At 44.2% G+C, this 288,358-nt stretch overlaps 5 protein-coding genes across 13 annotated transcripts; 3 read left to right on the top strand and 2 right to left on the bottom strand.

Annotated features, from left to right (window-relative positions):
• Nucleotides 1-10,184: 10,184 nt before the first annotated feature.
• Nucleotides 10,185-81,639, bottom strand: CUNH1orf232 (chromosome unknown C1orf232 homolog). 4 transcript variants are annotated; one of them, XM_088442090.1, is made up of 6 exons: nucleotides 80,224-80,271; nucleotides 73,678-73,721; nucleotides 45,152-45,344; nucleotides 42,374-42,454; nucleotides 15,385-15,491; nucleotides 10,185-15,303 (listed from the first exon to the last, which is right to left on the bottom strand). In XM_088442090.1, the coding sequence occupies exons 3-6, from the start codon at nucleotides 45,233-45,235 to the stop codon at nucleotides 15,066-15,068; spliced, it is 510 nt and encodes a 169-aa protein (XP_088298216.1). In that variant the 5' UTR covers nucleotides 45,236-45,344; nucleotides 73,678-73,721; nucleotides 80,224-80,271; the 3' UTR covers nucleotides 10,185-15,065. The 4 variants fall into 4 exon arrangements, with proteins under 4 accessions (XP_088298216.1, XP_088298218.1, XP_088298217.1 ...); XM_088442092.1 differs by lacking the exons at nucleotides 73,678-73,721; nucleotides 80,224-80,271 and adding an exon at nucleotides 81,620-81,639; XM_088442091.1 differs by lacking the exon at nucleotides 73,678-73,721 and having other exon boundaries at nucleotides 80,224-80,262.
• Nucleotides 11,436-14,082, top strand: FAM110D (family with sequence similarity 110 member D). Its single transcript, XM_088442088.1, has 2 exons — nucleotides 11,436-11,950; nucleotides 12,705-14,082. The coding sequence occupies exon 2, from the start codon at nucleotides 12,775-12,777 to the stop codon at nucleotides 13,903-13,905; it is 1,131 nt and encodes a 376-aa protein (XP_088298214.1). The 5' UTR covers nucleotides 11,436-11,950; nucleotides 12,705-12,774; the 3' UTR covers nucleotides 13,906-14,082.
• ZNF593 (zinc finger protein 593) lies at nucleotides 80,287-99,482 on the top strand. Of its 2 annotated transcripts, none has more exons than XM_088442094.1 (4): nucleotides 80,287-80,482; nucleotides 82,793-83,017; nucleotides 98,476-98,538; nucleotides 98,716-99,482. In XM_088442094.1, the coding sequence occupies exons 2-4, from the start codon at nucleotides 82,818-82,820 to the stop codon at nucleotides 98,834-98,836; spliced, it is 384 nt and encodes a 127-aa protein (XP_088298220.1). In that variant the 5' UTR covers nucleotides 80,287-80,482; nucleotides 82,793-82,817; the 3' UTR covers nucleotides 98,837-99,482. The 2 variants fall into 2 exon arrangements, with proteins under 2 accessions (XP_088298220.1, XP_088298219.1); XM_088442093.1 differs by having other exon boundaries at nucleotides 80,288-80,482; nucleotides 82,811-83,017.
• Nucleotides 99,483-99,626: 144 nt separating this feature from the next.
• Nucleotides 99,627-107,750, bottom strand: ZNF593OS (ZNF593 opposite strand). 3 transcript variants are annotated; one of them, XM_088442097.1, is made up of 3 exons: nucleotides 107,588-107,750; nucleotides 100,723-100,839; nucleotides 99,627-100,416 (listed from the first exon to the last, which is right to left on the bottom strand). In XM_088442097.1, the coding sequence occupies exons 2-3, from the start codon at nucleotides 100,771-100,773 to the stop codon at nucleotides 100,270-100,272; spliced, it is 198 nt and encodes a 65-aa protein (XP_088298223.1). In that variant the 5' UTR covers nucleotides 100,774-100,839; nucleotides 107,588-107,750; the 3' UTR covers nucleotides 99,627-100,269. The 3 variants fall into 3 exon arrangements, with proteins under 3 accessions (XP_088298223.1, XP_088298222.1, XP_088298221.1); XM_088442096.1 differs by lacking the exon at nucleotides 107,588-107,750 and adding an exon at nucleotides 100,997-101,474; XM_088442095.1 differs by lacking the exon at nucleotides 107,588-107,750 and having other exon boundaries at nucleotides 100,723-100,989.
• Nucleotides 107,751-147,935: 40,185 nt separating this feature from the next.
• Nucleotides 147,936-252,113, top strand: CNKSR1 (connector enhancer of kinase suppressor of Ras 1). 3 transcript variants are annotated; one of them, XM_088442086.1, is made up of 21 exons: nucleotides 147,936-148,100; nucleotides 148,419-148,576; nucleotides 153,971-154,173; nucleotides 154,422-154,506; nucleotides 171,349-171,390; nucleotides 171,857-171,973; nucleotides 179,297-179,356; nucleotides 179,783-179,851; nucleotides 186,521-187,147; nucleotides 200,590-200,642; nucleotides 201,302-201,420; nucleotides 207,195-207,274; nucleotides 207,501-207,531; nucleotides 222,978-223,147; nucleotides 223,781-223,860; nucleotides 223,943-224,014; nucleotides 225,843-225,916; nucleotides 232,399-232,454; nucleotides 232,598-232,718; nucleotides 250,646-250,815; nucleotides 251,484-252,110. In XM_088442086.1, exons 1-21 carry the CDS (start codon nucleotides 147,986-147,988, stop codon nucleotides 251,703-251,705), a joined length of 2,724 nt encoding a protein of 907 aa, XP_088298212.1. In that variant the 5' UTR covers nucleotides 147,936-147,985; the 3' UTR covers nucleotides 251,706-252,110. The 3 variants fall into 3 exon arrangements, with proteins under 3 accessions (XP_088298212.1, XP_088298211.1, XP_088298213.1); XM_088442085.1 differs by having other exon boundaries at nucleotides 250,643-250,815; XM_088442087.1 differs by lacking the exon at nucleotides 171,349-171,390 and having other exon boundaries at nucleotides 250,643-250,815; nucleotides 251,484-252,113.
• The last annotated feature ends 36,245 nt before the right edge of the window (nucleotides 252,114-288,358 follow it).

Raw genomic sequence — 288,358 nt, 5'->3', positions numbered from 1 at the left:
CGGTTAGTCACAGCCGGGGCATTCCATGCCAAATCATCACAAAAAAAGTAACTTTTCAACCCGACCATCTCAGATTTTTGTGAAATTTGGTAGGATGGTAGATGGCATAAAGTAACCTTCATATGTAACATTTTAGCCCTCAGTGATACACGGTGTTCATGCTACAGGGTTGCAAACATGACAAAAAAATTTAAAACTTATACTTGCAAGGTCAACTAAAACAAATCATAACTTTGCTTCTAATTGCGGTAGAATTTTCATGTTGGCCTTGTGTTGAAGCTAAGGGACCATAGGTTTCATAAAAATGTTTTATATTTAAATATTGACTTTTACATTCCAAGGTCACATGATGCGACCTTTGACCTTGAATAACTAAAAAAGTTGTTTAAATTTTTTGTACATATAGTATGTCATACACTTATATACAATCTCTCTTTGGTGAATATATCCTTTTTATAACTTTTTAAAGCTTTCTTTTTGCAAGTTTTCTTCTTTCATTCTTTTCCTCTTTATAGGTGATGCTCCAACATTGCTTAAACTTTAATTTAATGACTGGAAAGCTGATTCAGTCCTGCATGTTGCCACTTCCGTGTCACTTTCCTTATCAATTGATGTGATTGGTCCTTCCTCAGCAGTTACAGAATCCCTTTTAATTTGTTTCCTACAGTTATCACAAATCATTCGATCACTTTGACACGTGGCTGTAAAGTGATCGCAAATACGCGCTATAGCGTGTATTTTACCCGGTATTGAGGACCGGGGACTCACTTTTTCAAAATGGGTGGGTCCCTGGAGACGCGCTTTGCTGCAGCCAATCCCTGGCTCTCTGATGATCTAGAAAAAGCGGGGGTGGGGTCAGGGCAGACTTATTTAGCGCCTTTACTGGACCATGTAGCGGCGCTGCAGTGACATGCGGCTTCGTGACACTGCCCCTGCTCCTGGATTGAATACTGCCTCCAGTAAGTATGAATGGGTAGCGGGTGGGGGTTTGGTGGTGAGCAGGGTGACTGGTGCTCAGGGCTGGCTTGGGGCATGTCCCAGCTGAGCTGCAAGGGTGCCACTATGTAATGTGTGCTGTGTAGTTGCTGCCAGGACGCGCTCCCAGGGCCCGGAGTACACATGTAACGGGCCCGGAGAGTTGGGAGGCCCGCTATTGACTGTATCGGCTAGGGGGAGTTGCCCCGACAGCTATGTATACTTGCCGGCCCGGCAGCATAGAGTGGGGTGTGACAGGCAGCCTTACAGAGAATCAAATTGACTACCTGTCATTCAGTGTAGCGGCCATGCAGAGCTCAGTGTGGTGAGCAGGTAAGGTCCCGAGACTGCTCACGACATCGATGTACAAAGTACTAAAGAGCCAACAGAGCTCCCTGCAGCCAGCACACTGTAATGACAGGCAGGAAATCTGATGACACTGCTGCTGGGCACGTCAGTGTATGTAGAGCTGTCCCACACACCACCCCCCTAATTTCCCGCTGCTTGTGTATTAAAAAAAAATCATCTGCAGTTCTCTGACACCCCCCCCCATCTCCACCACCAGATACAGTATTTCTGTCAATGGCTAATGTGTATATATATATATATATATATATATATAGGTGTGCATCTGCCCTAACCCCCATGTGTCTCCACCTGCCCCCATGTGTGCCTTTGCCTTACATCATGTGTGCCAATACCCATCCTTTATGTGTTCCTCTGCCCACCCAGCCATTATGAGCATCTGTGTGGGGGGGAGCACTCATCATCAGGGGGATTGGGGAGCACTATTAGTTTAATTTATTCTGGGCCTCACAAATTCTAATGCAACCCTGCCTGCACCCACCATGCTGCATCCTTGTAGGCTGCCAGCACTGGACTTTTCCAGAAGGCTCAGTCGCAGCCCGATCCTGGCATGACCCAGAGACAGAGATGCATTGACATGATATCACGGAGCTGCATGCCGCCTCCCGCTACAGTTATGCAGAGTTTGGGAATCTCTAAGATATACTATCTTAGTCCCTTGTATCATACATACCTACTCTCCTGAAATGGCTGGAAGCCTCATGAAAATTGGATGGTGCTCCCGGACCCCGGTAAAGCAGGCAAGTCTCCCGGCCGGCTGCCTACCGATAACCCCCCCCCCTGTGAACCCCCTTACAGCTCCCACACAAACCCCTGCACACTGAATTGCATCATCATGGCCCCTCCCTCTGCTTCACAATGTCGGTAATCCCAGCATTGTGTAGCAGTGGCAGGGACAAAATGACGTGATCGCATGGTCACACCCGCTGCTCCGCTTCTAATGCCGGGTAATATCCCTAGCCACACCCCCTATGCTGAGATGGCTGCCCCCTCCCGGAGGCAAGTACAGTCTGTCTTGTATCACTAGTTCTCAGTGCAGAAGCTGCAGCCAGATTGAGTGGTGCAGACTAATGGCCATCCCGAGAACAAAGAGAGACACTACATGCAGGGCCGGTTCTAGACATTGTGTAGCTCAGGGCGAAAGTTCCCAGTTGCCCCCCCCCCCAAAAAAAAAAAAGTGAAAGAACTTTTTTTAGATGGCGTTCCTCTGCGAGTGCAAAAAGCGCAAGCACTTCCAGAAAGGGGGCCTGTCCTTTGTCACTGCAGTGTAAATGTGATACTGTCCTTTAGAAGGTAGGTAGGTAAATACTTACTTTTTATATTCTTAATACAGTTTTTTTTTATAGTACACACTAGGGTCCATTTTAGTCAGCAGCCAATTAACATACAAGTATTTTTTGGATTGTGGGAGGATGTACACTATTCGGATATTTATACAGCTGAGCGAATATCGGCAATCTGTGCATGCATCAAGGTATATTACAGTAGTTGCTCACAGTGCCTATTTACTCCAGTGTGATTGACAGTAAGGGTGCGCTTGGTGAAGGTAACGGGAAGCAGTGGCAAAGAACGCTGACATGTTGCAACAGTTTTCGGAGTGTGTCACAGCCGCTGGCAAGGGTGCAAGGATGTGGGAGCAGCAGGATTGCTACTCCGAAGGCGCCTGTTTCCAGCTTATGGGGTGCCCGGAGAGGTATCCTCGCTACATAGCCAAGCTTAGAGCATGTCCTTAGGATGTGCCCATATTCTTGCTTTTCCTGCTTGTTCTGTGACGTCATGATGTAAGGTACAGAGTAATAGCCCAGGGTGCCTCTGCACCTTGGTACAGCTCTGGTACTGATTATAGATTAGTAATGAGTGTTATTATTGGTATTATAGAGCAGTGCGGAGTATGACTTTTACACATATATAGGGGAATTCAATATAGGTGCGAAAACTCAGTTTTTGCGTTAATATCGCACCTATGACATCATTATCACAGGTTTTAGTTTTACACCGTATTCAATTTCAAAGACTTTTCGCAGGCTCGAAAAGTCTTTGATAAAAAACAGGGATAACTTTTCACCATTGAATAGGTGTCGAAAAAAAGTGCAGAATTGGGGTTTAGGGGTGCAGGCTTAAAAAAAAACAGCCTGCACCCCTGGGAATGACATTTAAAAAATAACTGTGTCAAAAAAAGTAAAAAAAAAAAATAGGGACACCCCAAAAAATTAATTAAAAAATTGGGGTGAAAAAAAAAAATGGGAAAAAAAGTTTAAAACTAGGGAAATAGGTTCAGGGTTATTCTGTAAGTATGCGGCAGGTGTTTTCTAGAATAGGTGCACAAATGCAGAACTTTTAAAAACTTACTTTAGGGACATCAAAATATGCTAGTACCCATTTTCATGTACCCCAAATTTGATGGGACCACTTAAAAAAACAAAAAAAATAACCCAAGTGCTCTTCTGCATCACTTCTTCAATGTCGGGGAAAAAGCACCTGCTGCAGCTGTTTAAATCCCCGACTTTCATTTGCAGGCTAAAACGGGGTGACCCATAGTGATCCCCCATGTTTTTACAACTTTAGGGGGGTCCTACAATTTTTTCCAAGAAAATTTTGTTTTGTAACGCAAATCCCTCTTCGCCAGGTCCCGTTTTCGGAGGATTTATATTGAATACGGGGATAAAGCGGGCGTGTGCCCGATACTCTATCCCTGAAAATTCTCCGATGTGGAGCGAAAAGTCCAGCACGGACTTTTCGCTCCCATATTAAATACCCCTCATAGAGGAGCACTGATTGTGTCTGTTACTATTATAGAGGAGTACTGAATGTGTCTCTCATTATTATAGAGAATTACTGTGTGCCAGGGCCGGATTATAGGTGGGACGGACATGGCGGTCGCCCAGGGGCATGCCACTGATAGGGGGCATGCCGACACTGACACAACTGCTATAGTCTGCTCCCGGCAGTTGCTTGATGACTTTGCAATGCTGCAGCTGCCTGTCAGAAGAGAGAGGAGAGCCACCGAGGGGAGAGACTCTGAAGATAGTGATGGGTGAGTACATTTGGCAATGGAGGTCATTTAAGAACCAGCAGAGAGTTGCAGGAGGTAGGGGGAGGAGCATACATTTAAATACATACAAGGTGGTGTAGGGGTTTGTGTGAAGCACATTAAAGAATGTGCAGACTAGGCAGGGGTTAAAGTGGGCCGGCACGGGGTGGAACTGCGTTCCGTCCGCTCTATTTATTTATTATTAACAGTTTCTTATATATCGCAGCATATTCCGTTGCGCTTTACAATTGGAAACATAAATAGAACAAAACTGGGTAGTAACACACAGATATACAGGTAGGGAGGCCCTGCTCGTAAGCTTACAATCTATAGGGAAATAGGCATTGATACACAAGGATAGGTGCTATATATTGCAATTTTGGTCCAGCCAGAATGGAGAGTTTCTTGGTGGGGTGCATGATCCAGTCACACAGGAATGTTGGCCAAATATCAGGAGGATGTGAAAGAAATACAATGTGTGAGGTTATTTGTGGATTGTGAAAGGGGATGTAATTAGATATGGAAGCTATGAAGGTTATGTGGGCGATTCTGGAATCTGATAAGCTTGCCTGAAGAGGTGAGTTTTCAGGGAACGCTTGAAGGATTGGAGACTAGAAGAAAGTGTTATTGTGCGTGGTAAGGCATTCCATAGAGTGGGTGCAGCATGAAGCAAGTCCTATAACCGTGAGTGGGAGCAAGTAATGCGTGGGGATGCGAGACGCAGATCTTGTGCTGAGCGCAGAGGTCAGGTTGGGAGATATTTTGAAATGAGTGAAGAGATGTATGTTGGTGTGGTTTGGTTAATATCCTTATGTGTAAGTAAAAGTATTTTATATTGAATACGGTAGAAAACCGGCAGCCAATGGAGGGACTGACAGAGTGGTGCAGCAGACGATGAACGTTTGACAAGGAAGATATATGGAGGCGGAACCAGTTTCGCCTCCTCCAGCCCACCTTACCCGGCCAGTCAGCCCTGCAACGCAGGTTGGCGGGCGCACGCTGAGATTTTGTTACCATTGGGCATCTGGTTCCTTTTCCTACAGTGGCAGCCGGAGGAAGGAGGTCACTCCTGAGCCTTGCTGCCGCAGTGGGCACTATGGGAGATACGTCATGACGTCTCTCCCATAGCTCCGAGGAGCAGCCAGTCGGACGGCAGCGGGGCTTAAGGTAAGTATTGTGTGTTACTGTTTATTTTTGTGTAAGGGGCACTACTACAGGAGGCTTTACCACTGGGAGGCACTACTAATGGGGGCACTGCATAATGGGTACCACTCCTCTGGGCACTGCATAAGTCACCACTACTGGGGGCACTACCACTGTGGGCACTGCATAAGGGACACCACTGCTGTGGGCATTGTATAAGGGGCACCACTACTGTGGCCATTTTGTAAAAGGGGCACTACTGTGTGTCACAACATGAATAAGGGACACTACTATGTGGTGTAATGTAAATCAGGGGCACTATGTGTAATGTGAATAAGATTGCCACTGCGTGGCATAATTTTTAATTGGGAATACTATTGTGTGACCACGCCCCCTTCTTTTGAGATCACGCCCCTTTTTGCACCGAGCGCCTAAAGTACGCACTGTCCCTGTATTAAATAAGCACCGTGGATGGGGGATTGAGTCTCTACTACGTCTATAGGACCACTTTAAGCACTGAGACTAGGGATGTGGCGGCTGAGTACATTTAAGAAGTTAATAAAGCAGATGGGAGCACAATACATAACACAATGGGAAGGCATTAAAAAGCATAGATCTAGGTTTGGTGTTGTGTTTGGGGAACATTAAATAACTTACAGACAAGGGGGTGATGATGAGCAACATAAAAAATAGAGAGGGGGGCACAATTCAGGACATCTGATGGGGAAGCACAATACATAACATATATGGAGGCATATATACACATATGGGGGCACAGGAATCGGTATGTAATGCCGCCGGATGTATTGCCGGCAGATTAAATAACGATGCTGGAAGCCCGAACCATCAGGATCCTGACTGGGGCTGGCTCTCTAACCCTCCCCTAGTGGTGCCTAACCCTAACCTCCCCCTGGTGATCCCTAACCCGTCCTTCCTGCACCCTAAACAACCTTCCCGGGGAGGGTGCCTAACCCTAACCTCCCCCCAGTGGCACCTAGCCCTATCCCCTCTTCCCCTAGCCTGACCCTAAGGCCCCTAAAACTAACCCACCCACAGGCTATACGAGCGTGCTTTGTGATGGCCGCGATGGTCGAGACCATCGCGACCATCGAAATTGCGAGCCGGAGCCTGCGGTTGAGGTTTTCAACCGCAAGCTCCGGAGTGATTTTGGCTCTATCAGAGCCAAAATCACTCCCACTGACATCACTAGTGATGTCAGTGGGCCGGCTTCTGACGGGAGGCGTTCCCGTGGGAACGCCCCGTCAGGGAGGCACGCCCCCAGCACGCCCACCAAAGGGGGCGTGCTGTCAATCAACATTGACAGCACGCCCCCTTTGATCGGACACAACGAGCGAAGGACTTTCCTTCGCTCGTCGCGTCTGACGCATGCGCACGACGGAGCTCCCTCCGTCGTGCGCATGCTCAGTGCATAACATCGACCCACTTGCGAGCGGACAGCCGCTCGCGAGTGGGTCTGAATCAGGCCCATGGTTTATTAACATTGCTGCAGTGATCATAACACTCAAAAAAGCAGCAGGGCGTCAGCTACCAAGTGTAAAGTGCCCTTGTGGAGAGTTTTAAGTAGATGATCATATGAGTGGGGGAAGGAAAAGCACATAAGGGAAGAGGGCTGGGTGTGTGTGTCATTATTATAGGGGAGCACTGAGTGTGCCTAATGGTGCGTACACACTAGGCGATCAGGAAAGACAGTACGATTATGACATCGTAATCGTACCGTCGTTCCTGATCCCCTGTAGTGTCTGCACTGAACGATCAGTCGTTCAGTGCAGGCACTGTCCATCATTCCTGCACATGCCAATCTGTCGTTATCGTCAGATTGTGCTGCATGTTCAGGCGATGGACAATGTCGGAAACAACCAGCGGGAGTGCGCATCGCTGGTCATTTCCGACATAAAAGTGCACGATTTGCGTACGATTACTGAGCGATTGCACGATTACGATGTCATAATCATGCAGTCGCTCAGTAATATCGCCCAGTGTGTACCCACCATAACACTATTATAGAGGAGTACTGTGTGTGTGTGTCACTATTATAGCGGAGCACTAAGTGTGCCTGACACTTATAGAGGAGCACTGTGTGTGTGTGTCACTATTATAGCGGAGCACTGAGTGTGCCTGACACTATTATAGAGTACTGTGTGTGTGTCACTATTATAGTGGAGCACTGAGTGTGCCTGACACTATTAGTAGAGGAGTACTGTGTGTGTGTGTGTGTCACTATTATAGCGGAGCACTGAGTGTGCCTGACACTATTATAGAGGAGTACTGTGTGTGTGTGTGTGTCACTATTATAGCAGAGCACTGAGTGTGCCTGACACTATTATAGAGGAGTACTGTGTATGTGTCACTATTATAGCGGAGCACTGAGTGTGCCTGACACTATTATAGAGGAGTACTGTGTGTGTGTGCGTGTCACTATTATAGAGGAGTACTGTGTGTGTGTGTCACTATTATAGCGGAGCACTGAGTGTGCCTGACACTATTATAGAGTACTGTGTGTGTGTGTGTGTGTGTGTGTCACTATTATAGCGGAGCACTGAGTGTGCCTGACACTATTATAGAGTACTGTGTGTGTGTGCGTGTCACTATTATAGCAGAGCACTGAGTGTGCCTGACACTATTATAGAGGAGTACTGTGTGTGTGTGTGTCACTATTATAGCAGAGCACTGAGTGTGCCTGACACTATTATAGAGGAGTACGGTGTGTGTGTGTGTGTCACTATTATAGCAGAGCACTGAGTGTGCCTGACACTATTATAGAGGAGTACTGTGTGTGTGTGTGTGTGTCACTATTATAGCAGAGCACTGAGTGTGCCTGACACTATTATAGAGGAGTACTGTGTGTGTGTGTCACTATTATAGCAGAGCACTGAGTGTGCCTGACACTATTATAGAGGAGTACTGTGTGTGTGTCACTATTATAGCGGAGCACTGAGTGTGCCTGACACTATTATAGAGGAGTACTGTGTGTGTGTGTGTGTCACTATTATAGCGGAGCACTGAGTGTGCCTGACACTATTATAGAGGAGTACTGTGTGTGTGTGTCACTATTATAGCGGAGCACTGAGTGTGCCTGACACTATTATAGAGGAGTACTGTGTGTGTGTGTGTGTCACTATTATAGCGGAGCACTGAGTGTGCCTGACACTATTATAGAGGAGTACTGTGTGTGTGTGTCACTATTATAGCGGAGCACTGAGTGTGCCTGACACTATCACAGAGGAGCACTGAATATGACTTATTGTTATAGAAGTGTACTGAGTGTGCCTGACACTATTATAGAGGAGTATTGTGTGTGTGTGTGTGTCACTATTATAGCGGAGCACTGAGTGTGACTGACACTATTATAGAGGAGTACTGTGTGTGTGTGTCACTATTATAGCGGAGCACTGAGTGTACCTGACACTATTATAGAGGAGTACTGTGTGTGTGTGTCACTATTATAGCGGAGCACTGAGTGTGCCTGACACTATTACAGAGGAGCACTGAATATGACTTTTATTGTTATAGAAGTGTACTGAGTGTGCCTAACACAATTATAGAGGAGCACAGAGTGTGGTTGTTCCTATTATAAAAGAGTATGAAGTGTGGGTATCGCTATTAAAGAGGAGTACTGAGTATGGGTGTTAATATTATAGAAGAGTAGGAAGTATGGCTGCTACTAATATTAGTAATGAGTGTGGGCTATTACTAATATATAGTAGTACATAGTATTGCTCTGTTTCTGCAGAGTGATTGCCATTCATATAGAGCCCTGCAATAACTGAGTGTGACTGTGTAAGTAGCTTTTCTTTTGAAGTGTACTTCCACCTCCCTCACAAGGGAAAAAAAAACACCCACTCTTACAATCATTGCAGCACTGCACTTTAAGTACTAACTGCTTTACATTTCCTCCTATGCACTCTGCAGCTTCTTTACAGTCCAGTTGAATCCTCCCTCCCAGCTCCTCTACACTGACATATGACAGCATTTCATTGCTGAAAGTACTAGGAGCCGGGCATGTCTCAAAGTTGTGCAAGATTGCTCAGGCTATGCCCCAAAAGGCTAAAGGGTTGGTGCCATCCAAGTCCTGGTGCCATAGGCTGCAGCCTCATCATCATAGGTAAACACATCATCACTCCCAGGAGACAGCTGCATGCTCCGATCATGCTTCAACGATTGAGCTTCCATAGGTAGTGTGCCAAATGTAAGTGTAAGTGTCAGCTGTGCCAATTGCTGGTCCCATGGAGCATTGTTGCAATGCTTACATAATAGACAAAACATACTCCAGTTTGCTTAGATGGAATATAGCATAGACTTTCTTTATCCATTAGTTGATTGTGAATAAAGCTGTGACCATTTTATCCCAAATACTAATTTTAGTTTAGTCATTTTACAATGCGGCAGCATTATGTGCATATGTACAGATTTACTTGTTTTAAATTGGATTGCATCTATTATGATGGTAGCGACAGGAAAAGTAGGTTGACAAATAGTTGCATTTTTCATGCATGCATAGAATGTGTCTGGAAAAAAAAAACAAAGTTGGACACATGGGAAAATGTATTTGGCTTAGTATATATGTGCCAGGTTAAAGTCAAACAATAGTATATGTACCAATTTCACGCCAGGGTAAAACAGTTTGGTTTATTCCAAGAGATGTGGCTTGTCAAGTCACCCAATTTGTACGCAATAGATTACTTTAATGAAGTGTCATATACATAGGACAGTCTGTCTGTCTCTGGGAAGTATTATTAATAAATACTAAAGTCACACTAGCAATGTAAAATACAATTAAATAAAGAAGCAAATACATAATAAAAGTACTAATACATTTCAAGTAAATGCAAACATCTTTTATATTCCCCTTTAAATTCACATTTTATTTCCTGCTGAGTACCGGATACAAATAATGCGAATAGACTGCAGCAGTCACAAAATGAATGTAACGGAAGGATCTTCGTCATCATCAGTGTGTAATTTGCACCAGTGTTACGCTTCCAGACACATCTTTATTGTGGTATGGATACGTCACATATACACAAATGAGCCCTTACTTACTCAGCTTACACTTGCACACACTTTCCCTCCTCCATTACATCTCTGTAAGCATAAGGTGTCCTAAGCGCAAGAAGCGACTGAATTGAAGCTTTTTTGTGCATATGCATAGTACAAAGATGCATATTTTACACAAAAAAGACATGTACAGTAACTCTAGTTCAGTCCCTTAGTGCTCACCTTACCATTATGATTAAATATCATTTTATTGAACTTGACAGGCTTCTGAAAATATGTTTACACAGTTGTTACTTAACAACTTGCTTCATATTGCAAAGGATGCGGCTTCCCACAAAATCTTTCTTGACCTTTAAGACGTCAGTCTGAAATGCTACAGGCCAGGAATAAACAACAGAACTTGGCTTACTTAGCCAGGCAGTGCTCTAGTTTAAAAACAGATGAATTGTTGCAGTCAGTACCATATTTAAAAGAAGGATCTTAACACACAAAGAGTTGGTAGGATTCTGCAAAGTCTGTAATAAGTAAACTGTGTAATTATCGCCCAAAATAAAACCATTGCAGTAAAAATAAAAGAAACACACTCTTGGATGTTAAAGTGACCATTATGTGTTTATTCATCTGCTAGCCCTACCCTGAACAGACTTTGCCATCTGCTATCTGCACTTGGGATGGGATATCATGAATCATCTGGTAAAGCAATGAGTGTTAACTCCTTGGCCTGCTACAACAACATGTGAGATCTGTGACACTCTTCCTTTAGTCCTTCCTGCAATGTCCCGTTTGCAATATCTTACTAGATTTACTTTTTTTACTAATTATGCAACACAAGGGAACAATTTTACATATAACATAACAGCACACCAATAATTCCACAATTAACAAAAGTTATAGAAACTGAGTATTTACATTGGGAAGGTGGATGATAGTGTAAAAGAGAGAGAATCGCATTCTCCTTTGAAAATTGAATCACTCAATTCAATTTAGTTTAGGGGTTTTTACAGCAAAGTCAATTTAGGCCTGAGTATATAAAAAAAAAAGTGAAATGAATGATCATTTTTACCCATTATTATTAGGAGTAAAAAAAGAAGCTAATTAGAGACAAGTACATGGAAGGTGTCTGAGGAGTTAATGTCCAGAACAGTCAACAGACGGATGAGAAGGGAGACTGTGTCTGGAAAGGGTGGAGATTTCCTTGTGTGTCAAACGCACACATTCACACTTTACACTGCACTATGACACGGTTCCTAACTTATTGCACTCTCTCACGCACGCACACTGTACTTACATCTATCTTCAGCCTCACTAATAAGGAAGCTTTCAGTTTGTTTCACTTTGCTTGCATCGCATAACCACCCCGCTCCGCACTTCTGTACGTTCCAAAATGTGATTCATGGATATTGCGGACAGCTGGCTGAGGTGAGATGTACAGTATTGTCTGACCTTATTCTCTACTACTGTTATCAAAAGGATCATATACAACTGTGTTCTTATTAATGTAACATTCCTTAAGGTGCCAGCTTTTACACTTCATACAATGTAATATTCTTTCATTTTAGAGTATTGTGTCCTTTGTCTATTTCTCTGACAATTTTTGCTTTTCAGGTTTTACTTTTGTTTAGACAGCTCTTAGCATGCAGTTATTGGCTCAGTTTCCAGATTTCATATTTGTTTGCTGTACGTTTACCTCTATGTTTCCTGTTGGTTGATGTATTCTTAAACTAAAATGCATATTATTATGACTGCATATATTTTTTGACAGTAATTTCCCAGCTATCATTAATTGGTTTGGGCTGTCTCTTTTTGTGAACGGAGTTGGACTCTATGCAAATTTGTGGCTATTTCTGGCTGGTCTCAGATGTCTATATATTTAGCTCTTTGAGTTGCTGGTTGGAAGATGATGCAGGGAATGTGTATGTATAGTTCCAGCTATGCTGTAACATACTGGATTTATACAGATTTTAAATGTCTTTTGCCTATTTATAACTCATTCTTCACTTTCAATTTTCTATTTCTACCTTTCTATTATTATTATAACTGTCCCTTGTACACTTCTTGTTTTTCTTCAATCAAACACTTATTTCCACTCAACATTTAGTCACAAAGTTTTTGCATCATATCTCTAAAATGTTAATTCATAAACTCTTGTGTTCCTCTTTTTTATTCCATGCAGTGCAACTTCCACCGGCTATATTACAGGTCACATGGTATGATTATTTGACAATCCATGACTTGATGTCACCATGACTCCTGTCACTCACCCTTCCTCTGCTCTTGGATCCATCGGAAGGGTGACTGCATCTGACCGCCTGGAGGCTGATAAAGCAAAATATGTGAAATCTCCACAGGTGATACATCGCAGACAAAACCCAGTCATCAACGCCAACTTTACACCGGCTTTATCAAGGAAACTGAGCTCATCACCTTGTAGTTCCAATTCACAAACTGAACACTTTTTTACAAGACGCTTTGACCCTGTTACACCACATAATGACATTGCGACAGATCACTGTCCTTATCATAGTCATACTGCTGCCATATCCAGCCCTTGCTCACCAAATCAGAGATCTGAACCAAAAACTGCTTTTTCCCCTTGCAGTAGCCTCTCTCCTGGTATGCTAAGAAGGAAACCAAATCTTAGTCAAAGTGAAATGCAGAAAGGCCAGTCACTGACTCCGAACAGCAAGTTTCCAATGTCACAGGGTTTCCTGACATGTAAACATGGAAATGACCCTCAACCAGCCACTGGAACCCCAACAACAAATCCACACTGTTTACGGCGATTCAATGGTAGAAGACTAAACCGACCTGACTCTCTTATTATTTATAGACAAAGACGAGATGTGGCACTAACTAGCAAGGAAAACAATAATGAGGAGGCAGGACTGGTGATTCGTCTTCTACAAGGGACCCCATTATTGAGAAGAAGTACGCGGTTTTCTCAGGACCCTCCTCAGGCTTGCAATCAGGAGGTACCAGTGTCACCTAGGTTACAGCAAAGAAAAGAGGGGACCTGTGTATGCCAGACAACTGGCTACAGTTCCTCTAACAAGGAAGAAGTTCAATTGAATGAGCAGTTGACTCTTTCTTCCTCTGATGCTCAAATTTTTTTTGAGAGCTGTGGACTTGAGGGCAGTTTGTTGAACATACTTAATAACTACCAAAAGGGAGAGGACACACCTATGGGTAGCCTGGAATCTATGGACAGAGTAAGTTGTGGTCTTACAGCTGCTGTGGAAGAGAAAGAGGAAAAGACTCCAGTGTCTGTAATTGAGCGGAATGCCCGTGTTATAAAGTGGATCTACAGCTGTCATCGGGCACGGACCATTAATGGGCATGGAGACAAGCAGATGTCACGGGAATCTACAGTATGACATATTTCATAATGTCATTCAAATCACAAGCCATGGAAAGTTCATGCAGGTGTGAAACAAAGAAACTGATTAAATTTCTACATCATACCAATTATTTTTCCATCCCGTTTTCTACTTTAAAATACCTGTAAACTCAACGAAATACATATTTTAAGGCTATAAAGTTTATATTATATACTCTTGTATGCCCTTTTATATTACTGTGTCATTTTCACAATGTCCTAGTGTATAGCTATATTAGTTTGCTTAAGAATGGAAAATATGTGACCAAATCAAATTTTTTTAGTTATATACATACAGTTGTTGATGTGAAAACTTAGAAGTGGCAATAGGTAAAATGTAATTTTAGTTTATGGGAATTTGATACTTTGATATTTTAGATGTGTTTTGGAGTACATAACAAAGACATTGTAAATGATGTGTTCCACACCTCTTCCTTGCATGTTTTCAGCTCTCCTGTTGACACTCACTCTGTTCTACTGGATCCTTTCTTTATTTCTGCTCCTGTCTACGTCCATTAGACCCTGCTCCTCTTTTATTAAAAAATAATCATTATATCCGTATAATTATTACAGGCAATACTTTGTAGTAGAATGAGGGAGACAAAAGAGGGTGCAATATTCCTAATCTGTCATTAATGTAGCATCTGTGAATATATCACTTTATGCTTCCCGGCCATAGCACTTTTTCCCGAGCTAGTTCAGGTGAAACACAGATGACATGACTCCTTGATGGCATAGTCCCAAGTAATTGTGGCTGATTGAAACCTGTCTCTAGCCTTGTCATATTACTTTGTGTTTTGGATCCCAGCTCAGATTTCTCCTTTAAGGTTAGGTATAATATCATCTCTTCTTGTTGATGTTTCTCGGGCAACAAGCCCAAGTCACTTTACAGGTGTTTTTTTTTTATACACCAACAAGAATAAAAAGAAACAATCTAGAAGAAGCCATTACTAACTTACTATTAGTAAATTGAGGGAGCATAATTATTTTACTTGCCTATGTTTTGTTAGTCACAAACTAATGGACTATTGGATATTTTCAGCTCTGCCTATGTCACAGAATTATGGGAGAATCTGTAATACCTTTGGGTCATTTCATTAAGTGACACAGTTACTTGGGGAAACATCTCTAGCCATTGCTCTCCCTAGGGCGTAGTCTTTAGTCGCTCTTGCTTCTTAGGTCTGCTAGTTTACTGGTGAGGAAACTCCACTTGAATGGTGTCTCCTCTGCTGGTTGAGCTTCATGTTGCTCTGGTGGAGGCTCTGACAGCACACCTCTTGCCTCGGAGTGCTCAGCAGAGCTCTGATGCCATCTGCTAGAGAACACATCCCAAAGAGCTGAGGGACTTTTCTGTGGAAGGTTTTCTGGAGGATGTGAAGGATGTGAAGAGGGAGATCTGCAGAAAAGCAGCAATTATTAGTTCTCCACTGACCAAAAACTGTTAATTTTAATCTTTCTTGGATTCATTCATACTTACTGTTCTGCTGCCTGCTCTGGTCTATGCTCAATTTTCTCATCTGTTATGTGTTCCTCTTCTTTAGTGAATAGTGAAGAAACGCTTCTCCAACCAAAAGCTCCTTGAACCTGTGGACATTAGAATGCTGTACATGAACATACAATGCTTAGTAACACAGCATCATTTGAACACAAATCATGTAAACACACAGATCACATGTAAAATATATAAATATGAGAACACTATTTTGTAATATACACATCATGTGTAAATAAAGTACACAAAGGCGCATATCACATTAATAGTAACAGAATAACATTACTATACGATTCATATACACAGAACGCTAAACTTTTTTTTTTTTTTTTTAAAGACTCCTCTTTTTGTTACCAAATAAGGGACAATTTGGAAGAAAAGGGTAACTCATGTTACGTATAGGTCTGTATAAACTCATCAATTTGTTTCTGAAAGGAATAACTACAGTACTCGCCACAAATACTGAATGCGGGCCTTAAGATTTACACAAATGCAATCTCAACTGCGAACTCTCAGTGTTCGCAACAGTGGAAATATGCTAATGTCTTCCAAAGTTTACCCGAGAATAGGGACACCCACTGCTGCCTTCTCATATCCGTCCCACGATGTGCAACAGCGTAAACTTTGGGAATATCGACGCATATCGGGCAGCCTCTAAGTCAAATCTGACCTGTATCAAATACTGCATCTCTCCTGAGTCGCTGATAGCTCTCACGATATGAAGGAGATCGCAATGACTAATTTATATTTGCCCATGAAACAGTGTATAAACGGACAGACATATAAAAGGACAGAGACGCCTGCATTACCTTAACCACCCCCTTTTACCTCCACCAAACGGACTACCTGTCACTCACTTTGTGAGTGAATTCTCTGTGCGAGGATAATCACAAACCAATGGCTTTCGCGCCTGCGCAATGTCTAAAAATCGCTCAATCTGCATAAATATCGGAATTGCATATATCCTGGAATCTGGCCATGTGTGCGTATGTATACCTTATGGTTATATATATAAATATATAAATATACACACACACACAGATGTGTATACATACCATGCTCTACGCCACACATAACGCGGGAGCTCTATGTGACCCGGTAGTGCCAAGCGTCTTCGCGCAACTTTTTACCTCCAAATGCGTCTTATTCGTACAGTGATGCAAATATTTAGCACAAGCAGCCTCTACTGATTAAAATGATATGCAGCTTGTCTATGTTCTCTGTGCAACTGCGGGTGTATCTGCATGCGAAATGCTACATTACAGTGTCACACCCGCTGACACTGTAATGTAGCGTTTCACATGCAGTTACACCAGCAGTCGCTCACAGAATATAGGCATGCTGCATATCATATTAATCAGCAGAAGCTGCTTGTGCCTCATCCTCCCACTCTCTCTGTCCCTTCCCCCCTCACTCCCTTTCTCTCTCCCTCAGTATTTCTTTCCCTCTGTCCCCTCCTCCCTCCCTCTCTGCCTTCCCCCTCTCTCTCTCCCCCTCCCTCCCTAACAATCTTCTCTATCTATCTATATATGTATGTAGCTATCATATCCTGGCAGAGTACTAGATCATGGGCCTTATTCAGCGGTGCACTGCTGAACGCAGATTCCCGATGGATGGGTATCTGCGCAGGTGCCGGACCCGTACTGGGCATGTGGAGTACAGGTCCTGCATGTTTGCAAGCAGAGCAGCAGCAGGCTGTCTGTGATTGACAGTTTATCGGCGGGAGAAGGTGACGCCGGTCTCCGTTTCCCAAGGGGCCCAAATCTCTGTCGGCTGACGGAGATTTCTTGGCCTCTTTGTTGTATTTGCGGCGGTCGGCTTGCGTGACCCGATGTGTCACTCAGCCAGCCAATATTATTGTAGATTATCTGATGCTGCATCCTTGGACACAGCTCGGATAAGTAATGCATGCAGGAGGCATGATGCCTCTTGTTGCATTACCATAATTGCAAGGATGGAACTGCAAAGCTGCTTGCGTGCTGAATCAGGCATTTTACCATGGCCATATTTAGGTACACAGTATGTCATTTAATCAAAATTATCTCTTTCCCGAGATTGCTTTTACCCGCTTCAGATTTTACCCCCTCCTCTGTTATCTGAGTAAAAGGCACTGAACAAGGCAATTAGCAAGTTCATCTGGACTGATAAAAATAAATAAACTGATTTCTTTATTTTTCAATTTAGTCAACCTGTTAATTGAGGTGATGTTAGCCTTACCTGTCTACGTGCTTTATGCTGTGACTGGCAATTACTGCTATGCGTTTGATTGGATTAGAGACACAGATTCATTTGCTAATACAACACTTGAACAAGCTTATTAGTTTGGATATACCACTTCCAAGCCTCTGTCACATGTGCTCCTCCTCCATTCCACCTCATGTAACACAAGACTTTCTATTATCCATTACATGCACTCAGGGCTGCCATCAGGGGGGGACTGCCGGGGAATGGAGTCCCAGGCCCGGAGAGAGAGGGGCCCAGGTGGCAGCAGTTTAGATTTGTGCTGGGCCACCAGCTGATTGCACCTGGTGCACCATTTGTTTTAAGCAGAGATTCTGGCATTTTGACTGCACTTTAGTAAAAGGCACAATTTAGGTAAGTCCTACAAATTTATATACTGTAGTGCAGACATGGGTTTGTTTTTGGGGCTTGGGTCCCCTGGATTGCTTTGGTTGGGCAACTTCAGGGCATCACATTATTTTTCCTTTTTTGCACTTTTAGCACCTTTATTGTTTGTTTATTATATATGTATTATTTTCATATCTCTATTTTTTACCTTACTTCTAATATATGCAGCAGTAGCTGCTCCTATCTAACACTTTTCTACACTTCACCTTTTCTCATTAGAGTGATGCCCTGGGGTGGCTCAGCTGGGCTGGTTTGGGGGTGTCCTGCGCTCTGGATTCCAACCCCAGTATGTTAGGGACCTACCCTAAGAGGTTACCTGGACGCGGTGGGTAGGCCTATAACCTTGGCCATGATTATGCTAAAACCTCTATTTATTTATTGCAAAATTCTATTGCATAATGTATTATATATTAATTAGTAATGTTGGATTTGTGTACTTTTTCTTATTGTGTCTGCAACAATAGTCTCCACAGGTAGCACCTCCCATTATATATATTCAGAATGTGCAGTCTATGGCCCTTTTCCACATGCACCTTGTGCACCGGCAGCTCAGACATTGAGAAAGTTACAGAGACAGCGCTGGCTGCATTTAGAATATGGGGCCAGCCGCGAGCCAATTAGAGCTCGCGGAACGGCAGCCAATCAGGAGTTCTGATTGGCTCGCGGTCGGTGCCATATTAGAAATACCCCAGTGTTGTTTCTAATGTCTGGGCTGCCGATGCGCCAGGTGCAATCAGATACATGGAGATCCTGCCCACTCTTCCTGCACTTGTACTGCTCGGTGCCCTGGTAAGCATTGGGGAGAGGTAATGTCAGGGCTGGGGCGGTACAGAGGGCGGAGCACCTGGGCATCAGCAGCAGTGTAGGGCGATGTCCACGGACCTCACATTCTCACATATGCCGGCCATCAAGATCACCACAGTGCAAGTTGCTGTACTTTGAATGAAATGACATACTGACAGCAGCAGTCAGTGTGTGGTCACCTAGAAGAGACTGAGTTCCGGATCATTTCACATAACAAAATTAAGTAGGTACTTACAGGGCTCCTGGCAATTGGAGGACTGAGGATACACCAGGAATTGGCAGAAATGGGGAAAAGGCTGTGTGGGTGCAGAATATTATCCTGAGTGAGCTGCACATCTCATCCTCCTCCAAAGTGCACATACCCTACCTCTCACCCTGGGGACACAAATCAACTTCACCATGGAGGTGACAGAGGGGTGCTACAAATGGTGAGTGACCTTATCTCCCTTATGGCTGCAGATGCCCATATAATAACACACCTCCACAGCCCATTCTTGGAGAATTTTTACACTGATTCACACACCAATTTATGTCCCACCCATCTCTGTCCCCACCCCCCCAGGGGGGGCCTGCCTGTTTTGTCAGTACCAGGCCCCACAATTTATGATGGCAGCCCTGTATGCACTACATAGCATAAAGCGCGTTCACAACTTGGAGTATCTATCCCTCGTTATAGTCTTACTTTTATTCTTTGTTTTTCTCTCTATTTCTTAATCCTGGATTCATATGGTTTTGCTACTACTGTATATTGGTTCCATCCAGGGTCCCAGCTTAATCTTCCAGTTTTTAGACTAGAGCACGCTACAAAATCATGGTTATGACCATTTACGACATTTGTTTCTGCAACAGTTTATTCCGCTCTTTGCCAATTGTCAGCAAACTATTGTCAGTACTGTCTGATATGGATAGGTGCTGTTCTCTAGACTGTGCGCTGCGTTACTGGCTGTTCCAAATCTCTTATTTATCCCCACTTTAGATGTATTCTAAATTTAGAAGTAATATCCACTGGACTAACCAAGTAGCACAATGTATTCCCTAATGTGTCTATTACGGATATCTTTAAATCATTTGTGAGATTAAATAAACAGCTCATCTCTGCTTCATATGCAGAGATGGATTATAAATTGTTGCATTAATCTTATATCACACCTAAACTAGGGTTACTCATTGGGGCCTCGCTGGATTCTGTTTGAAGTGCCAACAATCAGAGGCGGACCTATTACATTGTATGTGGGCATGTTGGAGGTTCAAAGGTTTTGGTCCTTGCTTCAAACTTATGTCAATTATAAACTGGGGATTGTGTTTGAGTTCTTTTAAGAATGGGCTTTATGAGGGAGGAAGACGTGTCCCAGATCGGCTCCTCTGAAACCCCACTAAAAGGACACCAATACCTAAATACCGGCTGTGTTGGGGGGCCCTATCGATTACCCTGAGCCACCGCATGTTCTACTGAGCCCCGCTGTTCGTTCCTGTTCGTTCCTGGGGTGACCTCCGGCTCCGGCGTCATTGCGGCCTACTGCACCTCCAGAAGCCGGGGACTAGATTTGTGAGCCCGCGGATTCGGCGGAGTTGCCGCGCCATCGCCGGACATCTCCACGGTCTCCCTGACCCTCCGCTGGGCTCGGCTGGGGACGTGGAGACAGGCGGTGGGTGAATTTAAACCGCCAACAGCCGGAAAACGCCCGCGGTCGGAGCCGCATCTCGCGGGGGGCCACCGTTTTGAGGACGGACTCCGAGACTTGCCTGCATCCAGGACTGGGCCAGACTTAGGGGTGAGTGCTCTGGGGGACATACCTATAGCATCTGGCTCTCCCTTGGCTGAATAAGACCCATGGGTCTATGCTGAGGAGTACAAACTCCTGGATAACTCACATACACTACTGGGCTTTCTCTATATACAGCAGCTTCCCCCCATTATGTGCTGGTTAAAAGGCTTCCCTTTGTGACTTGGAGATAGACCTCCCATAAATTTATCTTTGACAAGACAAAACTTCATAAAGGACTTTCCTGTGTGGGTTTTCCCTGCTGGGGTTTCTCCCCCAGGTAGACACTGCAACTTGTAGTAACATGGCCTAACTGCTTTTCTCTGAAGATGCTGCAGTTATAAGCTGCGTTTGTACTGCTGTTTGCTCTGACATAATCTTTCATCAGATACCACATTACCTCCGGCCACATTGAACAGCTGTCTATCTCAAATCAAAAGAGTGAATACAGTCATCATATACTAAAAACTTAATTTTACAAAGAAAGTCAATGCTGAAATCTGGTGGGCGGTCCTATTTGAGTGACTGCTGGCTCACGGAGTCTATATTAAAACACAACTGTCTTATCCAATTGAGACGAGTAGTAAGAAAAGTGGACGTTTATCACTAATCTTCCGTGGGGGTCCTGGTAAGAAGTAGTGGGCTATCATCCTTTCCACACACTCCCAGAACACCAGAATCAGAGCCCAATAACAAGGGCAACAGACATTTACATCAATTGACTGTACACACTTTCGTCATAATCCTTACTGTTAACAGTCAGATAGCGCTATGGATCGACATGTGGTCAAAACACCTAGAGGTCCTAAGGGACATCAGACAGGAAGGGGCAGGGGACGAGAGGCTCCATCGGCCGCCTCCTCATCTTCCCCGACTTCTCAGAATGCTAGCCCGGGAAGTAGCCCTAGGGACCGGGAGTCAGATGCTGGAACCAACAGTACTGCTGGCCCTCTCACAACACATGAGATTACCAACATCTTAGCTTCATTATTGGATCAAAAATTAGCCCCATTGAAAGACTCTTTAGACTCAGCCTTGACACAATTGACACAACATGATCAACGTATCTCAGAGGCGGAACAAAGGATTTCAGACTTGGAGGATGAGCTTGCTGTACTTAAGGCTGACTTCTTAACCCAAGAAAAGGCAGCAGTATCCATGCAAGATAAGTTGGAAGATCTTGAAAATAGAAACAGGAGGAATAACGTGCGCATAATTGGTCTCTCTGAGACCATTAAAACTACTGAGTTGATGACACTTGTTTCTGAATGGTTGCCTCGTGAATTAAAGAGTGTCCCTGACCAGGGAGTGCTGATGGTGGAACGGGTCCATCGTATTGGTCCAGACAGACAAAACACCAGAAACAGACCACGACCTGTTATTATGAGAGTATTGAATTATGCTGACAAAGCTCGACTAATGGAAGCATACAGAAAACAATCAGAGCTACGATATCAGGGAGCTAAGATACTCCTGTTCCAAGACTTCTCTTATATGGTTGCAACAAAAAGAAAGGAATACGCTCCTATCTGCAAAAGTTTATTTGAAAGGGGACACCGCTTCGCCTTATTATATCCAGCCAAGTTGAGAATTTCCTATGAAGGAAAAACGTATTTCTTTGAAACACCACAAGCTGCAAAGAACTTTGTGGACTCACTTCCATCTGACACTTCACCGCAGGGTTATGATTGATGGGTCACAGATGCTTCATTATATGTGAAGAATTCCCTATGAGTGAAGTACATTCAGGTTCTATATGCTAAATGTTCTCTATATCTGTTTGTTGATATTTGCATTTAATTATTTTAATATTATGGTACAGTTTTTTGTGATATACTATACTGCAGTGGTAATACTTTTATTGCTGTGGTGTTCTGGGTGGCCAAAATGTGGACCATTAGCAAATCCCATGCTAGTTTCTCTTCTAGTTTATCAAGAGTTTTTATATCAAGAAAAATTTTTGGGCAACATAATTTTATTGTGTTTACAATGGTCTCATGACACCTATATAGGTATTACAATTCTCTTTTCTAAACGTTTTTTATATCATTGTTATATAAGGCGATTATTCCAATCGCACTATTGGGTTCGTAAAAATTCAAAAAAAATTTTATTTGTTACTTACATGGTTATTTACAGAGATATGTGTTCTCTTTGTTATATTTATCATGACGTGGTTTCGTGAAAAGTGTGTTCTCTTACCCCGATACCTGCTCGCTGGGACGGGTGGGGGTGGTGCAAGTATTAGGATTATTTACTGTTCAGCACCCAGAGTGGGAATAGGTTGATATGGCAGTGATTTCTTCAGATTCCACGAGGGTTAAGTCAGTACTTAAATTCATTTCATGGAATGTGGAGGGATTAAATACGCCTGTCAAGAGACGTAAGGTCCTTAAACATTTAAAAAGCATGAAACCGGATGTGGCATTTTTGCAAGAATCGCATTGGAATTCTAGAGACCCCAATAAATTAAGAGATACATGGATAGGTGACTATAAAGCTGCCTCCTTCACGTCTAAGCGTAGAGGAGTTTTGATTCTTTTTCGCAAAAATATCCCATATACTATTAAAGACACATTGATAGACCCTGAAGGTAGATATCTCTTTGTAAAGATATCACTACATGATTCGATCTATACCTTGGCTACTATATACGCTCCTACTGGTCCAAATAAAGTATTCTTCACAAATTTATATATTAGACTGAATGACTGGATGGAAGGTGAATTGATTATAGGAGGTGACTTTAATTGTGTAATATCTCAAGGTTTGGATAGATCCAACATTCCAGGTAGAAATAGAGAGGCTTTGGTGTCCCCTGTACAGTTGCTAGTAGATTCACTGCAACTGTGCGACCCGTGGAGATGTCAAAATCCAGTATCTCGTGAATATACTTTTTACTCACATCCACATCACACTTTTTCACGAATAGATTTTTGGCTAATATCTCGCTCTTTATATCAAAGGATAGAGTCTTCAGGGATAGCACCCATAGCAGTCTCAGATCATGCTCCGATATGGTTCACTCTTTCATTACAATCCCCCATATATACTTCATATAATTGGAGATTCCCGGCGTATTTGAGTAAATCAAATGATTTCCGTACCCATTTAGAAGGAGCATTTTGTAATTACTCAAATGATAATATTGAACACTTGGAGGATATTAACTTATTCTGGGCTACTTCAAAGCCGGTGCTTCGAGGACAGATTATGGAGTATGTGGCCAGGAGACGTAAGCTGCTAACTTCTAAATTGGATTCCTCTAACAAACACTTGACTAAAACGTATGACACACTCATTCTGAACGAGACACCTGAGAATAGGCGAAGTTATGTGGAAGCTAAAAATGAATACGATCTTTTGTGTGAAGAACGTGCCCAATATTCACATAATATTCAACGTAACAAATATTTTAGAGGATGTAATAAACCAGGCAGATTATTAGCAAATTTAGCCAAAACCCACAATACATCTTCAAATATTCTTCAATTACAGAATAATTTGGGTAATTGTGTTACGGGTTCAGCCGATATTTTAGAACAATTTCAACAATATTATAAACAATTATACACGGCTCCTCCCGATTCTCCTGAGTCAGCTACAAGATTTTTGAGGGAAGCAGGTTTGCCATTATTAACGGAGGAGGAAAGAGAATCTTTGGTAGAACCAATATCGGAGACGGAATTGATACAGTTAATTAAAACATTACCTAAAGGTAAGACCCCAGGACCTGATGGCTTTGGAGCAGAATATTATCAGATTCTTTCCACTCAATTGCTGCCACATTTGTTGTCCTTATTTAATGCTATTATTGGAGGGAAACCACCGCCGACTGGTTTTAACGAAGCCAGAATTATAGTTTTGCCAAAACCTGGAAAGGACCCCACATTAGTTCAGTCCTACAGACCCATATCATTATTAAACCAGGATTTAAAATTGTTCACTAAGTTACTAGCTCAGAGACTTCAAAATATTCTTCCTAGGATACTCCACCCAGCACAAAATGGATTTGTTAAGGGACGTACATCTATACATAATGTACGAATGTTGATAGCAGCTTTGACACGATCTAAACAAATAAATAATAGAGAGACTATAATAGTTAGTTGTGATGCCGATAAGGCGTTTGATCGCGTCTCCTGGTCACATATATCACGTATCTTACACATGCAGCAATTTGGTACCGGCTTTATTAATATTTTTCGATTACTTTATACACGCCCCACTGCCTTCCTGACAATTAATGGATGGAACTCTTCTCCCTTTTGTTTGTCAAGAGGCACACGTCAGGGATGTCCCTTATCCCCATTGCTTTTTGATATTGCTTTAGACCCTTTAATACGCACATTTATCAAAGATGATCTATGGACGGGAGTCTTGCTAGGGAACTCTATGATTAAGGTATCAGCTTTTGCAGATGATCTTCTTTTATATTTTAGTGAACCAAAGAAGGCTTTTCCATCATTATTGAGGATATTAAAAGATTTTCATGACATCTCAGGTTTTCTGGTGAATTTTAGCAAAACTGAAGCTTTAGCACTGTATGCGGAGGCTAGATTAGCATGGGGAGATCAATTTCCCTTTAGATGGGCTCAGGGTCACCTAACATATTTAGGACTAAAGTTTCCAAATAAGATAGAAAATATATATGCAGCTAATATTACCCCTTCTGTTCAGCAGTTGCTACAAGATTTTGAACGATGGAAACATTTGCCTTTATCTTTTTTGGGCAGATGCCAACTCTATAAAATGATTTCCTTCCCCAGATTATTATACCCACTCCAGATGCTTCCTTATCTTTTAGCAAAAACTGATGTTAAACTAATTAATGGAGCACTATCCAAATTTATATGGGCTAACAAACGACCCAGAATTTCGTTATTAAAGTTACAACAACCATTATCATTGGGAGGGGTAAATTTACCATGCGCACAGGATTACGCCATTGCAGCCAATTATAGATATGCTCTCGATTGGATAGGGAATAGCAGTTGTTTTGCATATAAGGAACTGGATCAGGCTTTCAGCCCTGAGTGTAATTTGGTTAATCTATTACATACTCTGCCCTCACAAATTGCTCCAGAGATTAAATGCAACCCTCTGCTAAATACTACTTGTTCTGCTTGGCGACTGTTGAGGAAGAGACTTCATCTTTCACACACAGAGTCTTTGTTTCAAACTATTTTTTGTGATGTCACTCTACAAGATGATATATCTGCAAGGACTTTTAGGGACTGGAATCTTCGGGGACTTAGCTCGATCTACAAATTTTTAGATGAAGACTGTTCCACAATACTGTCTTTGTCTGTACTTAAGGAGCGTTATCCTAATATTAATTTTCCAATATTTGCTTATTTTCAAGTAAGAAGCTATATTTTAAAAAAAATGTCGCAACTTGATCAATTGAATAGAGTCAATGCTCTAGACGCTGTAGTGAGGAGCAGGATGGGAGATCCATGGTCTACTTCAATGCTCTATGATTATGTACGAAGACGTTTAGATCTTGCTAAGGTAGATACAGGCTTAGCCAAATGGTCAGATACATTTCCGGAATTAACGCTCCAATGCATCATTACATCCTGGAATACACTAAATAAGCAGCTAGTCTCATCTTCATATGCTGAGATGCACTATAAAATATTGCATAGAGCGTACTACACACCAAAACTTAGACATTTAACAGGAATATCAGACAATTCTAATTGTTTTAAATGCTCAGCTCCCAATGCTGACATAGTTCATTGCTTGTGGTCGTGTGAGATTGTCCAGATTTTTTGGAAAGAAGTACAATCCTATATAAATAATATATTACATATTTCCTTTGAGATATCAATGGCATGGGCGCTATGGAACCATTATTCTAATGAGACACAACCAAGACTAACAAAAGGAAAACGTTTATTATTAGCCAGGGTGGCGGGAACAGCAAAAAAAACTATCTTGTCACAGTGGATTGATCCTAATCCCATTCCTTTAACGCTTATGCTACCGAGACTAATGTATCTCTATCAGATGGATTGGGTGGAAAGTTCACTCGATATTGAAAATAATGCAAAGAACTTCTTTGAAATATGGCTCCCCTATATCAATAATCTATCTCCATCTCTCAAAGAAAATATACGTAGAGTGGCAGTTATGACCACATGGTATAATATGGAGATACTAGAGAAAGGTCACCCACCATTCTAAGGATAAACCATGTCACGCATAAATCAATTAGGTTGTATGGGAATATTTTATACAAAATCGTTCTTAAATGGTTCATACTATGTTTTCTGTATGAATTCTTTAAATTACTGACTATAGAGAGGAGAATGCTTTCTTTTTATCATTCTATGCCATGTGTTTATGTTTGTTTGTTTTTTTTTTTTTTTTTTACTTTTCTACATTGCCACGATATGGTATTGTTACTATTGTATGTTGAGAAATATGTTCTCTGTCAAATTTTATGCACTAATATCAATAAAAATATTATTAAAAAAAAAGAATGGGCTTTATAGGACATACATCCATCACTGATGTTGCTCGGTTACCACATGGGATAGCTTGTTACTAAATAGTGGATTCAGCTAAAAAAATACAATTTCAATAGATCTCCACTGATACACTTACAGTACTTTGTCTTTATTATTGCATATAATTTCCTATTTTTATGGATTGGTTAGAAATGGCAATAAACAAAGAGATTTGGGATAAAAATAATTTTCCATTTGGCTTCCATATAAAGAGTTCCCCTCAGCCATCCACTTAGTATCGTGGTATAATGTTGAATTGTTAACTTCTGGACAACCCCCTACTGATTAGGGTCACTTTCTCAACCATGTGGTGTATTCTTGGCTTGCCAATAGTCAGCCTCTCTTCTGCCAAATGTATATCCTTCAAAGTGATTGGTGCGTACTGTGTCTGGTTATTATTTTCCTATTTCGTGTTTATACCTGCCATTGTTTGTTATATGTTTAACGTTATTATCTTGCAGGCTTGATGTTTGTCATGAGCTTTGACTTATTTTTACGTTCCATGTGACTACTGATGCTATTATATGCAGTTCTACAATAAACTACATAAAAAAAATGGTATGAATAGCAGCAGGTAGTCAAAGCTGGAAGAACATGTAGGGAAGATCAAAATCAGCCAACTGTCCTAATTCTAGTGGGGCAGTCACAATTTTTGGTGACAGTCATTAGGGATGTCTTGTGGGTGTGGTATAAGAGATAGACAGTAATTAGTTAGACAATGTCTAGATAGACACCAGATGTTATACAGTCAATAGTTAGACTTGGAAAAAAGTTAGACACAAGCAAAAGTCAGACACAGCTCTCTTGCATGCCCACTATGGTGGCAAGTAGCATCTAATGTCAATTTGTACATATTATGCAGCTAAAACTATGCAGGCTCCAGTGGCAAACGCAGGATTTCTAGAGGGGGGTTTCCAAATGCTTGATTTTAGAGCGAGTCTGGCCAGCCCATGAAGGGGGCAGAATTAGTACTTGTCCAGCTTTAATATGCGTCATACAATGTGTATTGTGTGTCATAATTCCAGCATATACAGGATCACATTAAGTCATTTGATGCGGCAGTAGGGCCATCCTGCCTGAGCTGGATGTTTTTATTTTAGATGTAAGCACCATTCCAGAGCATTGGAGCAAGTCCGGGAGCCTGGAGGAGCAGCAGAAGAACCCTGAACATATATGTACATATTGGGCTCTATAGCAGTGCATCCCTAACAGTGCATGTTTTCCAGATCTCCTAGTTGGTGCACAAGGTTATTTATTCCTGGCTGATACATGTTAAAAGATCCACAGTTGGTGCTAATTATTTCATTTGTGATACTGAGAACAACATGTAGCACTAGTAAGATTCTATTATATTACTATTTCTACTGTGGTCATGTTATGTGTTGGGGACGGGGGTTTCCAGGCAGACGGAAACCCCCCCTGCGTTTGCATATGGGCTCAGTGGCTAATTTCATCCCAGATGCCTGGAGGCAAGTTATAATTTGGTGCCCCCCCCCCGTCACTGACACTGTAATGTAGCAATTCGCATGCAGACAGGCTATAGATAGATGAAGGCAGCAGCTGATGGTCTGACATGGAGCTCTCCACTAGTGTATGGTGGCTTCTCAGGTGCCGGGAAGGGGTGCCATGTATTAAGCAGCCTTGACGGTACACTCCGGGTACATAGTTACAGCCCTAAGTGGGCTGAATATGTTGTGGACAATGGAGGAGGTGCCCCTTCAGAGCTGGAGCCCGGCGGCAGGCGCCTCCATTGTCTCCCATAGTTCTGACCCTGTGCAGGCTGACAACCATATTTCCTCCTAAGTAAGTGGTTAGTATAATATTAGACTTACTATCAGCTTCCATACACAAACAGAAAATGCATAGCACAAATAAGGTCTCATTGGAGTTACATTTAAAAATACATGACAAATGTGTGCAGAGAAATGCACCTAAACTTTTCCATTTGTATGTGTACTTGCACGTGTAACTTAAAACCCAGCATATAGATGTAGCTAGAGTATAAAGCTGCATAGCTTTGCACTATTAAAACAATTATACCCCTCCCCCATATATGAATAACTAGCAGAAGCACTATAGTCTGGGGCTGTAAAGTGCAGGGACAAGGGCCACAATAACAGGGAAATAACAGCATTGTACCAGTGTACATCTGTAAGAAAAATAACTGTAATGGCAAACATGCCACTTTGACAACCCTAGTTAATGTAGAGTCTGGCTGTGTATAAAGGACAAACAGACAGAGACACACACACTTAATTGCATATTATATAGATTTGTATAATAAATATGAGATATGGTAAGAACTTACCCTTGTTATCTCTATTTCTACAAAGTCCATAGGGTTCCACAGGATACCTTGGGGTATTGGTGATGACGTCAGGCATCGGACACCACAGAGTTAAACTTTCAGCCTCCCAGGATGCACTGGGGTCACTCTCCTATACCCCGCCCCCTAGCCAAGGTAATCAGTTTTGTGACAAGCCATAGGCCAGAGGAGGAGAACATAGAGAGGGAAGAAAGTCTGGAACACACAAGAATCGCATTCTCACCAGAAAGAGATGGAAAAACCGGTGACCAGATCAAAGCCCATCTGCGACAGAGTGGGAGTCCTGTGGAACCCTATGGACTTCGTAGAAATTGAGATAACAAGGGTAAGTTCTTACCATATCTCATATTTTCTACTTCAGGGTCCATAGGGTATCAACAGGATACCTTTTGGATGTCCCAAAGCAGTATCCTGTTTGGGTGGGGACGCTCCTGTGCTGGAAGGAGAATCCGCTGCCCGAAGGAAACATCCTGAGAGGCGAAGGTATCAAATGTATAATACCTCACAAAGGTATGGACAGAAGACCAGGTGGCTGCCTTGCAAAGCTGAACTGCAGAGGCACCACGGCGAGCTGCCCACGAAAGACCCACAGACCGAGTGAGCTTTAAGAGAGGATGGTACAGAAAGGCCCAAATGAATGTAAGCCTGAGAAATCGCCATGCAAATCCATCCTACCAAAGTATGCTGAGTGGCAGACCAACCCTTCCTATGGAAACCATAGAGGACAAACAGAGAGTCCGATTTCCAAAAGGAACTGGTACGGTCAACATAAATCCTTAAAGACCGTACCACATCGAAGGAGGCCTCACCAGTAGAGAGGTCTGGGGAATTAAAGGCCAGTACAATGATTTCCTCATTGATGTGGAAACTAGATACCACCTTAGGTAGGAACCCAGGGCGAGTGCGAAGCACCGCCCTATCCCTATGAAAAAACAGAAAGGGAGGTCGACACGAGAGAGCCCCCAATTTTGAGACTCTACTGGCCGAAGCAATGGCCAGAAGGAATACAGTCTTAGCCGTAAGACATTTCAAATCCACTGAGCCCAGTGATTCAAATGACGGTCCTTGGAGAGCCCTCAGGACCACAGCCAAGTCCCAAGGAGCCACAGGTGGAACAGGGAGGCTGTATGCGAAGTACACCTTGCATAAAGGTGTGGACATCAGGAAGTGAAGCAATCCTACGCTGAAACCACACTGAGAGGGCAGAAACCTGCACCATCAAGGAAGCAAGGCGAAGACCGTGATTTGAGCCCGCCTGTAGGAAAGCCAAAAACCCTGGATATCCTAAAAACCCGAGGATCATAGCCTCTAGGGTGACACCATTCAAAGAAAGTATGCCACATTCGGTGGTAAATTCTTGCAGCAGCCGGCTTCCGAGCTCTGAGCATGGTGTTAACTACAGAACTGGAAAAAAAACCCTGGACCTTAAGAGGACCATCTCAACAGCCACTCCGTCAAAGACAAATGACCCAGGTCCAGGTGATGGCAAGGACCCTGAGACAACAGGGTCGGCCATAGAGGCAACAGCATCGGAGCGTCTATGGATAGACTCTGGAGATCTTACCTTGTCCCCTTGGATCCGGCTACAGATCGGGTGGTCCGGGGTCACCGCTAGCCGTTCTGGTCCGGCGGGGTGAAGGAGTGACAGCATGGATGTCTGTACAGACTGTGCATGCTGTACTGCTCTAGTGTGCAGCCACAGCTGTCTTTAAAAATCTTCAGGAGCTGTTAACAGCCCCACTATGTAGAAAAGTGAACCGACTCCTGGCAGGACATCAATGCAAACTGGTTGCCTTGGCTAGGGGGCGGGGTATAGGAGAGGGACCCCAATGCATCCTGGGAGGCTGAAAATGTAACTCTGTGGTGTCCAATGCCTGACGTCATCACCAATACCCCAAGGTATTCTGTGGATACCCTATGGACCCTGAAGTAGAAAGGAAAGGTTTTTGTTAATTATACAGATGCTGCTGTAATTCACCATCACTGTGCCAGACCTTCCCCTGGAATAACTGTTTTCAAATCTTCCACTGCCTGGCTCAACTCAGGATTTGCTCATGAGGAACAATTGTGGTTCAAGTGCCAGAAGTGACACTAATGTGCTACAGTAGTGGTCGTATAATGAATCTAAAAACAATAAACATTCCACATTATTATTTTAAATAAGTTAATATTAAGTAAAAAAAAATATATATAAAAATAACATATAAAAGCTTAAAAAACATACAATAATAATAATAATCTTAACTGGATAGCTTTTTCTCTTTTTTCCTTCTAACTGGTTTCTCCTTTATTCTTCCTGGGTTCAGGAGTGGGGTTTTTCTAGCCCTGCTTATATTGGAGCCTTCTACTAACGGAACTGGTATGTATTACCTAACCTCCCCCCGGGGTGCCTGACCCTAACCCCCCCTTCCTCTAGCCTAACCCTCCCAGGGGGATGACTAACCCCAAGTCTCCCTCCCTCCCCCCGCAGCTATCCGCTCCCGACACCAGGCTTACCTACGATCGGTATGCCGGGCGTTGGGATTTTGGCATGAAGCTAATGATAGGTGTCGGTATTTAGATGCCTATCATTAGTCCCATGCCGGCATTTCACAGTCGGGAAGCCGGCGGTCGGCATTTCGACCGCCGGCTTCCTGACTTCGTACCCTACTAACAGAGGCTCCCATTTTGGGTGAGACATTTTTAATAACTTTACAAATATGGGAGTCTCCTATTTTGAATGAGGCTCATTTAAATTTTTAAATGGTTTGTGGCACTAGGGGGAAATTGGGGGACAGTGATGCAGCCACTGGCTACCATTGGGATGTGTCACTCACAGCACTGTCTGGACTTTGGCAGTGACAGAGCCACACTGTGCACAGGCAGTTGCATTGTATCTCAATCAGTTTTGGACCAACAGGGCTCCTGTAGCACAAGGCACATTGAGTTATCAGGATTACTGTATAACAATCAAATAAATATGAATGTAGCAAAATGTCATACAAGGGATACATTTTGCCTATGTTATTCTTTGCCAGCACACGAGTGGCGTAACTAGGGGGCTCCTGCCCTGGGCACCGTGGGACTGGTGGCGCGGAGGGCGCTGACAGCCATAGTACAGGCCTGCCCTAGTCACTCAGTGTAGTGCAGACCGCAGTGAGAGCGGTCCGCACTACACAGTTACACATACATCGCTGCGGTGATGTGTGTGTTTCAGCAGCCAATGAGAGTCAGACAGACTCTCATTAGCCGCTGCGCCCACTGCCAGAGTCGGGCTAGAACTCACCCATGAGCTCCGCCTTCCGGCTCCTGCAGTGGGCGATGGGAGAGATGTCATGACGTCTCTTCCATAGTACCGAGCAGGAGGACGGAGGAGCGGACAGTGGCGGGTGCGACAGGAGCGGGGATTCAGTTAAATCATTGAGTGTTTTGTGTGTGTATGTCATGTCTGTCTGTTTTGCACTACTGGCCGGGGGCACTGAATAGGGAGGACCACTACTGGGGGTACTGTATAAGGGGCACTATTGGAGGCCTGCATAAGAGGGACCACTACTGAGGGCACTGCATACTAGAGGTACTGTATAAGGGACACTACTGGGGGCCTGCATAAGGGGGACCACTACTGGGGACACTGCATAGGGGGAATCATTACTGGAGGCCTGCATAAGGGGGACCACTACAGGGGGCCTGCATAAGGGGGACCACTACTGAGGGCACTGCATACTAGAGGTACTGTATAAGGGGCACTACTGGGGGCCTGCATAAGGGGGACCACTACTGGGCACACTGCATAGGGGGAATCATTACTGGAGGCCTGCATAAGGGGGACCACTACAGGGGGCCTGCATAAGGGGGACCACTACTGGAGGTACTGTATAAGGGGCACTACTGGGGGCCTGCATAAGAGGGACCACTACTGGAGGCACTGTATAAGGGACACTACTGGGGGCCTGAATAAGGAGGATTGTATCAGGGTGCACTACTGGGGGCACTTCATAAGTGGCACTGTATAAGGGTGCACTACTGAAGGCACTGTATAAGGGTGCGCTACTGGGGGCACTGTATAAAGGGCACTACTACATGGAGCACTGCTACTGAGGTCATTGCATAAGGGGCACTACTACAGTGGGCATTGCAAGAGGGGCACTACTACTCGAGGCATTAAGGTACAAATGTGATTAAAGCAATGTTCTCAGAGTGACGAGAAAGATGTGTCATGTTGATACACCCATTTTCCAGTGACCACGCCCCTTGTGGCATGTGACCACTCCCATTTGTTCACCAAAGGCGCATGCAAATGGAGGAGGAGCTCCATTTTCCATTTTGCCCTGGGCTCCAAATACCATAGTTAAGCCACTGCAGCACACAGGTTATTAGTATGCAAAAAATAAATTTAAATATGAAACCTTATCACCTAAGGCAGGGCCGAAACTAGCAATTTTATCACCGGGGCAAGGCAGTAACCTGGCGCCCCCCCCCAAAAAAAATAATAAAAATAAAATAACCCCGTGTGTGGTTTTGTGACACAGTAATGCCCCTTACACATATTGCCACACTAAGTAATACCTCTTACAACTCATTGTGCCACACAGTAGTACCTCTTACACATTATGCCACACAGTAAGGCCCCTTACACATTATTCCACACCAAGTAATACCTCTTATAACTCATTGTGCCACACAATAGTACCCCTTACAACAAAACATTATGCCACAGTAATGCCCCTTACACATTATGCCATATAGTAATGCTCCTGTTATAATACATTATGCCACACAGTAATGCCTCTTATAAGTAACGCATTATGCAACAGTAATGTCACAGAATGTCCTGCAAGGGTGCTGCAGACATATTTTATTTCCTCATAGTCTCCTCAGAAAATTATATGTACTGTGCCCTCTGTTTTTTGCTCTTTACCTTCCTAGGGGCCATAATGAGGCAACCTGAGCATCCCAGGTGCTGGGGCTTACAGTGCGTTTTGCAGCAATTATTCTTTATTGGGTAATTAGAATGTGGCTGTAGAGGTTGCCCCCTCTCAGCTCCTGTCCCTTCCCCTCCATGTCTCTGATTTCAGCCTCTTTATTCATGTCAGTGTCTCCCCCATGTCACATGATACTATGAAGCCCGAGCACACCATGTTAATATCATTAGCCCCCACCGCCGCCACTAGCTATGCTCAGCCTGCCATACCCGACTGGCTGCTGTTCCACTTCCCGTGTACCTGTTACGCTTACCGGCCGGTGCTGCTGCCCTTTCCTCTTTGCCCTTTGCCGTCTCGATCAAATCTGACCTGACGTAAATAACATCAGTGTTGCTGTAGCTCTACTTAGAAAAATAAAAGCCAGAAATGACAGGGGAGGCATGCGTGGCTCCCCCTATGCCTGCAGCCATCCGGGCCCCACTCGGCAGCCTGTCTAGCTCCCCCTCAAGTCAGGCACCCGGTGCATGTGCACCTCTAGCCCCCCCCCCCCCCACTTGTGGCCCTGCCTAAGGGGAAAAAATGCAGCAGCACTAACCGTAAAGACATTTTAATGTGAGAAATGTTACATCACATATAGGTACCTCCTATAATCTATATTAGTTGTAACCAAACACATATTCACACATACGTCGATTATTAAAGATGTCTGTCATGGAGGGAATGCTCTACTTAACTTTATATAGCTCTTCTTGATATCTATATGTTGATAAATGCATACATTGAAGATACAATTGGGTTTGTATGGTACAAGAAAAGATCTTACTCTTTTAAGGACTTGAGATTCCAGTCTGTAAAACTCTGTCCTCAACCTTGCTGGCCAGTCACAGACATCCGCTGAAGACTAACCCAGTAGGAGGGAAAGGGTGATAAGGTGTATTTTAAAAGAATAGATCACCCAAAATTGTTCTCTATTTTGTGAGAACAATAAAATTGTTAGCTGTCCATCCTTTCATGCCAGTCCTAGGTGTATTTTGTATGAAATTGGATGTACGTTGTAGAGTTTCTGTATTCTCATTTTATTTGGCATTTGTTTTGCTGTATGTTATACAGAGGTGTCCACATACAGGTTGGGTATGGGATGCCGGCATCTCGAATGGGTTAGGATACCGTCAGTATCCTAACCCTCTCTCTACCCTAACTCTCCCTAACCGTTGTCTGAACCTAACCTCTCCCCATAGTGCCTAAACCAAACCTTTCCCTCCCTGCACCCTAAACCTAACCCTCTCCCCTTAGTGCCTAACCCTAACCCTAGTGCCTAACACTAACCCTCGCCCTAACCGCAGTAATTACCATCGGGAATCTAAGCGACTTTTGGGATATTGACCGGATCCCCCACATACATCGCGTTAAACAGCCCTTCTAGTCCCGCCATGCCATGGCTTGACTTGGTAGCACCAAGCATCTTTTCGTATGACTTTTTTCCTTCAAATGAGTCTTATTCGCAAAGCGAATAGGACACACACGTTGCTTCTGCTGTATAAAATGATATGTGGCATGCCTACATTCTGTGTGCAACTGCGGTTATATCTGCATGCAAAATGCAACATTACAGTGTCACAGCCATTTTATGTGTAACGTGACTTGTAGCGCATGGAGGGTATGTGGACACATCTGTATATCATCTTTATTGTTTTTATATTATTGAGGTATTGTGATTTTTTTTTTGTAGATAATGGGTAAGGAACGGACTTCTATTGGCCTTATACCATACTTACCGACTTTTCAAAACACACTCTTGGGCAACCCTATCCTATGGGGGTCGTAGCCCTACCCCCCGCTGTTTAAACCCACAATTTGCAGCAATTTACATCAGGGGTGGGGCTATATGACATTGTGACAACACCCCCGATGTTCAAAACCGCAATTTGCAGTATTTTAAACCAGGGGCCGGAGCTAGGATAACGCAATTAAATGTGACTTAAATGTGTCATCGATCCTCCCGGGCCGCCCACTTCCTTACTGAAGATTGGCCAACTTTGTCGGGAGGCCAGGAGATCAGGGGTTGTCAACTTGTAGAACTTCATCTGCTGTGGAACTACAGTTTTAACATGCCTCAACAGCATAACAATGGCAGGGCATGCTGGGATATGAAGTTCCATAGCACTGGTTGCCTACTCCTGCAGTAGATGGTGGCAGGTATAGAAGTGTATGGATGTGAGTGGCTATGTTGGAGAGTGATCTAGTTAGATCTGTAGCCTAGGGCAAGGGTTCCCAATCTCGGTCTTCAAGGCACCCTAACAGTCCAGGTTTTAAGGATATCCATGCTTGACCAGTGGTGACCTAATTAATAATTCAGTCAATTTGATTTAACCACCTATGCTCAACCATGGATAACTCTGTATTGTTGGGGTGCCTTGAGGACCGCGTTTGGGAACATCTGTCCTAGGGGATAGGTGAGTGCAAGACTGGGTGCTGAAATCATTTGTGCTCCCTCACAGTACTGAGTGCAGATTGTGACAGATTAAAGTTAGTGTTGAGTTTTTCCCTGACAAATTAGAGGATTAGCTAATGTATTGGAATCAGCAGAGGCGGATTCCTGACACCAGCAACATTAATATAAATGGAGAATATCAGTGTTTGGTAGGTAATTGCCAGGCAGTTTGTTGGTCACTTATGGATAAAATGTGCTAAGCACTGCACAATTATGTGGCCGATCTGCCAATATCTGGCGGATTGTCCAGATAATTGTATAATGTAGGCCCAGAATTAGATATGAAGACATTTATGGGTGCGTCCCTTGATTGTCATGGTCAAAAGAAAAAAAACATTCCCAGGAAAGCAACCCTACCCTGTGGAATCAGACCTCTTAATCAATTTGGATTTAAATATGACTTTGTTCTCACAGCAGAAATTAGTCCACAGTAAATTTTTTGGCAGCTAAGTTTAACACAAAGAAACCAGCACATGCTTTTAGTAACAAAAGTGAGATGTCCTCATATAAAAATGAATGACCTTGGAAGCATAGCCGTTATTATTCACTTAAGCATTCAATGCAACCATGGGTGTATTGTTAAGTCAGGAAATCTGTAAGAATATATAAAATACAACAGTTCCATAGTGCAGTAACATTTGTATATAAACCAGCAACCAAGACATACTGTAAGTAAAATCACCTAATGTACATCTACCGCTAAAGGTCTTGTAAGAGCTCTAATAAGCTTTAGAAGTATTATTAGGTTTTCTCACTTCTTCCATAGCACAAGAATATCCCTGGATTGTAGGAGTATTTGAATGGAGTTGCAAGAGGTGAATAACTATGTATAGCAGCATAGTGATTTGCTGGTGGACAAACTGAGCCACAGCAGAGTTTAGGATATATTACATTATATTGTTATTTATATTTATTTAACATTGATTTGACATATGGATGCATTCACAGCATCCCTGTATTGATCTATTGTTCTTGTTGTATTAAGGTATTAATATACATGGTACGATTAAACAAGACGATATGAACGATATCGATCATATCGTTATCGTTCATATCGTCCTGTTTTTGGGCTCTTCCAACCCCGAAACGATGGTCGGTGCGTGGGCACGGATGGACGATATCAATATTGACCATCGCCCTTGCATGCAGGCCAACCTGGTCGATATCGACCAGGTTAGCCTGGTTACTATAGGGACCCGCGATCGTCGATCGTGGGTCGTTATAGTTGTTTGGGGGTTGGTGCATGTGCTGGATGTTCGATATCGAACATCCAGCACAATCAGACAACGATATCTTTATCGTTGTCTGATCGCTCTATGTGTACGGAGGTTTAGGGAGAGTTAACTTTGCTATGAGGAGTTGGCCTGTGATGACTTGTCTCAATGAAGACTCAGTTATCATGGCAAACCAAATACAGAAAAGTGGCTTACAGATTTGGTTGCATGAGGCTCATAACAAATGTATTTAGTAATTGGGTATTCATGAACCAAACCAGATGGATGATTGATAGAATTGAAGGCTGTCACTGACACCGGGTTCCAGAGCTAGCAACAAGCAGAGCTAGCAAGAAGATGAAAGGACAGCTGTTACCTCAAGGTAGAATGTTTATAAATGTCTTGTCCCCATTGCCCTCTGTCACACTGCTATTTCATCAAGCTTTATTTAGACATTCTCTGAATCACTCCAGCAGGCACAAATTAGGGGCGGAATGTAATAGGGCGCGAGTTAGTTTGCGTGTTTGAAGGTGCAAGTTTGTTCCAGAACTAGCAAATGTAATCAGGTGCAAGTTTGCAGGTGTGAGTTTGACTGGCATGCGAATGATTGCGAGTTAAACTGCAGGTAAACTCGCACTTTGTAATGCGAGTTTCATTACAAGGTGCAAGTTAGACAGAAGCCTTCACAGGTCAGTAAGATCCATGAAGGCTTTTGTGTGTAAAACTTATAAAAGTGTTAAAATAATAGTAAAATAAAAAATGGGAAATGCAGCGGCTGGAGCGTCATTCGTGAAGTACCATCCTTAGAGGAAGGTACTTACAGATGTGTCCACCTCCGTGTGCTGTAAGTCACATTGAACATAACACGTGAGCGCTGTGCGACTCGGTAGCGCCAAGCATCGTTTCGTGCAACTTTTTACCTTCAAGTGCTTCTTATTTGCAAAGCAATGCAAATAGGATGCACAAGCAGCTTCTGCTGATTAAAATGATACGTGCCATATCTATATGCTGTGTGCGACTGCGGGTGCATCTGCATGCAAAATGCTGCGTTACATTGTCAGGGCTGTTTTAACGTGCAAGGAAGTAATATGCAGTGGACACATCTGTAAGTGCGTTGGGTCCACGCTTTTCTTTTTTTTATTTTAAGAAGACCGTGGATGTCTACTGAAGTGGACCAGAACCAAGGGGTAGGCGAGTATGTTTTTTTTTTACAGGTACCAATCTGTATTCTACTGGAGAAGGGAACAGACCGGCACAAGGTAAGTATGTAGTGTGAGTGAGTGAATGAGTGAGAGTATGGGTAATAAAATATTACAACCTTCGGTGTGTATTTTTTCTTAATATTGCTTTGGCAGGTGAACTAGAGGTACCAGTGTGTCCTTAATGCCCTGCATGCTGGTACTTGTGGTTCTCAAAGTACTAGCATGCGGGGAGGCTTGCTGGGACCTCTAGTTCTCATGTAAAGGAAAATATTTTAACTCTTTTTACACTATCAGCTCGACACCCACCTCCTAGGGGTGCCAGGGACAGCCCCAGGCTATCAGCCCAGGGCTGGGGTGGTCTGGAGAGGGGGTACCCCTTTATTGGGGAGGTCCCCATCTCCCCAGGTATTCCTGGCCTGGGCTGACTAGCGTGGGGTGATGAATGCTTTGGCCGGGGGATCCCATGAAGCAGGACCCACGGCTGCGGCATTACACCCCCGTTAGAAAGAGTCCAGTGCTGGTTGTTGAAAATACGGGGACCCCCTACGTCTTTTTTCACCTGTATTTTCACAACCAGGAATGGCTCACACAGCCTGGTGCTGGTTGTGCTTTTAGCAGGGGGACCCCACATTGTTTTTATTTTTTTATTTTAACACTTTAATAGCTTTTACAAACAGAAGCCTTCACGTATCTAACTGATCTGTGAAGGCTTCTGTCTAATGCTGGGCATACACTCTACAATTATCTGTCAGATATCTGTCCAATCTGGCTGATTGGAATGAAAGTCTGGTAATGTATGGGAGCCAATGACAATCGACCATATGATCTTAAACACTGGAAAATTGGCAAAAATGATTGGTCAAATTGGTTAACCACTTGCCTGGCACAGTCGTATCAGATACGACCGTACCAGACTGGGCTTTACATGCTATGGTCGTATCTGATACGACCAGTCAAAATGCTCACAGTGCGGCTGCGGGAAGCTGATCTTCCCGCGGCCGCCTATGTGAGAGGGACCTGCAGTTCCCTCTGCATCACTTGATACTACCCATGTGTACCCCGATCACTGTGGCCAGCAGTGATCGGGCAGCGGGCGTGCCCCCCCTCCCTGCGCGGCTGCCCTGCTGTGTCCCCGGCCGGGGCAGCCAGCGGGACCGCCACCTCCTCGGCATGGCTTTGACTAATAGAAGCAGCAGCGGCGGCTTGTTAGCCGCCGCTGCTGCTCTGTTTCCGGGGAGCCGGCAGCTCTCCCATCCCTTCCATTACCGGCTGGCTGCCGGTGACATAATAACTACAGGAGACGCAGGAGCGGCTTCTGTCAGCCGTGGCTGCCGCTCTATTCTTGGGGAGCCGGCGGCTCTCCTACCCCTTCCATCACCGGCGCTGGCTGCCGGTGACATCAGAGCTACAGAAGCAGCAGCTGCGGCTCCAGTCAGCCGCGGCTGCTGCTCTGTCCCCGGGGAGCCGGCAGCTCATTCACCTGTAACAGAATGACAGAAGCAGCAGCCGCATCATCAGCGGCTACTACTCTGTCCCCAAACCGCAGCAGCGCACTCACTCCTGGCAGCAGCCCACTCACTCCTCCCCCGGCCAGTTACCTAGTTCCCTGTCCCCGGCCCCTCCTTCTAGCTGCAACTCCGCCCTGGCCCGATCACTGCTGGGCACAGTGATCGGGCTTTGTAAATACAAAAAAAAAAATCACCAAATAAATTCACACTGTATGTTTGTATGTATATATACACACATATTTGTATTTACATATATAGATATATATATATATATATATATATATATATATATGTAAATACAAATATGTGATATATATATATGTATATATACACATGTGTAATATATTCACATGTAATATATACACATGAATATATACATATACTGTTAAGGAAACATCGGCAGATGGGCTCAAACAATCGATTGTTTCTATCGATGGTTGAACCCATCGGCCATCAATGGTACAGCTGTCAATGGCCATCACTTCAGTATACCATAAAAAAATTTATTTTTATGGTATGTTGTGTTTAAAAAAACAAAAATTGTGTTGGAATCGTTTTAAAAAGATGTTCTAATTCAAAAATGACAATTTTGGAGCGGTTTTTGGAAAAAAAATTGTCAGTTAAGTGGTTAAATTCATTCGATTTATCCAATTTGTCTGGATGACCATTTTTGTCTGTTTTTCAGTGTTTGTGAGCAAATGGTCGATTGTCATTGGCTCCCATACATTGCCACTTTTTCATTCCAACCAGCCAGATTGGACAGATATCTGACAGATAATTGTATAATGTATGCCCAGCATTACTCACACCAGCTCAGGCTAAACTCGCTAGCCTGAAGCAGGTCTATAATTTTGCGAGTTTTAGTTAAATAATTCTGTGCCAGTTTATAACTCGCATTCTATTGGCTGAGTTGTATGTTTTTCATGGGAAAACATCTGGATGAGAGTTTGGCCGTTGCGGGAATGCGAGAAACATGCGAGTTTCCATGTTTTCACACCCTATTACATGTGAGTTGTAAAAAAAAAAATGCGAGTTTAGAGCTAAACTTGTATTTGTTTACAACTCGCACCCTATTACATTCCACCCTAGCATGGAACATATTTTGCTAATACACAGCAGCATCACAAGGGGGGTGCGGTCCGTACCCGGGTGTCACTCGCCAAGGTGCAGACACCCCCTCACTGACAGGAGAAGTGTGCTGCACTGTAGCATCAAGTGCAGCACTCAGCTTCTGACACTGAAGGAGCCGGCCAGCACTCCACAAAGGGACCTACTGTACCCCCCCCCCCGCTATTCCCCTCAAATAATAGGTACAGGGATTCGGCCCACGAGACCATGTCCCTGGCCAGTGTGGACACGCCCCTCAGCGTCCCTCCCCGCACTGGGTGACACCACGGGGAGGGACGGACGCCACTGCTAATACAAACAACATGTATATTTCTCCATATACCACAGCACTATAACGCAAACCTGCTCTGCAGATTACATCTCTTGCAGGGTAAATGTTCCTATCATTTCTCTAAAAATGTATGGAGCAGATATGAGCCCTATAAATACAATTAAATTTCCCTATATTTACATTACAATATAGGACTACGTGTTTCTGAATAAGATTGTACCTTTCTTGCTAAATGTGACATGTTTAACCCTTCATCTCCATTGTCCATGTTTTCAGTGTTGATAATCTCTGCAGTGTCACTCTGTAATAAAATACACAAGTGATTAACATATATGTATAAACGCCTGTTCATATCTGTTTAAAAAAATAGGTTGTAATGGTATCCCATTCATTATATAAATCTGTCTACTACAAGGAATAATGCATCCTTTATTGTACATTATTTAAGATATTACAAGACGCCTCGGATTTCTGTTACCTGTATAAGAGCCTTCAGCCAAGTGCTTTCATATGGTAAACTAAGTGTTTAGTTACTTCTATCCATTACATTTTCAGTATAGAGTACATTATCCCATCTATAATAATCCCATCATACTGTTCTTTTGCAGTCTTATTCTCTTTGACCTTTTTTCAGTTTCTGCCATTTTAAAATCCATTTTTATCATTCTTTCATTGTTCTTCTGTCGTAAGATGGGTACACACTTGGCCGACGAGTCGGCTGACCTTTCTAACAACAGGCAAGGGTATACAAACTTACTAATCGTTTTGTCAGTGTGTTTGTGCTGTCAGCGCTGACATCGCAACTGGACGGGCATTTGAATTTGGCCGCCCAGTTGAGATGTAAATCACCCCCGTGTCCCTGCAGCAAGTGTACAAGTGGTCAGTGGACCACCCAGTACTCACAGATGCGCCGATATATCTGCAGATATATCGGCCATTGGCTGTGCTGCACAGACAACATGATAGGTCTACACACCCGCCAACACGCTCGCGATATATCTGTCACTTAACTGAACGCCCATTATATCGCCCTGTGTGACTGTGTTGCTTTACACTCATCCATTCTTGTAAGCAAGTCAAGATTATCTTATTTTGCTGCATGTTAAAAACAGAAATTGACTTTTCTGAACACCTCTCTAGTGTTCCGAAATAATTTGTTGTATTTTTATTTTGCAAAGACTGTCTCGACATTAGAGATAGAAAAGAGAAATAAAGCCAAGTGGTCTATTAATTAAGGCCCACCTGAAAATGTTCTATCGCTGCTCATCGCAATAATAGAACACTTTCTTTTTGGGAACAAAGTAAATTAATAAAAAAAATTTGAAAAAATAAATAAATTATTAAAGCAAAATGTAGGAAAAATAAAGTTTACTTTAATAAGAAAGCATTTTGCTTCCTGTGAGCACTCCCAGCTAACAACATCCTCAGATGGCATTAGCAATTGCAGGAAAAGCTGCAGTACTTGTATCGCAGCGTCCATGATAAATTGGCATGGGAAAGCATTGGAAAATGAACCTAGTGTAGGCTATCACTTGCAATAGCTGGTGATAGCCTTCATCTGCAGGGGGCTGTGATAAATAGGCAAAAGTTATATATCCTGTGAAACTGTCCAGTTTTCAGGATTCAGCATTTTAAACCTTACATAAGTAGACCCCTAAATCACTAAACAGTATAAATAAAAAAAACAGGATATAGACAGGATCCCAACCGTCAGTATTTTGTCAGATTCTGACGGTGAGTAGGCTTAGGTACTAAGGGGAGGATTAGGCTGCAGGTGGGGATGGTTAGGGTTAGGCTGCAGGAGGGGGTGGTTTAGAGCTAGCATTGGGGTTAGAATTCTTACCAAAATCTGTCGGTATTCTGACCATCGGGATGCCGCTGTCGGTATTCTGACAGTCGGGATCCCTTACCATACCCAAAAAAAACAACCAGCATATTTTAAACCATGGTTTGACTCTCTTTACAGCAATCTCCCAATAATTCAGGCTGCATTTTTCTAGCCATTTGCTGTTTACTTTCTAAAAGTCAATCTCATCTAGTCAGTTTTCAACCACTTATTTCTCTCTCCTTACTTATAATTGCCTATGCATATTTAGATTTTCTTTTACACATCAGGCCTGATGTTGAGTTGAAAATATGCATGTCACAGTACATATCTTGTGTACACTGGAAGTGTACCTACGCAAGTACAGGTGATGCATAGCTGTGCGCATTTCAGTCGCAATTCCATTTACAAAGCGGCGTAACTGGCTTACAATGAGGTATTTTATCACAGGCAAAGATCAGTAATGGCGTGTCGACGCAACTGCGGTCTATGCAGAGATGGACATAAGTGTAGCTACGCATAGTTTCAGATGTATCTTTTGCACCAAGTGTAGGGCTTTTGCAAGTGGGCACTGACAATGATAAATAATATCAAAGGATGCATACAGACAAGGGGTGGGCGCACCACAAGATGCATACAACACTTCATAAGGGTGGAGATACACAACTGTTTCCGTGCACACAATGCGATAGCACATACAAAGTGATCCCTGTATTTATTTCTCATCCAGGGGCATATTTACTAAACAATATTTGCTGGATATCTCCCATTAACACCTATTTTCGGGGGGGGGGGGGGAGGGGGACCTGCAAATATTATGGATCCCCGTGATTTAATATGGAGGGACCACAGCAGATTATCTCCCATATCTGCAGCAAACCCTCTATTTCCAACCGCAAATCAGCCCCATGGGTTTCTATAGGGGCTGTTATGGCAAGTTCTGGAATACAAAGTATTGTGTATCTTGGCCCCGGACGCTAACGCAAATGCGGCCTTAGCCTATAGTAGCCTATGGACTACTATAATGATGAACCTTTTTTGTTGAAAATTTAAATTTTCAAGTTCCGCATTTAGGCGGAAAAATTTATCACATCCGCATTAAAAATTTGTTAAATAGGACCCATAGTCTTGTAGACCTTAAATATCCTTTGTTTCAATCCACATGCTACTTACTTCTTCATGTGTTTCTCCATCTTCCTCTGTGTTGAAAGTCTGCAGAACTTTTGCTTTATAAACCTTCCAGAAGCTTTGGCTCATGATACAAGATGTGAGGAATGACGCCAAAGAGAACTCTTTGTTTCTTTGAAATTTTGAATGATGCAGTTTTCAGAGTTGCAGAACTTTCTAAAGTGCAGACCCTTCTTCCCTGTGAAGGACAGATGCAATATGTAGAGCCGGTCCAGGTTTACAGTTTATCCAGATTCACATAGGGTTTTCTAAAGAAGTCTCAGGACCACATAAACCAATATGTGCTAGTACCTCTCCAAGCTCAGTGTCTAATGATGTGCAAAATTAATTTGGGCATGCATAGCATTTCACAATATGCATAGCATCTCAGGTGCACATCTCTCAGTCTTCATTGGCTCTGACACACCTGGGTCTTGTGACCTCATTAAAGTTGCAAGAAGTTCTTCATAGAGGAGAAATTTAATCGTTGACATGTGAAAGGCTGAACCAACGTAGATATAGGCAGAAAACTACTGTCTCATGTAGTTTATGTGTCAGCAAACTACATTCCTAACCAACGTGTGCTGGGGACCATTTCTCTGCCAGCAATTTGTTCTTGATGCCTGCATGCTTGTTTCTTTTTTATGTGTTTGCCTTTAGAGAGCAGGTATCTAACATAGAAAGCCCTGTTAATAGGCTCTTCCACAACCTATCGGGGAGATCTATCAATGGGCTATTGTGTTCATAAGTTAAAGTTGTGGTAAATAAACTGATAATTAAATCCCCCAAATTCTCCAATCTTTTTAAAATCAGAAGATTATGGCAGTGGTTCCCTAACGCATGGCCTGATTCTGTAAGGATCGTAATTGCAAAGCTACACGCAGACAGCTTTGCAATAGCGACCATTGCAAATATGGTAATGCGCAGGAGGCATCATGCACAGTTGTCCAACGCAGCATCGGTTAATCTGCGTACCATCGGCCGGTTGCGGTGACCCATGGGGTCCCGCAGCTGGCCGCCGCAGTTTACAGGAAGAGGCCAGGAAATCTCCGTCAGCCAACAGAGATCCTTGCTTCTTCTCTCCCTCGCAACCGCGACGACACGGAGGGCATCGCTACCACCTCCAAATCCCAAAATGGCAGCAGACTGTCAATCACTGACAGTCTGCGTGTGGCCTCGCAGATCCGTTCTGCTCATGCGCACTGCTGAATCAGGGCCTCAGTCCTCAAAGCACTCTAACAGCACAGATGGCCTAATTAATACCTCAGTCAATTCGACTTAACCATCTATGTTCAAGCATGGATATCCTTAACACCTGTTAGGGTGCCTTGAAGACCAAGTTTTAATTTGCAGAGCAAAAATAATGTATATTTTTCCAGTTAATCTAAATAGGCACGGAAGCAAGAAATTTAAATGTGTTGCCAATAGGAATTAAATAAATACTACTGTGATACTGTTCCACCTTGCCCAGACTGGCAAGTTCCACAAGTTATTTCACAGTGCACCTGGAAAAAAATCTGAAAGTGGCTTCACCTAGATGGGACTAAATGAAATGTGGGTGGGGCCAATATACTAATATGTGTTAGCACACAGTTATCCATAGCGACATGGGTTGTAGGCAAGGCCAATGCAACACACAACAGTAGGTGGAGTCAAAATACCAGTAGCTGTTTTAGTGGCCAGTATACAATATAGAGAAAATTCAAAATGCAATACAATACAGATGGCATCCTAGTAAGCCCCCAAAAATACAGAGAGCATAGGCAAACGCAGGGGGGGTTTCCATCTGCCTGGAAACCCCCCTCCCCAGCCCACACCATGACCACAATAGAAATAGTAATGTAATAGAATTTTACTAGTGCTACATGTTCTTCTCAGTATCACAAATTAAATAATTAGCACCACCTGTGGATCTTTTAACATGTATCAGTCAGTAATAAATAACCCGTGCACCAATTAGGAGATCTGGAAAACATTCACTGTAAGGGATGTGCTGCTATAGAGCCCAATATGTACATATATGTCCAGGGTAGTGCTAGGTTATCTGCTGCTCCTCCAGACTCCCGGACTTTCTCAGGCAGGATGGCCCTACTGCCGCATATAATGGCTCACTGTGATCGCTGGTCCTGTATATGCTGGAATTATTACACACAATATACTTTGTATGACGCATATTGTAGCTGGTTAAGTGCTAATTCTACCCTCTTCATGGACTTGTCACACTCACTCTAAAATCAAGAATTTGGAAACACCCATCTAGAAATCCTGCGTTTGCCACTGGAGAGCATCCTATTGACCCATATACAACACAGAGAGCATCATAGTGACCGATTTACAATACACAGAGCATCGTAGTGACAAATATATAATACAGAGAGCACCACAGTGACCACTCTAATATATGATGAGCTTAAATGTCCATCTAGCAATTGTGAAGTGAAAGCTAGAGGGTGGTCCCATCCCTTCCTTCCATCACAGCTCTGACCGGTTCCCTGCAGACCAAGTCTCTCTTCACCCTCAGCAAACCGAGACCCCTAAGGAAAAAGTTCCAAAACTGAGAGAGAAATATATGGTAGGAATAGACAGGGAGAGAGAGATGGCAGGAAGAGGGGGATAGAGAAAAAGATGAAAGGAAGAGGGAGTGGGACATGGGAGGAAGCGGAGAGAGAGATGGGAAGGTGGGGGAGGACAGTGGAAAAAACCTGCAATGCTGTCAACAATAACTAGCGACCTGGCGAATGACGGGTACAAATTAATATACAATATACAGAAAATCTCACTGATCTATATACAATACAGAGAGCATATCAGTGACTAATATTCAATACAGAGAGACTAACACTGAAAGTGGCAAAAGTTATAGGATAGCAGTATGTAAAGGTAATGGTAGATGGCGTTACCGTACTGTGATGTCTTGGAAATGCTCAGACCTGCATCAGTTGTAATTTGACATCTTGTGAGTCAGTTTGAACACCTGCTAGGCTGCTCATGGCAAGGTGACTTAAATTATCCGAATTCCAACAGGCCACGATAGTGGGTGCTCGAGTTGTGCGGACATTCAACATTCCTCCCACGTGTGTACCAGGAATACCTCATGGAAGGCATTACCACTCACCACTGACAGCGCAGTGGCCAACCACTGGTGCTTAATGAACGTGTCTGTTAGGATCTGCGGTTAGCAGATCATCTTGGTTGCAGTTCCCAGTCTTAGCTGCTACTAGAACTTTGCATTTAATCCTGTCTGTCTGTGTGCTGATCACGTGTTCAGTAATTAACTATCTGCCTGTGTGCAGTATCAACTGCACACTAGTTAATTGTCTTGTCAGTGTGCACAAGCCAGCTGCACACTGGTCTCTCATTAGGGAGTCTTGCAGGGCTTCTTCTGATAGGACCCTGTATCTGTTAAATTACAGCCAGCCCTTCACTCCATGCCAGTGATAGAGTAATCGTGTTGTATTGTGTTAATCTGCCGTTTGTGCCATCCAGGCGGCACGTTTCGCTTATCTTGGCGGCATTACAGCATCAGCTACTTTTGTGTCAACCCAGCGGCACAGGCCGCACTACAGCATCAGCTGCTTGTGTCAACCCAGCGGCACAGACCGCACTACAACATCAGCTGCTTGTGTCAATCCGGCGGCAAAGGCCACACTCCAGTGTGTTCAGTGCGCCATCCGGCGTACTAACGCCAGTGACTTTATTATTGCACAGATCTTCATCTGCCACATCTTACCAAGCTTATTCATCCCTCAAGGCTGCTACACATCCCAGAGGCTGCTACCCAGCCCACAGGCTGCAACACGGCCCAACGGCCACAACCTGCCAAGTTACTCCGGCCCTCAAGGCTGGTACACAGCCCAGAGGCTGCTACACGGCCCAAAGGCTGCAACCTGCCAAGTTACTCCGGCCCCCAAGGCTGGTACACAGCCCAGAGGCTGCTACACTGCCCAAAGGCTGCAACCTGCCAAGTTACTCCAGCCCTCAAGGCTGCTACCCAGCCAACAGGCTGCTACACGGCCCAAGGGCCGCAACTTGCCAAGTTACTCTAGCCTTCAAGGCTGCTGCAGGGCCCAAAGGCTGCTTCATCACCTAGCAATCAGGCCCACCTAGCCAAGTTGTCTGCCAGCTCTCAAAGCTATTGTACAGCCGCATCTAGCCAAGAATTCCATCCCTCGAGGCTGTTGCAGGACTAATACTCATAAGAGTCACGTACGTGCCTAACAGTCTGGCCAGAATTGTTCACAGTAACAGACAAGCGGCATATTCAATACAGGAGGTACCAGACGCATATCCAACAGGTCAATGCAGCATTCTTTAGCTTCCATAGTATATGGGAGCAGAAGACCCACCAGAGTGTCCCTGTTAACAATATGACACTAGACACAGTGCTTCACCTGGGCTTCTGACATCGTTATTTGGAACCTACAGGCATGGCAAAATTTAACGTGGTCTGATGAGTTACGGTTCCAGTTGTTTCGAGCTGTTGGTACAGATTGGGTGTGGTGCAGACCCCATGAGCCATTGACCCCAGTTGTCAAAAAGGCTGGTGGTTCCATAATGGTGTGGGGCGTGGTCATGTGGTATGGGTTAGACCGCTGGTCCACCTGAACATGTCATTGACCTGTAACCGCTACATTTTATTGCTTGAAGATCATTTGCAGCCCTTCATGGGTTCATGTACCCCCACAATGATGGAATATTCCAGCAGGACAATGCACTATGTCATAGGTCCCAAGTTGTCCAGAATTGGTTCGAGGTGCTCTTCGGAGAGTTCCAACAAATGATGTGGCCACCACGTTTGCCTGACATGAATCCATTCAAACATTTATGGGATGTGATGGAGAGGTCCATTCGCACCCATGATTCTGCACCTACAAATATCAGGGAGCTGTGGGAAGCTATCCAGATGGCATGGCTCAACAACTTTCCAAAAGTCTTCCGTCCACTTGTAGGATCAATGCCACATCGAGTTGCTGCACTTCACCGGGCTAGATGGGGTCCTACATACTAGGTATCTATCCCATGACTTTTCGCACTTCAGTGTACAATACAGAGATCATCCCAGTGACTTGTGCCTTTAGATCTACCAACACTGTTTGTCTTTTTTCTGCATTTTAGACATTGTAAATGCACTGTTCCTATATCTCATGCTCATCATTATTACTGCTACCTTTCCTCCCCCCAATTCCCTCATGTACACCATATCCCTCCTTTCTTCAAACCCCCCCTCAATCAGCAGCTACACAATTCTCTCTTCTACCACCAGTTCCCACCTCTTTCCTACCCCTATGGTCTCCTCCACCTTCTCCTGCTCTGTATCCTTTCATCCCCTCTAGTATTCTCCCCCGCATCTCCCATTACTCCATTATCAATCACCTCTCTTTCACCACAGTCCTGCTACCTCTCCACTAAGCCCTGTACCATCCCTCCTCTCTCAGTCACCTCTCCTCTCCTCCACTCATGCTACTCTAAACTTCCATATTGCCCATCACTGCTGTCTCCCTTCCTCATTCAGAAACCTGCCCCATCTCCACACTCTCTTTATCCCCCTGCTCTACACCAATCTCACCTTCACACTACAGCAACCCGTATAGTATAATTTGCATATCTCCTCTTAACTCTGTCCCTCTCTCCTGTGCCCTCTGAAATGTCAGATCTGTCTGTAATAAACTGATCCCCATCCATGCCTTCTTAATCTCCGAATCCTCTAGCCTTCACCAAATCCTGGATCTCCCCCTCTGACACCACTTCTCCCGCAGCTCTATCCTCTGGGGGCCTCACATTCTTTCATACACCATGGCCCAGGAGTCACCATGGTGGTGGTGTTGGAGTCCATCTACCCTCCGGTCACTCCTACCAACTCATACCCCTCCCTTTCATTCTCTACATTGAGTATTCGCATCTTCCAACCTGTTCACCTTCGGGTAGCTGTCATTTCTCGCCCTCCAAGGCCCTTGCTCCAAATTCATTGACAACTTTGCTTCCTGGCTCCCCCACTTAAGTAACTTCAATATCCCTATAGATGTCCCCACGGAATCCTTTGCTTATAAACTCCTTACACTCACATCATAATTTGGTCTGTCCAAATGGACCTCCTCACCCTCCCATGTGAGTGGACACTCACTTGATCTGGTCTTCACTGTTATGATATCTCTGATTTCACCAATTCCCCATTCCCTCTTCTGACCATTACTTTATTTCTTTTAACCTATCCCTCAATCCTTCTCCACCCCTACCTCCCAAGGTCACCATCACTAAGAGTAACCTTGAGGCAATTGACACCATATCCTTATCCTCCCTGCTTGACTCACTTCTCACCCCTGACCAAGCTGTTTCCCTATACAGTGTCTCCTTTACTTCTGCTCATTACTCTGTTGCTCCAGCGTTCACTACTCACCCTTGCAGATCCAAACCTCAACCTTGGCATTCCAAATGTACGAGGTATCTGCAAAAGTGTTCACTAAAAACCAAGCAAGAGTGAAGGAAATCATGCTCCAATGCAGACTTCCTCCATTTCAAATGTATGCTCTCAAACTACAATGCTGCTCTCTCCCACTCCAAACAGTCATATTCCAAAACCCTTTTCTCCCCCCAGTCCTCCAACCCCCGTTGTCTCTTCACCACTTTCAACTCCCTTCTCTGCCCCTCCTCCCCTCACATCTTTGCCCTTGTCTTTGCCACCCACTTCACATCGAAAATTGACTCTATATGTCAGGAAATCACATCCCGCCAGACCCCCAACACCCCAGCCCTTCCTTTCCAGCCTACCCCTCTCCATCCATCCTACCAACTCTGACCTCTCTTCTCCCAGTATCTGGAGATTAAGTTATGGCCCTCATCCGGTCATCTCCTCTTCCATGTCCATCCTTAACTCTATCCCCTCCCGCCGCCTCCCCAACATCTCTCATGTTGCCAGTTCCCATCTTGCCCATATCAACAATCTCTCCCTCTCATCAGGCACTGTCCTCTCTGCATTCAAGTATGCTCTTGTCTCCCCCATTATTAAAAAACCCACCTTTGATTCTAAAATTCTCTCCAACTAACCACGTTATCTCTCTCCTCCCATTTGCCTCCAAACTCCTTGAGTGGATTGTCTACAACCATCTTACTGCCTCTCTCTCCTCCCACTCCCTACTTGACCCATTTCAATCTAGCTTTTGTCCTCTCTACTCCACAGAAACTGCCCTCACGACAGTCAGCAATGACCTCCTTGCTGCCAAATCCAAGGGCCACTACTCTCTATTTATTCTCCGACCTCTCTGCTGCTTTCGACACTGTGGACCACCCTCTCCTCCTGCAAATCATTTATTTTCTCGGCCTGCATGATACTACCCTCTCCTGGCTGTCCTCCTACCTCCCTAATGTTCTTTCTCAGTCTCCTCTCATGACTCCACTTCGACCCTGCTTCCACTACCAGTAGGTGTCCCTCATGATTCTGTTCTTGGACCTCTTCTAGTCTCCCTTTATAAATCCTCATTAGTTGAGCTCAACAACTCTTTTGGCCTACAAAATCATCTCTATGCTGATGATACTCAGATCTACCTCTCCTCCTCTCTTCTAACTCATATTTCCAACTGTCGCTTTGCTATTTCTCCCTGGATGTCCCAACGCTTTCTTAAACTTAACATGTCTAAGACTGAACTGATCTTCTTCTCTCCCTCCCAAATATCCTTATCTCCCACAACTTCATTATCTCTAGACTTCAAAACCACACATCCAGTACCTCTGGCAGTCACACCGTCTCCATCTCACCATCTCAGAAATATCTTCAGGGTCAGACCCTTTCTCACCTAGGAGGTAAAACCCCATCCACTCACTGATCATCTCCAGATCGAAGGATATAAGGGAAAAGGGAGATCTAGTAAAACTTCTGCACAAGTAGGTATGCTTTTTTGAATATAACTCACATAAGAACCCCAAATTAGAAAATTCACCAATATATTGAATGGTAAACTAGTAGGGGGTGCAGCCTAGGACAATGTTGGATCACTGCTGAAAAGAGAAAGAAAAAAATGTCCTCTTTGTTGGCGCCAACAAAGAGGACATTCTTTGCTTTCTCTTTTTCTGCAGTCATCTCCAGATCGGACTACTGTAACCTCCTACTTTCTGGCCTCCTATCTCTCTTCTCTCCATCTGTCTTCAAACCTCCTGCCCGGCTCATCTTCCTCTCCAAACATACTACATCTGCCTCCCTTCCCCTACAAGCCCTGCACTGGCTCCCTTCCTCCTTTAGAACTCAATTTAAAAACTTCTCACACTCATTTACAAAGCCCTCATCCAATCCACAACTATTTACATTTCTGACCTTATCTCCATTCACACTCTCACTTGCAAACTTCACTTCACAAATCAATCCCACCTCTCCTCCCAAATAATTACCTCCTCTGACCTCTAAGATTTTGCCCGTGCTGCTTCCTACCTATGGAACTCTCTCCCTCTCAGACTCTCCACCTTTCTACAAGACGTCAAATGGGCTTTCAGGACCCACTTCTTTATCAAAGCTGATAACACAGAATTATGTGGATGTATATGTTTCGTCAGCAATTCACGAATATATGCATGCTTGTGTATATCACTATTACTTTTATTGCAATTAAGAATGTATAGAAATAATTAAGAATATATAAATTAGATGTGTGAGTTGCAGAAGACCGTATTTGCGTATTTGTCAAATGGCTTCAGCCTAGAGCGGATAAGGCCTTGTCTATCCCCTTTTACAGTAGGCAAATCCTGTGTCTGATGCAGCAGCTATCTTGTTTTAATGGTTCAGCAATAGAAAGACTTGTAGGTTTAAATCTGTCAGTTTTAACGTGAGCATCATCAAACTAACCGACAGCCAGTCTCAGATTTTATAAATAAAAAGGGCTAATCAAGATAGCCTTGGCCTACAAGAAGCAGGAACTAGAAGCTACATGGGAACAGAACAAGAAGATAACATTATATTTTGGTTAAGAGACATATAACCAATTAAGGTCTAGCACATATGAATATTAAATTAATATTCACCATTTTTGGGTTAACTGGAGATATAGCCAAAAAGTATAGTATAAAGCTCTTGAGAGGAAGAGGGAGGGGGAGGAGTCGGGGAACACTTAGAGGAAGGCAGAGGGAGCACACAACGAGGGTGCTGGTGCCGCTGCCGTACGAATGTATGAAGTTGGCTGACTGATGCTGCACTGGGTGTCACAAATTTATTTGACAAATATTCCCTACTGCTGCTAATATAACCTTTTGTTGTAACTCTGCAGTGGCAAAATACATGTATAATTATTTATTTTAGAATCTGTATTGGTGTGAATTATTAACAAGTAAGGTTTATAAATAAATCTAGAACACATCACGTTATCCAGCTCTCACCCTAACCCACTGCTCCTTGCTCACTGTAGAGTGTCTCCCTTCTGTGTCATCCCTGTCTGTTAGCCCCTTCCTCACAAGCAGGGCCCTCTTCACTTGTGTGGCATCGGTAGACTACAACAGTCCCAATAGCCCTCTTGCCACTTCAGGACCCTGCACCACTAAGACTGAGGGGCTCAGTGTAATGGGAAAAAATAACTGATTCAGGTAATTGAGTGGTGGGTCCTATTCAGGGTCTAGGTATCATGGTAGGTGATCCAACGTCTGCCCACTGTGTATTACTCTTCATTTATTGCAATAATCTAATAATAACAATTCTGACTAGCATATAAGCAGTACTCACTTTCTGGTGCAAGCAGAGTAAAACTCAACAGGTGAAAGTTAAACCAGCTGTGAGTACATACCCAAAGTATGATTCATGTAATAACAGAAGACAGCAGTTACACACAAAGAGCTTATTTTAAGGTAAATGCATATAATAAAAAGGGACATTATTTTCAAATAGATATTTTGAAAAAATTACATTCTGTATTTTGCTGACTATCTAAAATAGCAAAAATAGGTATTTTTTTTATCTGTCATAGTCGATAACTGCTTTAAAAGAAAAAAAGATACTTAAGAAAATAAAATATATGATACAATTGCATTGAACTCCCTGTGCTCTTATATTCGGGCCTTGTTTTCTACTTATCTCAGTGGTATCTCCATATGCTACACCATCTCTTTTTGTTGCTCTGTCTGAGTTCTGGTTTCATGTGTAACTGATACATGTGAATAGGAGCTCATACTGTGTGTGGAAATAGAATCAGTAGATAAATAATTCCACACATCTCTCTAATGCCTGAAAGTTCCTTATGACAGCCAACAAATAGAGATACAACTGTTAAATATTGACAAAGTTAACTAAATTAATTGTTCCACACAACTGATGTCTGTATAATCTAGGCTGAAATTTACATACGTTCATATTTACTGAAAAATATACAGTGACTACTGTATAGAATAAAGCAAACTTTTCAAAACTGATTGTTTGGATAATGTTTGCATTAAAATTATGACTAACCCCCCACCCCCCGTCCCCACATATTTTAACCCATTTTCCCAATAACAACCCTTGAACCATAAGTACTTCAATGTAGTAAACACAATACTATTGCTGAAATGGTAAACATTTATTATATAATGGTAAACATTGAAGCCATATTTTGAACAATATGCATGGGTAACCAAGTGTCTCTCTGCCTAATATTAATCAGTTTAGACCATTAAAATTACTACTCAATCAATCATATTATTTTTATAACTCTTGCTGCATCAAATGGAGTACAAAGTATTAGTATGAACACATTCCCTGTGGTTCCTTTCAATTAACTACTACTCACTCTGTGGGGACAAAGCTGTGTTTTTCTCTTTTAGGGAGTAATTTTAATGAACTACTATAAGTCAAAACCACAGTTTTTGTGTAATTTATATATTTTTTTTTCCATGAAATTTAAAGACGAAATTTCATTCATGACTAAACATCCCTTCCGGTGCATAAATTGCTGAAAAATGATAATTTTGACAAATTGAGGTATTTTAGGCTGAGGTTTTTCCTAATCAATTGCTGAGCAGAAAATCAGTTGCAGTAATTTCTATAAAAATTTCCGCAGCATTATTCTTGCAGTCCCAGAGCAAGCCTAAATAAATAAATACCTATTTTAAGCTAAAAATGTCAGGGATCCTTTCAAAACTCCTTGGACATCCCACCTAATGACTAATTAGGCAATTGGAAGGTTTCCATTAGCCTAATTGGTCCTATAATTACATGTCATTATAAGTTGTTAAACCAATAATAGCATCAGAATAAAATTATTCGTCAATATTTGCACCCCAAATTTCATTAAAGTATTTATCTATACATAGTAGAAAATAAAGTCCCTGGTAGGAGTCTGTCTGTTTGTTCAGGCTAATCGCAAGAACCACTGGATGGATTTTGATGTAGTTTTCACCATTCCATAGAGCATTTGTCAAGTAAGGTTTAAGTGTATGAAACATTAATGTATGACACAAGGGAGCCAAGCAGTGACGATTTTAGTGAAGGAAGTCAATGTAGAAATAAGAACGTCCAAGCGCTTTCTTAGCTTACGCTGCCTAAACGACTAATGTCGTCTACAAGGCAATCTTATAGTACCATGGTTAAAAAAGACTATCGGCATAAATTCAAAATTGATCTCGTGCGAAGCTGGGGTGGGTCGCTAAATAATTCATTATTATCTTTTTTTTAACATATTTTTAACTGGCCTAAAATTATGCTAAAATAATATAATATAAAATAATCACTTTTTGTATTTTTGTGTTTTATTCCTTTGTAATAAAATGAAAAGTTTGCTTTTTATAATTTTTTACTTTAAAAAAAAAATTGCACAAAACAGCCATTGAATGCATTTTTAATAAAAAAATATATTTTTCTTTCTGACAGTAATAGCCTTTACTACTGTTACCTAATTTATTTAATTTTTTTTAAGGTACAAGCTGTTCACCTTTTTTTTCTAATTTCCTGCGGGGTTTTGCCCGAAAACATTTTGCAACCAATTTTTTGTATTTTTCTATTCCACAGGTATTAGCAGCCCCACAATAATAGAAAATTGGTTGCATTTTTGCAGAGAAACCTCACAGTCAATTGGATATGCCCCTGTATATGACTTCCATTAGAACACTTTGTATAGTGCTACTCAGAAATACCTGGTAAACAGTTCTGGCATGCAATATTATACAGGTTGAGTCTCCCATATAAATACGGAATATTTTTAGCATGACTGAGCTAGTGAAACCTTTACTTTTTGATGGTTCAATGTACACAAACTTTGTTTAAAGCACCAAATTACAAAAAAAATATAGTATAAAATAACCTTCAGGCTGTGTGTATAAGGTGTATATGAAACATAAAATTAATTTCATGTATGTTCACAAACTTTGAGCCACAAAATTATTAAAAATATATAAAATTATCTGCAGGCTGTGTGTATAAGGTGTATAAAATACAATAAATGCATTCTGTGTTTAGATTTGGGTCCCATTCCAAATATATTTCATTGTGGTATGCAAGTATTCCAAAATACGGAATATTCCGATATCCAAAATACCCCTGGTCCCAAGCATTTTGGATATGGGAGACTCAACCTGTATAGAGAAATAGACTTTTAAAGCTGGGCATTTTAATGGAGGTAATCAACAGTTAAATGTCAGCTTGGAAATGCAAGTTGTTACTGCTCGCCATACAGTATATCTATCATATAATATACCACTGTGTCTATCTAGCACAGGCGGAGTGAGAGCTGGAGAGAGGCCCTGCCCCCTCCCATCATAGTAATCACTGTCTGCCACATGCCTGGACAGAGATGAGACTGAAAGACATAGTGGGAGGGGGACAGAGATGAGAGGCAGACAGAGGAGTGGGGGAAAAGATGAGAGAGAAATAGGGGGACAAAGATGTACAACAGACAGAGAAGGGGGATCAAAGATGAGAAAGATAGGGAGGGAGACAGAGATCAGTGTTCTCCCCAGAAATTTTTTCCAGCCGGGTGGCATCCAAAAGTAGCCGGGTGGGGGCCTTCACAATTATGCGCTCGCCGGGAAAAGGGGTATCTCCCAGACCAATCCAGCCCGACATGTCTCAGGCTGCTCCCCCACTGGCTCTCAGTCAAAAGTGCCCATTATGCAGTGCCCCCTGTATATGTGCCCTTTATACAGTGCCCCCTGTAGTTTTCCCCTGTATGCATTGCCCCCTGTAGTTTAGCTTTGCCGTTATGCAGTGCCCTCTGGCTGAAGTAGTGCCCCTATGTAGTGCCGCAGACTGGTCCCTTATGTAGTGCCTCCAGGCTTAAATAGTGCCCTCAGGCTGGCCCCTTATGCGTGCCCCCAGGTTTAAAGTGTCCCTTATGCAGTGCCCCCAGGCTTAAATAGAGCCCCAGGCTGGCCCTTTATGCAGTGTCACCAGGCTGGCCCCTTTATGCTGTGTCCCTAGGCTGGCTCCTTTATGCAGTGCCCCCAGGCTGGCTCCTTTATGCAGTGCCCCCAGGCTGGCCCCTTTATGCAGTGCCCCCAGACTGGTCCTGGTCACGGCCCCAGCACTTACCTTTACTTGCTGGCCGGTCTCCCGCTCGCCGCTGCTGCTGCATCAGCAGGATGATCCAGCAGGCGCGCGGGGCAGGCTCCTCACGTCGCGGGTGACGTCATGACGTCACCCGCGCAGTGCATCACTGGGAAGGCTGGCCACTGAAGTGATCGGAGGCTTCTTTAGCCTCCGGTCACTTCAGAGGCCAGTTTTCCACAGAGGGGGTCAGCGGGGGTCAGAGGGGAAAAGTGCCGGGCAGCAGGCTGTTTCTGCCGGGCGATGCGCCCGCAGAAAACAGCCTGTGGAGAACACTGGAGATGATAGAGAGACAGAGGAGGGGGTACAAATATGAGAGAAATAGAGACGGTGAGGGGTACAGAGATGAAAGAAATGGGAGGCAAAGCTAAGAAATAGATGGGGGGGTAGAGAAAAGAGAGATAGATAGATAGATAGATAGATAGATAGATAGGGAATGCGGTCACAATTTACATATGTTACTCTTCCTTGAGCTTACATTGAAACTCCTAGGGTATAGAAGTCCCTCTCACTGTCAGTATTCGCCTGTTAATAACTCCAATCACTGCATCATAGGAAATCGCTACCATCAGGCTACTACACTGGCATCTGTAACCGCTTCTTCCAGGCTACCTCCTCCTGCACCTGGAACCAGTTAATTCTTAGAATTTATGGTTATACTGCTGCAAGCCTTCCTGGCAGGTGTTGGCTAATTCCCCACTGGCCACTGCCTATGAACTGGTAGGCAGAGGGGTTTGAGTTTGAAGATAGGACAGTTGGAAAAAGGAATAGCATTTTGAGCTATTCTGTAGTCACAGGATACAAGCAGATGCAGCATTTATTGAAGCAAGATGCTTATTAAATCCAAATGTCTTTAAAACTCCCTTGCTAAAGTACTTAGGAATAGCATATACAGTAGATGTTACACTCCTCTCAAGATGGTCAGAGGATGCACACCTCTAACTTGTCTAGAGGATGCAACATTTCAGATGTGTACATATTTAGATATAACGTTTAGAATCAAGGATCAATGGCCCTCATTCAGAGGCGGTCGCAAGAAGCGAGCGCTCGTTCTGAATGAGGGCGGCCGCTTGTATTTTTAAGTGCGGCCTCCTGGTCGCTAGCTAAGGTGTGGGTTAACACCCACAGCTTTAGCGACTGACCAGGTTGATAGTCGCGATGGTCTTGACCATCGCGACCATCAGGGCTTGCGACGAGGCCCTAAGGTTGGGTCTCGGCAACCGCAAGCCCCAGGGAGCTTCCTGCTCTGATCGAGCAGGAAGCTCCCCACTGACATCACTGCTGATGTCAGTGCGGCCGCCCACAAAACGGCAAGCGTTCCTTAAGAAACGCCTCCGTTTGTGAAACCACCCCCCCGCCACGCCTACAAAACGGGCAGAGCTGTCGATCAACATCGACAGACGGCCCTTTTGTAGTGAGCTCCGGAGCGAGAGAATTTTTCTCTCGCTCCGTGGCTTGCGCGTGCGCAGTGCGGCCGCTGCACGTGCGCAAGGCCTAAACATCGACCCGGTTGCGAGTGCTCAGTGCTTGCGACCGGGTCTGAATGAGGGCCAATGTCTTTCACAATTGGATATGAAATGCAACTGACAAAAATCTGTCAATTATGTTGGACTTTTGAATGCCAACAAAGAACATGACCCCACTGTGGTGCATTTATGCTAAGATACCACACATTGCTCAATTATACTGTATATTGGATTTAAACAGTAATATAATTACCAAACCATGCTTCCTTAATTTTACAAGAAATTCTAAATGAACAGTGTTTTTCCTAAATGTCCTGCTGTCTATTACTGGCTAAAACACAGAGAAATTGCCGTTAACAATAAGCCTTATCATTTATATGCTGATATGGCTATGCTATTGATGCTCAGATCTGCCTCCTCCCCTAACCTCTCCCTCTCCAATCTGTCTTTAATGGCTATCTTCCTCCCCAAACAAATTGCTTTTGCCTCCACTATTTACTAAGCCCTACACTGGCGCCACTTCAGAACACAATTCAAACTCACACTCACCTATAAAGCCCTCACCCAATACTCTCCCCCCTACATCTCAGACCTTATTATCCCTTACACTTCCACCCACCCACTTTGCTCCACCAACTGCAGTCTCTCCTCCCAAGTGATTACCTACTCCTTGCCTCCGAGATGATGTCTGTGCTGCTCCTCATCTCTGGTATTCTCTCTATCAGACTCTCAACCTCTGCCTAAAGCTTCAAATGGGCTCTCAAAACCCTATTCTTTATTAAAACTTTCCTGCTCTCATCCTAACCCACCTCTCTTTACTTCTTGCCCCCCGTGTCACCCCTGTCTGTCTGCCTCACCGCTTCAGATTGAGAGCTCTCATGAGCAGGGCATTCTTCCCTCATGTGCTCGTTAGTCTCTAACTTATACAATGACCTCCTCCCCATTGCCAACAATGGCACTGAACCTTAGGCGCTCTATTGTGGGTATTATGACTGCATGTGCAACAATGGTTATATAGCTTGTATACAGTGGCGGTTCTAGGGGTGGGCTAACAGGGCAGTCGCCCGGGGCGCTGGCCCCTAGAGGACGCCACTGAGTCCCCAGAAGGTAAAAAAAAAAAAATCCCATAATAAAAAAAAAACAGCACCGGTCCCCCCCGGCTCCCTCCCTGCAAAGGCAGCCAAAGCTCACTCCAGAGCTCCGGCTCCCGCATAGAGCACTATGGGACGGACGTCATGAAATCACGACGTCTCTCCCATAGATCCGTGGAGCCAGAGCTCACTCCAGAGCTCCGGCTCCAGCAGAAAGCACTATGGGAGGGATGTCATGACGTCTCTCCCATAGATCCGTGGTGGAGCCGTGGTCGGACCGGACGGCAGCGGACGCAGGTGCGGGGCCTAAGGCAAGTATTGCGTTTGTATTTTTTATTTTTCAGAAGTGAGGCACGGGGGCATTACTACTAGGGGCATGTCTATAAGGGGGCATTACTACTAGGGGCCATGTCTATAAGGGGGCATTACTACTGGGGACATGTCTATAAGGGGCATTACTACTGGGGACATGTCTATAGGGGGGCATTACTACTGGGGCATGTCTATAAGGGGGCATGTCTATAAGGGGCATTACTACTGGGGGCATGTCTATAAGGGGCATTACTACTGGGGACATGTCTATAAGGGGCATTACTACTGGGGGCATGTCTATAGGGGGCATTACTACTGGGAGCATGTCTATACAGGGGCATTACTACTAGGGGCATGTCTATAAGGGGGCATTACTACTGGGGACATGTCTATAAGGGGCATTACTACTGGGGGCATTACTACTGGGAGCATTTCTACTGGGGGCATGTCTATAAGGGGGCATTACTACAAGGGGACATTACTACTGGGGCACGTCTATAAGGGGGCATTACTATTGGGGACATGTCTATAAGGGGGCATTCCTACTGGGGGCACTACTATAGGGGGCACTCCAACTTTGGGCACTACTATAGGGGGCATTCCTACTGTGGGCACTACTATAGGGGGGCATTATTACTGGGGTACTACTAATGTGGGCACTACTACTGTGGGCATTGTATTAGGGGCACTACTACTCAGTACTGTGGGCCTTGTGTATAAGGGGCACTAATTTGGGCATTGTGTAAAAGGGGCACCACTGTGTGTCATAACATGAATAAGGGACTAATGTGTGGCGTAATTTGAATTGGGGATACTGTATTATAAAGGGAATTACTGCATGTGGCATAATGTGCTATACAGGGCATTACTGCATGTGGCATAATGTGTTATACAGGGCATTACTGCATGTGGCATAATGTGTTATACAGGGCATTACTGCGTGTGGCATAATGTGTTATAAAGGCCATTACTGCATGTGGCATAATGTGTTATAGAGGGCATTACTGCATGTGGCATAATGTGTTATACAGGGCATTACTGCGTGTGGCATAATGTGCTATACAGAGCATTACTGCGTGTGGCATAATGTGTTATAAAGGCCGTTACTGCGTGTGGCATAATGTGTTATACAGGGCATTACTGCGTGTGGCATAATTTGTTTATAAAGGGCATTGCTGCATGTGGCATAATGTATTTATAAAGGGCATTACTGTGTAAGGCGCATTACTGCACATGGCAATTATTCGCCACGAGGGGAGAGCTTGGGGGAAGCACGCCCCATAGTTTGATGAATTGGGGGTGTTCCGCAAGGACACGCCCCCTTTCCGGAAGCGCGTGCAGAGGAATGTCGTCTACAAAAAGTTGTTGGTTTTTTTGGGGGGGTGCGCGCAACTGTGAACTTTCGCCCTGAGCTCCACAATGTCTAGAACCGGCCCTGCTTGTATACCATGTTATGCAATGGGGATGCAGTCAAGAACCCGGCGGTCAGACTAATGAAAGGCATACCAAAGGAAGGTAAGCCGGGTGCAAACAGCCGCGCGGGGGGGGGGGGGGGGTTAGGGGCTCCTGGGGGGGGAACTTAGGGTTAGGCACCCCCCAGGATTGTGAGCAGGGCATACTTCCCTCATGTGCTTGTTATTCTCTCACTTATACACTGACCTCCTCCCCATTGCCAACAATGGCACTGAACCTTAGGTACTTTATTGTGGGTATTATGACTGAATGTGCAACAATGGTTATATAGCGTGTATCCCATGTTATGCAATGGGGATGCAGTCAAGAAGCCGGCGGTCGAAATGCCGACCGCCGTCTTCCCGACTGTCAAATCCCGGCAGGGGACTAATGACAGGCATCGTCATTATACCTACGCCGGGAGCCCGACGCCCGGCATACCGAACAAAGGTAAGCCGGGTGCAGACTGCCAGGCGGGGGGGTTAGGTTAGGGGCTCCTGGGGGGCCTTAGGGTTAGGTACTCCCCCAGGAGGTTTAGGCTGCGGGAAGGGGGGGTTAGGCACCCCTAAGGGAGGGTTAGGGATGATTAGAAACTTACCTTAAGGTTCCCATACTCCCATACATCTGCGACGGATCGTTGCGATGCAGGGATGTGATTGGAAATTTCCGATCACCCACCATCACCGGATCGCTGACATTTGACATTTTAAATGTCCCCGATTTGAGGATTGCAATAATTTTTTGATCGTGATCATCAAAATCCAACATGTTGGATTTCTGCAATCCTGCGATGCCGGGTTGCAGGATCGCTGCAATCCGTCGCAGATGTATGGGGCCCATTAGTCTGGATCCTGCTGTTCTGCTTTCTGGCGTCGGTATAACATCCGGCAGTATTTCATACCGATTCCATGCGATGTTTTGTACTGTAAGGGGGCAATCCAAATAGGTGCAAGTTTGCTTCTGTAAGCAGTTCTCACGGGGAACTCATACTATGAATTGCAGTTGCAATCCAATACCAAACTCGTATTTTCTTGTTAGAGGAAAATTGCGTTTTCTTTGTGCGGTACGCACAAGGGTGCAAAAGGTAGGGTAAAAAAATCTTTATTTCAAGGTAAAAATGTCATGAAACAGTAGAGAACCCCTTGGACACTCTCCGCCCTTAATGACTAATTAGGCATTCATTTGTACATTTTCAATTAGTTTAATTGGCCCAATCACTACGTCATTTTTGGGTGTTGAAAAAAAAAAAAATGGTCTCAAATTACCCAACATTCAACTTGTCAGTCTATGCAACCCAAATATAATGAAAGTATTTTTTAAAATTAAAAATATTTGCTTTTTATTTAAAGTGGCCTCAAATTAACACAAAATCACTTTTTTCCTAATTTTTAGAGATTAAACGAAAGAGTTTGCTTTTTATCATATTTTTCATTTTAAATAGTGCACAAATCGGTCATTTGACACCGTTTAAAAAGCTCCAGTACGTTCCTTATGCCCTCTAACAGCCTTCTGAATGATTATGCTAGTGAACTTGTCCCTTTTCTGGGGTTCAGGACAGTCTCCGCACTTTTTCATGCACTTCTCCCAAGTCACATGCTATGGAAAATTTGCACCCCTTCGCCGCGAGTAGCGTGTATAGGCATTTCTAATTAGATCTCGCGTTTCTCAGTAGTGTGTATTCACTGCTTCTGTTGTGTAGTGATCGCCCTGAGCAAAAAAAATATGTGGGCCGCAGGGACCCGTCACTTTAATAATTGGGGTTCTACTTCACTGTTTCTGGGTCCCATCATAATTTGTTATTTTCAGCTCCCCATATGTCTCCCCACATAGCTATACACCACCCCACATGCCCTACACATATACCATAGCAAGTCACACACACATTTTCAGTACTGATAATGCTTAAAGATACATTGCCTTAATCTCACATCGTCAACAGGTGTAGTGCTGGGCGCAGAGAGGGGCAGGCAGCAGTTGGGACTGTGCTGGAGGTGGGGTCAGGTGGCAGCTTGGGCAGTGCTGGAGGCAGGCAGAGGTAGGAATAGAGGAGGTTAAGGGAAAGCAGCAGTTGGGGTAGAGCTGGGGGTTGAAGCAGGGAGGGGGGAGAGAGGAGTAAGGACAGGCAGTGCAGGGGTTTGGGAGGGCGGGGGAGGGCAGACAGCAGTTGAGGCACTGCTGGGGGTAAGGGCAGTCAGTACTGTGGGCCAGTGTTGGGAGTAGGGAGGGTGTAAGGGTATGCAGCAGTTGGGGCAGGGAGGGGATGGGGGGCATAAAGGGCAGGCAGTAGTTGGGGCAGTACTGGGGGGACAGGCAGCAGTTGGGGCAGGGAGGGGATGGGGGGGTAAGGGCAGCCAGTAGTTGGGGCAGTACCGGGGGGACAGGCAGTAGTTGGGGCAGTGCTGGGGGCAGACAGCAGTTGGAATAGACTGGCTAAGGGCATGTGGCAGTTGCGGTAGAGAGGGGAAAAGGGTAGACAGCAGTTTGGGAAGGTACTGAGGCGAAGCAGTGGGTTATGGGCATGCAGTACTGAGGGCAGTAGTTAACTACTTCCTCATACTGGGAGCCTCCGGCTGAGTCACCATGGTCGTCTCATCCAGCACAACCGCTGTTGTCCGCCTCTAACTCGATGAGCTGCAGTCCCAGCTTGAACGGAGTCATTGATCGGACTAACGATATAGTGAGAAGGGTGTACCCAGTATAACAGTGACATGGATTTAGATTTTCACAAAAATATTAAACTATACATTGTGATTAATAATATGAGATATGGTAAGAACTTACCCTTGTTATCTCTATTTCTACGAAGTCCATAGGGTTCCACAGGATACCTTGGGGTATAGGTGTGACGTCAGTCGCAGGGCACCAAAGAGTTAAGCTTTCAGCCTCCCAGGATGCACTAGGTCCCCCTCCTATACCCCGCCCCCGGGCCAAGGCACCTCAGTTAGTTACCAAGCCATAGGCCGGAGGAGGAGAAGGAAGAGAGAGAACAAAGATCTGGACACATACAAGAATCACATTCTCACCAGAGGGAGACGGAAAACCGGTGACCAGAGCAAAGCCTATCTGCAGCACAGGTGCGACAGGGCGGGAGTCCTGTGGAACCCTATGGACTTCGTAGAAATAGAGATAACAAGGGTAAGTTCTTACCATATCTCATATTTTCTACTTCAGGGTCCATAGGGTATCCACAGGATACCTTGGGGATGTCCCAAAGCAGTATCCTTTAAGGGTGGGGACGCTCCTGTGCAGAAAGGAGAATCCGCCGCCCGAAGGAAGCATCCTGAGAGGCGAAGGTGTCAAACCTGTAATACCTCACGAAGGTATGGACAGAAGACCACGTAGCAGCCTTGCAGATCTGAACTGCCGAGGCACCACGTCGAGCTGCCCACGAAGGACCCACAGACCTAGTGGAATGAGCCTTCAGAGAAGGAGGGACCGGTAGGCCTTCATGAAGATAAGCTTCAGAAATAGCCATACGGATCCAGGCTGCCAAAGTTTGCTTTGAAGCAGGCCAACCCTTTTTACGGAAGCCATAGAGGACAAACAAAGCGTCCGACTTCCTAAACGAAGAAGTGCGGTCAACATAAGTCCTTAAGGCCCGCACAACATCCAAAGAGGCCTCACCCACGGAAAGACCCGATGAGTTAAAGGCCGGAACAACTATTTCCTCGTTAACATGAAACTGGGAAACAACTTTGGGAAGAAACTCGGGCCGAGTGCGGAGCACTGCCCTGTTCCCATGAAAAACCAAGAAAGGGGGTCTACAAGAAAGAGCCCCTAACTCAGAAACACGTCTGGCCGAAGCAATGGCCAGAAGGAAAACAGTCTTAGCTGTTAGCCATTTAATATCCACTGAGCCCAGTGGTTCAAACGGCGGTCCTTGGAGAGCCCTCAGGACCACAGCCAAATCCCAAGGCGCCACAGGTGGAACAAAGGGCAGCTGAATACGGAGAACACCTTGCATAAAGGTGCGCACATCCGGGATTGTAGCAATCCTACGGTGAAACCAGACAGATAGGGCCGAAACCAGTACCTTCAAAGAAGCAAGGCGAAGCCCATGATCTAGTCCCGCTTGCATGAAGGCGAGAATCCGAGACAGACGAAACTCCCGCGGTGCATAACCTCTCGGTCGACACCACTGGAAGAACGTATGCCACACGCGATGGTATATCCTCGCGGAAGACGGTTTCCGAGCTCGTAACATGGTATGCACCACAGAGCTGGAAAACCCCCGGGACCTCAGCATGGCCGTCTCAACAGCCACGCCGTCAAAGACAGCCGAGTCAGGTCCGGGTGAAGACAAGGACCCTGAGACAGAAGGTCCGGTCGTAGCGGCAACCGCAGAGGACTGTCCACGGACAGACCCTGAAGGTCTGAGAACCAGTGCCGTCTGGGCCACGCGGGAGCTATCAACAGGAGCGTCCCTCCTTCCTGTTTGAACTTCCGGATTACCCGTGGAAGAAGGGAGACCGGAGGGAACAGGTATGCGAACCGGAACGTCCACCGGACGGACAGAGCATCCACCAGAGACGCCCCTTCGTCTCTTGTGCGAGACCCGTACACCGGCAACTTGTTGTTGTGCCGGGACGCCATGAGGTCGATTTCTGGAAGACCCCACCTGTCCACCAGTAGTTGAAAAACGTCCGGGTGCAGGGACCATTCCCCTGGATGAACGTCCTGGCGACTTAGAAAGTCCGCCTCCCAATTTAGCACTCCCGGGATGAAGACCGCTGATATGGCCGGAAGATTGCGCTCCGCCCAAAACAGGATCCGAGAGACCTCTACGAGAGCTGCCCGACTGCGAGTTCCTCCTTGCCTGTTTATGTAGGCCACGGTGGTAGCGTTGTCCAACTGGACCTGCACCGGGTGACCCTGGAGAAACCGCTGTGCCTGCAGGAGAGCATTGAAGACCGCACGGAGTTCCAAGATATTTATTGGAAGCTCCGCTTCTGTCGGCGTCCACCTGCCCTGGAACAAGTGTGGACCCGAAACTGCTCCCCAGCCACGAAGACTGGCGTCCGTTGTCAACAGGACCCAATTTGGAACCCAGAACGGACGTCCCTTGTTGAGGTGGGTCGTCTTTAACCACCACGCAAGGGACAGGCGAACCTCCGGGGTGAGCACAATCGTCTGGAACTTCAGAGACTGCGGCAGCCCGTTCCACTTGGACAGGATCAGGTGCTGCAGAGGTCTGGAGTGAAACTGGGCGTATTCCACCATGTCGAACACCGACACCATGGAGCCCAGTAACCTCATCGCCGAGTGTAAGGACACCCGGCGGCTGTGCAGACAACTGCGCACCCTTGACTGTAAAGCAGAGATCTTGTCCTCCGTCACGAAGATCCTTTGCTGTCCCGAGTCCAATAAGGCTCCAAGATGCAGAATCCTCCGAGACGGGATTAGAGTGGACTTCTGCCAGTTGATTAGCCAGCCGTGCCGTTGCAGCAGTGCAATGGTCAGGTCCAAGTGGTGTAACAGGAGCTCTGGAGATCCTGCCACCAATAACAGGTCGTCCAAGTACGGCAACATGCGGACTCCTTGCAGCCGCAGAGAAGCCGCCATGACCGCCATCACCTTGGTGAAAACACGTGGTGCTGTCGCCAGGCCAAAAGGTAACGCCCGAAACTGGAAGTGGTCGCTGCGGATTGCAAACCGAAGGAACTCTTGATGGCGCAAAAGAATAGGGACATGCAGGTAAGCGTCATGTATGTCCAATGACACCATGTAGTCCCCAGGTTCCAGCGCCAGAATGATGGACCGTAGGGTCTCCATCCGAAACTTCGGCACCAGCAAAGACTTGTTGAGTGCTTTGAGGTTGAGAATCGGACGATATGACCCATTGGGTTTCTGTACCAAAAATAGATTTGAATAGAAACCCTGGCCCCTCTGGGAGAATGGAACAGGCACTATAACTCCAGCCTGGAGCATAGTGTGCAATACCTTCCGCAGCTCCGTAGCCTTGTTCCGGTCTGATGGTAGACCCGTGGTGAAGAATCGAGCCGGGGGTCTGTGCCGGAAGGAGAGGGCGTACCCGTGGGAGACCACCTCCAGAACCCAAGTGTCTGTCGTAGTGAATGACCAACACCGGGAGAACTGCAGCAGGCGGCCTCCCACCCTGGGATCCCCCAAGGGGAGACCCGGACCGTCAGGCCGCAGGCTTGTCATCTGGCTTGGGGGCCGGACGTCTGGTACTCCATGCGTGTTTCCGGGGCTTGACCGATTTCTTAGGGCCAGCCTGTTGAGGAAACGACTGTGGTTTGGGCCTGCCCTGGGCCCTAGATGACCGAAAGGACGATGGTCCAGAACCAGAAGGAGCAGCGGCCGACGGGAGACAAGCAGATTTGGCTGCCGCCAGCGTGGCCACAATCTTATCCAGATCCGGACCGAAGAGAACTTCTCCGGTAAACGGCAACGCTTCCAGACCTTTCTTGGAATCTGCGTCCGCCTTCCAGGATCGCAGCCACAAGGTGCGACGAGCAGCTACCGCTGCTGAAGAAATTCTAGACACCAGAGTACTAATGTCTAGAGCCGCCTCGTTGATGTAGGTGGCTGAATCACGGAGATTGCCAATCAACTCCGCCTGTTCGGCCGGACAGTCGGATTCAAAAGAAGCCTCTAATGAATCCGCCCAGCGCTCCATCGCTCTGGCAACCCAGCAAATGGCCATAGCCGGCCGTGCTGCCCCCCCTGCAAGGGAATAAGCGGACTTCAGGCAGATTTCTACCTTGCGGTCCGTAGCATCCTTAAGGGAGGACATGGATGGCATCGGCAATGTGGCACTACGAACAAGACGGGTCACGTGAGAATCCACCTGTGGAGGGGATTCCCACTTAGCAAAATAATTATCCGCGAACGGATAAGCCACCGCCAGGCGTCTCTGCGGCTGGTATCTTTTGCCAGGTTGTTTCCACGCCTCCTCTAAATGGTCCACCAACTGACCCGAAAGAGGAAAGACTGTGGCATCGCCCTTCACATCTTTGAAAAAGGCATACTTAGATTTAGCCGCTGGGGGAACTTCGTCCTCAATCACCAAGGCTGTGCGGACCGCCCGAATAAGTCCAGGAATATATACTTTGGACTTAGCATCAGCGTCCTTAGTATGGAGAGGTTCCTGATCGTAAGGATCCAGAATCTCCCCATCATCAGACGTCCCTTCGTCATCCTCATAAGGAGCGGACAGAGACGCCACCGGCCTTTTATGAGGCCGCATCACAGACTCCCCTTGCAACACATCCGACAAGTGCTGTACAGAACTCGTCAGGGAGTTAACCCACGCTGGCTCCTGAGAACCCGGGAGCGGGGAAATAGGGAGACTGTGGGGTACCACCAATTGTCGTGGGAACCCCTGCATGGGTGACGACACCACAGACTGCTGGGACAAACCCATCGGAGTAAACGCGTGCTGCGGAGCTAACTGGCCCACTAAAGCTGTTAACGCCTGAGCGAAACAAGCCCAGGGCGGCTCCTGTACCGGTGCTGTAACCGTAATAGGCCACGCCATGGACAAACACTGCCGGCAAAGGCCGTCCGCGCTACCCTCCCCCTCCGCTAACGGTACTTTGCACGTGGTACACTGTAGCCGGAGGGGAAAATCACTTTCAGACATGATGGCACCACGTATGTGACCTCTCTCACCAATTAAGTATTAAATAGGCGAGAGACCACCCTGCAGCACCGCACCGCAAGGGCTTTAGCAGAAAGAACAGGGACAGTAATAAAGCTGACAGTTTAGAGAAGAAAAGTTACAGGCAGCGCTAGCACAGTCACATACAATGCAGAGAAATAACAATTCCTGCACTAACAGCGCTGATCACTCAACTACACAGACACAGGGCCTAGTAGGACACAGCGCTGCATACACAGACCTGAGCCACAGCGGAGGAGAGGTATGCGGGGGGACCCAGACCACGATGCTTCCTTCCAGACTTCCAGCAGCGTTCACCATGCGTTGCAGAGAAGATGGCCGCCGAGGAGCAGAGAGAAGCTGGCCTGGGGGAGGAGCGCTGACACAGGACCAGTCAGCACAGTGCAGAGAGGGCTGTGTGCAGCGGGGGAGGCGCCGGCTGTGAGACAGGGAAGGCGCGCTCCCCTGGCATGCATTTAACCCCTGGGACGCCGCAGTGCTACCGCTCTGCTGCGGTCCACTGTCCCAGGGGGTAGTGGAAAGCGCAGGTTCAGTACCTGGCTCCATGCTGCAGCCAGTCCCCAGGGAGCCCCCTGCCTGGGGACTTAGGACCATGTGACCAGCAGGGACCCACCGCGGGACCCCGCTGCTTACCTTTGTCCCCCTTGGATGCGGCCATGGTCCGGAACATCTGGGGTCACCGCTAGCTGGGACCCCAGATGCTCACCAGCATCCCCGGATCGGTACCGGCGTTCTGGTACCGGCGGGGGTGTAGGGAAGACAGCATGGACGTCAGGACTGACTGTCCATGCTGTACATCCAGATGTGCAGCCACAGCTGCACTGAAGAAAGCTTCAGGGGCTCTTCTAGCCCCCACTCCGACAGGTGCACCCGACGCCGGCCGGGCACCAAACTAAACTGAGGTGCCTTGGCCCGGGGGCGGGGTATAGGAGGGGGACCTAGTGCATCCTGGGAGGCTGAAAGCTTAACTCTTTGGTGCCCTGCGACTGACGTCACACCTATACCCCAAGGTATCCTGTGGATACCCTATGGACCCTGAAGTAGAAAGTTGTATTTATGTTAATGCAAATAATAATTAACATTTAGGCAGATGTCCTATGAACTAAACAATGCATCTATGAACACAAATAAATTGATTATCATATGTTCATCTTTTCATTTACGTTTCAGCTGTTTCTTTTAAAGCAGAACATGTATGAAAAATATAATGCAGATCTTAGATGCCTTTGGAGAATTATTTTGCATAAGCTTCTTCCAAAAGGGGAAGACCGATCACCTTACTCCAAGTGCAACAAGAGCCCTATGACTCAGTTGTGTGTCACTATGGAGATGCATATTACTTATTCTGTTGCCAATTTGAAATGGAATCCTTAGTACACAAGCCCATTATCTTATATACAGTACATGGACATGTATCTTAGGTTATTGTCAGACAAGAGCTTTATAGCTGACAGAAAAACAAAGTTGAAAAAAGATTATAATTAATATTGGAGCTTATCCACTCTGAGCATTTTTGCTCTCACAAACTACAGCTCAATAGCTAACCAACAGGTAACATGTTAGATTTGGTGCAGAAGAAAAATGCTCTATCAGAGTGACTAAAAGCTATGTGCGAAAAAGATCAGATTACTTTCCATATTACCGAGGGGCCCGCAGAGTGGGCTAAACCCAGTGGGCTGCCAGGAGGTTACCTCTCAGCAGCCGCTGCCATAGGCATCTCAGACATGGTCACAGGAGATGCAAGTCTGTCAGGGAAAGTCTGATGCAACCACGACGGGCAAGTGGTTAATAAACGTAATCTTAATCTGCTGGCCAAAGAGCCCTGTTAAAATAGCAATGACAACCTGGGATTTAATTTGGCTTCTGATTACCAATCATTACACACAATTCAACTAAAGACCATGAGCTACAGCACTAGGGTTAAATACACTCAGAGCTGGATTAGGACCTCATGGTGCCCAAGACAAAATACTGGTTCAGGGGCCCTCCCTCCCCTCGATACATTTTTGTTAATAATACCGCTTTTATACCTAAATTCCGGGTCTGACCTGGAGGTTGGAACAGGGTTCCAAACCGGATCAGACCCGGAATTTAGCTGGCGCCGACCCAGGAAATTCCCGAGACGGCGCCGTTCACACCGGAGCAGAGTCTGCAGTGACCCGGCTCTTCCGACGTGGAAGTGGACGCTTGGAGATGACGTCATTTAGAAAGCGCCACTGAAGCCGGCCAATGCGGTGCGCCATTTACACTGCCGGGTTTCATGGGTTATTCCCATGTTAAACCCTGCAAGTTACCTGGGTTGGATTGCTGGGTCACTCGACCTGGTAAATAAACCCTGTCCCCTTTTACACCAAGGAGCTACCTGAGTTAACCCTGCAATAACCCGGGTTTTAGCTCTGGTGTAAAAGGGGTATAATAGAACTTTTTGCTCTTTAATAAATCACCCTTTAGTAGATGTCTCCTCACTAAGGAATTCCTGACTGACAGAATCTCAAAGCCCATTAGCGCATTTGCATACTGAGGGCCTGATTTAGCAGCGTACGCAGATCGGGTGATTGTTAGCCTTTGCGCATGTGTATAAGTGCACTGCAATTATGCACGCACATAGATATCCATCGCAGAGTGTGTGACAAGCTGTGAACGTTTGGGGGTGGTGACATGGGAGTGGTCGGAACAGGGAGGCGTGCCTGTCCATTTTAATGCCGTTTCTTGGATATGCATAAATTAGCCATAGCAATTGCATAAGCAGTTTGAGAGCCCGTGTGTGACGGGATCTGCAATGTCTGTGGATGGTCAGACCTGGTGTAAATGCTGCGTGACTGGCTGATCTGCTTCGATGGTACCAATGTTTACACAGAAGAGCGAGGTTGGACAGATATGAGAAGGCAGCTGTGAGCGTCTTTATGGTGGATGTGCTTTGGCAGGCATTAGCATAGGCATTCCGTACGAATCGGAGCTACATACGTAATAGCGATCCTTACTGAATCAGGCCCTGAGCTTAATGATTAGGACCCATATTGTGTCAATAGGTTCCTTTTCTGTAATTCAACAAACAAATATTAAAATGAAAAGATTATGCTTACCTGCCATATTCAAATTCAGTTGTGCCTGTTTGTCCATGTCACTTCTATTCAACAGCCAGATTGCAGAGACAAGGGGATTAATGACAAACAAAGGTGCAGATAAAAAATTAGAAACCAGGTTGGTTTTGCCTTTCAAATGATTGTTACTTTAAAACATCAGCCAGACTTGCCAGTAAGTCGGCGATGCCTGCAATTTGCAGGCTATTAAATTTACCCCTATACACTATCGGCGGTATCCAATTAGCCCCGAACATTGGGCCTGATTCAGAGCCGGACGCTCTGACCAGAGCGCTCGCTCTGAATCAGGGCCCTCCTACCTAAACTTGGAGCGGCCTCCTGGCCGCTCGCATAGCTGTGGGTGACCACCCACAGCCTATGCGAGCATCCATGATGATGGTCGCGATGGTCAAGACCATCGCGACCATCGGGCTTGCGACGAGACCCTGCGGTAGGGTCTCGGTGACTGCAAGCCCTGGAGTGATTTTGGCTCTATCAGAGCCAAAATCACTCCCACTGACATCACTAGTGATGTCAGTGGGGCCGGACCCAGATGGTAGGCGTTCCCATGGGAACGCCTCCGTCTGGCAGCCACGCCCCCCGGCACGCCCACCAAAGGGGGCGTGCTGTCAATCAACATCGACAGCACGCCCCCTTTGGTGCGAGACCCATAACGACGGCTACCCTGTCGTTATTTGGGTCTCGCGCATGCGCACGACGGAGCTCCCTCCGTCATGCGCATGCGCACTAGGGCACCATCGACCCACTTGCGAGAGTACAGCGCTCGCAAGCGGGTCTGAATGAGACCCATTGTTCAGGCACTAATGGATCCCCCGGGGCTATCCAATTTGCCCAGAAGTGCTGCCCGAAGCCGACACATCGTGGGGTTTTTTCGGGATGTGATGTGTACCAAGAAAAAATCCACGAAAACTGCAGTTTTTTCGCCGCTGCAAAGGCAAAAACACATAGGTCAGTGAACTTATAAGGATCCTATGTGTTTTCATCTGAAATGTCCTGTTATTTCGTCTGAAATAATAGGATAGGGAGAAAAAACATTTGCGGGGATAATCGTAGAAAAATCCCCATTTTGCGCCGTTCGTGGCTAATTGGATATATGTGTTATTTATATCATGTTTTGATATTATCTGGTTGTGAGCTTTCAGGCTCAAAGACGGGTGTTTCTACTGTATGTTTAACCTTTGTGTATCCCACATGGAGATATGGTAAAGTACAGAGCAAGGGGTTTTCAACTCAAATACCACAAACAGGTCATATTTTCTGGATTTCTTTAATCATGTACAGGTTTTTGTTGGGCCACTAATTATCCCACCTGTTTCCACAGGCATAAATCCTGAAAACAAGACCTGTAGGTGGTACTTGAGGACTGGAATTGAGAACCACTGGTATAGAGTACAGTATTAAGAATATAGATGAGTCCTTATGCATTTAGCCTCAATACGACATGCGGCGCGAATGTGCATCCTAATCACAATGTGATGCGACAAGACCACTTCACGAGACTGCTCTGATTAAATTCATATGCAACACTAGTATATCTGTGTGCGGTTGAGTCTGAATCTGTATACGACGCACAACGAAACTTGGCGTGAAAAAAATCTGCGGCCACTACATCGTAGCAGATTCAAACCAAGCAGAGCCGGTACCCGGCATGCCAAGAAGGGAAGTTTGGTGCGACTGCAGCAGTAGTGTATGAGGACCAGGAGGAGGGCTAGGGGTAGGGGTTAGGGGATAGGAGGAAAATACTGTCAGTCACACGTGTGCTGAGGTACTGCTGGTCACATGAGCGCCTGGACCCGGATGATGATGGTGGAGCTGCTGCTGGGACCAGGTAAGTCAGGGGAGATCAGCTCTGTACATCCGTTATACATGTGTATAACAGATTTCTTCTTCAAAAACACAGCGTGGTGGTGCGTGTGTCAGCTGAAGCACAGTTAATTGCGTTCGCATCCCAAGCGTCCACGTCATTTAAGTGGTTAAGTGCACATTTACAGGGCATCGAAGAATTTGAAAAACAATTGATTCAAAAGAGTGCGTAATAAAAATCGAAGTGCTGCTGGAGTAGTACAAAGTACGTATACACCCAAAGAGATACTTAAAACAAACAAGGCAATAATATGGAAGATGTGCAATCTCACAACCGCTCTCCAATTACCAGGATTACATATATAACCAACACTACAGTGTAAAACCACATCAAACAGATGAATGAAATAAATCACCCTTAATTCAATGGGTAGTGGTACAGTCCATTCATATATAGATGGATATCCACAGTGTTCCCTGGGAGGTAGTTTCCAAGCCTCTACGTGAGGGATAACTGTTGTAGATCTGTAATACAATAGTGCCTTGTAGTCCCATCGACATGCAGCATACATCCAGCATCAGATGGCTCACCTTTCTCGGATTCCCGGTGTTAAGCAGCACGTGCATCGCCTCCCGTTTGGTGTACCTGACTATCTGGACCTCAGGCTCGCTTCCCTTTTTTACCAACTGGGACATGGGATGGTTTATCATCTGATGCTGGATGTATGCTGCATGTCGATGGGACTTTGTTATATGTTTATAACCCACTTCAATATTGTAAGTGCAACTTGTATTATTTTGTTTTTAAAAGGAATCTACACTACATTTTCCTCTTGTGTCTTTCCATGCCGGGTGTGTATCCATGAGCAGAGCCGTAACTGGACTTTTTGGTGCCCTGTGCCATAAAGAGCACTGGCGTCCCCCTCATTTTTCAAAGGGACATAATGCACCCAAAAAAGGGCCATGGCTTCATGGGGAAGGGCCAGGGAAGAGATAGTAGAGGCCAGGAGATGCTGGGGATGAAATAAGAGGAAGCTACAAGCAAGAATGATATTAACCAAAATTTGACAGGCCCAAACAGCGCCCCCTGATCTGTGGTGCCCTGTGCGATGGCACCAGCCGCACTACCCTAGCTCAGGCCCTGTCCATGAGAACATAAAGGTTGGCAAGGCACTATTGTATTACAGATCTACAACATTATCCCTCACGTAGAGGTTTGGAAACTTCATCCCTTGTGGATATCCATCTATATATGAATGGACTGTACCACTACCCATTGAATTAAGGGTGATTTATTTCACTAATCTGTTTGATGTGGTTTTACACTGTAGTGTTGGTTATATATGTAATCCTGGTAATTGGAGAGCACTTGTGAGATTGCACATCTTCCATATTAGGGCATTAGAGAGGCATGTGGGATGGTCTGATACATATGGAGAGGTTTGGGTATAACTGAAAGTGCATGTGTGACGTTGATTGGGTAATATTTAATTATTACATAATATGCCTCACATTAGTGCCCACAATTTAATAATATGCCTCATAGCTTTAGCGATGCGTCACTTCTAAAATGTTGCCCTTCAAAATTAAAATATCGTATGTCCTCCTCAGTGACCAGAACCATGCCCAAAAGAAATCCTAGAGTTAATACTAGGGGGTATATTTACTAGAGTGAGAGTTTTTAGAAGTGGCATAGCAACCAATCAGTTTCTAATTAACATTTAGCTAGCTTTCTTCTAGAATAGCTAGAATCTGAATGGTTGCTATAGGCAACATATCAACTTCTAAAAACTCTCACTTTAGTAAATATACCTTCTAAGTGTGAATGCCCTGTTGCCACTCAGTTACATCTAATCAGCTGCGAGTGGAGATCCAGCTGATATTCGTACTACTCTGAATAGCCCTGCAGAGGCCCCTCATATGAATGTGTTGTGCAAAAAACTGCAGATGCAGCCACTTTGCGTGTTACTGAATCAGGCCCTTCTTACTCCTGCTAGAACATATAATTAAAAAGCTTTATTTTTACCGGTAACATCAAGTTGCACTACTGATTTCACAGTGGAGAGCCATCAATGGAATCCCTTATATGAAACTGACTTTTAGTCATACTTGCCGACATCTAAGTTTTCATCCCCAGGAGAAGCCCGGGGAGAAACAGGTGGGCGGTGTTGGGGGCGGGGCTGGACGGTTCGCATCATTAGGCCCCGACCCTTGCGGTAATTTGCTGCATATTTAATTAGGGGGAGGGCAAAATGACCAGATTCTCATAGGAACGCGTGATTAGGCCCAGCCCCCTACTAACGGACCCGCTGATCCCATGGAAAATTCACCCCATTCTGCCCACTTCACTAGGAAGTGGGCGGAATGCGGGATAAGTGCCTACTCTTCCGGGGGTGGGTTACTCGGAAAAAAGGGAGCCTCCCAAAGATCCTGGGAGGGTAGGCATGTATTCTTTTAGATATGCTGGCCCAATAAGGTTATGGCTATCAAATCTGGTGGCAAAGGGGTTAAAAGGCCAATTTCAAAAAAAATCAATAAGTGTCTGTAGTTTTTTTTTAAGGGATGGAAGATTTGGGGCCAATGCAAATCCACCTATTCTATATAAAAACCACTTGAATTTTATCCTGGGCTAACAAGGTTTTGGTATCAGAACACAAGGCAAAGTAAGCAAAAGAGACATATTTACCAATTATATTAAACAATTATAGGTTTTTAATAATTAAACCCAGAGCCATAACTAGGGGTGTGTGAGCAGTGCAGTTGTCCAGGGTGCAAGGCCAAGGGAGCGGCAACGTCACTGTCCTGTGGCATCTGTATTTGGCTTGGAACGGCACTTTGTAGCCTGCGAATCTGCTGGAAAGCCAATCTGCGCGTCCTGCTATGGCTCTGGTTAAAACACTGATGTTACATACTAAATATAGGTGGATTTTAATGTAAGGAGTCCCTTTCAAATTGCTGGCCCAAACTGGTTTAACCCCTGAAAGCTGCAGCTACTTTAGTGCCCCCTGTTTGATAAAACCATGTTGTTGTGTCATGTTTAATGCAAGTATGTTCTTGTATGTGACCCCTCTATGGATTTCCAATGTAAAATGGCTTGCCTGTAAAATTGATTAAAAAAATAGCTCAGACTTTTGGATTTTGTCCTCCATTGAGCTTACCATTAACTATGAGATTGGAGGATATTCAAATAGCTGCAAGGTTCCATTGGAACCATCCACACTAATACTACAAGGGATATCATATCAGCAAGGTCTGCTTATATGTCTTAAGGTGCACATCCACTACACGATTAAATTGAGCGACTGAACGATTACGATACCGTTATCGTTCGATAATCGTTTGCAGATTGCTGGTCGTTTAGACATCTATCATCGTACAAATATGTTGTACAACCTGACGATATCAGGTTCAGCACATTTGCAGATGATTGATGTGCCTTCACTGAACGTATGCTCGTTCAGTGATGGCACACCACAGACTGACAAATGACTGCACGATTACAATATCGTAATCGTGCAGTCTTTTGCCTGTTGTCTAGTGGATGTGTGCCCTTATTCACATCACATGGCAAATAAGATGCATTTGCAGTGAAAAAGACGGCCGGCGCTGGCCGAGTCGCACACGTGCGAGCGGCTCTCACGCACCTGGTGTAATTCGACTCATAACACACGGTGAATAGATGAGGAAGGACATAGCTGTATGAATTACACAGATTCTGTAGCTGGCTGGCCACAGAACCTGCATAATTCACGTGTCCCGAATTAAAGGGATGATATGACAAACCTAGTTATCCGGGAAAATGCCTCCATAGGTATAAGGCGGCAGCTTTTATTTAGCCTGAGCATGGTGACAGCCTTTAGGATCAAGGGCCTGATTCAGCTTTGGGAACAGAGAAAGAGTACGTAACTGTGAACCAGGACAAACCATGTTGCAATGCAAGGGGAACAAATACATATATTTTATTTTACATGTATGGTAAATACTGGCTGCTTTTGCATGTAGCCCACAAATACTGCACAGCTTTATTTTTACACTGCAATTTAGATGTCAGTTTGGGGACACTCCTCTGAAATGTAAATCTCTCTGCACATTTCGCATCTGTCCCACCTGCAGTGCAGCATGGTCTTACCAAGATGATCAGTTACGTGCGGCTTCTCAACTCTATTCCCAAAGCTGAAACAGGCCCCAAACTCCAAAATGTATGCTTTTTTGTGCTTGGTACACACAGGGGCCAGACCTGAGGCACTCATTTTCCTTTTGCATGAAATGTCTGTAAAATCTCTTGTTACATAGCACCAATACTTAAATCATATGGAAACTGCAGTTTCTATATGATTTTAAGTAAAAAGAGCTTGATAATTTGATTTGCCTTTGTAATTTTTGCAGTGTAGTTTTAAAAATATTAACGCATCGGACGTCCACACCACATTTTCACTAATGAGTTACAATAGTCGAAACAATCTAGAACACGTTTAAAGGATTAGGTACTAAATTAATTATGCAGGCACAATTTAGCTGTAAGGTCACTGTTCACTTCTGTTAGTTATTCAGCTACTACTCAAGAAAACACTTACATGCCAGATTCATAGAACGTCTATTAAGATGAGAATAACCTCTGCTATTACTACAATTATTTTATGCAGCTAACATTTTACAGATCATTAAGATCAGTAACAAAACAAAAACTTTGGGGGGCGCTAACATCCGGCAGGACACATGTTTTACCTCTATGGTAGAGTCAGATCTTGTTACTGCGCCTCCCACATGACGCCGTCTGACGTACACTGAGTTACGTCCTGCTGCAAGTGTTGAAAGTGTCATTTTGTTGTAGCCAAGTTTTTAACCATACACTGTGGTGAATAGAGAACCGGCAGAGATGCGGAGACAATTATATAAATCAGTTGTTTGCTCTCTTGTCGATGTAAACTGTACTGTCTTCAGCCTTTCAGGCATGGTAGCGAATCTCAGTAGGAAGCCAATTTAGGTGAGTCCGTGTACGTCTCTGTTTCTATCGTTTGTCCGCAGTAAGCTGGGGCAGTGATATATATGTTTGGCGACTTCGCTCACGTTTAATAGTTTGTTGTAAACCCGGGTTACGGATATATTATGTTTAAAGTAACCCTTTAAGTCAGTGGTTCTCAAACTCGGTCCCCAGGACCCCACACAGGTCAAATTTTTCCAGGTCACCCAGCAGGTGCACAGATTATTATTATTACTCACGGACACATTTTATAAGATCCACTGGTGGAGCAAATTATTTCACTTGCGATTCTGTGAGGAGACCTGGAAAACATGCACTGTTTGGGGTTCCTGAGGATCGAGTTTGAGAACCTGTGCTTTAAGTCATAGTATGCTATAGCCAGACCCCCCCAACATGACCCCTTCCATCAGGTACAAAATGCTCTTCCTTCTTAATTTATGATTGCTGTCACCTGTGTTGAAACACTCTTCTAATTACTTAACTAGTTCAACATAGGTGGCTGCAATCATTTACCACGGTTGTCTTTGTATTACTGCCTACCATTGTGCCATTGTAGTGTTTTCTTTATTATTACTGCCATCGTTTTGCCATTGTACCACTACCTCTATCACTGTGTCATTGTACTCCTGTCCTTATTTGCCTGCCGCCCGGCATTGTAACACAGCTGGAAGTCGTTCCACACTGACATTTTTGTATAGCTTTAATAGGCGCGTCTCTGTATAGCTCACTGCTCGGAGCTGCCCCCACAGTAAGGAGGATGCTGGTCACCACCTCGACCTCTACCCACCCTGTCTGAGCTGCCCCCACCCTTATCTCCCTCTACACCTCTTTCCTTGGTGCTTAGTGAGCTTACCAGCAGCCTCCAATCCTATTAGCTAGAATGTTGCTGCAATGGCGTAGAAACACCGACAATGGCACCCCAACTCACGGCCCGATCTTACCCTGGACTTGCAGAGTTTTGTTTGCAGGCATGCAAACGGAAATCTGAGAGTTCGAAGGTACCATAAGTGCGGTATATAGCCGCACTTGCTTGTGCTGTATATAGCCGCACTTGCTTGTGCTGTGACAGAAATCAATACAAGTGAGCCCTAAATGTCCCTTTCTCCTACAGACCTCTCCTTCTGTTCTCTCCCTCCTCACCTGCTGTGTGTCTGCCATCTCCTCTTCGGCGTTCAGATTCTTTCTTAAGCTTGAAATAATAAAAAAAAAAGTAATTATCTGCTCTACCCCACCCCATTCTCGCTTGACAACATCTACCTCTCCTCTGTGCCCCAAGTCTGCTACCTAGTGGACATCTTCAACCATTTATTCCCCCCCCCCCCCCCTCCCTGCTCAATTCAAATCCTCTCTCAATCCTGCTTCTTCAGTCTCTGTAATATCTCCAAAATTAATAGGCCGCTTCTAATGCTGGAAGTCACTCAAACCATTTGTCTAAGTTACTGTAATGTACTTTTTCTCTAGCCTTTCATATTGTGGTCTGCTGCCCACCTCATTTTCCTCATCACTGTACCTCTCCGAACATAAGGGGCTGTGCTGAATGCAGATTTCCGATTATCGGGAATCTACACATGCGCAGGATGTATTCTGTGAGTGTGCAAAATGGGTCCTGCGAAATCACATGCAGCCCCTTCTGTGCCTCTGCCTAATACTACACACAAAAGCAGTGGTGGCTGAACCCAGAGGTTCGGTGATATTGATGGCATGAGATGATATAAGTTAAGGTCCCCATACATCTGCGATAGATCGCCGCAATGTTGCGATCAGATTGGAATGCTGATCCGCCGGTCAGAAATGCCGACCGGCGGCTATCGATGTTCCGCGATCTGTCGCAGGATCTGTGAAATTCTACATGTTAAATTTCACAGATCTGCCAATCACGATCAGTTTTTGATCGTGATTGGCATATTTGTGAAAACCTACATGTTGGATTTCAGTGATCCTGCAATGCCGGGTTGCAGGATCGCAACATCGTGGCAATCCGTCGCTGATGTATGGGGGCCTTAAGGGAAGGAAATCATGTATTTATGCATTTATAGATATACTTTAGTGCTATAAATGATTGTATTCCCAAACATACATGATTCAGACTGTCAGAAAAAATGTCAGCTGAGTCTTAACTTTTGGAAGTCAGTTCTATTGATGTAAATCTTCCCTTACTGCCTAAATTATTCTGCGTCCTCAAAGATTTGATTGAGTGGTTCTTGAATTCTGCATTTGTTTGTCTTTAATATTTAATCTTATATTGGCCTCTGTATTTTATCATTCTAAACTGTTTCTTAACTTTTTTGTGTATTATTTTCCCTTATTTTATAGCTTTCTCTTCATTTTCAGATACAGTATGACTCGTTCAAAGCAGATTGGGAATCACAAAAGTGACAAAAAGAAAAATATTTCAAAGCTTTGGAAAACCAAACGACGGGTAAAAGATTTGGATCAGATTCATGAAGATCTTCGACCACAGAATGCCCATCGTTTACTGAAACAGGAAATTGATTACAATGTTCCTGGTAATGCCCAGCACTACTGCCTACATTGCGCGTGAGTAACATTTGGTAAATGTATTTAATAGGCTCATGACTTGCTTTTGGTATGGTTTTATATTATTGGAGGTTTAAGCTGGCCACAGTTGGCAGTGCTCTTTAGACTGTACATAAACTCATTTGTGGACAGTAATCTTGTACCTTGAGCCAAGCAGCATGACAGCCAGTGTGTAACCACTTAACTGAAGATTCCTCCCACCCTTGGCAAAAGATCCCCAGCGGTATCCCCTAATTGCAGTAGATCCCAGTGGCAGAGATCTCACCCCGAGTGTCAGTGGGCCCCCACTATATTTATACCCCCCTCCCCATATGTGTGTATGTATAGTGTGTGTGTGTGTGTGTGTGTATGTATATATAATATACACACACGCGCGTTCTTCCATATACCTATTAGGTATATAATTTAATAGCCGATTTTGGTCTTGGATATAACAAGTTTTAGTGTATTCTGATTTTAGCTAAGTATGCTGTGCACACTTTTATCCTTGCCCATGGTGAATATATATGTATATCTGAAAGATGTTACAACTTATCTCCAGAGAGACCATGGTACATAGCAGTTACGAAGAAACAAATATTACCTGTACTCTATAGAGCAGTGGATCTCAAACTCTGTCCTCAGAACCCCACACAGTTCACTTTTTCCAGGTCACCCAGCAGGTGCACAGGTGTGTTCATTACTCACAGACACATTTTAAAAAATCTACGGGTGGAGCTAATTATTTCACTTGTGATTCTGTGAGGAGACATGGAAAACATGCACTGTTTGGGGTCCTGAGGGCCGAGTTTGAGAACCTGTGATATAGAGATAAGACTCCTATTGTGGCTTTACCTCTTGGACAACATGGTGCAGAGAGAGACTCGTACACAGTATTCAAATTACAACTGTACCATAAGATGGAACATCCCCAAACCCCAAAGGTACGGAAACTAAAAAGCTAAAAAAGGCAAATGGATATTTCTTACCTGTGAGGTTCATCGATCACTCACACTTTACACCTCTAGTATCAGAAACTGCAGAGTAAATTCTTTTTTTTCAAGGAATATGTGGATTTATTGGGTAACTATTACCACAGAATAACACAAAATATGCTGTAATGTTGTGTAAAAATATAATTTAAAGCTTTTTTTTTAATCCTAAATAAAAAAAAATTATAATTAAAAAAAAAAAGGATTTCTAGCTTTTGCCCGCACAGACAGGAGTGTGAAATGTGTTCAGTTGTTATTGCTAATGGGATAGACGTCACTATATATTCAAGCTATCATCTGATGTACTTCACTGACTGCCTTAAGATTGTATGCACTTTTTGTGAATCTTCCATTCTTGCCTATGGCCGTCCTCTATATTTTTGGAGTAGATGTAGGAATTTGGGGAGCACATATCTCGGGAACTGTAGAAGGCTCTTAATGAGCTTAACTGGAAGGATGTCCGCTAATCTCGCACTGGCATTTCACCTAAAGCTGGGTACACACTAGACATTATATTGGACGATTTTTCAAATATATCGGAACAACTAATCGTTCAGTGTGTACGTAATATTGCGGGCTCCCGTGCGTCGTTTGTCGCATCTTCAGATGCAGATCTCAAGATCTGGCGAACGACACCATGCTTCTGTATGTGACAGAGGAACGACATATCGGGCGGTCGTACACCAGATCGTGCAGTGTGTACGGACCGCCCGATATATCATACTGTTGCACCTGCCATTGCTGACATAGTCTAGTGTGTACTCAGGATTAGTCTTTGACAAGTGAGTGTCTATGAATGCCTTGGCATGGTTCATTTGATCCGAATCGGTATGAAATCCTGGCACTCGGGATGCCTGCTGTCAATATACCGACAGCTGCATCCCGATGCTCAGGATCCTGACAAGGGTCCGGTAAGTATGTTAACCGTCCCCCCTTATACCCCTAGCCCTCCTATTCTGTATCTTAATCCTTCTCAAATTCATAAAACTTTGTTTAATATGTAACTGAGAGAAATATGTATATTCAAGTTATTTAATGATTAAGCTTTATATTATAAATGAAAATATTAATGTGAATGGTCACAACCAGTTATGAATAAAAAAAGTATTAACACTATTGCTGTTTGTGATTAAACTGCCACAGATTCAAGTAGGTGTTACTAGGGATGAGCCGGTTCAGATTTCTGAAATCCGAGCCGCCCGATCCGAGCCGGGAACAGAGCCCGGCTTGGGTTTTCCCGCCTGACAAGGAAATGAAATCGAGGCAAAACGTAATCATATCGCCTTCCGGATCTCGCGGGTTTTGGATTCTATAAAAGGTCCATGCGTCGGCGCCATTTCTCACTCCGGCTGTGGACAGTGAAGAGGGATGGTGGGAGCTAGGGCTGGCTGGGCTGTTTTGTGCTGCTGTTGTCCATAGGGGCTGTGTCCACTCAGTCCAAAGGGGCTGACTGGGCTGTGTTGTGCTGCTGTTGTCCATAGGGGCTGGCTGGGCTGTGTTGTGCAGTCAGTTGTCCATAGGGGCTGTGTCAACTCCAAAGTCTATAGGGGCTGGCTGGACTGTGTTGTGCAGTGCCCCATAAAGGCTGTAGTCCTAAAGGGGTGCTGTAGTGTTGTCCAGGGGGTGATCTGTCCATCAGGAGTGCTCCCCCAAAGTGCACTCCAAAAAAAAAAAATATATATATATATTTTTTCTGAATTGTGTGCGCTGTAGCCGCATGTGCATCAACAAAGTAGCGCCAAACGTGCGCCTGTGTCATAAATCAAGGGCCGGATGGCTTGACCGTTAAAGGGTGCTGTAACCCCACAAAGTGCACTCCAAACAAAATAAAAAATTCTTCTTTTCTGTGTTGTGAATTGTGTGCACTGTGGTTGCACGTGCATCAACAAAGGAGCAGCGCCAAGCGTGCGCCTGTGTCATAAATCAAGGGCTGGTTTGCTCATCTCTTAACGGGTGGTGTAACCCCCAAAGTGCGCTCCATAAAAAATAAACAATTCTTTTTTTTCTGTGTTTGTGTGCGAAATGTATGCGCAGTAGCCGCACGTGCATCAACTAAGTAGCAGCGCCAAGCGTGCGCCTGTGTCATAAATCAAGGGCCAGCTGGCTCGTCTGTTGAAGGGTGGTGTAACCCCAAAGTGCTCCAAAAAATAAAAAACAATTTATTTTCTGTGTTTGTGACTTGTGTGTGCTGTAGCCGCACGTGCATCAACACAGTAGCAGCACCAAGCGTGCGCCTGTGTCATAAGTCGAGGGCCGGTTTGGACATCTGGTCCGGACTGAAGGTCGTGCCAACAATTTCTGACATGTCTACTGTCACTGCATATGATACTGTCACCACTGACAGAATGGAGGATTACATTGGTGACAGCATCCAAGTAGGGATGTCAGACAAGTCCGTACCTGTACTGGCAGGAAAAAGAGGCAATTTGGAGGCCCCTGTACAAACTGGCTCTTTCTACTTCAGGGTCCATAGGGGGTCCACAGGGTTGACCTTGGGGTATAGGTTGGGAACCAAATCCGGGCACCACACAGTTAAAGCTTTTAGCTCCCAGGATGCACTTGGGTCCACTCTCCCTATAACCCCACCCCCCAGCCAGAGGCACCTCAGTTTAAGTTGGTGCCCGGCCGGAGTTGGGTCACCGTTACTGCAGGGGGGCTGCTTAGCAGCCCCTAAGCTTAAAAGAGTTTTATTTTATTATTTTTTACTACTCTTCAGAGCGGCAGCATCAGACTGTCCAATGGACGTCTGAGCTGCCGCTCCTACACCCCGCCGGCGCTGCGACGCCAGTACAGATCTGGGGATCGCAGCGGGACCCCAGAGTCTGTACTAGCCGGGCTCTGGAGGAATCCCTGGGCTGCTGCCGGATCGACGGGGACAGGTAAGTCGCGTGGTCACCGCTTGCGGTGATCCACGTGTGAATATGCAGCCTTATGCCTCCGGTCTCTGGGGACAGACCGGAGGCGCTAGCGGTGGCGGCGGGCTCCCCCTCCATGGAGGCATACCCCGCGTGTCCACAGCCCACCAGGGATTATAGCGGCAGCGGGAGCCGGCATCCCGGGGGGTTAATTGCTAGCCAGGGGAGGAAGCCTTCCCTGTCTAGCGGCTCCTCCCCTCAGCTCAGCGCGCCTTTCAATAATACAGTCTGGCGTCGCTGAGCTGCTTCCTCCGCGGGCCACGCTTCTTCTGAGGTCTCCAGTGGCCATTTTCTCTCTGTGGTGCTGCAGAACTCTTAGGATGTCAGTGAGCCCAGTCCCCCTGCGTACCTGGCCATTTTGGGTGAGTGTACACAGCGCTATAGCCTTCCCAGACACTGAATCTGGGCAGTTGAATGTAGCGACATTGTGCAGTATATTATATGTCATGCTTATGTATGTATGTATATATATTTTTCTGCATTGTATGTGACTTATGCTAGTGCTGACTGTCTGCTTTTTCTCTCACCTGTCAGTGTATATCTATCCCTTTTCTTTATCTGCCCTAATACAGGTGTACCTGGGGTGGTTCTGAGACCTCACATATATATATTTGTTAATATCTGTGAGGTTTGTCACATACTGTTGCGTGCTGCACGTTGCCATATTTTAGATGGAACTGTGAGTTGCATACGCTGATAATGGGTCCCTGCAGCTAATCTTAGCGTCAGTCAGGACCGGTATGGCGCTGCTTAATATTTCCGTCAAGATAGTCAGATATATCTGACCAGGAGATTGCACACAATACTACACCCATTATTGCTATCCTGCAAGTCATAGCCTGCAGGAATTAGTGCGGAGGATTTTAACTCAGAAAGGTTTATGTATGCGGCACCATCTGGTGCGGGGCCCCTTGCACGACCCCCTTAAAGGGCGGTTTATTTCTCAGGATCCTCTCCTTTGAAGATCGCCGGGCGGGCCCCATTGTCGTCACTCGCTTGGAGTTACTTCACCATACTGCCCTTTTGAACTCTGGGTATCTCGCAATTTCTTGCAATTTACCCCTGTGCAACAGACTGTCGCTCCCCGCCGGGGTTTTTTTCACAGTACATGAATTACCTCCGATACCACATCGGTCTGTCATTCCCCTTGCAGGGATTACCACAACGGCCACCCTGGTGGATGCCGTTTTATACGAAATACTAATTGGCGTGATATACGCCCTGTGGTTACTGACCAGTGGCTCTGCCGTGAACTGGATGGTATATTCGGCTCTTTCCCTCTCACATGGGGGGAGCCGATTTCAAGTATTATTATCCCTGCTTTGGGGCTGGTAGCCAGGTTCATTCTGGATATAGAGAATGTCGATCCTGCACCTGTATCATACATCTCCCGTTTTCTGCCCAGCGGGTGGATCTCATAGCGGGAGTCTGGCTGTCGCCAGATACGAGGAGTCACAAAGGCCTCCTGTTTCCCATTCCCTGAGGGTCCGCACAAGTAATGGAAATCCCCTTCTGGGATGGATTTGTATGTTAATCATCGGGTTACAGGCATTAATACGCCTCCCATCCCGGCCTGGACGGATTTTACGGATCTGTAGGTGGTAACTTTGCCTGAAATCACTGTACTCGTTTTCAGGGCCTGTTGACCGTCCTACCATGGCCATCGCATGGTGATGCTTTTGTGACGTTTTTCCCCTCCAACACGTCTGAGGTTCAAATATCTTTTGCTGCTCACATAAAATATGCAGTGGTCATATGTGGGATTACCTCATGGGATGCCGGTCTTCTAACTTTCAGGGTTTCGGCGGCGTCTGTATCCGCCGCAGTACCCTATGGCTGCGTTATGGGAAAGCAGAGGTGCACACTCCTTCCATGGGGAAGATCTTGTTTGGTCCTGACCTTGACAAGATCGTTGCATCATTGGCAGTATCACTAATGGGGAGATACCGTCTTTAGCTACTCCCACTACATTCGGACTAACTCTGTTAAGTCTTTTTGTCCTCAGGGTCAGCCTAAAGGCCTGTTTTTTCCTAGGCTGTCGGCCTCCATGGGGGCCACCATATCCAGTACTGAGCAGTCCTGGACTTCCGGACGACCCTGTTTCTACACCTGTGGATATACCCTCAGCCTGACGGGACAGGTCTACATCTGGGGAATTTCCAGAGTGAGGTACTGATTCTCAACGGCCTCTCATTGCTCAGGCAGCCTCCTCACAGGCATTGTTACACGGGCCCTTCTTCAGAACTGATCAGGGCCTTACAATCCCAGAAAGCTATACAGTCTTTGTGGTAAGCAGAGCTATTTCGGCCAACCTCACTATCTCAGTGAGGGACTGGTTGTTCTACTTTCTTTCTGGGGCGGTGACCGACTGGTCCTCATTTGCCTATACTCTGTCTCAAATCCCTGAATCAGATTCCAACGGTGCCTGGACTCAGGTGGAATCGTCCATGCTCCATCATCCGACGTTTGGAACCTGGGGATTTTAGGGTATATCTGAGTATTCAGGATACGTACCTACGGGTACGTACAGAGCCCTCTCATCAGCATGGGTTCAGGTTTGCTGTGCCACAGCAACACTTGTAAGTTTCGGGCTCTGCCTTTTGGGACTGTCCTCAACTCCACCGGGGTTTACCAGCCTTATGGATTTTCTGACAGTTCACCTGTTCAGGGTATCCAAATGCTCCTTTCTCTGGACGGTCTCCTGCTTTTAGCAGGATCACCAAGGTACTTTACCACCAGGTCAGGATAACCGTGGCTTCTTCTCGGCACAGATAATTAGTCAACGGAGAAAAAGTCCTCCCTACATCCCTCACAGGGTTTTCTTCATCTGGGAGCACTGCTGGATTCTCAGACTCTGAGAATTTTTCTGGTGTAAGACAAGATCTCCACTCTTCAACTTGGAGTGTGCGGATATCTACGCATTCGACATATGTCATTACTCTTTGTGATGCGCGGTCTACCAGAGTGTTTACCTTTTGGTAGGGTGGAATGTGCTCAGTTCCATTCCAGGCCTTGCCATAATTGACTCCCCTCCAGATGGATCGAGTTTTTCCCATCGGATCGCTGTTCGAACGATGATACTTTCTCCGGAGGCGAGTTGGTCTCTGTCCGGGTGGCTATGGCCATCTCGTCCAGGGTGTTCTTTGCTACAGACAGTGTCTGGTCCGCATTCGTTTCGGGGCAGTTGGACGTCTGTCGTTTCTGCCCTGCCACTTAACTTGTTGATACTTTAGGCTGTCTTGGACCTTCACTCTGGCCTAACCCATATGTCACGGTAAATCTGAATAGGTTCAGTCCGACAGTGTCACAACAGTGACTTCCGTCTAGGCAACACTGGTAGTTGGGTGGCAATGTCAGGTATGTCATCCATTCTGACATAGTCCAAGGGTCTTCTCTTGGCCAACTCTGCAGTGTTTATTCCCGGAGCTCTCCATTGGGAAGCGGGCTTCCTCAGCCATTGCGACGTGCATCCCGGGGACTAGTCTCTTCTCCAAGAGAGGTTTCAACTCCTGGTGAGCAGAGGGGGCCTCCCTGAGGGGATTGATCCTCATGGCCTTCTGACTTGATCACACATTACCGGTGTTACAGTCCAGCTCCAGGAGTACTGAAGCTACCTTCAGTGACTCTTTGTCAGTGAAGTGGTCCTTCCACTTTGTGTACCTGTGTCCTCCGGTCTCCCTTCTTCCTCGAGGTCTTCGGAAGTTTAATTCGAGACGGAGGGGCTTTCCTTCTGGGGGCTCCAGTTCGTCCCAGACATCACTGGTGCTAAGATTTTCGGAGTCTCCTCATCGATACTCCGTTCCTACTGCTTCACTATCTGGACCTGTTGTCTCAGGGTCCTTGTTTTTCCCTGGACCTGGATCGTTTGTCTTTGACTGCGCCCCTACTGTGGTCCTAGGGCTTCCCTGGCTCTGTCTTCATTGAGATGTTTAGAGCAGATAGGCCAGACTTTGCTGGGATCTGCCACGGACTGTGGCATACATAATTCTTATGGTATCGTACCTGTCGATACGATCCTCCGGTGTCCAGGATTTTCAGATATTCTGGCATTCCTTCCGGCTGGCTTGGGTTTCACCCTTGGCCTGGCCTTCCTGACAGTGCGGATCTCTACACTGTCGGTATGGTTAAGATATGGAATTGCTCCGCTCTGGTATCCAGTTCATCCTTTGGAGTGTTTTCTGGATTATGCCTCCACTTGTCCTCCCTAGGGACTCCTGGGGAGTTAGTAGTGGTTCTTTGTTCCCTCCGGGGACAGTCAATGGAACCGCTGGTTGTGATAGCCATTACATGGTCTATTGTTTAAGCTCTCTCTCTCTCTCTCTCTCTCTCTCTCAGGGAGTTTAAATCAACCAGGAGAGTGTCTGAATTGGGAGCGTTCTCATGTGGCTCCCTCTTCTGGAGGGCATCATGTCAGGGTGTGAGTTGCTCTCGCCCTGTATTTCTTCTTAGAGTGGTTTTTAGTTTCCATATTATCCTGGAACTTATGGTACGGCCATTCAGTCCCCAGTCTTCTCGGCTGGTGTGGCCTCATTGACTGTGGTCCGGCCTCTTTGGCTTTATATGATCCGTTCAAGTTCCTTATGGTAATCGGACTCCTTATTGGTGGTCTGCGGTTTCTGGTTTTCACAGGAAACTATGGCCGGCCTATAATGAAATGTTGGCTGAATGCCTCGTATGTCTTCCTCAGGGGCCTACCCATGGGTAGGCATTTCTGTCGTTGAGGCTTGTTTTTTCTCGGGCCATGTAACCCTCGTGGGCGGCTCGTTGTGGCGCCTCGGCTGTTTTGCCTTACTAGGTGTCCACATGGTCTTCTGTCCATACCTTTTTAAGGTTCTAGGCATTGGTTTCCTTTGCCTCTCAGGATGCTTCCTTTTTGGCGACGGATTCTCCTCTCAGCACAGGAGCGTCCCCACCCTTGGTTGAACTGCTTTGGGACATCCCCAAGGTCAACCCTGTGGACCCCCTATGGACCCTGAAGTAGAAAACAAGAGATATGGTAAGAACTTACCTTTGTTATCTCTGTTTCTACGAAGTCCATAGGGTCCACAGGGCGCCCACCCTGACGCACCTGGCTTCATATGGGCTGTGTTACTGGTCACTGGTTTCCCGTCTCCTTTTCTGTGAGTATGGTTCTAGAGTGTTCCAGTTTTCTCTCTCTTTTTCTCTCCTCCTCCGGCCTTTGGCTACTTACAAACTGAGGTGCCTCTGGCTGGGGGGTGGGGTTATAGGGAGAGTGGACCCAAGTGCATCCTGGGAGCTAAAAGCTTTAACTGCGTGGTGCCCGGATTTGGTTCCCAATCTATACCCCAAGGTCAACCCTGTGGACCCTATGGACTTCGTAGAAACAGAGATAACAAAGGTGAGTTCTTACCATATCTCTTGTTATTTTACCTGAGTTGCCCCCCCCCTCCAGTGTGTACTCCGAAAGAGTGTTTAGTGCAGCCAGGAACCTTGTCAGCGAAAGGCGTAAGAGTTTGCTTCCACAAAATGTGGAGAAGATTATGATCATAAAATGAATTATCAACTCTTCCAGGGAGAACATCCTCCATAACGTACAGAGGGACCTGTGGTGGTGGATTCCAGCGGGGACGAATTAATACTCTGTGAGGATGAGGATGTACACAACACTGAAGAGAGTGAAGAATCTGTGGATGAGGAGGATGAGGACGACATCTTGCCTCCATAGAGCCAGTTTGTGCAGGAACAGATTAATTGCCAGCTTGTTTTGTGGGGGCCCAAACGAACCAATCATTTCAGCTACAGTCGTGTGGCAGACCCTGGCGCTGAAATGATTGGTTTGTTAAAGTGTGCATGTCCTGTTTATACAACATACGGGTGAGTGGGAGGGCCCAAGGACAATTCCATTCTTGCACCTCTTTTTTTTTCTTTGCATTATGTACAGTTTGGGGCCTAGTTTTTCAAACTGCCATCCTGTCTGCCACTGCAGTGTCACTCCTAGATGGGCCACGTGTTTGTGCCGCCCACTGGTGTCGCTTAGCATAGTCATCCAGCTACCTCAGTGCAACCTTTTGGACTAAAAACAATATTGTGAGGTGTTCAGAATAGACTGGAAATGAGTGGAAATTAATGTTATTGAGGTTAATAGCATAGGAGCAGAAAACCCCACAAATTCTGTGATTTTTAGCTGTTTTTATGCTTTAAAAAAAAAAAAAAAAAATACAGATCCAAAACCCAGAACCCAAAACACGGAAGGGTGGTTTTGGCAAAACCAATCCAGATCCAAAACACGAAGAAAGATCCAGATCCAAAACCAAAACACGAAAAGTGACCGGTGCACACCCCTAGTGTTAACCACAAATTTTGTTGTGTATAATTACTGTATTGGGGTCTAAAGCATCCAAAAAAGTGTTTTTGTTTAGGAGATCAACTGATTTAAGTATAATTCTCCCCTATCCTATGTAAGGAAAGTGCCCTAGATCTCTTAAGAGAGGTGCTGCTGCTATTTAGGGAGATATATACAGCATGCCACTGTATAGTGTGTTCAGAAATCCTCTTTGGTATAAATTATTTATTGCATAGACGCAATTTAATCTGTGTGCGAGTATATATTGTCAAAAGCATTGAAATTACAATTCTCTGACAGATTATTTTACAATGTTTTAAGAAATATGAAAATGTTTAATGAGATCACAGCTATGATAAATGAGCCCTTGGACTTGTACACATCAGCCAACGGATTAAAAGGCTGTTTTGAATCAAGGGCGGTTTAAATAAATCTCAGGTTAAAAATTAAGACTTTGGGCCTGATTCAGAGCCGTTCGCTATTTGCGGTCGTTCGTTCAAAAACGGGGTGGCTATTCAAATGATCCGTTCGCAAATTGCAGTCTGTTCACACCTCTAAGTCTGAACGTGCGAGCAAAACATACGCTCGTTTATTTGTTAAAAACGCCCCCTGGCCGCTTGCACCATACGTCATGTCCGCTATTTATTAGATTAATCGAGTACATCGACCAGCGTATGAACTGCTCGCTATTCTTGTGGTTGGTTTTTGCTACCACAATCTTGCGAGCAGTTCTGGCTATAAAATAACCCAGTGATGTGGTCAATGACGCTGCTGTATTAATTATGCACACCCTTAAAACGCCCATTTTGACCTTTAAGCACGCCTGCGTTCGGATCTCCACTCCCCATTTTCAAGCACCTTCCCCTGTTACCACCCATATACGCCTCATTCTGTCACTCAAAATAGCAGACATTCGCTATATTGCGAGCACATGAATTTCGGCCGCACTGACTGGTTCGCGCATGCGTATAACGATCCGTACGCATGCGCAGATGTGCGAACATCGCTCGGAACGAGCGTACTGCCGCTAGCGAGTGGCTGTGAATGAGGGCCATTGTTCCAAACTGGCTGTATCTTTCTTCCTAATTAGGAGCTGCACCACTTTTAAGAGATTGAGTAGATATTCCTTATTATCCCTATAGCTGGATAGCACTATGGCAGGGTGACAAAATGCAGTGTGTGTGTGTGTGTGTGTGTGTGTGTCTTCCCTGCTACAAGTTGCTCCAGCTCTGGCTGATAATTGAAGCTTTGAAGGTACTTCACACTCTTTATTTCCCCAAATCTTCCTGTACCAGCCCAGGGTGAATGCACACTAGAATGCTGACAATGGGTTTATTACTCAGTGCACACTGCCGGCAGCTTGGTGAACCAGCCTCCAAAAGGCCAACTATTACCTCCAGTGAAGAAACGCTGAGATGGTATTTCTGATTGATTTCATAGTGAAGGACTGGATATAATATCGGCACAGAAGGGGACAGGATATCCATTTAGGGCCGAATTCAATTGTGTTTTGTTTTTTTTTGTTTGTTTTTTTTATAAGTTCCAATAAATAATGGACGACTGACTGAGCAATGCAATTGTTTTGCTGTTCAGGCGAGACTGCTTTACTTGTTGTGGCCAAGTGCACTGGGTTTAGCTGTGTACTGCATGTAAACCTGTGCAAAGTCCTGGTTAGGCCGTCCAAACAGCCAACTTATTGCAGACTTCTACTCACCACCTCAGGAGGCAGCGAACAGAAATCACGCACTCACACCCGATCGACAAATAATTGAATAGCTGTCGTTGGGCATCCAAACAATAACTGATTTCACCCCTTAGTTTCTATATTAAGCTCTTGCACTGGAATTCCATTATGGCAAATAAATAAACTATGTCTTTGGAAGTTACACTATAATTAGCCATCTTACAGTAGCTGGTTTTAGGATGTACAGGTTTTGGCAAACCCGTCATTAGCATAGAAATACTTGGCTCTCCCACACACACAAACACACAAGGGCCTTGCATTCTTTTGTCTCACTTGCATTCATAAGCCACAAAGAAATGATCATATATCAATAACTTTATGACTGTTTATGTGGCTTGGTCCCACTCAGAACCAAAGTGATAAAAATACGGCACAGACGCACCTCTCTTCTTTTACATGGACACTAAGGGGAGAGAGAGAGAGCATCTGGAAACAGTGATATAAATGGGTACATTGTTATAGTCTAGGATTGAAAGTGGTAACTGTTTATAGCACTGTATGTGATGTTTGTGTGATCTACAAATGGATTACATAAGTTGTTCTATATAAGTGTACCTTCATTATGGAGTGAATTCTGTGTGTCTGTGACATATAATGTAATCTGTGTAAAGCTGGGTACACACCGTATGATACATCGTACGTTATTTAGTTTCGACGCAGATTGGAACAATATATTGTACACATCGTATAATATGTATGCCCTTTCCATCTGCTGTTCTGCACGGCAAATTGGATGATGCCATATACATTGCGGTGCAGTTACATGCAGCATGTAACGACGCATCACACTGTCTTACACAAGATCGTGCAGTGTGTGCGGCACGCGCAGTGTAACATTACATCGTATACAGATGCCTCCTTACACATCTTTGCTGCAGTCGCACCAAAAAGCCCTTCTCGACGCGCCATGTCAAGTGAGACTGCTAACTCCGGGCCCCTTTTTTGCCAAAAATGCATCTAAGTCGCAATGTGATGCTTCTAGGACACCCCAGCAGACTGTGTAATTAATTTGATATGCAAAACTTGTATATATATGTGTGTGTGTCTGTCTTGAGTCCCTGAATCTTTACAGGAAGTGCTACAACAGGGTGTAGTATGTATTACCGCCGGCGGTTCAAATCCCGACAGCGGAAGCCCGCAGAAGTGATGGCTAATAAGGTAAGTATAACTAACCCTATTTTCCCCCCTAACCCTCCCTTAGGGGTGCCTAACCCTAACCCCCCTCAGGTGCCTAACCCTAAGCCTCCAGGGGGTGCCTAACCCTAAGTCCCCCCAGGAGCCCTAAAACCTCCAGGTTCAATCAGTTTGGTTCTGCCTCCTCCCTTCTGCCCAAAAGATGCTGCTAAGTGAGTGGCTGGAGTCTTGTCCTTCTCCTTGCTGCTGCAGTATTGCCAGCACAGTGAAAAAAGTGCGACCTCCGGGGGAGTCTGACACTACCGGAGCAGGAGCAGTCGTTGATCCCGCAAAAAATGGTCATTGTAACGTGATTCACGGTAAAAAGTGTCATGTTGTCTGAAACAGACTTTACAAGCTCTTACACAGTCTATTGGATCCTCATGGAGTGGCATAATTACTGTCCCACCACCAGTTGCTGCTGCTGCTACTCCAGCCTCACTGGGACAGAATTGGATCCTTTCACAGCAAGGGATGTCGCCAATGCTGCTCTGTCTACAGCAGTGATACCCAACCTCGGTCCTCAAGGCACACTAACAGTCCTGGTGTTAGTGATATATTGATTTAACCATCTGTGCTTAAAAATGGATAACTGAGGTACTAATTAAGTCACCTGTGCTCCAGTATGGCTTTCCTTAAAACCTGGACTACTAGTGTGTCTTGAGGACCATGGTTGGGAACCCTTGGTGTATGACTCTACAGTCTCAAAGCAATCAGCGATTATGCTGCTACCAGCTTCGTCGTCTTTCAGTTTTTCTTTCATTTTGACTTTAGAGGAGCTGCCTCACTACCCAAGGAGGACATTAGCGACTTGGCATCATCATTTATCAAGACCTCAGGGAGCTGCTCCCTTTCAGGACCTGATGGGGATTTAACAGGTTGAGGGGTGAAAGGAAATGAGCTGTAGTGTGGCATAATATAAATTTGGGCCCTACTGTGTGGCACATAATCTATTAGGGGCACTACTGTGTGGCATATAATGAATTGGAGGCACTACTGTGTGGCATATAATGAATTAGGGGCACTATTGCATGGCATATTTTGAATTGGGGGCCAGGTACAGGCATGTGGTGGTCTGATGGCATGTGGGGATATCAGAGGGACATTGAAATGCTGGTCCAAACAAGTTTTCATATACTTTGGTCAGGGATGATGGTCTGACTCCTAAACTGGCTCCTAGATTTGACAAATTTGTTGAACCCTGATTCTTATTATACATAATGGAGTTTGTTTTCTAGTAGTTTGTGTTTTTTAAAGATGTTACAGTATGTGAGGTTCAGCACAAAGGGTTATCATAAACGTTTTAAGGAATTGTAGATGACCATATTAATGGGATAGACATAGGTGTGTTAAGCATATTTGTTTTTGGAACTATAGCTGTAATTAACATGGTGGTTATGGAGTGCTGATTTATACACAGTGGTTGTATTTGTACTGTGCATAATCGTTAAGTCACTTAGCAGTAGCTAGCGACCCGCCTTGGCTTTGCAAGGGAGCAATTTCTTCTCTCCACAGCCCCCTGCATCTCATAACAACCTATGCCATATCACCACAGCCCTTGCTTCTTACTCCTACCCCTGCCTCTCACAACAGCCTCCTGCTGCTCATTCCTGCCCCCTGCATTTCACTACAGGCCCCTGCTTCTTACTCCTGCACTGTTTCTTACCATAGGCCCCTGCATCTAACCACATGCCTCTGCTTCTCACTCCTGCCCCCTACATCTCACCAGTGTCACCACAACCCCCACTGCTGCTGCCCTGCAGCTGGCTGGGGCCCGGCCACTGGGATGTGCTGGGAAGGGCCAGAAGAAGGATCAAGGATGATTTGATTGCAGATTATCTGCAGCATGTCCCCAGGGCTGGGGCACCTGTGCATATTTCCGCAGCCTCCATGCCCACCCCTCCCCGGCTGCTGAACATGGCAATGAGCAATGATCTCTTTGCACAATGTACCTTGTATTTCTTGGGCTTCATGTTGAGATTCCTCGCCATGGTGCCCCTGTCCGAGAACAGCGCTGACTTCCATTTGAGTTGCCTCCTGTTCACTGATTGGCTCCCATTTGTCACAAATGAATGGTTCATACACCTAAACCTTCCTCGACCAATGCTGTATAGAATAGTGAAAAACCCATCAAAAGCCATAAGAGTATGTATGTATGGAGAGAGAGAGAGCGCTCTCTATCTATGTGTATATGTGTGTGTATTAGCAACTGTGTTTTGTATGTATGTTTTAAAATGGGATAATACAGTGTGTGTTTTCATATGGTTGGGTGTATATGTCAGTTTAATTTTTATTTATATGTACTTTTATGGGCTGTGTATGCTAACTATCAAATTTGTGTACTCTTCCAGAAGATACTTTGTGGACCTGAAGACTTTGAAGGAGCATTTCAAAACCAAAGTTCACAAGCGCAGGTAAATTGCCTTGAAATATATACTGAAATCTGTGTCCAACTAGCATGTTTAACATACAGAAACTTGTGTAAGCATGTTCAGATGAATGCATTTGATGTGGAAATTTTACTGAACTGTAGGCGTGGCTGAGAAGTGAGGTCTGGAGCTTTTACAGCGGATGTTATTTATCTATTACAGGTTGAAGAAGTTAAAAGAAGAGCCATACACTCAGGAAGAAGCAGAAAGGGCAGCAGGGATGGGCTCATACAGACCCCCTAAACAAATTGAGATCCAAACACAGGACATTGAGATGGAATAATTGTCTCCTGCCATACACTTACACCACCCTCTTTTCTTCTCTAGTGGACCTTGGCATGCTTTAGTAAATAACTTATTTCAGGCTGCTAGTTAATGAAGGTATTCCCATAGAGCTACTATGTTCTGGCGTTAAAGTTGCACCAGATATTAACAAACGACTTTTTGAATTGTATTCCGCTAGCCAAGCCAGGGACCATATGTGCCATGTTTCACACTTGTTTATTTTTTTGTAATACCAGTAAAGTTTTTACCAAAGCTCATCTATATTTAATGGGACTCTCCAAAAACATATTTCAATGGAAAAACTGTAACTGTAATTAAGGGAGAGAACTGCATCTTAAATTTGCCAATTATGTTGCTGTCTTGTATGTATGGCTGCATAACTTTGCTATTCAGATCCTATCCTGCAGTTAAACAGTCTGAAAGCACTGTGGGTAGTTGTGGATGATGTACATGGGTTATGTAACAGGATGACCTATATGGGCGGGAATGAATATGAAGCTTGCTTAGGCATCCATAAACGCAACTGCTTGTCACTTTCAATCACGTCTGTTCACTCATCATGCACGGATGCACAAATAAAGCTGCTGTGTTGAACCTCTGCACTGCCACCAAGCCTGTAATAAACTGGATTTGTTTGTGGCGTATGCTTAGTATAAGAGAGTATGATTGGGGTCACAGTCTCTACATACATTTACTCTATATTTTGTATTATAAGAGGATGAAATAGGTGAATGAATCTGTGTCACAAAGTAAGAGAAATGCAAATAGAAACTTTAATGTATGCTAAATTAAGATATGTACGCAATATACATTCTCTTTGACAAGCTTAACATAATCCAAACTTTATTAAGTAATTTGACTTGTTTAGCATTCTGTAACATTTTTAATAATTTTGCTTTGTGCATTAGAATAGTGTAGGAAAGGTAGTTCTATTAATGGCCAATAGAGACCACATAGTTCCAGCATTTGTATTTTGAATGTATTTTTCTATTTACACTATAAAACATTACACATGATCAACAATGGCGATAACAATTATTTATGTTTGAGTATCAACCAGATTGGGAATAATGTGGGAAAATGCTGTTCTTTACTGATCTGAATGATATTGTTTGGAAACTAAAAAAATATATAGTCATTATAGATCTCAATTGAGACTCCATGCTGACTTAACCCTCCACTATCTTTTATTATATAAATATATAGGTAAGATGGGGTGTTTAGGGTTATAATATTAAATCCCATGTCTAAGATTGCTATCTCTACATATACATTCTCACATGTACTGTGCCTTGCCTTCTTTTCATCTGTTGGCACGCTTTTATCCAGGGCCACCAAGGGTTGTAAAGCTGTAATTATCTACTATTTACATAGTCATGTCCAGTTTTTCCCATCATAAAGCCTCCAGGTCTCAGTGTGTTGTCATATTTGTTAGTGTGATGGGGGAATGCTGGACTTCTGCACCAGCTGCCGGACACTGTAGTAGGATAGTCCAAGACCCATAAGGGCAAGAAGAAGTGCAAGGTGATTCACTAGTCTGTCCTTGGGCTCTGTTGCCAAATCTCCAGAAACCTGCAACTAAAATACACATGATTTAGCTAAATGTATTTAGATTAGAAACTCAGGCATGTGAATAAGCCCTATCTGTATCACACATTGATAGTCCTGCATATTGCAGAAAACATGATGCATGAAATGTATCCTGTGTTTCAGTACTGTCTGCAGTAGAAATGATAACAGAACAGCTCTTTTCCTGCTCTCCATTACTAGACAATAACATCACACTTTTTCTTCTTGTGATGCCTTAATATTTAGGAAAACTTATACAGTATCCTGCAAGTAACAGAAATAATTGCATATATATATATAAAAAATAATATGTACCTGTAGCAGGCGGAAGTACCCAGGGGTGAGCCGTCCAAGGCGGATTAACATTTTTCCGGCGGGGTCTTGTATACAGTGTTTACAGGTCAGGCACCAGCAGAAGGTTGTCTGATAATACTGTGGAAGAATATTGCATTTTATAAAGACAGTTTTCTGAAAACACATGAAGTCACTGCAAAAAAACTATAATCATACATCTATTTAGATTGCTAATAAACTGAGAAATGAAACTGTGGCCAAAAGAGGTCTCCAATTTGAACATTACAGCACTTACCTGTATCGTTGGTGCCGCTTCTATTTTACCTTGTTGCTTAAGATCACTTTTTTCCTTCTGTCCGGTGTCACCTTTTTTAAGGTTTATTTGAAACCATTCCCCTTACATGTGTTACATACATGTGTACGTTCTACATTTTCATCACTGAATCATAGACAAGCTAGCCATGCTCCTGACAAGACTGTATTCCCATTTCACCCTCACGTAGTCCAGTGTCGTCTCTTCGAAATGTTTGCTTTCTGTCTAAAAAGGCGAGAGAGGCTGCGGTCCTCCATTTATCTACCACTTATGACCATCCCCCTCGTTATAACCTCCTCAACGCAGCCCCTCCCAAATAAAATGAACAGCTGTCAGAAGAGATCAAGCCAGTGGATGTAAAAAACAGCCAGAGGGTAGAATGTGGGTAAAACAGATTCGGAGAAGAGAGAATCCGAAAAATAAAACTATACACCACATACCTATGGCAGCATTTCTAGACTTGCATTTGCCAATGTAAATTTATGTTGTACATGAGGTACAGGAAGTTCTGATGTGTTGAGGCATGCTAAACATATACACACTATTAATAAGTCCATAGATTTGCACTGTAGAAACAGACCCATTCTCACTAATGAGGTTGCTGAATTTGAAGGAGGAGCAGTATGCTTGGAACAGTTTCATTACTGCTAGTAAAGCTGTGTAGGACAATCTGCCTCCATCGTTGTCTCAACTTTATTTTACTACTGATGCTATATTTCCTGCAGCTACTCAGGTATTGGGCTTCCAAATTATTGTAAATAAACATTAAAAAAAAAACACCCATGTGACAAGAAATTGGCTAAAGCCATAAAACCTTCTCTACTCCATTTGGAACCTGAATGCTATGAATTATTTCTGTAAATTATATAATATATATAAATTTCTATGGTACAGGTTTTTTAAGTTTGAAACCCAAAACACATGGTAGGCCTAAAAATTACATCCAAAACAACTATGCCAATTTAAAATAAATAAGGATTGATTGAGTATCATTTATATCAGGTTCTGGGGGAATAATTTCATCATTTTTCAATTGCTTTTTGAACATGATTACATTTATAGCATTTTAATCTTTAATCATTCAGTGCATCCCTAATCTTCAATATCCCCTTGCTGGCAGACATCTCAAATTACTGGCATGACATTCGGTTTGACGATAGCATAACAACATGTTGGTAATTCCATAAAACAGGGAAAGGCTCCCTCATTTGCACAATGCAGTGAATATATTTTCACATTATAATGCATATAATAGTGGTACACTCATGCTAAAAAAAATAAAATAAATAACACGCACAGAAAGTGAAATAAAATAAATTTTTTTCTTGATTTAAACTACTGTAGTAAAACCATAAGTATTTTTACATTGATCATAGGTCAGGTTTATAGATCATGTTTTCATTTTGTAGGGCTGAGAATGAATATTACATGGAGTTTACAGGCACATATAATGACCAGTAATACCTCTTTTACACCAGAGCTAAAACCTGGGTTATTACAGGGCTAACCCGGGTAGCTCCTTGTCGTAAAAGGGGAAAGGGTTGGATTGCCGGGTCGATTGTCCCGGCAATCCAACCCAGGTAACTTGCAGAGTTTAACACTGGAGTAACCCGTGAAACCCTGCAGTATAAATGAGGCGATCCGGGCCAGGGTGACCTGGATCGTGCCGCATGCCTGCCGATTGGCCGGCTTCAGTGGCGCTTGGAGATGACGACATCTCCATGCGTTCACTTCAACCCCAGAAAAGCCAGGTCTCTGCAGCCCCGACTCCGGTGTGAAGATTAGGGTTGCACTAAAGTGAGTTCTAATGGTGGGTACACATTAGGTCAGAGGTTCTTAAACTAGGTCCTCAACACCTCACAGACAGTTCACATTTTCCAGGTTACCCAGCAGGTGCACAGGTGTGTTCATTACTCACACATTTTAAAAGATCCACAGGTGGAGCTAATTATTTCACTTGTGATTCTGTGAGAAGACTTGGAAAATATGCACTGAGAACGTGTCTGAGAACCTGTGCACTAGATGATATGTCGCCCGATCCAGCGGCTCGGGCCGACATATCGTCCACAACGTCCAATATGTACCAACTGAACGACCCTGCTCGCTTCCGCGGGGTCGTTCATCGCATCAACAGATTGATCCTACATGCAGCTCAATCTGTCAATTGATGAATGACCCCATGCTTGTGGAGGCAGCTGGTGAACGACATACAGTGCAGTGAAAGTTTTCACAGCACTTCACTTTTTCCACATTTTGTTATGTTACAGCCTTATTCCAAAATGGAATAAATTCATTTTTGTCCTCAAAATTCTAAACACAATACCCCATAATGACAACGTGTAAAAAGTTTTTTTGAGATTTTTGCAAATTTAATGAAAAAAAAACAAACAAACTAAGAAATCACATGTACATAGTACAGCCTTTGCTCAATACTTTGTTGATGCACCTTTGGCAGCAATTACAGCCTCAAGTCTTTTTGAATATGATGCTGCAACCTTGGCTCACCTATCTTTGGGCAGTTTTGCCCATTCCTCTTTGCAGCACCTCTCAAGCTACATCAGGTTGGATGGGAAGCGTCGGTGCATAGCCATTTTCAGATCTCTCCAGAGATGTTCAATCGGATTCAAGTCTGGGCTCCGGCTGGGCCACTCAAGGACATTCACAGAGTTGTCCTGAAGCCACTCCTTTGATATCTTGGCTGTTTGCTTAGGGTCGTTGTCCTGCTGAAAGATTAACCATTGCCCCAGTCTGAGGTCAAGAGCAGGTTTTCATCCAGGGTGTCTCTGTACATTGCTGCATTTATCTTTCCCTCTATCCTGACTAGTCTCCCAGTTCCTGTCGCTGAAAATCATCCCCACAGTATGATGCTGCAACCACCATGCTTCACTGTAGGGATGTTGGCCTGGTGATGAGCGGTGCCTGGTTTCCACCGAACATAACGCCTGGCTTTGATGCCAAAAAGTTCAATCTTTGTGTCATCAGACCAGAGAATTTTGTTTCTCATGGTCTGAGAGTCCTTCAGGTGCATTTTGGCAAACTCCAAGCGGGTTGCCATGTGCTTTTTACTAAGGAGTGGTTTCCGTCTGGCCACTCTACTATACAGGCCTGATTGGTGGATTGCTGCAGAGATGGTTGTCCTTCAGGAAGGTTCTCCTCTCACCACAGAGGAATACTGTAGCTCTGAGAGTGACCATCGGGTTCTTGGTCACCTACCTGACTAAGGCCCTTATCCCACGATCGCTCAATTTAGATGGCCAGCCAACTCTAGGAAGTCCTGGTGGTTTTGAACTTCTTCCATTTACGGATGGTGGAGGCCACTGTGCTCATTGGGACCTTCAAAGCAGCAGATATATTTGTGTACCCTTCCCCAGATTTGTGCCTCGAGACAATCCTGTCTCAGAGGTCTACAGACAATTCCTTGGACTTCATGCTTGGTTTGTGCTCTGACATGCACTGTCAAGTGTGGGACCTTATATAGACAGGTGTATGCCTTTCAAAATCATGCCCAAACAACTGAATTTACCACAGGTAGACTACAATTAAGCTATAGGAACATCTAAAGGATGGTCAATGGAAACAGGATGCACCTGAGCTCTATTTTGAGCTTCATTGCAAAGGCTGTGAATACTTATGTATATGTGATTTCTTAGTTTTTTTTTTTTTTAATGAAATTTGCAAAAATCTCAAAAAAACTTTTTACATGTTGTCATTATGGGGTATTGTGTGTAGAATTTTGAGGACAAAATAAATTTATTAAATTTATTCCATTTTGGAATAAAGTTTTAACATAACAAATTGCGGAAAAAGTGAAGCACTGAATACTGTCCTGATGCACTGTATCATGTGGTCGTTCACCAGATCGTGTTGTTTCAAACGACCACACGATTTGCCATCCGTCACATCGTTCGTTGGTCGGGTGCACACGTTCTAATGTGTACCGGGTTTTAGGCCTAAATATTTTATATGAAGTCTTACGTTTAAGAAAGATATTACACCAAGCTCTAAGGGTTATACTAATAGTCTGACTGCCACATTGAACTATTCTGGAGTGCTCCAATACAAGCTAAAGGAAGAGAAATTTTACCACTTTAGTGCTAGCCAGGATCCATACACTTTATCCTTGCACAGATGTTCATGTCTCTTCTGTTTTGGTCCGTTCTCTGTTTCCCATGCACGTTCTCTTCAGGATTAATAATAAATACCCTGTGTTTTCCATCCATGGAAATTACATTCAGAAAAAATGGAGCGAAATTTGAAATAGAACAAGGATGCTCTAATGGTTTTAAATGCAAAAGAGGTAACAATCATTCAGAAAAAAATGCTTGAATAGTCAATTTTCTCGCATATTACTATACCATGGCAACTCTTGCTATATAGGAATCAATGATTTCTAACTAGATTATATGTCTTCCCTTACCTATGTGTGTGCTTTTTGAACATAGGTTCCACAGTTGTCTAGTGCAATTCTGGATTGTTATAATCTCAGGTTGAGTGTAAAAATTCAATGGAGTGTATCTTATGTGGGCCATCTATGGCCCCAGTTCCCCGTCTGCTGATACATGATATGATTCACTGATAGGCAATCCGTTGGCGGATCAGAGAAATTCAACGTGTTAGAAATCCCTGACTTGCTAATTCTGGGATTGGGAAATCGAGATTTTTTTCAACATGTTGAATTTCCTTGATTCCTCGAACCCCGCGTCGGCCCCACTAGTTCTATAGTTATTTTTGAGAAGAGTGGTGTAGTCAGTGCTATAGCTGCTAGCCAGTGCAAACACTTGTTAGGAAACTCGTAGAACTTGAGTTATGTTCAGGAATCCTCCTCAAGATATTCACAGGCCTTGAGAATGCATGTTAGTGGGTGTTTTTGTTATAATAAAAAAGTGTTAGTTATTTAATCCCCCAATGTGTCTGTTTAATAGAATTAGACTAGCCCAAAAAGTGAAACTTAGTAATATATTAAGGTTCCCATCCACTAGCCGATTACACTGTACAACTGCATGATTACGACATCGTAATTGTGCAATCGCTCAGTCGGCTGCAAATCGTGCATCCAAATGTCAGAAATGACCAGCGATGTGCGCTCCCGTTGGTTGTTTCCGACATCAATGATCTGTCGAACAAGCAGGCCAATCTGCCAATAATGACAGATTGACCATGTTCGGGGATATTTGATGTGCCTACACTGAACGATCAATCGTTCAGTGTAGGCACTGCACCCCCTAGGGGAACGACGCTACCATTACGATGTCGTAATCGTACCGTCTTTCCCTGATCTACTAGTGGATGAGCGCCTTTAGTCTGATGAATGTGTATAAATAATATATTAAAATCAAATGAAGACATACATTAAATGAATATATTAAAAGTGATTTGCCTGAAGTAAGTTTTCATGCTATAGTGTTACCAACAACATCACATATGTTTATCTCGATATTACCTCCAGTGCCTGGATAACAAGTAATGTATATTTTCTGTATAAACCAATCTAGTCAGGTATGTCATTGCAATGCGAGTTAAAACACAGAGTGGGATCTCAGAATCATGGGAGCCCTGAACATTAGACACATCTAAAGCTCGGTACAAACTGCATTTCATCTTAGTCGTGGATCGGAATGATATATCGTGTGGATCGTATACTGTGTACTCCAAATTGCATCGGCACTGCGGTCGTTCCTCGCTTTGTTCCATTGGCTGTGACGCACTTCACTTTAGACATTGAAATGAACAATGCCATGCTGCTAAATGCAGAATGGAATTATATATTGTGCGGTCGTACAGCAGATTGTGTAGTGTGTACGGCTGGCGCGATGTATCGTTCCATCGCATTGTGCGTTGGATACACACATCGTATAGACCTTGATGGTCTAGCTATTTAAATAAAATTATTAATATCAGAATATTTTTAAAGCTGCGATTTTATCGAATCATAATTAAAGCGCTTGGTTAATCATTTATTTGGTTGTTTTTGGACACACATTGTATAGTGTGTACCCAGTTTCAGGCTGGAAATGTAAAACAATCAAATAAAATATAATAAAATTATTTTGACTATTCAATAGTATCACTTCCAAGCACCCCTCTGGCTGGTAGACACACTTGGTAAAAGAAAGCTAGAAATTAGCTTTTTAACTATAGTGACAGAATTACTGCAACATCATTTAGGGCCCATTCTATTTAACAAATTATAAATGCCAACAAAATGACTGAATGATGTGGATCATATACAAAGAAGTGTGAATCAGTCTGTCTGCTAGAGAGTGTTTTGTAAGATAAGAAGGTGAAGGCAGTGTTCTAGTTATGTGACAAGACCTTGACCTCTAGAGAAGAATCCATAATTAACAGGACAGAAAGTACTTTGTGCCATAAGTCTACTGCAAACAGACAAGGCCAATGAGAAGTGGAACTTTGTCAAAGTCAGATGCAGAAATTGTGTGTGAGAGATGATGTGCACTGCTGGGTATAGAACATATATGTTATGAGAGTATTCACAGTACATTAAACAGTGCATGGAATTTAAAATTGTCAGTGAATAAGTGTGGCAGATATGTCAATAGCCATTTACACACTCACCAAATTGATGCGGAGGATAAGTCAACACCAGTTGCTTGAAGATTGGAAGCAACACTTAATGCAATTTATGAAAACTACTGTATGTGCAAATGTAGTTATAACTTAAAGTAATTTAGCAGAGTGTGAGTTTTGTTCAGCGTGTGCTTGTAGAGAGCTGAACATATAGATCTTGTTGTCAGTGTGTTTGCAAGCTCTAGTCAAACCTACTTTGTGCAGCTCTCCAGTCTTGGTATGTAAGGGGAGGAGTATGCATTCATATAGTATATAAATATATATATAGCTCTATCTTTATAGTGTAAGCAAGACAGGTGTTGTCAAACAGCCATTATAAGCATTGGCTTGTCACATTTTGTTACTCAGTTACTGCAAATGTTTGCCACTACTCATTTGACTGTAAATTTCATGTTCACACAGAACATTGGCACCAGCTAATCTATATATACTTTTAGCTACAATATCACTGTAAAATCAAATGTATTCAAGACACTCAGTAAAATACATAATTACAATAAACTGTACACTCAGTGGCTGCTTTATTAGGTACACCTGTACACCTACTCATTAGTGCAAACATCTAATCAGTCTATCATGGCAGCAACTCAATGCATAAAAACATGACGATAGTGTCAAGAAGCTCAGTTATTGCTCCGACCAAATACCATAATGAGGAGAAAATGTGAATGAAGTGACCTTGTCCATGGATGATTGTTATTGCCAGACTGGGTGGTGATTTAAATATCTCATACACTGCTGATCTGATATTTTCATACAAGACAGTTGCCCAATTTTACAGAGAATGGTGCGCAAAACAAAAAGATATACAGTGTGCGGCAGTTCTATGGACAAAAAGTGTCTTGTTAATAAGAGGTCAGAGAAGAGTGGCCAAACCGGTTCAAGTTGACAGGAAGGTGTCAGTGACTCAAATAACCATGCATTACAACTATGATGTGTAGAAGAGTATCTCTGAATACATAGCATGTCATACCTTGAAGTGGATGGGCTACAGCAGCATAAAACCACATCAGTTCTCCTGTCAGCTAAGAACAGAAAATTGAGGCTACAGTGGTCATACGCTCACCAAAACTGGACAGTTTGGAGAAAATGTTGCCTGGACTGATAAAAGACAATTTCTGCTGTGACATGCAGATGATAGGGTCAGAATGTGCCCTAAACAACATGAATCCACGGATCCATCCTGCCTTATGTCAACATTTCACATTAGCCCCTTAATATTAACTGAGCATTGTTAAATGCAATAGACAGATTACTGTTGCTGACCATGCACATGCCATTATGACCACAGTCTACCTAATAGCTACTTCCAGCAGGATAATGCACCATGTCACAAAACATATGTCATTTCGGGCAGGTTCCACGAACATGACAATTAATTCAGTGTACTGCAATGGCCTCCACAGTCAACAGATCTGAATCCGGTAAAGCACCTTCAGGATGTCCTGGAACGGGTGAGTCACAGCATGATTGTCAGACTACAAATTTGCAGCACCTATGTGATGCTCTCATGTAAAGGCCCCCATACATCAACAATCTGAAAACCAGAATTGAACAATTTGAAGATTTGTTGCCAGATTTTAGGATTTCCCAATCTAGCAATCTGCGCCCATACATTACAGATCTTTTTCAGTGATTTGCACATCATTTTCAGCAAACACAGATCTGCCAATCTTGAAAGGCCCATGATTTTACTAGTAACGGTCTGCTAATTTGTTGATCATGTCCATACACTAGGAATCTACAGCCCCAACTGATCTGTGAAATGTTGAGGCCTCCATACATCAGCAATCAGTTGTGGCAATTCTGCAAGTTGCAGATGTGTAGAAACATCTGCAATGTATGGGCTTCACAGATCACAGGTTTCAACCAAAAAGTGATTGGAATTGGTAAATCAGATTGTCCAACTTGTTGGATTTTCACAGATCAATTGGGGCTGTAGATTGCTAGTGTATGGACACGATCAGCAGATATGCAGACCATTACTAGTAAAATGATGGGCCTTTTAAGATTGAAATATCTGTAATGTATGGATGTAGATCGGGCAACAAATCTTCAAATTGTGTAGTTATGGTTTTCAGATTGCTGAAGTATGGGGGCCTTTGGACAACCTGATTTACCAATTCCAATCACTTTTTTAATGAAATCTGCGATCTGTGAACCCCATACATTGCAGATTTTTTTACGCAATCATCTGCAAATTGCAGAATTGCCAAAATTGATAGCTGATGTATGGGGCCTTAACATGGACCAAAATCTCTAAAGGCCCCCATACATCTGAGACGGATTGCAGCGATGTTGCAATACTGCAACCCGCCAGGATCGATGAAATCCAACATGTTGGATTTAACAGATATGCCGATCACCATCAAAAAATTATCGTGATTGGCACATCGGTGAAATTTCACCGATCCTGCGACGGATCGCAGAACATCGATCAGCGTTTCTGATCCCATCGCAGGATTGCTGAATCGGACGCCTGATGTATGGAGGCTTTAAGGCATTCAAGAATTCAGGCTGTTCTGGGGGCAGAAGGGAGTCCTAACCAGTACAAGAAAGTTATACCTATTAAAGTGGCCACTGAGTATTTATATAGTAAGTTATAATTAAACAGTGCAACAATATAATAAATGGCAATTTTTGTGTAAATATTGTTAATACACTATAGTTGATATTGATTACCCTCCTACCTGTACATTTCTAAGTCCGTGTACAAATAAAAGCATCAACAGCAGCATTCCATGGTTTGTTTTGATATTATTTTTTGTTTGTTATATATTACATTCTGTATATTAACATTAACCTTTTATGAAAGTGGATCCCGCTCAACTTTAAATAACATTTTTATAAAGTACAGTATTTAACACAAAAATTACCTGTATATTATGACAAACATTTGTTCCACAAGTATTTATCTTATTTGCCTAATTATCTATTTATTAATTTGTCATACTGGCACCACCTCCACAATGTCTTGGTATTAACATGGTTCCAAAACTCACTCCACACAAAACTCACTCCACACAAGTGATGTCAGTGGGAGAGCTTCCGACTCTATTAGAGCCAGAAGCTCGCTGGGGCTTGTGGCCACGAGACCCAACCACAAGGGTCTCATCGCAAGCCCGATGGTCGTGATGGTCTTGACCATCACGACCATCATCCTGGCCGCTCACAATAGCCTTGGGTGGTCACCCACAGCTATGCGAGTGGCCAGGAGGCCGCACAAAAAAAAAATGCCCAGATTCAGAGCGTCCGGCTCTGAATCAGGCCCAGAGTTTGTTTCTAATTTCTGGCAGCTGACGCTGTCTTATAGCCCCTCATAAAGTTTGGTGGAGGCAAGCTTTGTTTTGGTGACAAGAGTAGACAAATATCTCTTAAAACAACAGCCATGGCAGGGATGTTAGACAATGGATCTGAAACTTTATTTAAAAGCCGCAATCTGTTTTTTCCCCTATTGCATTGTTGCTATTGGTATTTCTTTATCATCAAACATTGTGGAATCTTTGGGGTATATTTACTAAAGTGTGGGTTTTTAGAAGTGGAGATGTTGCCAATAGCAACTAATCAGATTCTAGCTATTATCGTCTAGAAGGTGCTAAGTATATGTTAACAAGAATCTCATTGGTTGCTATGGGCAACATCTCCATTTCCCTCTATTTTCCTATTTCCAGCACCAGACTGAACCAGCCAGGAGGCTAATGCCATAGCAGGGAGACACATAGCCATCAAAGTAACCAGCCCCAAACTAGTTAGCCTAGGGCTGGAATTCCACGGGAAGTAGGGATCCAAAAAACAAATTGAGGTTCCCCCTCCCAAGGAAAATCCAGTACTGGGCTATTCCCCACACCCCTGGTGGTGGTGAGTGCAGGGTTAATGGTGAAATGATAGATAATAATATTGTTCTTTATAGGCAGACCACAGGTACCAGCATGCCTACCCCAGAATGCCGGCACTTGTGGATTAAAACAAGTGTCAGCATTACCAGACAATAAGGGCCTGCTAGTCCATCTGTAAAGAAAATATTAAAATAATGACAGTATACACACTTAAGGAGGAAGTTCTTTATTAAAATAAAAAATAGTCATACTCACCAAATTCATTCGATTGCCTCCTCTTTGGTGTATGTTGTAGTACACTGGTCTTCAGAGAACAAAAAAATGCAAATCCTGAGCCCAGTGGAGAGTACTGTACACTCAGTCAGTGCTTCATGAATGGCTGGTCAGGAACTGATAGATCAAAATCGGCAACATTTAGAGCAGCAAAAAATTATATTGCCAATCAATTGAAGCTGAAACCCAGCGGTTAATAAATATTATTTTTACACATAATATCGTCAGTGTCCAATGATTTTGGTAAATTTACCCCCATGTCTCATAAAATACAGTGTGTGTTTTCTTAAGGATTCTAAAAGCATATATTAGATTGACTAGTGTTTGCCCGCAGCTTCATTCACGTGGATATCTGTTATTGCTCAGCAGAACTAATTTTACAAAGACAGTAGTGGCATCTAATATTGTGATGTATATATTATATTGTAGATATTGATCACAAAATATCTTTGTAAACAATATTTACAGTTTTTACTTCCGGGATTAACACAAAAAGATGCTTGGGGCTACTAATTTGTTAGCAAGCCACTTAACCGACTGTAACTCTGAAAGGTTGCAAGTAACATGTGCAGCAACACTAGCATTTGTAGTATTTGTCTTAGCACCATCTACTGGGTTGACCTGTGTACTTCAACTTCATGAGTCAAGGTAAGCTGTCTGATTAGTGCTTAATATATAGTTTGATTTTCCAGCAAAATAGATCTTGATTGATATATATATATATATATATATATATATATATATTTATGTATACATACATATATAACTTTGCATCTGGGTGTGCTATATATATATATATAATATAAACAGTCCATATAAGCCGGCACTCCCATATACAAACCATATGCCTGCCTAGTAAAAAAAAAAAAGCATACAGAGTATTCCAATACAGCAGCATTCGTCTGTCTTTTTAATATACAACTCCAATCCAGCTTTTCAATGTTTCGGGTTTATTTCAACCTGTCATCAGGATACATCATATATACCTCTCATTAACTGTCCTGTGCCAAAATGTATTTAAAAATAGCTCTCTCTCTATATATATATATATATATATATATACATACATACATACATTTAGTCATTTTGGACTTGAGGAGACTCTACAAATTCCGATAAAAACATTTTTTGTCTCCATAGTCCATAAATAGTCCCTAAATGTTGCTTGAAAAATGCGCAATAAAGCGCTGAAATGTTGCACCTTAAACAACATGTTTTAGTGTGATTTATTCGGGAGTGCCACCGCTTTGGATCTATATATATATTATTAAGGCTGCATCTAAAAACCGGATTTCTCCATAGAGAATTCCGGAGGGGGGGGGGGGGGAAGGGTGTTCAAGGGGCTACACCTCAAAAGCTATAGGAAGTATGGATCTGAAATTTGGCATGGCCGGGTAAAACTGTTGCTCGGTGCTGCATGCCAAATTTCAGGTCAAAAACATAAAAAATAGGACATGGGAGTAATCTAAAGCTCCAACTGTCACTTTTTCTGACATTGTCAATTAGGAACCTGTTTCTGCAGTAGTCTATGGGGGATTTTTGGGAAGGTAAAACTCAGGGTAGGGGGCGAATTTAGACTTGGGGTTTGTTTTATTAGGTAGCTATTGTGCCAGGATATGTGCTTTTGGGGTTCAGGTAAATTAGAAAGTCACAGTTTTTAAACTATTACCTCAAGAATGCGCCATTATAAAGATAGGACTTTTCAACTTGTTGCGCAGCCGCAGTAGGAGCTTCCAGCAGGTGTAGTCATAGTGGCTTCACTTGGGTGCACCAAGATGGCAGTCATTTGCGGGCGATAGTGGGCAAAGCAGCGGCGGGGACATGGATGCGGCGGTGGGGACCTCAGCGGTGGCGGGTCACGTTGTTGGTGGGGGACGCGGGTGTCGGCGTGGGCGCGGGTGTTGGTGGTGGCGGAGGGTCCGGTGATGGTGAGGGCATTGGCGGCGGGCATGGGCAATGTAACAAGCAATTTGTACCCTCTCTTAAGCAACTAAAGAAAATGTTCATGATGTGGATGATGAGCCTATTGTAATGTCTGCCATTTCCCATGCTGTACAGATGATAGATGCTGCATCACAAAAATCACGAGTGGTGCCGTCATCTCCATCAGTAACAGTAAGGGAAGTGCTAACACCCTCTGCACCCATAGAGGAAGTTGTTAATACCATACGTAGCAGCAACAGATTAAACCCCCAGCCAGGTAACAAGGTCAAAGGTAGCAGCGCTGCCAGTCTGCATCCCATTCGGACAATAACCGTTCCGAATGGAAATGCAGATGCGAACGGTGTAGTGCCCATGAGGGAAGTAGTAATGCATTGTCCCTGGACAAGAGCAAAACTAAATTCCATCATAAATGATTTCCCCTATCCCAAAAAGGAACTAGCCAAATGTCAAAGATTTTTGAGAAATTTGGGTAGTTCTCATGAGCCAACTAATAAAGATTGGCATGTGGTGTTAAGGGCCTGTCTACCACGCAATACCGACGTGACAAAATTTATCACGGATTGTGTATTGGATGGTGACGTTCCCTTAACAGACCAAGTAAACCAAGGTAACATTTCCCGCATTGTAACTCAATTGGGTATATATTTTCCGGTAGTAGTTAACTGGAACAAAATTTTCACCATTAAGCAAAAGGAGAGTGAATCTGCAGAAGATTATTGCGACCGGGCTCTGCAAGATATCACCCAGTACACTGGGTTAGAAGATATTAAAGATAGCACTCACCACAGGGGAATGATAGTCACGGTACTCATGGACGGTCTGAAAGAGAATTTAAAGACTCGGGTTCAGACCTCACAACCTGGCTGGAGGGGAGTCACAATAGATACCCTCATAGAATTTGCCATAGAACATGATAGAAACATCTCAAAGAAGAGAGAGACCCAGAGCAAAAAACTAATGGCTGTCAGTATACAAGCTCTAGAGGGAATGACGGTAACATCACAGCCAACAGACACACTCGCATCTGCACACACACTTACACCTGAACAGTTATATGCCCTCACTAACCCCACGCAACAACAAACACAGCTCTACTCCACAAACCCTATACAACCACAGGTCCCATACTACTCACAAACCTCATATCCCCCACAATACCCTTACCCTCCCTATCCTTACCCATATCCACCACCTTTACCCTCTGCTCAAACCTCACAACAACATGTGTCTTCACCCGATACAGGAACATGTTTTAATTGTAAACAAACAGGACACTTAAGTAGAAACTGTACAGTAAAAAGAGTAGGAACCCCAAATCAGGGAAGACCTGGACATCCCCATAAGGGATATGCACAGAGACCAGCAAATGTCCAGCAGGCACCAGTTACAATTGTGGCCATAAATGCTTTATTGGAGAATGGTAGCCAACACTAGGGGTCAGGTCATACCTGTAGTCTACAGATAGTCAGGTTAACAGGAAGTCCTAGGGAAGAACCGGTCACGATGGTTGATGTAGCTGGTACTGAATATCCTTTTCTTGTAGACACAGGGGCGACCAGGTCAGTGATAAAATCTCCCGTTAATTTACAGGTGACCAACGAGACAGTACCAACAATGGTACACCCATTGTTGGTACTGTCTCGTTGGTCACCTGTAAATTAACGGGAGATTTTATCACTGACCTGGTCGCCCCTGTGTCTACAAGAAAAGGATATTCAGTACCAGCTAAAGTGGAACATTATCCTTTAACAAAGTCCACAGAGGTTACTATTGGGCTGTTGCATACCAGGCATTCTTTTCTTCTGGCTGCTGCGACTCCTACTAACCTGCTGGGTAGAGACTTGTTATGTAAGATGGGATGTGTTATATATTGCACCCCTGATGGTGTATTTTTAGATATCCCAGAGATAGTTGCACACGAGGTGCGGGATATGTTGGACACTCCCCAAAGGATAATGTATCACTCTACAAGTTTAAATGAAAATCCATCTCAGGTAGATGAAATGTCCCAAATTCCAGATTCCCTTTGGACTAAGGATGGACAGGACACTGGATTAATGGCAAACGTAAGCCCTGTAATGGTAAATTTAAAAAGCGGTAGGCAAGCTCCAAAAATTCCCCAGTACCCACTAAAACAGGAGGTAGATTTAGGGGTTTTACAGTAATTGAGCAATTATTGCAACAGGGAATTTTAGTTCGTACAGCTAGTGTAGCCAACAGTCCCATCTTCCCGGTGAAGAAGAGTGGTGGGAGGGGTTATTGGCTGGTACAAGACCTTAGAGGTGTTAATAAGGTAGTAGAGAGCCAATTCCCTGTAGTGCCAAATCCAGCTGTCATCCTGATGCAGATCCCACCAAATGCAACCCATTTCACTGTCATTGACCTCTGTTCTGCTTTCTTCTCTGTGCCTCTCCACCCTGACTGTCAGTATCTATTCGCATTTACATACAGAGGTGTACAATACACATGGACACGGTTACCCCAAGATTTCATAGACAGGCCCAGTATCTTCTCCCAGGCATTGCACGACTGTTTACAATCTTTTCAACCTGCCAATGGATCTGTTCCAATTCAATATGTGGATGATTTATTGCTATGTTCTGACTTGTTTATGTCATGTTTCAATGATACTAAACTTTTGTTGCTTCATCTCTCGCATACAGGACACAAGGTGGCTAAGAACAAACTACAGCCGTGCCAATCCAGAATAAAATATTTGGGACACTGCCTAACCCAGGGGTTACGACATCTTACAAATGATAGAATCCAGGCCATACAGAACATGACACTGCCACAGAATCAACAGCAAATTCGTACCTTCTTGGGAATGTGTGGATACTGTAGAATGTGGATCCCAGGTTTTTCTTTTTTGGCCTTGCCTTTACAGGAATTAGTCTCTTCCTCAAAGCCCGATCGTGTTATACACACAGAGGAAACAGAGCAGGCTTTTCTTAATCTTAAGGATAGTCTGACAAAAGCTCCTGCATTGGGAATACCTGATTATGAAAAACCTTTTGATTTGTATTGTACGGAAGCCGATGGTTGTGCTGCAAGTGTCCTTACACAAAAACATGGTGATGCCAGTAGGCCCGTAGCATACTACAGTGCCCAATTGGACACTGTGGCAAGATCACTCCCCACTTGTTTGAGAAGTGTAGCAGCTACCGCTTTATTGGTGAGTAAAAGTGAGGACGTAGTATTGGGTCATGATATGATTGTCTACACTCCCCATGCTGTATCTGATCAGTTGAACTCAGCTCAAACCAGACACGTCTCTTCGGCTAGGTTTACCAAATGGGAACTAGCTCTAATCGCACCCGCAAACATCACTGTTAAATGTTGCAGCACGCTGAATCCAGCAACGTATTTACCATATGTACAACATGATGTACAAAGGGTGGAAGGAGGCGAGTTGTTGGCGGGAGGTGAGTTCAGTGGACATAATGATACGCACGATTGTATGGAATATCTGAATCAGACCTTTACTGCTAGACCTGACATATACGACACACCTTTAGAGAATGTGGATGTGACTTTTTATACGGATGGGAGTTGTCATAGACAAACAGACACAGCTGAATTATGTACAGGTTATGCTGTTTAAAATGACACAGACATCATAGAAGCTAAACCTCTTGGTCCTCCTCACTCAGCCCAGGTGGCAGAGTTAGTAGCACTAACTAGAGCATGTGAACTGGCAGCAGGCAAATCTGCTAACATTTACACTGACTCGAGGTACGCATTCAGGGTGGTGCACGCTTTTGGGGCTCTATGGCATCTGAGAAGTTTTATGACAGCAGCAGGCACACCAGTTGCACATTCCCGAAACATAAAACATCTTTTAGAAGCAATCTAACTGCCAAAAGCGGTGGCAGTAATTAAATGTAAAGCCCATACACGTGAGGATGATTCGGTGTCACTGGGCAACAACAGAGCCGATGAAGCTGCAAAATGGGCAGCAGGGTTAAAAAAAAATTCTCCCACTGAAAAAATTATGTCTTTCCAAACAATTGATATGCTGAAATTAATTGAGATGCAAAATTTGTGTTCAATTCAGGAAAAGTCCATTTGGAAGTCCAAGGGATGTGGGCAAGAGTCCTCCGGGCTCTGGAGGGACGGACAAGGTAAACCAGTAGCCCCCAAGGCATATTACCCCATCCTGGCTGAGGCAGTACACGGTCTGACTCATCTGGGAAAACAAGGTATGTGCAAGTTGGTGAGAGCATACTGGTGCGCACCAGGTTTTTCTTCACAAGCAGAAAAGATAGCAATGTCCTGTCTGACCTGCTTGAGGAAGAACATAGGGAAAGCGATCCCTACCGAACCGTCCCACATTCCACCGACTGATGGACCTTTCCAGGTGATACAAATTGATTTCATCCAATTATCACCCTGCAGGAATCTTAAGTATGTATTAGTGTACACTGATGTATTTTCTAATTGGGTTGAGGCCTACCCAGCGGCCACTAATACTGCTGCGTTTACTGCCAAGAAAATAGTTCAGGAATTTTTATGCAGGTACGGTATCCCTAAAATTATTGAGAGTAACAGGGGTACTCATTTCACAGGTGATGTTTTTCAAAATATGTGTAAGCTGATGGGTATTAATAGCCAACTGCACACCCCCTACCGACCGCAAGCCAGTGCCAAGGTGGAGAGGATGAACGGGACTATTAAAAATAAGTAAAATCATGGCAGAGACCAGAGTAGGATGGCCAGAAGCGTTACCTTTGGTCCTACATAGCATAAGGACCACTCCTAGACCCCCACTAAATCTGTCCCCATTTGAAATACTGTTCAGTAGACAACCTCATTTGATTATAAGTCCACAGGAAGACTTGAAGAGTAACAACGAGGTAACTGTAAAGTATCTTATATCAATGAGTAAGCAGTTAAAGTAAAAGCAGCAGAAACTGAAATTGTTGTCCCATGATATGCCTGAAACTAACTGTCATGATGTTGAACCAGGAGAATATGTTATGATCAGAAATTTCTTGCGTTCAGGTTGTTTGACTGATCGGTGGGAAGGCCCGTACCAAGTGCTGCTGAGAAGTACTACATCTTTGAAGGTGGCTGAGAGAGATACCTGGGTCCATTCCACTCACTGCAAAAAGGTCAATCAACCGGTGGAGAAACAAGTCGGAGACAAGGCTGATAGCGTGGACCTGTCACTCGCGAGCTTGTTCCGGGAGGATTGAAAAGGTCGTAGTGAGATACCTGAACTAAGAGAAATTTGCATTTCTTGTTGTGACAATGGATGAGCCTGCTGTGTTCATTTTCATATTCTCTTTTAGAGTGTTCACCATCCTGGTCGGTTCGGGAATATCCAGTTTCTGTGATGGGAGACCGATTGAGGAAATGGGAGCTGATGGCAGTGCTGATGGAGTGGAGTCAGAAGGAGTGCAATGCCAATCAGGGGAGTGTCTGACCAATCTTAGTACTGTTATTGTTAAGAGAGCTGTCATTCCGGATACTCGGGGATGGTGTGGAGGTTTATCGTCTGAAGATACCTGTTTTTGTGAGCTTTGTGGGTCCCTAGTTGATGAGAACTGTATCCAACGGTGCCAACCTAAATATAACCCGTACTGGGGTGGGTATCCTTTAGAGAATTATCATAGCATGGTAGGCAAAGTGTTAAATCAAACTGATTGCTGGGTGTGTTCACATGTGCCACAGGGACAGCATAATGTAGGGTTGGTGCCATTTCCGCTGAATATCACGCAAATTTTAGAATTACAAAAAGGGAAAACATTGGATGGAAAATTTCTCTCATCCAAACCACCTCATTTCAAACTATATCAATTCCAAGTAGATAGATCACTTTTGTGTTTAAACATAACCAACTCCAATAAACCCGGGAGTTGGAAAGTGACGGGGAATAATCAGACGATGACCTTCTCACAAAGAGCTGATAATGAGTCCATAAACCATGATCTGTTACGCTCAATTAAATCTAGTGGGAAACATTTTAGGTATCGGTATACATTGAGTTCCACCAAAGAAATTATTGGTAAGGTGCCAGATGGTTATTGTGCTAAAATAATACAGCCAGAAACTTCCATTTACCAGATGGAAGACCCAGAAATAGGATTGTTTGCAAGGGAAATGTGCTTAATGATAATGATGCATACCATTCCTTATGTTCTCCCTGATAATGTATATTTCATATGTGGAAGAAAAGCGTATAAGTGGCTCTCCCCGAGTTCCGAAGGTTTGTGTTACCTGGGAAGAGTAGTCCCAGAAGTTATGACCCTCACACATGTTGAAATGCTTGGTATACATAAAAACACACCGTCACCATATCTTCACACACAATATGAACACAGAGGCAAACGAAATATGATACCTGGTGACGTGCACAAAGCCACTCAGTTAATTGGTGAGAAAACTGGCTTTCAAGTTTTAGTCGCATTGGATCCCAAGTATGTACGATGACACATTCAGGTATACAGGGAGAGAATTGCAAGCGTACATGAAAGAACTGGTGCAACACAGGCTAGTGTTAAATTATTTAACTGCTGTTACTGGAGGGTATTGCGTAACGTTGGCCACCCAGTTTCATGGCTGAACCCAGTGAAATGGTTCTCAGGTCTAGGGGAATGGGTCCAGGAAATGATCGCCAGTATAGGCAAATTCTTAATCCTTATACTGATTGTCATCATAATAATTGGCATATGTGTCTGGTGTGTTCCTATTGTGTTGAAGTGTGGAAAATGTAAAAATAGAGTAAAACGAAAGAACGAAATTATGATGGTGGTCAGTATGAATACCGAGGTAAATACAGAACTACATTACAACCCTGAACTAGGAAATACCGTCATTTAATGTATTATATTTAGACATGCATAGAATGTATTATTGAAATGTTATTTTTAAAAACACCTCAGATAATGTAAAGTCTCAATTCCCCTTCAAGACTGCCTTTATAGGACTGGTGTATCCCCACACCTTTCACATGATCTTCCAAGATCCACGTTGTGCGTATAATAGTAGTTTTATGTCCCCACTCAGAGACACATTATTGATGGATTAAGAACCACCTTGTACCATCCCATAATAACACTAAATAGTATATAAATGTAAGCCTAAATTATATTTTAAAATCAGATTGTGATAGCATGTTGTTCGATATCAAAGGGTGGACTATCGAAGCTGGATAATTGGCTGAGACAAGATCAGTTTAAAATTGAATCGCAGCTACACCATCTTACGACTGGCCGCAAGACGCCATCTTGGAAATTAGATTGCAAGACGCCATTTTGCGAATGGCCGCCTAAGCGCCATTTTAGATAAACTCACACTTTAGTACATGTGGCGATATTACTATTAGCATCATGCAATTGCATCTGTGACCATTGCCATAAGTTACGGCGATTCACCAAAAGCCCATTTCATGACTTTACGTAGTTTGGGTGCTCTGGATAAAGTGTATATTATTATAATTCCCCTAAAGGATATATTTTCAAAATTGGATTGCATTAGCTAAACAGAGCAAATGGCCACGTGACAACTAGCCTGTGTAGATAAGCTTCCTGGACATAATGTCTGCTCTCACTCCAGGTGGCCCTGCTCGAATACAGCAAGAGGGTCGTTTGTAGCACCTTACATTAGCAGGCTTCCTGCAATAAAATACCTTCAAAGCCAAGAGTGTTATCTGTGGTTTGGGTCTTCTAGCTGTGCTAATTTGCATTTACACAAGAACCTGGGAGAACAAAGGACTGTGCTTTTGAGCCTGGGATGGGTGGGGGCTGCTGAGAGAGGGGGGCATGTGGAACTATAATGCTCAGCATTCCACACTGCTAGGTGTTCACTTAGTTTAATTGAGATTTAAGTGCACCATTTCTCATACACACATTAATACGCACAATTGCATATTAGCGAATGCATAAGATCCTGTATGAAAATGCTGTTTATTAGCTTCATGCGCACGCATCTGCCCCAAGTTAACTAGCGTCTTTACATCACACCCCGCATACTTACACATTACATATTCACATAAAATGTTTAATAAGCTTTAAAGTATAAGATTTAAGTTTGTTCATTTAGCATAATGCTGTGAAATAAAGATTATTTGGTAACTAAGGTTTTATACATGATAAATAAGCCGTGATTGGTATTGTACTGATGCGTATTCTTTCAACAGTATTCCGGTACCATCAGTGTGGAGATCGCATCATGCATTCTCAACTTATGGACCGCAGAGACTTCAAGCAACAAAATGTACATAATATGAACAACTGTTAGGATGATTGCATGAGTCAGGAAACCAGAGACCCCCAGTTGTTAGAGGCTCGGTTGTGTCTATTTGATTCAACCTGTTAAATGCCTTGTAACATATGCCCTCTCCTTTAGGTTGTTTATTTCTGGGGGGTATATATATGTGTGCTGACCCAGGGTTCCTAGTCTTTGTGCTGAATGCTGATTGATGAGGGGTTTCTTGCTGATGCCTAACATCTGGACCAGAGAGTGCTGCGTATGTATAATTGTACTTGGGTCTGTATAATCTCTTTGCGCTAAGCTTATATGAGGATCATAGCGTGTAACTGCTGTACTTTACTTGAATAATACTTTGTGCTTTGGAACCACATGTTCTAAGTCTGGAGTCTTTATTTACTGGATGACTGCGTACGCAAATTAGCGTCATCCTTAGAGGTTTATAGGAAGCATATTAGAAGGTATAGGCAGGGGTATATAGAGGTTCAAAGGCAGTATCCTTACATATAAGATGGATTTGGAGCTGATGACATATAAAAGGGGCATATGGGGGCCTGAATTCTGAGAAATAAAACAGTTGTAATCCTACTGAAGTTTTGGCCACGCTGCCTGCCCAGGAATCTGAAAATATAAAGGTGGCTAGTGATATTGCACTGCACACAGGGCCGTAGAGAGCACCACCGGGCGCAGGAAAAGAGGGGGCATGGCCTAATAGCGGGAGGTGTGGCCACACCCCTTGAGAAGGAAAAAAAAACACACTGGGGAGGGAGCACTGTGAGCCCCTCAGCCCGGCACAAAGCCGGTTGGGGGTGCGATCGGTGTGACCGCTCCGCCCCTCAGGCATAGGAGATTGCTGCTTAGCCGCCGCGAGCAATCTCCCAATGCAACCCAGAACGGCTGCTGTGAGGGAAAGAGGAGGGAGGGGGGGGCGGTGCCGGACCCCGCCGGGCCCCTCTGGAAGTCCGGGCCCGGGTAAATTGTACCCGCCCCCCCTTCTCGGCGCACCTGACTGCACATGATCAAAAAGTGGGTGCAAGCATATAGTATGCGTACACTATGCACACATAATCCTGGGATTTACACCAGCCTCCTACTGACGGAAAGGGGGCGTTCTTATGTAGGCCAAGTACAATAAGGACATGTTTTCCCAATTGCAAACACATGTAGACTCGGACATAGATGCATATATGCCAGAGGAAGCTATTTTATTTGCAGTTGGTCATGGGCAGATGCAAATAAAGAATGATGCTCGCCCAAAGAATTAGGGGCCCCTGAGCAAATTTTGATCCTGGGCTTCCCTGTTCTTGAATGATAAGTATTAAAAATGTTATATCTCACAACCTACTTAATAAAATAACATTTCAAAATGTTTATGGGGGTGGATTAAAAAAAACAAATGTAATAAAACAGCATTTAAAAAAAAAATAATAATAATTCAGACTAAGAACAGTACAGCTGAAGTGTGATCAAGGACCAGATGCTGTAGAAGATGTAGAAGCGGGTATCCTGAAATGGGAAGCAGTCGGGAAGCAGATGGTCGCAATGCTGACCACCAGCTTCCCGACTGTCTAAACCCGGCAAGGTTCAAATGCAGGCGTCAAATTCCCGATACCTGTCATTAGACCTACGCTGGGAGGTAAGCCGGGCGCCGGGCACGGACAGCCGAGGGGGAGGGGATGGTTAGGTTAGGGGCTCCCGAGGGGGACTTAGGGTTAGGCATCCCCCCGGGAGACTTAGGGTTAGGCTGCGGGGAAGGGGCGCTTAGGTTTAGGCACAAAGAGGGGAGTTAGAGTTAGGCACTTGGGGGAGGTTAGGGTTAGGCACCTCTAAGGGAGGGTTGGTGGGGATTAGATTCGCTATACTTAACTTAATAGACGATCAGGATTTCCACCTCTGCCGGGCTGCCGCTGTCGGCTGTCTACAGATTCCCCTGAAACTTGGGTTCTGTGAGTAGGCAAATAGTTTTATTACATCTTAGTAATTGATCTGAGAGGCTAATTCATGCTCTATTGATGATATAGTAAATAACAATGATCTAGATTTTTGTGCAAACACAATTGCAGATGGAAGATACAAGGAGCCTTCACCAACCTCTAAACAAAGTGCATATACAAAAATGTATCACAGTTGTGCTAATGTATATTGCATATAAACACTCCAGTAATGTGTCCAAAGTCCAAACCACCAATTTATTAATACACCTTTAATGTGAGTGTGATGTATTAATAAATTTTTACATTTTTAAGATGTTTCACTATTGTGGCAATTTCTTTGTTTGTCTTTAACAGGTATATTTACTAAAGTGCATGTTTTTAGAAGTGGAGATATTGCCCATAGCAACAATCAGATTCTAGCTATTATCTTCTAGAAGGTGCTAGGTAAATGATAAGTAGAATCTGATTGGCTGTTATGGGCAACAACTACACATCTGAAAACCCATACTTTAGTAAATATACCGCTAAGTCAATATCCATTGCGAATGGCTGTGAAATATTTGGAATGGTAACAAAGAACTTCCTTATCACTGTGTGCAAATCAGAGGAGGAGGAGAGAGAAAATTGCTGGCGAGAGTAAGAATTTATTAAACCCCTAATTCTGGTGGTTTGGACTTTGGACTTGGACACATTTTTGGAGTGTTTAGATGCAATCCACATTAGTGCTTTTGTTAATATACACAAGCATAGGAGCTTTTTAAAGTAAGAAAAAAATATGAATACATTTTTAGCAGAACATCTACCAGCATTTAGGGGTCTATTTACTAAGCTAAGCTGTGTTAGGAGATAGAGTGAACGGTGATAATGTACCAGCCAATCAGCTCCTAACTGCTATGTCACAGGCTGTGTTTGAAAAATGGCAGTTAGGAGCTGATTGGCTGGTACCTTATCACCGTTCACTTTATCTCCTAACACAGCTTAGTAAATAGAACCCTTAGGGCCTGATTCAGCAAGCAACGCAAGCGAGAGAACGCACGGTGCGAGCCAATGTTTGCAATCTGCGCGTGTGTACGCATTGCATTGCGAGTGCGCGAACAGGTTGCTGAGTACGGTAATGGCTCTCTCAGAGTACGCAGGAGCCCCCAGAGACCTTTGATGTTAATTGACAGGAAGTGCCGTTAGTGGGTGGTGACAGGTGGGTGGTCGGCCGAACGCAGGCATGCCAGTGTGTTAGCGTGCCGTTGCAGGGGCGTGCATAAATTAATCTCAGCGGCGCTGCACGCAGCCGGGCGCCTCTCTGTGTGCAAGGATTTCTCAAGTACTGCGGCAGGGTCAGGTCTAACCTTAGCTTACACGCAGCTTCGATGGCTCTCGATGTTTCCGCTGTCAATCACGGCATAGGTGGGCAGCTAAATGCTTCTTGTGCTGTGGTTTCGGTGCGTATGCATTGATTAGCATATTCTCGCAGCTGCTGGGTGTGTGCGTCTGCTAGCGTGCTTTCCTTGCTGAATCAGGCCCTTAGACAATTAACAACTATATATGCATAGTCACATCTATAACAGGAGTATATTAACTTAAGGGTTGTTATTTTCTGTGTAAAGTAAATATAAAATATATATGTGACATATTATGTATTGTTACATCTAGAGCACTCTAATTGCATTGTGTTTTTATTTTTGCTTGTTTTTTTTTTTTTTGACTAAGCGCCATATTTCTCCGTTATTTATAAAATAATCCACCAAGGTCTGTCCCATCTCCGACATGCATGTGCAATGGAAGCTGCAGCGCGCTCTCTTCCCTCCCAATGGCTCTCACCGCAGCGAGCGATGGGACAAATATTAGCGAGAGAGGACAGAGAACCTGCTGGTTACGGGGCAAGTATACAGCTGTGGGGGGCAGGATGGAGCAGTGGGCAGACCGTGGTGACCCAGTATATACTGGGTTCCATTACTAGTTATATTTATTGGAATTGTTTATTTAGGTGTAGGGGACACCCTTTATGGAAAAGCAGCCTGCTAAGCTGGTTACACATTATATGATGGTGAGACCCAGCGATGCGATGCAGTGTAACAATACATCACACGCCCAATACACCCTGAATGATCCGGTGTGCAACGGCGCAGTGTATCATTACATGCTGCATGTTACTGCACTGCGTCATTCATTGCATCGTTCTGCCTGCCATGCAGAAAAGCAGATTGGATAATGCAATGAACGACCATCGTGAATGACAGATCAGACATACACACTATATGATGTGTACGATATATCGCTCGCATCTGCATTGGAGCAATATATCGTATGATACATCGTACAGTGGGCCTGATTCTGACCCGGTCGCAAGCGCTGTGCGCTCGCAACCAGGTCGATGGTGGGGCAGTGTGCATGCGCACAATGGAGCCGGCTCCGTCATGCGCATGCGTGAGACCCGGATAGCGATGGGCAATCCGTCGCTCCGGGTCTCATACCAAAGGGGGCGTGCTGTCGATGTTGAGTGACAGCACGTCCCCTTTGGTGGGTGGGCCGGGGGAATGGCTGCCCAAACGGAGGCGATCCCATGTGAACGCCTCCATTTGGGGGCGGCCCCACTGACGTCACGAGTGATGTCAGTGGGAGAGATTTCGGCTCTGTTAGAGCCGAAATCTCTCTTAGGCTTGCAGCAACGAGACCCTACCACAACGGTCTCGTCGCAAGCCCGATGGTCGCGACCATCTTCCTGGCCGTTCGCTATAGTTGTGGGTGGTCACCCACAACTATGCGAGCGGCCAGGAGGCCGTTCTAAAAAACAAAATAGCCCGGCCCTGATTCAGAGTGAGCGCTCTGTCAGAGCGTCCGGCTCTGAATCAGGGCCAGTGTGTACCCAGCTTTAGTTGTTAGAAGCACTCCAACACATTCATGCTATTCATATATATTTTTAGTAGAAAATTTAACGGTTTGTAAATTGTGTGTTTTACTAAAGGTCCATCTGCTCAGTTTTATAAATCAACGTTTAACCACTTACATGGTGTGGTCACATCTCTTGCAATAGGCAATCTTAATACAGTATAGTTGCCCACCAACCTGGGCTGGGCTGGGCTTCTGACTGCACTGCTCCCACCTCCCCCTGGTCTCTCTCCCTCTCAGCCAGCAGTGACTGAGGACAGTCCTGAGAATTGCCCCCTGACACTAGCTGATCTTCTTGCAAGACTGTGAAGTCCTGCAAGAAGTAGAATAAAAATAATGTTTTATATATACAGTTTCAAAAATATATATATTATGGTGTGTGTTTTATATATCTATTATTATAAAATTGGTCCCTGATCTAAATTAGGTCATCACACAAGTTTGCGTTATGTACTATTGTACAGCGTGCCCCTGCTCCCACTATGCTCGTTAGGTGTGATGTGCATGCGTGTGTCGCACCAGATCATACTTGCCTACTTTTGAAAAAGTATTTCAGGGATATTGTGAAAGCATCACCTGTAAGCACGGCGGTAAAGTGGGCGTGTACTGCTACATCTAAGAGGCATGTCATAAAAGTGATTTACATACAAATGTAAACGAAACCAAATAGTGGGGGTAAGGTGCAATCAGGGAGATTACTAGCCTCTTCAGGGAGACAGGGAGATTGCTACTATTTCAGTCTCCCTGACAATTAGTTAGAGTAGACAAAGTATGAGTAATACTAAGAGCAGCATTGGGCAAGGTACAGGGAGGGGCAGTAGAATGCTGGTAGCTGATCTTAGTAGTATTTGGTGTAACAGTGTAAAAGGGGGTACAGTGTCAGCAATGCCTTCTGCAAGATAAGGTGACCTCTAGCATTGGTGGGGAGGGGTCATAGGGGTTGCAGGAGAGAGCTGGCAGCTGTCCCCAGTATATTTTTGCTGTAAAAGTGTAACATGGGCACAAGCAGGATAATAGTCACAGCTGCCACCACTGCCTCCTGCTGGGTGACATGACCCCTGGTATGTGGGGGAAGGGGTGCTGGCTATCAGTGGTATCTGGGTGTAGCAGTGTGACATGGGCATAGCAGGGTAATAAGAGCTGACAGCAAGGACTCCTGCAAGGTGAGGTAACCTCTGGCATGGGGGGGGGGGAAAGGCAGTCACACACCTCTCCTCGGTCCCTCATGCTGCTTGTATGTACCCTCCTCTCCTCGGTCCCTCATGCTGCTTGTATGTACCCTGCCATGTAGCCCCGCCCCCTGATCGGAGTTCTCCCTCTCCACTGTTTAGCTTCTAAGCTGTAAAATCAAGGGCTGGGTGGCCCGATAGCGGGTGGCCAAAGCAGTTACCCCCTCCTTAATCCAGCTGCTATTGCTGCAATATCCTGCTCTCCTGCCCATCCCTCCCCTGCTCGGTTATCCCTCTGCCCACAGCGCAGCTCCCATTACAGGGCACACACGCACCCCCTGAGCACTACAATTTACTATTACTTCCTTACCTTGCTCAGGCAGGGGGAAGGAGAAAACTCCACTGCTGTAGCTGCCGCTTTCCCCGCTGAAGCAGGAGAGAACTCTCGTCTCTGCCTGCTCAGTGTCAGTGATACAGGAGGCTCTGCACTCCTGCTTGCTGGGCGAGGCGGCCGACGCACAACCCCGCGGTGCATGCTTCTGTCAGGTCCTGCTCCTGTCACATCCGGACTCGCGCATGCGCAGTCTGGATTTCAGACAGGACTGTGGGGATGCGGGAGAGTTCATTAGTTCTGCGGGGCAGCGGGAGGCTTGTTAAAAAAACGGGAGCCTCCCGTGAGATGCGTGAGGGTTGGCATGTATGCACCATATATATATTTATAAAGAAAGTCCCCAAAATGTTTTAATTATTAAATGATTTAATTATGTAAATAAGAGCTATTTAAACCTCATTCAGTGTGATTTTATTAACAAATCTGCATAGTTGTTCATAAAATTATACTGAAGCGTGTTTAAATAGCTATTCTGTACATACTTTGATCATTAAAAAAAAATGCAATTTTGGGGACATTTTTTAAAAAAATATTACCAGTTAAGAAGTTAAATGTACAATGTGATTTCTATATATGAACAGTATACATCGAGGACGCAGATGTCCTGGCCTTGCAAGCGGCAGGAGTAGGCCAGTCTGAGAAAGCTTCAGCTTGCTCAGCTAGTCGATGCTGGAAACATTGCAACAAATGGTCGCAATGTTGATCCAATGCTGCATTTTTGGACACAGCACTCAGATCTGCGATGAAGGCTGGAGGTGTCTTTTCCCTCAGACGCCTCCTGCAGTCATTAGCATATTAGTAGTACAGAGTTGCACAGCTATACCGTACATATCTGAATCAGGTACTGTGACAAGATATATGTATACAGTGGCAGCTCAATATAAAAATAACAGGGGGGCACCATGAACAGGGAAGGTGGATAAAAAGCATTGCACCCAACTGGCAGGATGAAGTAGAGGCATTCGTGTGCATCCCAAAAAGGGCATGGTTTTGCTGGAAGAGGCATGGCCTCATATCACCATTGTCCAGATCTCTCTGAATTTCTGGGCTGCCCCAGGCTCTCCCCTCACTGTTTACATGTTGTGCGCATGTGCACGGCATCTATTTACCCACTGGAGCTGTTCTGCACCCGCTGCTCTGTCCCACAAAAATCAGACTGGTGTTAATGGCTCAGAGTCACTAGTGGGGAAAAAGTCCTACACAGCATTGAGGACTGGAATATCCTGGCAAGATGCGGCCGTATAATGGTGATGTGGCTCCTGGGGCCTGTTGCAGCCTCTGGGCTGGTTGAGGCCTGAGGGCCTATGAGTTGAGATGCAGTCTTTGGGCCGGTAGCAGCCTCCGGGCTGGTTGAGGCCTGTGGGCCTATGAGTTGTGATGCGGCCTTTGGGCCGGTAGCAGCCTTTGGGCCTATGAGGTAGCAGCCTCTGGGCTGGTTGTTGCCTTGAGGGCAGAACGACTTGGCAGGAGGATGCTGAATACCCACCAGTGCCGCTGGGATTACACTGGCGACGGTGCACTGGATTGCGAACTGAGGATGCTGAGTCGCTACCAGCATTGCCGGGATGACGCTGGCGATAGTGCGCTGGAGTGCGCACTTAAACCGCTGAGTCGCTACGAGTGTCGCCGGGATGACACTGGCGACGGTGCCCTGGAGTGCGCACTTGGACCGCTGAGTAGCGGCCAATGTCGCCGGGTTGACACTGGTGCTGGACACAGACTGGCGCTTCAGGTGGAGGAAGCGCACCGTGCTGCCTAGATGACACAAACAGCAGGAGCAGGGGGAATGCAGACTGCGCCGCCTGGATGGGACAAACGGCAGTAGATAAACACAGTAGACTGGCTCTGGAACTCGACTGGAAACAGGAGACTGGAACAACCGGAAGTACGAGAAACTGTCACCGGCAAGGAGTAGAAAGGCTGGCTGGAATAGAACAGGGCCCAACCAGAGCAAGTTTTCTAAATGACAAGTTATTGAGCACCTGGGCTGTATTCAGACAGGAAAATAAATCAGTGTGCACCTGATAGTGCACACAGACAGGCAGTAATTAGTGCAGAGGCTCAGCAGCTACCAAGACTGGAACTGCAACAATATGCTGCTAACCACAGATACTAACAGGAGGAAGGAGGAGACTTCAGCGAACACTTGTCTGGCATTCACCCCGCTCAGCATTGGCAGCGCGGCGGCTTGTGACAACTGGTTGGGGAATATCGATAGAGGCATAGTGTTTGGCCACGCACCTGCTGTATAGGCCAAAGTGAAGGGTCCTTTGTCTCTCATTTCATTGCTGGATGAAAGTAGTGAATACATATTCTAGCCCCCTTCCCAACATTAAAATATAAAACAGTACAACAAGCATGCAACAACAAAAACTACATACAATAAACAAAGCCAAGACAAGTTATATCCTACTGTCAGTGGCATCACAAGGGGGGTTGTGGGGGTGCGGGCCGCACCCGGGTGTCACCCACTGAGGGGTGACACCAAGGTGCCAACTCCCCCAGCCCTCAGTGACAGGAGCCGAGTGCTGCACTGTAGCATTAAGTGCGTTACTCAGCTCCTGTAACAGTGAGGGAGCCGGCACTGCACACAGGGCAGTCCAAATGCCCCACCACCACCCCCAATTGATAACGTCAAACTGGGGTTCAGGCGCAAGACCACGCCACCTGCCGGTGAGGCCACACCCACTGCCGACAAGGCCATGCCCCCTTTTTGGGCAGCACGCGGCTCTGTCCCTCCACGCACCGGGTGTCAGTGCGGGGAGGGACGCCACTGCCTACTGTACCTGCACTTGCAGCCTTGACAACTTGCTGCAGCTGCCAGCTGGTGTTCTAAGTTCTGTTGGTGCTTGTCAAAATCTTAGAAAGTTTTGAGCCTGTCTGGAAAATAAATAGGTAATAAATACATTTTAAAAGTGCCATTTAATTTAGGTTCCTCCTCCTGAATCTGCAAATGCCTGCCAACATAAAGTATTAGTATATATGGGTTTCTCTCATTGCCCCCTTTCATTGCCCCCAACTGTCCTTTCACATGTTTCTCACTGCCCATATCTATTTTAATTTATAGTTCTTACTACCACCTCCACCCCATATCTGACGGCCCCTTCATAGTTGTCTCATTGATCCCTAATTCCATATCCTTCTGATTGACCCCCTTTATACCTCTCTAACTTTTATATCGCTCTGACCCCTTCACAGCTCTCATTGACCCCCTCACAGCAAACACTAACCCCCTCACAGCCTGATGATCCATTTAATAGTTGGGAAATTTCTCGTAGAGAGATAAAGATCCTCCCATTTCCCTTTATTGGATATATGTATTCAGCCAGGTACAAGTAGTCTCCGCTATTCTTCACCCATTTTCTAAACAGAGATATTGGCAAGAATCTTGTTAATGCCCAGGTGATGGTGTTCACTGAGAGTTATCTTGATGTGGGTACTCACAGTGAAGTTGATGCAACAGAGCGCTCTGTTTTGGTGGATGATAGTGTGATGCTGGAGCCTGTAACGCATTACCCCGCCTAAATACTTTTAATGGACAACATAAAGAAGTTGAAAAAATCATAAGGAAACATTGGCACCTTTAAGTCCATTGTCCCAAAGAATCTGAAATTCATTTATAGGAGAGCCCCTAATTTGAAGAATAAAGTAGTGAAAGGAGCTATTCCTAAGAAAAGAGAAGGAAGAGTTAAAACTAAAGGATTCCATAGATGCGGGGTGTGTATTATGTGTAAATATCATCAGAACCAACCAGGCAAAATAGAAAAATATTACGCCAATTCTAGAAATTCACAATATGAAATTCGTGATTTCATCACTTGTAATAACAAGAATTGTGTATATTTAATTGAGTGCAGTTGCGGCCTCCAATATGTCGGCCGAACATCTATGCCCTTGAGAGTAAGATGGGCTGAGCACATTAGAAATATTAAAAAGGGATGATAATCATTCCCTTTCTAAACATTTTAAAGAATTACACCAATGTTCCGTTAAATATTTAAAATTGATGATAGGGATCCAACAAGTAGAAGGGCATTGGAGAAAAAGAGATGTGGAAACTTCTTTAGCAAAATCAGAGATGAAATCTATTTATGAACTTGGCACTTTGGCACCTTATGGTTTAAATGTTGATTTTGAACTTAAATGGTTTCTCTAGTATTGTTATCATTTTTTTGATTTATTGGGTGCATTGATTTCCTTTCTATGTAATTGTATTATATTAATTTTAGCCATGTGTGGGTTTGTTTATACCGGAAGTGATGTATTGTATACTCCCATTGATAGTTTTACATACACCACATTGTTGTGCCTTTTCGTGAAGTGACGCACGGCTCATCCTCCGACCGGAAGTCCTGCGGCTCCCGGCTTCTGGTGCGTAGGACAGGTTTGTTCTTGTGCACTGGCGGGGATGTGCGAGTGTAACTTCCGGTCACGATACTGTGGAGAGGATCATATTATTGGGAGGACATCCGGGCTGACACGAGCCTTGTTAAGGGCCATATGGTTAGTTTGCATCGGGGAAACTGGCGGAATACTTCTGGGTGTTGTGCAAACAGGAAGCGACGCTTCCCCACTGGATGGTGCACTCCAGGAGCGAAGCATTATTTATATTATCCATTTATCTTTTAGATTTATAGAAGTGGTTTTAGATTTGTTTATATTTATAAAGGTGATACAATTGTTTTATTTTTATAATGAATAAATGAATTTTATTATTGAACTCCTCCTACCCAGATTGACCTATCAGAGGGTAGTAAGAGGTATTTAAGGACTGACTAACCACCAACTACACACACCTTGAAAAAGGCTCCAAATAGGAGATGGTGAAAGGAACACAGCACCAGTGGAGTTTTTAACATCAAGGCGAGGAGTGCACATCCAGGAGCTGCCAATTCAGGTTGAACCCGGGAGACTTTGGAACTTATGGCTTATATGTGAATGGGTGTGCATTATACACCGCCATCTCTGGTATGCTGCTTTGATATTGATGGAGGATTTTAAATGTTGGATATGTTTGCTTTGTGTCATCATTCATGTCATGTGATTAAAATCAATGTATTACGCTATATTGCGATTTTTCCCTTTTTTTGCATGTCAACTACGAGGATCTTATTTGTTGGAATTATTCTACTCTGAAAATTGAAGAAGGAAGCGTTCTTCTATTTTTCTAGTGAGCTTGTGGACATATTTGGGACTATTTTATATTTTAATTTTATATCTATATTCTAGAAGGTTGCGCCTTTTTCCACACTCTTATTGTTTAACATATTAGGTCAATTTATCCAGGATTTACCTATAATAGTGCCCATTCTAATATACAGACAGCAATGTAGGAACCTGTGCTGATTAAAAACACCTAAGGGCAGATGGGAGGGGTGCTAATACCAAGCAGAAGGAGTCTCACTTATACTCCATATTAATTGTAGAGTTTATCAGGATTATTTTGACTGTCATTGTTCTTAGTACTCAGAGTGTGCACCTGTATTCTTTGTTCCTTGCACTGTGCTACAAGTCTCAACATCTTACTAAATAGCCACTGTGATGGCATACTCAGCTTGAACTCTCACTGCATACAGGTTAGCCATTTTTTCGTGCAAGGTCTGACCTTGTGTAATTGTGCACCCTTTATGTTTAAAATTAGGGTGTGACGTCCCCTTTCCTCTATATTTGTTTATATATTGTATACTTGAAGGCTTCATGCTGCTGTACACAATAATGTAACAAGTACTCTTTTAATATTCTTAATCTGGCTCTTGAGTTAGGCAGTTATTCTCTTTACTTCTGCCTCTCTTCAGATTTGTGTCACCAGCTTCAGTGGACCCCATCAATTTAATTTCCCCTTCATGCCCCAGACTGACAATGCTCTAAACTCAAGCATTTAGAGACCCCCTGTACAGAGGCATAACTATATATTTTGAACCCCCTTGCTAAAATGGTTCCTGGCACCCCCACCCAGCCAACCCCCCCCCCCAAAGAAGACGTTTTGCTGTGCCCGCCTCTTATAACACATTATGCCACACTGTAAGGCCCTTATAACAAATTATGCAACACCGTAATGCCCCTATAACATTTTATGGCACACCGTAATGCCCCTTACAACACATTATGCCACACTATAATGCCCCTTACACATTATGCCACACATATAACATATAATGTCACATAGTAATGCCCTTTATAACACATTATGCCACACTAATACCCCTAATAGCACATTGTGCCACACAGTAATGCCTCTTACACATTATGCACACGGTAATGCCCCTTACATCCCACCCTGAAAGATCTACCTCACCAACTCTTCTTTCCACTCCTACCAGTCTGTCACCCCAGCTCGATACAGTTTCTATGTCTGTGTAGAACCAGATTATTGGGAACATGGCTTATTACCAGTAAACTGAGAGTATCAAGTTATTGCCCCTCCTGCAGTGCCCCCCATAGTAGTGCCCGTGTAGTTGTTCCCCTTATGCAGTGCCCCTTATGCAGGGCCCTCTGTAGTTGTTCCCAAGAACAATGCACCTGTAGTTGTAACCATATGCAGTGCCCCTGCAGTTGTGCCCATATGCAGTGCCCCTGCAGTTGTGCTCCCTGGTAAGTATGGTGCGGCATGAGCTTTGGTGTTTGCGGCCCAGATTTCAGGGGCGCAAACACATGCAGAAAGTGCAAATTCAGTGGGCCCGGCCCCACTGACATGCACTTCCAGCATGTGTTCCTAGTTGCCTGAGAGTCTGGGTCACAAACACCATGCTGCATTCAGCACCATACTTACCAGGGAGTATTAAACTTCATTAGTACCAAAGAAGTGTGTTTAAATTTTTGGGAAACATAACAATTATGATAAATCCTCATTGTCCTCATTTGCTTCACGTAATAGTGTGAATAAATTGGGTGGAGAGGGTGGGGTAGAAGTAGTTTGGTAGGAGACTGCGGATGGAGTTATATTTTTGTAGAAGGATGTGGTTTGGGGAGCAGGATGGTAGGTGGAGATGGGTGGGGGATGAGGTTGGTAGGAGGAGTTGGGTGGGGGCTGAGTTGTTTGGCTGGAGGATGTGGTTGGGGGAGCAGGATGGTAGATGGAGGTGGGTGGGGGGCTGAGTTGTTTGGAAGGAGGAGATGGTTGGGGGAGCATGAAGGTAGGAGGAGGTTGGTGGGAGATGAGTTTGGTAGGAGGTGGGTGGGTGCAGAGTTTGGAAGGTGGGGTATCAGGAAGGTAGGGTGGGTAGTTTGCCATTGGTGGATGGTATGTTTGGGATGAATAGTAGGTGGGTGTTGCAGTGGTGAGTGTAAGGGGAGTTGGAACTACTGGCGGGGTAATAATGGTAGTGTCCGATGTCAGTAGACATTGCCTTGCTTTAAATATGAGTTCGGATGTCAGTCTTTCAAATTGTCATATTTATCCGGTGGTTTTAATAAGGCCTCTCTGGCCTTGCAAAGTAGTGGGTCTTCTTCCTTTTCCAAATTTTTGGATTTCCGCTTTTGTTTTTTGGAAATTTGTGTGGTGGGATTTTGACTCGCAACACTATCTTCTCCACTGTGTAGGTCCAGGGTGCTGAGGATATCTGATGTCTGTAAATAGAGAACATTTTTTTAAATTTCATATTTTAATTTTGTTTTCAATTTCTTTCACAGTTCCCTACAACCACGGAAGAGTGGATAGCCATTGGGGATGAGTTTGAGAGCTGTTGGCAGTTCCCTAACTTTGAAGAAGCTATCGACGGCAAGCATATTAGGATTAACCCACCTGCCAACACTGGGTCATACTACTACATTTATAAGGGGTACTTCAGTGTTGTTCTGATGGCTGTGGTGAACACAAACTACGAGTTCCTGTTTGTAGATGTGGGGAAGAACGGCCGTGCTTCCGACGGTGCCTCCTTTCAGAAGACGACATTCTACGAGAGGCTCACCACTAACACCCTTCATTTGCCATCCAGAGAGGCTACTAAACATGGGCTGAATTTTGTTTTTGTGGCTGACGAGGCTTTCGCCCTTCATGAACATTTACTGAAGACATTCCCACAGAGGGCCTTGAATCATGATAAGGGGGTGTTCAATTACCGCCTATCTCATGCAAGGCGTATTGTGGAGAACGCCTTTGGGATTTTGAGCAACCAATTCCGGATTTTGCATACTCCCATAAATTTAAAGGTGGAGAACATTGCCTGGGTAGTCATGGCTTGCTGTATCCTGCACAACTTCATGCATAAGAAAGTCACCCAGCAAAGGTTATTGGGCACACCTGCAGTTGAAGACCCTGAAAATCCAGAAGAGGTTGTTCCATTCCCTTCAGTGGCGGTACCCGCGGTTATGGAAACCGGAACTTCTCTGGCCAAAAAGGTCAGAGAAGAATATATGGCCTATTTTAATGGGGAGGGTGCAGTGTCATCGCAAGAACAGTCTATTTGAAAATGTTTGAACTTACCATGGATAACTCTGCCGATCCACCAACATCCTCTTCCAGCAGGCTGCACTCCTCTGCATCACCTCTAGAGAAGGTCTCATGGGATCATGCTATACCAGGAACATCCTCAGGTCATAATTCCATAGCGTGGGTGTGTATATGCTGTCGGTCCCAGATCCTGAATGTTTGGAATTCTCCAGCTTCTTGTGCTGTTTAATGAAGGCTGTACACAGATTCTGTATCTTACTGCACACCCACCCTAGGGACAATGCATCATCGTGATATGGCTTACTATACTCTAACAACTGGAGTAAGGCCTGGTTACACTTCTGTCTGTTGTTGTACATTTTTGACTTGGTACGCCAAAGACAGTCATGGTGTTTGTATAGCTCGATAAATCCAGTTATGAATTCAGGTTCAAGATCCAGAGACATTCCTATGGGGAAAAACAGGACATAAATAAAGTATCAAGGACATATTCATTTGGTGGTTTTTATTTGGTGGGGGTGGCCATTGAACTGGTGGGGGTGGCCATTGAACTAATATGGCCACCCCCAACAGTGGAGGTGGCTATTGAATCCAAGTAGATTTATATCCTGGTCACCCCCAACAGTGGGGGTGGCAATTAAACTATGGGAATGTGGCAACCAAAATTGTGTATTTAAGTGTTTTAGTGGAATTGTTGTTTTGTTATTAATAAAGTTTGAATGTAATTTATTTGAGATGCATATAATTATCTATGGGTGAGGGATAAATCCTCACTATGTGCTTTCCTTGATTACATTGATAAAACATGGAGGGTGGGGTGGCTGATGCGCATAGGTTCAAAAACAGAGGTGGACGCTGGGAACATAGGTGGACAATGAGCATTGCTAGGCAAACAGGGGGTGGCCATTGTGTGCAGGACTCAAAGCAACGGCCACTATGCAAATGAAAAACATTGGTGCCCAGTGGGCATTGTGGGGGACACAAATAGGTAGATGGTGGCCTTTGCTGGGCACATAGGTGGCCAATAAGCATTGCTGGGCAAACAGGAGTGGCCATTGCTGGGCAAACGGATGAGTTCAGTGTGTGCAGAGCAACAACCGCTATGCATATGAAAAACATTGGTGGCCAGTGGCCTTTGTATATACTATACATACCTGCACAATCATGTCTCCTGATCCAATGCTGCTCCTCTCTGTTCGGGCACTGTCTTTAGTGGGCGTACACAGGAACTTGTCACTCAAGTGAAGGGACTCGGACACTCAGATGCATGATGCGTCGCATGCTGAAAAACATGGCACGATCAGCATAGGGATATGTCGGATAATATGTGCTGCACATCTGATCATAAGATCCAATTGAAGGAGCAGCGGGAGTGCACATTGGATCATATCACAGTTAAAAATTGATCATACGGAGAGCTTAAAATCGTGGAATCGGACAAAAATCTCGTAGGTGTATGGCCAGCATAAGACTTTTTGAGCATTGTGGGATTTTGTTTCATGCATACTGAGATATGGGTAAGACCTGGTTCACAGCACAGACTAAACTGCTTTAAGGCCAGCACCTGCATGATTACATAAGATGTACATTAGAGATGGTAGAACTTTTATGTTGCATAAAAGAAGCAATAAAAGACTATCATATAGTAGCCCTGCTATGACAGACAGACACTTGTAATGGCACTTGATGCCAGACCAGATTATAAATTATCATTAGACTATGTTAAAGGAAAATTTGTGGATGAATGCAATCATAAAATAGAAACTGCAAATAAGCATGATGCAGCATTGAGAGTTCAGGAGTGTATTATTAAAAGCACTAATTAGAGACCAAAAACATGTAACTGTTTTATGTGCAAGAAACCTGGTCCCTTAAAGGCAGATTGCATAGTCTGGAAAGCCAGCTACAGAAACAAGATGCAAAGAGTGCTATAAAGGAGCTGGAAAATACTTCTAATGCTGAATTTGCTTTCAATACAAACAAAGGCACAGTGATAAATGCTTGGTGTGTTGATTCAAGAGCTACAGGTCATATGACAAATGATAAGAATTTATTTTCTTAGTTAGCCTAAAGTAATTCAGAAAAAATAGCACAGCTAATGGTCATTATATGGTCTGAGAAGGAAAAGGAGAAGGTTTTATTTACTATCCATTCTCTCAAACAGTTACCATAAAGATACTTAGGTAGAATATCTCTATATGGCTAATCTTGACACCAATCTGTTGTCTGTTAAAAAGCTATCAATTAAGGACATTTGTCATTTGAAGGTGATAAATATATATTTTTTTACAAATGATAGACACATTTGCAGAGGGAAAAATTACCAATCCACTCTATCAGTTAAATTGTAATGATGTTAATACCACTAAACAGGAACATATTAACTGCATTTATGTGTGGCATCCTCATCTAGGGCACAGAAATCCAGAATCCATAAGAATACTAGCCCAAAAACATCATACAAATGGTATAAACATTGATCCCTGTACCCAAGTAATGAAATGTGTAAGCCGTTTAAAAGGGAAAATGACAAGAAAAGGTTTTCAAAAACCAATGATAGCAGAGCTAAGAAGTGCTTAGACCTTATTCACACAGATGTTTTTGGATCTACAAAGAAATTTGACCCCATGACAAAAGTATTTGGAAGTAAAGTATTTGTACACATTCCAAAGGAGAAATGCTCAAAGTGGGCTGCTCGTGCAAAATGAAGATGAATTTGTAGGTTACAGTGAAGCGCAAAAGGGTTACATAATTCTGCATAAAGTAATCAACCAGGTGACAATGAGCAGATATTTACTCCTCACTCCCCACTTGGGCACCTATTATTTGGTTGCTTATACCCTGTTGCTTATTTAAGTGTTATGATCACTAATGCTGCAAGGTATATAAACATTGTCCTTGTTCTGCATTGTATTGTACTGTAAGTCACTGGTTTCTTGATCACTTATTTATGTACTATGTAAGGTGCTGTAGAACACTTGTGGTACCATATAAATAAAGGAGAATAATAATAATAATAATACTACACAAGCAGAACAGCTTGAGGGAGAAGCTCGAAAATTACATTTATGTTACTATGTATGATCCAGTTATTGTTGAAGAGGGAAGTTCACCTTTGCCTTCGGTCAGGATACCTACTAGCTGGAACACAAGTATACCACCAAAGCGGTTTTCTTATCTTGCTCGGACAGCACAACAACATGAGCCAGAATCCTGAAAGATATGCAGAAACGGCCTACCCATGAAATGGAAAAATGGATTAAAGCTGCTAATGAAGACTTAGAAGCTCCAGACATGGGATCTTACAGAGCTAGGGCCTGATTCAGAGCCGGACGCTCTGACCAGAGCACTCGCTCTGAATCAGGGCCCTCCTCCATGAAAATGGAGCGGCCTCCTGGCCGCTCGTATAGCTGTGGGTGATCACCCACAGCATATGCGAGCGGCCAAAAAGATGGTCGCGATGGTCTTGACCATTGCGACCATCGGACTTGCGATGGAGACCCTGCAGTAGGGTCTCCCTGCCACAAGCCCTGGAGTGATTTTGGCTCTATCAGAGCCAAAATCACTCCCACTGACATCACTAGTGATGTCAGTGGGGCCGGCTTCAGACGGTAGGCGTTCCCATGGGAACGCCTCCGTCTGGCAGGCACGCCCACCAAAGGGGGCGTGCTGTCAATCAACATCGACAGCACGCCCCCTTTGGTGCGAGACCCGGAGCAATGGAAAGCCCGTCGCTCCCCGGGTCTCGCGCATGCGCACGACGGAGCTCCCTCCGTCGTGCGCATACGCAGTGGGGAACATTGACCCGCTTGCGAGCGGGTCTGAATGACCCCTTAATTCCTGGAAAACACGCAATTTTATGTAAATAGGTTTTTAAGATCAAATGTGACTCAGAGGGTAAGGTTTACAGATTTATTTATTATTTATTAACAGTTGCTTATATAGCGCAGAATATTCCGTTGTGCTTTACAATTGGAAACATTTATAGAACAAAACAGGATAATAACAGACAGACATAGAGGTAAGAGGGCCCTGCTTGCAAGCTTACAAGATTTAAAGCAAGATTAGTGGCAAAGGGCTATTTTTAAAAATGTAGCGAATATCATGATGCCACCTTTGCAGCAGTTGCTAAACAGAGTATTTTCAGAATCTAGATTACTACAGCTGCCTTAAGAAATATGCAAGTGAGACAGAATGACATCAGAATTGCTTTTCTTAATGGTGATATAGAAGAATTGTACACAATGCAGCATGAATGTTATGTAAAAATGGGTTGGGTACGGGATCCCAGCACACAATACCGATGCTCAGATTCCTTAAGCGTGAATCCCGACTGGTTTGAAATATTGACACCTGTAGGTAAGTACTCTAACCCTACTCCTAACCCTCCCCCCCACAGCCTAAACCTAATACTTACCTTCAGGACGTTTGCGGTCGGGATCCTGCAGCTGGGATCCTGACTGCTGTTGGGATTCCGGCACCGACATTCTGAGCAACGGCACCCTGAGCGTTGTGATGCCAACTACATCCCGTCAAGAAGGGCTAAGAACATCTTGTTTGCAAATTACAAAAATCAGTCTATGTTCTTAAGCAATCTGCAAGAGCATGAAATTGTAAAATGAACAACATTTTACTGGAAAAAGAATCACAAGAACTAAATTCATGCCTATATTCAAAATTTGCAAAGTGGAAATGGATGCATCTGTTCTTATATTTGGATTTATTGCTCTTGAAGAAGAGATCACAAAGCTACGTAAAGCTCTAGACTCACACTTTGATACTAAAGACCTGGGAATGATGACATACAGTACTAACAAGGAATCCACATACAGCAAGAAGATAAAAGTTTTCTAATGAATCTGCTAAAATTGGTACAATTCTCAATCAGTTTAGAAGGAGAAGATGACCTCTTACCAAACAATGAACAGTACAGTATAGCAGTGGCCTGATATTTCAGTATCTGTGTCTCACCCTTGTACATGTGTGATTAAACTTCATCAAAAAGATTGGGCTGCAATTAAAAGAGTGATGCAGTACCTCAAACACACGCAGAACTTGAAACTGATATTGTCAGAAGAATGTAAACTTGAATTACAAGGATATGTAGATGCAGATTGGGCAGGTGATTACAGTGTTCACAAATCCAGTAAAAAGAAAATGTCAGTTGCTTTATCATCAAAAGAGGCCGAATACGTTTCAACGGCCAACGTCAGTCAAGAAATTGTTTGGTAACGTCAGATACTACAAGACTTTGGAGAGTCAGTAACTCTACCGACAGTATTGTTTAAGAACAGTCAAGGATGTATAAAGCTGAGGGCCATCTTACCAGCATTGTAGTCCCTGGGCAAAACAATGCACTGGTGGCCCTACCCACCAATTCTTAGGGATAAAAATGTAAACTGTCAATAAAATTAAACCTTAAGATTTATTTGTACTTTCGACAAAATCAATGTTTGAACATAAAACAGCATGGTGTACTATAAAATGAGGATTAAAGACTCCACCTCCCTCCTCTTTTTTCCAGCTTGCAGTGCAGTTCCTACTATGCACTGCAGCTGTGATTAAAGTATGGGGGGGGGGGGGAGAAGAGAGAGAGAGATATGAGGGGGCAGACAGTGGGAGAGGGGAAAGTAGGGACAGATAGCAGATGGTAGGGGACAGAGGGCCTTATTCAGGTTGGATCGCATGGCTCGATGTTTGTGCTCTGCGCATGCTTCACAGTGTGCATGCACAAACCTGCCGCTGCGATCGGGAAGCAATTGCAGTGAGTACGCAGTCTAATTGCATAGTGATTGACATGAAGTCACCGTTTTGGGGTGGAGAGGGGGGGGTGACCGGAGGAATGCAGGCGTGCCTGTGCATTTGAATGCCATTACAAGGGTGTTCATAATTAAGCCCCTGCGGCTGTATACACTGACAGAGGAGACAGGACGTTTAGAAGTAAGTGAGGTAGGGTCAGGTCCACCGCAACTGTGCAAATGGTTCCGATGTTACCAATGTTTTTTATGACTTGCGGATGCATACCATTGGAAGTGGACAGCTTTATACAGTGGTGGGCGTCTTGGTTAAGTGCTGCAGTTGCTGTTCATTTGCATTCATATTTTCGTAGCTAGCGGGAGCGTGCGAACGTAGCTGTGTGATCCAACCCGAATAAGGCCCAGAGATAGGAGGATGTAAATCTTTTCAGTCAGTGCTTACGGTGTAACTATATTTCCACAATGTATTTAATGATCCTCCTGAGGCAATGTTAGTGCTTTTCTTTTTATAGATATCTTAGGGGCCTATGTATCAAGACATTTTTTCATAAGATCATGGATAAACTGCAATGTCTGCATAATTTTATGTATCAATGTTATGTACTAATAGCCTAATGCAGGAGATTTCACAGAACTACGATCTGACCCCTATGTACCAAACTCCGAAAATTGAACCCTTTCAGAGGTTGGACCCGCTGGTTTACACCATGCTCAGATGGCGTAAACTGCTGTATGCCGGGATGTAGTTAATTTACCTGCGGGCGGGATGCCGGCCGTCGGAAGCCTGACCTGAGACTAAAGATAGGTGTCAAAATCTCAAAGCCGAAATCCCAGCAGCCAGCATCCCTAACAAAGGTAAGTGGGGCCCTGTAAGTTGTTGGTCGCGGAGGGGGTGGGTTAGTTTTTGGGTCCCCATGGGGAGATTAGGTTTAGGCACCCCCCGGGGAGGGTGAGGTTTAAGATGCGGGAAGAGGGTTTAGGTTTAGGCACCCCCGCGGGAAGGTTAGGGTTAGGCACCACCATAGGGAGGTTAGGGTTAGGCACCAACTAATTCAGCTGCTGGGATTTCAAACCCAACCCCTGTATGCCTATAGAGGCATATTCCCATGAGTGGGGTTCTTCTGATCCCTCTTATGAAGCATCCGATTGACTCCTGAATCTGTCACAGGGCCTGATTCAAAAAGTAACGCAAAGGAGAGAATGCACGCACTTGGACGATGTTGTCGCACTGCGCATGTGTATATATTTCGCAGTGCGTGTGTGAGAACCAACAACTATGATGGGAAGTGCGTGAGCAGAGTCTACACAGACCCAAAGCAGAGTGATTGACAGAAAGCGTGTTTGTGGGTGGTCATGGGGGGTGGGGGTGCGAAAGCAGGCGTGCCAGTGCATTGCAACGCCGTTGCAGGGGCATGCATAAATTAGGCATTGAGAAACCCTACGCAGCCTGAACTCCCACTGTGTGCAGGAGATGTATCAAAGTCTGCGGGAGGGTCAGGTCAACCACAATCCTGCTTATGGGTCCGATGGTTCACGATGTTACCTCTATCTTGCAGACTACTTAGGCTGTAAGTAGAGGGAGGTGGGCAGCATTGAGTTTTGGTGGGTGTTTGTATCTTGTGTTGCGTCTGCCGTGCGTATGCACTGATTAGCATATACTTGCAGCGGCCGAGTGTGTGCGAATGCAGCATTGCGTTGCTTGCTGAATCCGGCCCACTGTGCACATACACAGGGGTATATTTACTAAAGTGAGAGTTTTTAGAAATGGAGAAGTTGCCCATAACCTATCAGATTCTAGCTATTATCTTCTAGAAGGTGCTAGTTAAATGTGAAGTAGAATCTGATTGGTTGCTATGGGCAACATCTCTATTTCTATAATCTCTCACTTTAGAAATATACCCCACAGTGTCAATTTTCACAAATGTTAAAGACTTCTTTGAAATGCCGGGAATGTAACTCGCAGGGACAGCGGTTATCACACCTGCCTAAATATATTTTCATTACAATCTAAAATATCCCTCACAATATAGACAGTTAATAACAGTGGTAGTGCAGTGATTATTAATACACAAGCCCCTTATTCATTGGATAATAGTATTTTATGTACTGTAGTTACTGTAAGAACTGAACCTAATTTCTAGGGCATACCCTTGTTTTAACAATGTATCCTTGTCCGGTTCAAGTTCAGAACATAAGACCCCCTAGGTTAGCATAACTTGTTCAGAATATGAAGTAAACTAAGCTAATACTTAAGTTGGGTACACACTACTAGATGATATGTCCCCCGATCCGGTGGATCAGACCAACATATCGTCCACCTCGGCCACTGAGTACCCAATATGTCGCTGAAAAAGCGCGCTCAAAGACATCCTCAGTCGGACCTGCATGCAGGTCCAACAGGCAATATCATTATCGGGGGCCATGCTACCAAATGCAACATGGCCCCCCCATCATTTCATCACTGCCGGCATCGTCAAGTGTGTATGCACTTGCCGATGCTGGCACCCCCGCCAGGTCCCGCTGATGTCATACACACTAATTGGAGGCATATTTATCATTAAGTATTGGTGGAATATTTTGCAAATATTAAGTATCCCCTAAATGTACCATGTGGTCGCTCCGTTTCTGACAGCAGCCACAACCTGCAAGCAAAAAATATGGTAGTTGCTCAATCAGCTTAATGACATACTACAGGTGCTTGTAAAGGGCAGGGTTTACACTGAACTACAGAAAAAAGGAATTTGTCCTCCAGCACACTGCAACTAAATCAAAAATACTTGAACCCTACATAATAATAGAAATTCAGAGGTATTGGTTACATACATTTGCAAATATATGAATAAGCACTGGGCCAACGTCAAGGATCCTCTATACCAGCGTCCCTAACATTAAGGGGTTCACGTCCGAGAAGCAAGGCACCCCAAAAAATTCCAGCCAAAGGACCATCCCCAGGACATCACACGAAAAGGGGAAAAAAGGTGATAGTGAAGTGTAAAGGATAGATGTGTAAAGATAAATCAATAAGTGCTAATGAAATGTAGAAGAATTAAAATGACACACAGCCACAACCTGTAAGATTTACCAAGCTCCCGGGAAAGTTTGGTACCTGTAGTTTAAGTTATCTGAAGATGGCGTTGTGCTGCAGTAGCCTATAGGCCACACTTCGCATGCACGGGAGTAAAGAGACGGCTGATGTGGTCACTTCACTCCACCACAATGCAGTATGTTCCTGCATGTTCTACACTATTTCATGCATTCGGGTGGTATTATCGAATACTTCAATGGGATCATGGCCACTAATATCGTGCCAAGAACACATTGAAGTATAGTATATGATCATTGATAAATGGGCCCCTTAAACTGCTACTTCTTACTAATGTAGATAAGGGGGCTGCTGCTGTTGCTGCAGTCAAGGTCGGAGGAGAGAAGGAGACACTGTAATCCTGAACTGGGGGCCAGGTCCCGGCGACTGTACAATGGCAGACACCAGAACTGGCATACAGTATGTGCACAAGCAGCAGTGGTGCCGTGCATGCACTTAACACTAGCTTCTAGGGACTGCAATGGCTGCAACTCCTAGAAATCGGCTAAGACTAAGTAGAGGAGCAGCTTCTCACTGGACTAGCAGTACCAGGGAAGAAAACAACTCCCCGAGACTGTCTGTCCTGTGTGTTACTGGCAGGTAGTGCTTCCAATGAGAAGTCACTGTGTAGCCAGTACAGTCACGGTCTGGACTGCAATAGGCTTACTAATGTGGCAGATTTTACTGCTGGGCAGCGTTTATAATTTTCCACTGCTTCTTACTAATGGAAACTGTATGATGCCTGCTCATTCATTCCCTGACTGACAGCTTGACTCTAACTGTCTGAACTAAGAGACCAGCCCCAAGTGACAGCTGCTGAGCTGAATGGAGCCTCCTGCACAGTCACCGCCGCTGCTGGAGAGGAGACATGTCTACAGAGGGGTTGGGTATGAAATCCTGGCACTCGGGATACCAGCTGTCAAAAGACCGATAGTGGCAGCCCGATGCTGAGAATCCCAACAGGGGAGAGGTAAGTACCCTAACCTTCCTTCCTTAGCCCCCTAACCCTCCTGTTATGCACCCTAACCCTCCCGGTTAGTGCCTAAACCTAGCCCTTCTCCCTTAGTACCTAAACCCCCCGGTGTGCCTAAACCTAACCCTCCCCCGTGGCTAAGACCTAAGGGCTCCAAGTGTACTTACAATCGGCATGCCAGCTGTCAGGATCCCGACGTCTCCCCTCTTGTCAGGATTCTGGCGCCGGTGTCTTGCAAGAATTTCTTCACCCGGCATGCCGATGGTCGGCATTTTAACGACATCCCTTACAGAGGACCAGGACCGCAGACAAGCTCCCATGGTAATGCTAACAGTCGGCACCACCTCCCACATCTGTGATCATGTCTGCATTCAGGGTCCTCTGCAGACAAGTCTCCTCTATCCTCCAGACAGTGAAGACACTGAAAAGTGTTATATCAAATCAATTAGATGCAATGGCAGCCAAACTCGCTCCCCTCTTGCGGCATGATTCATCCCGGATTTGTGCATTTTTGTATGCAGCCCTAAACAAAATCTGTGTCTGTCGGTACTGTAAAGGTGCGCATCCACTACTAGACATGGAAACGGCAGCACAATTACGACATTGTAATCGTGCTGTATTTTCCATGTCTGATGTGCCTACACTGAAAGTTCTCTCATTCAGTCTAGCACACATCCCTCATCCCTGTACATGCTGAACCTGAGGTGATCGTCAGGTTGACCAGCATGTACGGGCGATGATAGATGTCGGAAGCGACCAGCGGGCGCTTGTATCGCTGGTCGTTTCCGACCTAAATGTGCCCGATACATGCGCGATTTGCAAGCGATTGCACGATAACTACGTAGTTATCGTGCAATTGCTTGTTTAAATCGCTATGTGTATACGTACCTTTAGTGTGCGATATAGCTGCACTTACTCGCACCTAATTGATTGAGCCCTAAATGTTACATTAGTAAGACGTAGCAGTTCAAGTGTGAAATTAATTAACTTAATGTTCTGAGGCAGTTTAGTTATGGGATGCTCTGGACTTGAACCTCCTTGTCCTTTTGTCCCTGTTCTTCAAAGATTATTTAACTGCAGTGGAAAGAAATTCTCCTTTTCTGAATATTAGATGGAACTCTCGCAATCTTTTTCTATACTGTAAGTACTCTAGATTTATATTTATTGAATTAGATATGTTTTAAAAGTGCTGACTCTATTAAACTACATTGATTAAACCTAAAACAATGGAGGTTTATTTTATATGCACCGGCTCATCTGCAACTGTTCCCTTAAAAACTAGTTATAAAAACGTCCACAATCATGTTGCCTACACAGCAAATTATAAGGATACAGATAGAACTGGCCAACTATAAAGTGACAATGAAACATATAAAATATTGGTGAATAGGAAGTTCATAGGTTTCTGATACATGAATACACTTTTTGTTGTGCATACCGAAGCCTGTGGCAGTGCACAAATGAATGCACAGAGAATGTGGAGGCGGGATATGACCTGGTTCCCTCCCTGTGACTGAGAGGCGCTCCCGCTAGTAGGAAGACATGGGCAGACTTACCTGCGTGACGTCAGAAGGGCGATCGGATCCGCCAGGAAGTGCTGCACGAATGGAGCCCATATCCTCTTGGAGTTCGGACACTGTCAAGGTATATTTAGAAGGTGAGTAAGGTGGTGACATGTTTGCCCCATGATGAACACCTGGAGTAAAACTATTGTGTTAAAGTTAGTGAAACCACAGAACAAACTATCGCTGTGTGTGTGGCTGTAACGTGAGTTTGGGGAGTGACTGTAAATTGATGAAAGATATGTGCAAACTTTAATGTTTAATGTCGCAGTATGCCCTGGTGACTTCATTAAACGTCAGAGGTTAGGGTGATCCGAATGCAATAATGGTAATTAATTGTATAGTATTTATTTTCTTTTCAGTAATCCTCTACAGCTGCTTTATGTATAGTGTGACAAAGTTGTTTCCCCTAGGGTTGGACCCTTCAGTTCAGCATTACCCATTCCAAGAATGGAATATTACAGGGCAGAATCTGCTGGACCTGGCCCCCCAGCATCTTGATGCACTAGGAGTGAGAAGCATAGGACACCAGGAGATCATTTTGGAGGCAGTGGAACAGCTGTGCGCCCTGGTAAACATAAATACATTGTAGCATTAGGAATTATACTGTGCTTTACATAGAGAATATCTGTTAAGAAGAAAATCAGTCACTTTGAGCCATATAAACAGTGAGTTTGCTAATATTTATTACACTAACAAACCATAACCAGTGTTACTCGAAGCTGTCTATTATAAATAAGCTTTCAGCTCTGTTTAGAGATTACAGTACAACCTGTTTTTTATTGGTCATTTTGTCAGCATGAGTATGATCACCAGAAGCTAATGTGAGGTACACACTACGCTGATTGCCCCACCGATCGACTAACCCACACACCATGTGGCCAATTTTTGGTAAGAATCCATACTTGCCTATTGACCGTATGACATGTCAGGCCAGACATCACAACTGGGTGGGCATTTATATATGCCCACCCAGTTGTGATATGAACCAGCAACCATGACGTGTGGTCAGCATATTGGTTGGTCGGCCGTGTGTACACACATGCAGATGTGAACTATATGTCTTTCAGATATATTGCATCTGCTGTGCTGCACGACTGATGTGCTATATCTGCGAAAAGACTCCGGACACGAATGTAGCGCGTGTACTCACGAGCCGATACACTTAATGATATAATGTTCATCGGCTGTATGCACAATATATTGCATAGTGTGTACCCATCATTAGACAAAGAGAGGTAAGTAGTAAACATCCAGAAATCACTCAGAGGGGTCTATTCAGCAATGTTTTTTTTACATGAAAAATGTGGAAATCATAATTTCCGTATTTTTTATATAAATCCCCTATTCAGTAATGGGATAATGGAGAAGATAATGCAATTATCTTCTCCACTAATTCCCATTTCACAGAGTACCGCACTGTAGGGATCAGCCATTGATCTCTACAGTGCTTTAATGCTTTTTGCTATTTAGCAAAGCAAAAAGCGTTAAATTAGAATGACGTTGTATGAAGAAAATGCATTAAATTGCCCGAAAACTGCAGGGACAGAGGGAAATTTTCCCATAAGTCCCTGCAGCATCGTGTAACACCGCTCCAGTCTCCGTCCCTGCTTTCCGGTGACTTCCGACAGGTAAGACCAATTACAGCCTGTATGACCTGCCAAACTGATTGATATGTGTATACAGGCTTTATACTAGCCTGTATACATGTATATTTATGTGCTTTTATATTTAACATTTATATATAAATGTTAAATATAATAGCAAATAAATATACATGTACACAGGCTAATATAAAGCCTGTATACACATGTTAATCACTTTGGACAGGCTGTATTTGCACACCTGTCTGCGGTCACCTCAAAGCCGGGACGGTGACTGTATGGAAGCACATGACTGAGCATGTGCAGTAGCAGAAACAGAAGGTATTGTTTTCGGAAACCGAAAACAATGCCTTCTGCAACATCGCAGGGACAGCGTGTTACCGCATCCGCTGTCCCTGCAGGAAATAAAGCTGAATAGAATTCATAAATTTTAGTAATTCATAAAAAATCGTGATGATGTTGCCCGATAATATTCTGGGCAACATCGTCACATTTGCTGAATAGACCCCAGAAAGAGGACAAGGTACCTATTTATTAAACAGTGTTAAGAGAAAATTGGTGAAAATGGGTGTTTTAACTGGTGATGTTAACATAACATAAACAGATTTTGTCAAATAATGCTGTTATGCCCTATAGAACATAGGGTCTCATTCAGAGCCGCTCGTAAGCGGCCGTTCGCTCGTTCCGAGCGATGTTCGCACATCTGCGCATGCGTACGGTTTGTAATACACATGCGCGAACCAGTCAGTGCGGCCGATCATCGTTCGCTATATAGCGAATGCCTGCTATTTTGAGTGACAGGAGGAGGCGTATGTGGGTGGTAACAGGGGAAGGTGCTTGAAAACAGGGAGTGGAATTCAGAACGCAGTTGTGCTTAAAGGTCAAAACGGGCGTTTTATGGGTGTGCATAATTAATACAGCAGCGTCATTGACCACGTCACTTGGTAGTTTTATAGTCAGAACTGCTCGCAATATAGCGGTAGGAAAAAGCAACCACAAGAATAGCGAGCAGTTCATACGCTGTTCGATGTACTCGATTAATCTGTTAAATAGCGGACATGACGTATGATGCGAGCGGCAAGGGGGCGTATTTTTCCAAAAAACGACCGCATGTTTTGTTCGCTCGTTCAGACATAGAGGCGTCAACAGACCACAAAGAGCGAACGGTTCATTTGAATAGCCACCCCCTTTTTCTGAACGAGCGAGCGCTAATAGCGTCCGGCTCTGAATCAGGGCCATAGTGATTGTGGTATAGAGAGAATGATATGCATGGGATAGTGCAGATAACAAATATTGTGTGTTATTGTACAAAAAAGTACATACTGTACGAAGTGAACCCAGTTAATTGCATTATTACATGAAATATAAAATGTCACGCAGCCTAATTTACATTACATAAAGTATAAAAGTTACAGCACATTCTTGTGATCAGTGGGCCTGATTCAGACCCGCTCGCAAGCGGGTCGATGGTGGCCCAGTGCGCATGACGGAGCAGGCTCCGTCGTGCGCATGCGCGAGACCCGGATAGCGACGGGCAAACAGTCGCTCCGGGTCTTATACCAAAGGGGGCGTGCTGTCGATGTTGAGTGACAGCACGCTACCTTTGGTGGGCGGGCAGGGGGCGTGGCTGCCCAAACGGAGCCGAAAGCACTCTTGGGCTTGCGGCAACGAGACCCTTCCACAAGGGTCTCGTCGCAAGCCCGATGGTAGCGATGGTTTTGACCATCGCGATCATCTTCCTGGCCGCTCAGAAGGCCGGCCCTGATTCAGAGCGAGCGCTCTGTCAGAGCGTCCGGCTCTGAATCAGGCCCTGTGTTCAAAGCTGATTCTCAGTTTTGATGATCATTATTTCATGTAGCATTTAAGGGGGGATGTACACCCTTCCTCTGCAAATGCTGAGTAGGTGTGAGGAGTTTCCATTTCTAAACCTTTGCTTCAATTCTTTTAAATTCTAGTGATCAGTATGCAAAGCAGAACCCATTACTCCAAATCCCATGCCAAGTCCACCTTTTTCATTACCATAGAACGACTTGCTTTGTCAATTGATGATAGCTCTCTTTGAGAAACTACTAGATTGCTACAGCCGGATGATAGAACAGTCTGCTAAAACAATAATTTTGGTACACATTACGAATGTTACATATACAGAGCCAGTTACTTCCTTGGTGATGACCTGATACAATACACAGTAAGATAAGCAGGCTCTAAATATACATATTTTGTGTGGCACATTGGTTAGCATTGCAGTCTCAAAGCAGAGGGGACGTGATTCACTACGGATCGCTATTGCATTTGCAGCTGCGATTACGCACGCAGGTCTGCTGCGTAAATATTCTAATGAATGCAATCGCAAAGCCATCACACAGCTAGCCTAGAGACGCCCACTACCGCTATCTCACATCTGTGATACCTTGCAGTCCTGGTGTGTACATTGGGAACATCGAGTAACATCGGCCCCTCACACAGAATTACAGCAGGTCTGACCTTACTCAGAAATTGCTAACCTCATCATACGCAGTGAGTACACAAGCTGCATATTCAATTGCAGTGGCTAATTTATGCACACCCAAGTAACGTCATTCAAACTGACAGGCATGCCTGCATTTCTCCGACCACTCCCCCGTCACCACCCCCAAATGCTGACCTTTCATCACTCGCTCTGTGATGGCTTTGTGTCTGTGTAATACCCCTTTTACACCAGAGCTAAAACCTGGGTTTTTGCTGGGTCTACCTGGGTCGCAGCTCAGTGTAAAAGGGTCCCTGAAAAATAACCTGGGTCAAGTGACCCTGCAATCCAACCCAGGTAGCTACCAGGGTTGGACCCAGGATGGACCCAGGAAATGGTGCAGTGTAAACTGTGCAACCCGGGTTATCTGACCTGGATCATGCCTAAAATGAGCGGATTGGTGGTTGTGGAGCATTCACCTCCCACTTTTTATGACCTCACAGGTTTAGCAGGGCAGACCTGAGTTCAGTGTGAACAGGGCTGACCTGGGAGTAACCCAGATCAAAGGTGCAGTGTAAATGGGTCTGACCAGGGTTGGAACCATGTCCAAAAACCCAGGTCAGACCTGGGTTTTTGGTGGAAAAGAGGTATTCGTGATCAAGAATTAATTGAATTATCGGCGCTCGTTGTATGTATATAGCAGCTCAGTTAGGATAGTAGTTAGATTTTGTATATAAACGAGCGCTAATTGATATGTGTAGGTATGTTTTGGGATTACAATGCATGCACTTAAAAGTCAAAAAATATATAAATAAAGATAAAGAGTAAATAAAATAAAAGCTTTAAAGCAAATATTTTTTCAAAGAGACTGCACAGGTTTCTTATTTGTGTTTATAGCCCTTTTGTAAGGTTAAATGAGAGTCCCGGTACAGCATGTTAGAATGATGGTATTATCCCTTGGAGCACAATCACTGTAGGATCTAACTATCCCTAGTAAGCTGGCCCTATCTTACCTCCTGGCATCTGGAGCTGTGTAGCGGGTCTTCTCAATAGCGCTGCCGCTGATCTCTTCCCGGCGTGAGCATGGCTGATGTTGTTCACTCGCGGCTATAGATGTCGTCAGTCGGATACTTTTTCAAGGATGTTGCTTCCCCGTGCCTGATCTGTGTACACTGTTGCAGTTGCGATCCGTGATGAATCAGGCCCAGAGTCCTTAGGTTTAATTTTTCTTAGGGTACTATCTGTGTGGCATTTGTATCTTCACCCAAGTGAGACAGATATTGATGTGAATGATTTAGCATTCTTTTGAAAGCACAATGTAATAATGTGGCATTAAACAATAAGTAATATTTGGCTCTCTTTATAAGCACCTTGGGATAAATGGAGCATTGCTCATATATTATGTGACTTTAGATCTGATATAGTAGTGGCCACATTTATGCCCCAGCTCACATGCACAATTTGATTTGGTTAAATCGCCCTGAAGTTTGGCTGCGCACTTTTTTGCCAGTTACAGTACCCAGTGCATCAATGATTTTACTGTGCACCTCTATGGATGTAGGGCAAAATCGATGATGTAGGGGTCCGCGATGTACCATTCCAGGATGCAATCAACAGCACATTGCAGCTAATTGAATTTACACTTTTTAATGTTTTCTTTTTGCTTTTACTTAGAAGCCAAAAAGAAATTTGTTTTATTCACCTGTGTATCATTTTTGTAAATCTGCATACCATAAATTGTAATACAGCACTACAAGCTGAAATGAATGTTTTTCTTAAAAGCATTATTGTGTTGCTTTAAAAATGTCAGATTTTAAGTTAATTCTCTGGGTTTGCTTATCCCAGCTCTTCTCAGATATTTATTGTTAACAATCTTTCTTCACTTTTGTCTCCTGACGTATTTATCTTTCTATAGCACTATGAACTGGACAGTGAAAGTCTGTGCACCCTCACAGATAAGCTTTATGGAGTTGCCCAGATGTTAAGCTCACACATCCATTCCCTCAGGAGAGTGTCTACGGTCTCCCAAACCTCTGCTCTGTCTCCTACTCGTAAACAGTTGGCCTGCATCATAGACATTGTATCTGCAGCTCGGGGCCTCTTCTCCTGGCTTAACAGGTAGTTAGCACTGTACTTGTTATTAATTTACCAATGATTTACATGCTTCTCTCCAAACCTTTTCTTTAAATAAACGTTACTTAAACATTACATAATTTCCATGAATGTAGAGATGTATTTATCATTTACTTAATGCTGCAAGAAATGCTTTACTTGACAAGATAAACATTTATAAACTGCACAATCAGCATAGTCACCAGTTAGCAGGTTTGTTCATATTTACAGTGTATGCATATTTGTACTCACAGGTATCTATTCACGCGGCTGAATGATTACTCTGCATGTCGAGATGTCATTGCTTTATGCATAGAGTTGGCGGATACTTTGCGTAAGGTGTGTACAATATATGATTTATTTAATAATTTTATATCTTAAGTAAACCTGTCATACTCGCATCTAAAACCATACTTACGTATTGAAGCTATGAAAGAATGTTTTCTTCTTCGGGGTCCATAGGGTCCACAGGAATTACCTTGGGTGTATGTGGTTTGAGTGATCCAGGCACCAAACAGTTACAAGCTTTAGCTCCCAAGATGCATTGGGTCCTCCTCCATAAAAAACCCGGCCCCTGGCTACAGGCATTCAGTTTTTTGTTTGGTGCGCACGGGTGCACCCGGTGAACAAGGGACTGTTCACCAGCAATTTTTTTTTTCTCCTATGAGTAAGCAGCACTAGGCATCCGAATGGATGCCCGTGCTGCTGCTCCATCTTCCCCTACCGGCGCCCCCACACCTGTGAGGGAACTGGTGATTTCGGCGGGTGTCAGTGGAGTGAGCGCTGTGCCCAGGACTGCAGCTGGAGACATCGGGGATCCAGGTAAGGTGGCTCCCCGCGGGCCGCTGACGGCGGGGAACCACGTGGCAGTCTGAACCTTCGGCTGTGGAGACCTACCAGAGACTGCTGTTGTAAGGAACAAGGTAAACTGCTTCCCCAACTAAACCACCGGGGCATGAGATTCTCCTGACAGCCGGGGATGATAATGGCAGCGGCCATGTATAAGTCAGTGAGCCCCGTGGATCCATACAGCCTAGGGGAAGTACGCTTTCTCTGGCGGCCCCTCCCCCAACCCAGACGCTAGTCCAGAGATGAGGTTTCCTCTGTCTGGGTTGCTTCTACCTGCTTCCCTGTTATGAGATGGCCAGAGACCCACTCTCAGTGGCTGCAGATCTCAGGAGGTTTGGTTAGTCTCCCTGTATATCTCTCCTTGGATGGCTAGGTTATGCAGAGCTCGATATCCTACTCAGCCTTGTGAGCTGTTCGTAGATGACTAAGAGCTTATTGCATATATATATATATATATATATATATATATAATCAGGTGCATAAATATTGGGACATTGACAGAATTTTCATATTTTGGCCTCTATTCACCACCACAATGGCTTTGAAATGAAACAAACAAGATGTACTTTAACTGCAGACTTTCAGATTTAATTTGAGGGTAATTACATCCAAATCAGGTGAACGGTGTAGGAATTACAACTGTTTCTATATGTGCCTCCCACTTTTTAAGGGGCCAAAAGTAATGGGACTATCAACTCAAAAGCTATTTCATGGACAGGTGTGGGCTATTCCCTCGTTATTTCATTTATCAATTAAGCAGGTAAAAGGTCTGGAGTTGATTCTAGGTGTGACATTTGTACAGTACCAGTCAAAACTTTGGACACACCTTCTCATTCAATGGTTTTTGTTTATTTCAATTATTTTCAACATAGTAGATTAATACTGAAGACATCAAAACTATGAAAGAACACATACGGAATTATGTTGTAAACAAAAAAGTGTTAAACAAATCAAAATATGTTTTATATGTTTTGGTTAAGTAGCCCCCTTTTGCTTTGATGACAGCTTTGCACACTCTTGGCATTCTCTTAATCAGCTTCATGAGCTACAGTAGTCTCTTGGAATGGTTTTGAATTAACAGGTGTGCCTTGTCAAGAGTCAATCTGAGGATTACTTGCCTTCTTAATGTGTTTGAGACCATCAGTTGTGTTGTGCAGAGGTAGGGTAGTACACATAGGACATCACTATTTGACTACTGTTGTAATCCATATTATGGCACCAGCCACTCAACTCAGTAAAATGAAACAACAGTCCATCATTACTTTAAGACATGAAGGTCAGTCATTACATTCAAAGTTCTTGAAATTTTCCATATCCTCAAGTGCAGTTGCAAAAACCATCAAACGCTATGATGAAACTGGCTGTCATGAGGACCGCCCCAGGAAAGGAAGACCAAGAGTTACCCCTGCTGCAGAGGAGAAGTTCATTAGAGTTACCAGCCTCTGAAACCACTACTTAAAAGCACCTCAGAATAGAGACCACATAAAGTCTTCACAGAGGGCCTGATTCAGAGCCGGACGCTATTAGCGCTCGCTCGTTCTGAAAAAGGGGCCGGGTATTTAAATTGAGTGCTCGCTCTTTGCGTTCTGTTGACGCCTCTATGTCTGAGCGAGCGAACGAAACATGTGCTCGCTATTTTGTAAAGACTCCCCCTGGCCGCTCGCATCCTACGTCATCTCCGCTATTTATTAAATTAATCGAGTACATCGAAAGGTGTCTGAACTGCTCGCAGTGCTTGTGGTTGGATTTTCCTACCGCAATCATGCGAACAGTTCAGGCTAAGAAACAACCAAGTGACGTGGTCGATGACGCTGCTTTGTTAATTATGCCCACCCTTAAAACGCCCGTTTTGACCGTTTGGCACGCCTGCGTTCGGATCACCACTCCCCGTTTTCAAGCACCTTCCCCTGTTACCACCCACAAACTCCTCATCCTGTCACTCAAATTAGCAGTCACTCGCTGTTTTGCGAGCGCTCGATTTCCGACCGCAATGACTGGTTGGCGCAATCGCATTACGACCCATACCCATACACATGCGAAGTTGTGCGAACATCGCTCGGAGCGAACGAGCGGCCGCTTACGAGCGGCTTTGAATCAGGCCCAGAGTTCAAGTAGCAGACAATTCTCAACATCAACTGTTCAGAGGAGACTGCGTGAATCAGACCTTCATGGTCTTATTGCTGCGAAGAAGCCACTACTGAGGATGAACAACAAGAAGCGGAGAATTGTTTGGGCCAAGAAACACAAGGAATGGACATTAGACCAGTGGAAATCTGTACTTTGGTCTGATGAGTCCAAACTTTAGATTTTTGGTTCCAACTGCCTTGTCTTTGTGAGACGCAGAGAAAGTGAGCGGATGGTTTCTGCATGTGTGGTTCCCACTGAAGCATGGAGGAGGAGGTGTGATGGTGTTGGGGGTGCTTTGCTGGTGACACTGTTGGTGATTTATTCAAAATTCAAGGCACACTTTACCAGCATGGCTACCACAGCATTCTGCTGTGCCATGCCGTCCCATCTGGTTTGCGTTTACTGGGACCATCATTTGTTTTTCAACAAGACAATGACCCCCAAACACACAGGCTATGTAAGGGCTACTTGACCAAGAAGGAAAGTGATGGAGTGCTGCATCAGATGACCTGGCCTCCACAATCACCCGACCCAAACCCAACTGAGCTGGTTTGGGATGAGTTGGACCGCATAGTGAAGGAAAAACAGCCAACAAGTGCTCAGCAACTCTGGGAAACCCTTCAAGACTGTTGGAAAACCATTCCAGGAGACTACCTCATGAAGCTGATTGAGAGAATGCCAAGAGTGTGCAAAGCTGTCCTCCAGGCAAATGGGGCTACTTTGAAGAATCTAGAATATATTTTGATTTGCTTTAACACTTTTTTGTTTACAACATAATTCCATATGTGTTCTTTCATAGTTTTGATGTCTTCAGTATTAATCTACTATGTTGAAAATAATTGAAATAAACAAAAGCCATTGAATGAGAAGGTGTGTATAAACTCTTGACTGGTACTGTGTGTGTGTGTGTGTGTGTATAATATATATATATTTATTATATACACAGTCAGGTGCATAAATATTGGGACATTGACTGAATTTTCATATTTTGGTCTCTATTCACCACCACATTGGCTTTGAAATGAAACAAACAAGATGTGCTTTAACTGCAGATTTTCAGATTTAATTTGAGGGTAAGTACATCCAAATCAGGTGAACGGTGTAGGAATTACAATGGTTTCTATATGTGCCTCCCACCTTTTAATGGGCCAAAAGTAATGGGACAAACTAAACAATCCTAAATCTAACTTTCACTTTTTAATCCTTTGCAGGCAATTACAGCCTTAAGTCTGGAACGCATAGACATCACCAGATGCTGGGTTTCATCCCTGGTGATGCTCTGCCAGGCCTCTACTGCAAATGTCTTCAGTTCCTGCTTGTTCTTGGCATTTTCCCTTCAGTTTTGTCTTCATCAAGTGAAATGCATGCTCAATCGGATTCAGGTCAGGGGATTGACTTGGCCATTGCATTACATTCCACTTTTTAGCCTTAAAAAAACTCTTTAGTTGCTTTTGCAGTATGCTTCGGGTCATTGTCCATCTGCACTGTGAAGTGCCGTCCAATGAGTTCTGAAGCATTTGACTGAATATGAGCATATAATATTGCCCGAAACACTTCAGAATTCATTCTGCTACTTTTGTCAGCAGTCACATCATCAATAAATACAAGGGAACAATACATTGTATTGTATTACTTTGCATAACATTAGGGATATTGTTATGTCCAAAGAAAACGAGAAGCAGGTGGCGAAAGCCTCTGTGCTGGTTTCATGTATGGCCTGTCAGGCGGGTTGTCCCCTCAGGATTTCATACAGAATAGATTATGTGAACACGGTTATAAGAAGTCACCACATTAGTCCAGCCTACCAGCTCCTGGGCAAGAACCCCCTTGGGCTTCTTCCCAGATCATGGCCCTGTATGCCTCTCCTTTGGTGGCCAGGTTATACAGAGCTCAATATCCTACTAAGCTGTTTGTGCTTTTTGTAGTTGATTAAGAGCCTATTGCAAATATATTATCTTAAATGCATTAAGTTTTGTTGTGTTATACTGCCTTTATTTTTCTGAAAAAAATGCCAGTTATAACTGTACTTCACATTTACTAGACATTTGTGAAGGTGGTCACATTACATTGTTGCTTTTATATGACTAAGGGAAGTGTTCCAATTAACCCCCAGCTGCAGGTGAGGGGTTAAATTGTACTTCACATATACTTGTGTTGACTGGGCTACCCATACCTCTTTCCTAATTAATTAGGGATGCTCAGCTGCAGTTGAGTGCTGGCTGAGGGAAGATGTGGTCTATCTCTGAGTATACCTTTTTCCTATGAAGGTATATTGCACTGGAATCCTATCAACTTTTGTTACTTGCGATTCAGTGCCTATTTGTATGCATTGCACTTATATCCTACCAATATGACGGCGATTTAGTGCCTATTTGCAAAATTTTATATGCAGGTAGATCCTACCTGATTTTAATGTCCTTTTGCAAAGATTTTATGTGCCTTATGCTACTGTTGAAATTTTCTTTTACTTTTTTGTTCTTCCTAACCCCAAACTGCGGGGTAAGGGGTTAGAGAGTGCTTCACATTTATTTTTTTTTCTGTGAAGGTGGTCACTTGGCATTGTTAACCCTACACTTGTTGTAGGTTACTTGCAAATATTTCCCAGGTCCCAGGACTAGGAAATTAGGAGACTGCTGTCCCTGGGCTAGTTTCACATAAACCCTGTGCAGTAGGCCTCTCAGGTTTTCATACAGGATGGACTGTGTGTTGATTGTTCTACACCACAACAGTCCACCTTACTAGCACCTGTTCAGGGGTCACCTTGAATGCTCCCCTGATCTCAGGTGATGCAGTTATACCCCTTTTACACCGGAGCTAAAACCCGGGTTTTTGAAGGGTTAACCCGGGCAGCTCCCTGGTGTAAAAGGGGAGAGGGTTGGATCACCGGGTCGAGTGACCCGGCAATCCAACCCAGGTAACTAGCAGGGTTTAACATGGGCGTAGCCCGTGAAACCCTGCTGTGAGAACAGCGCACTCCGGGTCACGATGACCTGGAGTGCGCTGCTAGCTGGCCGATTGGTCCGGCTTCAGTGGCGCTTGGAGATGACGTCATCTCCAAGCGTCCACTTTCACTCCGCTAAAGCCGGGTCTATGCAGACCCGACTGCGGTGCGAGCGGCGCTGACTCGGGAATATCCCGAGTCGGCGCCAGCAAAATTCCGGGTCTGATCCGGATAGGAACTTTGTTCCAACTCCGGGCCAGACCCGGAATTTAGGTGGAAAAGGGGTATTAGTGGACCGCTAATCAGCCCCCACATTGCTCCCACTTGGGATTCCCACAGTGATTACAGCCTGCTATGTTTCCTCCTCTCATACATCCCTCCTGGATTCAGTTCAGAATCTGGCTTTTTAGCATCTACCTATCTGCGGATGTTACAGGCGAATAAGGCATCAGCAGTTTAGACATATAAATGGACTGCACCATCCTCTCAATCCACCCTGCTTTCAGAGTCTGCTATAAATATAATCTGAGGAGGCTGAGAAAATTTAAAAAAACTCAGACGCTGGTCCAGAGTCGAGGTTTCCCGTATCTGGGTTGCTCCTCCCTGCCTCCCTGTATATGAGACAGCCAGAGACCACTCTCAGGTGCTCTCGGTGACTGCAGATCTTAGGAGATATACCTCTCCTTGGGTGAGCTTGATATCCTAATTAGCCTTGTGTGCTGCTCATAGTTGACTAAGAGCTTACTGCATATGTCAAATGGGCGTCTGTGCCCCAAAACGTCGGATATCATGTTGATGTAATTAATACAAAACTTTTTACATATTGAAACAACACAGAGTGCCGCTGCTTGTTTGTACAGGATCAGTTTACATTTTGTCCAGAAGGCACCGGTGGATCCTGGGAGTGCCGGACTGTTGGTTTTATATTTCCAGAAAGAAGTGCACTTTTAATGCAATAAGATCAAACACAATTTACTACAAGACTGGTGAGTGCATTTCTTTCTGGACACTGTATTAATCCCTAGGCGCTATATATATATTATATATATAATTTTTGCACTGTATGTGACTTATGTAAATCTGCTGTGTGTTATACTGCCTTTTTTATTCCTGAATAACTGTCAGTTATAACTACTGTTTCTCCTCATAAGCCCTCTGGTATAGGTGTGTGGGTTATTTTGGGTGTGAAACACTGTAACATTGTTTTATATTACTTTGCATAACATTAGGGATGTTGGCCCTCATTCAGAGCCACTCGCTAGCGGCAGTACGCTCGTTCCGAGCGATGTTCGCACATCTGCGCATGCGTATGGTTTTTAGTACGCATGCGCGAACCAGTCAGTGCGGCTGAAAATCATTTGTACGCAATATAGCGAGTGCCTGCTATTTTGAGTGACAGAATGAGGCGTATGTGGGTGGTAACAGGGGAAGGTGCTTGAAAACGGGGAGTGGAGATCCGAACGCAGGCGTGCCAAAAGGTCAAAACGGGCGTTTTATGGGTGTGCATAATTAATACAGCAGCGTCAATGACCACGTCACTTGGTTTTTTTTAACTCAGAACTGCTCGCAAAATAGCGGTTGAAAAAACCAACCACAAGAATAGCGAGCAGTTCATATCCTGTTCGATGTACTCGATTAATCTAATAAATAGCGGACATGACGTATGGTGCGAGCGGCCAGGGGGCGTTTTTATCAAATAAACGAGCGTATGTTTCGCTCGCTCGTTCAGACTTAGAGGTGTGAACAGACTGCAATGTGCGAACGGATCATTTGCATAGCCACCCCTTGTTTTTGAACGAACGAACGCAAATAGCGAACGGCTCTGAATGAGGGCCGTTGTTATGTCCAAAGAAAGTGAAAAACAGGAGGCAAAAGCCCCTGTGCTAGTTTCATGTATGGCCTGTCAGGTGGGCTTGTCCCCTCAGGATTTCATACAGAATGGACTATGTGGTCACTGTTTCAAGGAGTCACCACATCAGTAAAATCTTCCAGCTCCTGGGCAGGAACCCCCTTGGGTTTCCTTTTCCCAGATCATGCCGCAGGTTGTAAACCGGTTATCTACTCCTATGCCGGCCCCTACTATGGGGTACCCTCAGCAGCTACAAGCTACTATGTTTATGCTTCCTATGCATCCATCCTGGATGGATGTTTATGCCCACTTAGGTCAGAGTATGGCTTCGTCCCCTGCTGCATTTCAGCAAACACTGCAAGCAGCTGGGCTGGTACAGCCTAAAAACAGAAGGCGGTCGGCTTCCTCCTATCACTCCGTCCAGCCTGCAGACTCTGATGTATCTTCTGATGAGTGTGAGGACATAGTTATGTGTGACACCCCGCCAGGATGTACTGTTCTACGAGTGGTGTGTTGTGGTGATTCCTTACTAAGTCACACTCTCTGGATCACCTTTGGGTTCTTCCAGAGTGTTACCAAATAGATACAGGCAATAAATTGAACAATTGAGTACATTTATTAAGCAATATTCGTCTTACCAAGAAGCAATCTTCACTAAAGCATTTTTAATACATCAATTACATTACGATTAGTTCAACACATTTTAAGCGATTAAATTACACTTGGATCCGCACATTTTATTATAACTGGAACTCTGGATTCTCGATCCGACTGCGGAAAAATAGGTTAAAAGCAACATATACATATAGCATCACATTTACATGTAATAATTCAGCTGAAGAAATATGACCAACAGTTACTTGTCTCTGATATTAATGTATACAATGTAATCCTCTCCGACTTCACTTGCTGAGCAATATTGATGGCTTGCCTGGATACAATGTTTTATGCAACACTATCTCTTTAGTAACAACTGTATTGTTGCTGATTAGGCTTAATTAAGGTTAATTGTAACAATCTAGTTGAAAATTCTCGTGGCTGGTCTGTAGAGGTGGTGCACGTTAGTTGTTTTAGGTACCTAGGCCTTCCTATTACTGCCGGCTTCACGTAAGCAATCTTACTTTGTAAATGTTTATCCTTTACCCTAGCACAGACTTTCTTCCTCATAAGCTTATAATGGAACTGCGTAATAGTTTGTCTATTGATTTTTAACACAGTAGATGGATATGAAAGTTTTTGTTATAGTTATAGCCTTATAGCATAAATCCTCCAAAGGTGGTAACTACGTTTCTGTTTTTGCAACAGTTGCAATATATTGTCTCCTGCAGCTGGAGGCAATTAAATTGGTTTAAGTTGATCCTTATTAGCTGTCACTTCTAATAATTATCCTGGCTATGCTAACCTGTCTGGTAAATAACAGTCAGTTTTGCAGGGCTTTGAATATCCTCTGTATCATATATGGTGTAGCAAGTTGTAGGACAAAGTTACGGGGCATTTACACACCTCTCCGGATGCCTTGTAGATGCTGGGATGCTCTTAGAGAATAACCCTCCTCTCTCCTCATAGTCATGCCCTAGAGGGATGGATTACGCCTCCCACTGCAGGTATCTTGACTGAGAGGGAGCACCTTTACCACCCACCTCTCATCAGGGCTGCTACCTCACTGCCCGGCTGCCGGTTTTCTATCCTTGCTGTAAGCGGCTTCCCTGAATGTACTTGCCTCTCCTAGCTGGCTGACACTCACTGCCCACTTTGTACAGTCCGACACCTGTGTAACACCCTAAGACTAGTTACACCTATTATAAGTTCCTAGGTTCTTTGGATTTGTATTTACAGAGAGGTAAAGAGGTAAGTATACAACAGTTTATAGGAAACAAATTATGTATTTTATTTCAGTGAAAGTAATTAAATTATGGAAACTGCACTTTTGTAGTCAGGATTACAAGTTCAATTACAATTATAATATTTACATTTACAATGCACAAAGAAATATAAACAACGGTTCAAGTTTTATTATTCTGGAACACAGCCTCCTTACTATCGATCAGTATAACGCTGCTCCTGCTAATTCAAAGATTATTGCATGCAATACAAGGTGAATACAGTTTACCTTAAACACTATAACCAAATAACAATGGCAATAAACAACAGTCTTTCAATTCTCTATCGATATGTTAACGATTCCCAAGCTTTTCTGAACAGAAAACTAATAATTCAGGAATAATTATACCCTTAAAGTCCTGCTGGTGTACACTGCGTTGCCCGGGTTATTAGCTGGAAGTTCTGACTTTATCCTGCTTAAGCAGAAATAGCTCCACTGTGGGTTAATATAAAGCTGCGTTGCTCCTAAGTGCAATTGTCTCTCTTTTTAATCCTGGCTGACAGACTGCAACAATGTTAATGTCAATAGTGCTGCAACCCTGTTGCTACAAACGGACTACTGTGACAGTTTGTTAGATGGCTCTGCCTCTCCTACTGTACACAGAGCTGCTTGGATGGGATTTATTATATGCAACTCCTGCAGCTCCTTACAGGGACTCTCCTGCCCACAAGTCCCAAGGACCAAGTCTAAGGCTCTGTGCGGCTTATGCGGCTAATAAAGTTTCAGGCTGTAGACACATTAATTATAACTCCTTTTCTGCACTGGTGTCTGGGGATGTTATTGCTGGGCACTATACATAGGGCTGTAGCTGCCAGCTAGCTGCGGGCCACTGTTAGCGGGTAGTTGTAGAAGAGTGTGTGCAGCCAAGCCTCTTACCCCCCCCCCCCGCGATAACCACGACTCCTTTCTGTGCCTGCAGGGTCCGGTACAGCCTCCAGTCACTGTCATCAAACTGTTGCTCCACCCAGGAACACCTCCGGCTGCTGTCCTCACTAATGGGTCTATTTACTAAGCAGTGCTAGGAGATAGAGTGAAAGGAGATAAGGTACCAGCCAATCAGCACTTAACTGCCATGTCACAGGCTGTGTTTGAAAAATGACAGTTGGGAGCTGATTGACAGGCACCTTATCACTTTTCACTCTGTCTCCTAGCACTGCTTAGTAAATAGACCCCTTAGTAAGGGAGGCGGGTCAGAAGGCTCTAATGGCTGCCAGCACTCAGTTCACTGTGCTCCCTGCACTCTCCAGCAGCTCCATCAGCGGCTCTCCGCAGCGCAGCTTCCCCTTCACAGCTCACCTACCAACTGCACACAACAACTGGCGCCCAACTGTCAGTACAAGCCCCTCTGGTCACGGGGCACTGTTTCTCTATTGCATTGGAGGTCCAGTCTCTCCAGCCGCACACCAGCCCCTGAAGCTGGCTACATTGTCCACTGTCACCAATGAATACATTCAAATGTCCAGCAACACATATATAAGGGTACACAACATGAGGTACTCCCAGGTTCTGGGGTAGCACATCTGCCTTGCTGCCTCTCAAGAATGGAAAGACCCACCTCCATCTGCCGCTGACTGATACACACTGCATTGAACACAATGAAGGGCTGGCTCAGTTCTCCTGTGGTCCCAGCCTCCTTACTTGGCCACCGCCCCTGACTCTCCTCCTTCAGTCAGCTCCGTCCTTTCCAAAGCTGCCACTCCGACTTGGCCACTGCCTCTGGTCTGCCTCCTTACTTGGCAAACCCGCCTTTCCTCAGCAAGCCCCGGAAGCCTGCCTCCGATGCTCCATCCGCTCATGCAGCCTGCAGTCACTGCTTCTCCAGCAGCTCTCCGCGGTCTGCCCTGTAGGTGCCCTGACAAGGCCCCCGTCCTCCTCAATGGTACCACAGGGACTCTCTCACTCTTCCCAGCGGGCCCCGCGGGTGCTCTCTTATAATGCAGCGGTCGCGTGTGGGTTCGCTTCCCGTCTGACCCACGCGCCACTCCAACGCCTCACTCTCCCTGTACTGTTGGTCACTATGGGGACAGTTCCCCCTGTCCCTAGCCGCGTGCCACTTTAGCTCCCAGGGCCCATAGTGAGCGGCTGGCTCCATATGCTCTCCGTGAGGGGGTGCACATACAGAAATACAAATGGCACTTTTTAATAAAAAACTGGCATTTTGCTTTACCATAAGAACAGTGTAAATATATTAACTATAAGTACATATAAGAACTATAATTTTCTTGAACTGTACCCTCTAAGGTTATCACACATGGCTCCTCTCAAGAGTCTCTCTCAGGAGAGGAGGACCATTTTCCAGCACCAGATGTTCCCTCCTTGATTAGGGCGGTCAAAGCTGTGTTAAACATGGATAGTGAGGAGCCAGAGCTTAGGAAGGCTCCAGTGTTTAAACGGCAGAAGTTTGTGAAATCTGAGAGGTCTCCTATCCATTAACATCCTGGAACTGCATGCAGTGTTCAGAGCACTCGTTCAGACACAGGATATACTGAAGGGCAGGCCTGTCCAGGTACAGTTTGACAATGCCACCGCAGTAGCCTACCTCAACCATCATGGAGGCACCCGAAGTCAGGCTGCCATGGAGGAAGTGTCAAACATTCTGGTGTGGGCAGAATGTCATTTTCCAGCAATCTCTGCAGTATTCATACCAGGAGTCCTCAATTTGGAAGCGGACTTCCTAAGTCTGCAGGATATACATGCCGGAGAGTGGACTCTTCATCCACAGGTATTTCAGAGCCTAGTGGACAGATGGGGACTTCCACAGGTAGACCTCATGGCCTCACACCACAACCACAGGGTCCAAAACCAGGGATCCCGCAGCCGAATTTGTGGACGCTCTAGCAGTAAAACAGACTTCACAGTCAGTTAAAAAGAACATGAACTGATTTCAAGAATGAAGTAGCAACGTGGTGTTCCAGTGTCTCCAAACGCGTAGACCTAACTGTTTTGTAGTAGGTCCATGCTTCGAAGGTCTATAATGGCCTCTAGCTGCTAAAGTATACGGGGTATCCCAACCTCGTGGTAAATTACTGAAAATTTGTAGGTCTTGAGTTTATATTTATTGCAATGTGTACTATGATGTATAATGATTTGTGTACAAAGATGTATGTCGAGTGATGTGAGGTTATGTATGGATCCTTGGGTCTCATTCAGACCTGCTCGCAAGTGCCTATGTGCTCGCAAGCGGGTCGATGTTGAGCCCTGCACATGTGCAGCGGCCGCACTGTGCGTGCGCAAGCCCTGGAGCGAGAGAGAAATTCTCTGGCTCCGGGACTCACTACAAAAGGGGCGGCTGTCGATGGTGTCAGTGGTTTAGTTGGACCGCAGTCCATTTCCGCTCACCCACACACACTAACCCCTGTGGAGCAAGAACATCTGGTGGACCAGCAGGCAAACGACAGAGATCGGGTAAGTCAGCACCATTTACCCATTGTACTGCACAATAGTGTCTACCAGCACCTGATGCTCTGTTTTTCCTTTTCTCTGTGATTTTGAGGTGGAGAGGAACTGTAAAACCAGCCAGTTACCAGTGGAGAGGGGCTAAGATTGTTCTACTTTGGAATCTATACACCAGCAGGAACCCTAAACATAGACTTAATGTGCTGTGTTATTTGCAAGAATACACTGCCACAAGTTTTTGCAACCAGTTTTTTCGAGCAAAGCCAACATTAACATTATTTTCCTTAAGAACACCCATCCTACAGTACCAGCAGGTGGCTCACACCAGGATCCATACATAACCTCACATCACTCGACATACATCTTTGCACACAAATCATTATACATCATAGTACACATTGCAATAAATATAAACTCAACACCTACAAATTAGACCTCTAAGCGCTGAAGTAACCCTCTGTTTTTCAACACGTAGACCTACCCTTGAAAAAGTCCCTACAGGGGATGAAACGCGTTTACAATAGTTTATAGCTATACCCCTTTGTTTTTATACTCTCTGCAACCACATGAGCCATGCCAAGGCATGTGGACAGAGCAATAAATGATACCTTTACCCTCTCCATGTACATAGTGTATTTTGTACAGGTTAATATTGGACCGCAAAGTCCGCTGCCCCCTCTTATCCACACGCACTAACCACGCAATAAGAGCACGTCTGGTGAACCAGCAGGACAGCGTCGAGACCCGGGTAAGTCACTACAGCTTACCCACTTTTCTGCATACTAGTGGCCACCAGTACCTGATACTCTGGTTTGGTTTGTTTTTGTGTGAACCCTGAGGTGGAGTGGCAGCATACTGACACAGATACCATTTGGAGAGGGGAGAAGTTTTCCACACTACGTTACTATTTACTAATGAACATCACTGTAACTCAGTCATTGAGACACAGATGAACCTATCTGCCCAAAGTTTTTGCAAACCAGTGACTGATTGCTGAGACTGTTTTGTAAGAACGCACATCCTACAGTATGTTTTAGGTGGATCACACCAGGATTATAACAACATTATCCATATATTTCATTAACACGAGACAATCAATTCCACCATACGCACCATTTATATAGTCTACAAATTACCACTTCATAGCGGTAGAGTACGACCTCAGAGCGCTGACACCATACCCCATTCCCTATAAATATTAAGGAAGATTGGGATACCTTCCCAGTGTGTCACAGCTAGAGGTACTACAAAAAACCCTTTAGCGCATACCTTTATATAAATCTCTTCAATTTGTAACTGTTTGGTGCCTGGATCGCTCCAACAATATACCCCCAAGGTAATTCTTGTGGACCCTAAGGACCTCGAAGAAAAAGTTAATAAAGGTATATTATACCATAACTGTTGTATTCTCAACACAGTTACTTGTAAACCCAGCAGTAGTCCCCCCCCATGCAGTTTTCCCAGTAGTGGTCCCCTTATGCAGGCACCCTGTAGTGATCCCCCTTATCTAGTGCCCCCTGTAGTGGTCCCCGCAGTGCCCCTAGCAGTAAGCCCCTTATATAGTGCCCCCAGCAGTAGCGTCCCCCTCTCACATGCAGTGCCCCCAGTAGTGGTCCCCCTGATGCAGGCTCCCAGTAGTGACCCCCCCCCCCCTATCCAGTGGTCCCTGTAGTGGCCCTTCCTATTATTGCCCCCATTAGTGGTCCCCCGAGTGCAGTGCCTCTAGTAATGCTAGGCCCCTTTTAGAATGCCCCCGGTGGTAGTCCCCCCCCCCCCCCCCCAAGTAGTAGTCCCCAGTAGAGTAGCCACCCCCCCAGTAGAGGTCCTCCCAATGTCCCCCCCAGTAGATGTCCCCCCCAGTAGATGTCCCCCCCAGTAGTAGCCAACCCCTATATACTTACCTGATTCCACGCTGCTCCTGTCCGCGATGCCGATGCCGCTCCCGCCCTCCAGTCCGCCCGGGCTGGCGCGCTCAGCATTATGGGACTGACGTCATGACGTCAGTCCCATTACCCACTGCAGGAGCCGGACGGAAGTCCGGCTCCTTCAGTGGGTGCTGCAGCAGTCAATGAGAGTCTATCTGACTCTCATTGGCTGCTGTTTAACACACGCATAGCCGACAGCGCTGGCGTCGATGCGTGTGTTATGCACAGCCTGAGCCCGCCTCCTGGCGCTATTTGGCAAGCGCTCAGGGGGAGGGAACGGGCTCAGGCGTGCAGCACAGGACCGGCGCTGGAAGCCTAGCGCCGGTCCTGTGCAAATGTGTAGCGCTGACCGCACTCATTGCGGTCGGCGCTACACTGGCAATCTAGGGCGGGCGGGCCGGTACCATGGCCGACGGCGCCCCCCCCAGCGCCGCCGGTCCAACGGCACCCAGGGCACGAACCCTGCTCGCCCTGCCCTAGTTACGCCACTGATGGATAATACCTTTTGTATTATATGTAAATTATTCATTTGAAAGGCAGGTTAAATATTTGCAATTTAAAGCCTTTATCTACATTTTGATAATGTATCTATACAGACTCATTATTTCTGACTGACTTGATATGCCGTATATACTCGAGTATAAGTCGACCCGAATATAAGCCGAGGTACCTAATTTTACCCCCCAAAACTGGGAAAACTTATTGACTCGAGTATAAGCCTAGGGTGGGAAATTCAGCAGCTTGTAGTGCCCCCAGTAGTAATCCCCCCTGGTAGTGCCCCCAGTAGTAATCCCCCCTGGTAGTGCCCCCAGAAGTAATCACCCCCTCTGGTAGTGCCCCCAGAAATAATCACCCCCTCTGGTAGTGCCCCCACAAGTAATCCCCCTCTGGTAGTGCCCACAGAAGTAATCCTCCCCCCTGGTAGTGCCCTCAGTAGTCCTAATAAAAAAAAAAAAACTCCTGAAACCCCGCTCCTGGTCCCGCCGCTGCTATCAGCTCCTCCGGCCGCTTTGCATTATGGGAGATACTTCGTCATGACATCTCTCCCATTACCCACTGCTGGAGCCGGAAGATGGCTCCCGCAGTGGGAGCAGCAGCAGCCAATGAGAGTCTGCCAGACTCTCATCGGCTGCTGATTACAACAAACACACAGCTCCCGGCTTCGGCGGCTGTGTGTTTGGCAGTGTGTAGTGCTGACCGAACTCCGTCCGGTCAGCACTACACACGCGGTGCAGCTGTGTCACAGAGAGACAGTCTGCACCGCGGCCTGAATGGTACGCTACTCAGCTGCATACCATGCGGGCATGACTTGAGTATAAGCCGAGGGGGTGCTTTTTCAGCACAAAAAATGTGCTGAAAAACTCTGCTTATACTCGAGTATATACGGTACATTTTAAAGTTCTTGCAAGAGTAACAAGGAAACTCTCGACCATACCTCATTCTTGGCAAAGTATTTTTAAAGCTGTTTGTTTACCAATATTGTAACTTTATTTTTTTTTAGAGAATAACGTAACATATTACCTGAACAGAATAGTGTAATGCATACAGCAGATGAGCTGTCAGTGACTTGCCAGTAATCGGGGTCAAAATATTGGCATATCTAAAAACTACAGAATAGTACTGCTATGCTTTTCATGTCTGTCTTTTTTTTAAAAGTGTGATTGGCAGTGTGTATTCCTGTTTTGATTGTATGTTCTTCTGGTAGTGTTATGAGAGCGCAGTTTATTTTTATCACACTGGGTCCAATTTCCCATAACAGCACCAACAAAAATAACGCAGGGTTAAACCAACGCTGCTGCAACTAGAAGCAAAGGCAATTTTTCCTGTGCTGTTAATCCAGAAGAGAAAACCACCATAGGGAAAGAGTGCTAGATCTTCTCCCAGGTACTATGAGATGAAACAACCATTTGTAGGGGGAAAGCGTGCAAGCTGCTCTTCCAGGTGCTGTGAGAGACAATAGCCACCTGTCGGAGGAAAGCGTGCTTGATCTTTTTCCAGGTATTGTGAGTGGCAGTAGCCACCTGTCCGTTGAACCAGGAATTACTAGTGAAAATCATTATTTTAATTTTATATTTAGAATTCAAAACTCCTTAACCTTCTTCAGGTGATTTGCAAGAACAAGACTGAATAGAAGTGTGTTTAGAAAACAAAGTAATGATTTACCTACGCACTGTGAGAAGTGAACTTTATAACATGACATCATTTCTTTCAGGATTGGGCAGATCCACAGGTTGAGAATAGGATTCTAAGCATCGTGAGTGTCCAACATGCCCTACAGTTCTGCTTATAGTGGTTTAATTGCTCCTGACATTTTTCAATTAATGAGAGCCTAATGTAAATATAGAACAAATGTTGGCAAAATTATACAAAATCATGCTTTTTTTTTTTTGCGCTATAACTTTTGTGATTTAGATAATGTCCATACTGTGCTTGGACATTTGAGTGCATGACCTTTAGCTCCCTTTCATGTGCTAGTTTTTAAGCTTTTAACCATATATGATGAAATCCATCCAACTGTGCTTCAACCTCCATCTTTACCCCTTTTCATTTAATTTACCTCCTGCTTATGTGCTGCTCATTACACTTTGTTCCCCATTCACTCTCTTTCACTTACATCTTTCTTACCCCTTCTATATTCCCTTTATCCAATCTTCTCTCCTGCTGACTTCCTTAGGACACCCTTATTGCACAAACTCCAACTGATTACATTCTCTTTGCAGTGTGAAAATATTTGTGAAATCTGTAGGAGTATTCTGAACTGCAGCCCAGGGAGTCTCCTTTCTCAGACAGCAACACTTGTTCCAGTGCAGATATGCTCAAAACCTTCACAGAGTCTGGTGAGAGAAAGGGGTTTTGCATTTGCATTGTGTGAACTGATTATTTTATCACTAGTATTTCTTCTTCGGGTTCCATAGGGTCCACAGGAACTACCTTGGGGGTATGTAGTTGGATCGCATCCAATGCACCAAACAGCAAAGCTTTGGAGCTCCCAGCATGTACTGGTCCTCCTCCCTATATACCTCGCCCCCAGCCACAGGGATTCAGTTTTTTTGTTTGGTGCGCGGCAAGACGCACCTGTTATAAAAGCGGGACTGCTAGGCAGTCCTAGGCTTTTTTCTTTTATGTTTTACCTTAAGTTTTTCGAACTTCAGAGTTTAGCGGTACCAGGCGCTGTGAAAGACGCTTGCACCATGACTCCTCCTACATCCGCCGACGCCGAAACACCAGCACTGCTATAGGCCCTGAGGTATTCGGCAGGCCTCAGTGTGGCTTGGCTAGCAGCTTTCGTTGAGGCCTGGGACAGCGGTCGGGTCACAGAGATGGCAGGTAAGCGATTCCTATCGGGGAATCATGCGCAAAGCAGTCCCCTGCCCCCGGTGTTGAGACGCATCGGAGGTGGCTGCGGGTGAAGGCGTCATACGAGTCCTCACTAAGGTGGCCAGGGCCATATCATCTGTTGCCGAGGACGGGTGGTAAGATGCACTAGAGCGCACTAGTCAACGTCTTTCTGCAGTGAGGTCAGCGTACCCGGCCGTCAAAATCGTAGCCATGGAGTGATAGGCGCTCCCCTGGTCGTTCCCGTCCCCCCAGATGCAAACTTCCGGTTACGGATTCCCACATCTGGCTTGCTATAATTGACCACCTCGTATGTGAGACGTGTGCAGTTTAGCGTTGGTCCGTTCACTGAAGCGGTTGGTCTCAGAGGTTTGGTCTGTCTATATACCTCTCCCTTGGGTTTGGCATATGGCGCACTCTATATTCTACCATTACCTCTCTGGGGCTGGTCAGTTGATCCAGAGTCCATATTGCTTTAGCAAATATGCGTATTTATGCATTGTATGTGACTGCATGCTAGCTGCTGTGTGTACACTGCCTATGTTTTCTAAACTGTCAGGTACAACTATCACTGAGTTTCTCCTCATCCCTCCGAAGGGGTGTGGGGTGTCTCATTGATAAAAAGTCACATTGCATTCATATTATATACCTTATACCATTTATTCATTGTCATGTCTGAAGGTAAAGGTGAGGATGGGAGCCCTCTAGTGCTTATTTCCTGTAAATCCTGTTCGACAGGCTTATCGGACCAGGATGTTAACCAGTATGGATTGTGTAATAACTGTTGCAAACAGCTATCCAATATATCTGGTACACCTACACCAGCACGAGAGTCATCTTGTATGGCCATTAGGCCAGAGGTTTTGTCCTATTTAATAGGCAACGCCACGGAAGTATGGGCTCCAGTTAATGTAGCACCTCATGCTATGGGGTACGCACAGCATGTGCATCATTCTATGTGTATGCCCCCCATGAATCCCTGTTGGTGTAATTTGCCTGCTCACTCTAGTCAGAGTATACTGCCATCTTCAGCCTCTTTACAGGTGGATAGACTGGTGGTCTAAAAGTAGGGGCATAAAAGAGGTTCTTGTCATGTGTTGCCTCATGAGTCTGACGCGACCTCCTCATTAGACTCTGATACTCAGAGTTCTGGGTCTATCTCCATGAAAGAGGACCATCAGTCCCTGGTGGATGTTCCCTCTTTAGTAAGAGAGGTCAGGTCTGTCCTCAGTATGGGGGAAGAGAAGGTGTTATTGGCATCTAATTAGCCAATCTTTAGGTTTCAGGTGGTGACTAAGGATTATTTCCCTCAGTCTTGGCAGCTGTCGAATCTCCTGTCTGAAGCACGGGATACTCCTAGTAAGCATTTTAATGCCACAAGAAATATAACCTCTCGGTACCCATTTGCACCAGGAGTGTGTAATAAATGGGAAATCCCCCACCCCCCCAATAATAGATGCTCATGTGACGAGATTAATCAGGAGCACTACGTTGCCCATTTCTGCAGCATCCTCTTTAAAATAGGTTACAGATAGAAAACGGAATAATCACTTGAAATCAATGTTTTCACTATCTGAAGCCGTTACTAGGCCAGCTACGACTGTAGCTTGGGTGGCCAAAGCTATGGAAGAGTGGACGAAATCTCTTGATGATACTATAGTTGATCCAACCAGAGAGCAGCAGTCCCTTCTCGGCCAGATGCGGGAAGCAGCTATGTATATGGGGGAAGCGGGAATTGATGCCGGCATCCTGGCTTCTAGGGTCTCTGCTAACTCGATTGCAGCCCGAAGAATCCTTTGGCTAAAGACCTGGAAGGAGGATGCAGGGTCTAAGAAGGATCTGGAATCTTTGCCTTTTGCAGGGAAGGTACTGTTTGGGCAGGATTGGATGACATAATGACTTCTTTGGCAACACCAAAGTCTGCTGAATTGCCATCTACGTCTACCTTGAAGAGGCAGATATAATCTCAGTCCTTTCATCCACAAGGTAAGACAAAGAAAAAATAGTCCTTGGCCAGACAGTCAGTCCCACAGGAAACCGCAGCCCAAGAAACCTTGGGCTACTAAATGCCCAGCTGCCAAGCCAGACGGTAAGTCTACTGTCTGATGGGGCGTGCCTCCCCCTGGAGGATGTCAGGGTTGGAGGTCAACTGTTACAGTTCTGCCAGGCCTGGCAGCAGACAACTACAGATACCTGGGTTCGAGAGCTGGTCTCTCAGGGTTATGCCATCACATTCCTAAGGCATCCCCCTCAGAGGTTTGTTGCTACAAACCTTCCTGCAGACCCAGTCTGAGCTTCAGCCTACCGGGAATCTGTTGGGGCACTCCTGAGGTCAGGAGTCATAGTCCCCGTTCCTGTGACACAACAGGAAAGGGAGGGGTTATTACTCAAATTTATTTTTGACTAAAAAACCCAATGGGTCTCACCGCCGTATTCTGAATCTAAAGTCTCTCAACAAATTCATCCATGTGCCCAAATTCCGTATGGAAAATCTGCGGTCAATTATGCTGGAGATTGAGCCATGAGACTTCATGGTCTCACTGGACATACAAGATGCATATCTGCATGTCCCGATTGCAAGATCCCACCAGGCCTGTCTCAGGTTCATGGTGAATCAGCAATATTACCAGTTCCAGGCTCTACCCTTCGGTCTGGCCACAGCCGCTTAGGTATTTACCAAAATAATGGCAGTCGTGACGGCTTGTCTCAGAAAACAAGAAGTCAGGATACTACCATATCTAGATGTCCTCCTGAAATTGGCACAATCTCAGGAGATGTTACAATGTAATCTATGGGTGACTATTGTCTGCCTACAGGAGCACGGCTGGTTAGTCAGTTGGAAAAAGTATTTTCTTTCTCCAACTCAGCAGATGGTGCACTTGGGCACTGCTGGACTCTCTGGGATAGAGGATTCTTCTTCCAGAGGACAAGATTGTAGCACTACAGTCTTGTGTGCACAATCTACTTTGCAAGCAAACTGTGTCAGTTCACTTAGCTATGCAGATACTGGGCTCCATGGTAGCCACATCAACATGGTGGCTTATGCCCAGTTCCACTCCAGGTCTCTACAGCTGTGGATCCTGGCCCAGTGGGATGGTCAGTATCATCGGATAAAGCATCAGATGATTTGCATCTCACCAGAGGTTTGGCTTTCTCTTGCTTGGTGGCTGGAGACTACTCATTTAGACAAGGGTCATCCATTATGGATCCCGGAATGGGTACTCCTCACCACGGACACAAGTCTGCAAGAATGGGGAGCAGTGAGGGGTCATCAAACATTTCAGGGAAGGTGGACGGACAAGGAAAGTCAACTACCAATAAATATATTGGAGCTTCGAGCAGTGCACAAGGCCGCCTTCAGGGAAGGCAGGTCCAGGTTAAGTCCGACAATGCGACAGCAGTGGCCTGCATGAATCATCAAGGAGGCACATGAAGTCCGGCTGCAATGAGGGAAGTGGCAAAGATTCTGCTGTGGGCAGAGGGCCATCTTCCAGCAATCTCTGCAATATTCATCCCAGGTGTTCTCAACTGGGAGATGGACTTCTTAAGTCGCCAGGACATACACGCCGGAGAATGGGCTATTCATCTGGAGGTGTTTCAACTCCTGATGGACAGGTGGGGGCTACCGGATGTAGATCTCATGGCATCACGTCACAACGACAAGGTCCCCAGGTACGGGTCCAGAACAAGGGATGCTTTGGCGGTGAGATGGAACTTCAGGTTGGCATACCTGTTTCCTCTAATCTCCCTCCTCTAAAGGGTCTTCAGAAAATTCAAGCATGAGGGAGGCTGGATGATACTAATAGCCCCTGCCTGGCCCAGGAGGCATTGGTTCTCCGATCTGACACCTCTATCTGTAGACAGTCCACTTCCAAGGCCTCTCTTAGACAGGATTTGCTAATGCAGGGTCCCTGTCTTTACCAGGATTTACCTGCTTCTGCTCGCATCTATCACAGGATTTGGCAGCTGTTTTTTCTTTAGTGTTCCCACAGAAAATATGATCCTAAAGTTTTCAGGATATCGAAAATACTGGGTTTCCTTCAGGCTGAATTAGACTTGGGTCTTCACCTGGCTACCTTGAGAGTCCAAGTTTCGGCTTTGACAGTTTGGTTCCAGCGCAAGATTGCTCCTCTCCCGGATTTTAGAACATTTTTACAGGGGGTTTTGCAGCTGCAACCTCCATTTCTCACACCGGTGGCACCGTGGGATTTGTCTTTGGTTCTCAGGGCACTGCAGTTGCATCCCTGACTGCGAAGACACTTTTTCTTCTCGCCATCTCTTCAGCTCGATGAGTTTCTGACTTGGCAGTATTGTCATGTCGTTCTCCATATTTGATCTTTCATTTAAATAGCGCGGTCCTCCGTACCAAGGCGGGTTACCTCCCAAAGGTGGCTTCCCGTTTCCATATAATGAGGAAATTGTAGTCCCATCCTTCAAGAGTTCAGATCTGTCTACAGGTGACGCTTCCTTGGGATGTGGTTGGAGCCCTTCGTATTTACGTAGGTCGGACCAGTTCCATCAGGAAATCAAATCTCTTTGTGCTATATAGATTTCACAAAAGAGGTTGGCCAGCAAACAAACAGACGTTAGCTCGCTGGCTTTGTACGACTATCTCTCACGTCTATACACAGGCTGGTCTTCCTGTTCCTAACAAGGTGACAGCACATTCCACTCGGTCTGTTGGACCATTGTGGGTGGTAAGACATGGTGCCTCATCTGAACAGCTTTGCAAGGCAAAGTTCCATTAATATGTTTATCAAATTGTATGCTTGTGATATGTTTGCCTCCCAGGATGCTTCCATTGGGGCGGCGGATTCTCCTCCTGCGTCCCCAAGGTAGATCCTGTGGACCCTATGGAACCCAAAGAAGAAATACAGAATTATGGTATAACATACCTTGGATAATTATTTTGCATTGAGGTCCACAGGGCACCCACCCTGACGCACCTGGCCTCAGTTGGGATCTACGCACCTCAATGTTAGACCTTGTTTCCGCCAGGCTTGATATCTTACAACTGATGTTGGGACAGTATGAATATGCGGCACAGTCTGATGGCCATGAGGGGAAGCAGTGGTCTACCTGCTCTGGGCTGGTGGGAAATTAGAGTGAAATAGAGAACATTACAGACAGGGGAGATCTTGTTACCTACTCGGGTAGAGTAAGAATATTCACAAGAATCTTAGTGAGTTAGTCCAGTTTTATGAATGAGTGAAAAGTAGCTTGGTATAAAGTCTAAAGGCAAATACATTACAAAGGAGAGGCTGTGAAATCATAGTCAAACTTTCAGAACAGTTAATTTGTCCTCCAGGTCATACGACCGTTGATTTATTTTGCTACTTTGTTTTTGTACATCACATTTATTATGATTATTAGGTATTTGGCACTGGAATTATTTGATTGAGGCGAGATATTAAGGACTTGGGTTAGGCATTTTATTTAGGCATTGGTAAATGGTTGGGAATTAGGATATGGCAGTAAAGACTGGATTTAGGAATTAGGGTTATGCATTGGGGACATGTAATAGGGGTTGAATTGCACAAAGGACTTAAGAATTGGTAGGGTTTGGTGCTATGCATTGGATATAGGTACCCACATGAAAGTTGCTCAAAGAAAAATGGTGCATGAATGATAATCTCCACATTTTCAATTTGGATTACAGCATTGGTAGTGATGCTGTGTATGCAAAAGTTTGTCATTTAGTTAGTTTAGCCAGGGATATTTTGTTTGTATAAGAACATACAGTTTGGATTGAACACTATTAAAGAAAAACAACACCAAAATCTTAAATTAGCAATGGTTGAAGTTCCCAAAAGTGAAATTGCAAAGCTCTATTTAACTTTGGTGTTGAATGTTTCATAATTGATGAGTCCTTGTCACACTTGTGTGGTTTGTTTGTGAACCCAAGCTGTAGACACTGGTAGGTGAGGGTTCGAAAGTGCGTACAGTGAAACTAGGAGCTTTGATGTAGTTTCGACTCATGGACTTGGGTTTCCCTATACTGTGTTGCGGTTGAAGCAATGAGAACACTATGGATAGCTGTGAGTATGTGTGAACTGGAATGGGACCAGACTGGATGTGCTGGAATGGGACCGGACTGGATACGTGGATTACCGGGGTGGAACCGGGTAGCAACTGGAGCCAGTGGTGCAGCTAGATGGGAATCTGCACTGAGTAACAGATCTCTGCAGGAGCTCAGGTGGTATCTGTTAGCTAGGCTGAAGACAACATTGCACTGGCAACTTGCACAGTGCTGGTAACTTCCTTAAATACCCTGGGCTAGATAGGGATTGGGTGATGGAGTCAGGTGACAGCAGTTTGGGATTCCATTGGAGTTAGTCACCTGACTGGAAACAAGATGACTGTGCCCAGCAGCAGGAGCTGATGGAAAGGAATCCACATGTGTTGCTGGGGAACCTGCAGTATGGATGCCTGTGGAGAGAAGCAGGACGCGGCCCATGGGAGAGCGGTGATCATCGCTCAGACTTGCCGTTGCTCCGGCTGGTGACTGCCGGCCGTTAGGAACAGCAGGGACCACTGTGGCTGCTGATGATGAAAGGAGATGCTGATATCTCCCGGCATGCCAGCACATACCCCTGACAAGCAAGTGGGCGGGGTTTGGTACTAAGTGATCAATTGACCACAACAATTTTGTTCTATACAAATACCACCAGCCTTCTTCAGGCAGATAGACAGAGGTGTTGTCTATGCACCTTGCTGCATGGACTATTCAGGTCAGATAGGGGGAAGTGGCAGACCCCAATTATGTACTCTTAAAGAAGTTTTCAAATTTGTTTTTTAAAATGTATCGTTTGTTTATACTTTAGGGAATTGAAATTAAGTCCACATCTTCTGGACAGCATTTTGTCAGCCTGACAACAGCTGAGGTTAGTGTTTAACATTCTTCTGCAAACTACAAATAATTTAATTTGGCTCATTTTATCACAAATACGTGTCTACACAAAGCAAAATGTGTTGCATTCAATCCTACAATTTATCTGCCCTATCTGCTCTCGTTTTTTACACTTCTATCATATGTGCCCTTATAACAGTCCATATAACTGCTTTGTGTCTATCTCTTCACACATACCCACACACAATGTTTGAAGACGCCTCTGACTATGTCGAGAACAGTATGAATATATTCATTCTTTGATATGCCCCAAAGTTACATGGATATGAGTTTTCTATATATATTAGGGAATCTGTGTTTTTATTTGCTTTCTTATTCTTTCTTTTTTTTCTTTTTACTTTTATGTATTTTCCTACCCATGTTTTTATTTGTTTGCTGTATCTTCTTTCATGTTCTCCAGTCTCCAGCAAGACTTTGTGGACAGATCCTTTCAGGAGATGAGATAATTAAAGTGAATGATCAGGTAGTGGTAAGTACAATTTGGGTGAAGGATATAGTACTTTCAACATGCTTAACCACTTGCCTGGCATGGTCATATTAGATACGACCATACCAGACTGGGCTTTCCCTGACATGGTCGTATCTGATATGACCAGTCAGGAGTGCTTAGTGGGCGGCTGCCAGAAGACAATTTTATGGCAGCCGCCATTCTCAGAGGGACCTTCCTGCCCCTCTGCATGCTTGATTATCCCTACAGTGTCTGCCGATCACTGCTTATCACAGTGATTCGGCATCCCAGCAGCACCCCCCTACCGGTGGCTGCTCCTCTCTGCCAGTCATCGCACCGTCCCCTTCAGAGTGAAGCAGCCACAAGAGAAATGTGGCCATCCAGCGCCCGCCCTCCCTCCGATTACCCCGCGGCTGTAGGAGTAATACAGCCGCTGGGGAACTGGGGCCATCCAGCGCTCGCCTCCTGGTAGCCGCTGCTGCTGCCTCTGCTGTGTCCCGATCACTGTGGCCAGCAGTGATCGACCAGCCAGCTTCACTCCCTTCTGGTGCAGGTTCAATGGAAGCAGCAGCCTCGACTCCTAGCAGTCGCCGCGGCTGCTGCGTTATGTCCTGCCGCAAGCGCTTCCGTGCCAGCACTGTTTCTGCCCCCGGGACCTCCCTCCCTCCTTCGGGCCGGCATCTCTACTGCTGCTATGTCTGCACAAGAAGCAGAAAGCAGCTCTGCCTCTCCCTCACTGGGTGTGTGTGTGTATGTGTGTGTATATATATATATATATATATATATATATATATATATATTTATATTAGGGGTGAGCGGGTTCGGATTTCTGAAATCCGAACCCCCCCGATCCGAGTCAGGCTCGACTTTTCCCGCCTGACTCGGATTCTGAAGTCGAGGCAAAACGTCATCTTCCCGCCTTCCGAGTCTCGCGGGTTTTGGATCCTATATAAGGTACCCACGTCGGCGCCATTTTCTCACTCGGCTGTGGACAGTGAAGAGGGAGGGTGGGAGTTAGGGCTGTGTAGTGTAGTGTAGTGTAGTGTAGTGTAGTGCTGCTGTTGTCCACTACTTCAAAGTCCATAGGGGCTGGCTGTGTTGTGCTGTGCTGCTGTTGTTAATAGGGGCTGTGTCCACTACTTCAAAGTCCATAGGGGCTGGCTGGACTGTGTTGTGCAGTCAGTTCTCCATAGGGGCTGTGTCCACTCCAAAGTCCTGTGCAGTGTCCCAGTCCTAAAGAGGTGCTGTAGTGTTGTCCAGGGGGTGCTCTGTCCATCAGGGGTGCTCCCCCCAAGTGCTAAAAAAATAATATATTTTCTGTGTTTGTGAATTGTGTGCGCAGTAGCCGCACGTGCATCAACAAAGTAGTGCCAAGCGTGCGCCTGTGTCATAAGTAAAGGGCCGGCTGGCTTGACCGTTAAAGGGTGCTGTAACCCCCAAAGTACACTCCAGTCCAAACCAAAAAAAAAATTATTTTCTGTGTTTGTGAATTGTGTGCGCAGTAGCCGCATGTGCATCAACAAAGTAGTGCCAAGCGTGCGCCTGTGTCATAAGTAAAGGGCCAGCTGGCTTGACCGTTAAAGGGTGCTGTAAACCCCAAAGTACACTCCAGTCCAAACCAAAAAAAAATTTATTTTCTGTGTTTGTGAATTGTGTGCGCAGTAGCCGCACGTGCATCAACAAAGTAGTGCCAAGCGTGCGCCTGTGTCATAAGTAAAGGGCCGGCTGGCTTGACCGTTAAAGGGTGCTGTAACCCCCGAAAGTACACTCCAGTCCAAACCAAAAAAAAAATTATTTTCTGTGTTTGTGAATTGTGTGCGCAGTAGCCGCACGTGCATCAACAAAGTAGTGCCAAGCGTGCGCCTGTGTCATAAGTAAAGGGCCGGCTGGCTTGACCGTTAAAGGGTGCTGTAACCCCCAAAGTACACTCCAGTCCAAACCGAAAAAAAATTATTTTCTGTGTTTGTGAATTGTGTGCGCAGTAGCCGCACGTGCATCAACAAAGTAGTGCCAAGCGTGCGCCTGTGTCATAAGTAAAGGGCCGGCTGGCTTGACCGTTAAAGGGTGCTGTAACCCCCGAAAGTACACTCCAGTCCAAACCAAAAAAAAAATTATTTTCTGTGTTTGTGAATTGTGTGCGCAGTAGCCGCACGTGCATCAACAAAGTAGTGCCAAGCGTGCGCCTGTGTCATAAGTAAAGGGCCGGCTGGCTTGACCGTTAAGGGTGCTGTAACCCCCGAAAGTACACTCCAGTCCAAACCAAAAAAAAAAATATTTTCTGTGTTTGTGAATTGTGTGCGCAGTAGCCGCACGTGCATCAACAAAGTAGTGCCAAGCGTGCGCCTGTGTCATAAGTAAAGGGCCGGCTGGCTTGACCGTTAAAGGGTTCTGTAACCCCCGAAAGTACACTCCAGTCCAAACCAAAAAAATATATATTTTCTGTGTTTGTGACTTGTGTGCACTGTGGCTGCACGTGCATCAACAAAGGAGCAGCGCCAAGCGTGCGCCTGTGTCCCATAAGTAAAGAGCCGGCTGGCTCATTTCTTAAAGGGTGGTGTAACCCACAAAGTGCACTACTCTCCAGCAAAAATAAAAAAATATTTTCTGTGTTTGTGTGCGCTTTAGCCGCACGTATATATATCAATATAACATAAATGGAGGACCAAACTTTCTCTGATAAAAATAAAATAGGGAAAGATCAAGAACCACTTCCTACTAGTGCTGTTGCTGCTGCTGGGAGTTGTTCATCATCCCAGAGAGGAAGTAGGAACATCACTACTTTTACTAAACAATTGACCCTCCAACAGTCCCTAGCGATGAGGATGAAGTACGACAGCAGTCATCCTGAAGCAAAACGTATAACTGAGGCCTTGACTGCTATGTTGGTGTTAGACGTGCGTCCGGTATCCGACATTAGTGCAGTGGGATTTAGACAATTGATGGAGGTAGTGTGTCCTCGGTTCCAAATCCCGTCTAGATTCCACCTGCATCCTCAAAGCAGCATCGACAAGCGTGCGTCTGTCTGTTAAAGGGTGGTGACACCCTCAAAGTGTGCTACACAAAGAATAAAAATATTCTTCTTTTTTTTTCTGTCTTTGTGAATTGTGTGGGCTGTAGCCGCACTTGCATCCTCAAAGCAGCAGCGACAAGCGTGCGTCTGTCTGTTAAAGGGTGGTGTAACTCACGAAGTGCTCCAAAAAATAAAAAACTATTTTTTTTATGTGTTTGTGACTTGTGTGCGATGTAGCCGCACTTGCATCCTCAAAGCAGCAGCGACAAGCGTGCGTCTGTCTGTTAAAGGGTGGTGACACCCTCAAAGTGTGCTACACAAACAATAAAAATATTCTTCTTTTTTTTTCTGTCTTTGTGAAATGTGTGGGCTGTAGCCGCACCTGCATCCTTAAAGCAGCAGCGACAAGCGTGCGTCTGTCTGTTAAAGGGTGGTGACACCCTCAAAGTGTGCTACACAAACAATTAAAATATATTGTTCTTTTTTTTTCTGTCTTTGTGAATTGTGTGGGCTGTAGCCGCACTTGCATCCTCAAAGCAGCAGCGACAAGCGTGCGTCTGTCTGTTAAAGGGTGTTGTAACTCTCAAAGTGCTCCAAAAAATCAAAAATTTTTTTTTAATGTGTTTGTGACTTGTGTGCGATGTAGCCACACTTGCATCCTCAAAGCAGCAGCGACAAGCGTGCGTCTGTCTGTTAAAGGGTGGTGACACCCTCAAAGTGTGCTACACAAAGAATAAAAATATTCTTCTTCTTTTTTCTGTCTTTGTGAATTGTGTGGGCTGTAGCCGCACTTGCATCCTCAAAGCAGCAGCGACAAGCGTGCGTCTGTCTGTTAGAGGGTGGTGTAACCCTCAAAGTGTGCTCCACAAACAATAAAAATATTCTTTTTTTTTTTCTGTCTTTGTGAATTGTGTGGGCTGTAGCCGCACTTGAATCCTCAAAGCAGCAGCGACAAGCGTGCGTCTGTCTGTTAAAGGATTACATCGGTGACAGCATCCAAGTAGGCATGTCAGACAGTCCGTACCTGTACTGGCAGGAAAAAGAAGCAATTTGGAGGTCCCTGTACAAACTGGCTCTATTTTACCTGAGTTGCCCCCCCTCCAGTGTGTACTCCGAAAGAGTGTTTAGTGCAGCCGGGAACCTTGTTAGCGAAAGGCGTAGGAGGTTGCTTCCACAAAATGTGGAGAAGATGATGTTCATAAAATGAATTATCAACTCTTCCAGGGAGACCAGCCTCCAGAACGTACAGAGGGACCTGTGGTTCCAGCAGGGACGAATTAATACTCTGTGAGGATGAGGATGTACACACTGAAGAGGGTGAGGAATCTGTGGATGAGGAGGATGAGGACGACTTCTTGCCTCCGTAGAGCCAGTTTGTGCAGGGACAGATTAATTGCCAGCTTGTTTTGTGGGGGCCCAAACGAACCAATCATTTCAGCCACAGTTGTGTGGCAGACCCTGGCGCTGAAATGATTGGTTTGTTAAAGTGTGCATGTCCTGTTTATACAACATAAGGGTGGGTGGGAGGGCCCAAGGACAATTCCATCTTGCACCTCTTTTTTTTCTTTGCATTATGTACAGTTTGGGGCCTAGTTTTTCAATGCCATCCTGTCTGCCACTGCAGTTTCACGCCTAGATGGGTCACGTGTTTGTGCCGCCCACTCGTGTCGCTTAGCATAGTCATCCAGCTACCTCGGTGCAACCTTTTGGACATAAAAACACTATTGTGAGGTGTGAGGTATTCAGAATAGACTGGAAATGAGTGGAAATTAAGGTTATTGAGGTTAATAATAGCATAGGAGCAGAAAAACCTACAAATTCTGTGATTTTAGCTGTTTTTATGCTTTTTTTCAAAAAAATACAGATCCAAAACACAAAACCCAGAACCCAAAACACGGAAGGGTGGTTTTGGCAAAACCAATCCAGATCCAAAACACGAAGAAAGATCCAGATCCAAAACCAAAACACGAAAAGTGGCCGGTGCACACCATATATATATATATATATATATATATATATATATATATATATATATATATATATATATATATATATATATATATATATATATATATATATATATATATATATATATATATATATATATATATATATATATATATATATATATATATATATATATATCTCGATAGATATCGCAGTACCTCTGATTAGGAATGGCAACTGACCATCGATGGTTTGCAAACCATCGATGGCCTGACTGAAAACAAGTGGTTTGCCATTGCTGGTGACCATCAATGTTGCACCATTGATGGCAACCCTCAATCGATGTTTAGGAAACATCGGCAGTTGTGGCCTACACAGATCTCGACCAATCGCTGAACAATTGATGGTTTCTAACGATGGTTGAACCATCGATAGTACAGCTGTCAATGGCCATCACTACTGCTATTTTTATGGTATACTGGGTTTAAAAAAAAAAAACCAGAGCGTAGAAGCCTATAAGATAAGTAAACTTCTTGAGTAGTCCTAATTTTCAGCTAGGTAACACAGAATTTTATCAGTAGCGTATGCTGTCACATTGCATGTAATGTTCTACAGCAGTCCTATTCAACTGGTGGCCCTCTTACAATATAAACTGGCCCACAAGTGCTTCCTCCACCAGCTTTTGTGGCCAGTGATGTTGTTTTTCTACTAGTATTTTGCAAATGCGAAAGACTTCTTCAAAGGACCGAAGTACTGTGTGCATACGCCAAGCTGCATATGCACGTACAATGTGTCATTGTCTTATCCAAAGCTCTGTTAATTTTCTGTCTCAGGGAATTTTGTGTTTACAACTAGGTTTTAGCCACTAGTTGGCTTTAGAAGCACTGGGCCTGATTCAGAGCCGGACGCTATTTGCGAACGGTCGTTCAGAAAAAGGGGCCGGCTATTTAAATTGAGCGCTCGCTCTTTGCGGTCTGTTGATGCCTCTAAATCTGAGCAAGCGAACGAAACATGCGCTCGCTATTTTGTAAAGACGCCCCCTGGCCGTTCGTATCATACGTCATCTCTGCTATTTATTAGATTAATCTAGTACATCGAAAGGCGTCTGAACTGCACGCAGTGCTTGTGGTTGGATTTTCCTACCGCAGTAATGCAAACAGTTCAGGCTAAGAGACAACCAAGTGACGTGGCCGATGACGCTGCTTTGTTAATTATGCACACCCTTAAAACGCCCGTTTTGACCGTTTGGCACGCCTGCTTTCGGATCTCCACTCCCCGTTTTCAAGCACCTTCCCCTGTTACCACCCACAAACGCCTCATCCTGTCACTCAAATTAGCAGCCACTCGCTATTTTGCGAGCGCACAATTTCCAACCACAATGACTGGTTGGCACATGCGCATTATGACCCACACGCATGCGCAGATGTGCGAACATCGCTAGGAGCGAACGAGCGGCCGCTTACGAGCGGCTCTGAATCAGGCCCACTGTCTGTTTGTTGTTAAATATATATTTAAGTTGTAAACAATCTTTCCTTACTTCGAAATATGTGCGTGCCCTGTGTATTCATGTGACCCCCAACATGGTTTTTTTTTTTGCATGAAATCAGTATTATATATAAATATGCACTCAGAACACCCTTAAATGTCTTGCTTATAGTGAGTATATTTGTGTGACATATAAGAATATCATGGAAGTTTACATTCAAATTTATAGATTTTTTTTTTTTTTTTAGGTTGGCTGGACACAGAAAAATCTTGTGTTTAAACTACAGGAAAGATCAAATGTGACTCTTGTATTAAAGAAAGTCTCTATATTCCCACCCAAAACTCCTGTTTCACCAAACAAAAAGAGTACGCATGAAATATTCACTTCAGTGTCAGTTCACAGTGCTTCAATCTCGCCAACTGAGAGTGCTGTACCTTCTTCATCTACAGAACATAAAGCAGTCTCCTTACTAAAAACAAAAAGCATTCCCAATGTGCGGATAAAACACGAAAACCTTCTGCTAACACAAAGTGCACCCTCCAGCCCTAAAGGCAATTACTCGCTTGGTTTAAAGTCTGGGAGTGGAGTTTCTGATTCATTAGAATGTTCTGGAACAGGCTCTTCCTCTAGTAAAAACCTTTCTGAAGAAAAGCAGAAACAGCCTTGTGAGTATTCCTCACCGATGCATAATACCTGGCCGTTTCCTGGTACTCCATCACATTGCAAACCTCACGCATCCTCAGTGTTTTCCTCATCCATTCCTCCATGTTCTTCTGACCCAAGTGTCCAGAATATGTCCTCTTCAACTATATATGCCAAAACCCTTACTCCTATTGCACAGTTTTCTTCAGTGGCAGGTCCACAAGACTTAAAGGTTGGTATGTTTTATTTTTTCTTAATTGCATATTAATATGTTGATGCGTCTGTTTATAAAGGTAGAGCATATACCTAGTACAGGGCTGGACAAACCCCAGATTATAGGTTGTCCTGGCACCTAAAAATTGAGACAGAAATTGCTTCTGGGGGCAGTGCCCTGCATGAATCAGTACATTATTACTTCTCATTGATGATGAGCCTAAAGAATAGTGTTAATTATACAATGGCAGGTGGAGGATATATGTTAATATTGATTGATTTGAGACAGGGGTTAGTGATGCAGGTGTGGCTGTGGATATAGAGGGCTAATTATTATTATTATTATAGTGATGAGGACAGACTGACAATAATGATTGAGATGGCATCTTGATAAAGGGATCATAAGGAGAATGAGTGGGACAGTGGGATGCAGAAGGAAATATATTTGGCAATCATGCTGAGGAGTTAGAAGGAGCAGACCTAATGGATTTGAGAAGAGGATAAGGGCTTGAGATGAAGATAATGTTGGAGGTGAAGATAGACATTTATGGAGCAATGTAATAAAGTAGATTGAAAAGAGCATAATGTCTAAGAAAGGTGAATGTTGTGTAAAGAAATGGTGGGGGACTAAAGCTGGCCACACACTAGACCAACTTGCATCCAACCAGCCAACTAGTTGATTGGTTGGAATGAAAATCTGGGAACGGCTGGGAGTAACTGATGATCGGCAGTTTGCTCCTAAATGCCAGAAAACAGATGAAAATGGTCATTCAGACAAGTTTTTTAAATGTTTGTTCTAAACAATTTGTTCAAACAACAGTTTTTGTCCATTTTCCAGTGTTTGGGAGCAAATTGCTGATTGTCATTTGCTTTCATACCTTACCAGATTTTCATTCCAACCAATCAACTAGTTGGCTGGTTGGACAGATAATCTTTAGATGTGTGGCCAGATTAACTGTATTGTCCACTATTAACATATACCATATAATTATGTGTTAACATTTTGCTTAACTCCTACATTTTTAGGCTGGCATCTAGATGCCAAAATATTTTTGGTGCCCTGACCTAATCACATTAACTTTGTTCCCATTACCACAATGGCATAATATAACCAGTTGCCATGCTAACTGTTGAATTGTGTATGTGTAAATGTCCACTATTAAGTCAACCTTTAATATGATATGTAGCTCCCATGTAAAATATACACAGAGATGATTTCCCCTTTGCCCTACCAATGACAATAGTTTCTGTAAGCTGATATAAGGAAGAACGGTTTTAAAATTTCTATACACCTGTAACTTAACAGAATACTAACTGGCGTATATGTCGGGGTTGGAAACTGATGAGACACTGTGGATCGATGCCAGGTTCCAGCTCACACCACAGTATTTAGTAAAGGTCATTTTGACCTTCTAAACTAACCCCGTCATTAATATCCATCAGTTTCCAACAGCAGATGCAAAACAGTATTTTGTTTGTGTGCACAAATTCTTTTGGATCCATGGAGTCTTTGTTCTTTTTGTGTGTGTCTAAAATAGAAAAATAATTTTAAAAATAAGTGGGTCCCCTCAAATATTAAACTAACACTTCAGTCTAAGCTGGTACTTGAAAAATTGGGAGGACAAAGATGGGGTCTTCCTGAAATTTCAATTATAGCAGGAGGGGCACATAGCATGTCACTTTGTGTCTGCTGTGAACACCAGTCTTAGGCCTGTAAGATGATCGGTCCCTGGAAAAAGTGTGCCACTCTCCTAGGAGAAACCAACCTCATGTTGCTATCACTAGGGGTCCTTCACACCTCCTGAGTTGTTGGTGTTGGCTGATTAAATGTTTTTAAATGTTAGAAACTATATATTGTATTACTGATGCACTGCAGGCCCCAGCAAACCCTTGCATTCCCAATTTAATGACTGCTAATATATTTGATATACATTTAATTATTCATTTCAAGAGATATACTGCCTGCTGTATATGGATCTACTTTAAAACTTTTATATATACAGATTTTTTTATATGAAATTGACAATTAGCTTACTAATAATTTGAACTGTACAGCTATGGTATTTTGGCCATTGTAGTATTGTAGTAGCATTGATATTATGATCTTTTTTCAGAAAGTCATTCCAGTTAGTCTAACTATTCTACATTAGGATAATGGGTCCTGATTTTAAGTCAGATGTGGCTGGGGCAGCATCTTTTGCCCTGTCTGCACCTTATGCTAATGCCAATTTAAACTAAACTGAGAGGCCCACTCACTTTTCCATCTTGGCGTGTATTTAGATGCACCATTGAAACTTGCACCAGCTCTATGGCTGGTGCAGTTTATCCGTCTCAGTATGGCGTCCTGAGTAAGTGGCTGTGCGTCTTTGGACACAGCCGCTTTCAGCAACATGCCATGTAGACTTAGCCACCCCCCTGTTGCCTCCTAGGAACACTCACTACTAAAATCAACTGACTCTGTCGATTTCTGTACTTCTTCTCTGAGCGGTAACAATCGGGACGCATGCGCCAAGCGGCTCAGATGCATGTGTAGACTTGCTACATTGGTCCCCTGCCTGCAGCATCTACGCTGCATCAACTGTGAATCAGGCTCAATGAGTTTTATCGTGTATATGAGGCAGGAGGGGGTATCTCTGGCCTACTGGACAGGGACAGCTGTGGACTTCCTGGCCATTAGTCTAACCAAGTGTTCATTTTTAATGAATGTTAGGTGTATGCCTCACCTGCTTGTGTATTCCAAGTTATCTTTTATTTAAATTCTATATTTTGGTCATATAGGATTAGACAGCATAGATGACAAAAAAAAGGCAATAAAGAGCTGATAAAACAGCAAAAACAGGAAACATTAGAGAGCAAAATACAGACCATAAACAAGTAGGTTATTATAATGCATTGCCAGCATTATAGGGCATATGGAGAAGGTGATAATGGTACAATGAGTTAAAATGTAGAGGGAAGTATGTACTGACAACTGCACAGATGAAAATGGCTAGATCAGTGTTAGGGTGTTGTTATTTTCTTCCTGTATTCTGTTTATCTGTCTGTTTGCACTACAGTTATCTTTTGCTGCCTGGGTTTTAATCTCATATGTCTGAAGCAAATATTCTATTTTTATCATTTATGTAACTTTCTAAAGTTACAATATACCTTTAATTCATCAGGATAATTTCATTTCAATAAGAGTTGCACACCAGACGTACTAAAATAAGTGTATTTATATAATCAAATTGATGCTCATACAGTTCACAATACAGTACAGTATATCCTAAAACAGTATTAGTCCAATATAATGTAAATATACAGAGATAATTACAGAGAGAGAGAAAGAAAGTTAGTGTGATGTAGGGATGGGATGCTACATGTTCTTTGTTTCCAAGCCTCATGGTTCAAAGGGAATGGGATTGTAATGCCAACCCCGACACCGTGAGCCCGAAAGATGGAAATCCCGACAGCATGAGGTAAGTACCCTAAGCCTCCCCTCTCCCCCTCTAACCATAACCCTCCTATAGGGGCGCATAAACCGTCTAACCTTTCCACCTATTGCCTTACCCTAACCTCCCCCCGGGGGTGCCTAACCCTCCCGGGGGAACGCTTAACCTAACCCCCCCTCGCGCAGCTAACAGGATGGGCGCCCCGTGCTCACCTCATTCAGGCCCGCGTTGTCCTGTATTCCGGTGTCGGGATTATGACAGGCGTCGGTATCTCGATGCCTGTCATAAATCCCTAGCCGGCATTCTGCCATCAGGATTTTGACCGGCGGCCTTGCAGCCGCTGGTCACATGACTATATACCGGTTCAAAGATAAACTCCATTTTGAATGTCTCATGAGGCTATAGCTCTGTAAATGATCCTAGAACATTAATATCCATCAATGATCAAAACTATAATCAGGCCCACCAAGAACCACGGTGGCCCCGGGTAACAGGGAACGTGGCCTAATCGCGGGAGGCGTGGCCACGCCCCCTTCCCGGAAAAAAAACGCTTTGTGCGCGCTGGGGAGGGGGGGCACCCTGAGCGCCCTCAGCCCAGCTCAAAGCCAAGGTGGGTGCGATCATGGTGATCGCTCTCCCCCACAGACATAGGAGACTGCTGTGAGGGCAGTCACCCACTGCAGTTCAGCACACGCTGTGTGCTGGGCTGCTGTGAAGGGGGGGGGGGGGTTACTGGACCCGGGCCCCTCAGGAGGCCTGGGTGATCTGTACCCGCTCCCCCCCCTCTCTCAGCGCCCCTGACTATAATAACATACTACATTTAACCAACATAATGCATCCAGTAATTCACATATCTATCCATCTAAGGTTTTCACCTCCTCCATTACACCAACTTCATCAGACATTACTTGCGATACTAATGTAAATAAGCAAATTGGATATTGCATGCCGATTGCTAACAAAACATGGTAATAGGGGAAATAATCTTTAATGCTCTTTTGCAGATACAATATCTATTAGTGAGATGTGGAACTCATCTCACCTTAAAGATATATTTGGTAAAAGGGGCACTATTCTCACACACCACAACTGTGTGATATTTTTCAGGCAAACATTACATTATATAGTATTCCAGAACCTATGCTTCCCAGGTTATACTATTGTTCCTACCGTATTTGACTATATAACACGCACCTAACCATCAACAATATATACAGTCAGGTGCATAAATATTGGGACATTGACAGAATTTTCATATTTTGGCCTCTATTCACCACCACAATGGCTTTGAAATGAAACAAATAAGATGTACTTTTAACTGCAGACTTTCAGATTAATTTGAGGGTAATTACATCCAAATCAGGTGAACTGTGTAGGAATTCACCTGTGCCTCCCACTTTTTAAGGGGCCAGAGGATAGATACAAATGGATATCAGAGGCGCTGTCTAAGCTGCAGGTCCAAAGGGGGTAGTCAGCCCCCTAATAGATATACAAGTACAAGAAATATGGTGAACCGAGCTATTATCAAATGGAATGCTTCAATATCTTTCAACATTAAAAAATAATATGCATATTCATAAACATGGGTAATATAATCATATAGAATATAAATGGTTTAAACATACACAGCGGCTTGGTTGAGTGTAATCAAATGGTTTAATATCAAATAAAATCACATAACAAATTGGAAAATGTAATAAAATCAATGAGGATCACCTCATATATAGTAAGCAAGGTTCAGTCCAATGCAATGGTGGGTCCAATAAATTATATTGGTATGAAAGGGACAGTCTTGTGACAATCATATGGTTCAAGTTAATTGTAACCTGTTGTATACAGACATGAGTCACTGTTCAATCCGGATTAATGTCCAGCAATAAATAATTACCAGCCTCCAGTGGAGCGTCACGTCCTGATAAAGTCCAAAACTAGGCAGTGTATTATGCGTGGTTCCAGATACAGGAGTGGGCTGGAATAGATGTGTTAGCCGGTCCGGAATCAAATTAGTGATATCCCAATTGGAATGATGGTGGGGGGAACAGCCAAACGCGTTTCAATGTGGAATAACCCACACCTTCAGTAGCTGTGCTGAACTGCAGTGGGTGACTGCCCTCACAGCAGTCTCCTATGTCTGTGGGGGAGAGCGATCACCATGATCGCACCCACCTTGGCTTTGAGCTGGGCTGAGGGGGCTCAGGGTGCCCCCCCTCCCCAGTGCGCACAAAGCGTTTTTTTTTCCGGGAAGGGGGCATGGCCACGCCTCCCGCGATTAGGCCACGTTCCCTGTTACCCGGGGCCACCGTGATTCTACTGAAGAAGGTGTGGGTTATTCCACATTGAAACGCGTTTGGCTGTTCCCCCCACCATCATTCCAATTGGGATATCACTAATTTGATTCCGGACCGGCTAACACATCTATTCCAGGCCACTCCTGTATCTGGAACCACGCATAATACACTGCCTAGTTTTGGACTTTATCAGGACGTGACGCTCCACTGGAGGCTGGTAATTATTTATTACTGGACATTAATCCGGATTGAACAGTGACTCATGTCTGTATACAACAGGTTACAATTAACTTGAACCATATGATGGTCACAAGACTGTCCCTTTCATGCCAATATAATTTATTGTACCCACCATTGCATTGGACTGAACCTTGCTTACTATATATGAGGTGATCCTCATTGATTTTATTACATTTTCCAATTTGTTATGTGATTTTATTTGATATTAAACCATTTGATTACACTCAACCAAGCCGCTGTGTATGTTTAAACCATTTATATTCTATATGATTATATTACCCATGTTTATGAATATGCATATTATTTTTTAATGTTGAAAGATATTGAAGCATTCCATTTGATAATAGCGCGGTTCACCATATTTCTTGTGCCAGAGGATAGATGTCTGTGGACACATCTGTATGCATTAGTCACAGATAAGATAGTGACCTGTATGGTGCAATTAGCATGAGGCTTAGAGTCCTTCTGGCAAAAGCTACCTGATGTGGGAAGGGGAGCCCTCCTGATACCCCTGTTGGAGGGGAAAACCACTGATGTGGTGTCTTTGACGACTGAGTTTAAATAAAGATACTGTAAGACTGCCACTGTGTTGGGGACTACAAATCACAAAATGCCCAGTCTACTGCCGACTGTATCACATGCCGGAAAGTTGCTCCACCAAAGATCTGCCCCCCAGACTCTGTCCCTGGTGCTCCAGGCCCCTCCTCCCATGCCCTCTTACCTGCTGCTCTGGTGCATTCTTGTTGACATCCAGCTCCTGGAAGTTCTGCAGCCATGCTTATGCTCGGGCCAGCCACTCAGGACTCTGCTGCATGGCTCCGTGGTTAGAGCTGCCGCCAGGGTGGAGTGGGATGGGGAGTTGTGGGTGAGGGGGAGCACCGGTACTGTTGCACGGGTTTGAGGCTAGGGCTGCTGCCAGGGGGGAGTGAAACGGAAAGTTGTAGGTGAGGGGGCACCGGATGTGTCACACTGATATAAGAAGCTGCTGAGGAGCAGCGACACCAATGAGTAGGGACAGGCTATAGATAGACTGAGGTGGCAGCTGATGGTCTGACCCAGAGCTCTCCACTAGTGTATGGTGGCTTCACAGGTGCCGGGAAGAGGTGCCATGTATTGGGCGGCCTTGTCGGTACACTCTGGGTACATAGTTTCAGCCCTAAGTGGGGTGAATATATTGTGGGCAATGAAGGAGGTGCCCCTTCAGTGCTAGCGCCTGGCGGGCCTCAATTGTCTCCCATAGTTCTGCCCCTGAGACTACTACATTATTTCCGAAACCATTAACCATGCCATTGTCGAGGTCCATGTAAGCCAAGTGTGGGTTGAGAGAGAGAAATACTTATCCATTGGGGAGGAAAAGAGCCAGCTTCCCCATTGAGGAGTGTTGAAATCCCATCCTTCTGCTATGGCTGAGGGTCATTGTCTGTGTGTGTCAGGCCTGTGGGCTAGTTGTTAAGCTCCTGACCTATGGGTGTGGTTATTCCTTGGTCAACTGAAACCCTTGGTCAGCTCAAACTTATGGGGGTGGTGCTAAACATTGTGTGTGTTACAACCAAAGGCCAGAGAAGTCATGGCCACATGTGTTGAGATGTTAATCTTTGGCCTTAGGCAGAATGTGGTCTTGATACATCTGTAGATATGTCAATTAACCTGGTAAACCAGTTCCTGTGCTATGATATAGTCCTCTTATGTGACTATAACTTGAATAAATGAATTTTATATTTATATACAATGATTAATAATTACACTAAAAATGGTGATGGAAATGTACACACTCTCTTACAATCAGTTTTTAAGAATTGGGAGGGACCTAGTGAATTAAAGAAGTAGGGAAGAGCCCCCGGCATAGGTACTCCGGGTTCACATGGGTCACACAGGAGAGATCAAGGAGTAGTAGCGAACAAGGACAAAGAACTGCTCTCTCTAAAGCCAAGATACCCAAACTTGAGAAGACATATGCCCTCTGTCATAGAGATATTTTAATATCTTCTTCACGGCTGCTACATGCCAAATGTGTGCTTTCAGTGCAGAGAAGAAAGGAGATATGCTCTTCCAGTTCCTGGCTATCAAGCATTTGGTTGCAGCAAGAACATGTGCTGCCAGTTTACTGGAAAATGTATTGAGGACTGACTAATATATATGGTTACTTTTAAAAATGACTAACTCTGGATTTAATATGAACTTGCATGAGTCATAAAGTTTGACACTTGCTCAGACTGTGTGGTTAAAAAAATACTTTTGTTGATTTCACACAGGTTTTTGTCAGACTGCTAATTTCCATTTGAGCAAGCCCGGAACCTGTGTAATTTAAGAGTGTGCCTATATTTAGGGATTGTGTGGCCCTGACGAAGTTCAAAGCTATGCAAAAACCTAATGGTGAAACTATACCACCCTGCCAAATTTGGTGGAGCTAGCGCCAAAACTCTGGCCGTGCATAAAGGATACACAGACAGAAAAGCTTTCTTATTCTATAGATTTGAGAGATCATACCTCTATATGTGAGGTGATATCTGTAAAGAGTCTCAAATAGGGTAAGTTTATGATGAGTGTGGGCTGTGGGTAAAGAGTGGAGGAAGTGTCGTATTTGAAAGAACTCAAATGGGCTAAAGTACCCAGGAGGGGGACTTTTGTTGAAGGTCCGCCAAGGGTAGCCACTTACCGCACTTGCAAAAATCAGTGAGAAATTTGAGGGCAGCCCAGATCTAATTTCGGAATCTAGCTGTAGTCAACTCAGAGGCAAATTTTGAATTAGCCCAAATAGGAGTCAGGGCAGAAACCAGAGAGGCAAGCTTCAATTTAAGAATATAAATACCAAATTTTGGGTGCAAATTTCAGATTTGGGAGTTTTACAGTGTTGAACGGCCTTAGGTATTTGGGTACGCCCCATAGGGCAGTCAGGTGAGGGCAGTGTATGAACTGAGATTCGATATCTAGCCAAGCAGTGGTCCTCAGTGGGGTAAAGGAAATGGCAACCTGAGAAATGTGATGGGCTAAATTGTATGATTTCATATCAGGGAGACCCCTCCCACCCCTAGATATAGTTGTTTTTTTTTATATATATATAGTGACTGAAAACCTAGGGAGAGTCTGGAAAAGAGAGATATATTTGGGAAGGATGTTAATTGTGACAGCTATGATCCTGTCCAGCCAAGAGATAATAATTTGTTTCCAGGAGGCAAGGCTTGTCTGCATTCTGGAGAAGATTTGGGGAATTAAGGTAATAGCGGGATGTGAGGAAAACCCCAAGATAGTTTAGTCTTTTACTCAGCTATTTAGAGTGGAAATGCAATTTGAATAGTTCAGCCTCCTGAGAAGAAATATGATACTGCATTAACTTTGTAGTAGGGATGTGCAGGCCCGGATTAGTTCGAATTTCCCACCAAATTCATATTTTTCCCGCCAAATATCGGGTCTCAGAAAGAGGCAAAACGTCATCTTTCATGGACAAACATCATAATTCCTGGAAAAGTCCATGAAAGATTATGCTTGTCCTTGAAAGATGACGTTTTGCCTCTTTCTGAGACCAGATTTTTGGCTGAAAAAAATCTGAATTTGGTGGGAAAATCCAAAATAATCTGAGCCTGCACATGCCTACTTTGTAGCCAGACAATTCACTATAAATATTTATAATGGTAGAGAGATTGTTGCCTTTGACAAAGATAGCAGAATATTGTCTGCATAGAGAGAATTGGAGTTGCCGATCACCACCCAAACTCCCTGGATGTCAGGGTTAGATCGAACATGTGACGCAAGTGGTTCAATCACTATGCCAAATATCAGGGGGAACAATGGGTATTCCTGCCTGGTGCCATTGTGAGAAAGTATTCAGTCTGACGGATTGCCGTTAATTAAAAGTTTAGTGGAGGGCTCCATATAAAGAGCTAGGATAACCTCTAGGAAGGCCACATTTATACCAAAGCACTCAAGGGTTCTTTTCATGAAACTCCAGATGATTTTATCAAATGCTTTTTCCATGTTGATGGAGAGAAAAATAGCAGGGGATCTTCTGGAGTTCACTATGTGAATGAGGTGTCCTGTGCCTAACATCCAGGAATGAAACGCACTTGGTCAGAGTGGATCAAGGATGGAAGAAGTAAGTTCAACCTACCAGCCAAGATATCGGGAAATATTTTAAGTTCCATATTCACAATGAAAATAGTTCTGTAGCTGACACTGGATCTTTCCCCTCTTTATGTATCACCGCTATTCTGGACTCAAGCATTTTGGCTGGAAAAGAGTTAAGAGCTTTAATGTACAGGGAGCACAGAAGAGGGAAGAGCAAGCCTGAGAACTTCTTACTGTATAATATGCAGCCTTAAACCCAGTCTGGGCCAGGATATTTGCTGCTCTAGTGGGCCATGTTAGACTCCTCTATTTCCTCAGATAAGATCTCTCTACTCAAGAAAATGGGAAAATAGAAAGCGCTAACACACAGTTCTATAATAAAAATAGTGATTTATACGGGGACTGAGTAATCCCCCTGTTTTTGAAAACAGCAAACACTTAAGTTCCATGTAAATCATATTATTGGCGCCAATACTACACATTTCTTTTATTTATTCTCCTCTACTCAAGAAATCTGCAGAACTTCTATGCAATTTAGGGAGCTTTGTCTCAGCAAAGAAGTGGTTGATTAGCTCAGCAGAGGTTTGGCCATAAGGAAGGGTGTCTAAATTTGTAAAATTTAGTATAACCAGACTGAAATTTTGAGCGAATATCTGCAGGATCATGAATTAAGCTATTTTGGGGGTTTCTGATGGCAGTTATGTTGTTATGGGTACTGGCTGATCTTAGCCTTGACTCGAAGCATTTATCTATCTTATGCTCTAACCTTCTCATAGTAATTTTGCCATTTAAGACGTTTGGCCACTTGTTTAGAGAAGAGAAGGTTGAGTTCAGCTTTAGTGGCATTGAGTTTAGCAAGAGTGGTAGGATCAGATGTAAGTTTGTTTAGTCTTTAAATCTGGCCGTTTAATTGACAGTTCAGGCCATGCTGATCAGGTGACTTTTTATTCCCTGGGAGGCCGTGCTGATCAGGTGACCCCGCAGGACTGTTATGTGCGCCACTCAGAGTGGAGGAGTATGTATCATGGAGATTATTGAGTCCAAATTATTACATAATGAAGGTATAAACTGGGGTACTACAGTGCATCTGGAAAGTATTCACAACGCTTCACTCTTTCCACATTTTGTTATGTTACAGCCTTATTCCAAAATGGAATAAATTCATTTTTGTCCTCAAAATTCTGCACAAAATACCCCATAATGACAACATCTAAAAAGTTTTATTTGCAATTTTTGCAAATGTAAAAAAAAAAAAAAAAAAAACCTAAGAAATCACATGTACATAAGTATTCACGGCCTTTGCCATGAAGCTCAAAATTTAGCTTTGGTGAATCCTGTTTCCACTGATCATCCTTGAGATGTTCCTACAGCTTAATTGGTATTTAAAACGTAACATGAATATGTATGACTAAGAAATCGCATGAGTGGAGATCAGAGGATGGAACCAAACATCGCCTGGCCGTGCCTCTATCTGCAATTAGAGAGAGACTAAAACTTCAAAGTAACAGCACATTACAGTTCAAGTCACGGAGGAGGACGGAATTTATCTTTTTGTGCTGAGCACAGTGGTTCATTCCATTCTAGGAGTTAGCAAGAAGATTTTGGGAGCTGTTGAGGAAGGGGAAGTGGTCTCCATGGTGGTGCCAAGCTTAAGAAGATGAGTCTGCTCTTTTAGGGGTCGAGCAGTGTGCATTATGCCCGATGCCAAACCATAAGATGGAAATGGTACCCCCAACTGTATATCGTGTTGTGTTGCCTCAACATAGTCATTACCTTTCTAGTCATGGTGATAAATGAGAGATCTTGAAATATCTGCAGGTAAGGCTGGTCACCTTCAACAATATCTATCTCACGTGCTTCTTGCAGGTTGGCTTCCTTTGCAGAGAAATTATGCATTCTCAAAACTACATCCCTTGGTTGAGATGAGTTCTGAGACCGGGTCTCAATGCACGATGGGCCTGGTCCATGAAGAGATGATCCTCCAGTGTCATGGGTAGAGGTTGCGAGAAGAGTTTCTTCAAATAGAGGTCTAGGTGTGTAGGCTCAACTTCTTCAGGAATCCATTAAATTGTTTCGACAAGCCCTGTTATCCTGATCTTCTTGGGCTTCTGCAAACTGGTGGTATCTTTGTGCATTTGTCAAAAATCCGTCTCAAAGGATTGTTGGTGAGGAAGTCTTTGCGGGTAGTGGGGGCAAGGTCATCTTCAAACTCTGAGTCTGTAGTGACCTGGGATAATGTATTGTAGAGAATAATAATTAGACTCCAGGCATTATCGCTTCAAGGAGTGAAAGTCTTGTAGTAGAAAGCCAAAGAGTAATTTCTGGCAGGATATTGTGTGTTCAGCATCTTGAATATAAAAGATTCTCCAGTGATGAGGGGGAGACATACATACAAGATAATTAAACAGGCAGTACAAGTGAAGACCATATTCTCGGTCTATTACCGGGTACACACTAGATGATATGTCATCCGATCGGGCACATCGACTAGTGTGTACCTGCTATGTCACTCTCGATGCGCACTCCCACACATCATCAGCAACATTACTTGATCGAACCTGCATGCAGGTCCAACGGGCGACATCGTTAGCGAGGGCTCACTGCCGGCATTGGCAAGTGTGTACGCATTTGCTGATGCGTCACCAGAGAGTGGAAGAAATTTTGATCAGCCAAAGGAAATCCTAGCCTACCCACTCCAAACATAATGGCGGTGACACGCTCTCTGGCCAGAAACGGCAGAGGACTGTCAGTCTGCTACCGGACTGCATACGGAATCATACCCATAGTGCTTATGTGCAGTATGGGTTAGGCGCATGCACAGATTTCCGATAGTTGGGAATCTTCATGGTGACTGTGTCTGAAGCTGAATCACCGCCTGAAATCATTCTGCAAGACCAACATTGTCTAGCAGAGCTGCCATCAGGGGGGAATGACGGGACTGGAGTCCCGTTCCCAGAGAGAAGGGGGCCTGCCTGCAGTGGCACTGTGTGCTGCGATCAATCTCCCCTGCTATTTATAAGCTTCATATGCTAAGCTTTGCCTGGATCAAAGATTGTGGATTGATTATGCGGTCTGCCAATATCTGAATGTATCAAGTGGAATGTATCAATTGCTGAGCTGCTCATGAGCCTGCCAGTGTGACAGTGTGCATATGAAGCCAACCCCTCAGCCTCAGAACCTGTGTAATTTAAGAGTGCCCGGTTTTATGGGATTGTGTGACAGTGTGTGGCCCTGACAAAGTTCAAACTTAGGCAAATACCTAAATCCTGGTCAAAATACACCACCTTGTCAAATTTGGTGCAGTTAAGTACAAAACTCTAGCCAAGCATAAAGGACAAACAGACACACGCTTGCTTATTATATAGATTTGGTCTGTTCCAAAATCTATCACATTTGTGAAATTCCATTTAAAACTTGTAAATCTCTTTCATATTTTGCAGTACAATTCTCGTCCACGAAGTGACTCAGATTCTTCCTCCATACCCACAACCAGGTACAAAAAGCAGAACAAAAGCCACAGTTGCACTATGTACTGTCTGCCCTTCACTATATCCAGTGGCAAATGCAGGAAGTCTAGAGGGGGGTTTCCAAATGCTTCAGTTTAGAGTGAGTGTGGCCAGTCCATGGAGAGGGCAGAATTAGCCAGCTTTAATGAGCATCATACAAAGTGTATTGTGTGTCGTAATTCCAGCATGTACAGGACCAGTGATCACAGTAAGCCATTTGATGCGTCGGTAGGCCATCCTGCCTGAGTTGAATGTATTTATTTTAGATATGGGCACCATTCCAGACTATTGGAGCAAGTCCGGGAGCCTGGAGGAGCAGCAGAAGAACCTAGCACTGCCCTAGATATATATCTACATATTGGGCTCTATAGCAGTGCATCCCTAACAGTGTGCTTTCCAGATTTCCTAGTTGGTGCACAAGTTATTTATTACTGGCTGATACATGTTAAAAGATCCACGGGTGGTGCTAATTATTTCATTTGTGATACTGAAAAGAACATGCAGCACTAGTAAAATTCTATTATATTACTATTTCTATTGTGGTCATGGTGTGGGCTGGGGTGGGGGGTTTCCAGGCAGCCAGAAACCCCCCTGTGTTTGCCTATGATATCCAAACTTATATATTTTATATATTCCTTAATTCTAGTCTGCTGTCTGTCCCATTTTCTCCTGGTGTATTGAGGCCTTCAATCTCGGACAGCAATCTGGTTGCTACAACAACTCTTACAGTCATTCCAAAATGTCAGCTTCAAGAGGGACAAGAAGGTAAGATGTAACATTTGATATGGCTAGAATTGGGTGCTTGACCAGTCAGGACATCTATAATATTTGTTGTTCGTCTTGTGCGTGTTCATTTTACGAGATTGGTGGAGTTAGGACATACTGTAACATTAGAATGTGAATGGCAAAATAATATATCGAAAACCCAGGGCTCTTCTCTGTAACCCAGGTGCATACGGTACTAAGGTAATTATTAAGTTGTAAGCCGGAAAGGAAAGAGGTAAGCATCACTGAACCGCTGTAGAAATCAGGGATCAGTCAGCTCAGGTGCATTGCCATACACCTGGTACTCATTCTGTGATAATATGTACAGTAACTTGGATAAGATACAAAACTTGATTTTTAGTGGTATATAACGTCGATGCTATTCCCATGTCAATAAAGAAGGTTAGTTTTATTATACCTCAAGTCTGGTGAGAGCACTTCATTTCTATCTGTGCACTTGTCTCTCTAGCAAAAGTTGATATTTACGACGTGCGTGTGGACCTGCAAATTATGTACAGTGCATCCGGAAAGTATTCACAGCGCTTCACTTTTTCCACATTTTGTAATGTTACAGCCTTATTCTGAAATGGAATAAATTAATATTTGTCCTCAAAATTCTACTCAAAATGACAATGTGCAAAACATTTTTTGGAGATTTATGCAAATTTTATAAAAAAAAAAAAAAAAACCTAAAGTCACATGTACATAAGCATTCACAGTGTTTGCTCAATACTTTGTTGATGCACCTTTGGCAATTACAGCCTCAAGTCTTTTTGTATATGATTCCACAAGCTTGGCACACCTATCTTTGGGCAGTTTCGCCCATTCCTCTCTGAAGCACCTCTCAAGCTCCATCAAGTTGGATGGGAAGAGTCGGTGCACAGCCATTTTCAGATCTCTCCAGAGATGTTCAATCGTATTCAAGTCTGGGCTCTGGCTGGGCCACTCAAGGACATTCACAGAGTTGTCCTGAAGCCACACCTTTGATATCTTGGCTGTTTGCTTCGGGTTGTTGTCCTGATAAAAGATGAACCGTCACCCCAGTCTGAGGTCAAGAGCGCTCTGGAGCAGGTTTTCATCCAGCATGTCTCTGTACATTGCTGCATTCATCTTTCCCTCTATCCTGACTAGTCTCCCAGCTCCTGCCACTAAAAATCATGATGCTGCCACCACTATGCTTCACTGTAGGGATGGTATTGGACTGGTAATGAGCGGTGCCTGGTTTCCTCCAAACATATAACGCCTGGCATTCACTCCAAAGAGTTCAATCTTTGTCTCTCATGGTCAGAGTCCTTCAGGTGCATTTTGGCAAACTCCCGGCGGGCTGCCATGTGCTTTTTACTAAGAAGTGGCTTCCGTCTGGCCACTCTACCATACAGGCCTGATTGGTGGATTGCTGCAGAGATGTTGTCCTCCTGGAATGTTCTCCTCTCTCCACAGAGGAATGCTGTAGCTCTGACAGAGTGACCATCAGGTTCTTGGTCACCTTCCTGACTAGCCACTGTGCTCATTGTGACCTTCAAAGCAGCAGATATTTTTCTGTACCATTTCCCAGTTTTGTGCCTTGAGACAATCCTGTCTCAGAAGTCTACAGACAATTCCTTGGGCTTAATGCTTGGTTTGTGCTCTGACATGCACTGTCAAGTGTGGGACCTTATATAGACAGGTGCATGCCTTTCAAAATCGTATCCAAACAACTGAATTTACCACAGGTGGACTCCAGTTAAGCTGTAGGAACATCTCAAGGATGATCAGTGGAAACAGGATGCACCTGAGCTCAATTTTGAGCTTCATGGCAAAGGCGGTGAATACTTATGTACGTGTGATTTTTTATTTTAATTTTTTTTATTACATTTGCAAAAATCTCAGAAAAACTTTACACGTTGTCATTATGGGGTATTGTGTGTAGAATTTTGAGGACAAAAATGAATTTATTCCATTTTGGAATAAGGCTGTAACATAACAAAATGTGGAAATAGTGAAGCATTGTGAATACTTTCCGGATGCACTGTATGTATGTTTGTGCGTATATAAACGGTTTCACATGTCCCATTAAGGCTTCTTTGACCCAAAATTTCACAAAACCTACTGAATTTGTGCCACTCAAACGAAATAAAGCAATGAAATTACGATCATTAAGGCTGACTCTTTAATAGATGTGTTCCTTGTGCGATACAGATATGGTATGCCATCAAACCCTGTGGTTAACTGCAGATTCAGAACACTCACAGAGTGAGATTGCTGTCACTCACAAATGGTGGAGCTGCTAATTCACAGTATTGTGTGCTCTTTGGAATACACACATGCAGTCTATGCAACTGCGGTCTGAACAGTTACGTGGCACACACATCCCACTCAGTGCCCACAATCTTCCCATTAGTTTACCCTTATTATAAGGGCACAGTTGTACCCTTATATTAAGGCTGCATCTAAAAAAAACCTGCAATTCTTCCATAGAGAATTCCGGGGGGGGGGGGGCCTGGTGTTTATGGGGCTACACCTCAAAAGTTATTGGGGTTACCGAGCTGAAGTTTGGCATGGACGTGTAGAACTGCCGCTTGGTGCTGCATGCCAAATTTCAGTGCATAAAAATAAAAAAAATAGGATTTGGGAGTAGTCTAATGTTCCAACTGTCACTTTTTCCTGACATTCTCAATTAGGACCACTTTTCTGCTGTTCTCTAATGGTTTTTTTTGGGAAGGCATAACTCAGGATGGGGGGCGAATTTAGAGTTGGGGTTTGTTTTAATAGTTAGCTACTGTGCCAGGGTACGTGCTTTTGGGGTTCAGGTAAATTAGAAAGTTACAGTTTTTAAACTATTACCTCAAGAATGCGCCATTGAATAGATAGGAAATTTCAACTTGTTGCGCAGCCACAGTAGGAACCTCCACCACTCACTTGGTGCACAAAGATGGCCATCGTTTGTTTGTTGTTTCACTATCCAATTTTAATATTGAGATGAAAACTTTGCCTGTAAACTACAGCCTTATCCCGCTGCCAGTCGCTGGGTCACTGCACTGTTTGGATAGGGCAGTTTACCTCAAGTCTCCAGTGTCCGGAGCAGAGATTTGTGCAGTAAGTAAAGTATGTAGAATGAAGAGGGAGCCGATTTGGGCTGCAGACACCTCACTTAGGGGGAGATTTAATAAAGCTTGGAGTAGTTTTAAAAATAAACACATATAACATGATGATTAATTGAGTTGAAAAAAGCTTTAATCTAACACTTTTCCTACTTTACATACACTTCTTTCATTTCAATGAATCATGTTATATGTATTGATTTTAAAAAAAACGAATAAAAGATATTTTTTATTTATTATGATGCTTTTGTGATACGAACATAGATGGAGCCCAGCTTTTTCCCGTAATCACCCGAGAGTGCACCCTTTAGTCTCACACATTTTTCTCTTTTTAACTAGTATATATTTTGTGAGTAGGGTAGCACCTCTTCCTGCACTCCAGTGATCCATCCGCTGACTCCCACCTTAGACTCGGGGTCAGCCTCAGCCCTCTGTACCTCAGCAGCTCTAGTTTCCCTCAGATCAGCTGCCTGTGTCAAAGTCCTAATCTCTGCAGACCAGACAGTAGCGCTGTTGGACACTGTTGGGCATGAGGTACCTCTCTGAAAAACCCGTTCTCACCACCAGTTCACAGCATCGCTCAGCCCTCACTAACTGTCACCAGTTTCCAACTGTCACTTCCCTACCACCTGACACTGATCATGTGACCTGCTCCTGTCCTCTTGACCAGCTGCAGAGGTTGCCGATATATGACATGCACATGCAGTGCAGAAGTGATGCACAGTGTCAGGTGTAATATCTCGCATAGCGGGGTATTACATATTGGTGTCTGTGATCTAGCATCTAAATCAACTATTCACATATGGAGCCCATGGACCCAGGGCCTGCCCGATCATTACTCTGACTACGCTGGTGCATAGAGTGATCGCTGTTAGAGGGCAAGGACTGCAAGGAACTCATGCTCCCTGCTGTCAGCAACACGCCGGACTCCGTGGGAGATTCGTGCTGGAGCTAGAAAGAGTGTGTGAAATGGGGCTGTGCTGCCCCCCTCCCCCAGGATCGCCCCTAGGTGCCACTGCGGGAAGAATATGTGAGAGACGTTTCCTTTTGGGGACTGTGGCAGCCAGAGGAGATGTGCTGTCATAACCTCCCTGAGGGACAGGGGAAGTGTGTCAATACTCAAGAGCACTGTTGCCAACTTTCAAATTAAAAACAAGCAACTGATTAGTGAAAAACAGGCCCAAACCAATCCAAACCCCCCCCCCCCCCCCAAAAAAAAAAGCCCAACTTAATGTGGGGGTACGGGGGTGGGAATAATTTAATGATAACCACAAACTTTATTATTTTTTGTTTATTTTATTAAAATACATATAAAGATTTATACATCTGCCTTTAATTTCTTTATCAGCAGTCCCTGGACTGGCCACACTCGGAAAACGAGGCGTACACGCCCCGTTTCTGGGAACGGCAGCCAACCCCACCCCCGCGCCGCCATCTAATGCCTCTGCCTGTCAATCAAGCAGAGGCATTCAAGGGTCTGCGTGCGGTTCAGCAGGACCCATTCTGCACACTCGCAGAATGGGTACTGCGCACGTGCAGATTCCCGATAATCGGAATCTGTATTCAACTGTTAGTCCTAATGCTAATCTATATTATTAAATAGCAATGTCTGGTACTGTATAAGAGGATAAAAGATACATTGGAAAATTGTATTTTTATTGATCATTTAAAATTATAGAACTACATATGCAGAGAGATGGATAAAAATAAATCAGTGGATGAAAGAGAGATGTAACATGTGTTTACGGTATCTGGCTGCTCAGTGTGATGCTGCTTAATGGATTTCTATTTTTTTCTGTTTCTCCAAGTCTCGTGTTATACACTGCAGTATATACACACTTCTGTGACTTTATGAACCAATCAGAAGTCACAACTCCTAACTGAACTCCACTGCAGTCTGCATGGTATCACTGCATGGTATCACTGCTCTATTGTTCACACACCCTGGAAGTAGCACAAGATAACAGAATTAGTACTGAATGATTCTGTCTGTAGTGCTGACGGGGCAATTTCTTACAAGAAAAAAAAAAGCAAGCCCAAAAACTAGCGACAAGCAACTAGGAAAAAAACGAGCCCAATTCCGCTTGTGATAAGCGGGCTTGGCAACTATGCTCAAGAGGTCTGTGACGTACTGAGGGGCTGGACAGTTACCTCCCTCTGCTGCTAGCCATCAGTCCTCTACAGAAGAGGAGTGACTAGAGGAGCTGTCTTGCTGGCTGTAGTTAGCAGTATGTGCTAAGTCCTCCTGTTAACCACAATCACACAGCAGCCTGTCATTACAGGTGTATAAAGTGTTAGGATTTGGGAGATGCGTGATTGTGTGTATCAGATCCAGGCTGGGACCAATTTGTAATGTGCCTCAACAAGACACCACCCCTAAACGCTGTCCTCCCGTCACTCACTCTGCGATGGCTTACTTTCTGCGTGAATGATTGCAGAGCGATCACAATGCTAACTCACGCACGCACCCTGCAAAGTATATGCATGTGCAGTATGCACCATCGACAGATCTGTGTACACTGTGCCTAATTCATCATGAATCGCAATTGCAGCAAAGTCCAGCATGGCATTTTGCTGTCAACTTGATGTGAAGCCGATATAAGGGCTAACCATTTTGTTAAATAAAACTGATGTGCAGAACAGTGACCTTTTCTTACCTTGTTTTTTACTTCCTAATTATCCACAACCGTGTAGAAGAGTGCTCCAAAGATCCCCGTACTGATAGTATACAACAAGGATCACAGATCAACAACCGACAAAAGATTGATAAAGAGGTACCTTTTATAAATGTTTTATTATGTGATGAACAACGTATTTAGCAAACTTTTTGTTCTCCAAGTGACTGCTATTGTCTTTTCTCTGCAAAACAAAGGTTTTTCTTCTTTTTGTTACTGTGTCTATTTCAGCAGGTTATGGTTTCTCTTTGTATGGAGATTAGCATGATCAGCAGTAGTTATGTTTAGGCTCAATTTTACTGTATTTCCTCCGATTTTATTGCAGGCAGCATCTGGACCTCGCCAACATCAGAAACGTAAGCATATAAGTATATGATCCTGTCTTTTGTTTTTGTATTTTTTTGAAAATGTGTTTATGTATTTAACTGTGTGCGCTTGTGTGTGAGTGTGTGTGTTACATATCAGCCTGTGCCTTTAGATCACTGCAGTTTTCGGTAGAGGAGGACATCCTGAGTGAACTTGCTTAAACATAAATTTCAAGTCATAGACTCCACGGCCTGCTTGGTAGGCACCATGTATGCTCTCCATGGCCATGGAGAGCTTCAAACATTGCCAAAAACCTAATCCTTGGCAAACTACACAAGTTGAATACTAGACCTTGAAGTACACCTGCAGCCTTTATTTTTTTACATGGACCTCGTCTATAAGCTGAATAACTAAGCAAATTAGGAGTAAATGACAGTGCAGGCAGGCATATTCTCATACCTTTTGGAATAGGCAATATCAGGAGCAGGGGCGTCTTAAGAGAGGAGGGGGCCCGTGCGGGGCCCCCTCCTCTCTCCCCGGTGGCCGGCAGCCGACTGACGTGGCTGGCCAGCCACCGGAGCATTAGTAGACTCCATTGCGCAGAACGCAGGTAAAATGGCCGCGGTGGCCATTTTCCAGCGTTCTGTTCATGCGCAGTAGACTCTGGGCACTAGAGTGTGCCCGGAGTCTACTGTGCATGCGCAGAACACCGGAAAAATGGCTGTGGCGGCCATTTTCCGGGGTTCTGAGCAGCGCTGACACCCGACGCGGGACCACGGACAGGTGACTTTAAAATAATATGGGTGCAGGGTGTGTGGCGCGGAGCCCCCCTGGACCCGGGTGCCCGTGTGTCCCGCACACACTGCACCCATTATAGATATGCCCCTGATCAGGAGCAGAGTGACTTACAAAACAGAAATCAGTATAGCTTCCAAAATCAACTGAGTTTCAGAAATCACAGCAGGACAGAGGGGGGGGGGGGGATTCAGCTGTGGACAGATATGCTATCGCAGCTGCTAACATAGCTGTAATTAAAGCGATAGCTGTATTATGGTAATGTGGAAGGAGCTGTCATGCTATCTGCATGCATTACTGAACTGAACTGCTCATGAGCTTGCCAGGCACTGTGACAGTGTGTGTATGAAGCCAGACCCTCAGCCCCAGAAACTGTGTAATTTAAGAATACCCCAGTTTATGGGATTGTGAGACAGTGTGTGGCACTGATGAAAATCTACAGTAATCCTGGTCAAACTACACCACCATTCCAAATTTGGTGGAGTTAGGTACACAACTCTAGCCGTGCCTAAAGGACAAACAGACAGACACACTTTCTTGCTTATTATGTATACAGTACAAAAAACAACACTCACTACTCACAGGTCCAAAGTAAAGCATAAAGTGCCTTTCAACATAGAAACATGCAGAGGTGCTGGTCGGTCCTAGAACAGAATGAGGCAGCACTACAGGACTTAGAGAAATGGTAATATTGTATTCATAGGGTGAATACATAAATGCATTATGGGAAGATAAAAATGCCCACTATAATGTATTCTTTCTATCAAAATATAAGCCCAACAACTGTGCCCAACCTCATTCATGCTCTTGTGGCTGAATAGATACAATCTCTGCAGGGATTATCCAAAATCTAGTGTATAGCCTTGTGATAAAAGTGTAAATTGCTGTATGTAGCAGCAAACTGGGGACCTAATCCAAATTAATTTCCATGGCATCTAGAATGAGATGTTCAACCAGCACATGTAGGTGTGTTACTAAGGTATCCACATATTTTGCCAATAATATACAGGTGTTGCATAATTCTTACTTGCTATGGACATCACCACTTTTTTTCTTTTTTTCCCATTTTGTTTTTATAAATGTCCCCATTCATTGTTTATTGTAGATTTTACATTTGGACTACACATTCTACAAACCGCTCTAACAATCATTAAATTTTACTGTATATACACTGAAGTGCCAAAAGTCATGGGATAGATGCCTAGTAACATGTAGGACCCACTCTAGCCCGATGCAGTATAGCAACTCGATGTGACATCGAATCCACAAGTGGACAGAAGACCTCTGAAGAGATGTTGGCCCATTCCATCTGGATTGCTTCCCACAGCTCCCTGATATGTGCAAGTACAGGATCTTGGGTTAGAATTGACCTCTCCAACACATCCCATAAATGCTCAATTGAGTTAATGTCGGGCGAATGTGGTAGCCACATTATTCGTCATAGCTCTCCAGAATGCTTCTCAAACCAATTCTGGACAACTAGGGATCGATGACACACTGTATTTTCAAGCTGGAATATTCCATCATTGTGGGGGGTACATAAAATCCATGAAGGGCTGCAAATGGTCATCATGCAATGCAGTGTAGCACTTACCGGTCAATGACTTGTTCAGGAGGACCAGTGGACTAAACCCATGCCATGTGAACATACCTCACACCATAATGGAACTACCACCAGCCTGCACGGTTGGGGTCCATGGCCAGGTGGTCTGCACCACACCTGGAACCTACCATCAGCCTGATACAACTGGAACTGTGACTCATTGGACCACATCACCATTAGCAATGTCACCAGCTCAGGTGTGGTGCTTGTATGACATTGTAGTATTTACATGGGCACTCTGGTGGGTCTTTTGGTCCCATATCCCATGAAAGCTAAAGAACACTGCACTGACCTGCTGGATATATGCGACTGGTACCTCCTGCATTGAATGTGGATGTCATTTAAGTCAATGTAGCTTGTCTGTTACCACTGACTATTCTGGCCAGAGGCCGCTGGCCTTGATCATTAAGCACCCGTGGTCGGTCACTGCGCTTTCCGCAGTAGGTGGTAATGCTTCCATGAGGTTTTGTAAGCACACACGTGACACCATAGGTCAAGGAATGTCCCATCTGTCGGACACCCACTATCATGCCCCGTCCGAGTGCCGATAATTCATGTTGCCTTGCCATGAGCAGCCTAGCCCCTGTTCAAACTGACTCGCAAGATGTCAGATTACAACTAATGCAGGCCTAGCTATTTCCAAGACATCACAGTACGGTGCAGTACAGTACGGTGACGCCACCTACCATTAACTTTACATACTGCTATCCCATGACTTTTGTCACTTCTGTGTATTTGGACACTTTAACAATTTTCATAATTTTGGCTCTGTATGCCACAAAAATGGATTTCAAATTGAACAATGGAGATGCATGAGACATTTAGTAATTGCAACCATTTTTATACACAGTGTCCTATTTCAGGGACTCAAATGTGACAAAAAATAACATAATTAATAATAAATAAAATGTTAATTTCTACTACAGGGTCCATAGGGGTCCACAGGGTGACCTTGGGGTATAGCTGGATCCTGGATCCTCGGGCACCACAGAGTTAAAGCTTTTAGCTGCTCCCAGGATGCACATGGGTCCATCCTCCTCTATACACCGCCCCCGAGCCACAGGCACCTCAGTTTAAGATGGTGCCCGGCCGGAGTCGGGTCACCCTGCGGGGGGGGGCTGCGGGAGCAGCCCCCTAAAGCTTTTTATTTTTTTAACTTAGTTAAATGTATTTTTTATTTAGACTACAGTTTTTTTTCTCCAGAGCGGCAGCGATGGGCTGTCTGTGCAGACGCCCACGCTGCTGCTCCATCTCCCTGCTGGCGCCGCGACGCCAGTACTGAACTGGAGATCGCGGCAGGGGAAGCCAGAGTCTGTACTAGCCGGACTCTGGTTTCTCCCGGGACTGCTGCCGGAGACGCCGGGGAGATCAAGGTAAGCCGCGCACCGCTGATTAGCAGCGGTGCGCGGGTTCCTTTTAAATGCAGTCCCATGCCCCCGGTCTAGGGGACAGACCAGGGGGCGCTAGCGGTCGCGGCGGGCTCCCCCTCCATTGGAGGCATACCCCGCCAGACCACTAGACCACCAGGGTGAATAACGCGGCAAGCGGGATGCCGGCAACCAGAGGGTTAATATGCTAGCCAGGGGGAGGAAGCCTTCCCTGTCTAGCGGCTCCTCCCCTCAGCTCAGCGCGCCTTTCAGCTAGTAGTCTGGCGTCGCTGAGCTGCAGATACTCGGCCACTCCTCCTCTGAGGTCTCCAGCAGCCATTTTCTCCAGTGGCAGCGCAGATACTCTTAGGGAGCACGCGGACCGGTCCCCCTGTGTACCTCTCCCCTGCAAAAGGACAGTGTACACAGCACTATAGCCCTTCCAGACACTGAATCTGGGCAGGTTGATTGTAGTGGAAAGGTGCAGTGAGTATATCTTCCTGCATGGTATGTGACTTTTGCTAGTGCTGCCTGTCTGTGCTAATTTCTACTTACTGTCAGCCTATACCTATCCCTTTCCTTCTCCTACAAGCCCTACAGGTGTGCGGGGGAAGGGTGTTTCTACTGACCTCACTTATATAGATCACCTATTTGTGAGGTCCGTCACATACAGTTGTGTGCTACACAGGGCCATATTGTGGGCTGTTGTCCAGCACACTGGTGAGTGCGCACGTTTTCTTCCTATGTCATAACTGTATATTTAATTATATAGTCTGTCATGTCCGAGGAGGAGATTGAGCACTCCCTGGTTCCGGCATTGTTCTCCTGCAGGCGCTGTTCTGCAGGAGTGGATAGGGAGGATTTGTCACAGGACGGCCTGTGCGGACGGTGCCAGGCGGTCCCTGGTACGTCTAAACCTCCTATGTCGCAGGAGCCACCATGGGCGATGTTTTCCCAGGTGCTGGTGTCCATCGCGGACCGTCTGTCGGTCCCGACTGCCGTCCCTACTAGGGCGTTGCCCCAGCCTACCATCCCCCATTCCCCGGGTGTCCCACAATTATTGCAGACTCCCCCGGGGTCTCAGCCTGTTGGTCCCTATGCGGGGTTGCCAATGTATATACAGTCCACCCATGTGGCGCAGCAGGCTGTGGTGCCGTTTCAGGCTCCTGTGGCAGCTCCTCCACCCTGGGTGGATGCGCTTTCCCACACTGTCCAAGATTTGGCGGCAGCATCTTCGGCTTTTCAGTCGATGTTGCGCAGTGACGTGTCCTCCAGGGCATCTAAACGTACAGTTATGGTGCAGGCTGCGCATTTTCGGACTCTGTGTGGTCCTCGGATGATGGTGAGGTGCAAGATGACTCAGCCTCAGATGCCTCAGTCCAGGAGGTAGACACTAAGTCTTCCATCAATGTGCGGGCTCTGGTTAGGGCGGTGCGGGCCATTCTTCTGATTGAGGATGAGGTACCCGCTCCCAAGTCGAGATATCCTAGTTTTAAAAAAGCTATGGTTACTTCTGCAGCGTTCCCCTTGTCTGATCAGTTGACGGATCACATGGCGGTGGCCTGGCAGACGCCCAGTAAGCGATTCCTGCCACAGAAGCGGTTGGCGTCCAATTATCCGTTTCCGGAGGCACATTGTAAGAAATGGGAAACTCCGCCTGCGGTCGATTCCCATGTAACACGCCTCATCAGGAGTGCTACTTTGCCATTGCCGTCTATATCCTCACTGAAGGATCCTACGGACAGGAAGGTGGAGACTTGTCTAAAGTCTATTTACTCTCTCTCAGGGGCTGTAGCCCGGCCGTCCATGGCCATCTCCTGGGTGGCCAAGGCCATTGAGGGTTGGGCCAACGCCTTGGAGGATAGGTTTACGGATGAAGCTCCGGATGTCCAGAGGGCATTGTTAGGACAGATGAGAGATGCCGCTTCCTACATTGGAGAAGCATCTTTGGATGCTAGCCTGCTGACCTCTAGGGTTTCGGCGGCAGCAGTGTCTGCTCACAGATCCTTGTGGTTGAGGTCTTGGAGAGCAGACGCTGATTCAAAGAAAGGCTTGGAGGCCTTACCTTTTAATGGAGAGTTACTATTTGGTCCGGACCTGGACAAAATAGTAGATACCCTGGCAAAATCCAAGTCAGCCTTCCTCCCTTCAGCTACGACACCTGCTAAGGTCCGGAGCTTGGCCTTTCGCTCCTTTCGGGTTCAGGGCAAGGCAAACGGTCAGTCCTTCCCGAGGCAGTCCGCAACCAAGACCGCCTCAAAGCCAAAGAAGCAAGCCTGGAGTGCTAGCCGCCCTTCTTCCAAGCAAGAAGATAAGCCTTCTGCATGATGGGACGGGCCTCCCTCTGGGGGTCCCCAGAGTGGGAGGCCGACTTCTTCAATTCGCCCAGTGCTGGCACAATACCACCACGGATGCCTGGGTGCGAGAAGTGGTCTCCCAGGGGTACGCCCTGTCTTTTCGGCACAGGCCGCCTCGCCAGTTTTTTTGCACGAGTCCTTCTCAGGACAAAACCAAGGCCTTGCAGGTTCAGGAAGCCATAGAGGCCTTGCTGATGGTGGGGGTCATTATACCCGTACCACAATCTCAACGTGGGATGGGGTATTACTCTACGCTGTTTCTGGTGCAGAAACCCAATGGCTCTCATCGCCCCATCCTCAATTTGAAGTCCCTGAACAGGTTTCTCAGGGTTCCCAAATTCAGGATGGAACCTTTGCGTTCCATCATTCTGGCGATGGAACCAGGGGATTGTATGGTCTCCCTGGATATCCAGGACGCCTACCTCCATGTGCCTATAGCAACATCGCACCAACGGTTTCTGCGGTTTGCTATTCTCCACAACCACTACCAATTCAGGGCTCTACCCTTTGGCCTCTCCACGGCACCAAGGGTATTTACCAAGGTGATGGCGGTCATGGCGGCTCACCTTCGGAGCCAGGGGATACGGTTGCTACCGTATCTAGACGACCTCCTCTTGCTGGCAAGCTTCCCGGAGGTACTGATCCAGCATCTCCACCTGACGGTCACTTGTCTACAGGCGCATGGGTGGTTGATCAACTGGAAGAAGTCCTCCCTCATCCCATCACAGCGGATGGTTCATTTGGGGACCCTGCTGGACTCTCGTCAGCAACGGATTTTCCTGACTCCAGAGAAGGTCCCCTCCTTACAGCTGCGAATTCACAGTTGTCTGAGCAGTGGCAGAGTGTCGGTGCACTCAGCAATGAGAGTTTTGGGGTCCATGGTGTCGGCATTCGACATGGTGGAGTTTGCCCAGTTCCAATCCAGGCCCCTGCAGAGGCTGATTATTTCGGAATGGAACGGATTGCCACACAGGATCCACTCTCAGATGCTGGTGTTGTCCTCGGAGGTGCGTCTGTCCCTGGCCTGGTGGCTACAGACTGCTCATCTCCTCGAGGGGCGCCCCTTTTGGATCCCGGAATGGGTTCTGCTCACGACAGATGCCAGTCTCCGGGGTTGGGGGGCGGTGATAGGCTCCTTGTCACTTCAGGGTCGTTGGTCGGCGGAGGAAGCGATTCTTCCCATCAACATCCTGGAACTGCGGGCAGTGTACAGAGCCCTGCAGTCGTCCGGCACCGCTCTTCACGGAAGGGCCGTTCAGGTGCAGTCAGACAACGCCACCACGGTGGCGTACATCAATCACCAGGGAGGGACTCGCAGTCGAGCTGTGATGTCGGAGGTGTCCCGCATCCTGGCTTGGGCAGACCGCTATCTTCCAGCTCTCTTGTCAGTCTTCATCCCGGGAGTCCTCAATTGGGAGGCAGAACTTCCTCAGCCGTTACGACGTGCATCCCGGGGAATGGTCGCTTCATCCAGAGGTATTCCAACTACTCGTGGACAAGTGGGGGCTGCCAGAGCTGGACCTGATGGCGTCCCGTCACAATCACAAGCTGCCCGTGTACGGGTCAAGGACAAGGGACGCAGGCGCAAGTCTAATAGACGCGCTGTCAGTGAAATGGCTGTTTCACCTGGCTTACTTGTTCCCTCCGATATCTCTGCTGCCTCGGGTCCTGCGCAAGTTCAAGCAGGACGGAGGCACACTGATCCTGGTGGCCCCAGCGTGGCCCAGAAGGCCGTGGTACTCCGATCTGTGGATCCTGTCCATCGACGCTCCGTACCTCCTACCTCAACGGCTGGACCTGTTGTCTCAGGGGCCCTGTCTTCACCCGGATCTGGGTCGACTATCTTTGACAGCGTGGCTCTTGAGACAGCCGTCCTGAGGTCTCGGGGCTTTTCTAGCTCCGTTATTACCACCATGCTGAGGGCGCGCAAGCCTGCTTCCGCGAGGATCTGCCACAGAGTGTGGCACACTTACTTTCAGTGGTGCGAGGCCAGAAAATATGATCCCCAGGTGTTCCGGGTTTCGTGTATTCTTGCTTTCCTTCAGTCGGGTTTGGATTTTGGATTACGTCTTTCCTCACTGAAGGTGCACGTGTCTGCTCTGTCGGTGTGGTTCCAGCGCAGGATTGCTGCAATGCCGGACGTACACACCTTTTTCCAGGGTGTTTTAAGAATCCAGCCTCCCTTTGTGCCACCTGTGGCCCCGTTGGATTTGGCGGTGGTTCTTCGGGCCTTACAGGGTCCTCCTTTTGAGCCCTTGGAGTCAGTGGAGCTCAAGTGGCTAACTTTTAAGACGGTTTTCCTCTTGGCAATTGCTTCTGCCAGGAGGGTTTCGAATTTGGGGGTGCTTTCCTGTCGTCCCCCTTTTCTGGTTTTTCATCAGGACAGAGCGGTGCTTAGCACTCGTCCTGATTTCCTGCCTAAGGTGGTTTCCAGGTTCCACATTAATCAGGAAATTGTTGTACCAGCCTTTCAGTCGCCTGATATTTCGGCTGGGGAGGCTTCCTTAGATGTTGTCCGTTCACTCCAGGTTTATGTGGACCGGACTAGTTCTGTGAGGAAGTCGGATTCTTTGTTTATCCTCTTTGTTGGCAGCCAACCCCTTTTGTGAAAACCAAACAGGCTTCGTTCTGTTATTATTGAGGCTTATATGCAGGAGGGTTTACCTGTTCCAGCCTCTGTTAAGGCTCATTCCACTCGGTCTGTGGGCCCTTCTTGGGCTGCTAGCCGTGGCGCCTCTGCTGTTCAGCTGTGTAAGGCAGCCACCTGGTCTTCCATTCAGACCTTTTTGAGGTTCTATGCGTTTGACACCTTTGCCTCTCAGGATGCATCCTTTGGGCGCCGGGTTCTCCTATCAGCACAGGAGCATCCCCGCCCTTAGTTGGACTGCTTTGGGACATCCCCAAGGTCACCCTGTGGACCCCTATGTACCCTGAAGTAGAAAACAAGAGATATGGTAAGAACTTACCTTTGTTATCTCTGTTTCTATGAAGTCCATAGGGTCCACAGGGCACCCGCCCTGACACACCTGGCTTCATATGGGCTCTGTGACTGGTCACCGGTTTTCCATCTCCCATTTCTGTGAGTATGGTTCTTGTGTGTTCCAGTCTTCCTTCTCTCTGTTTCGTCTCCTCCTCCGGCCTTGGCTGCTTACCAACGGAGGTGCCTGTGGCTCGGGGGCGGGGTATAGAGGAGGATGGACCCAAGTGCATCTTGGGAGCAGCTAAAAGCTTTAACTCAGTGGTGCCCGAGGATCCAGGATCCAGCTATACCCCAAGGTCACCCTGTGGACCCTATGGACTTCGTAGAAACAGAGATAACAAAGGTAAGTTCTTACCATATCTCTTGTTTTTTAATACTTTGTTAAGAATCCTTTGCAGACAATGGCTGTCTGAAGTCTGGAATCCATGGATATCACCAAATGCTTGGTTTCCTCCTTTGTTATGCTTTGCTAGGGCTTTACTGCAGCTGTCTTCATGTGATGTTTGTTCATGGGTCTTTATTTATTTAGTTTTATCTTCAGCAAAGGAAGTGCATGCTCAATTGGGTTGAGAGCAGGTGATTGACTCGGCCATTGCAGAATATTCTACTTTTTTGCCTTCAAAAACTCCTGGGTTGCTTTCACGGTATGTTTAGGATCATTGACCATCTGTTCTGCTAAGCGCCATACAATCTACTTTGCTGAATTTGTTTGAATCTGAGCAAACCGTATATCCATATACACTTTTTTTGTTTGTATAGTCTAATCTGGCCTTTCTAAACTTGAGGCATATGAATAGTTTGCACATAGCGGTGAACCCTCTGTATTTGCTCTCGTGAAGTCTTCTCTTTATGGTAGATTTGGATAATGATAAACCTACCTCCTGGAGAGTGTTCTTCACTTTGCTGGATGTTGTGAAGGGGTTTTTCCTTACCATGGAAAGGATCATATGATCATTCTCCACTGTGGACATCCTGGCCTTATTCGTGTTGCAGAGCTCACCAGGTTGTTGTTTTTTTTTCTTCTCTAGAATGTACCAAACTATTGATTGGGCCAATCCTAAGGTTCCCACTATATGTCTGATGCTCCTGCATGCAGGTCCGACGGGCAATATTGTCAGCGGGTGCCATGCTGCCGAAAGCAGCATGGGCCACGTGGTCGCTCATGGCATCAACAAGTGTGTACACACTTGATGATACCGGCACTCTGCCAGGTATGATCCGCTATTTGGGATAGCCTGTTTCACTTGCATTAAGAGCTCCTTTACTGCATGTTGTGGGTTCACAGCAACAGTTTCCAAATGCAAATCCCAAATTTGAAATCAACCCCAAACCTTTTGCCTGCTTAATTGATGCCCACACCTGTCCATGCAACAGATTTTGAGTAAATTTTCCAATTACTTTTGATCACTTGACAGAGAGGGGGCTACATAGTAAACAGCTGTAATTCCTAAACCCTTCTTGAATAACCTCAAATTAAAGCTGATAGCCTGCACTTTAAAACCATTTTCCTTTATATAACTGTAATTTGAATATGTTTTGGGAAACACTTAAAATAATAAAAATGTCAGTGTCCAAATAAATATGGACCTAACTGTAAATTGATTTATTCATCAAATTGATTCTAGTGCTTCCACATCTGCTGAATTACATACATTACTAGACCTTCATGTATAGTAGAACAATAGAATATAATTTAATTTATAGGAATATCATTGATATGTTACTGTGATCAATCAATTTTATGTACAATTTATAGTACAAACACTGACTTTTACCTAATTAATCTCTAACGCAGACATAAGGAGGGTATCCATTACAAGATCTGAAAACGACTGCACGATTATGACATTGTAATAGTTTCAGTCGTTTGCCAGTCATGTGATGTGCCTACACTGAACGAGCAGACATTCAGTGCAGGGTCATCTGGACACATGCTGAACCTGATGATATTATCAGGTTGACCAGCATGTTTGAAAGATGATAGATGTCTAAACGACCAGTGGGCACGCGCATCACTGGTCGTTTTAGACACTTTTGCAAACGATCGTAATCGTTCAACTTAATCGTCTAGTGGATACCCCCTATAGAGGAAAGTATTCGATATATATGTATGTAAAGATGCTTCTCTGACTCACCAGCTTAAAATCGAATATTGATTCATATTCATTTTATATGCATTTACCTTGGTGCAGAGCCTGAGAAAAACGCACGCTGAAGTGAGACCATTTCTTATTTTAATATTTAATAGATGTGTTTATGTTTTGAAAACCTTTTTTATTTTTGACGCTTAAATAAGTTATATTGTTTACAATTTGACACAAAATGAGTCTTTGGTCTCTTCTCTTCATATACTTCATTGAGGGGAGTGGAAAGTTTCAATAATGGCAACAATGTGGAAAGGATTTAAGTAGGTCATAGATAAATGTGAGTTTAATAAAGAACGATCAATCATTCCATAGTGAATGAGGTTTGTAGGAACATGGTTAATGCAAAATGTAGAAGAGTAAGGAGGAGCATAAATGAATAGAGGAAATTTCATAGTGCCAGGCTTGCGGGGACTCTACCAAGCAGCCATGACAAGAATGGGGGTGGAAAATATGACCAGGAAAGGTTATACGTGTGTGTGGGGGTAGACCAGAAAGTGAGGAGGGTGAAGGCATTCGGTATGGGATCCCGGCTGCTGCATGACCGGCAGTTCGATTCCCGGCTGCAGCAGCCCGACAAAACAGCAGAGCCCGGCAGCGGAAGCCCGACAGCGCTGGAAATCCCGATCGTTCCTAAGGTAAGTATAAACTAACCTAACCAGCCCTCCTAACCCTGACCCTCCTTAGGGATGCCTAACCATAACCTCCCCCCCAAGTGCCTAAGCCTAAATCCCCCCTGGGGATGCCTAACCCTAAACTTCCCACCCCCTAGCCTAACCCTAACCCTCCCGGGGGGCTGCCTGATTCCCCCCCGGGTGCCCTAAACCTAACCGACCCCTCCCCCCCAGCAAATGTCCGCTCGCGGCGCCCTTTTGATCTGGATGCTGGGTGCCTGTATCCCGGCGTCGGGTACATGACAGACGTCTAGATTTTAGACGCCTGTCATTTAACCCTAGGCGGGATAGAGCATTTGGGAAGCCGGCGGTCAGGATTGCGGCCGCCGGCTTCCTAAACGTATCCCGGGTGAAGGAGCTGAGCATTTGAAATATGCAGTCAGGTAGCATAGGTAAGTAATAATGGTACTGAGATGTTGGAGAAAGGGGAGGTGGAGGTAAGTAGAAGTATGCACTTATGTTTCTTTGCATGAGAGTTGTGATAGAGAAGAATATATGCAGTTATTAAAAACTGCAGAGGTTTCTAGTAAACTAAGGTACAAAAAAACAAATCTGTATGTAGGAGTGATCATGAGGTGTAGACATGAGCATCAACATTAAAGTAGTTCATTTCATTGTCAAGAATTTAGTTTTAGAAAGCATGGCTTGTAAATTGTGCAATATTGTACACAGCACACGCTTCTTAGTTTTAAGAATTCCCTTATCAAAACATTGTGCATGCGTATGTAAAGGTGGGTACACACCTGACAGATATATCTGCAGATCGAGTGATCTGCAGATATATCTGCAGATGATGGTCGTTCATACACACAGCAGATGCATTGGCCGATCAATTGGTCAGTGTGTCGACCATTTTTGTGTCGATCATTTTCATTTCGAATTTTTGACCCTGTCGACCTTTTACATGTCTAACTTTAGTGTTTGTATCTAGACATTGTCAAACTAATTACTGTCTTTCTATAGTCCGGAACCCATATTCCCTACCACATGCTCATACACTAGGGATTTTGTTCGGAGCCAGTTAACCTACTAGTATATTTTTGGAGTGTGGGAGGAAACTGAAGCACCTGGAGGAAAACCACGCAAGCACAGGGAGATTATACAAACTTCACACAGTTAGGATTGTAGTGGGAATTGAAGACACGACCTAAGTGCTGTAAGGCAGTAGTGCTAACCATTGCAATGTCTGTCTTTTAGCTTTGTCCTGATTTTGGCAGTATTTCCAGATATTAAATATTAACCCCTATTATAAGGGCTGCATAGAGTCTGGCCGGGCTCGGGTATTGCCAAGGGGTGTGGCCATATGTAAGGTGACATGGCCTCGCCGTTGTACCCCTTAGCCAGGGGCAGATTGAGGGAGGAGGGGTGTGATCAGTGTGATTTTCTCTCCCCCCCCCCCCCCCCTCTACACTGTCAGAGGAGAGACTACTGATGATTATCAGCAGCAGCATCCCTGCACCCACCGCAGCCCAGCACACCACTGGAGATACACTGCTGCTGATAGGTAACGGGGTTGGCGGTGGCAGACCCGAGCCCGTCAGGCACCTCCATCAAGCCTGGGCCTCAGGAATTAGTACCCGCTCTCTCCCTCTCCTCTCTCCCCCTCCCCCCCCCTTCCTTTCTGCGCCACCGTCTCTGCCACATACCACATAGTCATGCATTCTAATATTAATTATGACCGAAGCCATTTAACCTACCAGTGTGGGAGGCAACCTACACAGATATTGCCCTGATCAGAATTAAGGTGGGAAAGCTGCTTTTTACTAAGCTACAAGGCTATCAATAAAATGACACCAGTTAACGTCATTCTCCTCTAATTCCATTACTTGCTCCCATTCTCGGTTGCAGGACTTTATTTTCTTCCCTCCAAATCAAGTCTTACTACTTGTCTGTAAACCTTCAACTTTTTATGAAAACTTACTGTAACTCTTCAGGCAAGCATAATTACTTTCTGAACACCAACTTAACTTCACAAGGTTAAAATGTTAGGTCCCGACTGTCTGGATGCTGAATACAAACAGTGGCTCCCGACAAACAGAATCCAGACTGAGTTTTGTAAGTAATATAACCCTTATCCTAACCCTCCCCCTAACCCTTCCATCTCGCAGCCTAACCCTAACCCTCCACCTAGTGTCTAACCATAACCCTCCCCCTAACCCTAAGTCTCCCCCTGACCCTAATATTTACCTCCGCAATCTGTAAGGATTCTGACCAGCCTCACTGTTGGGATTCCAACTACATCCTGTTCTCATTCTATATACCGAAGCAGCCCTCTGACCACTGACCAACATTGCTGTGCGACTGGATTACCTTTCCAGTCTGGATATACAACATATAACATCATATATTAAACTTCTATTATCCTATAGATTGGCCTCTTACAACTTTGTCTGTTAATACCCAGTTGTGTATTACTGGGTTTGTTCCCAATTATAATGTGTTTAGAATATGCAGGAGCTGTATTACTAAATCTTCATAAATATTAAAATTATGACCCAAGCTGCTTCAAATTAGAATGTTCATCTCCTCTTTATTTCATGCCTAACTCCTGTATAATTTTAATTATGCCATAAAATAGTATAGATTTGTAACAAACTGTAGATCTACATATTACACTAGGCTTGTAGCCTACACATACTGTACTTGTAAGGGTTAAAGAGTTATGTGACGAATGACTGCCTCACACTGCAAAGAACTGCAATAAAATACTTAAACCAACAAAAAGTGCTGGTAGAACAGCATGCTATAGCATAAATAGAACTTGCATATCTGATAACCATCTAAGTAACTGGTGTTGAGTTGGTTATAGGAACATAAATACCATAATATAAAATGTAATCTAACCAATGTTTGGCTAGTAAGTGTATTTTACCACCTACTAGAAATTATATAATTTCACTTTTCTATACGGATTGTACCCTTAAGTGCTTAAAATAACCTACTACTTTACTTTGTATAAAAAAATAAGTTTTCTATTAAATTTACTGTTAAATGGAAAAGTAAATGGTAGAACTGAAAGAAGTCATGCCTTTGCAATCACAGTTACTGTATTAGACAAAATATACACCTGATCAGTTATACTGCTTTCCCAGCATATATGTCTTATTTAGTTATTTATATTTATTTATAGAGGGTCTGCATATTCCTTTGTGATTTACAATTGTGAACCAAACATTAATACAACAACAATAATAATAGTCATAAAGGGCCCTGGTTGCAAGCTTACAATATATAGAGAAATACGATTTTGATATATGAAGATAAGGACTGTATGATCCAGTCACAGCAGTGTTGGCCTTGGGTCAGAGGTTTGTATGAGTGTCAAAAGATAGAACACACGTAACTTTTACATGAATTGTATAGAGTGGAGTTAATTAGATAGATAGAATTTCTTTTGGAGGGTGTGGGTTGTTCAGGAATTTGATAAGCTTGTCTGAAGAGGAAGTTTTGGAGGCTAGAAGAAAGCCTTGTTGTGTGAGGTAGGTCTCATATAGTACTAAAATGATATAAATAACTGTTGTTTTATCTAGTATTTATTTTCATTTAGTTGCCATTCTCTATCTCTTTGGCATCCAGGGGTAAACAAGCTGAGCCGTAGACGGGTATCCTGCCGTAACTTGGCTAGTCCAGATTGTGATGGCTGGCTGTGGAAGAGAAAAGAAAATGTTGGCTTCATGTCCCAGAAGTGGAAACGCTGCTGGTGTGTCTTGAAGAAAGATAGATTTTTCTGGTACAATGCACCACAAGTAGGTTATATATATTTTTTTTAAAGTGTTTAGCTATTGTATACTCAGCAGTATTTATGATTGTTAAACAAGTATCATATAATATTTTAGTGTTGTAATGACTAAATTATATCCATATAACTGCCTCTTTACATGGTAAGTGAATATTTGCATTATGTAATCACAGTCATATATTTACATTTACTATAGGATCAATGTCGTGTTTCTTCTCCTAACTGTTGTGCACTGGCACACACAAACCTTTTATCTATGAAATATTTGGAACCTTAAGGCCTTCATATACTTTATAAACAATTGTGTCATCTAAAGTAGCATCTAAATGCCATACATGTTCCATATGTGCTGCATATAATATATTTCTGGAAAAACGACATGAGAATTACAAATATGAAACGTCCACGTTGTTGTCCTTAACAACTGTCATAATGTAACTCCTCTCCCCTCTTGCATTTCTGTGTATGTCTTGGTGATCACAAACTTTTCACACATGTGTTTTGTGTGTGTGTGTGTGTGTGTATATATATATATATAATATATATATATATATATATATATATATATATATATATTGCTATTTAAAAGTCGCTGTATCTGTGTATTTTACTTCCTCCTATATGTATATCTATCCTGTAGGATGAGAAAGCCCTGGGACTGCTAAACGTGTCTTTGTATAAACTGGAGAGCCCATTGGAAGCGAAGCCCAAAAAGAAATAGTGGGTATATGAAAAAGCTATGGAAGGATCAAAAGACTGAGAGAGGTTTTTTTTGAACGGATTTTATTCTTCTATCTTCCAGTGAATTTCAGCTGACTCATGCCACATACAAACCATTTGTCTTTGCTGCAGATAATTTGACTGACATGAAAACGTGAGTGGACCTTAATCTTTTAAGCTATATTTTTTAAATCAACGTTTTCATTGTGTAAAAATATAAATAATATACAGATGTATCCACATAAATCTAGCTTCCTTGCGCGTTAAACAGCCCTTCCAATCGCGCCATGCCGTGACGTGACTCGGTAGTGTCGAGCATCTTTTTGGCAACTTTTTACCTTTAAATGCATCTTATTCACAAATTGAATAGCTAGCAGATTAAAATGGGATGTAGTTATGAGACCGGCGGCCGCATGGCCGCCTGTCTCAATCCCGACCCTGGAATCCCCGGCAAGGGATTTAACTTAGGTGTCAAAATACTGATGCCTATGTTAATCAGGACGCCGGACCGATCGTCCTCAGGCGGGGGTAAGCATACACTTAGCCGATGATGGCAGCGGGGGGGGTGGGGTAGGTTTAGGGACCCCGGGGGGATTTAGTGTTAAGCAACCCCCCGGGAAGATTAGGGTTAAGGTGGGTACACATTATAACGATATATCTGCAGATCGAGTGATATGCAGATATATATGCAGATGGTCGTTTATACACACTGAACGATCATCATCTGCATGCTGCAGTGGGTTGGGCCGACCTGGGGGCGGGTGGGGGGGCGTGTCCTAGTTGTGGAAGGCGTAGCCATGCCCCCTTCAAAGAAAAAATTATTTGCATCGCTGCGCGCTGGGCAGGGGGGCGCTGTGTGCCCCTCAGCCCAGCGAACTGCAAATGGGAGGGCGCAATCAGTGTGATTGCTCCCCCCCCCCCCCCCCTTTGGCATAGGAGACTGCTCCGTCTGCTGCTTTAGCTGCCTTGGACAGTCTCCCAGTGCAGCCCAGCACACAGCAGCATGTGCTGGGCTGCTGTGACCCAAGAGGGAGGTGGAGCGGTGATTAGTACCCGCTCCCACCCCCTCTCGGCACCCCTGAGTACGGGCGATCGGCTGATCGCCCGTACACACTTGCCGATGCACAGATATGTCTGCAGACATATCTGTTCATTGGCTGTGCAGCACAGCCAATGCGATATGTCTGTGAATGACGTCGTTCAGACATATCGTCTGTACACACTGGCTGACGGGGGCACGATATATTGGCCGATCAATTGATTGGCCAATATATATTGGCCAGTGTGTGCCCAGCATTAGGCTAGGGGAAGGGAGGGGGTAACTTTAGGCACCTGGGGGGGGGGAAGTTAGGGTTAGGCACCCCTAAGGGGAGGGTTAGGTGGGGAGAGGGGTTAGGGATAGCATACTTACCCGTGCTGTTGGGATTTTGAACCATTGGGCTGCCGGTGTCGGGATTTTAACCACCGGGATGTGTCATTCATACTGATTCCGATTAAAATGATATGCAGCATTCCTATGTTCTCTGTGCGTCTGCGGGTGTATCTGCATGTGAAATGCTACGTTACAGTGATACAGCCGCTGACACTGTAACGTAGCATTTCACATGCAGATGCACAGAGAACATAGGCACATATAATTTTAATCAGCAGAAGCTGCCTGAGCTAGATATTCACATCACTGTGTGAATAAGATGCATTTGAAGGTAGAAAGTCGCATGAACGATGCTCGGTGATACCGAGGCACACCGAGCTTCCATGTGATGTGGCGTGACTTGTAGTGCATGGAGATGTGTGTGGACACATCTGTATAGACTGCCCTTCTGTTCCTCTTCATTGGCATTCACTATCTTGCTTTAGAGCTTATATATAGAACTGTTACACTAGCACATATGTATACTTCAACAAATTCTTCCTTCTGTTATATTAAACACAGTACAGTGATCCTTCTTAGCTTATGTCTTACTCATTGTCTCTTTCTGCAGGTGGGTGAGCTGTCTGATAAAAGCTCTGCAGAAATTTAAAGTTCCGCCAAACTCCAATCATTCAAAAGAGGAAGGTATTTATTGACACCTTTGGCGCTTCTAAAATACTCTTGAAATGCCTGTACATTCACTTCAAAAGTTATCAGAAAAATAAGTGCTGAAATGCTTAGGCATCTTTTTAAATACATATTTAAATATTTTGGCATTTTGTCTGTATTTCCTGCCTAATATTAATCTAATATTCTTGAAGCAAATACTCTATTTTTATTATTTAATAATTTATCATAAATAATGACTAATTATACACCATTAATAAATGATTTGCACGGTTATACCCAGGAGATATATATATATATATATTTAAATCATTAGGATAATTATATTAAAGAAAAATTGCACACAAGTATGAAGTGGAGTAACAAGTATATTATTATTATTATTATTATTATTATTATTATTATAAAAATATTTAATATTCACATATATATTATAAAACAATAGTATAACATTGTCAAATATAATCCAATATTTCATTGTGTTTTAATTATATATGTTTGTAAGCAATGCAAGAAATAGCATAAGAGGTAAGTGTGAGCAGAGAGAGCTAAGATGGGTACCAGAAAGCATGGGGGAAAATGTGTGTGTAAAATATTATGTATGTTTATAGGGAATAAGTGTTATTCATGCACTAAGCAAATATGGGATATATTAATAAATTGTGGGATGCAATCTATCTGATATAACACTTAGAGGTGTGTGTATATGACTGCATAGTTATGAGTAAGAGCGAGAGAGTGGGGTCTATAGATATGCAGAACGCGTAGCACATGGTTTTTTTGTTTGGACTCCATCTTGGAATGTTCCCATTCAAAGCTGTTATTACTTAAACTCCCATGTTGCTACAGTTAAATCAATCCTTAAAAACTGATTAAAGCCTAGGATTATAGCTATGATAATATAACACAATATACAAACTTTACAATACTATCATAATGTAGCAAGTAATTTACTATCCTTATGCATCCAAGCACATTGTTCAGGATCGTACTATTATCTAAGGGAAAAGCACGTCGGTAGCCATTTTTTGCTTTCACTAATAATTACCATTTGATATATATAGAATGTGTATTTTTCAGGTAAATGACTACAGTATGTGATACATTCCATGATATAGTATGCCAACATTTATAAACTATATAACACCCTAAAATACCTATGAGCTAATTCCATTATTCCCTTTTACATTTCACTTTTACATATCTGCACAATTATGTTATTTAGATATAGGTTTAAGCTGTGGATATTTGATAATCACTGTTACTTTCATTTTTTTATATATATTTTTATTTATAAAAACAACATGGGTAAATCCATGAAAAGAGGCATGAAAAGAAAAAATACATTATACACGATGATGAGCAAGATACAGTAAACATATACCAGCACATTTCCATGGCCATCCTTTACAAAGTACATACTTGGACATAAATGTTGGTAAGAATTAGGGTGTTTGGCACTCACCCGCCGGGCAGCATAATGGGAGGATCACCCAGAAAAATTCGAGTTTTGTATCACTGGGTCAGACTCATGCTATGATGGAACTGGGATTGTGTTAAGGAAGGAAAAGTTACTATAAAACTTTCCCGTGTATCAAAAAAGGAAGAGGCCTTGTTCTCTTTATGAAACAGCGTCTCCACCCAGGCCTTTCGGAAAATAAAGGTTAGTTTCTCCCTATATAGTTGAAAATTAATAGGGGTTAGGTGTATTCATTCTTGTGAAATTTTATTTTTTGCTGCAGCACTTATAGCAAGCAATAATTATCTACTGCCTGGAGTAGGTCTCTGCCCCCTGAGAAAAATGCCCAGAATGGCCCACTCAGGAGTTAAAAGTACATATTTGACCAGGTGGGTCTTAGCCTTCCGCCTTACCCACCTCCAGAAGCCCTGGATTACTGGACACTCCCAAAGACAGTGACAAAGGTTGGCCTCCTCCCTTGTACATCTGGGGCAAGTATTAAAATCAGATAAACCCATTGTATTCCATCTTTGGGAGGACAAATAAGTCCTATGATACACATTTAAGAAAAGCTCATTATATGTACTAGCTGTCAGCAGTGTGCGTGATCTCAGCAACCCTCGTATTAGGTAATTAGTAGGAAGAGATGGAAATTATCAGCCATTAGCGCATCCCTTGACTGAAAAAGTCATGATCTAAGTCCTCACTTTGGAATTTATAATAGAGAGAGAGAGCCTTACATGAGGGTATTGGTCCAGAAAGTCATTGGTCTAATGAATTATGCCAGTTGACGGCTGAGAATGCACGCACCATAGAGGCTATGTAATGTTGTGCCTGAGAGTAAGCCAGGGAATAAACCTGCAGAGTCACGAATTTCACAGTTGGCTCTTGGAATGTCAGGGGCCACCTTGCATTAAAGTCAAGTAGGTGACAGACCATGACACCCCCCCACCTAAAATGATTGTGGGTAGGAACTGTGATTCAAGGGGTGTACTAGTGTAAACAGTTTGATCTTGTAACGAATCAGTCAAGAATCTCATCAGGGAGGCATAGTTATAAACAAGAATATTGGGAAAATGTATTCTCCCATTAGGTTTAGGTTGGTATTGCTTCCAAAGGCTAGTACGAGCCCTGCCGCCCTGCCATTAAAATGACTGAAACAACTTATTAATTAGCTGAATATCCTTTGTGGTGAGGATAATGGGTAATGTCTGTAGCATGTATAAGAGAGGTGAAAAAGTTGTCATCTTGATCAGGATGGCCCCCACCAAGATATGAGAGGGTCAAGTGTTTCCAACTCCTGAGCTCCTCCGTAATAATTCGAGATACATTAATTTCATATAATAGAGCAGGATTCTTAGGTTAAAGAATACCCAAGTATTCTAAATGCAAGGAGCCCCAGGAGAATGGAAAGGATTAGAACCCAGGAAGGAGTGGCATGACTGGGATAGAGAAACATTGCCATTGATTTGTTTGTGTTAATTTTTAGACCAGAGATGTCCCCAAACTGCTCAAACTTAATAATCAAAAGGTACTGTGTGTTGGGGGGTCTACAATGTATAAAAGGATGTCTTCTGTATATACTGTAATTTTAACTCTACGTGAACCCACACAAACTTCCCGGAAACCAAACCATTGTTTCACAAAATGGAGGATGGGATCTATAGCTAGATTGAAGATGAGAGGGGAGAGGGCATCCTTGACAGGTGCCCTGTCTCCGCTCCAGAGGCAATCCACACAGTCCGTTAATCGAGAATTACGTAGAGGAGGAATGATAGAAAAAACGAATAAGACTGGGACAAATTCTCTACTACTAAAACCTCAAACAATTGGGGGCCAGAGAATAGTATTGAACGCCTTATATGTATCAAGACTTAGGAGCATGTTCTGAGCACGGGGGTCTTTGGTGGAGGCAATTATAGTGGTCAAAGTGGTACGGATGCCGTTAATCAAATACCTACCTTCCGCAAATCACAACTGATGGTCAGTTAAAAGGGTAGGTAAGATTTGCTGCCATCGAATGGCCATAATTTTAGCATGGAGTTTATAGTCCATGTTTAGCTATGTTATGGGGTGGCATGAACCAAGAAGAAGGGGATCCCTCTCCAGCTTAGGTAAAAGGATCATATGAGTGGCGTTAAAAGATCAAAGGGCAGGGTAGTCACTTTCAATGTCTCAGAATAAATATAGGAGCAGCGGGGACGATCATCTTGGAGGATTTTGTAGTACCCTCCCGACAAACCATCTGGACTGGGAGCTTTATGGGCATGCAAGGTCCTTAGTAGTGTCTCAAAGTTCTTGGTCAATGATTTTTGAGTGCAGGATGTCACATTTGTCTGGAGTAAGCTTAGGTAGGCAGGCTTTGTCTTACAAAAATCTCTGCTGCTTAAGGTCAACTGGCTGAGGGGCGTAAAATGTAGAATAATAGGTATTAAATTGGGTCAAAATGGCTTGTAATTCAGTAACAGGAGACAGAGTGGCAGGATTGAGGATCATTAAGATATGTTTCCTAGACTTGGCTATGGTTGCCAAAATGTGGCCGGCTTTGTTGCCCCAACGATAATATTTGTGTTTAGAAATTTCTAAGCTATGTTTTACCTGTGAGAGAAGGAAATCTTCTAGCAGTTGACGAGCTTGTTTCTAATAATGCAACTTACAGTATCTGGAGAGGGATCCAAAGTGTAAGTTTGGGCAACAGAAGCATGTAATGAAGTACAAGTTTCTGCAACCTCGCGCTTTTGCTTAGCCATGTAACTAATAATGTGGCCTCGTAATACTGCCTTTGAAGTCTCCCTTATAAGCCCAGGATTGTCCCAATGATGAAGATTATCAATTTGGGTGGTCCGAATTTGTTGATGACAAAGGATTGGATATCAGGAGAGGAGTCCAGATGCATATAGAATTGCCATATGTTATCACGATAAGGGTCTGAGGGAAATATTAGTGTCGCAGTGATGGGAGCATGATCCGAGATCATGATGTCATGTAAGCGTTTGTTGTGCAGGCGGGACATTAAAACATTGGACAATAGAGGATAATCGATGCATGACAAAGAACTGTGCACTGCTGAATAATGTGTGCAGGATCGGTAGGGTTGAGGAGGTGCCAACGATCCCAAAGATATAGTGTAGTTAATAAAGACAGGAGTGCCCATCACATAGAGGAAAGTGCTCTAGGAGGTGGGGGCCTTATCAATAAAGTCCCCTCCCATAATTAGAGGGTAATTGTCCCTCTATTGCAGCAGTCTAGTGAGATGATTAAAGAGAGTTAGGGAGTCTGCGTTTTTCACGTAGACATTAACTAACATGAAATGGGAGTGCAGAATTTCAACATCAATAATAAGAAATTAACCACGTCTGTCCACCATCTGGTTTAAATTAGTGAGTGGTAAACCCCATTGGAACAGAATGGCGACACCTCTGGATTTAGCTGCAACACATGAATCTACCCGGGGGGTCACAGAGGGTAGCAGTATCCCCCATGCGCCAGTGAGTCTCATGCAGAAACATTATATCAGGTCATAAAAGATGAGTGAGCACCCTCTTTTGCTTAATGGGTGAATTTAAACCCCCAACATTCCACGAGGCAAGGTGTAATTTGATCGGGCTACTGGAGGAGGTCGAATCGCTATTGAGGTAAGCAATAGCGGATTCGACATCAAGAAAAAAAAACAAGTGTAACCGTCCAGGATATACAACCCAATTAGAGGGGAGGGGAGGGGGGGGGAGTATGCCTACAGGTGAGTGCCAGATCTAAACAAGGCAAAATTACAATTGTATGTTAGATAAGAACATAAAAAACAGCATAGGGGCATTTTCAATTAGGTGCGAGAATAGCAAAATCCCGCACCTGCGGGGTTTTTTACTTTTTGCGCGCCTGGAGGTTTTTTGTTTGCGCACCTCCAGAGCACGACCAATTTATCCTAAAATCCCCAATTTTAGGTAAAAAGGTTGGGAAATGCTCTGGGATCTCGGCGGCACCCCTCCCAATGACTAATTAAGCAATTGGAAGTTTCCAATTTGCTTAATAAGTCAGTAATACTCACCTTTCGAAGTGCTGTCTTCTTCATCCAGTGTCGGGACCCTGTCTCCTGCAGCAGCGGTGAGCATGTAGTGTGTGTGAGTTTGTATGAGTGTGTGTGTGACCCCCAGTGTATGTGTACCCCCCCAAGTTCAGTGTGCCCCGCCCGAATGGGCACTGGGAGAACTACATCTCCCAGCAGCCCTTGCCCCTCCCAACAGCCCTTGGAGCCTCACAGCAACCCCCGGGACTCCCAGCAGCCCCCTCTCCAGTGAGAAGATAGAGGGGAGGCTACTGGGAGCCATGGAGACCACCGGAGACCCCCTGTGTAGGTAAGTGTAGAATTATGTTTTTTTACGTGGCGCAGGGTTTTCAGAGCAGAAAACCCTGCGACCAATTTTTTTTCAATTGGATACCGCGGGTATCGGGAGCCTGCATACCCCGCAGTAATCCAAAATTGGGCGCAAGGTTTTTTCCTCGCTAAACCTCGCACAGTACGATCAATGTTATTTGAATTAGGGAGTATTTTATCTATAAAAGCTGACCTTCACATGTAGATGCTAATTGATAGACAATTTCATCTGTGTATACATGGAGATTCCACAGCACAGGGAATACTTACCCAACTGTATTAAAAGACTGCAGACAAATAACGAATTATAAGTTTGCATTACTTAAAGAGCCTACTGGGTCACAATAAAAGTTCTGTCTTGAACAATCTGTGTAAGTGTAATTTGTAATACAGACAAATATGTTGACATTTTATGGGGTTGAACACTTTTGCAAGTCACCCTTTTATGTACTGAGGAAAATAATGCTGTATTTTGTTGCCTTTTATATATTACCTACTGCGCCACACACTGGTTCTAGATTTGTTATAATGTTAATGTTTTTTCTGTAGTGAGTCATTTGTTTATTCTGTCTTTTGTAAGCCATTAAACAACTAAAATAAAATATTACACAGTATTGTTCTAGGTAAAATCTGTTCTATTTTCACAGACCTGTATATTCTTTTTCTCAGATTGTTACAGTGAGACCGAGGCAGAGGATGATGATTACTTTAAAGTACAAGATGTGGTAAGTCTACTGTGCTTCTCACTCTCTCTTCTGTGCGTGTTTCCTCATTTGTAACATGTATATTTTATCTCCATGTCCTGTTAATTCTATGTATACTGTGGCAAGTTATTAGTCTGACCTACTCTCCTAAATCCATGTTTCAGTTAAAGAAACAGTTGGTACAGTCACCTAGTAAGAACATGTCTGGAGCAAGGTCACCATCTGCACATGAAGAGGGGGCAGAAGGGGGACAATTGCCAAAATCCAGTAATGCCCAATGTCAAGGTATGATGCATAGAATGCATATTCTGCATGCGTCTATTTTTCTGCATGTTGTACCACAGTTTTGTGAGATGAAGGGCATGTAGAGCATGCATCTGTGGAATTTCTCTCACTCAGGAATCTTCTGCGTGCTTCTTGCTGTTTCTCCTGAATCAGGAGGAGGGATGGCGAAGCAGGAGGGGACAAGGGTACAGTATAAAACAGGAGGACAGGAGAAGCAGGTAAGGAAGGGAAGAGTAGGAACTGATATAAGATATCCGCTGAGGGCAAAATGGAAAAAAGAGAGAGGAGGCGAGTGGTGAGCCAGCTAGATATTATAGAGGAGATCAGCCTCACCCTGACATTGCTTAGTAAATAGACCTATGGGGTCTGTTTACTAAGCAATGTTGGGAGACAGAGTGAAAAGTGATAAGGTGCCAGCCAAGTAGCTCCTAACTGCCATCTCACAGGCTGTGTTTGAAAAATGACAGTTGAGAGCTGATTGGCTGGCACTTTATCACTTTTCACTCTGTCTCCTAACACTGCTTAGTAAATAGACCCCTCAGCCATTTTGGGCATTTCTGGCATGAGGCTAGGCTCTGCTAACAGCAGCATAACATTTAATATCTAGATTATTGCTGGCTAGCTACCAAAAACTAATGCTGGGAACAGGTCCAATAAGCTTGAGCCTGACAGACAAGGACCCTAGGCTCTAACTTTACCATGCCAGTTTACAATTACAGTGTGTCCCGACAGCTCACTATATACCCGAGAACCTGTTGTTAGGTGTTACACAACCAGCCTGGTATATATGTTTTAAATGTGGTATTGTGTCTGGACTGCACTGGTGAGGGTAGGGAGATATGGATATATGAGGTATGCTGCTTTGGGAGTGTATGAATACTCCAGTCCCTAACGTGCTGGGCTGCAAATGGTCTTTTTTGGTCACTCCATGCTGCCTCAATTCAAATGGAATATCTTTATATACTGTGGGTCTGATTCAGCAGTGGACGCAAATGCATTCGCAACTGCAATTGCCTATGGATATAAGATGCTGAAAAATGCTAATGCTTGCTAAAGCACAACTAACATAAAGACGCCCACTACTGCCTTCTCATATCAGTCGAATGTCACTCTACTTCATAAACATCGGTACCATCGACGTACATCGGGTAGTCAATCAGTCTGACCAGTTGGAGACACTGCAAGTCTACTCGCACGAAGAGAGCTCTCATTCTGCATATGCAAATGCAGTGGCTAATTTATGCATGCCCATTAGCCATTAGCGACGTTCAAACGGGCAGACATTCCTTTTTTTACGACCACCTTCCGTCACCACCCCCAAACGCTGACCGACTGTCACTCATTTTGCGATGAAGTCTTCTGTGCATCCGTAATCACAATGTGATTGCTGCGCATGCACAGTGTGGCTTATACGCATGCACAAACAATCGCACAATCTGCGTCCACAATCGCCATTGCATTCACTGCTGAATCAGGTCCTGTGTGCAGTATTGCCTGGCATAAATCACATAAGTAGAATAAAGTTTATATAGACATAGATGGACAAATTTCCAGAGAATGGGAAGGATAAGTATAGTGGCACTGTACATGTTTGTGGCACTATATCTTCCTGCCATGATATGATAACCCAACTGAAGTGCAGTACTCACCCAGAACAAGGTGTGCTCAGTGGCAGTGTAACTGCTTTAGCATCCGGTCCTTAGATTCCTAGGCTACGCAGTAAATTATACGGCTTTATGCTGCTCCCAAATCCGCGTACAGAGACTTCTGAAGAGGGTTTGCTGGCAAACTGATACACACTTGTGAGAGTCACTAAAGCGCTTTGTGTGCTGCGTGTGTCCTTCTGTTCTTCCTAAGCGCTCCACCCTTACATGGGCTGTAGTAAACGGTGCACTATAAACCTGGGAACCTGTCAGGGAGTGTTACACAACCAGCCAGGTATATATATATATATATATTTGAAATATATTTCATAGTACATGTGTGTTATATACTGAATTTATAATGATTTTTTTATTTTTAAGGCTACGTAAATGGCATACACCCCATAGGTGAATCTACACACACCCCTTAGCGGTTGATTGAATGCTTTTTCATTTCTAATGTTGGATTTTATGAGGATAAGTGTAACCTCCCATGAGCCTTATGTCTTATGGAACTATTCACTTCATGTCCTGCTACAAAATTACCTTACATCTTAAAATTTGACATGGGGTGCAAGAAAAGATTACGAAAACTGCAGGGGTAAGAACACATAAACAGGTTAAAAATCACTGCACTATAGGGTTGATCAGATAAAACTATTTTAGTATTTTTTCTTCTTCTGTGATTACTCCATAATTGATTGATCGCACAGAGTTGAGAAAACTGCATTTTTGTTTCTAGAATTCCGATCCTATTCGTATAGCCATATACCGTATGATGCATACCCATATACCGGTAGAAGTTGCTGAATATATTTTAAGATTTGATTTTCTACAGTATTTGTGGATATGTGTGGAGAAATGCACTCCTGATGTACAGCGTTATTGGAGGAAAAAAAGGCGTTTCATTCTTTTGGGTCCTGTTTTTGTAAATATCTGCAAAAAGCCAGTGGTTTATAATGTACAAGATGCCTTTTCTATAAATACATTTGAGTGTGGCTATTTGCTAGAATATGCCATTTTGAGTTGTGGTGTTGTAGTGTCACAATTGGTGTCTGGGAGTTACCTGACTCAGGTGGTGAACGGGATTCAGTGGAGACCGGCTTGACTGGAATCATGGATGACATTAATAGCTCTATTGAATAACAATTGTGTAGCAGTGAGAACTGCCTTTGATGATAAATGACAGGAACTAGAAAAGTTGTAGTGGGACCATTAGGAGACTTGGAGGAACCGGACTGGAACCAGCAGGAACGCTTGCCGAGCTGGATGGGGTACCAGGAGGTAGACTTGGTGCAGCTGGAAAGCCGTAAGGAGAATGGTAGAAGCACGGGAGCTACTTGGTGCGGCTGGGAAGCCGTATGGAGAATTATGGTAGCAAGGGAGCTTCTTGGTGCAGCTGGGAAGCTGTATGGAGAATGGTGGTAGCACGGGAGCTACTTGGTGCGGCTGGGAAGCCGTATGGAGAATGATAGTAGCACGGAAGCTACTTAATGTGGCTTGGAAGCCGTATGGAGAATGGGTAGATAACTGGACTCCAGCTATAATGGAGGACAACTGTAACTCCAGTTAGGACCAGAGGGTAACTGGACTCCAGGTGTGATGGAGGATGACTGGATTATCAAATGCGCCAGGACTGCTAGATGAACTGGTCTGGGAACCAGCAGGTTTTCTTTGTATGCCAGGTATTGCTGTTAGCAGGATTTCTGGGTATGCCAGGTATTGCTGTTAGCAGGATGACTGGTCTGAGAGCCAGCAGGTTTTCCAGATGCACCAGGGGTTGCTGCCAGAATGAGCCTGGGATACACTAGTATCATTGAGAGACAGATAAAGCACAATCTGTACACCACGGGAAGTAACAAGATGTTCAGGCCCAGAATGCTATCGGAAGAGGATATATATACCCTGGGTCTGGCAGGAATTGGTGGATACAGTCAAGTGGTCTGGTAGTAGCACTCTGAGTGGTGGAGGGCACAACATGCAGAGGGAACTATCATCTCTTCAGTACTGAGAGTCAGAACTACACCTGCGATTTCAATCAAGGCTAGCAGTGTTAATAGACAGAGGGCCCAGGTGAATAATCACTGTGGAAAGGAAAGCACAGTCCAAATGCACACAATTACAGCCAGTAATGATTTAGAGCAGATCTCCCAGGCGAATTGCACACACACATCCACGGAGCAGCTGGCAGAGGTAAGTTTCAAGGCAAAAGGTAAAAACTAGCCAGGGTTGTGACAGTACCCCCCTCTTCATGGGTGGACTCCGAACACCCAAATACAGTCAGGTCCATAAATATTGGGACATTGACAGAATTTTCATATTTTGGCCTCTATTCACCACCACAATGGCTTTGAAATGAAACAAACAAGATGTGCTTTAATTGCAGAGTTTCAGATTTAATTTGAGGGTAATTACATCCAAATCAGGTGAACGGTGTAGGAATTACAACGGTTTCTATATGTGCCTCCCACTTTTTAAGGGGCCAAAAGTAATGGGACAAACTAAACAATCCTAAATCTAACTTTCACTTTTTAATACTTTGTTGCAAATCCTTTGCAGGCAATTACAGGCTGATGTCTGGAACGCATAGACATCACCAGTCGCTGGATTTCATCCCTGGTGATGCTCTGCCAGGCCTCTACTGCAAATGTCTTCAGTTCCTGCTTGTTCTTGGGGCATTTTCCCTTCAGTTTTGTCGTCTTCAAGTGAAATGCATGCTCAATCGATTCAGGTCAGGGGATTGACTTGGCCATTGCATAACATTCCACTTTTTAGCCTTAAAAAACTCTTTGGTTGCTTTTGCAGTATGCTTCGGGTCATTGTCCATCTGCACTGTGAAGCGCTGTCCAATGAGTTCTGAAGCATTTGACTGAATATGAGCATATAATATTGCCCGAAACACTTCAGAATTCATTCTGCTGCTTTTGTCAGCAGTCACATCATCAATAAATTAGGGGTGTGCACCAGCCACTTTTCGTGTTTTGGATCTGGATCTTTCTTCGTGTTTTGGATCTGTATTGGTTTTGCCAAAACCACCCTTCCGTGTTTTGGGTTCTGGGTTTTGTGTTTTGGATCTGGATTTTTTCTTAAAAAATAAAAAAAACGCTAAAATCACATAACATGGGCCTTTTTTTGTTCCTACGCTATTAATAACCCCAATAACATTAATTTCCACTCATTTCCACTCTATTCTGAACACCTCACACCTCACAATATTGTTTTTAGGCCAAAAGGTTGCACCGAGGTAGCTGGATGACTATGCTAAGCGACACAAGTGGGCGGCACAAACACGTGGCCCATCTAGGAGTGGCACTGCAGTGGCAGACAGGAAGCCAATCAGTGTTATGGTGCCCATTTGCATGTAGCACGAACCCGGGAGATCCGTGCTACATGCATCTGTGTGATTGGCACAGAGCAATGACAGGTCCGTGAGACCCGTCTGTGCTGCTGTGGTAAAAGAAAAAAAAAAAACCTGTGTAAAAAAAGAAAAAAATGGCGTGCATCCCCCCAAAAAAGAGCAATGCTGGGTGTGCTTAAATACAGAGGACAAACGACGTAGGGGTCCCCTGTACTTAAGCACAACCAGCACCGGGCTAGTCAGAACCAGCGCTGGTTGCCAAAATACGGGGGACAAACGACGTAGGGGTCCCCCTTATTCTGCGCAACCAGCTCTGGGCTCTGATCCGGTCCTGGTTCTGGAAATACAGGGGAAAAAAATTAGTAGGGTTCCCCTGTATGTTCCAGAACCAGCACTGGACTTTTTCTAGCGGAGGGCTGATGCCACAGCCAGGGGAGCCCTTTCACCGGGCCCCCCAGCCGCAGCATCAGCCCTGACCGCTAATTAGCCCAGGCCCGGGATCCCTGGAGAGCTGGGGACCTCCCCAATAAAGGGGTCACCCTCTCCAGGGCACCCCAGGCCCAGGCTGATAGCCCGGGGCTATCCCCGCCACCCCTGGTGGCGGTGGGTGGCGGGTTGATTGTGTGGTGTGGTGTAAATAAAGAATATCAAACATTGTCTTTACAAGTAGAACTGCAAGTCCCAGCTAGCCTGCCCCGCATGCTGGTACTTGGAGAACCACAAGTACCAGCATGCAGGGCATTAAGGGCCCACTAGTACCTGTAGTTCACCTGTAAAAAAAATGTTTAAAAAAACACAGGACACACACACCATGACAGTATAAGTTTATTAAACATACATACACACACATGTACACATACTCACCTATGTAACCTGTAGCATCGGTCCACTTGTCCGGTAAAGTATCCATAGGGGACCTGTGAAAAAAAACATACTCACCATCTCCTATGCGAGGTTCTGTCCTCTTCGTTCCAAAGTAGGCATTCCCGGACTTGGCAAAAAAACAAAACGAAAACGCGATCCACGAACTTAGTACCGTTCTATAGAACGGTACTTCCCGAATGAGAGCTTAGCGGCGGGGTATCACCATGGAAACCCCGCTGCTAAGCGTTCATTGGCTGAGAGGTCATCTCCCGTCTCTCAGCCAATGAACGTCTCCCTCCATTGTAGTCAATGGTGGAAACCGCAGGGTAAACTTTAATAACCTTGCGGCTCCCACCATTGACTACAATGGAGGGAGCCGTTCATTGGCTGAGAGACGGGAGATGACCTCTCTCAGCCAATGAACGCTTAGCAGCGGGGTTTCCATGGTGATACCCCGCCGCTAAGCTATCATTCGGGAAGTACCGTTCTATAGAACGGTACTAAGTTCGTGGATCGTGTTTTCGTTTTTTTTTTTTTGCCAAGTCCGGGGATGCCTACTTTGGAACGAAGAGGACAGAACCTCGCATAGGAGATGGTGAGTGTGTTTTTTTTTCACAGGTCCCCTATGGATACTTTACCGGACAAGTGGACCGATGCTACAGGTTACATAGGTGAATATGTGTACATGTGTGTGTGTGTGTATGTTTAATAAACTTATACTGTCACGGTGTGTGTGTCCTGTGTTTGTTTTTTTTTTTTTTTTTTTTTACAGGTGAACTACAGGTACTAGTGGGCCCTTAATGCCCTGCATGCTGGTACTTGTGGTTCTCCAAGTACCAGCATGCGGGGCAGGCTTGCTGGGACTTGCAGTTCTACTTGTAAAGACAATGGCCCTCATTCAGAGCCACTCGCTAGCGGCAGTACGCTCGTTCCGAGCGATGTTCGCACATCTGCGCATGCGTACGGATCGTTATACGCATGCGCGAACCAGTCAGTGCGGCCGAAATTCATGTGCTCGCAATATAGCGAATGCCTGCTATTTTGAGTGACAGAATGAGGCGTATGTGGGTGGTAACAGGGGAAGGTGCTTGAAAATGGGGAGTGGAGATCCGAACGCAGGCGTGCTTAAAGGTCAAAACGGGCGTTTTATGGGTGTGCATAATTAATACAGCAGCATCATTGACCACGTCACTGGGTTATTTTCTAGGCAGAACTGCTCGCAAAATTGTGGTAGCAAAAACCAACCACAAGAATAGCGAGCAGTTCATACGCTGGTCGATGTACTCGATTAATCTAATAAATAGCGGACATGACGTATGGTGCGTGCGGCCAGGGGGCGTTTTTAACAAATAAACAAGCGTATGTTTTGCTCGCTCATTCAAACTTAGAGGTGGGAACAGACTGCAATTTGCGAACTGATCATTTGAATAGCCACCCCTTGTTTTTGAACGAGCGAGCGCAAATAGCGAACGGCTCTGAATCAGGCCCAATGTTTGATATTCTTTATTTACACCACACCACACAATCAACCCGCCAGCGACCGCCACCAGGGGTGGCGGGGATAGCCCCGGGCTATCAGCCTGGGCCTGGGGTGCCCTGGAGAGGGTGACCCCTTTGTTGGGGGGGGGTCCCCAGCTCTCCAGGGATCCTCGGCCTGGGCTGACTAGCGGTCAGGGCTGATGCTGCGGCTGGGGGGCCCGGTGAAAGGGCTCCCCTGGCTGTGGCATCAGCCCCCCGCTAGAAAAAGTCCAGTGCTGGTTCTGGAACATACAGGGGAACCCTACTAATTTTTTCCCCTGTATTTCCAGAACCAGGACCGGATCAGAGCCTAGAGCTGGTTGCGTAGAATACGGGGGACCCCTACGTCGTTTGTCCCCCGTATTTTGGCAACCAGCGCTGGTTCTGACTAGCCCGGTGCTGGTTGTGCTTAAGTACAGGGGACCCCTACGTTGTTTGTCCCTGTATTTAAGCACCCCCAGCACTGGGTCACTAATGCCCGGGGCTGGTTGCTCTTTTTTGGGGGGGGGGGGGGGGCACGCCATTTTTTTCTTTTTTTACACAGGTTTTTTTTTTTTTTTTTTACCACAGCAGCACAGACGGGTCTCACGGACCCGTCAGTGCTCTGTGTCAATGACACAGATGCAAGTAGCACGGATCTCCTGGTCCGTGCATGCATCTGTGTCATTGAAATACACAGTAGCACAGACGGGTCTCACTGACCCATCTGTGCTGTGTCACTGTCAATCACACAGATGCATGTAGCACGGATCTCACGAGTCCGTGCTACATGCAAATGAGCACCATAATGCTGATTGGCTGAGAGCCGTGACAGACGGCTCTGTCAGCCAATCAGCACTTTGCCCATTAAAGGCAAAGGCATTTTTTTTTAGATGGCCGCTCGAGGCAAAACCTCGAGATCCGACAGCAGATCTCGAGGTTTTGCCTCGGGAGAGGGATCCGGGGCAGACAGGGAGATCCGAGCTTGGGCTCGGATCGCCCTGGATCCCCGAAGTTCGGGTGGGTTCGGTTATCAGGGAACCGAACCCGCTCATCCCTACAATAAATACAAGGGAACCAGTTCCATTGGCAGCCATACATGCCCACACCATGACACTACCACCACCATGCTTCACTGATGAGGTGGTATGTTTTGGATCATGAGCAGTTCCTTTCCTTCTCTTCTCTTCCCATCACTCTGGTACAAGTTGATCTTTGTCTCATCTGTCAATAGGATGTTGTTCCAGAACTGTTATGGCTTTTTTAAGATGTTGTTTGGCAAACTCTAATCTGGTCTTCCTGTTTTTGAGGCTCACCAATGGTTTGCATCTTGTGGTGAACCCTCTATATTCACTCTTGTGAAGTCTTCTCTTGATTGTTGACTTTGACACATATACATCTACCTCCTGGAGAGTGTTCTTGATTTGGCCAACTGTTGTGAAGGGGTTTTTCTTCACCAGGGAAATAATTCTTTTGTCATCCACCACAGTTGTTTTCCGTGGTCTTCCGGGTCTTTTGGTGTTGCTGAGCTCTCCGGTGCGTTCTTTCTTTTTACGAATGTTCCAAACAGTTGATTTGGCCACACCTAATGTTTTTGTTATCTCTCTGATGGGTTTGTTTTGATTTTTCAGCCTAATGATGTCTTGCTTCACTGATAGTGACAGCTCTTTGGATCTCATATTGAGAGTTGACAGCAACTGATTCCAAATGCAAATGTCACACCTAGAATCAACTCCAGACCTTTTACCTGCTTAATTGATAATGAAATAACAAGGGAATAGCCCACACCTGTCCATGAAATAGCTTTTGAGTTGATAGTCCCATTACTTTTGGCCCCTTAAAAAGTGGGAGGCACATATTGAAACTGTTGTAACTCCTTCACCGTTCACCCGATTTGGATGTAATTACCCTCATATTAAACCTGAAAGTCTGCAGTTAAAGCACATTTTGTTTGTTTCATTTCAAAACCATTGTGGTGGTGAATAGAGGCCAAAATCTGAAAATTCTGTCAATGTCCCAATATTTATGGACCTGACTAAATACAAAGAGAACATGAAAAAATGAGACACCAGGAAAACTGGAAAACTTTCTTTCAAATATGACATTCCAGGAGCTTCAAACACAGGGACACCATAACTCTTGAAAACATCTCTTCAGACATCTTCCCAATTCTCACATTTTTATTGCGATACCTGGAGTGAAAATTCTTCAAAGGAGATAGTTCAAGACCTTCGCCAATTCTTCTTTTCACTGCGAGAACGTTTAGTGGCAATCAACGGACATGGAATCTCTTGTAACTCCTGTGGAAATACGTGACTGAGAAGGACACGGTCAAATGACAGATGTTCTTCAGGGAATGGAGAATTACCATGTGCATGATCGAACTCAGATTCCGAGTCTGTATCTTAAAGTAGAATGGAAGGCTTAGTAGGACTTGAAAACTAAAAGGACTCCTGGGAGGAATTAAGCTAAACATGACCAATTTTTATGGTGTTAGATGGTTGGTTCCCAAAGGTTCCTTGAGACTTCTTCTCCCGGAGCGATTGATTCTGTCCCATACAAGTGGCATATTGGAGCCTAACATCAGAGGGTGACCACCTCTCACTAGAAACTGTCAGTGTGTATTTTGGGAGGTACGGTTGTACGAAGGTGACAAGGAGGAGTGCGCACATCTCATGTTCAGGGATGCCGATTCTATAGTGCTGCTTTCCTTGGATGCTTGGAATTCAGCACGCTGGCCCTTGAAAACTTGACCTTGTTCGGACTTCAGGGGAATGGAGGACTGAGCAGAGGATGATTTCTTGGTAGAACCAACAGACTGCTTGTACAAAATTTTGGAACTGGGAACTTTGCTAGAATTTTGTTTTACTGGTTTAGGACCACATTCTTTGATAACAGCTTAACTGAAAGTATTTATATTTAGAATCATTGGATCCTTGGACTCAATGAGTGGATTAGCCCACTCCAAAGCTTTCCATTTGAAGTGTAGGAGAAGGTACTTAACGAGGTTAGTGTCTTTGATACAAGACGAATCTACACATTAGGGTTTCATATTTCTTAAGAAGAGCTGCATATTGAGTCAAATTCCATCTAAAAAAATAGGTGCACGGGTGTCTAGTGTGTGTTGTGTTACAGAATTCTTTTTAGGAACAGAGACATTACTGCTTAAGGGTTCTTTAGCGCGATTATTGGATGATTCAACCAAACTTGATTGATTGATCTTTCTCAGACATGACACTGGAAACCTCCCAGGAGCATGGAACTTGAAATCTGCTCCTGAGGAACGACACCTGGAACCCCCTCCTGGGGTGCGAGACTTGAGACCCCTCCTAGGGCTGAGGCTCTGGAGACCCCTCCTGGGATTGGTGATTTAGACACCCCTCCGGGGGTTATTGACTGGAGTCCCCTGCTAGTACAGGCAGAATCCGGGCTGGGACCGGAACAGGCAGAATCCGGGCTGGAACCAGAATGCGTACTGGGATGTTGACACTTGGTATTACTGTTGGAGTTACAAAGGGAACAGTCTTTTATAAAATGGTCAGAACCTCCACAATAGAGACACCCCTGGCGCCCCTGGCGTTCAGCCACAGGGAGCTTGGGGCGCGGATAATTTCGATGTCTCACTTTACTTGGTATGAAAGAATCTATGGTTCTTAGGGATTCCAAGGCAGAGGTTTTAGTTGAGACAGAGGTAGCTCTAAGAAACTCGGGAATGATCTGAAAAATTTTGATGAGTCGAGCTTGTATCTGTTCCAGAAGTTGATGGAAGGCAGTTAGGGGTTCAGGTATGATTTGAGTATCATCTAGCTGATTAGTCAGAACTTGCAGAAGCTGTAGCACTTGATGCAGTACCACCTCCTGTGAATCCAAGCGAGCGACCAGGTTACGGAAAGCATTTGGTCCAGTATTATGTGCTTGATCTGCCCCCATCGTTGGGTCTGAACATATTGTCACAATTGGTGTCTGGAAGTTACATGACTATGGTGATGAACGGGATTCAGCGGAGACCGGCTTGACTGGAATCATGGATGACGTTAATAGCTCTATTGCATAAGAATTGTGTAGCAGTGAGAACTGCCTTTGATGATAAATTACAGGAACTAGAAATTTGAATTGTTGGAGTGGGATCAGTAGGAAACTTGGAAGAACCAGACTGGGACCAGCAGGAAGGCTTGCTGAGCTGGACGGGGTACCAGTAGGTAGACTTGGTGCGGCTGGGAAGCCATAAGGAGAATGGTAGTAGCATGGAAGCTACTTGATGCGGCTGGGAAGCCGTATGGAGAATAGTGGTAGCATGGGAGCTACTCGGTGCGGCTGGGAAGCCATATGGAGAATGGTGGTAGCATGGGAGCTACTTGGTGCTGCTGGGAAGCCGTATGGAGAATGGGTAGATAACTGGACTCCAGGTATAATGGAGGATGACTGTAACTCCAGTTAGGACCGGAGGGTAACTGGACTCCAGGTGTAATGGAGGATGACTGGATTATCAAATGCGCCAGGTATAGCTATTAGCAGGACTGCTAGATGAACTGGTCTGGGAACCAGCAGGTTTTCTGTGTATGCCAGGTATTGCTGTTAGCAGGATTTCTGAGTATGCCAGGTATTGCTGTTAGCAGGATTTCTGGGTATGCCAGGTATTGCTGTTAGCAGGTTTTCTGGGTATGCCAGGTATTGCTGTTAGCAGGTTTCTGGGTATGCCAGGTATTGATGTGAGCAGGATTTCTGGGTATGCCAGGTATTGCTGTAAGCAGGATTTCTGGATTTGCCAGGTATTGCTGTTAGCAAGATGACTGGTCTGAGAACCAGCAGGTTGTCCAGATGCACCAGAGGTTGCTGCCAGCAGGAGCCTGGAATACACTAGTACACAGAGAGACAGATAAAGCACAATCTGTACACCACGGGAAGTAACAAGATGTTCAGGCCCAGAATGCTATCAGAGGAGGATATATATACCCTGGGTCTGGCAGGAATTGGTGGATATGGTCAGGTGGTCTGGTAGTAGCACTCTGAGTGGCGGAGGGCACAACATGCTGAGGGAGCAATCATCTCTGCAGTACTGAGGGTCAGAACTACACCTGCGATTTCAATCAAGGCTAGCAGTGTTCACAGACAGAGGAGGGCCCAGGTGAATAATCACTCTGGAAAGGAAAGCACAGTCCAAATGCACACAAAGAAGTGTTACAGCCAGTATGATTTAGAGCAGATCTCCCAGGCGAATTGCACACACAGATCCATGGAGCAGCTGGCAGAGGTAAGTTTCAAGGCGAAAGGTAAAAACTAGCCAGGGTTGTGACATGTAGGTTCCGATGTTTAGGCTATTTAAGGCCTCTGTATTGACCAATGTGAATAAAGAAAATCAGCTCTGCCTACTGAAAGCCAATGTGTGCATCTTAACGATATGCCCTATAACAGTGTTTCCCAACCTGGGGTACTAGTACACCTAGGGGCACTTGCTGTGACGTTCACATGTACTTGAACATTTTCCTATAATGGTGCGGGACAGCCAGGTTATAATTAGACACACAGTAGGACCATATGAAAATGTCTATCCCTATATTCTTGTAAAATACAGCATATGTGAACTTTAGTTTATTGTGAAGTTTACATTTTTCATGAACTGTAATATATGAGAAATATATATGTGCAATTCTATTTAAAAAAACGAAACAAAAACATTTATAGCTCACATTATATCACATCACTGAGTTTGATAAATGCAAAATGTCTTTATACTGTATCATCCAGTCAAATATAAAACATCACTGCTATCACATATAAAAATATCAAATACAGGTGTGCCATACTTCAATAATAAAGGCTACTCATCCAAATGTAGGTGCAAGGGAATCATCAAAAAGTGTCATCCTGCAGAGCAGTGGCACGACAGCTATTTCAGTGCAGTCCAGGGTGCCTTTGTCAAATGGCCGTCGGGCCACTGCTGTGCAGTGATGTGTACTGTATTTCTCAATAAATGTAACCTGTTTTTTTTTTTTTTTTTTTTTTTTTTTTTTTAAATCTACTACCAAGTGAGTGCTGATGCTTTTATTCTTCCTGTCTAATATTGATGGATGGTTGAATATATAGACATATAGAGAGATAGATAGGCACATAAACATTTTATCTCATATCAATTATTCATTACAATTGTATTGCTTGTAAATATTGATGTACAGACAGAGGTGAAGCCATGGTGTCCGGAGCAAGCACATGCTATGGCGCCCCCTTCCCCCATTGAAGAAATTCACCAAAGTTGGCATAGTGACCGCCATTTAATTCAAGGAGCATCTCTGTTACTAGGATACAATACAGAGAGCAGGTGGACACCAACACATCTACACATACTAAGGTCACATACTCACTGAGCATTCATATATCTACTGACACTACATATTCACCAAATACATGCAAACTACATGATAACTAGTAATCACATAATTAATGACCCCTTGCACACTTACTAATACCAGAAAACAACTGAGCCCTTGTGCACTTACTGACACAAAATTCAGATCACCTCTACACAAACTAAGACTATATACTGTATGAAAAGAGGATGTGGAATAGAGTGGGGGTGCTGACTGTGTGTAAAGTCAAGGGGTACCAAAGAAAAAAATACTTATCTAAACAACATGGGATGGTTTCCTTCCCTTTTCACAACCATATAAGTGATGCTAGAAAGTCTTCTTAAGGGTCGTCCATCAAAATAGTTTCGTGTATATGCAATAAAATATACAAAAACAACGAAATGTGTAGATTCTTCTATTACATCTCTATAATACTTGAACAGGCAGGCCAAGAAAAAAAGTTACGTAACTTCACCTTATGGGAAATGACTAGAGGTGATCTCAAACAAAGTTTCCAAATAATAAAACTGGCTCCAGAATAGAGATTGCTCATATAGATAGAAAGACACTCCAAACCAGATGGAATGGACCAGGTGATACACCTGGTTGCCTGGTTATGGAGATGTTTGAATGGGTGCATACAACTGGTAGTGGTAAAAACGTCTTCTTAGATGTATACAATTATCAGATAGATGAATGATCTATCACCATAAATAGCAGATCACACACCTTACTTACACATGTTCGGCGTGTTATAAAGCATGTAAAGGTTTCTTTCAAACAGGCAGTGATTCAAATGAAGACAGTCTTATCTGTCTAATGTGTATATGGTAAATGCGTACCCATACTCACACACTCTGGTGATAGTTAAAACTCATCAAGGTATCTTTGTGAAAAACTTCAAAATTCCTCTGTTACGATGCACAAATATATTTATTACATGAAGCACAAAACTGATTAAAATCTATAAAACAGACCCAATGAAGGTCAAAACAAGTACTGGGTTAAAAATGACCCCTCAGTTAAAATGTGATAGGGGGGTGCTACAGGAAACATAGGTAGAGTCATGTGATCCAAAAAATGTGATTGGGTAGGCGCCAACGCAATCACATGGATGGTACCTTGATAAAGGGAGCTTGAATCCCGAAACGCGTTGGTTCCGGAGGCTGTTGATAGGTGGTCTGGTACTGGAATAGAGGTGAAGTATGTGTTCCCCCATTTTTTTATCACCATCCATGTGTGGAGGGGGTGTGGAGATCCGAACGCAGGCGTGCCTATTTATGCGAACGGCGTTTTATGGGAGTGCATACGGTTTATGGGTGTGCATAATTAACAAAATAGCGTCATGGCACATGTGACATGGGTGGTTTTTACAATGACATGATCGTAGAGCTTAAGAGAAGGTTTGGTCAACCTTAAGCTCTACGACCAGTTCCGATTGTTCCCGATGGTCTCGATTAATCCTTTTATGCCCGGAGATGACGTGCATTGCGTACGAGAAGGGGGCATATTTTTTTGAATTCCAGCCGGTTCCTCCCCTTGGTCGGTCAGCTACCGATCCGAACTTAGGGACGCAACTTGCGAGGGAGTCATTTGCATATCTGGCCCCCTTTTCCCGTACGACCGTGCGGCCACTTCGACCGACTCTGAATGAGGTCCTATGTCCTTGTGTACAAGTGGCTCAAATAGGTTGTCAGCGTTACCCAGGTAGAAAATTGAGAATCGGTGCCCTACTGTATATCATATCTTAAAGATCAGAAGTTGAATAGAATTTCGAGTGTATTTCGCTAGTTGTAATTGTCATGTATGAAAAATTTATTTTTCATATGATGCATTAGTTAAAAAATTCCGTTTTTTTTGATTTGGTGTTGTAAAAAAATTGCAAAATCGCTGTTTAGGAGTGCAAAGGTGGGGAAACCACTCTGCACCCTTGGGACAGCCCCCCATATCTTGCATCAAGACACCCCTAAAAAAAAAATGGAGGAACACCCCAAAAAATGACTTAGAAATAGGAGGCGAAAAAGTGCAAAGTGGGGGTACAAACTTAAAAACTAGCAAAATAGCCTTTTGGGGGGTCACCAAGTATGGGTGAGGTGTTTTTTGGATTGCAGTGGTTTGCTGAAGGTTGCGTTTTTAACGTTTTTTTTAAAACTTCACTTTGGCGACTTTAAAACATGCTTGTACCCGTTTTCATGTACCCCAAACTTGACAGGACTACTTATTTTCTCCAAATAACACTGCTTAATGCTATTCTTCAACACTTGTGCAGATACGCTAATTAGAAGACAATGACACACCTTAAGTACCCCAAATAGCTTTATTAGGGCTATTCGGGGGCCTGTACATTGATCCCCAATGTAAGTGCATCTTTTGGGGGGTGTCAGGCTGATTTCCCCATTTTGGACATCACTTTTCGCCTGTTTGAGTTTCCCCGAGTTGCGTTTTCACGTCCTTTGGAATTGAATATGGCAAATAGCGGGGGCGCGCACTAAAGTTTTAGCGACCAAAACACGCAATGTCGGTGAAAAAGTCTGGCATGCAAAAAAGTATCGCGGGTGCAAAACTAATTGAATACGGGCCTTGGTGGGCCAGCGTTCAGTCAATTCCAGCTTATTACTTCAAAAGCTGTCAGGAGAAATGATCACATTTCTAAAAGATTTCAAAGTCCACATGTCGGTATAACCTCTAAAGAAAGAAATATATAGCACTACAGCAGGGGAGTATTGAGAGAGAAATGGCCCTATGGTCAGTATCTGTGTGGGCCCCCTCCTCTCTAGGGCTGGCGCAGGTTATAGATTCTGATAGCAGGATTAGTGCTGGAGCTAGGGAAATTATGACACATCAGTTTTTGTAAGATGACATTTCTCAGCAGGTTTGAGTTCAAAATTTTAAAGCAGCACTAATATTAAGCATAAAGCCCAGTGTGTTTTGCACTTAATATTGGTGATGTGCAGGTCCTGGTTTCTGAAAGCCAAGCACACCCGTATTTAGGGGTTTCGAGTAGAACCGGGTCAAGGTTTGGAATCTCACTTTTGTGACCCGGTTCGAACAGAGGGTTTGATTCAGACCCGTTTGCAAGGCTGCATTCGCACGCAACCGTCAGCAGCCAAAGTATGCAAATCCCATGATCGCTAGCAAGACATTAGCACGCCCACTATGTGTCGCTGCGCGATCGCGGTATGTATTTAGACACTCACCAGCCTGACACAAGACGCCCACTTTCCCTTAGTAACATACGTCATCTCCAGGAAGTGTATAACAGTCGGTAACATCGGTAACATCAGACCCATACGCAGCACTTGTGGCTGACCATAAACTACTGCAACAACTGCGAGTGCTGTTATGTGTAATTCAGCCATGTGACGTGTACGCGGACGATGCATCTTAATTATGCACGCCCCTGAAATGGCATTCCAACGCACAGTCACACCTGCATTCGCTCCACCACACCCCTGTTACCATTGACCACCCCCTGTCACCACCCACAAACAGCATGTAATGTCACTCATGCTTGCGGTGTGTCTGTGTACAGGCTACGAACGCTTCCCAATCGCATGGACTAGTTTGCGCTCACGCACTGCATCTTGTATGCATGCGCAGATTACAAACAGTGGCAGGCTACGTGCAAACGCAGCCTTGCAAACGGGTCTGAATCAGGGCCAGAGTCCTGGTTCGGATCTGTTGGTAGTTCGGTACTCTGATTTAAAAAACAAACTCTGGCTTTGGATGCTGACATTTTAGTTGTTTTATCGATATTTATCGATTTTTAACCTATTTTTATCCTAATCCAAAACACCTGAGGGTGGTTTTGCAAAAGCCAAAGCATGAAGATGAATCCAGACCTAAAATTAAAACACAGGGGTCCGCACACATCTCTACTTAATATTAGTGCTATTTTAAATTGGCTCAAACCTGCCAGCAAGTGGCACCACTTTATAAACAGACCCCATAATGTATGTATGTATGTAATGTATGCTTTTCTTTTGCAACTATAGTGCTTTAATGTGTGTGATGATTTGCTGTTTTGGCTACTGAAATAGGTTTGTTTACAAAGTTAGCGGTTAAGGATAAAAATAATGCTTGTTGTGACTTTTAGATGCTATCTTCAGTTGATATTTAGGCTTATTTGTTCAGTTCCCATGTAATTTCCTCTATTTACTCCTAATATAAAAAATGTAAAAACGTATTACTCTAAGCAGTTTCACCTTGTTTTTAAAGTAGATGATCTTAGCATAATGATGTCTTGCCTGAAACAAGGAGGCGTTTCACTTATTGGAAAGAAGACTGCAATGACACAAGATGAATATCGTAAATCCTTCATACGTCGCAACAAAAATCCAGCTATAAACCAAAAAGCGCACGATTTACGGGTTATGCAAAGCACATTAAAGGTGAGTGGTTTGCCTTGGGAAAAAATGTATGCAACTCTTCATGCAAGAAAGGTTACTTGTTGTGTGTACCAATATACTGGGTATACAGATAGTGTTCATTCTAGCACCCTACACCTGTCACAACCCGTGCAGTTCCTCTTTCCTGCCTGGGGTGTCGCTCTCTACTCTGGTGCTTCTAGAGCACTAGGCTAATGCAACAAACTGCTGAGCTACAGACCAGAGTGTGCTAGAAGAAGCATCAGAGCAGAGAGCAACACCCCAGGCAGGAAAGAGAAACTGCACGTGTTGTGACAGATGCAGGGTACTATGATGAACACTATACAGATAATATGATTAAATGTAAAGGTTGCCATATACAGTGCCTTTAGCTAATATCAGCTGATCGGGTCACTAAATGTGGTGTATTGCCGTGTCCAAGCGCCAATTATCACTCTGTCTTACATGAGAAATCTTTCAGCATGCCTGATGAACGCGATAATTGGTGCTCGGATCTCACAGTGGATATACTCGCCATTAGACAGACCAATTATCTGACAGTGTATGGCAATGTCACATAATTGGTCAGTCTGACAGTGTATGGCCAGCATGACCAATTGCATCTTTAAGACAGGATCATAGCTGTTGCTTTTGTATTGACATTTCCTTAATAATCTCTTGGTTTTCTTCAGGCAAAGCTCTCAGAACTGCAAACACTGAACCAAGTTCTGGAGAATCCAAACTTAAACTCTGCTACATTTCAGAAGTGGAAGGCTGAGCATGAACAACTCTATGGTACTATAGGAAATAGCCCTCAGACAGCAAGAAAGATTGGGGGTGATATGTTTACAGAAGGAATAACTGATAACCTCAAAAGCAAAAAGGACAGCGAGGAAAGTGAAGCCAGTGATTGAATTTGAAATGTGATCCATTGATAATGTACCCTTCAGTAATTATATGGATCTTAATCTTTACTCATACTTAATTGAGGGAATGGTGAACATACAGCGGCATAACTCTTTAATCAAGAATTTATACTTTGTAAGTTGTATATTGTACCTTTTTTTAGTTATAAACTATATGTAATCTCACTGTTAGATTTGCATATATGCCCGTTTAACAGTTATGTTTCTTTAGTATTGTTAACTTTTTTTTATTGGAGTAAATATATAAAGCCACAACAAATGGCAACAGCAAAGTTTCTGTATATTGCATGCCATTGTTGCTTTGAATCCAGTAATTGCAAGAGCTAAAGGGCCATTGTTGCCTTTAAGTGGTGTATTTTGTTGTATTTTATTGAACCCATTGCATACCTCCCAACTGTCCCGAATTTAGCGGGACAGTCCCGTTTTTATGGGACTGTCCCGCTGTCCCACCCGCGGGCCGCAGTGTCCCGTGGTGGGGGGGCAGTTGGGAAAAGCATACACTGCTGCTCTGCATAGCAGAGCAGCGTGTATGCAGAGCGAGAATAGATGCTGTGCGCATGCGCACAGCATCTATTCACAGTACGGGGAGGAAGCATGGGGGCAGCCCAGCATCTCGGAAATGCTGGGCACGCCTCTTAGTGACGTAAACGGGGCGTGCTGCTAGGCCACGCCCCTTTATGTATAGGCCACGCCCCCTTTAGGGAACTTGTCCCGACTGCTGCTAGTCAAAAGTCGGGAGGTATGCCATTGGATATGAGTTTGACACATGGAAATGTGAATTCTTGCGATTATCAGCAGATTGCACATGCGCCATAAGCAGCAAATGGGGATTGTGGGATACAAAGTAACCACAGTGGCAAGAAGCTTGGTACTTGTTGAATTTCAAGCACACACAGCCTTCTGTGAAATGGGTGTTTCTGTGCTGCAACTGGCACAGATCAGGTGCATAGCCTGGGAGTGTTGTGGGTGTGTAGATTGATGTCTGTGCTTGTTTGAGGCATGTAGATGGACATGGGATCTTTGCACCCAGCATGTGGTGGGTACAAGTGCCAATATGAATAATGACTGCTGCGGACGGAAAAATGATTTGCGTGTAAAGCATATGCATGAAGCCGCACGGACAATTGCATAGATGGACAGATGCTCACACTAGCAGAGGTAGTATCTGGCTGCCGTGGACTGTCACATTTGAGTTTGATTTGAGTGTGATTCAGAATCAGGAACCTTGTGTTATTTAGATTGATCATGAAATAACTGCAAATGGCGTATTGGCACAAATCCTATCAATACCTCATTAAGGGCCTGATTCAGAGGTGAATGGTAATGAGAGCAGTGACTGTGTCTTCTTACACAGCACAACTGCTGTTTTTATACTAATGCTGCAGCCGATACACATCTGTTGCACCATCAAACACTATGGTAGATCAGATTGCCCATTGGAACATGGCCACTGGTGCCAGTCCAACTGCAAAAAAAGACACACTCCAGCCTTTAGCTAGCCACCCCCTCTTACCACCCAGGAATGGCCACTGAAATTGTGTGTGCATCCATCTTGCTCTCGGACGTATGTGCAGACTGACAATAAAAAAGAGTTCTGAATAGGCGCTGTTAATAGTTCAAACAAGAGCTAGATGGAGTAATGGTCTCTTACTTTCTCATTACAAATTTTCTTTGAGTCCATAAATTAATATTTCTTCTTTATCTCCTTTGTCCTTCAATATACCTTTTTCTTTCCTCAAAGGGAACAAGAAAATATATATAGTGTAGTATATTGAAGGACAAAGGAGATAAAGAAGAAATATTAATTTATGGACTCAAAGAAAATCTGTAATGAGAAAGTAAGAGACCATTACTCCATCTAGCTCTTGTTTGAACTATTAACAGCGCCTATTCAGAACTCTTTTTTTTTTTTTATTGTCAATTGGTTAAAGGTTTATAAGGAATCCTTTAGAGTTTTGTTGTGCGGCAGTTATTGCGCCAATTAGTTTTCTTTTATTTAATTTTGCATGTGCAGACTGAACACATTGGCCACTTGCGACCAAAATCAACACTGTGTCCATCTCTAAACCAGGCCCTTAATATTAGGGATGTGCGCCGGACCATTTTTGCCGGATTTGGTTCTAATTCGTCGTCCGGCTTTGGATTTGGATTTGGATTTGCCAAACTGCGGTGACTGGCTTTGGATTTGGATTTGGATTTTTTTACAAAAATTGACAAAAAAAGCTAAAATCACATAAATTGGTCTTTTTTTTCTTCCTAGAGTATTATTAACCTCAATAACATTAATTTCCAGTCAATTTAGACCATATCACAGCTTATAATATTGTTTTCAACATTATTGGCCAAAGGTTGCAGTGAGCTGACTGGTTACTAAGCGACAAAGCAGCAGCACAACGACACAGACACCACAGTATAAAGCACATCTATGACACATTGCCACACAGCAGTGGCAGAAATGAAAAGTAGTGCACCCACCCAGTGGGGTACGGCCAGCAGAGTCACAGTACTTGTTTACAAAGTGGGCTACGGCCCTAGGAGTCACAGTGCACAATCTTATTAGCATTACACCGCACATAGGGCCTGATTCACATTACACCATAAAGTAGTGTCTCTTATTTATGTTACGACACACAGTAGTGCCCCTTTTACACAATGCCCACAGTAGTGACCCTTTTACACAATGCCCACAGTAGCGGTGTCCCTTACACAATGTCCCCCAGCAGTGGTGCCCCCTATGCAGTCCCCTTAGTAGTACGGTCCACTATGCAGTGCCCCCAGTTGAATGCTCCCCAGTAGTATGCCCCCCATTAGCAGGCCCCCCCAGTAGTATGTCCCCCATTAGCAGGCCCCCCAGTAGTATGCCCCCCATTAGCATGCCACCCAGTAGTATGCTCCCCCAGTAGTAGGCTGCCCCAGTAGCAGGCCCCCCCAGTAGTAGGCTGCTCCAGTAGTAGCCCCCCCTGTAGTATGGGCCCCCCCCTGTAGTATGGCCCCCCCTGTAGTAGGCCCCCCCAGTAGTATGCCCCCCCCCAGTAGCAGGCCCCTCAGTAGTATGGCCCCCCCAGTAGCAGACCCCCCCCCAGTAGTATAGCCCCCCCCAGTAGCAGGCCCCTCTGTAGTATGGCCCCCCCAGTAGTATAGCCCTGCCCAGTAGCAGACCCCCCCAGTAGTATAGCCCCCCCCCAGTAGCAGGCCCCTCTGTAGTATGGCCCCCCAATAGTGCAGATCCCCCCCAGTAGTATGGCCCCCCCAGTAGCAGACCCCCCCCAGTAGTATAGCCCCCCCCAGTAGCAGGCCCCTCTGTAGTATGGCCCCCCCAGTAGTATTGCCTCCCCCAGTAGCAGACCCCCCCCAGTAGTGCAGACCCCCCCCAGTAGTATAGCCCCCCCAGTAGCAGGCCCCTCTGTAGTATGGCCCCCCCAGTAGTATAGCCCCCCCCAGTAGCAGACCCCCCCAGTAGTGCAGACCCCCCCCCCCCAGTAGCGCCCCCGGACCTTTGACAAGTAAAAAAATAAAAAAATAAAACTTACCTGTATCCCCGCTCCCGCGCCGTCCGCTCTGTCACACGCTGAGGAGGGAGCCAGAAGACGGAGCTCATGTGTGAGCTCCAGCCGGCTCCCTCCGTGCAGCAGCCAATGAGAGTCTGTGTGACTCTCATTGGCTGCTGTAACAAACACACAGCTGCCGCTGGCGGCTGTGTGTCTGTGTCTGTGTAGGGCAGAGCGCTATCACTGCGCTCTGCCCTACACGCGAGGAGACCTGATGTCGGATTCTCTAGTGAGAATCCGACATCAGGCGGCCGCCGTTCGGCCCCGAACGGGGATCCGAGTCAGGCGGTGAACACCCGAACAGGGTTCGGGTGGACTCGGATCCCCAATGTTCGGAGCGGTTCGGATTCCACAGAATCCGAACCGCTCATCTCTACTTAATATCAGTGTTTAATAAGGAGAGCAACTTGCTAGTCATATAACATCTGATGAGAATAAAATGGAGCTCGTACATTTTGCAAAAGTGCATCTGCAGGCTTTATATTGTTAATTGTATTTATTTTCTTTAATAAAATTGATATAATGCTGCTATATTTTACTACTTTTTTAATGAACAGCTTATATACTACTATTAATATCTCATTTTATGATAAATTCTTTAGAGCACCAATTATTTGGTTAACTAGGTAAAGAAAAAGTAGTAAGCATTTTAAATCTAAAGTAAACCAAATTTGGAAGCCTTTATATACATTCATACAGTGTAGCCGAAACTACGGGGCATGGGCAAGAATGTGGGGGCAAGGCCACACATCATGGAGAATACTATGGCCAACTTATAACAACCAGCAATTTGTATAAAGAACACTGAAAAACAAACTGCATTTAAAAGTGCAGACTTTACAAGTTGCAAGTTGCCGCCAAAGAATAGAGGTGCCTCAGGCCAGCAGGATAAGGGTGCTGATCCCTTGTACAATAGTCCCTTGCATCAGATAATATCCATTGGGGGAGGGGAGAATAAATGTATCGCTAACCACTCCAATGCTAAATAGCATTGTATACTTTACTTCCTAGTATCCCTGACCTGTGGGTACCAGGGTAATATTGAATACAATTGTGCCTCCTTTTAAAAATAATACATGGTGCCATGTGGAGATATAGGACTAGTTAGGAGAAGTGTCACAAGATATGTATCTTTGAATCATCTGCACATATCAAGTAGATATAAAGTTTTATATCCATTACATTAAAAAAAAATTATTTGATGTAGAATACACATTTACTACTGTTACTAGAGATCATGAAATATACAGACTAATTTACACCAGATGATTAAATATACAGACTAATTTACACCAGATGATTAAATATACAGACTAATTTACACCAGATGATTAAATATACAGACTAATTTACACCAGATTAAATATGCAGACTAATTTACACCAGATGATTAAATATACAGACTAATTTACACCAGATTAAATATGCTGACTAATTTACACCAAGAATAGAGAAATTTAGTGTGTGATATAAAAGGTCAGCATTCAGAATTTCAACACCTGCAGGTTGACTGGTACGGAATGTCGACCGTAAAAAGGTCTATATGGTTATTAGGCTGACTATCATTCTGTAGACATGTATTTATGTCAACAGGGTTAAATGGTCAACACAATCAAAAGGTCAAGATTTAACACGTCAACACTATATTTTTGCTATTTTAGCCTACCTCAAAGACTAACCCCAGTTACAGTGTTGAGCATTTGACCCTGATGACCTAAATACTTGTCTAAGGCAATGGCATCACAAGGTGGGGTGTGGGGGGTGCTGGCTGCACAGAGGGGTGACACCAAAGTGCCGACTCCTCAGTGACAGGAGCCCGGTGCTGCACTGTAACATTATGTGCATCACACTGTTCCTGACACAATGGCAGATGTACTAAGCTCTGGACAGTGATAAAGTGGAGAGTGATACACCACCAACCAATCAGCTGAGTGGCTGATCATTTATCACTCTTCAATGGGGGCAGTCCGCACCTCTGGGATGCACGGAATGACTAAGATAGGGGTTTGGGCCTCCAGGCCATGGCCTCTACCCACGCCCAACTATCTTCTACAAGGATTCCACACCAGGTGTCACTGAGGTCAGTGACGGCACTGATCTAAGAAATGATTGTTGACCTAATGACCGTATCAACATTTTTATTGTAGACATACACAATGTGTCAACTTTTTTTTATTATTGACCAGTGTCCAGAAATTTAAATTAACTGTATTAATCCTTAAGGCAAACACCACATATTTGTCCAGATTCCATATATAGATTGCTTTCAAACAACTAGCAGGAACTTCAAAGGAATGCTTGTCTTCAGACACAGCTGGACTCCAACCCGTAGGAGTCTGCAAAACAAGGTGTCAAAACCATCTGAAGAGACTGAAAAACAGCAGATATTTAATCTAATTTTGGATGAATAAAAATACAATTTCTAATGTAGCTAAAAATCTTTGAAATCCTAGAAATTACAGGTTGTTTCCCTTATCCAAATAGTCAGAAATACAGAATTTTTCAAGCACAACTGAGATGCTGAAATCTTTTGATTTTTGATGGTTAATGTGAACACTTTGTTAAATGCATAAAATGATTACAAATATTGTATACCATCACCTTCAGCCTCTGTGTATATGAAACAAATTAATTTTATGTATGTACACAAACTTTGGTTGATGCACAACATTATTATTATTTTTAAATAAAATTACCCTCAGGGTGTTTGTATAAGGTGTATATAAAACATAAATGCATTCTATGTTTAGACTTGAGTCCCATTCCCAAGATATCTCATTATAGTATGCAATTTTTCCAAGTTACAGAAAAATCTGATATCCAAAATGCTCCTGGTTCCAAGCATTTTGGATATGGGAGACTCAACCTGTATATAGCAAACTTATGTGCTCAAATAATGTAAATAAGGGAACCTATAGCACCAAAAGGACAAAAGACATTGTGCAACTATGCCCTCACCTATCTCTATACAGCAACCTTTGATATCATTCTAAAGACTAATTTATGAGAAATAGATTACGCATACAGATTATCAAGTCCCCCCTAACACATTGGAAATTAGGTCATTTTCAGGGTTTAATGTAGAAATGAGATGGGTCTTCCAAGTAGTCATAAAACTCTGAACAAGCATCTGTGCGCACATCCAGCCCTCACCCCATGGAGATGCGTGTTTTGCTGGGTAATGACTTTGTCCAATCAGTATGAGCTTATACTGATTTAACAAAATGAACATCCATGTGATGATGTCTGTGCACATAGCCAGTACCCACTTCACCACAGCTGGACCATCCAGACTAACTGACCACAGGTTACAGGTACCTCCATTCTTGGCAGTGTCATTCCTAAAAGAGTAAGTGAATCTGCTATTATACAGACACTGCAACATATACAACATCCACGTTGCTACTCACCTGACCTTGTACAGAGGTAGCACCATATACCAGCTACTTACCCATACATAGAGGTTTTCTACCTATCAGATACTTTGGATATATATTTAGCCAACAAACATGCTACATTATATTTAATATTTCTAATATACATGCTATAACTGAACTATCTGCTTAAAAGGTAAAAAGCAACAACTTAAAGCTGATACATAGGCACATGTGTCTGATGTTCTCTGATTGACCACTTTGCAGGGGCGTATCTATAAAGAGTGCAGGGTGTGCGGTGCACACGGGCCCCCTCCTCTCTTAAGACGCCCCTGCCACTTTGTATCATGTAAGCTCTCGCAAGCAGGGCCCTCTTTCCTCATGTGCTTTTCCATCCCTGCTTATATCATCATCTCCTCTCCACTGCCTACATCCTTTGGGTTCCATCGCCCTGCCTTGTTCTTGTCCTACATTAAATAGAAATAAAAAATGAGCGCTGTGTAAATTAAATTCGTGGCACCTGTGAAATAAAAATGGTTAATATAGTGTTTATAGCTCCTTTATGAAACGGTAATAGTGGGTCCCGTTTACAATGTCAGTCTGCCGCAGATGACAAGAAAGAACTTTCCCTATCTTACCCTGAATCTCCAATCTCTCCAGAGAGTAAAGGTGCCCACACACACAGCGATATTTTACACGATTTGGGCGATGACGACGAATCGGGTAAAAAAAAGTACAAATCGTGAGTTTATACTCACGAGCACGATGCCGATTCGCGTCCCCGCTCGTCGTACATCGCATCTTCTGATCTGCCATGCTGTTGGGCAGATTCGCCAATCTGGGATACAATGCATTGGCTGCAAGATGGATCTTTAGTCAGATTCAGAGGCGGATTTAGACCTCTTGGGGCCCTAAGCAAGATACCAATTTGGGGGCCCCCTTCCTCAAACAATCCATAACACTATTTTCATTCCTGATATATTCCCTTACATTATTTTTGTAATGGGTCTATAGAAAAAATAATTTAATAAAAAGATGGCACTAGGTCCAGCGGCTCAAGCAAGCTTATCACATAAAAATCATAAATATTAATTAAATTAGTTCCTCATTTGGGCCGTGCAGTGAGATAGGGGTATAGTTACTAAAGTGAGAGTTTTTAGAAGTGGAGATGTTGTCCATAGCAACCAGATTCTATTTAACATTTATTTAGCAGCTAGCTAGAATCTGATTGGTTGCTATGGGCAACTTCTCCACTTCTAAAAACCCGCACCTTAGTGTATTTTGTACACTATGGGGTATATGTTCTATCACTCACATTGCAAAAGTAGCCTATGTCTGTTTCCTCCATTGCAAAGTATGGGAACATGATCAGTTGGCATGAAGTTAAAGTCTAAAATTGTATGGGTACAACTAGCAAAATTCTATATTTATTTATAAAATGACATGGTATAATGGCAGAAATCTCAGTAACATGATGGGACACATTACATCACATGACCATACATTATTTCCTAACGACCGCCCAGTTCCCAGCATAACCCCACACTTTCAACTATCACATGACCATTTGTAAACAAACCTAACTGTAAATAACAGCATCACTCAGAGGGGGCGGTTCAAATGTTTTACCAGTTTTTTTTTCTTTTAAGACGCCGATGGAGCAATTCATTTGTAGCTCTGTCAGGGCGCCATAGCTGCCGGCGCCGGCATTTCTGCTCGCACCCTCAGGAGGGTGTGAGCAGAAACGTGTGAGAAACCCCCTGGTTAGGGCGTGCTAACCGCAATTAGCGCGTACTAACCAGAACTTTAGATGGGTTTAGCCGTTTTACACGGCCAAACCCGGGGCGAAGAGGGCGATAATTAATGAGCGCCCAGAACAATTGAATTGCAACACTGGGCGCTCATTAACTATCATGCCTTAAAAATAATTGAATCGCCTCCAGAGAGACTACTCACTGACAGCAGCACATCACAACCTCACTGAAAAGTGTCAACTATTTTATTCACTTAAACTGTTTATACAGTTAAATGTTTATTTGTTAAAAATAATTCAAATGAAACAGCCTATTCTGAACTGTTTTTTTTCTCCTACTTATTTTGTCACAGCATTTTATAAGATGGATATACCACTCTTGGTGTGCGGTCGCGTTGATATATGAATGACTTGGTCGCTCGCAAAGACAGCTGATTTTCGCATCAGCTGTCTCCGCACTGGAGCAATCATGAATTGCTGCGGCACTCGCTGCGAGTTAGAATGTTAATTATTGGGGTCCGTTCAGACCCTGATAATTAACATCATAAATAGACCCCTCAGTCTCTATACATGTAAGCTTGTGCTTTGTATTCACTGCCCACATCATCTCCAAACTAGGAGATGGGAGTGAGGCATTAGCTCTGTGGGATACACCTGTCATGGAGTAAATAGAACAGTTGCTAAACTAGCTAGTCTTGTGACAGAGGGCCTGATTCAGAGCCGGACGCTCTGACCAGAGCGCTCGCTCTGAATTAGTGCCCTCCTACCTAAAAATGGAGCGGCCTCCTGGCCGCTCGCATAGCTGTGGGTGACCACCCACAGCATATGCGAGCGGCCAAAAAGATGGTCGCGATGGACTTGACCATCGCGACCATCGGGCTTGCGACGAGACCCTGCGGTTGGTTCTCGCTGCCGCAAGCCCTGGAGTGATTTTGGCTCTATCGGAGCCAAAATCACTCCCACTGACATCACTACTGATGTCAGTGGGGCCGGCTTCAGACGGTAGGCGTTCCCATGGGAACGCCTCCGTCTGGCTGCAACGCACCCAGCACGCCCACCAAAGGGGGCATTCTGTCAATCAACATCGACAGCACGCCCCCTTTGGTGCGAGACCCGGAGCGACGGAGAGCCCGTCGCTATCCGGGTCTCGCGCATGCGCACGACGGAGCTCCCTCCGTCATGCGCATGCGCAGTAGGGCACCATCGACCCGCTTGCGAGCGTGTCTGAATGACCCCCAGAAGCCCCTCATGACCGCTTAAGAAAGAGGCAGGTTCTTAAATAAAAATGTGACATTTATTTATATTTTTTGGACCTTTAAATAATCATGCAATAACCTCACTTCCCCGATTGTGAATGCACTGGCAGGCACCTCACCTCCTCTAGCCCCTCTCCCCCCAGGACCAGTGCTAGGTGTTTCAGCACACAGTTCCGGTCCGTGCTCCCCCTCTGCCCATTCCCTCACTGCACCCTCCCCCTGAGCTTAAAATAATAACGGCAACAGGTGGGTGGAGGGCGTAGATCTTCTACAACCAAACACCGACGACCCTGTGCGGCCACAAGCACGGATCGTGCCTGGAGCCAGCCCTGCCCCCCTGTTGCTGCAAACAGTAAAGCGGTCCATACACGGTACGATAGGCACCCCCCCACAGCCGACTGCCCGATATGCCGGCTTGCCCCTCCTTCTCCCACATAGCGCTGCATGGGATCGCACATCGCATCTCCTGATTGACTGAACCTGCAGTGAGATCAGGGGGTGCGATGTATGACCCCATAGGTGCACGCTCGATCCGACATCAGGGCCATACACGGTGCAATATAGCAGCCAAATCCTACCAATCCGTCGGATCAGCTGCTTTAACGCACTGTGTATGAGCCACTTAATGACACTGTCAGGCACCTCACCTCCCCTAGCCAACCCCCCCTCCATTCTGCAAATAGTAATGGCACTGTCAGTCAGGCACCTCACCTCCCCTAGACCACCCCCCCCTCCATTCTGCAAATAGTAATGGCACTGTCAGTCAGGCACCTCACCTCCCCAGCCCCCCACCCCCACCCACTTGCTGCAAACAGTAATGCACCTGTCAGGCACCTCACCTCCCCAGCCCCCCACCCACTCATTGCTGAAAATAGTAATGACTCTGTCTGTCAGGCACCTCACCTCCCTAGCCCCCCCCCCCACTCATTGCTGAAAATAGTAATGACTCAGTCTGTCAGGCTCTTCACCTCCCTAGCCCCCTACCCTGCTGCAAACAGTAATAGCACTGTCATGCAGCTCACCTCCCCTAGCCCCCTCCTTTGCTGAAAACAGTAGAGGCGCAGGCAGACACCTTACCTCCCCTAAGCAAATCCAGAGCTTGTACACCCCCCCCCACGACACCCCCCCCCCCTCGCGACTCCCCCCACCCCACCCCCATCGCATTTGTGAAGGTGGAAGTTGGTGGTGGTGCAGAGCTGATCTTCATTGCAGAGGATCCTAAAGGTAAGGCATTAGTGTGACAGGCAGGAAAATAACCTTTATTCAGCAGCGCGCCAGTCCTGTGATCTTGGCTCCTCACTCCCTCTCTCTGTGCATGTCACGTGCACACAGTGTCAGTGCAGGAGAGGAGGAGACAGAGTAAAGTACGCTATCCGAATGCGCGTTGAGGCCGCCTGTCTGCTGCTGGAGCCTGGCAGCAAGCAAAATGTCCCCTGCGGCTGCCTTGCTCCATTATACACCCCCAGCGTTGACGGCCGCGGCCGGGCCCCCTGGGACCCGCCGGGCCCTAAGCGGGTGCCTGGACTGCCTAGCGGTAAATCCGCCTCTGGTCAGATTGGACATTTTTAACTCCAAATCGTGATCACGACGGCAAGGGAGCTCCCGTGAAAGTTCATGAGGAAATTGGCCATAAAATCGTATCGTGAGGACATAGTTATGTGTGTGGGCACCATCAGTGTAGGTCCAGAGCGGGGAGCACGAAGTCAGAGCTCAGCTTTGTTTCAAGATGGGAGGACGACCATATCCCAGGTACGGTACTGGCAGTGTGAGAGAGCTGAAGGAATGTGGTCTGTAGATATCAACAGCTGACTGAGGAGGCTTTGAGCTGGGACACCTTGCAATGGGGCAGACCGGGGAGCTGCACTGCCAGTACCTGGCATATGGTCGTCCTCCCATCTTGAAACAAAGCTGAGCTCTGACTTCGTGCTCCCCGCCTGGACCTACACTTACTCTCTGGAGAGATTGGAGATTCAGGGTAAGATAGGGAAAGTTCTTTCTTGTCATCTGCGGCAGAGTGACTTTGTAAACAGGACCCACCATCACTATTACCATTTCATAAAGGAGCTATAAACACTATATTAACCATTTTTATTTCACAGGTGCCACGAATTTAATTTACACAGCGCTCATTTTTTATTACTATTTATTATACTATTTGATTGAGCTGCTCTTACCATTTACTCACAGCGCGGTGGTCACAATACTTTTTATCATGTCCTACATTGTGTTGCACTGAAAGTCATTTTTTTTCTTGTCTTGTTCATACTGCTTCTGTTTATGTAGTTTGTAAGGTGCTGCTGCCCCTTTGTGGTGCAAAATAAATAAAGGATAATAATAATTACACAGTGGTAAAATTATTTTTCTGGAAAATTAGATTGCTGCAATTGAAGTTACTATGATATTCTAAGGGTACAGAAAATCTATTATTCCTTCTACTTTTTTCTTCATTTCAATTACACTCATGAGGAGAGCTCTCAGATCGATTCATTCTTGTTTCCACAGGGTTAATTACATGACACTGAGTGGTAACACTGAAAGTAGAAGTAATCTTTCTTGCTTTAGCTATGACAACATGGGAGAATATAACTTTCTTAAAAATCTCTCATTTGCCATTTGTTTGATTCAGAGATTTACATTCATCTGATGATAAACATACATCTCTGATGTTTCCGAATCTGCACCTGCGCAGAACCTGTTCTGTGCACGTGCAAAATATCCCAGCAATGTACAAAGGAGAATTCACAGGGACATCGGTTGAGGTAACCCCTTCCCATGCGAGTTACCTCCCTGGCATTTTGTTTTGATGTGCGCACAGTGTCAGTATCTGTCATCGGCCAGAGGCTGCGGGGGAGTGATCGAAATATCTGTCTCCAGCTCGTAAGCCTATATAGGCTTAAAGAAGTTTACACCATCTGAAGATGGTGTAAACTAACGGGGCCATACTCCAAAAAGATTTGCTTTTTGGAGTTTGGTACATAGGGGTCAGATTGTAATCTCCATTGATAATAATGGGGACTGCAGGAGATTTCTGTGAAATCTCCTGCATTGTGCTATTAGGCAACACTTCATAAAATTATGCAGAAACTGCAGTTTCTTCATAATTTTATGAAAATCAAGCTTGTTAAATAGGACGCTAAGTTTTAGATAAATATGAGTGCCCCAACCAAAGAGTTTTCTTTCTTTTCTTTCTCTCTCTCTGGGATAAATTTACTAAAAATGATTTTTTAGCGAGATTGCATTGTCATGCGAGTTTAGCTTGTTTTCCCAACGCGCAAATTGACTAAGGACAAACACGTGTAAACTTGCAGGAAACTAACATCAAAACTCGAACGAATTTAAAAAACATGACAAAACACACCATTAGCCAAACTCGCAAGTTAAATCCATAGGAAACAATACAACACGCAAATTTACCAAGTATCAAGTTTGAAACTCGCACAGGAATTTACCAATCTCGCACCAATATACAATTTTCAAATAGACTACCTCCTGAGGTGAGTGTTTGTGGGGCAGGCTCATGAGCTAATACAGGTACCACAAATGCTGCGCAGGCCACAGATTTTTGGAGGCGTATAGGCCTGACACAGCACATTTCCACTCTGTATCTGGCCTGTGTAAGTTTCTGGCTGTGTTGCACTGCATTGATACCTCCTGAGGTGAGTGTTTGAATGTGTTCACAAATATTTCAAGTTGAACGCAATGATGAAGCCTATTAAAGGGGATCATTACATTGATGGCAGAATTTACTACCAGTGCTATTCACTACATGTGGATGGGATTTCAAAGGATCTACCACCAGGCTGGAAGGACCCAGGAGCAAGAAACTGAGCAGATTCATGAGGTAATGCAGGTACCATAATGCCTGTGCAGGCCATGTTTTTTTAAGAGGCGTTTGAACCTGAATGCATTGGCCGATGGCGAGCTCATATAGATGTTCAGACTAAACCATAACAACATATTCCATCTGTATGACCAAGTCAAACTGGACCTAGACCCTGACGGCCCATTCCCACTCTGTCTCAGGCCTGCATTAGCTTCTGCCTGTGTTACACTTTCTGGCTACTGGTAATTTTCAGTCTGTGACCAGGAAGAATTCTCAGGATATTCCAGTCAACATTCTCACGGTAACTAACTCAGGTAATGGTGGCATTTCAGATCCTAATGGATATCTGCATCTGCTTCCCTAGCCAGGAGTCACAGTGGCATGCAGTCAGGTAGCTTTTTATAGCATTTGTGGGCATGTCTAATGTCCTGGATGCTATTGACTGCACTCACAACCACCGCCCAGATGGCATTCTTGCGGCGGGTTGATGTGCTTGGCAGCCTTTCATCCAAACAGCATGTGGTGGATTTCATGACCTCCTGCACAAGTGCCATGTTCTCCTCCACAGAGAATTTCACATTGTGCCTCGTCCTTGGTCTTGCACCTCTGCCTGGGTACCTCATCAATGCTGCCTGTACTGCTAAATAGGGCCTCTTGAGCAGCAAGCTCCTCCACTCCCTATCTCCCTGCCTCTCCTCTGCCCTGAACATATTCATATCCCTCTCCCTATACAAACACAAAACACACAAACAGAAAAAGACAATCAAGACAAAAATAAGAGACAAACACATAAATAACAAGACAATAGATAAGCACAAAACAACACACCTAGAAGCAATCGATTTCACTAGACAAAAACTCTCCTACACCACTAAACACACTCCTCACTGTACCTCTGCGAACTCCAACAATAACCAACAATGGTTGGGCTGTTTGTGGCATTTTTATTAGAGATGTGCGCTGACACCGTGTTTTGGTTTTTTATCTTTATCTCATCTTGTTTTGTATCTGGATTGGTTTTGCCAAAACCGCCCTTGCATATTTTGTGTTTTGGTTTTGGATCTGTATTTTTTCTAAAATAAAATCTTAAAAACAGCAAAAATGACATAATTTGGGCCTGTTTTTGTTCCTACAGTATTATTAACCTCAATAACATTTATTTCCACTCGTTTCCAGTCAATTTTGACCACCTCACAGCTCACAATATTGATTTTTTTCATCTAGTTAAGGGCCAAAAGGTTGCATCCAGCTAGCTGTCTGACTAATCTAAGCGACAGCAGTGGGCGCAATAACATGAGGTAGTTCAGCTTTGAACATGGCAAAGAGTTGCATTGCAGTGGTAGACTGAATGGCAGTTTAATAAACTATACGACCCCTAGGAATTTTAAAAACCAAGAATGTTTTCCTTAGCTAGGTCAGAGGCCCGACGCAGTTGGAATGTTTATGAACTGAAGACAGGGAAAGGATGGAAGGTTTGATTCATTTTTAATTTATTTAATGTAATATTTTGGTTCTTAAAAATTTATGAGAGAAGATCAATCTAGGATCAAGTTCTTCAGTTCCTAAAAGACATCTTTGATCTGGAGGAGTTTTTTTTTAAATCTTTTATACATCATGGTCTAATAAATTTTTTTTAGATGGCCTTGCTTGTGGAGTTGCTACTAGAACATACTGTAAGCAGATGTTTACTAGTTTGTACTCAGGTAGGTTGTTAGGGTTAATGGGACCAAGACTTGCTGTTTACGTCAGAGGAAAGCAGCCTGTAGTTCTCTGGTTGAAGTAGAACTCCCAGCATCTGTGATGTTTGCTGGGCCTACTGGAAGTTATTTGTCAACAACAGATGGCGTGCTTCAGGTTACCTCAGCCTGCGTAACGCACTCTATGTACCATGTACATATATTTGTATGTGACCAATATACACAACTAATTTTTTTATTAAATGTATTTGCAGTGCACTTTATTGCACACATCCTGGCAGGAAGATGCTCTGTGCTGCTGCTGCTCATATTTGCCCACCCCATAAATTTGGTGGTTCAGAATTTTCTTTAAAAAAATGAAAGGGGCATGCAGGAGATGCTGTCTGTGGCCATTACAATTTCTGGACAGTCATAAACCATAACATTAAAATGTCAGGCAGCAATGCCCCAAGCAGCATATAATGCAAAGAAAACAGGTGCAAGATGGAATTGTCCTTGGGCCCTCCAACCCACCCTTATGTTGTATATATGAAACAGGACATTCACAGTTTAACAAACCAATCACTTCAGCGACAGGGACTGCCACTTGTGGCTGAAATTATTGGTTTGTTTGGACCCCCCACAAAACAAGCTGCCAATGCGCAGTGGACATTGGTGGCAATGATCCCATACACAAACTGGCTTTGCAACATAGGTAAGATCAGATGTCGTCATCATCATCCCCATCATTGTGTACATCCTCTTCTTCACACAATATTAATTTGTCCCCGCTGGAATCCACCATTACAGACGCTTCTGTATTTTTTTTTTACTTAATTGCTGGTAAAGGTCTTCCTCGTGGAATTTGCAATTCATTTTGATGAACATCATCTTTTCCACATTTTGGGGAAGTAACTTCCTATGCCGATCACTGACAAGGTTCCCGGCTGCACTGAAAACTCTGTCAGTGTACACACTGAAGGGTTGGCAACTTAAGTAAAGCAAAGCCAGTTTGTTTAAGGGTCTCCAAATTGCCTCTTTTTCCTGCCAGTAGTGAAACGGACTGTGTGACATGCCTATTTGGATGCTATCCCTAAAATAATCATCCACCATTCTCTGAATGGTGACCGTATCAGACAAAGTCACGGTAGACATGTCACTAATTGTAGGCAGTACTTTCAGACCCATCCAGATGTCATTAGGTTTTGCTGACTGACCTGCATCACCAGCAGTGGGTCTCTTAGGAAAATTTATTTTTTTCCTGGCAGCCACAGAAACTGAAGGAAGAAATTCTGCCATGTCACGTGCCACTTCAGCTGACAATTTTTTCACCACCAGCTCTTTGCATCTTTTCAGATTTATGTCCATCAGAAAGAAAGACACAAGGTATGACTTTAACCTAGGATCAAGTATGGTCGCCAAAATATAGTGATCTGATTTCAAGAGATTGATGACCCTTGGATCCTGGTGAAGCGAATGAAGGGCTTGATCTACAAGTCAGACATACTAAGCGGAATCACTCCGTTTCTGCTACTCCTTCAGTTTCTCCAGCTGCTTTTGCAAAAGTCTGATTAGGGAAATGACCTGCGTCAAGTTGGCAGTGTCTAAACTAACTTCACATGTGGCAAGTACAAAGGGTTTGACACAGTGCATTCCCGCTCCTTTCCCTATGTCATAGGCCATAGTGTATCCTTGGAGGGCCTTTTGCTGCTCCTCCATCCACTGAAGCATATAGAGGGTAGAATTCCACCTAGTTAGTACCTCTTGCTTCAGCTGATGGCAGGGCAAATTCAACAGTACTTGCTGGTGCTGCGATCTTTGACATGCAGTTGCTGAATGTCAAAAATATTTCGAAATCTTTCGGCCACCGAGAGCATCTCCTGCACTACCCTGTAATTTTTAAAAAAATGTTGCACCACCAAATTAATTGTGTGAGCAAAACATGGGATGTGTTCGAATTCACCCACATGTAATGCTTGTACAATATTGGTGGCATTGTCAGAAATCACAAATGTTGAAGAGAGTCCAAGTGGGGTAAGCCATTTTGCAATGATTTCCCTGAGTTTTTCTAAGAGGTTATCAACAGCATGCCTCTTAGTGAAACCAGTGATACACAGAGTTGCCTGCCTCTGAATGAGCTGGCAATTGATAGATACTGCTGCTGCTGTTTGCACTGTTGGAGGCAATACACCTACCCAGTGGGCTGTCACAGTCATGTAATCTTTAGTTTGCCCTGTCCCAATTGTCCACATATCTGTGGTTAAGTGGACATTGGGCACAAGGGCAATTCGGAGGAAATTAAGAAGGTTTTTTTATGTCCTTGTACAGATTGGGAATTGCTATTCTAGAGAAGTGGAATCTAGAAGTGACATGGTAGCTGGGACACAGGACCTCAGTTAACTGTCTCAAACCCACTGCATTAATGGCATATACTGGATGCACATCTAATACCAGCATAGCTGTTATGGTGTCAGTAATCTGCTGTGCAACTGGGTGTCTGTCGTCATACTTATTCCCCATTGCAAAGGATTTTTTGACAGTCAAATGTTTTGTTAAACTAATAAAAGTAGTCTTCTTCCTGGTCCCCTTCTGGGATGAAGATCCACTCACAGCAGCAGCAGTAATAGTCGTAGCACTGAAGGATCCTTCTGAGGAGCCATGGATAGGAGAGAAGTTAGTCATTCTTATGAAATTGGATGCAGGACTACTTCCAATCATGATTGAGGATATTGATGATGATGCAGGTGTTGGTGGTGGAGATTGCAGGTGCTTGGATCCAGAGAAAAAGGAGCAGCTACGTGACACTGGACTGATTGTTGTTGCATTTTTTTTTAGCCAAAGTTTCTAAATTTGAAAAACCCTTTTCAATTTGATGAATGTGCTGCAAGTGGCTTAACAGGGAGGAGGTTCCAACATGGTTAAGGTCCTTACCTCTACTCACTGTTACTTGGCAAAGGTTACAGATGGCTTGACAACTGTTGTCTGGATTTGGGTGGAAATAATTCTACACATGAGAAGTGGATTTTTTGGTCCTTTGCCCAGGCATGACAACAATGGGCTTTTTCCCACCATGGGCAACAACTGTTGCCTGATTAACAGTTTTTACACAAACATCCTCGGCATCAACATCCTCATTATCCTTGTTAGCACCAACTACAGAAATATCCTCCTCATCCTCCTGGTGTAATTCAACAAAAGCATCCTCGATTTCAGCATGATGTCTTGTGCTGCTCATAACCACATTTGCAGAGGGCACACAAATGGTGGAAGGAGGATCCTCTTCAAGTACAGTATTAAAAAGGTCAGGCTCACACATGGCAACTGCGTATATACTTGGACTCTCCTCGGGGATCTGTGACTTTTCTGAGCACACAGTTGGTTAATGTGCCTTAGTGATTTAATTTTTTTTGACAACTTCTACAGGGAGAATGGCTTACAGATGTGCCCAGCTAGTTTGTTGCTCATAGCACACCTTCAGGCCTCCTGTGTCATGCCATGGAACATTACGTGATGGCTGTACTATGGAGTACCGTGGTATTCCACAGTGAAATATAAGACATGGCATGTAGTACACTGCTTAACCTCTAGGTGGCAAGTGCTCCACTGATAAAATTTGTACTGCAGTGGGATGTTGAGAGAAATGCTTTCAGTTCAGTAGAGTTCTTTTATAATAACTGAACTTCAGTTGCTCTGTCATTATGTAATGCTTAGTGTGCATCTTCTGGTCAATGTTAGCTAATGTTAGCTAATATTTATTGGGACTCGGTAAAGTAATATGCATCTGCTGTAGGGTCACTTTTGGGGCCAGGTATTTGCAGCACAGTAATAGAGATGTATCCACATACATCTATCCTCCATGCGCTACAAGTTGCTTCACACATAGTTCAGGAGTACTGTGTGACTTGGTAGCGCAGAGCGTTTTTATGTGTCTTTTTACCCTAAAATGCATCTTATTAGCACAAGCAGCTTCTGTTGATTAAAATGATATGCAGCATGCCTATGTTCTGTGAGCCAGTACGGGTGTATCTGCAAGCAAATCACTACATTAAAGTGTTATAGTCGCTATTAGTGTAACATAACATTTTGTGTGCAGATACACCCGAAATGGCTCACAAAATATAGGCATGCTGCATATCATTTTTATCAACAGAAGCTGCTTGTGTTACTAATTTCATTCGCTGTATGATTCAGATGCATTTGAAGGTAACAAGTTGCATAAAAGTCACGCCATGCCATAACAGAATTCACACACATCACCAAGTGATTTATTTTTAATCTAGTAATGAAGATTCAAAAGAAGAAAGAAAAAACTCCCCTTCCATGATTCAAACCCCAGACCTCATGGTGGAAGACAACCACCTTACCCACTAGCCTACACACTCTAGCCATGTTGAAAGCTGCACCTGTTGTGTATGTGATGTGAAGTGTGCAAATTAAATCAGGCAATGTGTACAATGTCAATAGCAGGCTCAGCATGCGACAGCATTTAATAGAAGCGAATGATGGTGGGGGTGGTGGTGGTGGTGAACCATACAATGAGCTCAATGTAGATGAATAGTAATTGTGTGATGTGGGGGGAGGAGGTGAAGGAACTTGGGTGGCCTTACACAGAGAGGAAGGGAGAAGGGAAGTGCAAAGTAGTGTATTTTAAAATTATTGAACCTAACATGATCTCTCTTTATGAAAAATTTGCCCCCTGTTATGTGTACAATACAATGTCTACTGTTTAGCAGAAATGCCAAGAGATGGGATGTCGAGAGAAGTGTTTTGAGTCTAAGGTGACAGGAGTGCTGTGTGACTTGGTAGCGCCGAGCATCTTTTATGCGTCTTTTTACCCTAAAATGCATCTTATTAGCACAAGCAGCTTCTGCTGATTAAAATGATATGCAGCATGCCTATGTTCTGTGAGCCAGTATGGGTGTATCTGCAAGCAAATCACTATGTTAAAGTGTTATAGTCCTTATTAGTGTAACGTAACATTTTGCGTGCAGATACACCCGAACTGGCTCACAGAATATAGGCATGCTGCATTTCATTTTAATCAACAGAAGCTGCTTGTGCTATCAATTTGATTCACTGTATGATTCAGATGCATTTGAAGGTAAAAAGTTGCATTAAAGACGCTCGCGCTACTGAGTCACGCCATGCCATAACAGAATTCACACACACCACCAAGTGATTTATTGTTCATCTAGTAATGAAGATTAAGAGAAAAAGAAAATAAAAACTCCCCTTCCATGATTCAAACCCCAGACCTCAAGCTACAAGGCGCAGACCTAACCCACTAGCCTACACACTCTAGCTGTGTTGAGAGCTGCACCTGTTGTGTATGTGATGTGAAGTGTGCAAATTAAAGCAAGCAATGTGTATAATGTCAATAGCGGACTCAGCATGCGGCAGAATTGAATAGAAGCGAATGATGGTGGGGTGGTGGTGAGCTGTACAATGAGCTCAATGGAGATGAATAGTAATTGTGTTAAGGTTGGGGGGAGATGGTGAAGGAACTTGGGTGGTCATACACAGAGAGGTAGGGAGAAGGGAAGTGCAAAGTAGTGTATTTTAAATGTATTGAACCTAACATGATCTCTCTTTATGAAAAACTTGCCCCCTGTTTTGTGTACAATACAATGTCTACTGTATAGCAGAGATGCCAAGTGATGGGATATTGACAGAAATGTTTTGAGTCTAAGGTCACAGGAGTGCTGTGTGACTTGGTAGCGCCGAGCATCTTTTATGCGTCTTTTTACCCTAAAATGCATCTTATTAGCACAAGCAGCTTCTGCTGATTAAAATGATATGCAGCATGCCTATGTTCTGTGAGCCAGTACGGGTGTATCTGCAATAAAATCACTATGTTAAAGTGTTGTAGTTGCTATTAGTGTAATGTAACGTTTCGCGTGCAGATACACCCGTACTGGCTCACAGAACATAGGTATGCTGCATACCATTTTAATCAGCAGAAGCTGCTTGTGCTATCAGTTTGATTTGCTGTATGATCCAGATGCATTTGAAGGTAAAAAGTTGCATAAAATACTCTCGCGCTACTGAGTTATGCCATGCCATAACAGAATTCACACACACCACCAAGTGATTTATTTTGAATCTAGTAATGAAGATTCAAAAGAAGAAGAAAAAAAAAACTCCCCTTCCATGATTCAAACCCCAGACCTCAAGGTGCAAGACACAGACCTTACCCACTAGGCTACACGCTCTAGCCATCTTGAGAGCTGCAACTGTCGTGTACGTGATGTGAAGTGTACAAATTAAAGCAGTAAATGTGTACAATGTCAATAGCAGGCTCAGCATGCGGCAGCATTGAATAGAAGTGAATGATGGCGGGGTGGTGGTCAGCCATACAATGAGCTCAATGGAGATGAATAGTAACTGTGTGATGGTGGGGGAGGTGGTGAAGGAACTTGGGTGGCCATACACAGAGAGGAAGGGAGAAGGGAAGTGCAAAGTAGTGTATTTTAAAAGCATTCAACCTAACATGATCTCTCTTTATGAAAAACTTGCCCCCTGTTATGTGTACAATGCAATGTCTAGTGTATAGCAGAATGCCAAGTGATGGGATGTCAACAGAAATGTTTTGAGTCTAAGGTCACAGGAGTGCTCTGTGACTTGGTAGTGCCGAGCATCTTTTATGAGTCTTTTACCCTAAAATGTGTCTTTTTTTAGCACAAGCAGCTTCTGTTGATTAAAATAATATGCAGCATGCCTATGTTCTGTGAGCCAGTACAGGTGTATCTGCAAGCAAATCACAACGTTAAAGTGTTATAGTCACTATTAGTGTAACATAATGTTTTGCGTGCAGATACACTCGAACTGGCTCACAGAAAATAGGCATGATGCATATCAGTTTAATCAGCAGAAGCTGCTTGTGCTACCAATTCGATTCACTGTATGATTCAGATGCATTTGAAGGTAAAAAGTTGAACAAAATACGTACGCGGTACCGAGTCATCATGTGTTAGTGAAAGCTGTGCATGCCTGTGACCCCTGTCTGAGCCCATGAGACAAATAAAATATATATATATATATATATATATATATATATAACAGTACAGGACTCACACACAAACTGTACTGTTATTATTTAATACTTTATTACACATTCTTCTACAGCCCTGATTCCATGACCAAAATGCTATACTATAGTGTACCCGATCACAGCTACTGTCAGTCAATCATCGGGCAGTGATACAGAAAATGCATTGGAACTCTGACACATGTGCTGTGTAGTTTAGGAAAAGTGACACCGGGTGGACAAAAAGTTGTATTACACAATATGTCTTTTTTCCAGTGCTACGCTATGTTCCGTTAAGAAACATTCTGTGTGGCACGACTCAAGGCTTCTGTGTGGCGCGAGATGCAAGGCGCGCTACATGGCTGTATGGAGCAACAAACTAACTGGGCACATCTGTACATCATCATAACATGCAGAAGCACCAGTCATAAATAAAGACCAAGGCCTTATCCTTTCCTTGCCAGTTCATGTAATAAATGGCATATTGCCAATTTTTTCTTTCTCTGTAGCTAAGTTAGCTTTCAATTTTTTTTCTTTAACACTGTAAAACATTGCTTGATTTTAGATGCCTTGACTTAAGCCCTGTATGCCCTTGGGCATCGGCTTTAGTAGATTATGTAGATGGACTAGTATCGTCATGACTGGTGGTACTGGCAGCAGCTCCACCACTAGTATGTGGTTCCTGCAGTCTCAACTGATCATTCTCCATAACAAACATGAATGAAGTGGGTGGGGTACAGCACACATGTCATTTTGTACCAATTTTAAATATTACACTGCGGTATCAATGACCTACACTGTGACAATATTTTTTTACAAATACACAGCATTTTCCACTTACAGTGTGAAAATTTTTTTCATGAATACACTGCGTTTCCTCTTACAGTGTGACAATATTTTTTATGAATACACTGCGTTTCCTCTTACAGTGTGACAATATTTTTTACGAATACACTACGTTTCCACTAACAGTATGACAATATTTTTTACGAATACACTACGTTTCCACTAACAGTATGACAATATTTTTTATGAATACACTGCGTTTTCCACTTACAGTGTGACAATATTTGTTATACACTGCACTACCACTTACAGTGTCACAAACAATATGTGTATGAATATTACAGTGTGGTCTGACAGGCAGCGGTACAGTAAAAAATAATAATAAATATAGTACACTTGGGTACAACACAAAAAAATATATAATATATTATTTTTTTATTAATTATATTATTTATTAGCTTTTATTTTTTTATACACTGGGTACCCTTGGATGGACAGAGCACCCCTGGTTGGACACAGCAGCCCCTGCCCCTGGATGGACACAGAAACCACTTGATGGACACAGCAGCCCCTGTCCTAGATGGACACAATAACCTCTGGATGGACACAGTAGCCTGGATGGACACAGCAGACCCTGAATAGACACAGCAGACCCTGGATAGACATAGAAACCTCTGCCGTTGATGGACACAGCAACTTCTGGATGGATACAGCAGACCCACAGCAGCCCCTGGACGGCCCGGGACTCAGCAAGCAATTGGCGCTGATCACCTTGGGGGAGGGACTTTTAAACAATCCAAAACCCACGAGAATCCGACACAGCGGGGTGATGACGTTTTGCCTTGCTTTGAGATCCGAGTCAGGCGGGAAAACCTGAGCGGGACTCCGATCTCGCCTCAGATCTGCAAGTTGGGGTGGGTTCGGTTCTCAGGGAACCAGACCTGCTCATTTCTAGTTTTTATGTACTTGGACAATGTGTACATGACATGTGACTGCTTCATCCAATCAGAACATGTTTCTAGGATGATGCATGCTTCCATACTCGCACATGTTTTACCAAAAACTCACACGTGTTTTACCAAAAACTCGCATGAGAAAACACGTTTGCGTTCACCATCGAAAAATGCGATTTTGCAAAATATGCTTCTTGGCAAATTTGTGAGTTTGGTCTGGGAAAACTTGTATGTGTTCATGGGAACCTGTTCGAGTTTAATCTCCTCCAAATGTGCTTCTTAGTAAATTTATCCCTGTTTCTTTTTCTCTCTTTCCTAGTTCCCTTGACTACCTAGGGAGCTCCACCAGTACTTTTTTACTTATAAGTTTACCTCTAATAAGCTTTATAAACTGATAGTGTTTATAGATATATGAGTTGTATGTCAGTGCCAGACTCGGACTGGGGAGATCCCTGGTGGGTCCCGGCAATTAATAGCCATACCCTCTATCATGGGAGGGCAGTGCTTAGCTCATGTCACTACAGCAGGCTGCAGAGTGCAGCTGCTTTGCGGGAAGTCATCAGAGGCTGTTGACTGACTCGTCTGGCTCAATACCTGTACTGCCAATCACAGCACCTTGCACATGGCTGCCTCAATGACCTACTCACTGGTTTGTTTACATCCTCTGCAAAGTTCTGACTGATGTTAGTTGCTGACCCCTCCCCAGGACCAGCCACCAATGAGGTAAAAATTATCACTTCTGAAAAGCCTCTCCTTTTGTGGAGACAGCTTTTCAGATTAATGATAATTTTCACATGCAACTGTTAGAAATAATAGTAAAAATTATAATACTCTTGTTTATAACTTTATTTAAGATGCATGAATTAACATACATGACTTAAAAGGAAGCTGGGGGAGGCATGGCTGTGGAATCTGGGGCAGGCACTTGGCTCCGGAAACCGGTGCAGGGACTTGGCTCTGAAAGCTGGGGCAGGCATGGCTCAAAGGGAGCAGCAGGCATGTCCATGGTAAATGTGGTCACTTGGAGAAGTCACCTGCAGGAAGAAGGTGGCCATGATGAGGAGGATTTGGGAGTGAAAAGCACAGAGGAGTGATCTCAACAGATCACTCCACTGCTACACAAGCTGCCAGCAGCTTGTTAGCAGTGCTTAGCACATTTGGGGAATTGAACACCATCTGAAGATGGCGAACAGTTTCACTTTCAGAATCTGAAAATAAAGCATTTTCGGAGTTTGATGACTCCCACAATTTTAACATCCTTATGCTTAAGTATGGGGAGTGTGAAAACGATCAGGATGGAAATATGAGTGATATCTCCTTTGTTACAGATTGATGAATTAGGATTTTACAAAAAAATATGAAAACTTGCAAATAAGGGCTTGTTTGGTGATGATGAATACCCTTTGCCTTCAAAACAGCATCAATTCTTATAAGTACACTTGCACAAAGAGTATTTGTAGCATTATATTCAGGTGTATGATTAACCAATCATACCAAACAGGTGAAAATAATCATAATTTTCACATGTAGGTTGAAAAACAGTAATTAACTGAAACAGAAACAGCTGTGTAGGAGGCTTAACACTAGATGAGGAACAGCCAAACTCTGTCACAAAGGTGAGGTTGTGGCAGGCAGTCTCATGTCACAGGTCATACACCATGGCAAGACTGAGCACAGCAACAACTCACAAAGTAGTTATACTGCAACAGCAAGGTCTCTCCCAGGCAAAGATATCAAAACAGACCAGGATATCAAGATGTGCTGTTCATGCTCTTTTGAAGAAACACAACATTGAGGACAGTAGATGCAGTGGTCATCCAAGGAAACGTAGTGTATCAGATGAAAGACACATCATGCTTACTTCCCTTTGAAATTGGAAGCTGTCTAGCAGTGCCATCACCCCAGAACTAGTAGAAACCAGTGGGACCCTGGTACACCCATCTACTGTTGGGAGAAATCTGGCCAGAAGTGGTCTCCATGGAAGAATTGCTGCCAAAAAGCCATAACTTTGACGTGGAAACAAGGCCAAGCGACTCAATTATACACAAAAACATAGGAACTGGGATGCAGAAAAATGGCAGCAAATCCTCTGGAGTGATGAGTCAAAATTTTAAATATTTGGCTGCAACAGTAGGCAGTTTGTTCGTGGAAGGGCTGGAGAGAGGTACAATAATGAGTGTCTGCAGGCAACAGTTAAGCATCATGGAGGTTCCTTGCAAGTTTCGGATTGCAGTTCAGCAAATGGAGTTGGGGATTTGGTCAGGATTAATGGTGTTCTCAATGCTGAGTAGTACAGGCAGGTACTTATCTATCATTTCATAAAATCAGAGAGGCGTCTGATTGGCTCCAAATTTATTCTGCAGCAGGACAACTGTTAGGATGTGGCCTGGGATCGGCCACTACTCACCTCTGCGTTGGTGTCCTTTGGCTTAGGTGTTCAATCACTGGGAGTGGAGGTGAGTAGTGACTGAGTATTCTCCCTGGGGTCTGCTAGGGCTTCCGTGCACACGTCCTGGTTCCTGTGGTAGCAGGCATGCAGCCATGTTGGTCTATGTCACCTGATCTGTTTCCTCCAATGGCAGTTCTGCAGTCTTTCAGCTGATCTCCTGATCCAATGACCAACTGCCTTGTATTTAAGTCTGACTCCAGGAACAGGACACTGCTGTTCAACTTCACTGTTCCAGTGACTGTGAAACTCACCAGTGTTTATCCGTATTAAGTGTTCAGTGTGTTGCTTCAGCCTTCTCACTGTCCTCCAGTGTTATTTATATCAGCTCCCATGCTGACTTTCCAGTGTGTCATTTCAGTTCTCTCACTGAACTCCAGTTCTTTACTTTACAGCTCTTGTGTTGTTATTATTGTGCTGTTTGGTTCCCCATCTGCCTGTGTTACTGTGGTGTCAGCTTTCATGCTAATTACTAGTTAGATCTCAGCTGGATCTCTTGCAATTTCTTTGTACATTTTCCTGTTTTCAAGTATTCAGTTCATATGCTGATCTCCTTTGTTCAAGTATTCAGTTCATATGCTGATCTCCTTTGTTCAAGTATTCAGTTCATACACTGATCTCCTGTGTTCAAGTATTAAGTTCATATGCTGATCTCCAGTTTTGAAGTATTCAGTTCATACTTTGATCTCCTGTGTTCAAGTATTCAGTTCCTACGCTGAACTCATGTGTTAAAGTATTATATGCTGATCTCCAGTGTTCAAGTATTCAGTTCATATGCTGTTCTCCTGTGTTCAAGTATTCAGTTCATATGCTGTTCTCCTGTGTTCAAGTATTCAGTTCATATGCTGGTCTCCTTTGTTCAAGTATTCAATTCATACTCTGATCTCCTGTGTTCAAGTATTCAGTTCATATGCTGATCTCCCATATTCAAGTATTCAGTTCATACGCTGATCTCCTGTGTTCAATTATTCAGTTCATACGCTGATCTTCTGTGTTCAAGTATTCAGTTCATACGCTGTTTTCCTGTGTTCAAGTATTCATTTCAATCCGCAATAGGGAGACCTAGTATTGTCACTCACCTGGTCGTTCCCTAGCCACCCTCACCCCCTGGTTTTTGTCTTCTCCCGAGGAACTTCTCATACGGTTCTTGACAACAACGATCCAAAACATACAGCCTAAGTCTTTAAGAACTATCTTCAGCATAGTGAAGAACAAGGAGTCCTGAAAGTGATGATATGGCCCCCACAGAGCCCTGATTTCAACATCATTGAGTCTGTCTGGGTTTACATGATTAGACAGAAAGATTTGAGCAAGGCTACACCCACAGAAGATCTATTGGAACAACCTCCCTGCCGATTTCTTTCAAAAACTGTGTGCAAGTGTACCTAGAAGAATTAATGCATATTCTGAAGACAAGGGGTGGTCACACCAAATATTGATGTGATTTCTCTTCTGTTCATTCATTCTGTTCATTCACTTTGCATTTTGTGAATTGATAAAATCAACTAATAACACTTCTATTTTTGAAAGCATTCTTACTTTGCAGCATTTTTTCCACACCTGCCTAAAACTTTTGCACAGTATTGTATATGTATGCATACTATGTATATGTATACTACATATGTGTAGTTCTTTAGGGAACTTTCCAAAAGCGTGTGCTGAAGTGCAGTATTAGCTGGTGAAAGGCACTGTGGGTAGGCTCAGTAACAGGAGTAGCAAAAGTGATGCTCTGTAGAAGGAATGCTGACAACTGCTGGAGCAACTGAAGAGTGCGCAGTTGATGGAGAGCTGGTATTCACACAATAGAGATGGTGATATTGGTGAGAGCGCATAACAGGTGGATTGCTGGCATTTACTGAAAGCTGCATGGAAGTATTGGTGTTCTTTGGAGAGACTGCACAATAGATGATATTCTGCTCCTAGCTGACTGCTGCACAGAACCACAGATGTTTCCTGAAGAGAGCAGAAGGTGAGATGTTGGCACTTGCTGAATGCTGCACAGAAGTACTGGTGTGCTTGGAGAGAGCACACAATAGGTGAATTGCTGGTGCTGGCTGATTGCTGCATAGGAGCACAGGTGTTCTCTGAAGAGAATGTTCAGCAGGTGGAATGCTGACACTTGCAGTTTACTAATTATAGCACTGGAAACACACAAGGAGTACAGGAAGCTTTAGAAATCCTGACACTGGAGCCTGGTAACTGTTTACTAGTGAAGTTGTTCTGGCTATGTACTGCTGCACCAGAGTAGTTTAAGTAGGGCACCCCGGATCCCTATTGGCTGCTAAAGTCAGCTGGTGGAAAAGCAGCCTTTAGTTGGAGAATCCGGAGTCAGCTGACTGTAACCAACATTGCGGTGCCCATGCAGCACTGGGACAAGGGAAAGTTTTGGAAAGATGCTAACCTCAGAGAAGGTTAACAAACACAAGTTTCATAGACCACCTCAGTGACCCACGGGGACACCCCGGGAGGCAAAGTGGAAGCGCTGAGTCAGGTAACAGGGATTCAGGGCTCAATGCGTGACACCGAAAATAGTAAGTCTTCTGAAAAAAAAAAAAATTAAAACAAGGTAGTTTGCGTGGGCTCTGCATAAACAAATCAGTGATATTGATTTTGGAATGTAAAGAGCACAAATGTCAAAAAATTTCCTCAGTACAGGGGTAAGGAATCTTTCATCAGCTAAGAGGTTCAGTTAGGGAAATCTTTTTTCTTTATACCAGTGTGGGCATAATTTTATTATTTTATTTATAAGGAAGCATTATTTATTGAATTTATTTGGGGGCACTCTCTTATTTTAAAGGGTGCAATAATTTATTCTCTCACCAGATTATGTTTTTACTTAAAAGCCTAGGGGAAAAATGCCCCATTTTTGACAAACCCCCTCCATATGTTGTCATGCGCATCTATAATCAGTTGAAGCTAATTATCTGTATCCAACTAAGTTATTGAACAACAGAGATAAAGTAAAACTTTTTCAGTCAGTCATTTCACCCCTTGGCTGTGGACACATAGACATCACTCTTCTGTCTTATCTCTGTACTGTGAAAGTCTCCACATACTCATGGAAGGCCAGAGAGTAAACATGCATGGTTATATTCTCCCTAATCCTATTTGTGTATGATATAACATGGTATATGTTTAAGAAGGCTATAATTCACACAAAAAAATCACTCAGGTAGTTATGCCACTCCTCCTACCAGTGAGGAGAGACAGCCAATCAGGCCTGTGACAACAGCACATTGGTAAGAATAGAAAAGCTGTAACTGGGTGCAGGGGGAGGACCGGGCCCCATAGCAGCCGCACTCCTTGCACCTACTATAGCTACAACCTTGTGGAATTCACAAATATTCTTTCAGGTCACCGCTATTGGAAAGGCATAGGGGCCATTTGATTCCACTATTATGCCAGTATCTTGCAAACCCTATAGATGCTGCCATCTAAGTCATGACTGACTGGATCTATTAAGCTCAAGGAGCCTTCCACTCTAACTATTTCTTTTTGGAACTGTAGATTAGGGGTATACAGTAATATATAAGGTAATTAATTTGTCACTGAGCCCCATATGACTATGCCAAACAGTTCTGATAGATAACTGTGACCCACTCTCTAGGAGGACTTTACACACACAGTTGCCATTAGGGCAAGCTAGCAATCTTTGGGCTGGAGTTACCAATCCTGCTTGGACTCATGTGCAACAATGACATTTAATAGTCAAAGCAACTTTTTGTTATGAACTTTGGGAAAGTACAGAGTGTTCTCTCATTGATCCCCTCTCCTGTTATTGTGATGGATCCTTATGGGAACTTGTTAGAAGTTATCCTTCTTCCCCTACCTAATGGACCTGTGTAAACTAGGTATTACTGTATGGAAATCAAATAGACTTGTATTTTATACTGTACAAACCACTTTGCTTAAAGAACATATATGATGAATAAGGAATCTGTGCATTATACTAAGACATCCTTTTTGTTTAAGAAAATAAATGCTAAATTTATTGAGCTAATTATAGAAAGGATATCCAAGTTGCATGTTATATTTGATTCCATGAGAAAATAAAACATTACTATCCAGCTGACTTTCCTAATTCTCCCTAGAAAGAAGTCTGTGCACATCTTCTGGAATGAATTCATCTGGTATTACCAGATACATATGAATGAACATGCCTAAATATGAGGCTAAATGTAGATAACACCATACCAGAAAATATATTGCACGATATATTTGACCTCTTTAACTACATTATGTCAGTATGTGAAGTGTTACTCACCACCGTAACGTACAAACCGATTTCTGCATAAGAACCAGCACTCCTATAAGAACCAGTTATCTGTGAAACATGTATCTAACATAAACACAGGAATTTAACCCTCTTTAAAAAAGTCACAGGGACACAGACCTTCATCTGTATAATAGATATCTAATAACACTAAGCGAATCCTGGTGTATGATAGACAAATTAAATATATCATCAAATATATGTACATATACTGTATTATATACACACATTGTAATTATTGAGCAGGACATCCCTCTTTTAGTTTTTAATCACACTTTATTTTTTCTATTTTTTTATCTATTTCAAAATTTCATGTTATACAGTCAGGTCCATAAATATTGGGACATTGACAGAATTTTCTTATTTTGGCCTCTATTCACCACCACAATGGCTTTGAAATGAAACAAACAAGATGTGATTTAACTGCAGACTTTCAGATTTAATTTGAGGGTAATTACATCCAAATCAGGTGAACGGTGTAGGAATTACAACGGTTTCTATATGTGCCTCCCACTTTTTAAGGGACCAAAAATAATGGGACAAACTAAACAATCCTAAATCTAACTTTCACTTTTTAATTCTTTAAAAGAAAAAATTGGGAGAGTGTGGGCGCCCTTTTCCTCTGCAGTTCCCAATATGTTCAATAAAACAGTACCCCTACTGTAAAAAAGCAATAATGACAATGTAAAGATAGAACATATACGGGCGCTGTGGATGTATGCACTTATACTATATGGAAGAAAAGTCTTATCTTTTTCCCACAAAATCGAAAAAGTCTTCTTCAATGTCCTTTTTTCACATGAATATAGTCTTTGTCTCGTATTGCAGTATTCCTAATTAGTATGAATCTTCTATTGCATGATGTAGATGCAGCTCAAACAGTAAAAGAGAAAAAATATATAGTGTAGTACGTTTTAAAATTCAGACATTTTATTATAATTCATAAAAACATGAAATCATTAATGAATATTCCCCAAAAAATCCAAAAAACATGTGATATTCCAAATATAATCCTCTTTGAGGAGTAGTGTGTACCCGTACCTTTGTGATATGGACACAGTTGGAACCTCTAAATTACTGCCAACGCGTGTCTCACATAGCCTTGAGGAAGAATCATATTGGATTCGAAACGCATTGGCAGTAATTTAGAGGTCCCAACTGTGTCCATATCACAAAGAAGAACACCCAGAGGTACCCTGGAGGCTGGCTAAAATAAGGAATTGAAGGTCTTTGCAGGTGTCCCAATTTCTATCGAAGGGACAAGGTGGAGATATCCGGAGCTCCCCTGATACATGCTAATACCATTGCTCCAAATTAGGAGCTTTCAAGGTACGGGTACACACTACTCCTCAAAGAGGATTTTATTTGGAATATCACATGTTTTTTGGATTTTTTTGGGGAATATTCATTAATGATTTCATGTTTTTATGAATTATAATAAAATGTCTGAATTTTAAAACGTACTACACTATATATTTTTTCTCTTTTACTGTTTGAGCTGCATCTACATCATGCAATAGAAGATTCATACTAATTAGGAATACAGCAATACGAGACAAAGACTATATTCATGTGAAAAAAGGACATTGAAGAAGACTTTTTCGATTTTGTGGGAAAAAGATAAGACTTTTCTTCCATATAGTATAAGTGCATACATCCACAGCGCCCGTATATGTTCTATCTTTACATTGTCATTATTACTTTTTAATACTTTGTTGCAAATCCTTTGCAGGCAATTACAGGCTGAAGTCTTGAACGCATAGACATCACCAGACGCTGGGTTTCATCCCTGGTGATGCTCTGCCAGGCCTCTACTGCAAATGTCTTCAGTTCCTGCTTGTTCTTGGGGAATTTTCCCTTCAGTTTTGTCTTCATCAAGTGAAATGCATGCTCAATCGGATTCAGGTCAGGGGATTGACTTGGCCATTGCATAACATTCCACTTTTTAGCCTTAAAAAACTCTTTGGTTGCTTTTGCAGTACGCTTCGGGTCATTGTCCATCTGCACTGTGAAGTGCTGTCCAATGAGTTCTGAAGCATTTGACTGAATATGAGCATATAATATTGCCCAAAACACTTCAGAATTCATTCTGCTGCTTTTGTCGTCAGTCACATCATTAATAAATACAAGGGAACAAGTTCCATTGGCAGCCATACATGCCACGCCATGACACTACCACCACCATGCTTCACTTATGAGGTGGTATGTTTTGGATCATGAGCAGTTCCTTTCCTTCTCTTCTCTTCCCATCACTCTGGTACAAGTTGATCTTTGTCTCATCTGTCAATAGGATGTTGTTCCAGAACTGTAATGGCTTTTTTAGATGTTGTTTGGCAAACTCTAATCTGGTCTTCCTGTTTTTGTGGCTCACCAATGGTTTGCATCTTGTGGTGAACCCTCTATATTCACTCTTGTGAAGTCTTCTCTTGATTGTTGACTTTGACACATATACATCTACCTCCTGGAGAGTGTTCTTGATATGGCCAGCTGTTGTGAAGGGGTTTTTCTTCACCAGGGAAATAACTCTTTTGTCATCCACCACAGTTGTTTTCCGTGGTCTTCCAGGTCTTTTGGTGTTGCTGAGCTCTCCGGTGCGTTCTTTCTTTTTAAGAATGTTCCAAAGAGTTGATTTGGCCACACCTAATGTTTTTGCAATCTCTCTGATGGGTTTGTTTTCATTTTTCAGCCTAATGATGGCTTGCTTCACTGATAGTGACAGCTCTTTGGATCTTATATTGAGAGTTGACAGCAACTGATTCCAAATGCAAATGTCACACCTAGAATCAACTCCAGACCTTTTACCTGCTTAATTGATAATGAAATAACGAGGAAACAGCCCACACCTGTCCATGAAATAGCTTTTGAGTTGATACTCCATTACTTTTGGCCCCTTAAAAAGTGGGAGGCACATATTGAAACTGTTGTAATTCCTACACCGTTCACCCGATTTGGATGTAATTACCCTCAAATTAAATCTGAAAGTCTGCAGTTAAAGCACATCTTGTTTGTTTCATTTCAAAACCACTGTGGTGGTGAACAGAGGCCAAAATCTGTAAATTCTGTCAATGTCCCAATATTTATGGACCTGACTGTATGTATGTCTAATATTTTGCTGAATTTTATTCTATCTTGAATACAAAGGGCCTGATTCAGAGCCGGATGCAATTAGCGCTCGCTCGTCCTGAAAATAGGGGTGGCTATTCAAATGAACCGTTCGCTGTTTGCGGTCTGTTCACGCCTCTAGGTCTGAACGAGCGTACAAAACTTGCCGTCGATTTTTGGGAAACTACGCCCCCTGGCCGCTCGCATCCTACGTCATGTCCGCTATATATTAGATTAATCGAGTACATCGAACAGGGTATGAACTGCTCGCTATTCTTGTGGTTGGTTTTTGCTACCACAATTTTGCGAGCAGTTCTGGCTTAAAAAAAACCCAGTGACGTGGTCAATGTCGCTGCTGTTTTAAATATGCACACCCATAAAACGCCCGTTTTGACCTTTAAGCATGCCTGCGATCGGATCTCCACTCCCCGTTTTCAAGCACCTTCCCCTGTTACCACCCACATACGCCTCATTCTGTCACTCAAATTAGCAGGCATTCGCTATTTTGTGAGCACATGAATTTCGGCCGCACTGACTGGTTCGCGTATGCGTATAACGATCCGTACGCATGTGCAGTTGGGCAAACATCGCTCGGAGCGAACGAGCTGCCGCTTACGAGTGGCTCTGAATCAGGCCCAAAGTCTTTTTATTGCACACCTAATAAAAGTGAGGTTTTATAAATAATCTTTTAATTTTTTCTGTGCTCCACAATAAAACAATGCTTTTCTCTCTACCTTTTGTTAGGTCCATCAAAGAACATAGAGAAAATGCTCTAACATGAAATGTTTAATTTTAAATAAAATCTTTCCAAAGCTCACAATTACAAAAATACTTTACTTAATTGGAAAGATTATAATGCGATTTAGTTTAAAAAAGTAAAAGGAATAAAAAGCAGAGAATTCGGCTGACATACAACAGGTCCTATATCTATTGGGCAGAGATCACAGGAAATTTAGATTGACACATCTTAGCCATACGGCTTCTACCCGGAAATGTACACTGAAACTTGGAGAAGTCTCATTCTTATGACTACACAACTTCCTCTTCAACTCCCACCTGTAAACTGTAAACACAACTTCACTGTCACTGTAAACACAACTTCTCTGATGTGTCCACAGCCCCTTTATTCTTCCAAACCAGGGTCTCCCTATCAAACAAGCAGTGTCCCTTAAAGTCTATGCCAAGGATAGGTAATTTGCGGCATTCCAGCTGCTGTGAAACTACACTACTAGTCTGCCCTACCACAGGCGTTCTGTTAGGGCATGCTAAATTTGTGGCAGGGCAGGTAGGGATGTGTAGTTCCACAACAGCTGGAATGCCACAGGTTGCCTACTTCTTGTCAAGGTGTGATACACCCAATGATTGCCAATTACTGTTTTCCTGAAGGTTACTTTCACAGTGGCACAGGTCTCCATTGATGGTGAGTAGCATCGTTATGCCCTTTGAGAGTATGTGCTTTGTTGCTTACCATAACACTCATGAAAGATGTACATGTTTCAAAGCAACAACAGACAAACAAAAAAATTACAGCTGCTCAATCAATCTGGGAGTACTTTTCAGGTGCATGAAAGGGAGGGGTCAAACCAAGTATCAAAAGGGGGGGGTTAATCCCCTATTGTTCCTCAGCACACTGAATTATACCTGCACCAATATATGAAGACTATATGGGAAAAGAGATTCAGAGATATTAGTTGCATGCATTTGCAAATACATGGGAAGCTGCTAGGCCACGTCACAGCTTCTCTGTCACTAGCAGTCCCTAACACTAAGGGGTTCACGTCCAGGGCACAGGGCACCCCAAAAAATGTCCAGCCCAGGACCCCCCAGGGCATCTCACGAAAAATGGAAAAAGGATGACAGTGAAGTGTAAAGTATAGATGTGTGCGAGTAATTAATAAGTGTTGAAAAAGGGGTTAAAATATATGTGAAAAAATTACATGAATAAAAAACAAACATAAAGGTGATGTGAAAAGTAACTATGTGTATTAAGTGGTGATGCCCTGTGGAGGCCCAGCCAGAGTATCCTCGGGGGCCCTACGCCCAAACGCTTACCCCAAAAGTAATTCTTCATGCTCTTGTGCACCTTGGTCACAGTATACAGCAAAGGCTTTTTAGGATGTTCAGTGCTCAGGGACTAAGAATAGCTTTAGAGCATGGAGAATCCCCCAGGCAGACCTATCATCTCTGCCCGGGGGTCTCTCTATCAAGCCATCTCCATTTATTTGGACACATACCTCCAACCATGTGTCCAGGAAGAATCTTTCTTTCTAAACGACACTACATCCCTATTAGTAGCCCTTAGTCAATTAGATTCGATACCACAAGGATGTATTCTATGTAGCATAGACGTCAATTCGCTGCACACATGTATTCAGCATGCTGCAGGCATACTGAATACTAGACAACTTATTACAGGTAACCCCCTATACACCGGTCCTGATGTAGGTTTCTTTTGTGAGCTATTAGAGCTTGTGCTCACTAGAAATTATTTTTTGTACAACAAACAGTTCTTCCTTCAGACATCAGACTGTGCGATGGGGTCCAATGTGGCCCCATCGTACGCAAATGCCTATATGTTTGATGTGGAGAAGGAACTGTTTCTGTGATCCAGCTGTCAGTGCACA

The sequence above is a fragment of the Taudactylus pleione genome, unplaced genomic scaffold (assembly GCF_031769625.1).
Source record: "Taudactylus pleione unplaced genomic scaffold, aTauple2 ptg000305l, whole genome shotgun sequence".
Lineage (NCBI taxonomy): Eukaryota > Metazoa > Chordata > Amphibia > Anura > Myobatrachidae > Taudactylus > Taudactylus pleione.
Note: the sequence above shows the minus strand (reverse complement) of the source record. Positions and strands in the feature narration are given on the sequence as shown.

Bases quoted from the DNA above. Each gene is read 5' to 3' on its own strand.
- FAM110D (XM_088442088.1), top strand. From the start codon at position 12,775: ATGACTCCTGTCACTCACCCTTCCTCTGCTCTTGGATCCATCGGAAGG.
- CUNH1orf232 (XM_088442092.1), bottom strand. From the start codon at position 45,235: ATGAGCCAAAGCTTCTGGAAGGTTTATAAAGCAAAAGTTCTGCAGACT. The intron at 15,492-42,373 runs GTACAATCTTAT...TAATGTCCACAG, and splicing joins TGTCACATTTAGCAAGAAAG to GTTCAAGGAGCTTTTGGTTG. The intron at 15,304-15,384 runs GTAAGTATGAAT...GCTTTTCTGCAG, and splicing joins CCAGAGCAGGCAGCAGAACA to ATCTCCCTCTTCACATCCTT.
- ZNF593 (XM_088442094.1), top strand. From the start codon at position 82,818: ATGACTCGTTCAAAGCAGATTGGGAATCACAAAAGTGACAAAAAGAAA. The intron at 83,018-98,475 runs GTGAGTAACATT...GTACTCTTCCAG, and splicing joins CACTACTGCCTACATTGCGC to AAGATACTTTGTGGACCTGA. The intron at 98,539-98,715 runs GTAAATTGCCTT...TATCTATTACAG, and splicing joins ACCAAAGTTCACAAGCGCAG to GTTGAAGAAGTTAAAAGAAG.
- ZNF593OS (XM_088442095.1), bottom strand. From the start codon at position 100,887: ATGTGTTTTCAGAAAACTGTCTTTATAAAATGCAATATTCTTCCACAG. The intron at 100,417-100,722 runs GTACATATTATT...TGTGTATTTTAG, and splicing joins GGTACTTCCGCCTGCTACAG to TTGCAGGTTTCTGGAGATTT.
- CNKSR1 (XM_088442085.1), top strand. From the start codon at position 147,986: ATGGGCAGACTTACCTGCGTGACGTCAGAAGGGCGATCGGATCCGCCA. The intron at 207,275-207,500 runs GTACCTTTTATA...ATTTTATTGCAG, and splicing joins GACAAAAGATTGATAAAGAG to GCAGCATCTGGACCTCGCCA. The intron at 223,148-223,780 runs GTAGGTTATATA...TCTATCCTGTAG, and splicing joins TCTGGTACAATGCACCACAA to GATGAGAAAGCCCTGGGACT.